The sequence below is a fragment of the Hyla sarda genome, chromosome 1, assembly GCF_029499605.1.
Source record: "Hyla sarda isolate aHylSar1 chromosome 1, aHylSar1.hap1, whole genome shotgun sequence".
Lineage (NCBI taxonomy): Eukaryota > Metazoa > Chordata > Amphibia > Anura > Hylidae > Hyla > Hyla sarda.
Genome location: NC_079189.1, coordinates 613,344,084 through 613,632,441, shown reverse-complemented (window position 1 = coordinate 613,632,441; position 288,358 = coordinate 613,344,084). Strand labels below are relative to the sequence as shown.

Below are 288,358 nucleotides of genomic sequence, written 5' to 3'. Positions count from 1 at the left end.
GCATAAATTAGTTCAGCTTTCAGGTGCTCCGGTGAGCTGGAAAAGGTGGATACAGTCCTAGGAGACTCTTTCCTAGGACTGTATCCACCTTTTCCAGCCCACCGGAGCACCGGAAAGCTGAACTCATTTATGCAGGATAAGTCATCAACTGCCGAGCCGAGAAGATCGTGACGGATCGAATTTACTGTAAGTTCGCTCATCTCTAGAACGGACCTAAAACCATGGTATACCACGATTCTAGGTCCAATCAGAAAACCGTATTCGGGGAAAAATGAGACAACCGGAGTCAGCATTTGACTCCGGTCGGCTCATTGAAATGAATGGGGTTCGGGCCGGATCTGGCTGGGATACGGGAGCGGCCGGTTTTTGCCCCTCCCAACCGGATCCAGCAACCGTACACTAGTGTGAAAGCGCCCTTAGTTTAGAAAATACAGTTTGATGACAGGTTCTCTTTAATTTTTTGGCCCCGTCCAGTATAATGTGTTTGTGGCAAAATCCCGCTCCAAAAGCGGACATGGCAGACTGAGGGTCCATCCAGGACTACATTGCCCAAAGCCTGAGAAGACAGTGATGTCTCACGTGACTCTGGAAATGCAACAAGAGAACTGCGAACAAACTGCCAATCTGTGAAAAATACATCCGAAGCGGATGAGGGATCCATTGTGCTCGACATTGGTGGCATGTGGTGCTCAAGCGTACTTTCAGGAATAGCCCCAGATTCCAAGTGTTGCGGAATTTGGTAGGTACCACACACACCAACATAAAGAAGGGATACATCCAATGGAAACTGAATGATGTGGTCCTGTGGTGCTTAAAGGGGTATTCCAGGCAAAAACTTTTTTTTATATATCAACTGGCTCCGGAAAGTTAAACAGATTTGTAAATTACTTCGATAAAAAAATCTTAATCCTTCCAATAGTTATTAGCTTCTGAAGTTTTCTGTCTAACTGCTCAATGATGATGTCACGTCCCGGGAGCTGTGCATGATGGGAAAATATCCCCATAGGAGCTGGACAGCTCCCGGGACATGAGTCATCAGAGAGCAGTTAGATAGAAAACAGCAACTCAACTTCAGAAGCTAATAACTATTGGAAGGATTAAGATTTTTTAATAGAAGTAATTTACAAATCTGTTTAACTTTCCAGAGCCAGTTGATATATGAAAAAAAAAAAGGTTTTGCCTGGAATACCCCTTTAAGGACCAAGGACGTACCGGTACGTCCTTGGTCCTGCTCTCCTGATATAACGCGGGGTTACACAGTAAAAAATGAGCCCTCATACGGCCCCATACACGGAAAAATAAAAAAGTTATAGGGGTCAGAAGATGACATTTTCAAACATATACATTTTCCTGCATGTAGTTATGATTTTTTCCAGAAGTGCGACAAAATCAAACCTATATAAGTAGGGTACCATTATAATCGTATGGACCTACAGAATAAAGAGAAGGTGTCATTTTTACCGAAAAATGTACTACGTAGAAACGGAAGCCCCCAAAAGTTACAAAACTGCGTTTTTTTTTTCAATTTTGTCGCACAATTATTTTTTTTTCCGTTTCACTGTAGATTTTTGAGCAAAATGACTGATGTCATTACAAAGTAGAATTGGTGGCGCAAAAAATAAGCCATAAAATGGATTTTAGGTGCAAAATTGAAAGAGTTACGATTTTTTAAAGGCAAGGAGCAAAAAACGAAAATGCAGAAACGGAAAAAAAAAAAAACGGTCCTTAAGGGGTTAAAACCACTGAATTAAATAACCTATCAACCTTAAAGACCAGTGAAAAACAGACCATATATAAAAATAGGTCATCTTTATTATGAAAATGATACAAAAAATAGGTTAAAAGCAAGAGGCATGGACACAGAAAAAGGTGGGGACTAGAGAAAGGAGGGGTACAGAGTCAAATATGATGATGGCTACGTAGCACTAATAAGAAGTCATGGGCAGCTATACAAAATAGGGATCGTGCTCCAGGGACTGATTCTAACTGGGTGCTGCATGCAAGATCAAGGGGGTCCCCAGCGGCGGGACCCCCGCGATTATGCATCTTATCCCCTATCCTTTGGATAGAGGATAAGATGTCTTAGCGCCGGAGTACCCCTTTAACCTATTTTTTGTATCATTTTCATAATAAAGATTACCTATTTTCATATGTGGTCCGGTTTTTAGTGGTCTTTAAAGGGGTATTCCAGGAAAAAACTTTTTTTTATATATATATCAACTGGCTCCAGAAAGTTAAACAGATTTGTAAATTACTTCTATTAAAAAATCTTAATCCTTTCAGTACTTATGAGCTTCTGAAGTTAAGGTTGTTGTTTTCTGTCTAAGTGCTCTCTGATGACACCTCTCTCGGGAAACGCCCAGTTTAGAAGCAAATCCCCATAGCAAACACCTTCTAAACTGGGCGTTTCCCAAGACAGGTGTCATCAGAGAGCACTTAGACAGAAAAGAACAACCTTAACTTCAGAAGCTCATAAGTACTGAAAGGATTAAGATTTTTTAATAGAAGTAATTTACAAATCTGTTTAACTTTCTGAAGCCTATTGATTGGTGCTTACACTTGCACCACACACACAGCTCTAGTAAAGGTGTCCACAGTGGTAGTTGTGGTATTTACTGGCCTGGCCATTACTCATTACTTGACACAATCACAATGGTGGGTACCAAATTCTGTGTAGCCAACATTTGTTGGGTAGTGTTTCCAGAAGTGTTAGTTATGCTTGGAAAAAGAGTTGGCATCCCTTCGAAGCTTACGTCTTTCGCCATAATATGTATATGAATCGTGTGAAATGTCTTGAACATAACCTATAGTGATCATTTACTTTTCCATTTGATACTTTCTGCACCATTTCTTCTAGATTTTGCTCAAACAGAGGATTAAAGGGGTACTCCCATGGAAAACTTTTATTTTTAAATCAACTGGTGCCAGAAAGTTAAACAGATTTGTAAATCACTTCTATTAAAAAATCGTAATCCTTCCAGTACTTTTCAGGGGCTGTATACTAAAGAGAAATCCAAAAAAGAAATGCATTTCCTCTGATGTCATGACCACAGTGCTCTCTGCTGACCTCTGCTGTCCATTTTAGGAACTGCCCAGAGTAGGAGAAAATCCCCATAGCAAACATTTGCTGCTCTGGACAGTTCCTAAAATGGACAGAGATGTCAGTAGAGAGCACTGTGGTCAAGACATCACAGGAAATGCATTTCTTTTTCGGATTTCTCTGTAGTATACAGCCCCTAAAAAGTACTGGAAGGAGAAAGATTTTTTTAATAGAAGTGATTTACAAATCTGTTTAACTTTCTGGCACCAGTTGATTAAAAAATAAATAAAAAATAAAGGTTTCCATGGGAGTACCCCTTTAACGCCCCTCTGCTTCCCCTACCTCCCCATAAGTTTGCCCAGTAGTTTGACCCTGTGATCCGCCCTACCCCCATTGATCCCACACCCCTCCCCGATCACAGACTGTAATATGTTTGTTGTTTTTCGACATTGTTTCTTTGATATTGAGTGATGGAGCGGAATGTTAGCGCAGCATGTGGTACGGCGTATAGCTTAGGGAACCTGTGCTGTATATTGTACTGTCATGCTTTGTGTGATTGTAATTTATTTCATGACTTGTAATGACGACTGAATGATCAATAAAGCTTTTTCAATACCTTGAAATGATGAATAAAGCTCAAACTGACCCGTCTGTTGCAGACAAATTCGGATCCGATTCATCTTTTCTTCCCCATGAAAATGTACATACAGCCTCTGACCAAACACGAGGGCATAGTAGAGATGTAAAATAGTAAAACACCAAGTAATTATTGTGTCCATATATCAATCTACAATTGGTGCCAAAACAACCACCACATCAAATCAGACTCAGTGATGCATTACAGTGGTCCCTCAACATACAATGGTAATCCTTTACAAATGGACCATCGTCTGTTGAAACCATCGTATGTTGAGGGATCCGTGCAATGTAAAGTATAGGAAGATGTACTCACCTGTCCCCGCCGCTCCGGACCCCTCACCACTTGTCACCGCTGCCCTGGATGTTGCCCTCCATCGATGTCGCCGCGTTCCCCAGGGTGTCCCCAATGCTCTGGATGTCTCTGCTCTTCCCTCGGATCCTTACTCTCCGTCGCCGTCATCACGTCACTACGCACGACACTCCTATTGGATGTTGGACGGCGTGCGCGGCGACGTGAAGACGACGATGGAGAGCGCCGGCCATGCAGGGGATCCCGAAGAGGACGCTCCGGAGCCCCGAGGACAGGTAAGAGACATCACCGGAGCACAAGGGGCACCGTAATCGGCTATCCGGTGGCAGCTGAAGCAGTCTGCGCTGCCAGATAGCCGTTTATGCGATGGCCCCGACATACAAAAGCATTGTATGTTGATGCTGCCTCTGAGAGGCCATCGTATGTTGAAATGATCGTATGTCGGGACCATCGTAGGTCGGGGGGGTCACTGTATTTCACGAGCAACATTCACACCAATGGGACAGGTTTGTTCTAAAGCATTTATCAAGTATTTGCAGACTGGTATTAGCTGCCAGAACAATCTCTCTACGACTTGCATTTTTCTGGTTGAGGTTTGTCAGCTAGCAATATGGTTACTAGGTATGCACCGAAATTTGTCCGCTTTCAGCAGCCAGGGACCCGCTGGGAATGGCGGACATCAGCGATCGCGCTGATGTCCGGCATTAAAGGGGTATTCCAGGAAAAAACTTTTTTTTTTATATCAACTGGCTCCAGAAACTTAAACAGATTTGTAAATTACTTCTATTAAAAAATCTTAGTCCTTTCAATAATTATCAGCTGCTGAAGTTGAGTTGTTCTTTTCTGTCTGGCAACAATGCTCTCTGCTGACATCTCTGTCTGTCTCAGGAACTGTACAGAGTAGAATAGGTTTGCTATGGGGAATTGCTTCTACTCTGGACAGTTCCCGAGACACGTGTCATCAGAGAGCACTTAGACAGAAAAGAACAACTCAACTTCAGCAGCTCATAAGTACTGAAAGAATTAAGATTTTTTAATAGAAGTCATTTACAAATCTGTTTAACTTTCTGGAGCCAGTTGATATATATATATATATATATATATATATATATATATATATATATATAATAAAAAGTTTTTTCCTGGGGTACTCCGATGGAAGACATTTTAAATCAACTGGTGCCAGAAAGTTAAACAGATTTGCAAATGACTTCTATTAAAATCTTTACCCTTCCAGTACTTTTTAGTACTTTATTTTCTTTTTGAACTTCTTTTTTGTCTTGTCCACAGTGCTCTCTGCTGACACCTGATGCCCGTATCAGGAACTGTCCAGAGCAAGAGAAAATCCCCATTGCGAACCTATGCTGCTCTGGACAGTTCCTGACACGGGCAGAGGTGTCAGCAGAGAGCACTGTGGACAAGACAAAAAAGAAATTCAAAAAGAAAAGAATTTCCTCTGTAGCATACAGCTGCTAAAAAGTACTGGAAGGGTAAAGATGTATTGAGGGGGCGTGTCAGCCGCCGCTTCGTGCGGAGGTTGACGCCCGCTATCTGGCCGGAGAGCCTGGCCCCCGTACGCAGAGATCCCCCCCCCCCCCCCCCCCCGCGATCTCAAACTTATCCCCTATCCTTAAGATAGGGGATAAGTTTTTCACCACTGGACTACTCCTTTAAAGGAAGCTCAGGATATGAGGATACCCTGACAAATTTCTCAGGGATGCATTTAAAGGGGTACTCCGGTGAAAACCTTTTTTCTTTTAAATCAACTGGTGGCAGAAAGTTAAACATATTTGTAAATTACTTCTATTTAAAAAATCTTAATCCTTCCTGTACTTATTAGCTGCTGAATGCTAATTCTTTTCTTTTTGGAATGCTCTCTGATGACATCACGAGCACAGTTCTCTCTGCTGACGTTATTATAATAATTATAACGCTTTGTTTATTGTTGTCCTTAGTGGGATTTGAACCCAAGTCCCCAGCACTGCAAGGCAGCAGCGCTAGCCACTGAGCCACCATACTGCCCTTAGCATACATCTGCTATACATGGTTGATAAAATGGACAGAGATGTCAGCAGAGAGCACTGTGCTCGTGATGTCATCAGTGTTCCAAAAAGAAAGGAATTTCCTCTGTAGCATTCAGCAGCTAATAAGTACTGGAAGGATTAAGATTTTTTTAATAGAAGTAATTTACAAATATGTTTAACTTTCTGCCACCAGTTGATTTAAAAGAAAAAAGGTTTTCACCGGAGTACCCCTTTAAAAGTGCAAAACAGATGGGTAGAACACATTTACTCCAACCAAGGGAACATTCCACTTAGACCAACCACCCAACCCACAGTCAAGTTATCTCCAAATATTTGCCCATACTCAAATCCGATTCTTTAGTAGGGCAGTTTATTGAGGACAGGGCCATTGTCACCTACAGGAGGGCAAGAAACCTTGGGGACATTTTGGTTCATAGTCACTACTCGCCCCCCCCCCCCCCCATCAGATCTGGCACCTGGCTTTACCACAAGATTGTTGGGACCTATAAATTAATATATAATATAATATATAATATAAATAAATAATTCTTTACCCTTCCAGTACTTTTTAGCAGCTGTATGTTACAGAGGAAATTCTTTTCTTTTTGAATTTCTTTTTTTGTCTTGTGCACGGTGCTCTCTGCTGACACCTCTGTCCGTGTCAGGAACTGTCCGAAACAGCATAGGTTTGCTATGGGGATTTTCTCCTGCTCTGGACAGTTCCTGACACGGACAGAGGTGTCAGCAGAGAGCACTGTGGACAAGACAAAAAAGAAATTCAAAAAATAAAAGAATTTCCTTTGTAGCATACAGCTGCTAAAAAGTACTGGAAGGGTAAAGAATTTTTTATAGAAGTCATTTACAAATCTGTTTAACTTTCTGGCAGCAGTTGATTTAAAAAAAAAAAAAAATGTTTTCCACCGGAGTAGCTACTTTAATTATGCAAATTAGCATGACCTTAGTGGCCAATGTGACTATTAACTATATGGGTTGTGCAGGAGTGGGCATGGGGGGAAAGGGCAAGGAGGGGAAGAAAGTGATGTACATAGGGGTAAAGAAGGGTTTGGTGATGATTTTAGAAAAATGTACATAAAATGCCTTGAAGCAAAAAAATTGTGCAAAAAAAAAAAAAAAATAATAATATATATATATATATATATATATATATATATATATATATATATATCTTCACTTTATTATATCATTATTTTACAACATGGCATTTTAGGCAGCTTCAGCAATCTTATATCTCCCCCCCCCCCCCCCCCCCCGCTTGCTCTTCACCTTCTCTTTTTTCAAAAAAAAAAAAAAATTTTTTTTTTTTAAATCACCTGTATTGTACCCTGTCTGCTCCCTATCTCCATCACTCTTTCTTCCCCTCCGTGCCCTTTTCTCTCTCTTTCACCCATCCCCACAACTCGACAACCCATCTAGTAACATGGCACATCTATTAACTTCCCACTGTACATTGATACCTTGATATCACCACCTACAACCAACATTAAAGGGGTACTCCCCTGGGGAAAAAAAAAACATTTTAATCAACTGGTGCCAGAAAGTTAAACAGATTTGTAAATTACTTTTATTTAAAAAAAATCTTGACCTTTCCAGTACTTATCAGCTGCTGTATGTTCCAGAGGAAGTTCTTTTCTTTTTGAATTTCCTTTGTCTGACCACAGTGCTCTCTGCTGACACCTCTGTCCATTTTAGGAACTGTCAGGAGCAAAATAGGTTTGCTATGGGAATTTGCTCCTACTCTGGACAGTTCCTAAAAATGGACAGAGGTGTCAGCAGAGAGCACTGTGGTCAGACAGAAAAGAAATTCAAAAAGAGAAGAACTTCCTGTGGAGCATACAGCAAAAAAAAAAAAAAAAAAAATTAGGCAAAGTAAAATGAATAGCAGGAAAGTTGACCGCAAGAAAGCCACAAACCACATATACACCGTGATCAGATTGGCCAAAGCAAACATTATTATGAAAACAAGATCATTTATAAAGCAGATGCTCCAAATTGTGCTAATTATTGCAAATAAAAAAAAAAAATTAAGCAAAACACCAGATCCAAATTATAGCGTCGCCACATCTGTGAACGCAGATGTGAACACTAAAACACAGTGAAGAAAGCTTGGGCAAAACACGCAGGGATGGCGCATGCGCTCAGTATGCCTAGAGAAGAAGCTCCGCCCCTCGCCAGGTGTAAGGGAAATAATGAATGGGGTCATGTAGCGGGAGATTTTGAGTGAAAACCTCATTCCATCAGCAAGGGCATTGAAGATGAAACATGGCTGGGTCTTTCAGCATGGCAATGATCCCAAACACACAGCCCAGGCAACGAAGGAGTGGCTTCATAAGAAGCATTTCAAGGTCCTGGAGTGGCCTAACCAGTCTCCAGATCTCATCCCCATAGAAAACCTTTGGAGGGAGTTGAAAGTCCGTGTTGCCCAGTGACAGCCCCAAAACATCACTGCCCTAGAGGAGATCTGCATGGAGGAATGGGCCAAAATACCAGCAACAGTGTGTGAAAACCTTGTGAAGACTTACAGAAAACATGTGACCTCTGTCATTGCCAACAAAGGGGATATAACAAAGTATTGAGATGAACTTTTGTTATTGACCAAATACTTATTTTCCACCATAATTTGCAAATAAATTCTTTAAAAAATGACAGAATGTGATTTTATGCATTTTTCCCTCATTCTGTCTCGCATAGTTGAGGTTATAACCTATGATGAAAATTACAGCCCCTCATCTTTATAAGTGGGAGAACGTGCACAATTGGTGGCTGACTAAATACTTTTTGTATAAAGCACATTCCATTATCCCAGATACACCCTCAGCCCTTCACAGCCAAGATCTGTCATCTCATCCTTATATACAGGTCCTGTCTTCTCAGTCATCACAGGATGTTCAGCAAAATAAAAGTGTTAAATATCAGAAAACTATCACAGGTGAAAAGCCATTTCCATGTTCAGAATGTGGGATATGTTTTACTTGGGAATCAAATCTTGTTCAGCATCAGAGAATTCACACAGGAAGAAAGATATTACTATGCCCAGAATGTGGGAAATGTTTAATTCGAAAATCAGATGTTGTTGAACTTCTAAAAACTCACACAGGAGAAAAGCCATTTTCTTTTTCTTTTTTTAATTGTCATTTTTATTAAGTTTTTCACAAAAGAAAGAAACAAGAGCATATCAATACCAAACAAAAGCACAACCTGTATAGTCATGTCATGTCAGGAGCAAAATGCAGGCCCATATAGAGATCAGGGGATGTAGAAATATCGTATCATCACAATAGACAGCCCCAACCTCAAAATAACCATCAGACGGAAGCAAATCCGTATAAACAATCATGTGCTCAACACGCAGAAGAGAGGGAGGAAACACAAGAGACAGGACAACAAAACACAAACAAAAAGGGGAGGGGGGAAGGGAAGTAATATAGGGGAAAGGGGGAAAAGATCAGAGAAACGGTCCCACGGTTCCCAAACGGAAAGGAAGGCAGGAATAGAATTGTTCAAAGAGGCTGAGAGTAGAGATGAGCGAACTTACAGTAAATTCGATTCGTCACGAACTTCTCGGCTCGGCAGTTGATGACTTTTCCTGCATAAATTAGTTCAGCTTTCCGGTGCTCCGGTGGGCTGGAAAAGGTGGATACAGTCCTAGGAAAGAGTCTTCTAGGACTGCATACACCTTTTCCAGCCCACCGGAGCACCGGAAAGCTGAACTAATTTATGCAGGATAAGGAATCAACTGCCGAGCCGAGAAGTTCGTGACGAATCGAATTTACTGTAAGTTCGCTCATCTCTAGCTGTGAGACATTCTAGAGAGCGTATTTCCCGTATACGGGACAGTAGGTCAGATTCCGAGGGAGGAAGAGTTATCTTCCAACACTTAGCAATAAGAGTCTTCGCTGCTAAGAATACATGCATAGCCAGTTTAAACAGCTTCTTAGTGAGAGCAGGGTGGGAGAGCAGGGGGTCAAGAGGGACCGACACTCCAAGAACATCAGTCAGTAATCCACGCACAGTCTCCCAGTACCCTATGATACGAGGGCAGGACCAGAAGACATGAAACAGTGTACCCAGGCCGACCCCACAATGCCAGCATTGGGGGTGGGGGGGGGGGGTATCGGGATTCAACCTATTCAATAGCTCCGGGGTGTGATACCAACCCATAAGCAGCTTGTACTGAGTCTCCTTATAGGTGTTACATATAGACGCTGTGGAGGCCCCTTCCCATATTATTTTCCATTGAGGAAGGGTTATAGTGGTATTAAGCACTTCCTTATATCGGTGCGATGTCTGGACTCCCCCCCGAGAGGTTGGAGGAGCAAAGAGTAAATATCGGAGAAAAGACCCCTCGCCTGAGGTCCACCACGACACAACCTCTCAAAGCCAGTTGGCAGAGACACCACCAGAGAGCCCAGCGTGGAGGACATAAAAACGAAAACGCTCAGTCGAGGGGAGGTCCCAAAGAGATTGTAACTGGTCAAAGGGTAGGGGAGATCGAAAAGCCAAGATATTTTACTCGGGAATCAGATCTTGAAAAAATTCAGAGAACTCACACACAGGAGAAATGTTCATGCTCAGAATGTAGAAAATCATTCACTGACAAATCAAGAGTTGTAACACAACAAAGAACTCACACAGGAAAGAGGCTATTTTCATGTTCAGAATGTGGGAAATGTTTCATTAACCCCTTAAGGACCGGAGGTTTTTCCGTTTTTGCATTTTCGTTTTTTGCTCCTTGCCTTTAAAAAATCATAACTCTTTCAAATTTACACCTAAAAATCCATATGATGGCTTATTTTTTGCGACACCAATTCTACTTTGTAATGACGTCAGTCATTTTGCCCAAAAATCTATGGTGAAGCGGGAAAAAAAATCATTGTGCGACAAAATTGAAAAAAAAACCGCTGTTTTGTAACTTTTGGGGGCTTCCGTTTCTACGTAGTACATTTTTCGGTAAAAATGACACCTGATATGTATTCTGTAGGTCCATACGATTAAAATGATCCCCTACTTATATAGGTTTGATTTTGTCGGACTTCTGGAAAAAATCACAACTACATGCAGGAAAATTAATACGTTTAAAATTGTCATCTTCTGACCCCTATAACTTTTTTATTTTTCTGTGTATGGGGCGGTATGAGGGCTCATTTTTTGCGCCGTGATCTGAAGTTTTTAACGGTACCATTTTTGCATTGATAGGACTTATTGATCACTTTTTATTCATTTTTAAATGATATAAAAAGTGACCAAAAATGCACTATTTTGGACTTTGGAATTTTTTTGCGCGCACGCCATTGACCGAGCGGTTTAATTAATGATATATTTTTATAATTCGGACATTTCCGCACGCGGTGATACCATATATGTTTATTTTTATTTTTATTTACACTGTGTTTTTTTTTTTTATTGCAAAAGGGGGGTGATTCAAACTTTTAATAGGGGAGGAGTTAAATGACCTTTATTCACTTTTTTTTTCCACTTTTTTTTTGCAGTGTTATAGGTCCCATAGGGACCTATAACACTGCACACACTGATCTTCTATGTTGATCACTGGTTTCTCATAAGAAACCAGTGATCAACGATTCTGCCGGATGACTGCTCATGCCTGGATCTCAGGCACTGAGCAGTCATTCGGCGATCGGACAGCGAGGAGGCAGGAAGGGGCCCTCCCGCTGTCCTGTCAGCTGTTCGGGATGCCGCGATTAGCCGCGGCTATCCCGAACAGCCCGACTGAGCTAGCCGGGAACTTTCACTTTCACTTTTAGCCGCGCGGCTCAGCTTTGAGCGCGCGGCTAAAGGGTTAATAGCGCGCGGCGCCGCGATCGGCGCTGCGCGCTATTAGAGGCGGGTCCCGGCTTCACTATGACGCCGGGCCCGCCATGATATGACGCGGGGTTACTGTGTAACCCCGCGTTATATCAGAAGAGCAGGACCAATGACGTACCGGTACGTCATTGGTCCTTAAGGGGTTAAAGGGATTATCCACGAAAAAACTTTTTTTTTAAATATCAACTGTCTCCAGAAAGTTAAACAGATTTGTAAATTACTTCTATTAAAAAAACTTAATCCTTTCAGTACTTATGAGCTTCTGAAGTTAAGGTTGTTCTTTTCTGTCTAAGTAATCTCTGATGACACGTGTCTCGGGAACCGCCCAGTTTAGAAGAGGTTTGCTATGGGAATTTGCTTCTAAACTGGGCGTTTCCCAAGACACGTGTCATCAGAGAGCACTTAGACAGAAAAGAACAACCTTAACTTCAGAAGCTCATAAGTACTGAAAGGATTAAGATTTTTTAATAGAAATAATTTACAAATCTGTTTAACTTTCTGGAGCCAGTTGAAATATAAAGAAAAGTTTTTTCCTGGAATACCCCTTTAAGGCTAGGTTCAGACTACGGAATTTCCGCCTGCAATTCCTCTCTGAAATTGCAGGCGGAAATTCCACTTGCTAAAATGTATAGTGTAGTGAATGGGTTTCCGTTCACAAATTCACACTTCGGAATTTGTGAACTGAAAATCCGCTTGGAAATTTCCGCCTGAAGAAAGGGGTTGCTCTTTCTTCAGGAGGAAATCAGCGCGGAACACATTACAGTCTATGGGAGACTGCAGTGTCCGCGCGGTCCTAGAGCCGACTGATTCAGTCATCGCCGGCGGCACTTGGAATCTCCAGGCGGAAATTTTCTGCCCGGAGATTCCGTAGTCTGAACCTAGCCTAACAAATCAAGTCTTGTTCAACATCAGAAAAGTCACACAAAGTGGAAATCATTTTCACGTTCAGAATGTGGGAAAGGTTTTATTCAGAAATCACATCTTGTTATACATCAAAGAACTCACACAGGAGAGAAGCCATTTTCATGTTCAGAATGTGGGAAATGTTATTCTCGCAAAGCAGGTCTTGGTCATCAACAGACTAGATGGCTTCATTTTTTTTTTTTTTTTTTTTTTTTTTAAATAACCGCTCCACATATACAGCTCTACTGTGTACACATACAGCTCAGCTACATGTACATTACACATATACAGCTCTACTGTGTACACATACAGCTCAGCTACATGTACATTACACATATACAGCTCTACTGTGTACACATACAGCTCAGCTACATGTACATTACACATATACAGCTCTACTGTGTACACATACAGCTCAACTACATGTACATTACACATATACAGCTCTACCATGTACACATACAGCTCAGCTACATGTACATTATACATATACAGCTCTACTGTGTACACATACAGCTCAGCTACATGTACATTACACATATACAGCTCTACTGTGTACAAATACAGCTCAGCTACATGTACATTACACATATACAGCACTACTGTGTACACATACAGCTCAGCTACATGCACATTACACATATACAGCTCTACTGTGTACACATACAGCTCAGCTACATGTACATTACACATATACAGCTCTACTGTGTACACATACAGCTCAGCTACATGTACATTACACATATACAGCACTACTGTGTACACATACAGCTCAGCTACATGCACATTACACATATAAAGCTCTACTGTGTACACATACAGCTCAGCTACATGTACATTACACATATACAGCTCTACTGTGTAGACATACAGCTCAGCTACATGTACATTACACATATACAGCTCTACTGTGTAGACATATAGCTCAGCTACATGTACATTACACATATACAGCTCTACTGTGTACACATACAGCTCAGCTACATGCACATTACACATATACAGCTCTACTGTGTACACATACAGCTCAGCTACATGCACATTACACATATTCAGCTCAACTGTGTACACATACAGCTCAGCTACATGTAAATTACACATATACAGCTCTACTGTGTACACATACAGCTCAGCTACATGTACATTACACATATACAGCTCTACTGTGTACACATACAGCTCAGCTACATGTACATTACACATATACAGCTTTACTGTGTACACATACAGCTCAGCTACATGCACATTACACATATACAGCTCTATTGTGTACACATACAGCTCAGCTACATGCACATTACACATATACAGCTCTACTGTGTACACATACAGCTCAGCTACATGTACATTACACATATACAGCTCTACTGTGTACACATACAGCTCAGCTACATGTACATTACACATATACAGCTCTACTGTGTACACATACAGCTCAGCTACATGCACATTACACATATACAGCTCTACTGTGTACACATACAGCTCAGCTACATGCACATTACACATATACAGCTCTACTGTGTACACATACAGCTCAGCTACATGCACATTACACATATACAGCTCTACTGTGTACACATACAGCTCAGCTACATGTACTTTACACATATACAGCTCTACTGTGTACACATACAACTCAGCTACATGCACATTACACATATACAGCTCTACTGTGTACACATACAGCTCAGCTACATGCACATTACACATATACAGCTCTGTGTACACATACAGCTCAGCTACATGTACATTACACATATACAGCTCTACTGTGTACACATACAGCTCAGCTACATGTACATTACACATATACAGCTCTACTGTGTACACATACAGCTCAGCTACATGCACATTACACACAGCTCTACTGTGTACACATACAGCACAGCTACATGTACATTACACATATACAGCCCTACTGTGTACACATACAGCTCAGCTACATGCACATTACACATATACAGCTCTACTGTGTACACATACAGCTCAGCTACATGCACATTACACATATACAGCTCTACTGTGTACACATACAGCTCAGCTACATGTACTTTACACATATACAGCTCTACTGTGTACACATACAACTCAGCTACATGCACATTACACATATACAGCTCTACTGTGTACACATACAGCTCAGCTACATGCACATTACACATATACAGCTCTGTGTACACATACAGCTCAGCTACATGTACATTACACATATACAGCTCTACTGTGTACACATACAGCTCAGCTACATGCACATTACACACAGCTCTACTGTGTACACATACAGCTCAGCTACATGTACATTACACATATACAGCCCTACTGTGTACACATACAGCTCAGATGCATGTACATTACACATATACAGCTCTACTGTGTACACATACAGCTCAGCTACATGTACATTACACACATACAGCACTACTGTGTACACATACAGCTCAGCTACATGTACATTACACATATACAGCTCTACTGTGTACACATACAGCTCAGCTATATGCACATTACACATATACAGCTCTACTGTGTACACATACAGCTCAGCTACATGTACATTACACATATACAGCTCTGTGTACACATACAGCTCAGCTACATGTACATTACACATATACAGCTCTACTGTGTACACATACAGCTCAGCTACATGCACATTACACATATACAGCTCTACTGTGTACACATACAGCTCAGCTACATGTACATTACACATATACAGCTCTGCTGTGTACACATACAGCTCAGCTACATGTACATTACACATATACAGCTCTACTGTGTACACATACAGCTCAGCTTCATGTACATTACACATATACAGCTCTACTGTGTACACATACAGCTCAGCTACATGTACATTACACATATACAGCTCTACTGTGTACACATACAGCTCAGCTACATGTACAGTACACATATACAGCTCTACTGTGTACACATACAGCTCAGCTACATGTAAAGTACACATATACAGCTCTACTGTGTACACATACAGCTCAGCTACATGTACATTACACATATACAGCTCTACTGTGTACACATACAGCTCAGCTACATGTACATTACACATATACAGCTCTACTGTGTACACATACAGCTCAGCTACATGTACATTACACATATACAGCTCTACTGTGTACACATACAGCTCAGCTACATGTACATTACACATATACAGCTCTACTGTGTACACATACAGCTCAGCTACATGTACATTACACATATACAGCTCTACTGTGTACACATACAGCTCAGCTACATGTACATTACACATATACAGCTCTACTGTGTACACATACAGCTCAGCTACATGTACATTACACATATACAGCTCTACTGTGTACACATACAGCTCAGCTACATGCACATTACACATATACAGCACTACTGTGCACACATACAGCTCAGCTACACGTACATTACACATATACAGCTCTACTGTGTACACATACAGCTCAGCTACACGCACATTACACATATACAGCTCTACTGTGTACACATACACCTCAGCTACATGCACATTACACATATACAGCTCTACTGTGTACACATACAGCTCAGCTACATGTACATTACACATATACAGCTCTACTGTGTACACATACAGCTCAGCTACATGTACATTACACATCTACAGCTCTACTGTGTACACATACAGCTCAGCTACATGTACATTACACATCTACAGCGCTACTGTGTACACATACAGCTCAGCTACATGCACATTACACATATACAGCTCTACTGTGTACACATACAGCTCAGCTACATGTACATTACACATATACAGCACTACTGTGTACACATACAGCTCAGCTACATGCACATTACACATATACAGCTCTACTGTGTACACATACAGCTCACCTACATGCACATTACACATATACAGCTCTACTGTGTACACATACAGCTCAGCTACATGTACATTACACATATACAGCTCTACTGTGTACACATACAGCTCAGCTTCATGTACATTACACATATACAGCTCTACTGTGTACACATACAGCTCAGCTACATGCACATTACACATATACAGCTCTACTGTGTACACATACAGCTCAGCTACATGTACATTACACATATACAGCTCTACTGTGTACACATACAGCTCAGCTACATGTACATTACACATATACAGCTCTACTGTGTACACATACAGCTCAGCTACATGTACATTACACATATACAGCTCTACTGTGTACACATACAGCTCAGCTACATGTACATTACACATATACAGCTCTACTGTGTACACATACAGCTCAGCTACATGCACATTACACATATACAGCACTACTGTGTACACATACAGCTCAGCTACATGTACATTACACATATACAGCTCTACTGTGTACACATACAGGTCAGCTACATGTACATTACTCATATACAGCTCTACTGTGTACACATACAGGTCAGCTACATGCACATTACACATATACAGCTCTACTGTGTACACATACAGCTCAGCTACATGTACATTACACATATACAGCTCTACTGTGTACACATACAGCTCAGCTACATGTACATTACACATATACAGCTCTACTGTGTACACATACAGCTCAGCTACATGTACATTACACATATACAGCTCTACTGTGTACACATACAGCTCAGCTACATGTACATTACACATATACAGCTCTACTGTGTACACATACAGCTCAGCTACATGCACATTACACATATACAGCACTACTGTGTACACATACAGCTCAGCTACATGTACATTACACATATACAGCTCTACTGTGTACACATACAGCTCAGCTACATGCACATTACACACAGCTCTGCTGCAGACATATATAACACACACATACACAGCTCTGCACCACGCACATCACACACACACAGCTCTGCTGCATACACATAACTTCAGCTCATCCAGCAGCGATCACAACCAGCACAGCAGAGTCCTGCATACACTGAGCAGATGAGCCTAGAGCAGCAGCCCCTGATCATGTGACTCCTCCTCCTCCATGTGACTGATCACATGACGGTGACATCATCGCAGGTCCTGTACACGGCTCCTCTACAGATACAGGTAGGTGTGTACGGTCGGTGTCAGATCAGGATTATTGGGGATGATTATTATTAACCCCTTATAGTAGAAGTCTTGTGATGAACAATTTATCCGCTGGGCCCCTGTGATCTCTTGTACGGGGCCCCGGCTCTCCCCGATTGGTGCATTAGGACCTCTACACAGGGGTTTCCATGCCCCCTCCGTATATCTTTATGGGAGATCCGTTTGGCTATTTGTCTCTCCCATAGAGATATATGGAGGGGGCGGGCCTCACTTTGTGTAGGGGTCGCCGCTTCCGGGGTGATCTGGGGCTCTAGGGGTGTAGGAACCCCCACAAATAGCATTGTAATTGGGTGTGGTTTTGCAACAGACAAAGCCATAAAAGAGGAGGGGCTAAAAAGGGGCGGAGCCACTTAATTGTGCATGACAATACAGGCTCCTCATCACAGGTACCTACCTTCAGGGAGCAGTGAATTCAGGGGATAGGGATCTGTCCGGACGAGGGGTTAGTGTAGGCCCCAGTGATACCAGAAATTTATATACCAGAAATAAAAGTTTATTAAAAGAGATCAAAAAGTCCCATCAAAACAAAGATGATACCGGTAAAAACGACAGAGCGCGGAGCGAAAAATAAGTCCCATAAGTAAAAGTCTTATAGAAGAGGACAACTTTAAGCATTAATACCAGTATACAAGGAGGAATAAAATCACCATACATATTACCACCATACCAGTACTGACCAAAGGCTGAATACTGAGACCAGTATTAACCCCTTAAGGACCAAGCTAATTTTCACCTTTAAGGACCAGGCCAATTTTATTTTTGCGTTTTTGTTTTTTCCTCCTCGCCTTCTAAAATCCATAACTCCTTTATATTTCCATGTACAGACCCATATAAGGGCTTGTTTTTTTGCGTGAATAATTGTACTTTGTACTCTCATTTTACCATAAAATGTACGGCGAACCCAAAAAAACATTTTTAGGGAGGAAATTTAAAGGGGTGTTCCAGGCAAAAACGTTTTTTATATATATCAACTGGCTCCGGAAAGTTAAACAGATTTGTAAATTACTTCTATTAAAAAATCTTAATCCTTCCAATAGTTATTAGCTTCTGAAGTTGAGTTGGTGTTTTCTGTCTAACTGCTTTCTGATGACTCACGTCCCGGGAGCTGTCCAGTTCCTATGGGGATATAATTATTATTATTTTTTTTATAAAATGTGACAAAAAGCTGCACTTTTGGACTTTTTAAATTTTTTACGTTTACGCCATTCACTGTACGGGATAATTAACATTATATTTTGATAGTACGGACATTTACACACGCGGCGATACCAAATATGTTTATTTTAAAAAAATTACACTTTTTGGGGGTAAACTGGGAAAATTGACAATTTTTATTGGGGGAGGGGGTTTTCACTTTTTTTTTACTTGTTATTTTTACATTTTTCAACTTTTATTTACACTTTTTCTGTCCCCATAGGGGACTATCTATAGTAATCCTTTGATTGCTAATACTGTTCAGTGCTATGTATAGGACATAGCACTGATCAGTATTATCGGTGATCTTCTGCTCTGGTCTGCTCGATCTCACACCAGAGCAGAAGACCCCGGGAGACGGCCGGAGCAAGGTGAGGGGACTTCCATCCGCCGTGTTGGATGATCGGATCGCCGCGGCAGCGCCGTGGGCGATCCGATCATCCATTCAAAGTACCGCACTGCCGCAAATGCCCTGATCTGTATTGATCACTGCATCTGAGGGGTTAATGGTGGACATCTGCGCGATCGCATATGTCGTCCATTACCGGCAGGTCCCCGGCTGCTATTAGCGAGCACCGTAAATGTACGTCCTGGTGAGGGAAGTCCCGCCAAACCAGGATGTACATTTACGTCCGTGGTCGTTAAGGGGTTAAAGGAGTTATCCAGGAAAAAACTTTATAAACTGGCTCCAGAAAGGTAAACATATTTGTAAATTACTTCTATTAAAAAATCCTAATGCTTTCAGTACTTATGAGCTGCTTAAGTTGAGTTGTTCTTTTTTGTCTAAGTGCTCTCTGATGACACCTGTCTCGGGAACTGTCCAGGGTAGAAGCAAATCCCCATAGCAAACCTCTTCTACTCTGTGCAGTTCCCAAGACAAGCAGAGATGTCAGCAGAGAGCACTGTTGCCAGACAGAAAAGAACAACTCAACTTCAGCAGCTGATAGTTATTGGAAGGATTAAGATTTTTTTTTTTTTTTTATAGAAGTAATTTACAAATCTGTTTAAATTTCTGGAACCAGTTGATATAGAAAAAAAATAAAATAAAGTTTTTTTTCCTGGAATACCCCTTTAACAATAATATCAGTATACATGGAACTAATTATACCAGCACACAAAGACTGGATAATACCACCATACTGAGTAAAAACCACTATAAACAGACCAATAATACCAGAATATAAACAATACCAGGACCAGATAATACTGCCTCATCAGGAACACACTTTACATCACACAGTGACTGACTAATGCACTGTACTGTTACTGAATAAAACCGCTGTATACAGACCTGTATCTCCCTGTACAGTGACCATAAAGAAGGAGATACCAGCTGGATACAGAATCAGTACTCACTCTGATCACCTTAGAATCACTCGTAGGATGTGTTACCACATATTTAGGCAAACTGTGCTGTTCCGACGTCTAGGAAAGCTGGGTGAAAAAAATATGGCTGTAATTATATTTCTCACAGGAATCATCACTCAGCTTTCCTAGTAGGAAAGCTGAGTGATGATTCCTGTGAGAAATATAATTGCAGCCATATTTCTAAGATTTATCCATTGCTGGAGACTGTCTCTTCACCCGGCAGTAGGGATCGACCGATTATCAGTATGGCCGATATTATCGGCCGCTAATCACGATTTTGGGCATTATCGGTATCGGCAATTACCCTACCGATAAGCCGATAATGCCCCGCACCGCGACCGCCTCCCCGACCCACCGCACCTCGTCGCACCCCCCACCGTAGTGCTGGGCGGTATACCAGTATGAACCGGATACCGTTTTTTTTCTCCCACGGTATGGTTTTTTGCCCATACCGCTATACCGGTCGGGCCCCTCCCCCACCCTCCGAGTCAATAAAAAAAAATTAAACTTACCCGTAATGGGGGTGGTCTGGGCCATCCATCCATCCTTCCTGTAGTGTCCGGCGGCATTCCGGGTGGAGGGTGAACCGGTCCGGGCTGTCCTTCTTCTCCGGGGGTCCTCTTCTCCACTCCGGGCAGGCTCCGGCCTAGTAACGCTGCATAGACGCCGCTACGCCGTGACGTCAGGTGCGTCGCTGCGCAGGGGCGTCACTGCGTAGCGGCGTCTATGCAGCGTACTAGGCCGGAGCCTGCCCGGAGTGGAGAAGAGGACCCCCGGAGAAGAAGGACAGCCCGGACCGGTTCACCCTCCACCCGGAATGCCGCCGGACACTACAGGAAGGATGGATGGGCCGGACCCCCCTGACAGGTAGGGGGAGAGAAGCAGGTGGTGGCGGCGGCCTATGGCACCGCAAAAGCCTCTGCAGTGCATTGATTTAAAGCGCCCGCTTTAAATCAATGATCTGCAGCGGTGTCGCGGGGGGATAAATAGCTGATAACTTATACCGGAATATCGGTATAAGTTATTGGCTATCGGCCCCAACCTCCACCGATTATCGGTATCGGCCCTAAAAAACCGATATCGGTCGATCCCTATTATATACTGTATTTTTGATCCCCTGATGAACCGCTGTATATTATACGATACACGGGGAAACACGTTGGGATATACAGGTGTTGATCATTGGAGAACTATGTATTTGTGAATTGGTATTTGTAGTTTTTTATGTAATTGGAATAAATTGATATATTAGCTTCATGTGGTTAGTACATTTTTCAGGTGTATTTATGCCTGGAATAGAGGCTCGGGATGATTCTGTGAAGACCATTAACCTCATCCACTAGACAGAACTTCCAACCCTCCGGTTCTGCTCTTCTCTACTGATCAGGTTCATTGGATCTTCATGGAAGTGACGCTTTGTTTTCTGGGCAGCCATTACGGATTCCTGAACTGGATTCTGTCTCTTTATTTCTCTCCGTGTGCTAAGGTCTAGGTCAGTGGTGACGAACCTTTTTGAGCCCGAGAGCCCAAACTGTAATGGACGCCAAATTTTTTCCCTCAAAATGCCAGCACAGCAATTAAATCAGAATACAGTGGTCCCTCAACATACGATGGTAATCCGTTCCAAATGGACCATCGTTTGTTGAAACCATCGTATGTTGAGGGATCTGTGCAATGTAAAGTATAGGACAGTGGTCTACAACCTGCGGACCTCCAGATGTTGCAAAACTACAACACCCAGCATGCCCGGACAGCCGTTGGCTGTCCGGGCATGCTGGGTGTTGTAGTTTTGCAACATCTGGAGGTCCGCAGGTAGTAAACCACTGTTAGAGGAAGTTGTACTCACCTGTCCACGCCGCCATCCTCACCTGTCCCTCACCTGTCCATCGCTGTCGCCGCGTCCCCGAGGTGTCCCCGACGCTCCGACAAGGCCTCTGCTTCCCCGGCATCCGCGCTTTCCGTCGCCGCCATCACGTCGCTACGCACGCCGCGCCGATTGGATTGGAAGGCGTGCGCAGCGACGTGATGACGACGATGGAGAGCGCCAACGATGCAGGGGATCCTGAAGAGGACGCGCCGGAGCCCCGAGGACAGGTAAGAGACATCACCGGAGCTCATGTGGCACCGTAAACGGCTATCCGGTGGCAGCTGAAGCAGTTTGCGCTGCCGGATAGCCGTTTATGCGATGGCCCCGACATAAAAAAGCATCGTATGTTGATGCTGCCTCTGAGAGGCCATTGCATGTTGAAATGATCGTATGTCGGGGCCATCGTAGGTTGAGGGGTCACTGTACATAAAGGTATGTTATCACGGGTATCATTTTAATCCTAAGAATAAAAAACACGTCATTTTTACCGTAAATTGTACGGCGTGAAAACGAAACCTTCCAAAATTAGCAAAGTTGCGGTTTTCTTTTTAATTTCCCCACACAAATAGTATTTTTCTGGTTGCGCCATACATTTTATGGTAAAGTGAGTGATGTCATTACAACGGACAACTGGTCGCGCAAAAACCAAGCCCTCATACTAGTCTGTGGATGAAAATATAAAAGAGTTATGGTTTTTTGAAGGCGAGGAGGAAAAAACTAAAAAATTTAATTGTCTGCGTCCTTACGGCCCAAATGGGCTGCGTCCTTAAAGGGGTACTCCGGTGAAAACCTTTTCTCTTTTAAATCAACTGGTGCCAGAAAGTTAAACAGATTTGTAAATTACTTCTATTAAAAAATCTTAATCCTTTCTGTACTTATTAGCTGCTGAATACTACAGAGGAAATTCTTTTCTTTTTGGAATGCTCTCTGATGACATCACGAGCACAGTGCTCTTTGCTGACGTCATTATAATAATAATAATTATAATGCTTTATTTATTGTTGTACTTAGTGGGATTTGAACCCAAGGCCCCAGCACTGCAAGGCAGCAGTGCTAACCACTGAGCCACCATGCTGCCCTAAGCATACATCTGCTATGCATGGTTGCTCGTGATGTCATCAGTGTTCCAAAAAGAAAGGAATTTCCTCTGTAACATTCAGCAGCTAATAAGTACTGGAAGGATTAAGATTTTTTAATAGAAGTAATTTACAAATATGTTTAACTTTCTGCCACCAGTTGATTTAAAAGAAAAAAGGTTTTCACCGGACTACCCCTTTAAGGGGTTAAGGATTCAGGCCCGTTGTGCGACCTGGTCACAAGGCACCTGCCCCATCTCCTGTGACAGATGTGCGATTTACAAAATGACGGTCCTCCAGCATTTTCTGGATCTCTCAGTACCGTCACATTAGGATCCCTCAGGCCTTTTTCCAGTCTCTTGTGTCTCTTCAGAATGGGTGGTGATTGGTGCCATTATTAAAGCCTTAAGTGGCAATTGAGCAGTGGGGGATTCCCTGGACTACATTCTCCCCCAACTATTGGTCCGACCCCGTCCGCCTGTTTGAATGCCCTCATTGGCTCTTCTATGATTTCTATGTGATCATCTATGGTCCCTGCATTGGGTGACCCTGCATTTACTCCTGGTGTTCCGATCCTGGTTGCGAGCAGATCGCTTCCTTCTGGCTTCTTTATGGTCTCCTGGAGGCTTGCTCTTACGCTGATCTTTTTGCATTGTCTGATCGATGCCTTTGGGTCCCTGGAGGTCATTACAATGACGTCATTTTCCTCATATCTTTTACATGCTGCACACATTTTTTTCTATTCCTCGAGCCTTCTTACGATGGCTGTGGCCCTGTCATAGTGCGCTATGATCCCCAATTCCTCTCCTCTTCCTCCTAATTTACACTGGTTGTAAATTTTAAAAGAAAAGGTAAAGTAAAAGTAAAATTATACGAACAAATATGAAGACTAGAAAGTCCACGATTCTCCTCGGTTAGTGCAGAAGGTCGTTCCCGAGTAGAAGGAGACGCCACAATCGTCCTATTTGACACCTAAGAACCAGGCGGAGGTCTTACAGGTGTGAGGTCTTCAGACTCGGTCAGGTCCTTCTCCTCCATGATGTCAGGAGAATCTTCAGTTATCAATGAGAGACCATCCAGGATTCATATAGCAAGTAAATATTATTATCAAAATGCCAATTGGAGACAACTGCTCCCACTCCTAAGCTTGGGCATCGTCTAAAGACACCAACATGGATACAGCTTTATATAAGAACGCAACGTGGTTATCTCTTCTGTATCATAGAGAGACACAGACAGAAAGCAAATCTGTTATATAAAATAGTTCATCTCTGAGACTGCGGTGTATTCGGAAGGTCTCTAGCAGAGCAGGGAGAACGCCATTAGAATAAGTAACTAGAGTGACCTGTGGCCTCTGGACCAGAGCGCCACCACTGGACCGGGAGAGGTGAGTGCGTTCTAGTCTGTTATATTTTAGCAATGGGACAATGCATTTTGTTTTTTAGAGAAATCTGAAAACTCCTATAATGTCTCCTCAAATGTTTCCCCAGATTATCTCCAGGAAATGGATTTTATTTCTCCATAGATTCTGGTGCGGTTTATCATCGTCTCCTCTTCTTCCCTTCAGGTTTCTCCAATCCAGGATCCTCTGCTGATATCTTCTATATAAGAGAATTCTCCTGGATGACCCATCAACCATGGAGAGAGACAGGAACAAGATGGCCGACAGGATCATAAACCTCACTCTACAGATACTCTTCCGGCTTACTGGAGAGGTGAGGGATTCTGGGAGTGATGTCACATGACCTCATTCTTATCTATGTAATAACAGATGGATATGACTGGAGAGGTGAGGGATTCTGGGAGTGATGTCACATGACCTCATTCTTATCTATGTAATAACAGATGGATATGACTGGAGAGGTGAGGGATTCTGGGAGTGATGTCACATGACCTCATTCTTATCTATGTAATAACAGATGGATATGACTGGAGAGGTGAGGGATTCTGGGAGTGATGTCACATGACCTCATTCTTATCTATGTAATAACAGATGGATATGACTGGAGAGGTGAGGGATTCTGGGAGTGATGTCACATGACCTAATTCTTATCTATGTAATAACAGATAGATATGACTGGAGAGGTGAGGGATTCTGGGAATGTATGTAATGATATTAATGTGTCTCTCCATACTCAGGATTACACAGTAGTGCAGAAGTCCTCTAGTGGGCGCTCTCTGGCCCCTGAATGTGAAGGATGGGGAAGAACCCTGAGCCCAATCCCGGGGCCCCCACCTCACTCCCTGATACATGAGGAAATGGATGAACAGAAGATCCGAGAACTTATCAACAAGATGATGGAGCTACTGACTGGAGAGGTGACCCTGCTGGGACATTATACAGTAATGGAGGGGTCTGGTGATGACTGGAGAGGTGACACTGCTGGGACATTATACAGTAATGGAGGGGTCTGGTGATGACTGGAGAGGTGACCCTGCTGGGACATTATACAGTAATGGAGGGGTCTGGTGATGACTGGAGAGGTGACACTGCTGGGACATTATACAGTAATGGAGGGGTCTGGTGATGACTGGAGAGGTGACACTGCTGGGACATTATACAGTAATGGAGGGGTCTGGTGATGACTGGAGAGGTGACCCTGCTGGGACATTATACAGTAATGGAGGGGTCTGGTGATGACTGGAGAGGTGACACTGCTGGGACATTATACAGTAATGGAGGGGTCTGGTGATGACTGGAGAGGTGACACTGCTGGGACATTATACAGTCATGGAGGGGTCTGGTGATGACTGGAGAGGTGACACTGCTGGGAATGCTGGGACATTATACAGTAATGGAGGGGTCTGGTGATGACTGGAGAGGTGACACTGCTGGGACATTATACAGTAATGGAGGGGTCTGGTGATGACTGGAGAGGTGACACTGCTGGGACATTATACAGTAATGGAGGGGTCTGGTGATGACTGGAGAGGTGACACTGCTGGGAATGCTGGGACATTATACAGTAATGGAGGGGTCTGGTGATGACTGGAGAGGTGACACTGCTGGGACATTATACAGTAATGGAGGGGTCTGGTGATGACTGGAGAGGTGACACTGCTGGGACATTATACAGTCATGGAGGGGTCTGGTGATGACTGGAGAGGTGACACTGCTGGGAATGCTGGGACATTATACAGTAATGGAGGGGTCTGGTGATGACTGGAGAGGTGACACTGCTGGGACATTATACAGTAATGGAGGGGTCTGGTGATGACTGGAGAGGTGACACTGCTGGGACATTATACAGTAATGGAGGGGTCTGGTGATGACTGGAGAGGTGACACTGCTGGGACATTATACAGTAATGGAGGGGTCTGGTGATGACTGGAGAGGTGACACTGCTGGGAATGCTGGGACATTATACAGTAATGGAGGGTTCTGGTGATGACTGGAGAGGTGACACTGCTGGGAATGCTGGGACATTATACAGTAATGGAGGGGTCTGGTGATGACTGGAGAGGTGACACTGCTGGGAATGCTGGGACATTATACAGTAATGGAGGGGTCTGGTGATGACTGGAGAGGTGACACTGCTGGGACATTATACAGTAATGGAGGGGTCTGGTGATGACTGGAGAGGTGACACTGCTGGGACATTATACAGTAATGGAGGGGTCTGGTGATGACTGGAGAGGTGACACTGCTGGGAATGCTGGGACATTATACAGTAATGGAGGGGTCTGGTGATGACTGGAGAGGTGACACTGCTGGGACATTATACAGTAATGGAGGGGTCTGGTGATGACTGGAGAGGTGACACTGCTGGGACATTATACAGTAATGGAGGAGTCTGGTGATGATTGGAGAGGTGACACTGCTGGGACATTATACAGTAATGGAGGAGTCTGGTGATGACTGGAGAGGTGACACTGCTGGGAATGCTGGGACATTATACAGTAATGGAGGGGTCTGGTGATGACTGGAGAGGTGACACTGCTGGGACATTATACAGTAATGGAGGGGTCTGGTGATGACTGGAGAGGTGACACTGCTGGGAATGCTGGGACATTATACAGTAATGGAGGGGTCTGGTGATGACTGGAGAGGTGACACTGCTGGGACATTATACAGTAATGGAGGGGTCTGGTGATGACTGGAGAGGTGACACTGCTGGGAATGCTGGGACATTATACAGTAATGGAGGGGTCTGGTGATGACTGGAGAGGTGACACTGCTGGGACATTATACAGTAATGGAGGGGTCTGGTGATGACTGGAGAGGTGACACTGCTGGGACATTATACAGTAATGGAGGGGTCTGGTGATGACTGGAGAGGTGACACTGCTGGGACATTATACAGTAATGGAGGGGTCTGGTGATGACTGGAGAGGTGACACTGCTGGGACATTATACAGTAATGGAGGGGTCTGGTGATGACTGGAGAGGTGACACTGCTGGGAATGCTGGGACATTATACAGTAATGGAGGGGTCTGGTGATGACTGGAGAGGTGACACTGCTGGGAATGCTGGGACATTATACAGTAATGGAGGGGTCTGGTGATGACTGGAGAGGTGACACTGCTGGGACATTATACAGTAATGGAGGGGTCTGGTGATGACTGGAGAGGTGACATTGCTGGGACATTATACAGTAATGGAGGGGTCTGGTGATGACTGGAGAGGTGACACTGCTGGGACATTATACAGTAATGGAGGGGTCTGGTGATGACTGGAAAGGTGACACTGCTGGGACATTATACAGTAATGGAGGGGTCTGGTGATGACTGGAGAGGTGACACTGCTGGGAATGCTGGGACATTATACAGTAATGGAGGGGTCTGGTGATGACTGGAGAGGTGACACTGCTGGGACATTATACAGTAATGGAGGGGTCTGGTGATGACTGGAGAGGTGACACTGCTGGGACATTATACAGTAATGGAGGGGTCTGGTGATGACTGGAGAGGTGACACTACTGGGAATGCTGGGACATTATACAGTAATGGAGGGGTCTGGTGATGACTGGAGAGGTGACACTGCTGGGAATGCTGGGACATTATACAGTAATGGAGGGGTCTGGTGATGACTGGAGAGGTGACACTGCTGGGACATTATACAGTAATGGAGGGGTCTGGTGATGACTGGAGAGGTGACACTGCTGGGAATGCTGGGACATTATACAGTAATGGAGGGGTCTGGTGATGACTGGAGAGGTGACACTGCTGGGAATGCTGGGACATTATACAGTAATGGAGGGGTCTGGTGATGACTGGAGAGGTGACACTGCTGGGAATGCTGGGACATTATACAGTAATGGAGGGGTCTGGTGATGACTGGAGAGGTGACACTGCTGGGACATTATACAGTAATGGAGGGGTCTGGTGATGACTGGAGAGGTGACACTGCTGGGACATTATACAGTAATGGAGGGGTCTGGTGATGACTGGAGAGGTGACACTGCTGGGACATTATACAGTAATGGAGGGGTCTGGTGATGACTGGAGAGGTGACACTGCTGGGAATGCTGGGACATTATACAGTAATGGAGGGGTCTGGTGATGACTGGAAAGGTGACACTGCTGGGAATGTTGGGACATTATACAGTAATGGAGGGGTCTGGTGATGACTGGAGAGGTGACACTGCTGGGAATGCTGGGACATTATACAGTAATGGAGGGGTCTGGTGATGACTGGAGAGGTGACACTGCTGGGAATGCTGGGACATTATACAGTAATGGAGGGGTCTGGTGATGACTGGAGAGGTGACACTGCTGGGAATGCTGGGACATTATACAGTAATGGAGGGGTCTGGTGATGACTGGAGAGGTGACACTGCTGGGAATGCTGGGACATTATACAGTAATGGAGGGGTCTGGTGATGACTGGAGAGGTGACACTGCTGGGAATGCTGGGACATTATACAGTAATGGAGGGGTCTGGTGATGACTGGAGAGGTGACACTGCTGGGAATGCTGGGACATTATACAGTAATGGAGGGGTCTGGTGATGACTGGAGAGGTGACACTGCTGGGAATGCTGGGACATTATACAGTAACACCACTGGAGGGGTCGGGGTGATGACTGTATCATTATGTGTCAGGTTCCTATAAGGTGTCAGGACGTGGCGGTCTATTTCTCCATGGAGGAATGGGAGTATGTAGAAGGACACAAGGATCAGTACAAGGATCAGGTGATGATGGAGGATCAGCAGCCCCTCACATCACCAGGTAATAGACATGACTATATACACACGTCCTCTCATTATTTGTATGTAAAGAATGAATTCAGTCTCTGTATGTGTTCCCTACAGTCAGATCCAGTAAGAGAACAGCACCAGAGAGGTGTCCCCGTCCTCTTGTTGAGCAGTATAAGGAGGACATTACTACAGGAAAAGATCTGATCTATACTAATGCTACAGACATAAGGGAAGAAGAAGAAGAGACAGATGTCAGCGGAGATGAGCAGTATAAGGAGGACATTCCTACAGGTAACCACAAAGGTGAATTACTAATTCTCCGCTTGTAATAATTGTGTATATTTCTTTAATCTCTGTGTCCTGTCTCTTTCTTGCTGTAAATTCCTCTATTCAGCCAAAATGCTAACTAATGTGATACTACAGCTGGAATATGGGCATGGAGTATACCTATGTGTACACAACATGGAGACATATACCAGATAACACAATACACAACATGGAGACAAATACCAGATAACACAATACACAACATGGATATATATACCAGATAACACAATACACAACATGGAGACATATACCAGATAACACAATACACAACATGGAGACATATACCAGATAACACAATACACAACATGGAGATATATACCAGATAACACGATACACAATATGGAGACATATACCAGATAACACAATACACAACATGGAGACATATACCAGATAACACGATACACAACATGGAGACATATACCAGATAACACAGTACACAACATGGAGACATATACCAGATAACACAATACACAACATGGAGATATATACCAGATAACACGATACACAACATGGAGACATATACCAGATAACACAATACACAACATGACGACATATACCAGATAACACAATACACAACATGACGACATATACCAGATAACACAATACACAACATGGAGACATATCCCAGATAACACGATACACAACATGGAGACATATACCAGATAACACAATACACAACATGGAGACATGTTCCAGATAACACAATACACAACATGGAGACATATACCGGATAACACAATACACAACATGGAGACATATACCAGATAACACAGTACACAACATGGAGACATATACCAGATAACACAATACACAACATGGAGACATATACCAGATAACACGATACACAACATGGAGACATATACCCAGATAACACGATACACAACATGGAGACATATACCCAGATAACACAATACACAACATGGAGACATATACCGGATAACACAATACACAACATGGAGACATATACCAGATAACACAATACACAACATGGAGACATATACCAGATAACACAATACACAACATGGAGACATATACCAGATAACACAATACACAACATGGAGACATATACCAGATAACACAATACACAACATGGAGACATATACCAGATAACACAGTACACAACATGGAGACATATACCAGATAACACAATACACAACATGGAGACTTTGGAGGTTGGGTTCTCTCTCTTCCTCAGCGTTATTAACGAGCAGCAATGCATTTCCCTGCTGGGCCCTGGCTATTTAACCTTCTACAGTTCTGCCTGTCTCCTTTTGAGCTTCTTCTGCCTCAACCATCTACACTCCTGCTCAGACAAAGATTTCTGCAGACCCATCGCCACCTGTGGGTATATTGGATCTGCCCCACTTCCCCTGGTGACCGAATACATCACACTGCTGCTCATCTGACCACCGGCCGAGGTCGGACATCACTGAGGTCAATGATTAGCTGAGCTTTAGTTTGGTGGATTAACCAGAAGAAGGAGGAATAGGGACACTGCGGAGGGTGGGAGCGGGATACTGGAGGCATCGGGGGAGCAGCGGAGGAAAGTCTTGTTGCTGTATAATGCTGTGCAATAGGTATAGAATTATACAGTGAATACAACCTGAGGATTACTTATAAAAATCCTCTATGGGGAAAAAATATGTATAAAAGCCCCTCTCCTAATAAAAAATAAAATCACCCTTGTTTTCCTGTTTTACAAAATAATAATAATAATAAACATATGGAGTACGCCCAAATAAGAAATTGTCCAATCTATTAAAATATAATGTTTTGATGCTCTAGGGTCAACAGCCTAATAAAAAAAAGCCAAATGCCAAAAATGCTGATTTTTGGTCACATCATATATATTAAAAAAAAAAAAAAAAAAAAGGGGAGAAAACTTTTCAAACTTTATCAATGGAGCGCGGATGTAATGAATCAATACAGTACACATTTACAGCATTCATCTGTATGAGCAATCAAATAACTGCTCATACAAGTCCCATACAAGGAGTAAAATGTAAATAAACCCCCTCCAATAATATAAAAAAAAAATTGTTTAATAAAAGTTGTAATAAAAAAAATATATACATCTATTTTGTTGTAATTGTTGTTAAAAGGGACTAAAGTGTAATAAACTATGCAAATTAGATATCGTTGTGATGGTATTGAGCTGACGAATAATATTACCACACAGTCAATGTAGGTGTCATTACAAAGTAAGATCGGTCCAGCAAAAAACAAGCTCTCAGTCGGCTCTGTGGATGGAAAAGTAAGAGTTATGGCTCCTAGGAAAGCAAGAAAAAAAGAAAATTCTAAAGCTAAAATTTCCTGGGTTGTTTAGAGGTTAATACTGAAAAATAAAATCTGTTTTATTCTTGGCAGATCCTTGTACCAGGAGATCAGAGGAGAATCTTATATCTTCAGATTATAAAGCAGATGATGATATCACACAAGATACATATGAAGAACATTCCATTATCCCAGATACACCCTCAGCCCTTCACAGCCAAGATCTGTCATCTCATCCTTATATACAGGTCCTGTCTTCTCAGTCATCACAGGATGTTCAGCAAAATAAAGGTCACAGAAGGGGTGTTGGACGTCAACGAGCTCATACAGGAAATAAACCATATTCATGTTCAGAATGTGGGAAATGTTATCTTAAAAAATCACATTTTGTTCGACATCAAAGAACTCACACAGGAGAGAAGCCATTTTCATGTTCAGAATGTGGGAAATGTTTTTTTCAGCAACCCCATCTTGTTAAACACCAAAGAACTCACACAGGGGAGAAGCCATTTTCATGTTCAGAATGTGGGAAATGTTTTTTTCAGCAACCCCATCTTGTTAAACACCAAAGAACTCACACAGGAGAGAAGCCATTTTCATGCTCAGAATGTGGGAAATGTTTTACTCAGAAATCACATCTTATTCAACATCAAAGAACTCGCACACGGAGGAAGCCATATTCATGTTCAGAACGTGGGAAATGTTTTACTGAGCAATCAAGTTTTGTTCAACATGAACAAACTCACACAGGAGAGAAGTCATTTTCATGTGTAGAATGTGGGAAATGTTTTACCCGGAAATATATTCTTGTAAAACATGAACGAATTCACACAGGAGAGAAGCCATTTTCATGTGTAGAATGTGAGAAATGTTTTACTCAAAAAATACATCTTGTTAAACATCTAAGAACTCACACAGGGGAAAAAACATTTTCATGTTCAGAATGTGGAAAATATTTTACTGAGAAATCAAATCTTGTTCAGCATCAAATAACTCACACAGGGGAGAAGCCATTTTCATGTGCAGAGTGTGGAAAATGTTTTAGTAACCATACATATCTTGTTAAACACCAAAGAACTCACACAGGGGAGAAGCCATTTTCATGTTCAGAATGTGGAATATGTTTTACTCAGCAATCAAGTCTTGTTAATCATGAACGAATTCACACAGGAGAGAAACCATTTTCATGTGTAGAATGTAAGAAATGTTTTACTCAGAAAACAAATCTTGTGAAACATCTAAGAACTCACACAGGGGAGACGCCATTTTCATGTGCAGAATGTGGGTTATGTTTTACTCAGCAATCAAGTCTTGTTAATCATAAACGAATTCACACAGGAGAGAAGCCATTTTCATGTGTAGAATGTAAGAAATGTTTTACTCAGAAAACAAATCTTGTGAAACATCTAAGAACTCACACAGGGGAGACGCCATTTTCATGTTCAGAATGTGGGAAATGTTTTGCTCAGATATCTCATCTTGTTAAACATAAAAGAATTCACACAGGAGAGAAGACAATTCCAAGAAATAAATGATGCAGATAACACATCTATATATTAACCATGTACATAGGATATCTGACATTTATACATATATCATATACTGCATCTCCAAACTTGTTCCCAATTGTTAATAAAGTTTTCTTTTAGAACGTAGTCACCGATCCAGCGATGTCATCACTATAGTTTACATGGTAGGAAAAGAGTGTGATATATGGTTGTGATATTCACTGCTCCTCATGGAGAAGACCCAACAGGCATAATCCATGGGGAGCTGCTACTGGAGACCCAAACACCTCAGAGAGAAGGGACTTATTCCAGTGATGAAGAATTCCAGGACATGACCAGATTAGAGACACAAAATCACTTCTATCTTCTGGCTTCTAGGACATTCTGATCCTATAGGTGTTAGATTAGTGGGGTCTCCTACTCTACACAGGGTCCTTCCTTAGGTTATAGAGGGAAGAACAAGTTGTATTCGTGCGGAGAAGAATTAACCAGGTGGCTCTATGGTTGGTTCCCAGATCTCTGAGGGGCTGAAGCCTCCGACATTTATGACATAGTAGCTGAGTATACGGCGTTGTCCGGTTTTCCCTACTTAATCCTTGTGGGGGAAGAAAAGCAAAATAGGAGGAAGCTCTTGTCCTCATATCCCGTCCTCATATTCCGTCCCCATATCCTGACCTCATATCTCGTCCCTATATCCCGGCCTCAGGTGGGGCTGAGTTCTGATGAAGAGATTGGGGGCGTGGCTTTGTGGGAATGAACGTGACTTGCAAGCTGGGCCGATGCACAAAAGGGTAGAAAATAAGAGGTGTGGATTACATTGTTGGTGTGGCTTTGCAACATGTGGTGGGGCATGCGGGAGGGGTGTGGCTTGTAAGCTGGACTGACGCACTCACCAGGAGATGCGGAGAGGAGAGGAGGTACTTGCATGGGACTTGAGACAAAAACCCCATTGAGTTATATATATATATATATATATATATATATATATATATATATATATATATATATATAAGAGATGGATATGATGGGAATATTCCACCCGATACTCGTTCAAGAAGACAGTGGTCTCAAAGAGTGGCCCTCCAGATGTTGCAAAACTTCAACTCCGGGCATGCTGGGAGTTGTAGTTTTGCAGTAGCTAGAGGCACCCTGGTTGGGAAACACTGGTCTAAACTGTGACACAAAAAAAATATATAAAGTATTTAAATCCTGAAGGTTCTGCGGGCCTCTATGAATCATGATCTTCAGTTCTTTCCTATAGATTTTCAATGGGATATAGATCAGTTGAATGGCTGGTGGTTGAAGTTTTGAAACATCTGGAGGGCCACACTTTTAGACCACTGTAAGAAGACGAGCAGCCTGGAGAACAAAGAGACGACACATCGCGGTTATAGTCAGAACGTTCTGTTTATTATAAAGAAGCTGGATCTTCTATAGGAAGAATACGCGACCAATGACTTATACAGGGACATAATGACAAATCTATTTTAGGGTTAAAGCTGTCATCTGTGACTGGTGGGAGAATTATATTGTGTGATCTTCCTCTTATAGGGGGAGAGTTATCAAAACCTGCATAGAGGAAACGTTCACCAGTTGCCCATAGCAACCAATCAAATTGCTTCTTTCATTTTGCAGAGGCCTTGTTAAAAATTAAACAAACAATCTGGTTGCTATGGGCAACTGGTCGACTTTTCCCCTGCAAAGGTTTTGATAAATCTCCCCCTATAGCGGATAATCCTCGGTTCATGGAAAGGACTTGTTGGACGTCATTTGTTCATCTGAAGCTCCTGGCGCCTGGAACAACATGGCCGATAAACATATATTCCCTCGTGTCAGGATAAAGGCGGCACTTATAGATTTCATCAAAGATCATCGAATTATAGGAAAATTACTAAGTAACAAGAACAAGTTAATAGAAGAAAAAAAATAGAAGTAAAAGAAGTCACATGACGTAAATGTAGGTCACGGTATCCAGGTAGTTAGCGCACCGTGAGGTACATTTAAATGAGGCACGTGAAGAGAGCGGAGGAACTGCTCCACGCTTCATATAAGACGGATCATCCCACTGATGTCCGCCATTAACCCTTTAGATGCCATAATCAATGCCGATAACAGCATCTAAGGTGCTGAAACCCCCAAAGAGCCATCGTGAGGGACGCTGAGTTAAACGGGTACTCCACCCCTAGACATCTTATCCCCTATCCAAAGCATACAGGATAAGATGTGTGATCACGGGGGTCTCGCCGCTGGGGACCTCCACGACCTCAGCTGCGGCACTCCAGACATCCGGTGCACAGAGCGAACTTTGCAACATGCCGGGTGACTGGCCATGCGAGAGAGGCTTGTGACGTCACGTCCATGCTCCCTCAATGCAAGTCTATGGGAGGGGGCGTGACGGCCATCACGCCCCCTCCCATAGACTTGCATTAAGGGGGCATGGCCATGACATCACGAGCCTCCGTCGCTGCACCAGACGCTCTAAATGAACACCGGGTGCAGCAGGGAGATTGCGGGGGTTCCCAGCAGCAGGACCCCAGCGATCAGACATCTTATCCCCATCCTTTGGACAAATTTGGAGTCCAAGATCTCCTTAACAACAAAAACATCAGAGGTGCCAGAGATGGGAGAAGGGGAGATGTCCTTTAGAGAAAAACAGCTGTAGATGACTGATTTCAAGAGGGAAACATGGAAGGAATTCGGGATCTGGAGGGAGGAGGGAAGATAGAGGGAAAAGGCCACAGGATTAAGTCCCTTTTTGACTTTATAGGGACCCAAATAGCGAGGACCTAGTTTATAACTGGGTATCTTGAACTGGATATATTTAGTAGATAACCAGACTTTTTTACCTGGAGAAAATTCATGAGGAGGACATCATCTCTGTCCGCTTGGAATTTCATACGAGAAGTAGCATGTAGAAGAGAGCGACATGTCTTCTGCCAGATGGAAGAAAAATTCCGCAGTTGTTCATCAACAGCAGGAACTCCAGAAGAAGATAAAGGGTGAGGAGGACGAGGGTGTAGTCCATAGACCACATAGAAGGGTGAAGTACCAGTGGAATCTTTATGATTGTAGGAGAACTCTGCCCAGGGAAGCAGATCAACCCAGTCATCTTGACACGCAGAAATGAAATGTAGATAGTCTCCTAAAATCTGATTCACCTTCTCAATCTGTCCATTAGATTGAGCGTAGTTAGCCGAGGAGAAATCCAGCTTAACTTGTAGGCGTGAGCAGAGGGCCCGCCAGAACTTAGACACGAATTGGCACCACGGTCAGATACTATATGGGAAGGAAGTCCGTGTAAGCAAAAAATATTCTGAAGAGAAACCTTAGCAAGCTGTGGTACTGAAGGATGTCCGGGTAATGGTACAAAATGTGTACAGAATCGATCTACTACCACCACCCAGATGACTGTATTGCCAGGGGAAGGTCTGTAATGAAGTCCATGGAAATATTGGTCCAGGGAAGCTCAGGAACCGGTATGGGCTGAAGAAGTCCCGCTGGCTTGGAACGAGGTGTCCCTAGCACAGACTGGGCAGGACCGGACAAAGTACAACGACATCCTGTTTTAAAGGTAGGCAGCCAGTATTGTCTGGAGATGAGCTGTAGGGATTTACGAATACCGGGATGGCCAGCCAGAAGAGAGGAATGTCCCCATTTCAAGACTCTGAGCTTCATACAGGGAGATACGCAAGTCTTTCCGGGAAGCAGATGCTGAAGACTTGCAGGAGCCGCAGATATATGACGTTCGGGAGAAATAATATGCTGTGCAGGAGATTCATGGTCATGCACATCAGAAGACCTGGAAATGGCATCTGCTCGTAAATTATTTTCCATAGGACGGAAGTGGATATAGAAGCCAAATCTGGAGAAAAATAGAGACCGCCGGGCCTGCCGTGGGTTGAGTTAATGGGCAGTCTGAATATAGAGCAAGTTTTTGTGGTCTGAATAAATAGTAACAGGATGTACAGAGCCCTCCAAGAGGTGACGCCATTCCTCCAATGCCAACTTAACGACCAAGAGCTCGCGATCCCCGATAGTATAGTTTTTTTCTGCAGGGGAGAAGGTTTTGGAGAAAAATCCGCAGGTTAAAGTTTTCCCCTTACTAGACTTTTGTGTTAACACTGCACCTGCTCTAACTGAAGAAGCATCCACTTCCGGTATAAATGGCCTGTTAGGATCGGGTCTAGATAGAACAGGAGCAGATGCGAAGGCGGACTGTAACTGTTTGAATGCTTCTTTGGCCTCAGGAGTCCAGACTTTTGGATTAGCAGTCTTCTTGGTAAGTGAAATGATGGGGGCTACCAGAGTAGAGTAGTGAGGAATGAATTGCCGATAGTAATTGGCAAAGCCGAGGAAGCGCTGAATCGCTTTCAGACCAGTCGGTTGTGGCCAGTCCAGAACTGCGAATACCTTGTTGGGATCCATTTGAGGACCTTGACTGGTAACAATGTAGCCCAGAAAAGGGAGGCATGTCTTTTCAAAGGTACACTTCTCCAGTTTAGCGTAGAGATGATTTTCACAGAGATGATGTAACACTTGGCGGAGGTGAGAGCGATGAGACTGGACACTGGGCGAGTAAATGAATATGTCATCCAAATAGACAAAAACACAGGAGTACAGAAGGTCACGGAAATATGGTTGACAAATTCCTGAAAGACTGCTGGAGCATTACAGAGTCCGAATGGCATCACAAGATATTCAAAATGTCCGTCACGAGTATTAAACGCAGTCTTCCATTCGTCCCCTTCACATATACGAATCAGATTATAAGCCCCACGAAGGTCTAGTTTAGAGAAAATCTTGGCTCCTCGCAGGCAATAAAAAAATTCTGAGATTAAAGGAAGTGGGTAGTGGTTCTTTACAGTAATTTTATTCAAACCTCGGTCTATGCATGGTCGCAATGACCAGTCTTTTTTTCCACGAAGAAGAAGCCGACTCCGGCAGGGGAATAGGACTTCCTGATAAATCCTTTTTGGAGGTTCTCCTTGATGTAATTAGACATGACCAAAGTTTCAGGAACTGACAAAGGGTAGATTCTGCCCTGGGGGGTGTGGTGCCGGGTAGCAAGTCAATTGGACAATCGTAGGGACGATGCAGTGGTAACTCTTCGGCTTGCTTTTCACTGAAGACATCAGCATAGTCCAGAAGAAAGGAAGGCAAACCGGGCAGTGGACGAGATGACGGTTCCAATTTTGAGACTCATACGTGGATACAGTGGTTGTTGCAATGCGGACCCCAGAGAAGAACTTCTCCAGTTTTCCAATCCAGCTGCAGAGGAGAAGTACAATGTGGGAGAACATAGAAGGACAAGTTCTCCCTATGCGACACTCCGACCTGCATAGACACTGGTTCTGTGCGATATAGCACAGTACAGTCTTTCACCATTGGCTGTAGAGATGTACAGAGGCTTTAACAGACGGGACACCGGCAGATGATGCCTATGTACTAGGGAAGCATCAATAAAATTTCCTGCAGAGCCAGAGTCCAAAAAGGCAAGAACGGAGATGATCTCTTTGGAGGGCAGGAAAAGCTGGACCGTCATATTTAAGCGTGGAGAGGTGGTATTCAAACCTAGGGATGCCTCTCCCACAAACCCTAGGTGCGAGCGTTTCCCTGTGACTGAGGACGCAGAGGACAATCTTTTAGGAAGTGATCCGCACTGGCGCAGTATAGGCACAGATTCTCCGTTGGCGAGTTCTTTCCTGCGGGGTCAGGCGAGACCGATCCACCTGCATAGCCCCCACTGCGGGAGGCAACGTAGAAGGTTGCGGTGGCTGCTGGAAGACAGGTGCCAGATGAGGAAAGCGCCGAGGTCGTGCAGACTCCCTTTCTTGGCATAGTTCCTTAGATGACAATTCCCGGGCAGCGAGGACATCCTTGATTTGACTTGATAGCCCTCTCTTGAAGGTGGAGCAAAGGGCTTCTTCATTCCATGCTAACTCCAGGGTACGAAATTGAATGGCATACTTGCCCACAGAGGAGTTGCCCTGAGTAAGACCCTGAGTAGCACAGTACAGTCTTTCACCATTGGCCGTGCAGACTCCCTTTCTTGGCGTAGTTCCTCACGTCGCTCTGAGAAACGGATATCAATCCGGGATGCCAACTGATCCGGAGATGACTGCAGGAGCGGGAGGTGCCACCGGAGCAGGAGGAAGCTGTGGTTGTGGCGGTTGTTGCTGAGCAGTTAGCAACTGCTGCATCATGGCGGATAACTGTCTCAACTGCTGTGCCAGGAGATGCAGGGGATGAACAGGTTAACTGAATGTCAGAACACTAAATGGGTCAGGAAATCAAGGGCACTGTTCACACTGGACTCCGAACAAGGAACACACTTGACACCCCAATCATGGAGGGACATCAATACTAAATCCAAATAGACTCCTAGCCAGCAGGCACTCTCCACCGAGTGATCAGTGATCTATCACCCGTTGCACTTTTAGTTCTCGTCATCCCCTGCCATTAAGCCAGTTTTCCTTCATTGTATATTACTGAAGGGCAGCCCCGTCCGTCACCATTCCGCTTATTATGTAAGTACCGCTGGCTTTTGCTACTATCTTTATCATTTGCGGACTTCGTGTCGCACAGGACTTAGTTGTATTTTTCTTGCATGGTCCCTCTTTAGGCACCTATGGGTGGTAGGTGAGGTAGCTAGGGACAGTCTCAGTGGACCGAATTCTCTAGTGCCATCCTAGTGTAGGGTATATAGGTTTTTGTTAGGAGGTTCCTGACCACGGTACCTCCCTTTTTAGGGCATCAATGCCGTCTAGGTTTAGGGTCTTGTATTAGGGTCCATTAGGGTTAATTTAGGCACTTAGGTCCCGTTATTACCCTCCCCTCTCAATTGTTAGGCTGGGGTGGTTCCCAGTATCATGGTATTCAGTTAAAATTATAATTTTTTCATAAATAATTTATTTTCTTTATAATTTCTATTATTGATACAATCTTATTATATAGGTTCCCTTCATTATTTTCATTTGGCCCTTGCTATACAGGGTATTATAAGGTCCCCTTCTGCTGTCCCCAGTGCCTACTATTAACCCTGTCCTCCTCTGTATTCAGTTTTAGACTTGGCACCGCCCCTAGTCTTGGTAACAGCCCTCCTATGTATTTGCATTTATCATCTATTTAGATTTATTTCTACTTGTGGTGGTCATCATTAATGTATATACATATACATGGATCACTACATTATTTTGCTTTTCTATTATCTCCTTATCATTTTATTTAATATTATTATATTGTCCCTAGTGACTTTTTTCCTTTTCAGTATACTACTCTAAGTATCTATCACCCGCTGCGCTTTTAGTTCTTGTCATCCCCTGCCATTAAGCCAGTTTTCCTTCATGTTGTATATTACTGAAGGGCAGCCCCGTCCGTCACAATTCGGCTTATCTCGGAGCTTTTCGGCTCCGGCGCTCAGAGCCGCTCCCACTACAGGCGTCACGTGGGAGCTGCTCACGTGACAAAACCCGGAAGCGCTACTCTTCTTAATTAAGCGATGCTGGCGCGCACATACAGCACATACAGCATTGAACGGGCGCTCTGCCACTGCAGAGTTCACCTGGCACCCCGCTGCTTATTATGTAAGTACCGCTGGCTTTTGCTACTATCTTTATCATTTGCGGACTTAGTGTCGCACAGGACTTAGTTGTATTTTTCTTGCATGGTCCCTCTTTAGGCAGCAGCTATACGGCCCTTATGTATAACCTGAGTGAGTGCCACTTTTCTGATCTACACCTTGGAACTTGGTAAGCTTCACTTTCTTCATATATTGAGTGTACTGTTTTCTTTTTAGGCTCATGCCTATGAACTATAAGGCGAACGAGGAGCTCACTGGTACCCCCTGGTATATTGGTATCCTCCATTAGCAGGTTACCATTCCTGCAAGGGGTTAAATTTGAAATGTTTGAATTTTTTTCTATTTATTTTGTGCTAATTATACTGTACTTCAGCATTTCTAAGCATTTGGGCCTGCTGCTGTCATTAGTGCGGTCTTTCTCTACGACCTGATCTGACACCGGTCATTTATATTGTTTTGTGGTATAATACCTGTGCCCTCTAGACTACCCCTGATGAAGTTCTGATAGAACAGAAACGCGTTGGGTTTACAGCAAGGTGTTTAAACTGGTGTTATTTTGGACCTATATGTGAGATAGGGGAGCTGCATCTTGAGTCCCCTCCCTTTTGTATTCACGTTTTGGGTTGGTATCATTTTATATACACTATCCCTTATTGTTTGTTGGGGTATTTTAAATATCATATTAAAAGCTATATTTTACGACACCTACTTAGTTTTTTGCACTTTTGTACTGGCCTAGGAGGAAACAAAAATCCTAAATACAAGCAAACACGGGCACAGGCACAAGACTCACTCACTCCCAAGGCTCAGAACAGGATTCTATACAAGGAGATCAGGATCAAACAAGGGTCAAAACAGGACTGACAAAATGCACATACAGACTAAGGCAACACAAAGCAAATGCAGAACAAACAATATAAGAATACTAAAACCCAACAAAGGTACTAAAACAAAGCAGGCTAAAATCTATATATCAAACTGGACAGATAACCATGGTTAAAGGGGTACTCCGGTGAAAACCTTTTTTTTTTTTTTTTTTTTTTTAAATCAACTGGTGCCAGAAAGTTAAACAGATTTGTAAATTACTTCTATTAAAAAATCTTAATCCTTCCTGTACTTATTAGTTGCTGAATACTACAGTGGAAATTCTTTTCCGTTTGAAACACAGAGCTGTCTGCTGACATCATGAGCACAGTGCTCTCTGCTGACATCTCTGTCCATTTTAGGAACTGCCAGCGTAATAGGAAATCCCCACAGCAAACATATGCTGTTCTGGGCAGTTCCTAAAATGGACAGAGATGTCAGCAGAGAACACTGTGCTCATGATGTCAGCAGACAGCTCTGTGTTTCAAAAATAAAAGAATTTCCGCTGTAGTATTCAGCAGCTAATAAGTACAGGAAGGATTAAGATTTTTTAATAGAAGTAATTTACAAATCTGTTTAACTTTCCGGCACCAGTTAATTAAAAAAAAAAAAAAAAAAAAAAGGTTTTCACCGGAGTACCCCTTTAACCTCTTCAGGACACAGGGCGTATGGATACGCCCTGCATTCCGAGTCCTTAAGGACACAGGGCGTATCCATACGCCCGTGGGAAATCCGGTCCCCACCGCTAGCCGGTTGGGGACCGGAGCCGGCATCGCGGCATATCGCCCAAGGGCGTCATTATGTCCCCCCATGTCGGCGATGGCCGCAGATCGATGGGCAATTTAGCCCAGCAATCTGCGGCGGATTCCGAGTCAATCGGGTCTCCAGTGACCCGGAACTACTGGCTGATCGGGGCCGTCTCTGAACAGCTATAGCCAGCAGGGGTGAGGTGGCACTGGTGCCACCTCACGATCGCCCTGATTCATCGGCTGGTTTACCGGCCGACCAATCAGGGCACCTGCTGCGGGTGTCACTCCCGCAACCCGCTCCGCCCCTCTTCCGGAGGACGTGAGCGGGTGTGGGAAGAAGACCCCAGGAGCTAGGGACCCCGATCTCCGGCGCCAATGTTGGGATCGGGGCCCCAGGAGCGGCGGCGAGGGACTGACCTGGGGAGCAGCAGTTGGAGCTGAGTGACAGCCTCCTGCTGTTGCTTAGCAACAGCTCCCAGCATGCAAAAAGGGCATGCTGGGAGCTGTAGTTATGCAACAGCAGGAGGCAGACCACCACAACTCCCAGCATTCCCTTATGGGCATGCTGGGACTTATAGTTTTGCAACAGCTGGAGGCACAACAACTACTCCCAGTATTGCCGGACAGCCACTGACTGTCCAAGCATGCTGGGAGTTCTACAACAGCTGGAGGCCCCCTGTTTGGGAATCACTGGCGTAGAATACCCCTATGTCCACCCCTATGCAAATCCCTAATTTAGGCCTCAAATGCGCATGGCGCTCTCACTTTGGAGCCCTGTCGTATTTCAAGGCAACAGTTTAGGGCCACATATGGGGTATCGCCGTACTCGGGAGAAATTGGGCTTCACATTTTGGGGGGTATTTTCTGCTTTTACCCTTTTTAAAAATGTAAAATTTTTGGGAAAACAAGCATTTTAGGTAAAAATTTTTTTTTTTTTACATATGCAAAAGTGGTGAAACACCTGTGGGGTATAAAGGTTCACTTAACCCCTTGTTACATTCCCCGAGGGGTCTAGTTTCCAAAATAGTATGCCATGTGTTTTTTTTTTTTTTGCTGTTCTGGCACCATAGGGGCTTCCTAAATGCGGCATGCCCCCAGAGCAAAATTTGCTTCCAAAAAGCCAAATGTGACTCCTTCTCTTCTGAGACCTGTAGTGCGCCAGCAGAGCACTTTTCACCCCCATATGCGGTGTTTACTGAATTGGGAGAAATTGAGTTTCAAATTTTTGGAGGGTATTTTCTGCTAATACCCTTTTTAAAAATGTAAAATTTTTGGGAAAACAAGCATTTTAGGTCAAATTTTTATTTATTTTTTAACATTTGCAAAAGTCATGAAACACCTGTAGGGTATTAAGGTTCACTTTATCCCTTGTTACATTCCCTGAGGGGTCTAGTTTCCAAAATGGTATGCCATGTGTTTTTTTTTTTTTTGCTGTTTTGACACCCTAGGGGCTTCCTAAAGGTGACATGCCCCCCAAAAACCATTTCAGAAAAATGTTCTCTCCAAAATCTTCATCAAATTTTGGGATTTTTCACCAAGAAAGGATGCAAGTTACCAAAACAATTTACTACTATGTTAAAGTAGAATATGTCACGAAAAAACAATCTCTGAATCAGAATGATAACTAAAAGCGTTCCAGAGTTATTAATGTTTAAAGTGACAGTGGTCAGATGTGCAAAAAACGCACTGGTCCTTAAAAAGGGTAGCTCCCACCATCCTATTTTTTTTTTTTGCTAGCCCGTTAAAACCCCCCCGCCCAACATACCCCGTTCCCTCATTACGCTTGCAGTTACTGCAGAGTCCGGCAGCGGGCGTGCAGAGACAGCGGCGGCAACGAGGCGGCGGCGGTGATGTGCGGGAGGAGTGGCCTCCCAGCCAGTGGCCGGGGAGCCAATGCGCTCACTCCCGCCTGCCTGATTGACAGGCAGGGAGCGAGTGCAGCCTAACTGAAAAAGGACTGATTGCCACTCCAAAATCGGTCCTTTTTCAGTAGCCGGTTTTTAAATGTAAATTAAACCTTTTTAATGAAAAAAATAATAAAAGTATATTAGAGATATGTTGTAGTACATAGGTACTACAACATATCAAAAAATAAAGTTGGTGACAGTGCCCATTTAACCCCTTAAGGACCGGGGTTTTTTCCGTTTTTGCATTTTCGTTTTTTGCTCCTTGCCTTTAAAAAATCATAACTCTTTCAATTTGCACCTAAAAATCCATATGATGGCTTATTTTTTGCGCCACCAATTCTACTTTGTAATGACGTCAGTCATTTTGCCCAAAAATCTACGGTGAAACGGAAAAAAAAATCATTGTGCGACAAAATTGAAAAAAACCGGCTGTTTTGTAACTTTTGGGGGCTTCCGTTTCTACGTAGTACATTTTTCGGTAAAAATGACACCTTCTCTTTATTCTGTAGGTCCATACAATTAAAATGATACCCTACTTATATAGGTGATTTTGTCGGACTTCTGGAAAAAATCATAACTACATGCAGGAAAATTAATACGTTTAAAATTGTCATTTTCTGACCCCTATAACTTTTTTATTTTTCCGTGTATGGGGCGGTATGAGGGCTCATTTTTTGCGCGGTGATCTGAAGTTTTTAACGGTACCATTTTTGCATTGATAGGACTTATTGATCGCTTTTTATTCATTTTTAAATGATATAAAAAGTGACCAAAAATGCACTATTTTGGACTTTGGAATTTTTTTGCGCGCACGCCATTGACCGAGCGGTTTAATTAATGATATATTTTTATAATTCGGACATTTCCGCATGCGGTGACACCATATATGTTTATTTTTATTTACACTGTGTTTTTTTTTTTTTTTATTGGAAAAGGGGGGGGATTCAAACTTTTAATAGGGAAGGGGTTAAATGATCTTTATTCACTTTTTTTTCACTTTTTTTTTGCAGTGTTATAGGTCCCATAGGGACCTATAACACTGCACACACTGATCTCTTATACTGATCATTGTTATCCCATAGGGACCTATAACACTGCACACACTGATCTCTTATACTGATCATTGTTATCCCATAGGGACCTATAACACTGCACACACTGATCTTTTATACTGATCATTGTTATCCCATAGGTCCTATAACACTGCACACACTGATCTCTTATACTGATCATTGTTATCCCATAGGGACCTATAACACTGCACACACTGATCTCTTATACTGATCATTGTTATCCCATAGGGACCTATAACACTGCACACACTGATCTCTTATACTGATCATTGTTATCCCATAGGGACCTATAACACTGCACACACTGATCTCTTATACTGATCATTGTTATCCCATAGGGACCTATAACACTGCACACACTGATCTTTTATACTGATCATTGTTATCCCATAGGGTCCTATAACACTGCACACACTGATCTCTTATACTGATCATTGTTATCCCATAGGGACCTATAACACTGCACACACTGATCTCTTATACTGATCATTGTTATCCCATAGGGACCTATAACACTGCACACACTGATCTCTTATACTGATCATTGTTATCCCATAGGGACCTATAACACTGCACACACTGATCTCTTATACTGATCATTGTTATCCCATAGGGACCTATAGCACTGCACACACTGATCTCTTATACTGATCATTGTTATCCCATAGGGACCTATAACACTGCACACACTGATCTTCTATGTTGATCACTGGTTTCTCATAAGAAACCAGTGATCAACGATTCTGCCGCATGACTGCTCAGGCCTGGATCTCAGGCACTGAGCAGTCATTCGGCGATCGGACAGCGAGGAGGCAGGAAGGGGCCCTCCCGCTGTCCTGTCAGCTGTTCGGGATGCCGCGATTAGCCGCGGCTATCCCGAACAGCCCGACTGAGCAAGCCGGGAACTTTCACTTTCATTTTTAGCCGCGCGGCTCAGCTCTGAGCGCGCGGCTAAAGGGTTAATAGCGCGAGGCGCCGCCATCGGCGCTGCGTGCTATTAGAGGCGGGTCCCGGCTTCACTATGACGCCGGGCCCGCCGTCATATGACGCGGGGTTACTGTGTAACCCCGCGTTATATCAGAAGAGCAGGACCAAGGACGTACCGGTACGTCCTTGGTCCTTAAGGGGTTAAGACCAAAATGGGCTTGGTCCTTAAGGGGTTAAAACTCAGGACATGTGCTCAGACAGACACAGTAGGGGAGATTTATCAACACCTGTGCAGAGGAAAATTTGCCCAGTTGCCCATAGCAACCAATCAGATCGCTTCTTTCATTTCTAACAAGGCCTCTGCAAAATGAAAGAAGCGATCTGATTGGTTGCTATGGGCAACTGGGCAAATTTTCCTCTGCACAGGTTTTGATAAGTTTCCCACAGTGAACATAAAGCAACATGGTCAAAGTAACAAGTGTAATTCACCAGCACAGAACAGATCAACCTGAAGAAGCCTTATATACCCTCCCAGTGCTGAAGGGTTAACTCTTCCCAAACCAGGGAGAATAAACACAGACCTAATGTCTGAACAGGACTCACAGCAGAAAAAGGCAAAATACAGACAAAGGGACATTACAATCGATATCTAGTAATAGTCCCCTATGGGTGTAAAATGAAAAATGTTTATAAAAATATAAATAAAGCCGCACTGATAAAAATGGAAGCCACCCCCTCCCTTCTCCCACTTTACAAATAAGAAAAATAAAATTAACACATGGAGTATCGCAGTATGCGTAAATGTCCGAAATATTCAAATACCAAAATCCGAAACTGTGCACTTTTGGTCACTTTATGTACCATAAAATTTTTTATAAAAAGTGATCAAAAAGATACAGCTCAGCTACATGTACATTACACATATACAGCTCTACTGTGTACACATACAGCTCAGCTACATGTACATTACACATATACAGCTCTACTGTGTACACATACAGCTCAGCTACATGTACATTACACATATACAGCTCTACTGTGTACACATACAGCTCAGCTACATGCACATTACACATATACAGCTCTACTGTGTACACATACAGCTCAGCTACATGTACATTACATATACAGCTCTACTGTGTACACATACAGCTCAGCTACATGCACATTACACACAGCTCTACTGTGTACACATACAGCTCAGCTACATGTACATTACACATATACAGCACTACTGTGTACACATACAGCTCAGCTACATGTACATTACACATACAGCACTACTGTGTACACATACAGCTCAGCTACATGCACATTACACATATACAGCTCTACTGTGTACACATACAGCTCAGCTACATGTACATTACACATATACAGCTCTACTGTGTACACATACAGCTCAGCTACATGTACATTACACACATACAGCTCTACCGTGTACACATACAGCTCAGCTACATGTACATTACACATATACAGCTCTACTGTGTACACATACAGCTCAGCTACATGTAGATTACACATATACAGCTCTACTGTGTACACAAACAGCTCAGCTACATGTACATTACATATATACAGCTCAGCTACATGTACATTACACATATACAGCTCTACTATGTACACATACAGCTCAGCTACATGTACATTACACATATACAGCTCAGCTACATGTACATTACACATATACAGCTCTACTATGTACACATACAGCTCAGCTACATGCACATTACACATATACAGCTCTACTGTGTACACATACAGCTCAGCTACATGCACATTACACATATACAGCTCTACTGTGTACACATACAGCTCAGCTACATGCACATTACACATATACAGCTCTACTGTGTACACATACAGCGCAGCTACATGCACATTACACATATACAGCTCTACTGTGTACACATACAGCTCAGCTACATGTACATTACACATATACAGCTCTACTGTGTACACATACAGCTCAGCTACATTACACATATACAGCACTACTGTGTACACATACAACTCAGCTACATGTACATTACACATATACAGCTCTACTGTGTACAAATACAGCTCAGCTACATGTACATTACACATATACAGCTCTACTGTGTACACATACAGCTCAGCTACATTACACATATACAGCACTACTGTGTACACATACAGCTCAGCTACATGTACATTACACATATACAGCTCTACTGTGTACACATACAGCTCAGCTACATGCACATTACACATATACAGCTCTACTGTGTACACATACAGCTCAGCTACATGTACATTACACATATACAGCTCTACTGTGTACACATACAGCTCAGCTACATGTACATTACACGTATACAGCTCTACTGTGTACACATACAGCTCAGCTACATGCACATTACACATATACAGCTCTACTGTGTACACATACAGCCCAGCTACATGCACATTACACATATACAGCTCTACTGTGTACACATACAGCTCAGCTACATGTACATTACACATATACAGCTCTACTGTGTACACATACAGCTCAGCTACATGCACATTACACATATACAGCTCTACTGTGTACATACAGCTCAGCTACATGTACATTACACATATACAGCTCTACTGTGTACACATACAGCTCAGCTACATGTACATTACACATATACAGCTCTACTGTGTACACATACAGCTCAGCTACATGTACATTACACATATACAGCTCTACTGTGTACACATACAGCTCAGCTACATGTACATTACACATATACAGCTCTACTGTGTACACATACAGCTCAGCTACATGTACATTACACACAGCTCTGCTGTGTACACATACAGCTCAGCTACATGTACATTACACATATACAGCTCTACTGTACACATACAGCTCAGCTACATGCACATTACACATATACAGCTCTACTGTGTACACATACAGCTCAGCTACATGCACATTACACATATACAGCTCTACTGTGTACACATACAGCTCAGCTACATGTACATTACACATATACAGCTCTACTGTGTACACATACAGCTCAGCTACATGTACATTACACATATACAGCTCTACTGTGTACACATACAGCTCAGCTACATGTACATTACACATATACAGCTCTACTGTGTACACATACAGCTCAGCTACATGTACATTACACATATACAGCTCTACTGTGTACACATACAGCTCAGCTACATGCACATTACACATATACAGCTCTACTGTGTACACATACAGCTCAGCTACATGCACATTACACATATACAGCTCTACTGTGTACACATACAGCTCAGCTACATGCACATTACACATATACAGCTCTACTGTGTACACATACAGCTCAGCTACATGTACATTACACATATACAGCTCTACTGTGTACACATACAGCTCAGCTACATGTACATTACACATATACAGCTCTACTGTGTACACATACAGCTCAGCTACATGTGCATTACACATATACAGCTCTACTGTATACACATACAGCTCAGCTACATGTACATTACACATATACAGCTCTACTGTATACACATACAGCTCAACTACATGTACATTACACATATACAGCTCTACTGTGTACACAAACAGCTCAGCTACATGTACATTACACATATACAGCTCTACTGTGTACACATACAGCTCAGCTACATGTATATTACACATATACAGCTCAGCTACATGTACATTACACATATACAGCTCTACTATGTACACATACAGCTCAGCTACATGCACATTACACATATACAGCTCTACTGTGTACACATACAGCTCAGCTACATGTACATTACACATATACAGCTCTACTATGTACACATACAGCTCAGCTACATGTACATTACACATATACAGCTCAGCTACATGTACATTACACATATACAGCTCTACTATGTACACATACAGCTCAGCTACATGCACATTACACATATACAGCTCTACTGTGTACACATACAGCTCAGCTACATGTACATTACACATATACAGCTCTACTGTGTACACATACAGCTCAGCTACATGTACATTACACATATACAGCTCTACTGTGTACACATACAGCTCAGCTACATGCACATTACACATATACAGCTCTACTGTGTACACATACAGCTCAGCTACATGCACATTACACATATACAGCTCTACTGTGTACACATACAGCGCAGCTACATGCACATTACACATATACAGCTCTACTGTGTACACATACAGCTCAGCTACATGTACATTACACATATACAGCTCTACTGTGTACACATACAGCTCAGCTACATGTACATTACACATATACAGCTCTACTGTGTACACATACAGCTCAGCTACATTACACATATACAGCACTACTGTGTACACATACAGCTCAGCTACATGTACATTACACATATACAGCTCTACTGTGTACAAATACAGCTCAGCTACATGCACATTACACATATACAGCTCTACTGTGTACACATACAGCTCAGCTACATGTACATTACACATATACAGCTCTACTGTGTACACATACAGCTCAGCTACATGTACATTACACATATACAGCACTACTGTGTACACATACAGCTCAGCTACATGCACATTACACATATACAGCTCTACTGTGTACACATACAGCTCAGCTACATGCACATTACACATATACAGCTCTACTGTGTACACATACAGCTCAGCTACATGTACATTACACATATACAGCTCTACTGTGTACACATACAGCTCAGCTACATGTACATTACACATATACAGCTCTACTGTGTACACATACAGCTCAGCTACATGTACATTACACATATACAGCTCTACTGTGTACACATACAGCTCAGCTACATGTACATTACACATATACAGCTCTACTGTGTACACATACAGCTCAGCTACATGTACATTACACATATACAGCTCTACTGTGTACACATACAGCCCAGCTACATGTACATTACACATATACAGCTCTACTGTGTACACATACAGCTCAGCTACATGTACATTACACATATACAGCTCTACTGTGTACACATACAGCTCAGCTACATGCACATTACACATATACAGCTCTACTGTGTACACATACAGCTCAGCTACATGTACATTACACATATACAGCTCTACTGTATACACATACAGCTCAGCTACATGTACATTACACATATACAGCTCTACTGTGTACACATACAGCTCAGCTACATGCACATTACACATATACAGCTCTACTGTGTACACATACAGCTCAGCTACATGTACATTACACATATACAGCTCTACTGTGTACACATACAGCTCAGCTACATGCACATTACACATATACAGCTCTACTGTGTACACATACAGCTCAGCTACATGTACATTACACATATACAGCTTTACTGTGTACACATACAGCTCAGCTACATGTACATTACACATATACAGCTCTACTGTGTACACATACAGCTCAGCTACATGTACATTACACATATACAGCTCTACTGTGTACACATACAGCTCAGCTACATGTACATTACACATATACAGCTCTACTGTGTACACATACAGCTCAGCTACATGTACATTACACATATACAGCTCTACTGTGTACACATACAGCTCAGCTACATGCACATTACACACATACAGCTCAGCTACATGTACATTACACATATACAGCTCTACTGTGTACACATACAGCTCAGCTACATGTACATTACACATATACAGCTCTACTGTGTACACATACAGCTCAGCTACATGTACATTACACATATACAGCACTACTGTGTACACATACAGCTCAGCTACATGTACATTACACATATACAGCTCTACTGTGTACACATACAGCTCAGCTACATGCACATTACACATATACAGCTCTACTGTGTACACATACAGCTCAGCTACATGTACATTACACATATACAGCTCTACTGTGTACACATACAGCTCAGCTACATGTACATTACACATATACAGCTCTACTGTGTACACATACAGCTCAGCTACATGTACATTACACATATACAGCTCTACTGTGTACACATACAGCTCAGCTACATGTACATTACACATATACAGCTCTACTGTGCACACATACAGCTCAGCTACATGCACATTACACATATACAGCTCTACTGTGTACACATCCAGCTCAGCTACATGTACACTACACATATACAGCTCTACTGTGTACACATACAGCTCAGCTACATGCACATTACACATATACAGCTCTACTGTGTACACATACAGCTCAGCTACATGTACATTACACATATACAGCTCTACTGTGTACACATACAGCTCAGCTACATGTACATTACACATATACAGCTCTACTGTGTACACATACAGCTCAGCTACATGTACATTACACACATACAGCTCAGCTACATGTACATTACACATATACAGCTCTACTGTGTACACATACAGCTCAGCTACATGTACATTACACATATACAGCTCTACTGTGTACACATACAGCTCAGCTACATGCACATTACACATATACAGCTCAGCTACATGTACATTACACATATACAGCTCTACTGTGTACACATACAGCTCAGCTACATGTACATTACACATATACAGCACTACTGTGTACACATACAGCTCAGCTACATGCACATTACACACAGCTCTGCTGCAGACATATATAACACACACATACACAGCTCTGCACCACGCACATCACACACACACAGCTCTGCTGCATACACATAACTTCAGCTCATCCAGCAGCGATCACAACCAGCACAGCAGAGTCCTGCATACACTGAGCAGATGAGCCTAGAGCAGCAGCCCCTGATCATGTGACTCCTCCTCCTCCATGTGACTGATCACATGACGGTGACATCATCGCAGGTCCTGTACACGGCTCCTCTATAGATACAGGTAGGTGTGTACGGTCGGTGTCAGATCAGGATTATTGGGGATGTTTATTATTAACCCCTTATAGTAGTAGTCGTGCAGTGAACAATTTATACCCGGTCCACAGGATAGGAGATCAGTTGTAGATCACTGGGGGGGGGGGGGGGAGTCTCTTGTACGGGCCCCGGCTCTACCTGGGAGTGTTGCGTCACATTCCCCGCACAATACTTGGATTGACCCGCCCCCTAAATCTATCTTTCTTGGAGATCCATTTGGCTGTAATTGAAGATTTTCCTATCCTTGGTGACGGAAAATATAGATTTTATGAAAGACAGGAGGCGAGCATTATTTGCATTTCTTTCTTTACTGCAAAACATATAGCAGCTATGTAAATCGTAGAAAAACTTTAAGGTATACAGGTGTTACAATCACAGGTAAGCACAACCAAGCATGCTGACCAAGTAGTGTCCAATCAGCACACAGCCCAGGTTATATAAGATCTAGTCTGACAGAAATAACCCTCTTTCTTTGATGAATAGTTCCATAAGAGAAAAAATATCAGTTAAAGAAGATCTTGAGCGTAATACAGTCTATAACGGGAACTGGAATGAATTGAAAGTCGAATTCTTCTGTAGAAGATAACCAGGAGATGAAGAAGTTCATTCATCTGTGAAGTTGAATCAATGATGCCTGATGAAGCTGCGCATGTGCAGCGAAACGCGTTGCATCTAATAAATCCATTGATTTTATCTGGCTCCCTGATGGTTCCTCTCTGCGCCGGACTAACTCCTGAATTTACGGTCGTCCTGTTTTGATTCTACTTCTACCCAGGAGGGCTGCAGTGGACCTATACATATATTCATTCTACACTTTACCTTGTTGTGTGTGGGCGCACAACCAACTCTGGTAAGCGGCTTGGGAATTACCGTCCCCTTCCCCCACTAACAAGACCTGCTGATCCCGCAGATGAGGCGCCTTCCTCCCTCTCTCTGTGAAGTTGAAGAAAGACTTGAGAAATGAACGCGATGAGGATCCAAAACGAAGATACATAGAATAAGTAGATCCAAATGTCCTGACAATTAGTAGGCTGAAAATAGAATAATAATAGTTAGAGGGATGGGTCAAGGGAGGGATTATGCTCGCCTCCTGTCTTTCATAAAATCTATATTTTTCCGTCACCATGGATAGGAAAATCTTCAATTTTATTTCAAGACAGGAGGCCTCGCATTATTTGCATGTTCAAAGCTACAATAAGGTTAACTTTTACGTTAAGATTATATGATTAAAGTAAAGACATAGATACATGGGGATCAGGTCTGAAATAAAAAGTCTTAAAAGTAGAATCTGAAGACCAATCGGCTGCCTTCAACAGATCAGATAGAGAAACCCCTGATTGGAAAAGTTTAGTAGACACTGCGCCTCTAGTAGAATGGGCACCAAACATGGAAACATCAATATTTGCTAAGGACATAGCCTGTTTGACCCATCTAGCCGGAGTAGCAGAAGAAACTGGAAGGTGCGGTTTACAGCAAGAAATGAGCAGTTGGGAATGTGAGGGATGACGTAAACTAGAAGTTTTTGCCTCGTAAGATTTGAGGCAACGAACTACACAGAGTTTCTCATTATGAGGAAAAGGAGGATAGGATACGTGATTAAGACTAGTCTTGGTGCGTCTGTGGATGGTAAATGTAACGCCTTGACGAGAAAAATTTCTCTGTGATATATCCAAGGCTCTAACATCGGAAACTCGTTTAATAGAAATGAGGCAAAGAAGTGTAGTGAGTTTGATGGATAACATCTTTAATGTGAGAGAATCATTATCCTCCCAGGATAGAAAAAGGTTGAGGAGAATATTGACGTCCCAAGTAGATTGATATCTGGGTAAAGGAGGACGTTTGAAACGATTTCCTTTTGAAAAGTTTACAAATCAGGATGTTTTCCAACAGGAATGGAATTAAAGGAGTACTCCGGCGTGCACTTTTTTTCCTTTTATCCCGTCCGGGCTTCAAAATAAAAGAAAACAAACTTTCTCTTACCTGCCAACGAGCCCCCAGAGCTCCGGTACACTCCGGTACAGGTGTTCGGTCCCCGGGCTGTATTCTTCTTACTTTCTGTTAGCCCGGCACGTCACACGGAGCTTCAGCCTATCACCGGCCGAGGCAGGACATCGCTGTGGCCGGTGATAGGCTGAAGCTCCGTGTGACGTGCCGGGCCAACAGAAAGTAAGAAGAATACAGCCCGGGGACCGAACACCTGTACCGGAGTGTACCGGAGCTCCGGGGGCTCGTTGGCAGGTAAGAGAAAGTTTTCTTTTATTTTGCAGCCCTGACGGGATAAAAGGAAAAAAGTGCGCGCTGGATTACTCCTTTAATTGGGTCATAATAAAAAGAGATAGCTTCTATAGAGATTTAAAGTACGATAAGCCTTGCCTATATCAAAAGAAGCTGATAAATAATTTAGAATATGTGGGATAGATGCAGATATGGGATCCAGATCCTGTTGTATGCACCAATCAGCCCAAAGTTTCCAGGCTGATCGGTAAGCAATCCTGGTACCTGGAGCCCAGCCTTCCGCGAGGATGTCTCTAGTTGACTGAGAAAATTCTCAGACAAAAGGGGATGACCTGAGATCAGCCAGGCTATTAAAGGAAGTTTATGCGATAGGATCAGTGGGTGAAGGTTCCCTAAGGGGTCTGTAAGGAGATTTGGAGTTTGTGGAAGGAGTCTCGGATAATCTATTATCATTCCCAGAATTTGTGGGAACCAAGATAGGGTTGGCCACCAGGGAGTGATCATCACCAAAGTTGATTTCTGAATAGACACTTGAAGAAGAACTCTGGGAAAGAGAGAGAAGGGAGGAAACGCATAGAGTGTTTGTACAGGCCAAGACTAAAGGAGAGCATCTACCGATAATGCTTCCGGATCGGGACGCCAGCTGAAAAATAGGGGCAGTTGGCGATTGAGACGTGATGCAAACAAGTCTAGATGAAGAGGGCCCCATAAAAGGTTGATTTGGTGAAAAATCATAGGGTGTAATTTCCAATCACTGGTGTCTATCAAATAGTGTGAATTCCAATCCGTTACGGTATTGGAAAGGCCTGGAAGATATTCTGCCTTCAAGGAAATATTCCTGTCCAGGCAAAAGAAGAGAAACTTGTTCTTTGTTGAGAACAGAACAAATTTCTTATCGAATAACCTTCAATTTCTTTGAGGGGAGGCTGAAAAGGGTAGTTTGAGTGTCTACTGTAAACCCGAGAAATTCTACTTCCTTGGAAGGAATTAGAATGGATTTCTCCTGATTGATAATGAATCCGAGACTGGCTAAGAGTCACTCCATATGAAGGGAGACTAATTGGTAAGAAGAGGCCATAATGAGGATATCGTCCACATAAATTATTAGACGAACACCTCTTGATCGTAGAGAAGCTACCACCGGTTTAATGAGTTTCGTGAAACACCATGGAGCTGATGAAAGGGCGAATGGAAGGCAAGTAAATTGCCATTTTTGTTTGTTCCAGATAAACTGAAGATATGGTTGAGATATTGGATGAATAGGGATTGTAAGATAAGATTCTTTGAGGTCGATTTTTATCAACCAATCCTCTTTCATTAGTAGGTCTCTTAAAAGATGAATGCCTTCCATCTTGAAATGGCGGTAACGAACAAAATTGTTGTGAAGTTTAAAGTTTATGACAGGTCTGTGACCGCCATCTTTCTTTTTGACCAGAAAGAGATTGCTCACAAAACCCGTGGAATTTAAAGGGATTTGAATAATTGGCTTTTTTCATACAAATGTCTCTGATCTCTGATTGCACCAGTATTTGGTCTGGTTTTGAAAAATATATTGGGTTTGGAATAGAAATTTGGAATGGGTTGAATACAAATTCTATCTGATAACACAGGACAGTATTGAGGATCCACTGGTCGGAAGATATCTTTTCCCAATTTTGGAAAAAATGCATGATTCTTCCGCCCACTGGTAAATGGGAAGAAGGGGTATGAAATCTTACCTGAGTATGGTCTTGAGCGATTGGCACCTCTCTGTCCCCTTGCCCTCCAGGGCCGTTCTCGGTAGGGAAAGAAAGGTTGAGGTTGCTGGACTTGGACACTGAAGGATTGCCTATCTTGTTGAGGGGGACCTCGATACTGGGATCTGCATTTTGTGCTGTGGCTGGGAATACGGCCCCTACTTTTCCCAGCCCTTCCAAAAATGTTATTGGAGAGCACCTTTTTTTAAAGAGCTCTGGGCCTTATCTAGCTATCAATTGAAAATTGGCCGACGTACTTAGATATTTCTTTTATAAAGTTTTCTCTGAATAGGAGGGGTTCTGTAGATGAGGAGGTTTCAGTAGTAGCTAAATGGGCCAGCTGTGGGTCTAGTTTCATGAGGATAGAACGTCTATGGAAATAGATTCATTGGTGTTTCCTAAAAAACATACCGCCCGTTGGGACCAACCTTTTAGAGTAGTAATGTCCACAGGATTAAAAAGACTGAGGCCTCTTCTGCAAGCTCTAAAATTTTTGTTAGTGGGCCTAGGACATCCAGAACTATCCTGGCAGGTTTTAAATGCCCGATCCACCCACCCCCTTTTTTTGGATTTTTGAAGATATCTGATGAGAATGGGGTCTAAATCAGGGGTAGAGGACACTCTGCTCTCTGCTCTGCTCTCATTTTATTTCTGCTCTGCTCTCATTTTATTTCTGCTCTGCTCTCATTTTATCTCTGCTCTGCTCTCATTTTATTTCTGCTCTGCTCTCATTTTATTTCCGCTCTGCGCTCATTTTATTTCCGCTCTGCTCTCATTTTATCTCTGCTCTGCTCTCATTTTATTTCCGCTCTGCTCTCATTTTATTTCCGCTCTGCTCTCATTTTATTTCCGCTCTGCTCTCATTTTATTTCCGCTCTGCTCTCATTTTATTTCCGCTCTGCTCTCATTTTATTTCCGCTCTGCTCTCATTTTATCTCTGCTCTGCTCTCATTTTATTTCCGCTCTGCTCTCATTTTATTTCCGCTCTGCTCTCATTTTATTTCCGCTCTGCTCTCATTTTATTTCCGCTCTGCTCTCATTTTATTTCCGCTCTGCTCTCATTTTATTTCCGCTCTGCTCTCATTTTATTTCCGCTCTGCTCTCATTTTATTTCCGCTCTGCTCTCATTTTATTTCCGCTCTGCTCTCATTTTATTTCCGCTCTGCTCTCATTTTATTTCCGCTCTGCTCTCATTTTATCTCTGCTCTGCTCTCATTTTATTTCCGCTCTGCTCTCATTTTATTTCCGCTCTGCTCTCATTTTATTTCCGCTCTGCTCTCATTTTATTTCCGCTCTGCTCTCATTTTATCTCTGCTCTGCTCTCATTTTATTTCCGCTCTGCTCTCATTTTATTTCCGCTCTGCTCTCATTTTATTTCTGCTCTGCTCTCATTTTATTTCTGCTCTGCTCTCATTTTATTTCCGCTCTGCTCTCATTTTATTTCTGCTCTGCTCTCATTTTATTTCCGCTCTGCTCTCATTTTATCTCTGCTCTGCTCTCATTTTATTTCCGCTCTGCTCTCATTTTATTTCCGCTCTGCTCTCATTTTATTTCCGCTCTGCTCTCATTTTATTTCCGCTCTGCTCTCATTTTATTTCTGCTCTGCTCTCATTTTATCTCTGCTCTGCTCTCATTTTATCTCTGCTCTGCTCTCATTTTATTTCCGCTCTGCTCTCATTTTATTTCCGCTCTGCTCTCATTTTATTTCCGCTCTGCTCTCATTTTATTTCTGCTCTGCTCTCATTTTATTTCCGCTCTGCTCTCATTTTATTTCCGCTCTGCTCTCATTTTATTTCCGCTCTGCTCTCATTTTATCTCTGCTCTGCTCTCATTTTATTTCTGCTCTGCTCTCATTTTATCTCTGCTCTGCTCTCATTTTATCTCTGCTCTGCTCTCATTTTATTTCCGCTCTGCTCTCATTTTATTTCCGCTCTGCTCTCATTTTATTTCCGCTCTGCTCTCATTTTATTTCCGCTCTGCTCTCATTTTATTTCCGCTCTGCTCTCATTTTATTTCCGCTCTGCTCTCATTTTATTTCTGCTCTGCTCTCATTTTATTTCCGCTCTGCTCTCATTTTATTTCCGCTCTGCTCTCATTTTATTTCCGCTCTGCTCTCATTTTATTTCCGCTCTGCTCTCATTTTATTTCCGCTCTGCTCTCATTTTATTTCCGCTCTGCTCTCATTTTATTTCCGCTCTGCTCTCATTTTATTTCCGCTCTGCTCTCATTTTATTTCTGCTCTGCTCTAATTTTTTTTCCGCTCTGCTCTCATTTTATCTCTGCTCTGCTCTCATTTTATTTCTGCTCTGCTCTCATTTTATTTCTGCTCTGCTCTCATTTTATTTCCGCTCTGCTCTCATTTTATTTCCGCTCTGCTCTCATTTTATTTCTGCTCTGCTCTCATTTTATTTCCGCTCTGCTCTCATTTTATTTCTGCTCTGCTCTCATTTTATTTCTGCTCTGCTCTCATTTTATTTCCGCTCTGCTCTCATTTTATTTCCGCTCTGCTCTAATTTTTTTTCCGCTCTGCTCTCATTTTATCTCTGCTCTGCTCTCATTTTATTTCTGCTCTGCTCTCATTTTATTTCCGCTCTGCTCTCATTTTATTTCCGCTCTGCTCTCATTTTATTTCCGCTCTGCTCTCATTTTATTTCCGCTCTGCTCTCATTTTATCTCTGCTCTGCTCTCATTTTATCTCCGCTCTGCTCTCATTTTATTTCCGCTCTGCTCTCATTTTATTTCCGCTCTGCTCTCATTTTATTTCTGCTCTGCTCTCATTTTATTTCTGCTCTGCTCTCATTTTATCTCTGCTCTGCTCTCATTTTATTTCCGCTCTGCTCTCATTTTATCTCTGCTCTGCTCTCATTTTATTTCCGCTCTGCTCTCATTTTATCTCTGCTCTGCTCTCATTTTATTTCTGCTCTGCTCTCATTTTATCTCTGCTCTGCTCTCATTTTATCTCTGCTCTGCTCTCATTTTATTTCTGCTCTGCTCTCATTTTATTTCCGCTCTGCTCTCATTTTATTTCCGCTCTGCTCTCATTTTATTTCCGCTCTGCTCTCATTTTATTTCCGCTCTGCTCTCATTTTATTTCTGCTCTGCTCTCATTTTATCTCTGCTCTGCTCTCATTTTATCTCTGCTCTGCTCTCATTTTATTTCTGCTCTGCTCTCATTTTATTTCTGCTCTGCTCTCATTTTATTTCCGCTCTGCTCCCATTTTATTTCCGCTCTGCTCTCATTTTATTTCTTGTTTTTTGATCTAAAGCTTTTTTAATCCAATAGGATAAAAAATTTTCTATTTCCATACCATTCTCCTGACCTAGGATGAGTGAACAGAGAGGAATCAAAAAAGGGAGTCCCTGATTTGTCATACAAAGTAGTGGTATTGGAGGAATCAAATTCATTCCAATTAGAGTCATCAATTAGAGTCAGAATTAGTGTCATCATTAGTATGTCATTCCCCTCAGACTCATTTGGAGCGTATGAGGGGGGTCATTAGAATCTGAGGAGATGACATCCTCTGCATGTTCCTCATGAATTTCCTGAAAGGGAGTAGGGTTTGATCTATGTTTAGTTTTGTTTTCTACGTACGTCCTCACGGACAGAGGGAGAAAGATGCGATGAAGCACCTGCTGTACGGCTGCAAGATGGACGCAAGCCTGCTTCAATCTCCTGGCTCACCTCAGTATGAGAGATCTTTTTGTGTTTCTGAGGTATATGGCCGTCAGATGAGGAACGTCTTTTCATAGGATTATTTTTAAATTGAATATTGCTCTGAGCCGCTTGGTGGGCAAAAGATTGACAAATAGCCATAGCTACAGATTTTGCCATAGACTCATGCATAGAGACCATAGCGGAATTGACTGCTTTATGTACAGATATGGAAACTGACTGGTCTACCATATCCTGCATTTGGTCTGTAGAAACATATTGAACATCTTTAGTTTCTTCAGACATAATGAATTCTTGTTATATATAATTTTATATATAATTTTCATATATATTTCTGTATTTATTTTGTATATAGTTGTAAATAATTAAATTAACTAATTAATTATGATAATAATATTAGAGATATAACTGTTGCTGTTATTATGAATGAACTATGAGGTAAAATATATATGAAAGGAAATTATATAGATAATGTAAATAATATTACAATATTCTGCTGTACCGTCCTAAAAGGGACAGTAGGTGGCAGTAGAGGATAAGGAATGACTTGCGGCTACAGAAAAAAATTTGGTCAGTGACTAGTCCATGAGGTGACAGGGAGACGGGACTGCTGTGTGTGAGGAGAAAGATGTGCGGGAACAGTTCAAAAGGTCGCCAATTGAACTGAAATCCTGTGAGTGTAGGGAGAAACAATTATAGAAGGTAAGGAGGGGAAGTGGAATATACCAAGAAGATGGTATGGGGTAATAACATATATGGCACGGAATATATATTAAAACTAACTAGACATGGGAGTATTTTGTCAGGATCCGGACTGGTATGCGGAGAGGACACTGGTGGTGGATCCTCTGTGTCAGTGAGGTGATGGCGTGGGCCGTACCAGGGGAACGGAGTCTAAGGGGTTACTGGTTTTCACCAGAGCCCGCCGCTAAGCGGGATGGACTTGCAGCGGCAGGTAACCCCCAGGTCGTTCCACCCGATAGCGACTCAACCCCAACTGACAGCTGAGACAGGCGCGGTACATAGGGACAAATCAAGAGCAAGGTCGGACGTAGCAGAAGGTCAGGGGCAGGCAGCAAGAGTCGTAGTCAGGGGTAACAGCAGAAGGTCTGGGTACACAGGCTTGGGAACACACTAAACGCTTTCACAGGGCACTAAGGCAACAAGATCCGGCAAGGACAGGAAGGGGAAGTGGGTTTTTATTCACATAGAGCAGGTGGGAGCTAATTAAGAAGATTGGACCAGGCACCAATTAGCGGTGCGCTGGCCCTTTAAATCTGAGAGCCCCGGCGCGCGCGCGCGCACCCTAGAGAGCGGAGAGAGCAGGAGAATGGGACAGGTGAGAGGGACGGGGTGCGATCCGCGAGCGGGCACGTCCCGCTAGGCGGATCGCATCCCCGCCGGGCACAGCTGAGCAGCATCTCCGGTCACCACTGCCGACCGGAGCGCTGCAGGGCAGGAGACGCCGCGAGCGCTCCGGAGGAGGAGGGGGAGCCGGAGCGCTCGGCGTAACAGTACCCCCCTCCCCCCCCCCTTTGGTCTCCCCCTCTTTTTGGAGCCCAGGAACCTATGGATGAGCTCCTTGTTGAGGATATTGTCCTCGGGCTCCCAAGACCTCTCTTTGGGGCCACAATTCTCCCAGTCAACGAGAATTTTTTTTTTACCTCTGACCACCTTGGAGGCGAGGATTTCTTTTACCTTGAAGACATCAGAGGAGCCAGAGACAGGAGCAGGAGCAATGACCTTGGGGGAAAAGCGGTTAAGAACGAGAGGTTTGAGAAGGGAAACATGAAAGGAGTTAGGAATACGAAGAGAAGGAAGATGAAGCTTGTAGGAGACAGAATTGATTTGACTTTTGACTTTAAATGGTCCAAGGTAACGTGGACCCAGCTTGTAGCTAGGAACAAGAAACCGGATATATTTGGCAGAGAGCCACACTTTGTCCCCAGGAGCGAGGACAGGAGGAGTTCTTCTCTTCTTATCTGCATGTCTCTTCATACAAAATGAGGCCAGTAGGAGCGACTTTTGAGTCTCCTTGCAGATAACAGAGAAGTCCCGGGTTACTTCATCTACAGCAGGAACTCCAGAAGAAGTGGGAATGGGGAGGGGGGGCAGAAGGTGACGGCCGTACACCACAAATGTTACGCTCCTCCTCCGGAGCGCTCGCGGCGTCCCCTGCCCTGCAGCGCCCCGGTCGGCAGTGCTGACCGGAGACGCTGCTCAGCTATGCCCGGCGGGGATGCGATCCGCCTAGCGGGACGTGCCCGCTCGCGGATCGCACCCCGTCCCTCTCGCCTGTCCCGTTCTCCTGCTGGGTCCCGGTGCGCGCGGCCCCGTTCTCTAGGGCGCGCGCGCGCCAGGGCTCTCAGATTTAAAGGGCCAGCGCACCGCTAATTGGTGCCTGGTCCAATCTTCCTAATTAGCTCCCACCTGCTCTATGTGAATAAAAACCCACTTCCCCTTCCTGTCCTTGCTGGATCTTGTTGCCTTAGTGCCCTGTGAAAGCGTTTAGTGTGTTCCCAAGCCTGTGTACCCAGACCTTCTGCTGTTGCCCCTGACTACGACTCTTGCTGCCTGCCCTGACCTTCCGATACTATCCAGTCCTTCTCAGAGGTACGTAGTGTCTTCGAGGTGTCAGCCCGGGCCTCCTCAGCCGAGACTGCTTTGCTGAACCTCGTCCAAGGGAGTTCTTCTGTAGGTGAATACGCCATTCCGTTCCGTACCGTCGCCTCAGAGCTATCCTGGAACAATGAGGCCCTCTGCGCTACCTTCAAGAAAGTCTTATCCAGTAACATCAAAGATGCCCTGGCCGCACGTGAAATTCCTGCTAATCTGTCTGAACTTATCCATTTGGCCACCCGCATCGACATGCATTTCTCTGAAAGACGCCAGGAACTTCGACAGGAAAAGGATCTTGTTTGCACCAGGCAATTTCTCTCCCCGGCTCCTCTCTTTCAAAGTCCTTTGCAATCTGTTCCTGTGCCTTCCGCCGAGGAGGCTATGCAAGTGGATCGGTCCCGCCTGACCCTACAAGAGAGGACGCGCCGCCGTAATGAGAATCTGTGCCTGTACTGTGCTAGTACCGAACACTTTCTAAAAGACTGTCCTATCCGCCCTCCGCGTCAGGAGAAACGCACTCATTTACTTCACAAGGGTGAGACGACTCTTGGTGTAAATTCTGCCTCTCCACGTCTGACTGTGCCTGTGCGGATTTCTCCTTCCGCCAATTCCTCCTTCTCAGCAGTGGCCTTCCTGGACTCAGGTTCTGCAGGAAACTTTATTTTGGCCTCTTTTGTTAATAGGTTCAGCATCCCAGTAACCCGTCTCGTCAAACCGCTCTATATCTCCTCTGTTAACGGAGAAAAATTGGACTGCACTGTGCGCTACCGCACAGAACCCCTGCCTATGAGCATTGGACTGCACCATGAAAAAATTTAATTTTTTGTTCTGCCCAACTGCACCTCTGAAGTTCCTCTCGGCCTGCCGTGGCTCCAACGTCATGCTCCTACCCTCGACTGGACCACCGGGGAGATCAAAAGTTGGGGTCCTTCTTGTCACAAACGATGCCTCACATCTGCTCCCACTTGTCAAACCCCTGAGGCTCCACCTATACTGGGCCTTCCCAAGGCCTACCAGGACTTTTCAGAGGTTTTCTGCAAAAAGCAAGCAGAGATCTTACCACCTCATAGGCCTTATGATTGTCCCATTGACCTCCTTCCTGGTACCACTCCGCCCTGTGGCAGGATTTACCCTCTGTCAGCCCCAGAGACTCAAGCCATGTCTGAGTATATCCAAGAGAACCTAAAGAGAGGTTTTATTCGGAAGTCCTCATCCCCTGCTGGAGCGGGGTTCTTCTTTGTTTCAAAAAAGATGGATCCTTACGACCATGTATTGACTAAATAAAATTACCATCAAAAACCGCTATCCCCTGCCTTTGATCTCTGAACTCTTTCAAGCAACATTTAAGTGATTTAGAGAACTTTTAATAGTTACACATACATACAAGCTCATTAATAATAGCTAACAATAAAAATACAATAAGTGTAAACTAAAACCAATATGTAAACATCAGTGAATAGTATAAGATGCCAGCAGGCAATATAAACATATACCTGAAATTGTGTATGCCAGTAAAGTGATAATAGTGCATAAAAAATATTTATCATAGATTAAAAACCATGAAAATCAGGTGGTATGAATAATTGATTGCATAAACAATAAGGGCAGAGCTTACCCGACAGAGGATCTGTGTACATCGCCATAATGTCATATATCAAACGGCTGATATATCTGCGGCTGGAGTCCCGGTACCCCACTGCGGTGCTAGGTACCAACAGAATGACTCGCTGTCTACTATGGGCCCATACCAGTTAACCGGGCAGTTGTCTGCATGGTTTCCTGCAACCGCCTCTCACCGTTACACAGCTGATAATACTGCAGTTGGAGTTCTGGTACCTCTCCACTGTGCAAGGTGCAGACAGACCGACTCCTTGCCTACTATGGAACCATGCCAGTAAGCCAGACTGTTGTCTGCATGGTTTCATGCAACCGGCTGTCACCACTCACACGGCTAACATATCCGCGGTTGGATTTCTGGTACCTCTACGGTGCAAGGTACAGACGGACCGACTCCTTGTCTACCATGGACCCATATCAGTAGTTCTCTGCATGGTTTCCTACACCTACTGTCACCCACTACATGGCTGACGAAGCTGCGGTTGGGATTAAGGTACCTCACTCCTATGAGGTCTCCGACGGGGTGTCCCATTCTCTCCTATGGACCCAAACCAGTGAGCCAGACAAGGGTCTGCATGTGGGTCCACACCGCATGTCATACATCAAACAGCTGAGGTATCTACAGTGGGGGTCTCAGTACCCCACTTTTGTGCGTGGTGCCGACGGAATGACTCGTCATCTACTATTGAACCATTCCAGTTAGCCAGACAGTTGTCTGCGTGGTTTCCTACAACCGCCCGTCACCCATCACATGGCTGACGTTCCTGCGGTTGGAGTTCCGATACCTCACTGCTCTGTGAGGTGTCCGTTGGAGTATCTTGTTGTCTCCCCCTGGACCCATTTCAGTAATGACCTACACCGCCTGCCATACATCAACCGGCTGATGTATCTGCGGCGGGAGCCTCGGTACCCCATTGTTATGCGTGGTGCCGACGGGCCGAATCGTTGACTACTCTGGACCTGTACCTGTTAGCCAGGCAGTGGTCTGCATGGTTCCCTACGCCACCTGTCACACATTGTCTCTGCGGCTGGAGTTCTGGTACCTCACTACGGTGCGAGGTGCCTGCCGGAGTGACTTGTTCTCTCCTATGGTTCCGTACCACTATGCCACACAAGGGTTTGCACTACTGTTAGTGGTATGCACTGAACTGACCCATAGTGTTCCACGGACCCTATAGGGATGACAGAGATGCATTCCATGGCCCCTCTGCCTCCCTCTATCTCCAAGGGATGGGATTTCTGTCCATGGCTCCTTGGTCTCTCCGCCCTCCTGCCTATGTCCATGGGGCACAGTTACTGACTTTCTGACTGTTCCCTTTCTCTCCACACTTCGGGTGATGTCCTTGTTTAGCCAGTCTGTTGTCTACTCGGTTTCTGCTGCCATCGGTCCCTGCCCTCAGGGCCGCCGCGAGCATAGCCAGTTTTTCCGTAACTCATTGGTGATGAGGAAACTGGGGTAAGGTCCCTACTGGTATGCAAGTTTGATGTCAGTCGGACATTCCTTCGGCTGTTGGTTTCCTTATTCCACCTGGTCAACTGTTTGGTCGGACCGCACTCTAGTACCCCACTTTCGGTGGGAGGCTGCCTGGAGTCATCTTGGGTGCTCTTGAATTCTAGTCCTGTCGGCCAGTTGGCTTTCCGCTTGGTTGAGTACTAAATTCAGTCATCTGCCATACATTTCCCACTCTGTGGACGGTAGTTCTGGTACCCCGCTGCCAGGGAGTTGTTTTCAGTGCATCGCCCCGTGTTGCTCTATGGACTTTGTTCCAAGCATCACATTCTGAGTTGCAGGGTTAACTCTGTCTGAAGGCTGTTTTCTCACTTCTCTGCGTGTTTTCTGTATGCAGGACCAGACTTGACCATGGTCCCTATGCCACATAGCCGGACTGTGCCTGCATGTTTTTCTAATCCACCTCTCACCGTCCTCATTACTGTCGATGCTGCGGCTGTAGTCCGCTGTCCTTTTCCAGGTGCAGTTCCACAGTGTGTGTATCTGTGGGTTCTTGTCACCCTTTCTACCTGTAAGTCACTCTGTGTCTGCAGGTTTCCTGCACCACATACCTTCTTCATTGGATGTCTGCGGTTTTTCTTGGTGTGGCAGTCTTGGTACTAGGGATCGAACGATATATCGATTTTTTTTTTTAGGGACGATACCGATAATCTGTCACCGATAGCCTATAACTTATACCGATATTCCCGTATAAGTTATCGGCTATTTCTATTTCAGAAGCCGTTGCAGATCAATGATTTAAAGCGGGCGCTTTAAATCAATGAATTGCAGCGGCTTTTGCCGGGCCAGAGACCGCCGGCGCCGCCCGCTTCTCTGCCCCTGCCTATCCTGGGGTCCTGAGTCTAACCACCACAGTTGCCCCATCGCCTCCCCCCCCATCCTCTGCCCACATACCGCCGCCGCCCCGCCCCCATCCTCTGCCCACATACCGCCACCCCATCGCCTCCCCCCATCTCTAGTGTTATAATTTCCTGTTCCCGGGGGTCCGCGGACCCCCGGGAACAGGTAATTATAACACCGGGGATGAGGGGAGGCGATGGGGCGGCGGCGCGGTATGTGGGCAGAGGATTGGGGGGGGGGCGGCAATGGGGCAGCGGTGGCGATATGTGGGCAGAGGATGGGAGGAGGCAATGGGGCAGTGGCGACAGTAGTCTCTGGCCAGGGGGCGGGGCATTATCGGGAAATCAGCAAGGTAATTGCCAATACCGATAATGTCCAAAATCGTGATTATCGGCCAAACCGATAATCGGTCGATCCTACTTGGTACCCCACTACTATCGTGAGGTCCCCATATCTGTGTCTCTCCGTATACTAGGGCAGCTCGGATTTTTTTTCGCCGTGGTAAGCCTCGGGTTCTCCTGAGATTTTGCTTCCACGGTCCTGTCTTGATTCACCACTTCTGTTCTGACATGGGGCCTGCGGAGAGACAGTCAGTTCAGTCTCTCCCTATGCCTACAGGTGTCTTTTTCCACAGTTTTTTTTTCTGTCCGGGTGCCTTGGGCACCTACTCTTTTGCCTTTTTTTCTTCATCTGGTTTGGCAGCACGTTTGTGTTTTTTTGCCCTGCTCCAGTGTACAGGCTTCCGATCCCTCTGGGGTCTCCTGGTGGCCCCTCTAGATGCCGTTGGGCTGCCTCCAAGGTCTGGGGGCTCTGCCCACCTATCCCTTTTTCCATGGCCATGGGGCAGCATTTCCCTTTTGCTACTGTGCCTGGCGCCCTTGCCAATTCCCTTTTCCACAGGGTGTGGGGATCGGGGTGCTTGGCATGGGTCTTTACTGGTGTTTTTCTTCGCACACTTTGATCACCCTTGTTTTTCCCTCCTCTAGAGGGACTATGCTGTTGAGGTTTTTCTGCCGCCAGGCTAATGCAGTCTCGTTGTTCCCCCTTTTTAGGTGGGATATCGGCGGGGCCCTTGTCTTTTACCGAGGGAATTCAATAGAGTTTTTTGTTGCCTAGGCTTGTGGGCTTGCTGGCCACCTTTGCAGCTTGGCTCTCTTCCACCTTTTTGGTTAGCTACTGCTGCTCACGCAGCCTGGACTATCTCCTCTGTTGTAGGAATTTGTGCAATCTCCATTGAAGGGTTAGTTCTTTATTCCCTTTTTTGTCTGTGTCAGTTGTTCCGCACTGACACCGAAGACTTGCTTGGGTCCGCTAGGACCACTGGGTCTATGAACTGTTTGTCCTTGGCTTAGACTCTGTCCTTGGATGCTGTGGTGTGCCTTCCTTTCAGGCAGCTCTTTCAGTTGAACCTTGGTACTGGTTCCGATCTTGGGCATGTGTTCTGTTTCGGCCCAGATTCCACTGCTAGCCCATCGGGCGGGGTGGCTTTTTCTCCACTGCACTCCTTCTCTTCTTCATGTTTTTACCTGGAAGTGGTCCTCCGGAGGCTTTTTGCAGATGTCTGTTTTTCCTTACTCCTCAGGGGTTTTTGTTTTCCAGGTGACCCTGACATATTCAATTTCTTGTCTGGTCCCCCCCAGTGGTCGGCCTTTTCCTTGGGGTCCTAGTCCATCTTCTTGGACGGGCTATCTTCTGGGAGCTCAATTTCTGGCTTTAGTTTGTCTCTGGCCTTGGGGCTTGTCCACGGGCCCCATGGACATGTGGGTTCAGTCTTGGGACTGATTCCTTCTCTCTGGTTGTTGTATTTTTCCCACCCTAGGGGACTGCTTTGGTACGTCCCTCAAGTAAGGTGTCCCCCAATGAAGAGTGCCAGAGAAAAGGAGATTTTTGTACTCACCGTAAAATCTCTTTCTTGTAGCTCTCATTGGGGGACACCACACCCACCCATTTCTTTTTCTTTTTTTCGGACTGTTCTTTCCAATTCTTGGGTTGTCTCTCTGGGATTACTTTCTAGGGTCCTTCAGACGGATTTCTTGTTGGCTTTTCCTACTGCTTTGTGACAATACTGATTTCCTCACTGTAGGTGGGCGGGTATATCCTGCCAGGGAGGAGACGACTTTTTTTCCTAGTGTAAGCGCCTCCTAGTGGCAAGAGCATATACCCATGAGTAAGGTGTCCCCCAATGAGAGCTACGAGAAAGATTTTACATTCAGTACAAAAATCTCCTTTTTACACCGTGGTATGTAGTTTCTATTGGTTTCGCTTTTGTTTTGATGGGACTTTTTGATCGCATTTTATTCGTTTTTTATGGTATATGAAGTGACCAAAAATGCACAATTTTGGACTTTGATATTTATTTATTTTTTCGTGTACGCCATCGACCATGTGGTTTAGCTAACCTTATAATTTAATAGTTTGGACATTTACGCACGTGGCGGCGGTACCACATATGATTATTTTTATTATTACTACATTATTTTATTTAAAACATTTTGAAAAGGGGGGTGATTTAAACTTTTAATAGGGAACTATAACATGCAATCTTTTGATTGCTTACACTAATCAATGCTGTCATAGCATAGCATTGATCAGAGTTCTCGGCGCTCTGCTGCTCTAGCCTGTTTTTGTTACGTATTGGATTGACTTATCTCAATCACTATAATCTCTTATTGATACACCTAAAGACATTTGAAATCACAAATAGGATAATTTGGTAGGTGGCATATTGTTTTTGCTTTAACAATATTAGAAAAAAGTAAGAAGCAAGAAGGATTATGAGAAGTCTTCCCTCTACACAAGGAAATTACTTTGGAGATATCCAAGTCTTATTTAAGAACATTTAATATAACCAATGAGGACAATGGAGGCGATTCATCAGGACCTCTGCAGTGGAAACGTTGACCAGTTGCCCATAGCAACCAATGAGACTGCTTGTTTTATTTTTCAGCGCTATGATCCCCAATTCCTCTCCTCTTCCTCCTATTTTACACTGGTTGCAAATCTTAAAAGAAAAGGTGCAGATAAGCAAAAGAGACATTAAAAGTAAAATTATACGCACAAATATGAAGGCTAGAAAGTCCACGATTCTCCTCGGTTAGTGCAGAAGGTCGTTCCCGAGTAAAAGGAGATGCCACAATCGTCCTATTTGACACCTAAGAACCAGGCGGAGGTCTTACAGGTGTGAGGTCTTCAGACTCGGTCAGGTCCTTCTCCTCCTTTGTTGGGGGGGAACTTCTGGCTCTAAGGACCATGATGTCAGGAGAATCTTCAGTTATCAATGAGAGACCATCCAGGATTCATATAGCAAGTAAATATTATTATCAAAATGCCAATTGGAGACAACTGTTCACACTCCTAAGCTTGAGCATCGTCTAAAGCCACCAACATGGATACAGCTTTATATAAGAACGCAACGTGGTTATCTCTTCTGTATCATAGAGAGACACAGACAGAAAGCAAATCTGTTATATAAAATAGTTCATCTCTGAGACTGCGGTGTATTCGGAAGGTCTTTAGCAGAGCAGGGTGAGCGTCATTAGAATAAGTAACTAGAGTGACCTGTGGCCTCCGGACCAGAGCGCCACCGCTGGACTAGGAGAGCTTAGTGCACTCCAGTCTGTTATATTATGGAAGCAGGACAATGAATTTTTTGGTTGTTGAGAAAAATATATATTTTACAGTAATGGAGGGGTCTGGTGATGACTAGAGAGGTGACAATGCTGGGACATTATACAGTAATGGAGGGAACTAGAGAGGTGACACTGCTGGGAATGCTGGGACATTATACAGTAATGGAGGGGGCTGGTGATGACTGGAGAGGTGACTGCTGGGACATTATACAGTAATGGAGGGGTCTGGTGATGACTGGAGAGGTGACACTGCTGGGACATTATACAGTAATGGAGGGGTCTGGTGATGACTGGAGAGGTGACACTGCTGGGAATGCTGGGATATTATACAGTAATGGAGGGTCTGGTGATGACTGGAGAGGTGACACTGCTGGGAATGCTGGGACATTATACAGTAATGGAGGGGTCTGGTGATGACTGGAGAGGTGACACTGCTGGGAATGCTGGGACATTATACAGTAATGGAGGGGTCTGGTGATGACTGGAGAGGTGACACTGCTGGGAATGCTGGGACATTATACAGTAATGGAGGGGTCTGGTGATGACTGGAGAGGTGACACTGCTGGGATATTATACAGTAATGGAGGGGTCTGGTGATGACTGGAGAGGTGACACTGCTGGGACATTATACAGTAATGGAGGGGTCTGGTGATGACTGGAGAGGTGACACTGCTGGGACATTATACAGTAATGGAGGGGTCTGGTGATGACTGGAGAGGTGACACTGCTGGGAATGCTGGGACATTATACAGTAATGGAGGGGTCTGGTGATCACTGGAGAGGTGACACTGCTGGGACATTATACAGTAATGGAGGGGTCTGGTGATGACTGGAGAGGTGACACTGCTGGGACATTATACAGTAATGGAGGGGCCTGGTGATGACTGGAGAGGTGACCCTGCTGGGACATTATACAGTAATGGAGGGGTCTGGTGATGACTGGAGAGGTGACACTGCTGGGACATTATACAGTAATGGAGGGGTCTGGTGATGACTGGAGAGGTGACACTGCTGGGACATTATACGGTAATGGAGGGGTCTGGTGATGACTGGAGAGGTGACACTGCTGGGACATTATACAGTAATGGAGGGGTCTGGTGATGACTGGAGAGGTGACACTGCTGGGAATGCTGGGACATTATACAGTAACACCACTGGAGGGGTCGGGGTGATGACTGTATCATTATGTGTCAGGTTCCTATAAGGTGTCAGGACGTGGCGGTCTATTTCTCCATGGAGGAGTGGGAGTATGTAGAAGGACACAAGGATCAGTACAAGGATCAGGTCATGATGGAGGATCAGCAGCCCCTCACATCACCAGGTAATAGACATGACTATATACACACGTCCTCTCATTATTTGTATGTAAAGAATGAATTCAGTCTCTGTATGTGTTCCCTACAGTCAGATCCAGTAAGAGAACAGCACCAGAGAGGTGTCCCCGTCCTCTTCTTCCACAGGATGATCAGGTAGATGGAGATATTCCCTATGATCTGTAGAAGGGCTGTGAAGCTCTTGTGGTCAGTCCCCTCACCCTCCATGACTCCTCATCTCCTGCTCATCTATAACATCCCACATGACTTCTCCTACTGTCTGATTACTTTTTATTTCTTGTACATTTTAAGAATCAGGTAGAAGATCAGAACAATATTAATTCTCCAGATCTGAGCGGTGATGAGCAGTATATGGAGAACATTCCTACAGGGAAAGATCTGATCTATATTAATGCTACAGACATAAAGGAAGAAGAAGAGACAGATGTTAGCGGTGATGAGCAGTATAAGGAGGACATTCCTACAGGGAAAAATATCAATGTTAATAATACAGACATAAAGGAAGAAAAAGAGACAGATGTGAGCAGTGATGAGCAGTATAAGGAGGACATTCCTACAGGGAAAAATCTGATCTATAGTAATGCTACAGACATAAAGGAAGAAGAGACAGATGTGAGCGGTGATGAACAGTATAAGGACATTCCTACAGGGAAAAATCTGATCTATAGTAATGCTACAGACATAAAGGAAGAAGAAGAAACAGATGGGAGCGGTGATGAGCAGTATAAGGAGGACATTCCTACAGGTAACCGCCCAGGTGAGTAGTAAACACTAAATGCAGAGAAAACTTACAGATTCTCTGCTTGTAATAATTGTGCAGAATTCTTTCATCTCTGTGTCCTGTCTCTTTCTTGTAAATTCCTCCATCCAGTCAAAATGCAAACTAATGTTATATTACAGCTGGAATATGGACATGAAATATACCAATGTGTACACAACATGGAGACATATACCATATAACACAATACACAATATGGAGACATATACCAGATAACACAATACACAACATGGAGACATATACCAGATAACACAATACACAACATGGAGACATATACCAGATAACACGATACACAACATGGAGACATGTACCAGATAACACGATACACAACATGGAGACATGTACCAGATAACACGATACACAACATGGAGACATGTACCAGATAACACGATACACAACATGGAGACATGTACCAGATAACACGATACACAACATGGAGACATGTACCAGATAACACGATACACAACATGGAGACATATACCAGATAACACAATACACAACATGGAGACATATACCAGATAACACAATACACAACATGGAGACATGTACCAGATAACACAATACACAACATGGAGACATGTACCAGCCAACACAATACACAACATGGAGACATGTACCAGCCAACACAATACACAACATGGAGACATGTACCAGCCAACACAATACACAACATGGAGACATGTACCAGCCAACACAATACACAACATGGAGACATGTACCAGCCAACACAATACACAACATGGAGACATGTACCAGATAACACAATACACAACATGGAGACATGTACCAGATAACACAATACACAACATGGAGACATGTACCAGATAACACGATACACAACATGGAGACATATCCCAGATAACACGATACACAACATGGAGACATGTACCAGCCAACACAATACACAACATGGAGACATGTACCAGCCAACACAATACACAACATGGAGACATGTACCAGATAACACAATACACAACATGGAGACATGTACCAGATAACACAATACACAACATGGAGACATGTACCAGATAACACAATACACAACATGGAGACATGTACCAGATAACACAATACACAACATGGAGACATGTACCAGATAACACAATACACAACATGGAGACATGTACCAGATAACACAATACACAACATGGAGACATGTACCAGATAACACAATACACAACATGGAGACATGTACCAGATAACACAATACACAACATGGAGACATGTACCAGATAACACAATACACAACATGGAGACATGTACCAGATAACACAATACACAACATGGAGACATGTACCAGATAACACAATACACAACATGGAGACATGTACCAGATAACACAATACACAACATGGAGACATGTACCAGATAACACAATATACAACATGGAGACATATACCAGATAACACAATACACAACATGTAGACATTGGAGGTTGGGTTTTCTCTCTTCCTCAGCGTTATTAACGAGCAGCAATGCATTTCCCTGCTGGGCCCTGGCTATTTTTATATGCTACAGTTCTGCCTGTCTCCTTTTGAGCTTCTTCTGCCTCAACCATCTACGCTCCTGCTCAGACAAAGATTTCTGCAGACCCATCGCCACCTGTAGGTTTATTGGATCTGCCCCACTTCCCCTGGTGACCGAATACATCACACTGCCGCTCATCTGACCACCAGCCGAGGTCGGACATCACTGAGGGCGACAATTAGCTGAGCTTTAGTTTGGTGGATTAACCAGAAGAAGAAGGAATAGGGACACTGCGGAGGGTGGAAGCGGGATACTGGAGGCATCGGGGGGAGCAGCGGAGGAAAGTCTTGTTGCTGTATAATGCTGTGCAATAGGTAAAGCATTATACAGTGAATGCAATCTAAGGATTACTTATAAAAATCCTCTATGGGGAATAAAAAACTAAAAATGTATTTACAATTGTATAAAATCCCCTCTCCTAATAAAAAATAAAATCACCCTAGGTTTCCGTTTTACAAAAATAAATAAATAATTATAATAAAAATATGCAGTACGCTCAAATAAGGAATTGTCCAATCTATTAAAATTTTAAGTTTTGATGCCCTAGGGTCAACAGCCTAATAAAAAAAAAAAAGCCAAATGCCAAAAATGCAGATTTTTGGTCACATCATATATAAAAAAAAAAAAAAAAGGAAAAAACTTTTCAAACTCTATCAATGGAGCGCGGACATAATGAATCAATACAGTACATATTTACTGCATTCATCTGTATGAGCAATCGAATAACTGCTCATAAAAGTCCCATACAAGGAGTAAAATGTAAATAAACCCCCTCCAATAATAAAAATTTAATTTTTTTTGTGTAAAAATTTCAAGTTGTAATAAATTTATTTTTTATTTTTGTTGTAATTGTTCTTAAAAGGGACTAAAGTGTAAAACTATGCAAATTAGATTGTGATGGTATTGAGCTGACGAATAATATTACCACACAGTGAATGTAGGTGTCATCACAAAGTAAGATCGGTCCAGCAAAAAACAAGCTCTCAGTCGGCTCTGTAGATCGAAAAGTAAGAGTTATGGCTCCTAGGAAAGCAAGAAAAAAAGAAAATTCTAAAGATTACATATCCTGGGTTATTAAAGGGTTAATACTAATAATAAAATCTGTGTTATTCTCTGCAGATTCTTGTACCGGGAGATCAGAGGAGAATCTTATATCTTCAGATTATAAAGCAGATGATGATATCACACAAGATACATATGAAGAACATTCCATTATCCCAGATACACCCTCAGCCCTTCACAGCCAAGATCTGTCATCTCATCCTTATATACAGGTCCTGTCTTCTCAGTCATCACAGGATGTTACGCAGAATGAAAGCCACAGAAGGGGTGTTGGACGTCAAAAAGATTGTACAAGGAAGATGCAATATTCATGTTCAGAATGTGGGAAATGTTATCTTAAAAAATCATATCTTGTTGTACATCAAAGAACTCACACAGGAGAGAAGCCATTTTCATGCCCAGAATGTGGGAAACTTTTTACTAAGAAATCACTTCTTGTTCAACATCAAAGAACTCACACAGGGGAGAAGCCATTTTCATGTTCAGAATGTGGGAAATGTTTTTTTCAGATAACCCATCTTGTTAAACACCAAAGAACTCACACAGGGGAGAAGCCATTTTCATGTTCAGAATGTGGGAAATGTTTTACTCAGCAATCAAATGTTGTTAAACACCAAAGAACTCATACAGGGGAGAAGCCATTTTCATGTGCAGAGTGTGGGAAATGTTTTACTCAGCAATCAAATTTTGTTAAACATCTAAGAACTCACACAGGGGAGAAGCCATTTTCATGCTTAGAATGTGGGAAATGTTTTACTCAGAAATCACATCTTGTTCAACATCAAAGAACTCACACAGGGGAAAAGCCATTTTCATGTTCAGAATGTGGGAAATGTTTTATTAACAAATCATATCTTGTTCAACATCAAAGAAATCGCACAGGGAAGAAGCCATATTCATGTTCAGAACCTGGGAAATGTTTTATTGAGCAATCAAGTTTTGTTCAACATGAACAAACTCACACAGGAGAGAAGTCATTTCCATGTGTAGAATGTGGGAAATGTTTTACCCAGAAATATATTCTTGTTAAACATGAACGAATTCACACAGGAGAGAAGCCATTTTCATGTGTAGAATGTGAGAAATGTTTTACTCAAAAAATACATCTTGTTAAACATCTAAGAACTCACACAGGGGAAAAAACATTTTCATGTTCAGAATGCGGAAAATATTTTACTGAGAAATCAAATCTTGTTCAGCATCAAAGAACTCACACAGGGGAGAAGCCATTTTCCTGTGCAGAGTGTGGGAAATGTTTTAGTAACCATACATATCTTGTTAATCACCAAAGAACTCACACAGGGGAGAAGCCATTTTCTTGTTCAGAATGTGGAAAACAATTTACTCAGAAACCACATCTTATCAGGCATCTTAGAATTCACACAGGAGAGAAGACAATTGAGAGCACTAAATGATGCAGATAAGACATCTATATATTAACCATGTACATAGGATATCTGACATGTATACATAGATCATATACTGCATCTCCAAACTTGTTCCCAATTGATAATAAAAGTTTTCTTTTAGAACGTAGTCACCGATCCAGCGATGTCATCACTATAGTTTACATGGTAGGAAAAGAGTGTGATATATGGTTGTGATATTCACTGCTCCTCATGGAGAAGACCCAACAGGCATAATCCATGGGGAGCTGCTACTGGAGACCCAAACACCTCACAGAGAAGGGACTTATTCCAGTGATGAAGAATTCCAGGACATGACCAGATTAGAGACACAAAATCACTTCTGGCTTCTAGGACATTCTGATCCTATAGGTGTTAGATTAGTGGGGTCTCCTACTCTACACAGGGTCCTTCCTTAGGTTATAGAGGGAAGAACAAGTTGTATTCGGCTGAAGTGCGGAGAAGAATTAACCAGGTGGCTCTATGGTTGGTTCCCAGATCTCTGAGGGGCTGAAGCCTCCGACATTTATGACATAGTAGCTGAGTATACGGCGTTGTCCGGTTTTCCCTACTTAATCCTTGTGGGGGAAGAAAAGCAAAATAGGAGGAAGTTCTTGTCCTCATATCCCATCTCCATATACTCTCCTCAAATCACAAACTCATATCTCGTCCTCATATCCCGTCTCCATATACTCTCCTCAAATCACAAACTCATATCTCGTCCCCATATCCTATCCCCATATCCTGACCTCATATCCCGTCCTCATATTCCGTCCCCATATCCTGACCTCATATCTCGTCCCTATATCCCGGCCTCAGGTGGGGCTGAGTTCTGATGAAGAGATTGGGGACGTGGCTTTACGGGAATGAATGAGAATTGCAAGCTGGGCCGATGCACAAAAGGCTAGAAAATAAGAGGTGTGGCTTACATTGTGGGTGTGGCTTTGCGAGATGTGGTGGGGCATGCGGGAGGGGTGTGGCTTGTAAGCTGGACTGAGGCTAAGTTTCCACTTGGTTTTTTCTGGCAGTTTTTGGAATACAGCCACTGCAGTTTTTGAGCCAAAGTCAGAAGTGGATCCATAAGGGAGGAGAAGTGTAAGTCCTACCTTTATATGTCCTATTCCTTTTGAATACACTTCTGGCTTTGGCTCAAAAACTGCAGTGGCTGTATTCCAAAAACTGCCAGAAAAAAAAACAAGTGGAAACTTAGCCTTACGCACTCACCAGGAGATGCAGAGCGGAGAGGAGGTACTTGCATGGGACTTGAGACAAAAACCCCATTGAGTGTTACATATATATATATATATATATATGCATGTATATATGGATATCATGGGAATATTCCACCCGATACTCGTCCAAGACAGTGGTCTCAAAGTGTGGTCCTCCAGATGTTGCAAAACTTCAACTCCGGGCATGCTGGGAGTTGTAGTTTTGCAGTAGCTAGAGGCACCCTGGTTGGGAAACACTGCTCTAAACTGTGACACAAAAAAACAGACAGTATTCAAATCCTGAAGGTTCCGCGGGCCTCTTCTATGATCTTCAGTTCTTTCCTATAGATTTTCAATGGGATATAGATCAGGTGATTGGTGGTTGAAGTTTTAAAAACATCTGGAGGGCCACACTTTGAGACCACTGCTGTAAGAAGACGAGTGGCCTGGAGAACAAAGAGACGACACATCGCAGTTATAGTCAGAATGCTCTGTATATTATAAAAAAGCTGGATCTTCTATAGGAAGAATACGCGACCAATGACTTATACAGGGACATAAGGACAAATCAATTTTAGGGTTAAAGGAGGAGATTTATTAAAACCTGCGCAGAGGAAACATTCAGATCGCTTTTTTTCATTTTGAAGAGGCCTTTTTAAAAATGAAACAATCTGGTTGCTATGGGCAACTGGCCGACTTTTCCCCTGCAAAGGTTTTGATAAATCTCCCCCTATAGCGGATAATCCTCGGTTCATGGAAAGGACTTGTTGGACGTCATTTGTTCATCTCAAGCTCATGGCGCCTGGAACAACATGGCCGATAAACATATATTCCCTCGTGTCAGGATAAAGACAGCACTTACAGATTTTATCAAAGATCATCGAATTATAGGAAAATTACTAAGTAACAGGGACAAGTTAATAGAAGAAAAAAATATATAGAAGTAAAAGAAGTCACATGACGTAAATGTAGGTCACGGTTTCCCGGTAGTTAGCGCACCGTGATTTACATTCAAATCAGGCACGCGAAGCGAGCGGAGGAACTGCTCAACGCTTCATAGAAGACGGATCATCCCGCTGATGTCCGCCATTAACCCTTTAGATGCCATGAGCAATGCCGATGACAGCATCTAAAGGCTTTAATGACAGGTGCTGAAACCCCCAAAGAGCCATCGTGAGGGGCGCTGAGTTAAAGGGGTACTCCACCCCTAGACATCTTATCCCCTATCCAAAGGATACAGGATAAGATGTGTGATCATGGGGGTACAGCCGCTGGGGAGCTCCATGATATCGGCTGCGGCACTCCAGACATCCCGTGCACAGAGCGAACTTCGCAACGTGCCGGATGACTGGCCATGCGGGACAGAGGCTTGTGACGTCACGTCTATGCTTCCTCAATGCAAGTCTATGGGAGGGGGTGTGACGGCCATCACGCCCCCTCCCATAGACTTGCATTAAGGGGGCGTGGCCATGACATCACGAGCCTCCGGCGCTGCACCTGACGCTCTAAATTAACACCGGGTGCAGCAGGAAGATCGTGGGGGTTCCCAGCAGCAGGACCCGAGCAATCAGACATCTTATCCCCTATACTTTGGATAGGGGATAGGATGGCTAGGGGCAGAATTTAAAATGGTGGCTGGATTCACCCGTAAACAAGACTATATTAGCAAAGTGCAGATATCACTGATCAGGGCTATCCTATGACAGAGCACAGAACAGTGAAAGCAATCTATCGATGTCATGATAGGCAGGCAGGGAACAGGGAGTAGTGAGCCCTAAACCTGTCCCTAAAACCACTCTCCCTGCCTATGTCACGATGCCGGCTGGCAGGTAGTGGATCCTCTGTGCCAGAGAGGGATTGGCGAGGACCGCGCTAGTGGACCGGTTCTAAGTCACTACTGGTTTTCACCAGAGCCCGCCGCAAAGCGGGATGGTCTTGCTGCGGCGGTAGTGACCAGGTCGTATCCACTAGCAACGGCTCACCTCTCTGACTGCTGATGATAGGCGAGGTACAAGGGAGTAGACAGAAGCAAGGTCGGACGTAGCAGAAGGTCGGGGGCAGGCGGCAAGGTTCGAAGTCAGGGTGGATAGCAGAAGTTCTGGTACACAGGCTTTAGACACACAAAACGCTTTCACTAGGCACAAGGGCAACAAGATCCGGCAAGGGAGTGCATGGGAGGAGGTCAGATATAGTCAGGGACCAGGTGGAAGCCAATTAAGCTAATTGGGCCAGGCACCAATCATTGGTGCACTGGCCCTTTAAGTCTCAGGGAGCTGGCGCGCGCGCGCCCTAGAGAGCGGAGCCGCGCGCGCCAGCACATGACAGCAGGGGACGGGAACGGGTAAGTGACCTGGGATGCGATTCGCGAGCGGGCGCGTCCCGCTGTGCGAATCGCATCCCCAACGGCCGTGACAGTGCAGCGCTCCCGGTCAGCGGGACTGACCGGGGAGCTGCAGGGAGAAAGACGCCGTGAGCGCTCCGGGGAGGAGCGGGGACCCGGAGCGCTAGGCGTAACAGTACCCCCCCCTTAGGTCTCCCCTTTTTTTTGTCCGGTGACTGCCTCCCCTGGGATGAGGACACCGGGAAGGAATGGATGGTTTCCTCAATGGCAGGCAGTACAGCAGGAGTGGGAATGGGGAGGGAGGGCAGAGGGCGAGGCCTGGCACGGGGCAGTGTGACACCAGGACGAGGGCCAAGAGGAGGCACCGAGGCTTGCCTGAGTGGACTGGGAGGGGGGGAGAGGCATTTTCTGTGGCAGGCAGAGTCCCTAACGACCTTAGGGGGACCGGATACAGGAGGAACCACAGGGTCACGGCAGGGAGTACTGGGAACCGGTTTAAGGCAGTCCTTGGAACAAGAGGGACCCCAACTCTTGATCTCCCCAGTGGACCAGTCCAGGGTTGGGGAATGGTGTAGAAGCCAGGGTAGTCCAAGGAGAATTTCGGAAGTGCAATTGGGAAGGACCAAAAATTCAATTTTCTCGTGATGAGGTCCGATGCACATTAGGAGGGGCTCCGTGCGGTGACGCACGGTGCAATCCAACCTGGCTCCGTTGACCGCGGAAATGTGGAGTGGTTTGACAAGACGGGTCACCGGAATGCGGAATTTATTCACCAAGGACTCCCGAATAAAATTCCCAGAGGCACCAGAGTCCAGGCAGGCCACGGCTGAGAGGGAAGAGCTGGCTGAAGTAGAAATCCGTACAGGCACCGTGAGACGTGGAGAAGCCGACTTAGCATCAAGAGACGCCACGCCCACGAGAGCTGGGTGCGAGCGTGCGTTTCCCAGACGTGGAGGACGGATAGGGCAATCCACCAAAAAATGTTCGGTACTGGCACAGTACAGACAAAGATTCTCTTCCTTACGGCGATTCCTCTCTTCCAGGGTCAGGCGAGACCGATCCACTTGCATGGCTTCCTCGGCGGGAGGCCTAGGCGCAGATTGCAGTGGAGACTGTGGGAGAGGTGTCCAGAGATCTAAGTCTTTTTCCTGGCGGAGCTCTTGATGTCTCTCAGAAAAACGCATGTCAATGCGAGTGGCTAGATGAATGAGTTCATGCAGGTTAGCAGGAGTTTCTCGTGCGGCCAGAACATCTTTAATGTTGCTGGATAGGCCTTTTTTAAAGGTCGCGCAGAGGGCCTCATTATTCCAGGATAGTTCAGAAGCAAGGGTACGGAATTGTATGGCGTACTCGCCAACGGAAGAATTACCCTGGACCAGGTTCAGCAGGGCAGTCTCAGCAGAAGAGGCTCGGGCAGGTTCCTCAAAGACACTTCGAATTTCCGAGAAGAAGGAGTGTACAGAGGCAGTGACGGGGTCATTGCGGTCCCAGAGCGGTGTGGCCCATGACAGGGCTTTTCCAGACAGAAGGCTGACTACGAAAGCCACCTTAGACCTTTCAGTAGGAAACTGGTCCGACATCATCTCCATGTGCAGGGAACATTGCGAAAGAAAGCCACGGCAAAACTTAGAGTCCCCATTAAATTTGTCCGGCAAGGACAGGCGGAGGCTAGGAGTGGCCACTCGCTGCGGAAAGGGTGCAGGAGCTGGCGGAGGAGATGATTGCTGCTGAAGTTGCGACTGAAGTTGGTGCACAATGGTGGACATTTCCGACAGCTGGTGGGTTAGATGGGCGATCTGTCGGGATTGCTGGGCGACCACCGTGGTGATATCAGAGATATAAGGCAGAGGGACCTCAGCGGGATCCATGGCCGGATCTACTGTCACGATGCCGGCTGGCAGGTAGTGGATCCTCTGTGCCAGAGAGGGATTGGCGAGGACCGCGCTAGTGGACCGGTTCTAAGTCACTACTGGTTTTCACCAGAGCCCGCCGCAAAGCGGGATGGTCTTGCTGCGGCGGTAGTGACCAGGTCGTATCCACTAGCAACGGCTCACCTCTCTGACTGCTGATGATAGGCGAGGTACAAGGGAGTAGACAGAAGCAAGGTCGGACGTAGCAGAAGGTCGGGGGCAGGCGGCAAGGTTCGAAGTCAGGGTGGATAGCAGAAGTTCTGGTACACAGGCTTTAGACACACAAAACGCTTTCACTAGGCACAAGGGCAACAAGATCCGGCAAGGGAGTGCATGGGAGGAGGTCAGATATAGTCAGGGACCAGGTGGAAGCCAATTAAGCTAATTGGGCCAGGCACCAATCATTGGTGCACTGGCCCTTTAAGTCTCAGGGAGCTGGCGCGCGCGCGCCCTAGAGAGCGGAGCCGCGCGCGCCAGCACATGACAGCAGGGGACGGGAACGGGTAAGTGACCTGGGATGCGATTCGCGAGCGGGCGCGTCCCGCTGTGCGAATCGCATCCCCAACGGCCGTGACAGTGCAGCGCTCCCGGTCAGCGGGACTGACCGGGGAGCTGCAGGGAGAAAGACGCCGTGAGCGCTCCGGGGAGGAGCGGGGACCCGGAGCGCTAGGCGTAACAGCCTACTTGCCTAGAAACCCTAGCGGTGAATGACAACTGGGCGCTGATCCCTTCCTGCGCTAAAGTGCATGGGCGTAAGAGTCAAATTAAATAAGCCAAACTATACATCAGGTCAGGAACATAACGTGAATACTACAAAGCTACAAACAGATATACCAGGCAGGATACAGCATACTAACATACAGATATACCAGGCAGGATACAGCATACTAACATACAGATATACCAGGCAGGATACAGCATACTTACAAACAGTTCAAGAACCAGGATGAAGATTAACGGCAGATATGATAATATGAACAAGACTAGATATAGGGATAAATATACAGCAGACAAAACCAGGAGATACAGGGGATGAACAGGTTAACTGAATGTCAGAACACTAAATGGGTCAGGAAATTCAAGAGCACTGTGCACACTGGACTGCGAACAAGGAACACACTAGACACCCCACTCCAATCATGGAGAGACAACAATACTAAATCCAAATAGAATTCTAGCCAGCAGGCACTCTCCACCAAATGATCAGAATACTGGCCTAGGAGGAAACAAAAATCCTAATGCAAGAAAACATAGGCACAGGCACAAGACTCACATACTCCTAGATAGACAGATTAGCCCAAGGCTCAGAACAGGATTCTATCCAAGGAGATCAGAATCAAAGAAGGGTCAAAACAGGACTAACTAAATACAGACTAAGGCAACACAAAGCAAATGGTACTAAAGTACTAAAACAAAGTAGGCTAAAATCTATATATCAAACAGGACAGATAACCATGGTTAAAACTCAGGGCATGTGCTCAGAAAGACACAGTGAACATAATGGAAACCTGGTCAGAGTAACAGGTGTAATCACCAGCACAGAACAGCACCTCAGCGCTTTGCTCAATTTTATTCTTCCCTTTATGCTTCCCAGACGCACAACTCTGATGGGGATCTATTCGCTTACCTGGATTCCATTCAGTTTCCTATGCTTTCCCCAGACTCTGTCTCCCTGTTGGACTCTCCTATCACGGTAGAGGAGATCTCCGAGGCCCTTTCAGACATGCAGAGTGGCAAGGCGCCTGGTCCTTATGGCCTACCTGTGAAAGTTTATGTAAGGTATGCTGACTGGGTCTTTTGAAGTCTATGTATGATGCATCTTTTGAGGCTGGCCGCCTCTCACCTACCACGTATGACGATAATATAGTCGTCCTCCTTAAACCAGACAAGGACCCGCTGGAATGTGGCTCCTACAGACCCATATCCTTGGTTAATGTAAACACAAACAGAGTGAAGACCAGCTCACCCCGCCCCGGGCAGCAGAGCATGGATCCAGGTGCTGGACGGCACCAGCCAGTAACAAAGGAATGAAAAGGAAGACGGATCAAGCTCTATGCAAAAAAAATCAACTTTAATCCATAGGACAAGGAAGGTACAAGTAACGCGTTTCAAGCGCTGTACGAGCTCTTAGTCACTCAACTAATGCATGGTACATGTCGGTTTTTATAGAGGGAGAGCAATCCCGACTGATCACAGGTCATGTGACCGGCCGGAATTAACTCCTTACAAGTAAAAGGCAGTATAATCAAAATAGATGATCCAAGTATCAGCAAAAATGGATACATTGGGAACTACAAAAAATATGTGTCTATATAAATTACATATGATCCATGAAGGGAGAAAAAAAAGAGAAAAAATACAAAAGCATAAATAAATATAATAGCAATAAATTATTATTGTTAAACAATATAACTGTCACATGAATGAACAAAGGATGTGCCAGGTATGGCCAGATATCTATATAGATCACTGATCATAATCCTATGCATAAATAAATATAGCAGAAGAAAAGATATATATGTAGTAATGATGATGACATGAGAAAAATATATAAGATGTGAAGAAGACATATATAGATATCAATAGGTAGGGCTAAAATAGGATAAATATGATTCATAATGGAGAATAACGTCCTGGCGTTTATTCATACCTAGAGGGACTCATGTAGATAATTTAAGAAACCAAAAGACTTCTCTATTGTAAAGCTTTTGTTTTAAATCGCCTCCTCTTTTGGGTGAATTTACACGTTCGATCGCAACACATTAAAAAGGCGCCTGGTCCTTATGGCTTACCTGTGGAAGTTTATGTAATGTATGCTGACCTCCTACGGGGTCTTTTGAAGTCTATGTATGATGCATCTTTTGAGGCTGGCCGCCTCTCGCCTACCATGTATGACGCTAATATAGTCGTCCTCCTTAAACCAGACAAGGATCCTCTGGAATGTGACTCCTACAGACCCATATCCTTGGTTAATGTAGATTATAAAATACTTACAACTGTGCTTGCTAATCGTTTAAATAAGGCCATCCTCTCTATTATCCATGCAGACCAATCGTTAATTTCTAACGATAATTTGTTTTCCCTTAGTCCTAACAGTAGCACAGATGGGGTATTCCACCCCCTGCGAACTGGTAGGACAGATGGAAGTTTTATTGAACCTAATTAAACAATCAGTAAGACACACCCACAACCCCCTGTATAAGTAAGAGGGTCATCCTCTGCCTCATTGTGTAGTAACAAGAAGAACTAAAGGTAAATAATAGAAGAAAATAACTTAACTAGGGAGGGAAAGTTGTGCTACTGTTAGGACTAAGGGAAAACAAATTATCGTTAGAAATTAACGATTCCCTTACGTCCTAACCAGTAGCACAGATGGGGAAATGGCAAGCAGAAACCCAATGAGGGAGGGCTCTCATGCCTGACGGCAGATAATACTGTCCGTCCAAATGAGGAGAAATCGGCCAATCTACTGTCAAGTCTGTAGTGGGTGATAAATGTGGAGAGTGAACTCCAGGAAGCAGCTTTGCATATATGTTCCAAGGGAACAAGACTCCTTTCCGCAAAGGAGGTAGATACAGACCTGGTGGAATGAGCTTTTACAAACTCAGGAGGCTCCTTACCTTGGGATACCATGGCAATACGAATGGCATCTTTTACCCATCTACTGATGGAGGGCTTTGAAGCTTTAAGACCTCTTTTGGGTCCTGAAAAGAGAATTAGCAGATTTTCATCCTTCCGAAACTCCAAAGATCTTCTTATATAGATCTGGAGACATCTCGAGGCAATGAAGAGCACTATCTTCATTGGAGGATGGAGGAGGAGAAAATACTGGCAGGGATATAACCTGATTAATATTTTGGAATGATGGAACCTTAGGTATAAAGGATGGCATGAATCTGAGTAACACTCGATCCGGCAAAAATTTAGTATATGGTTCAAGTGCCGAGAGCGCTTGAAGTTCCCCAATCCTTTTGGCTGAAGTGATTGCCAGTAAAAAAGAGTTGGGTAAACCAAGCTCTCTTGGGCCAAAATGGAATTATGGCTATGACAGAGGCTTGGTCCTGCCTGATTTTCATCAATACCCTTGGGATCAAGGAAATTGGAGGGAAGATGTAGGCCAGCCTGAACCTCCATGGGATTGAGAGAGCATCGATTGCTACTGGGTTGTCTTCCCTGTACAGGGAACAAAATCTCACCACTTTGGTGTTGAACCTTGTTGCCATAAGATCTATTTGTGGCATGCCCCACCTGAGTATTATTTGTTTGAACATCTCTGGATGGAGAGACCATTCTCCAGTTGAAAGTCCTCTGCTCAGGCGGTCGGCGATCACATTGAGAGATCCCCGAATGTGAACTGCCGACAGGTGGGTTAGGTTCCTCTCTGCCCAATCCAAGATCAGACCCACCTCTCTGAGGAGGCTTTGTGATCGAGTGCCTCCCTGCTTGTTGATGTACAATACAGCCGTCATGCTGTCGGATTGGATCTTTACTGCTTTCCCCTGAAGAAGAGAAGCAAAGTGGAGGAGTGCTAATCTGATGGCTCGAATCTCGAGGAGATTGGAGGTTAACCCTCTCTCCTGAGGAGACCAAGATCCCCGCACTAACAGATCCAAGAGATGCGCTCCCCAACCTACAAGGGACGCGTCGGTAGTAAGTATGATCCAAGGGGGTTGGATCATTGACTTGCCGTCCTCGAGGTGAGACCACCATCTGAGAGAGGACCTGACTCGATAAGACAGGGAGTGGCACTTGTTTAGGCCCGAGGGCCTGAGATTCCAAGTGGCGAGCACCTCTGATTGAAGAGGGCGTAGATGCCAAAGAGCCCAAGGAACCGCATCCACGGTAGCGGACATAAGTCCCAACATCCGCATGAGAGTGCGAATGGAAACTCTCCGGGGTACAGAGAGAAAAAGGGCCGATTCCTGCACCCGAGATTTCCTCTCGGGAGAGAGGTAGAGTGTCATGGAGATTGAGTCGACTATGAAGCCGAGAAACCTCACTGAGGTAGTTGGGAGGAAATTGGATTTGGCCCAATTGACTATCCACCCTAACTGGTGAAGGAAGGATACTGCTAGTTGCAGATGTTGGGACAGGATCGCAGAAGAAGGAGCTCTGAGGAGCCAATCGTCTAGGTAGGGAACGATGCTGAGCCCCTGGAGCCTTAGAGCAGCGACTACCGCTACCACCACTTTGGTAAATGTGTGTGGGGCCGAAGAAATTCCAAACGGGAGGGCTACAAACTGGAGGTGTTTTGGAACTCCCCCTACCTGAACTGCGATCCTTAGATACTTTCTGGATACCGGATGAATAGGAATATGAAGGTAAGCATCCTTTAGATCCAGAGTAGCCAGTTAATCCCCTGGCGAGATGAGGTTGACCACAGATTGAATAGTTTCCATACGAAAGCGTTTGTGCTTCACATACTGATTGAGATATCTCAGATCTATAATCATCCGCCAGTCTCCTGTTACCTTGGGAACTAGGAAGACTGGAGAATAAATTCCTGACCCCCGCTCTGAAAGAGGAACTTCCTCTAAGGCATTCTTCTGGATGTATTCCAGAATGTAGGTTTCTAGCGCCCCCTGTTTGATTGGTGAAAAAACTCTTGTCTCCACATAATTGGATGGGGGAATTGATTCGAGGTCTATCGAATAACCATCCGAGATTAATCTCAGGACCCAAGGATCCTGAATGTGGAGGGACCAGGCGCTTGAAAAGTGGTGAAGACGACCACCAACTGGAATCTGGGGGGCAGGATGGGAAACTGGAAAGGTCACCTCGGCAAGGAACCCAGAGCTTCGTAGAAGCCCGCAGTCAGAGCTTTCTGTTGTCTTTGGAGCCACGGGAGCTTTTTCCGCCCCGGCGTTGATTACCCCATACTCTCTGAGGCTTAGGCTGGGGGGCTGATCCGCCCCCAGAACGCCGGCCTCGACCACGAAAGGAGGAATAGGGAAGGGACTTGCCTTTCTTGTCAGAAAGTCCCTCCATAATGCGGTCCAGCTCAGCTCCGAAAAGAATGCCGGGTTCGTAAGGCATAGCACATAAGGTGTTCTTGGAAGAGTTGTCAACCTTCCAAGGTTTTAACCATAGAGGACGTCGTCCAGCGGAAGCCAGGGCCATAGACTTGGAGGCCAATTTAAGATGCTGGGTGGAAGCATCGCACAAAAAATCAACGGCCAGATTGGACGTCTTGAAGGATGAAAGAATTTCATCTCTAGGAACCCCCTGGTCCAAATCCGACTGGATGTTAGAAAGACGGGTCTTCAAAAAGTTTGCTACCTCAGAGCAAGCTATCGCCACTGATGCAGACGCAGAAGCAGTAGAGTAGGAGCGCCTCATGGCACAGTCAGCCTTCCGATCCATTGGATCCTGCAAGGAAGACCCATCCTCGGCAGGGACCACTGTCCTCTTGGACAGTTTGGCAACTGCCATGTCAACCTTAGGGACAGGGCCCCAGGAAGAAAGCTGAGATTCCTGTATAGGAAACATGGTCTTAAATCTTTTAGTTAAGACCGGACCCTTTTCTGTTTTTTTCCATTCCGTTCTAAGCACGGACAGAAGGGTATCATCCGCTTTAAAGACCCTAGGTCCCTTAGAGGCGGAGGTAGAGGCTTCCCCGGGATCAACATCCTGGTCCCCCGACCGGATGGATCTCAGAAGACGCTGGGTCTTTTCCAGCGGAAAAAAATAAGATGCAGTGACTTCCTCATCCGAAGAGGAGGACTTGGAATCTTCTCTCTCCTGATCCACAGACATCTCCATTCTGGGAGGTGAAGAAGGTCTGGCGCGTTTCTGAGAGACAACGTGTTTCAGCTCCTCAATAGAGGCTTGCATAGCCGACATGTTAGAGGAGACCCACACATACATATCCTGGACTGTAGGTTCAGTCTGATGGGAAGGTAGAGACTTAGCCCTACAAGGAGGGCACCTGGAAAATTCATAATTATCCTCAAGGGGAGTATTGCAGTCATGGCAAGAGAGGTGCTTGCGCTTGGCGGATCTTTTTGCCAAGCCTTCACGATCCCCTGAGCCCTCGGTCGACATATCTAGGTAAATATGAGAGGAGGATTAGATAATGTAGCGGCAAGAAAAAATTGCGGCTAGCTAAAATATAATAAAAATACCCAAAGTTCTCAGCAAGAGACCAGGTAAGATAGAGAGATAGGGAAACAGTAGTATCCGCAAGGATGCACTACTAGACTCAAAAAGACAGGACTGTGGAAGTACCAACAGCTCTGTGCTCTAGGAGGCTGAATGGCAGCCTAGGGGGAGATTAAATATCCTCCTGACTGGCGCCAAAACAAGACTCCGCCCACAAGGCGGAGTTGCAGAAAAAAGAAATCCTGTCTTACAAAAAACAGGAGGAAAAGGAACCCTATCTGTTAGAGGGTTATAGAAGAGGCTCCTCGCTCGGTTTCGCCGCATTATTGGCAAAAACGGCGCAAAAAACCGAGCCGGGAGCGAAAAAGAGAAACAGGAAGTGACGTCAGACGCCGCTGACGCACTTCCGGCCGGGGCCGCGATTGGAGTCGCGGCTCCGAGGATAGAAGCAGATGGGCGCAAACTAAGCCCAGAACTGCAAGTAAGAAAACCCCCCCCCCCCCTCCAACAGGAGTAAGGGGGTCACCATCTGTCCCACTGTCCGGGAGGACAGAAAAAAACACAATGAGGCAGAGGATGACCCTCTTACTTATACAGGGGGTTGTGGGTGTGTCTTACTGATTGTTTAATTAGGTTCAATAAAACTTCCATCTGTCCTACCAGTTCGCGGGGGGTGGAATACCCCATCTGTGCTACTGGTTAGGACGTAAGGGAATCTGGCTTTATGCCCGGCTAGTCCACTTCCGGCAATATCAGGAGGGTTCAGTTCGCAGTCCAAGTTGGGGTGGCGCTGGATAAAGATTGGGCCTTGGCCTCCCTTGATGCGGCCAAGGCTTTCGATTCTGTAGAATGGGGCTATCTTAGGGGGGGGTTTTGGCTCGCTCTGGCTTTGGTCCCCGTTTTATTAAATGGGTCTCTATTTTGTACTCTTCCCCCCAGGCCTAAGTAGTTGTTAATGGCCTCTCTTCTGCTGTATTTACATTGGGCAGGGGAACTCGCCAGGGATGCCCCCTGTCGCCGCTCCTGTTCGCGGTGGGGGTGGAGCCCCTGGCCCTTCTCCTTAGGCAGGACCCCATGTACTCAGGTATTAATATTGGTGGGAGGGAAGACCGTCTCTGTCTATATGTGGATGACCTGATTCTATTTATGTCCCGACCCCTTGAGACACTCTCTCATGCTATTTCCATCATTGATAGATTTGGGGAATTTTCAGGTCTACTAATTAATTGGGCAAAATCCGCCTTTATGCCTCTGCAGCTGTGACCTGGACCCTCTACTCTCTGTGGTTTGGCTGTTGTTTCCCACTTTAAATATCTGGGTGATGTCATTCATAGGACTCCTCCCTAGATCTTCAATCTAATGTGTTACCTCTCCTTCCCTATGTTAAAGCTAAATTGTGAGTGTGGGGGGCCCTGCCCTTGACAGTCCCTGATAGGATTGATCTGGTTAAAATGATAGTTTTGCCCAAGCTCCTTTATCTCCTGGAACATTCCTCTAACCCAGTCCCGATGTCCTTCTTTAAATCCCTGGACTCCCTCCTCCCTACATTTATCTGGGGACCTAGTAGATCCAAACTTATACTCTCCACCCTGCAATGTCCCAAAGACCTGGGGGGAACCGCACTCCCTGATTTTACACTATACTATTTGGGGGTCAGCTCCGGTACCTTCGCCATTGCGTCTCCTCAGATCCCCTGCCGAATGCTGAGCATCACTTAGCCTTTTTTCTCGATCTCACTTCTATGCGTTCATTTCTGGAGGGCGTCCTCTTCTAGACCCCTCCCCCTTCACAAACTGGCTCTACAGATATGGTGCCAATTGCAGTCGGTCACCTCCTTCACCGCTATTAAAGACGATATCCCCCTCTGGCATAACTACCACCTCCCGAACCTGACGGACGATTAAGATCCCCCTTTCTGGCAGGCCCATGAGGTTGCCCCATTGGGAGACATGTTTCAAGATGACGTATTGAAATCTTTCACAAAGGTTCAGACTGACTTTGGGGTCCCCCGAGTTGCGTTTTATAGATCTCCAGCTCCGCCACGCTTTGACTGCTCAATTTTCCTTACCGAGAGCCCCTATTTCTGCTTACCGACTTATAGGGATATTGCGTTCCCAAGAACCGAGGGGCTTAATCTCTATTCTGTACACTCATCTTACTAGGACAAAACTTGCTAACACGGACGACTCAGCGGAGGCTTATTGGAAGGCACACGTCCCCTCTCTCAGTTCGAACAATTGGTCGGAGATTCTGTCCTCCCATTTAACGGTCTCTCCGACAGCTAACAACAAATTAATTCAGCTATATATTATCCATCATTGTTATCTCACTCCGGTGAGGCTTTGTAGGATGGGACGGGAGCCTTCCGATGCCTGCCACAGGTGTCATTCCCCATAGACGATTTTTGGCATATGATGTGGCAATGTCCCTTCCTTCAGACTTACTGGCCGGCCATCAATGATTTCCTATCTTCACTAATATCCATTCCTATCCCGCTAGACCCCCTGATAGGCCTTTTTGGTTTGTTACACGAAGAGTCTTGGCAACATCATATTAGAATTTTCCTCTGTGAAGGCTTATTCATGGCTAGGAAAGCTATTGCTTTGCGATGGATTGATACCTGCCCTCTCTGGATGAAATTGGTTAATGCCATTCTCCCGTATGAACAATTGGTGTTTAAAAATAGGAAATGCCCGGACAAATTCCAAACGGTGTGGGGTGTTTGGTGTTATGTGTGTCATATTTCCTATATTTTTTTTCTCTTTTTTTTTTCCCTTGATGGGGTCTCGGCAATGTCGTTCTTTATCTAGTGGGAATGTGTTCTGTTCTGTTATTGTTTTAGGGTCAAGCATTCCTTGACCTCAGTTGCTCTATAATGACTGTGCTTTATCATCACTGTTCTACTGTAACGACTATTTTTAAGCTACTGTTATCCTGTAGTCTGTGATTATTTTGTATGGAGCTGTTGTTTTGTATTTATTCCAACTTCAATAAAACAAGTTAAAAAAAAAAAGAACAGCACCTGAAGAGGCTTTATATACCCTCTCAGTGCTGAAGGGTTAATTCTTCCCAAAGCAGGGAGAATAAACACAAACCTAATGTCTGAACAGGACTCAAAGCATAAAAATACAAAACACAGAAAAAGGGACATTACAATCGATATCTAGTAAAAGTCCCCTATGGGTGTAAAATTAAAAATGTTAATAAAAATACAAATAAAGCCCCACTGATAAAAATGGAAACCACCCCCTCCCTTCTCCCACTTTACACCGTGTGCGGAAATGTCCGAAATATTCATATACCAAAGTCCGAAACTGTGCACTTTTGGTCACTTCATGTACCATAAGAAAATTAAAAGCGATCAAAAAGATACAGAACATTACACATATACAGCTCTACTGTGTACACATACAGCTCAGCTACATGTACATTACACATATACAGCTCTACTGTGTACACATACAGCTCAGCTACATGTACATTACACATATACAGCTCTACTGTGTACACATACAGCTCAGCTACATGCACATTACACATATACAGCTCTACTGTGTACACATACAGCTCAGCTACATGTACATTACACATATACAGCTCTACTGTGTACACATACAGCTCAGCCACATGTACATTACACATATACAGCACTACTGTGTACACATACAGCTCAGCTACATGCACATTACACATATACAGCTCTACTGTGTACACATACAGCTCAGCTACATGTACATTACACATATACAGCTCTACTGTGTACACATACAGCTCAGCTACATGTACATTACACATATACAGCTCTACTGTGTACACATACAGCTCAGCTACATGTATATTGCACATATACAGCTCTACTGTGTACACATACAGCTGAGCTACATGCACATTACAGATATACAGCTCTACTGTGTACACATACAGCTCAGCTACATGCACATTACACATATACAGCTCTACTGTGTACACATACAGCTCAGCTACATGTACATTACACATATACAGCTCTACTGTGTACACATACAGCTCAGCTACATGCACATTACACATATACAGCTCTACTGTGTACACATACAGCTCAGCTACATGTACATTACACATATACAGCTCTACTGTGTACACATACAGCTCAGCTACATGCACATTACACACATACAGCTCTACTGTGTACACATACAGCTCAGCTACATGCACATTACACATATACAGCACTACTGTGTACACATACAGCTCAGCTACATGCACATTACACACATACAGCTCTACTGTGTACACATACAGCTCAGCTACATGTACATTACACATATACAGCTCTACTGTGTACACATACAGCTCAGCTACATGCACATTACACATATACAGCTCTACTGTGTACACATACAGCTCAGCTACATGTACATTACACATATACAGCTCTACTGTGTACACATATAGCTCAGCTACATGTACATTACACATATACAGCTCTACTGTGTACACATACAGCTCAGCTACATGCACATTACACATATACAGCACTACTGTGTACACATACAGCTCAGCTACATGTACATTACACACAGCTCTACTGTGTACACATACAGCTCAGCTACATGTACATTACACATATACAGCTCTACTGTGTACACATACAGCTCAGCTACATGTACATTACACATATACAGCTCTACTGTGTACACATACAGCTCAGCTACATGTACATTACACATATACAGCTCTACTGTGTACACATACAGCTCAGCTACATGCACATTACACACAGCTCTGCTGCAGACATATATAACACACACATACACAGCTCTGCACCACGCACATCACACACACACAGCTCTGCTGCATACACATAACTTCAGCTCATCCAGCAGCGATCACAACCAGCACAGCAGAGTCCTGCATACACTGAGCAGATGAGCCTAGAGCAGCAGCCCCTGATCATGTGACTCCTCCTCCTCCATGTGACTGATCACATGACGGTGACATCATCGCAGGTCCTGTACACGGCTCCTCTACAGATACAGGTAGGTGTGTGCGGTCGGTGTCAGATCAGGATTATTGGGGATGTTTATTATTAACTCCTTATGGACACGGTGTATATTTACTTCTCTGCACCAATATGGGACTGTGAAGCGAGTTCAGGAGATATAGGTGTGGTGTCCCGGTACCGCATCCTATCCGGTACCTGTGTATATAGGTCCCCATAGCCAGAGTCCCTAGGACGTCGGGGTCCTTTTAGTCTGGTCTGCCCCTTGTCACCTGTCATCTAGATAGTCATTAAACTAATAGTTTATTCAGGATTTATGTAAATGTAATAGTACTAATGTATATAACTAGTTAATTACCTGTCCGCAGCGTAGCAGGACCTGCGGGTCACGTGATCAGGTAAACTCTATGGTTTTTGCTTAAGGACCTTTGGAGGTCCCTGTGATGTATTGCACCCATCATTCTTTGTGACGGTGAATGACAGATATTCGGACCAATCAGAATAACCCCACCCCTGCCCATATAAGGGAGCGGCGGACATTATTCACTCTCTTGTTCCCGGGCTGTCAAACGAGTAGGATCTGCGCAGCTATCTTCCGCAGTGAGTTAGGCCCGAGCCTCGCGGCAACGGCTGATCAATTCAGAATCGTGAGTGTATCAATCCTTAAGCACTCTGCAAGATCACCGGACCTTATCTATCCCCTAAATCCGGACGGATCTTCGCAAATTACCCTAAATTCAGAGACTTGTATTACAATTCACGGTCCACAACAACTGTCAGTCACTCAACTATATAGAGACTGTTATTGTGCATCGGATGTACCGCAAGCCTTTCAGTAAAGTTTATTTAAGTTCAAGTTCAAGTACCTTGTGGACCTTCAGTCATTTCATGCACCTATCGTTACTGGGAAGGGCGGCGATAGCCTGGAAAATTACCTCAGCATACTAGCCCTCAGCCTGGCGTCACAAACTATAGGGTTAACATTAACCCCTCATCTACCGAAACAACACCCCAACTACCATACACCCCCCAAGGGCTACCACAAAGCCTTTTTGGCGTTGCACGAACAGGATTCGGGTGTGTGCCTACTACTGTTGCCACTAGTGAAAGTGTACTCCCCCCCAGAAAACAAACTTTATTCATGTGCTGTAAACCATGTTGCTGTGTAGGGGAGCAGTGCTTGTAGTGCACCATACAAGGGGGCCACGAGAAAAGTAAGGGGGGAGGCGACGATTTATCTTCAACTGAAATGTGTAAACTGCGCAATGAGTTCATGCTGTGATCCTTTGGTCCGGTCAGCACAGGTGGAGCCGAACTGCTGCCGGAAAAGCGCTCGAAGAAAGCCCGCGCTGCGCCACGCCCGCCCCTGGGCATGGCCACCAAGTTGCTGTGTCGCAGCCGAAAGGGAACTCGGAGATACAGGAGTCGTCTCTGGAGGGACAGGAAGTTGGGGCTGCACCGATAGCGTCCTTCCTGCCTAGCGCCATTTTGGAGAAGCCCACTATAAAAGACGCCACGCACAGCGACCTCTTCAGTCTGCACAGAGAGCCGGAGAGTACAGACATAGCAGAGAGCAGCGTTCCACGTGGTGAAGTTGTCAAAATGGCGCCGGAAAAGCGGAAAGTTGTGGCAGTCGCAGCCCGACTTTTCCAAGAACTTGCTGACCGTCTGCAGTGGTTGTCATTAAACGAAGAGCGGGCCTGCAATCTTCCCCCACTGCCTGATGATGACGACAATTGGCCAGAGACACCTCCAGCAGAGAGCACGGGGACACCTGGAGGTGCATCACCGGTGAGACTGTCCCCTCACCACAGGACCTGGGGCTCGTGGGCCGAGATCCCGTCGGAGGAGTCTGCTGTGAGTACCCCGCCAGAGGCGGCCTATTCTTCCTCCACCAGCCCTGAGGCCATTCCTCGATCAAGCTTGCCAAGTGCACGACCGTGCTCACCAAAGTTGCTGCAATGGGTGTTCGGAGATGAGCCGGAGCTGATCGAGTACATGCACAGAGTACTTCAACCATTACCTGGGAAGCCACTCCCACCAATCCCAACTGCAGAAAGAGAAAGGGCCCGTCAAGAAGCCGAGCTAGCCGAATTGATGGAAAACTTAAAGGCCCGACACAAAGAGCTCTATGCCCCCAAGCACGTGCATTTGCCTTATGAAGAAAAAGTGCGGTATCAAGAAAATACCAAAGAAATTGAGGCATTGTACATCCGCAAATGGGATCACCCCCGAGAAGGGGAGGAGCCATTGGAAAGAAGAAGAGCAACTGTGGCCAAGTTCGACAAGGTCAGAGGTTATGGGATACTCCTTGACTGCCACACTGGGCAGACCATCCTCGTAAACCGGCGAGCAGTGCAAAGGCCATATCTCCATAAGAAATTCTATACCTTGGAGGTGGGTGAAATTGTGGAGTACACCCCGGTCCAGAGCCTTCGTGGAGAATGGGCTGCAGCGGTCACCAGACCAACAGCCCCAACACAGCTTCCCTTCAAATATTTCCCGTCAACTGATTGGGAGTCCGACCCCTTCAACTTGAGGCCGAAAAGGTCTGCTCCTTGTCACGATTCGGCTGGCTGGAGGTGGATCCTCTGTGCCAGAGAGGGATTGGCGTGGACCTTGCAGCGGCGGTAGCAACCAGGTCGTATCCACCAGCAACGACTCAACCTCTCTGACTGCTGAAGATAAGCGCGGTACAAGGGAGTAAACAAGAGCAAGGTCGGACGTAGCAGAAGGTCAGGGCAGGCAGCAAGGATCGTAGTCAGGGGCAACGGCAGGAGGTCTGGAACACAGGCTAGGAACACACAAGGGAACGCTTTCACTGGCACAATGGCAACAAGATCCGGCGAGGGAGTGCAGGGGAAGTGAGGTATAAGTAGGGAGTGCACAGGTGAACATACTGATTAAGCCTGCTGCGCCAATCAGTGGCGCAGTGGCCCTTTAAATTGTAGAGACCTGGCGCGCGCGCGCCCTAAGGAGCGGGGCCGCGCGCGCCGGGACAACACAGACGGGGAACGGGTCAGGTACGGGAGCCGGGATGCGCATCACGAGCGGGCGCCTCCCGCATCGCGAATCGCATCCCAGCTGGGAGTAATATTGCAGCGCACCCGGTCAGCAGGTCTGACCGGGGCGCTGCGAATGAGAGGATGCTGCGAGCGCTCCGGGGAGGAGCGGGGACCCGGAGCGCTCGGCGTAACAGTACCCCCCCCCCTTGGGTCTCCCCCTCTTCTTGGGGCCTGAGAACCTGAGGATAAGACTTTTGTCTAGGATGTTGTCCTCAGGTTCCCAGGATCTCTCCTCTGGGCCACAGTTTTCCCAATCCACTAAAAAAAATCTTTTACCTCTGACAGTCTTGGAGGCCAGAATCTCCTTCACGGAGAAGACGTCAGATGAACCGGAAACAGGAGTGGGAGAAACAACTTTGGGAGAGAAGCGGTTAATGATGAGTGGTTTAAGGAGAGAGACATGGAAGGCATTGGGAATACGGAGAGAAGGAGGAAGAAGGAGTTTGTAAGAGACAGGGTTAATCTGGCACAAGATTTTGAAAGGACCAAGATAGCGTGGTCCCAGTTTGTAACTGGGGACACGAAAGCGGACATATTTAGCGGAGAGCCATACCTTGTCTCCGGGAGTAAAAATTGGGGGAGTTCTTCTTTTTTTTATCAGCAAATCCTTTCATCCGGGATGAAGCCTGTAAAAGAGAATTTTGGGTTTCTTTCCATATGGTGGAAAGATCACGAGTCACTTCATCCACAGCGGGCAAACCAGAGAGCAAGGGAGTAGGGAGGGGAGGAAGAGGGTGACGGCCGTACACCACGAAAAATGGGGATTTAGCAGAAGATTCGGAGACTCTGAAGTTGTATGAGAATTCGGCCCATGGTAGAAGATCTGCCCAGTCATCCCGGCGGGAGGAAACAAAATACCGTAAATAGTCACCCAGGACCTGATTAATTCTTTCTACTTGCCCATTGGATTGGGGATGATAAGAAGAAGAGAAGTTTAATTTGATCTTGAGCTGTTTACAGAGGGCCCTCCAGAATTTAGACACGAATTGGACGCCTCTATCCGAGACGATATGCGTGGGCAAACCGTGAAGGCGAAAAATGTGTACAAAAAATTGCTTTGCCAACTGAGGTGCTGAAGGAAGACCAGGAACAGGAATAAAATGTGCCATCTTGGAAAATCGATCAACGACCACCCAAACAACTGTGTTGCCACGGGATGAGGGCAAGTCCGTAATAAAGTCCATACCAATCTGTGACCAAGGCTGTTCAGGAACAGGCAGAGGATGAAGAAGACCAGCAGGCTTCTGGCGAGGAGTCTTATCCCGGGCACAGACAGTACAGGCCCGCACGAAATCAACAACATCAGTCTCCAGAGTCGGCCACCAATAAAATCGAGAGATGAGTTGCAAGGGTTTTTTGATGCCCGCATGGCCTGCGAGGTGGGAGGAGTGTCCCCATTTGAGAATCCTGAGACGCTGGCGTGGAGAAACGAAGGTCTTCCCTGGAGGAGTTTGCCTGATGGAAGCTGGAGAAGTGGAGATCAGACAGTCCGGAGGAATGATATGTTGCGGAGAGACCTCTACTTCAGAGGCATCAGAAGAACGAGAGAGGGCATCGGCCCTAATGTTCTTGTCAGCAGGGCGAAAATGGATTTCAAAGTTAAAACGGGCAAAGAACAACGACCACCTAGCCTGGCAAGGGTTCAGTCGTTGGGCAGACTGGAGATAGGAGAGATTCTTGTGATCAGTGTATATGATAACTGGAAATTTTGATCCCTCCAGCAGGTGCCTCCATTCCTCAAGCGCCAATTTAATGGCCAGTAGTTCTCGATCACCAATGGAGTAGTTTCTCTCCGCCGGAGAGAAGGTCCTAGAAAAAAACCCACAAGTAGCAGCATGCCCGGAAGAATTTTTTTGTACAAGGACAGCTCCAGCTCCCACAGAGGAGGCATCTATCTCCAATAGAAAGGGTTTAGATGGGTCAGGTCTGGAGAGCACGGGAGCAGAAGAAAAGGCAGACTTGAGATGTTTAAATGCGTCTTCCGCTTGGGGAGACCAGGACTTAGGATTGGCATTTTTCTTGGTTAAAGCCACGATAGGGGCCACAATAGTGGAGAAGTGTGGGATGAATTGTCTGTAATAATTGGCGAACCCCAAAAAACGTTGGATAGCACGGAGTCCGGAGGGGCGTGGCCAATCTAAGACGGCAGAAAGTTTATCTGGGTCCATTTGTAGTCCCTGGCCAGAGACCAAGTATCCTAGGAAAGGAAGAGATTGACATTCAAAGAGACATTTCTCCATTTTGGCATAAAGTTGATTGTCCCGAAGTCTCTGAAGAACCATGCGGACATGCTGGCGGTGTTCTTCTAAGTTGGTAGAAAAAATCAGAATATCGTCCAGATAAACCACAACACAGGAATATAAGAGATCACGAAAAATTTCATTAACAAAGTCTTGGAAGACGGCAGGGGCGTTGCACAGGCCAAAGGGCATGACCAGATACTCAAAGTGTCCATCTCTGGTGTTAAATGCAGTCTTCCATTCGTCCCCCTCCCTGATGCTGATGAGATTATAAGCACCTCTTAAGTCCAGTTTGGTAAAGATGTGGGCGCCTTGTAGGCGATCAAAGAGTTCCGAGATAAGAGGTAAGGGGTAGCGGTTTTTTACCGTGATTTTATTAAGTCCGCGGTAATCAATGCAAGGGCGTAGGGAGCCATCTTTTTTGGACACAAAAAAAAATCCAGCTCCGGCAGGAGAGGAGGACTTGCGGATAAACCCCTTTTTTAAATTCTCCTGGATGTACTCCGACATGGCTAGAGTTTCTGGAGCAGACAGAGGATAGATTCTGCCCCGGGGTGGAGTAGTACCCGGGAGGAGATCAATAGGACAGTCATAAGGCCTGTGAGGAGGTAAAGTCTCTGCTTGCTTTTTGCAAAAAACATCAGCATAGTCCATATAAGCCTTAGGAAGACCGGATACCGGGGGAACGACAGGGTCACGACAGGGAGTACTGGGAACCGGTTTAAGACAGTCCCTGTGACAAGAAGTACCCCAGTTCTTGATTTCTCCTGTGGACCAATCAAGGGTTGGGGAATGGCGTTGAAGCCACGGTAATCCAAGAAGAATTTCAGAAGTGCAGTTGGAGAGGACCAAAAATTCAATTTTTTCGTGATGGGGTCCGATGCACATTAGGAGAGGTTCCGTGCGGTAACGCACGGTACAGTCCAATCTTTCATTGTTAACAGAATTGATGTAGAGGGGTCTGGCGAGACTGGTCACCGGGATGCTGAACCTGTTGATGAGAGAGGCCAAAATAAAATTTCCTGCAGATCCGGAATCCAAGAAGGCCATAGCAGAGAAGGAGAAGGTAGAAGAAGATATCCGCACAGGCACAGTAAGGCGTGGAGAAGCAGAGTTCACATCAAGAGCTGTCTCATCTTTGTGTGGAGTCAGCGTACGTCTTTCCAGGCGGGGAGGACGGATAGGACAATCCTTCAAGAAATGTTCGGTACCGGCGCAGTACAGGCAAAGATTCTCCATGCGGCGTCGTGTCCTCTCTTGAGGTGTCAAGTGAGACCAGTCAACTTGCATAGCCTCCACGGCGGGAGGCACAGGAACGGATTGCATAGGACCAGAGGAGAGAGGAGCCGGGGAGAAAAACCGCCTCGTGCGAACAAAGTCCATATCCTGGCGGAGCTCCTGACGCCTTTCGGAAAAACGCATGTCAATGCGGGTGGCAAGATGAATAAGTTCATGCAGGTTAGCAGGAATTTCTCGTGCGGCCAGCACATCTTTAATGTTACTTGATAGGCCTTTTTTAAAGGTCGCGCAGAGGGCCTCGTTATTCCAGGATAATTCGGAGGCAAGAGTACGGAATATGATGGCGTACTCGCCAACAGAAGAATTACCCTGGACCAGGTTCAGCAGGGCAGTCTCAGCAGAAGAGGCTCGGGCAGGTTCCTCAAAAACACTTCGAATCTCCGTGAAGAAGGAGTGTACAGAGGCAGTGACAGGGTCATTGCGGTCCCAGAGCGGTGTGGCCCATGACAGAGCTTTCCCAGACAGAAGGCTGACTACGAAAGCCACCTTGGACCTTTCAGTAGGAAACTGGTCCGACATCATCTCCATTGCGAAAGAAAGCCACGGCAAAACTTAGAGTCCCCATCAAATTTATCCGGCAAGGATAATCGAAGGCTGGAAGCTGCCACTCGCTGCGGAGGAGGTGCAGGAGCTGGCGGAGGAGAAGATTGCTGGAGCTGTGGTAATAGCTGCTGTAGCATCACGGTCAGTTGAGACAGCTGGTGGCCTTGTTGCGCTATCTGTTGCGACTGCTGGGCGACCACCGTGGTGAGGTCGGCGACAACTGGCAGCGGGACTTCAGCGGGATCCATTGCCGGATCTACTGTCACGATTCGGCTGGCTGGAGGTGGATCCTCTGTGCCAGAGAGGGATTGGCGTGGACCGTGTTGGTGGACCGGTTCTAAGTTGCTACTGGTATTCACCAGAGCCCGCCGCAAAGCGGGATGGTCTTGCAGCGGCGGTAGCAACCAGGTCGTATCCACCAGCAACGGCTCAACCTCTCTGACTGCTGAAGATATGCGCGGTACAAGGGAGTAGACAAGAGCAAGATCGGACGTAGCAGAAGGTCAGGGCAGGCAGCAAGGATCATAGTCAGGGGCAACGGCAGGAGGTCTGGAACACAGGCTAGGAACACACAAGGGAACGCTTTCACTGGCACAATGGCAACAAGATCCGGCGAGGGAGTGCAGGGGAAGTGAGGTATAAGTAGGGAGTGCACAGGTGAACATACTGATTAAGCCTGCTGCGCCAATCAGTGGCGCAGTGGCCCTTTAAATTGCAGAGACCCGGCGCGCGCGCGCCCTAAGGAGCGGGGCCGCGCGCGCCGGGACAAGACAGACGGGGAACGGGTCAGGTACGGGAGCCGGGATGCGCATCGCGAGCGGGCGCCTCCCGCATCGCGAATCGCATCCCGGCTGGGAGTGATATTGCAGCGCACCCGGTCAGCAGGTCTGACCGGGGCACTGCGAATGAGAGGATGCTGCGAGCGCTCCGGGGAGGAGCGGGGACCCGGAGCGCTCGGCGTAACACTCCTAAAGCCTCCACCAGCGTACCCAAGGAGGAGGAGCCTCAACAGCCCAGTTCATCATCTTCTATGTACAACAGAGTCAAGTTCATTATCTTCTATGTACAGCAAAGAGCCAATTCTTCACTTTCTACAGATCGTCGAGAGTCAAGTCCTGCTCAAGTTCAGGGAAGTAAGCCCATATTGCGGGCTCCAAAGACCGTACCTAGACCCTCTCAGAGCAATGATAGTTTGTCTGTTCTAGAGGTACCAATGCACGTACCTAGGCCCTCTCGGAGCAATGAGAGTTTGCCTCCTGCACAGGTACCAACGTATGTACCAAGGCCCTCTTCTGACATGGAGAGTTTGCCTGCTTCCAGGGTACCAACGAAAGAGTCATGGGTCCATCCTAGTTTGGAGATGGTACTCAAGCCCTATTGCCCCACTTTGATCCTGGCTAGTAAGCCTATAACCCCTTCTAATGCTGCTTTCCATCACTCCATCCTCACCAATGTGGTGTGGCAAAGCTATGTCAATTCTACACCTGCCCCTGCTGTAGGGAGGTACAGAGGAACCAAGAGAGGCACAACAAGAGTAAAGAAGAATATTCTCTGAAGGGACTTTAAAGTAATGGCAGATTGTTTCTTATGTTAACCACTTTTATTTAGCAGCAACCAAGTTCAAGAATTGTGCCTAGCAGGACTGTGCTAAGTTTGTTCCAGTTTAAAGTTCATCAACGTAACCACTAAGCTTGTGCCTGACTATTAAGTCAAGAGACTCCTAGCCTGTAGGAGATTCATCAAGGACTGTACCCGGCTGAGTTGTGGTACGGCCGTGTTTACCTTTCCCTTCCATGAACTCTTAGTGTAGGTGGACTACTGATCCTTACACGCCACTTTGTATATTTCCCTTTAATTGTACTCCTAGTGTAGGTGGACTGCTGATCCTTACATGTCTATTTTATGTACCGTATTTATCGGCGTATAACACGCACTTTTTAGGCTAAAATTTTTAGCCTAAAGTCTATGTGCGTGTTATACGCCGATACACCCCCAGGAAAGGCAGGGGGAGAGAGGCCGCCCGCTTCTCTCCCCCTGCCTTTCCTGGGGTCTAGAGCGCTGCTGCCGGCCCTTCTGTCCCCCTAGCTATCGGCGCCGCTGCCCGTTCTGTCCCCCTGACTATCGGTACCGGCGCCCCATTGCCGGCGCCGATAGCCAGGGGGAGAGAAGCGGCGCCGACAGCCAGGGGGAGAGAAGGGGCAGCGGCACCCATTGCCGGCGCCGCTGCCCCGTTGCCTCCCCCCATTCCCGGTGGCATAATTACCTGGGTCGGGTCCGCGCTGCTGCAGGCCTCCGGCGTGCGTCCCCGGTGTCGTTGCTATGCGCTGCACGTGTACACTCAACACTAAAAACCTAAATGATTCTTGTACATACAAATGTATAAAATGCTAAAGGTGTTTTAGTAGGTAACTCAACAGGTGACACCCCGGCTTCTCCGTGGGTAGTATTATTGCTGTCGCCAATCGCTAGCACCTGTCTCAACAAAAATAATAGGGAAGATTCCCCTTAAAATAGTACAGTGGTCCCTCAACATACGATGGTAATTCGTTCCAAACGACCCATCGTTTGTCGAATCCATCGTATGTTGAGGGATCCGTGCAATGTAAAGTATAGGCAGCTGTACTCACCTGTCCCCGCCGCTCCGGACCATGTCCTCACCGCTCCCGATGCTGTCCCAGGGGCTCCCGATGCTGTCCCACTGCTCCGGCTTCTTCGTGATCCTCCGGCTTCTTCCGCAACTTCTGCAGGGTCCGGGCCTCGCTTTCTGATGACGTTATTACGCTGCTGCACCGGCGCGGCGTGCGTAGTGATGTAATAACGACACCAGAAAGCGAGGCCCGGACCCCAGACAAGATGCAGAAGACGCCGGAGGATCGGGAAGTGGACCCGGAGCAGCGGGAATAGGTAAGTGAACCTGCCCGGGATGCTTAAACTGCTATCCGACAGCAGCTTAAGCATTTTGGGCTGTCGGATAGCAGTTAATGCGATGGCCCCGACATATAAAAGCATCGTATGTCGATTTGATCATATGTCGGGGCCATGGCAGGTCGGGGGGGTTACTGTACTTACACACATAGTACCTTAACTAATTGACTTAAATATACTACCTCAAGTTTCTCTAGTATATACACCAAAGTAAATATCTCACTTAAGAAAACACTTTAGGGATTGTAGCCTATTGAAATTCAATTCCTGCCACTGTTAGGTGCACTTCTTCTTCTTCTCCTTCTTTGCGTGTGTGAGATGTTCTGCCTGGCCAGTAGGTGCTCTTGCGAATATAGATTTAAACACGTATATCCTTATCTATCCCCTAAATCCGGACGGATCTCCGCAAATTACCCTAAACTCGGAGTCTTGTATTACAATTCAAGGTCCGCAACAACTGTCAGTCACTGCACTATATAGAGACTGTTTGCATGAGACTGTTATTGTGCATCGGATGTACCGCAAGCCTTTCAGTAAAGTTTATCTAAGTTCAAGTACCTTGTGGACCTTCAGTCATTTTATACATGCACCTATTGTTACTGGGAAGGGCGTCGATAGGCCGGAGAATTACCTCAGCATACTAGCCCTCAGCCTGGTGTCACGAACTATAGGGTTAACATTAAAGGTGCCCAGCGACCTGAGGCCATCGCCGACATGGGGGGACGTAATGACCCCCCCCTGGGCGATATGCCGCGATGCCTGCTGAACGATTTCAGCAGGCATCCGGCTCCGGTCCTCAACCGGCTAGCGGTATGGATACGCCCTGTGTCCTTAAGGACTCGGAATGCAGGGCGTATCCATACGCCCTGTGTCCTGAAGAGGTTAAAGGGGTACTCCGGTGAAAAACTTATTTTTTTTTTTTTTTTTTAATCAACTGGTGCCAGAAAGTTAAACAGATTTGTAAATTACTTCTATTAAAAAATCTTAATCCTTCCTGTACTTATTAGCTGCTGAATACTACAGAGGAAATTATTTTCTTTTTGGATGACATCACGACCACAGTGCTCTTTGCTGACGTCATTACAATAATAATAATAATAATAACGCTTTATTTATTGTTGTACTTAGTGGGATTTGAACCCAAGGCCCCAGCACTGCAAGGCAGCAGCGCTAACCACTGAGCCACCATGCTGCCCTTAGCATACATCTGCTATGCATGGTTGATAAAATGGACAGAGATGTCAGCAGAGAGCACTGTGTTCGTGATGTCATCAGTGTTCCAAAAAGAAAGGCATTTCCTCTGTAGCATTCAGCAGCTTATAAGTACTGGAAGGATTAAGATTTTTTAATAGAAGTAACTTTCTTGTTTAACTTTCTGCCACCAGTTGATTTAAAAGAAAAAAGGTTTTCACCGGAGTACCCCTTTAACCCCTCATTTACCGAAACAACATCCCAACTACCATACACCCCCCCAAGGGCTACCACATAGGCAGCCAGGCCTCACCACTAATGCCGGTCATCAGCATTAACCCTTTAGATTCAGAAATCCATCTCAATTGAAGGATCTAAATTGGCAAAACCCAGTTAGTGGTTGGGGGATGTAATCGTAAACTGTGCAGTGAATGACGTAAACGTAAAGAAAATACCAAAGTCCAGAATTGAAGTTATCAAAAAGTCCCAAATCACTGAGCGCAGAATAAAGAATCGTCAGAAACCACAGGAAAGGCCGATCACCAGAGAAGAGGAATTGGGGGTTTATTGTGTTCTCTGGTAAAAATCCAGGGGGCGCCATCACACAGGACAACTTGTCTACATACGTCTCTGTCCATGGGGAATGAGGACATTATGGATCTTAGGAGACAAAGGAACAAACAAAAATCCCTGACAGGAAGGGGTTAAATGTCTCTATTTCCTCCTGTATCAGCTGCGACAAATCCTCCACAGATCATCACAGATTTATAAGATACAAGATGTGGGCGGAATCATCCGGAATCATTGTGACTATAATGTCTCCTCAGATGTTTCCCCAGATTATCTACAGGAAATGGATTTTATTTCTCCATAGAATCTGGTGCAGTTTATCATCGTCTCCTCTTCTTCCCTTCAGGTTTCTCCAATCCAGGATCCTCTGCTGATATCTTCTATCTAAGAGAATTCTCCTGGATGACCCATCAACCATGGAGCGAGATAGGAACAAGATGGCCGACAGGATCATAAACCTCACCCTACAGATACTCTTCCGGCTTACTGGAGAGGTGAGGGATTCTGGGAGTGATGTCACATGACCTCATTCTTATCTATGTAATAACAGATGGATATGACTGGAGAGGTGAGGGATTCTGGGAGTGATGTCACATGACCTCATTCTTATCTATGTAATAACAGATGGATATGACTGGAGAGGTGAGGGATTCTGGGAGTGATGTCACATGACCTCATTCTTATCTATGTAATAACAGATGGATATGACTGGAGAGGTGAGGGATTCTGGGAGTGATGTCACATGACCTCATTCTTATTTATGTAATAAAAGATGGATATGACTGGAGAGGTGAGGGATTCTGGGAGTGATGTCCCATGACCTCATTCTTATCTCTGTAATAACAGATGGATATGACTGGAGAGGTGAGGGATTCTGGGAGTGATGTCACATGATCTCATTCTTATCTATGTAATAACAGTTGGATATGACTAGAGAGGTGAGGGATTCTGGGAGTGTTGTCACATGACCTCATTCTTATCTCTGTAATAACAGATGGATATGACTGGAGAGGTGAGGGATTCTGGGAGTGATGTCACATGACCTCATTCTTATCTATGTAATAACAGATGGATATGACTGGAGAGGTGAGGGATTCTGGGAGTGATGTCACATGACCTCATTCTTATCTATGTAATAACAGATGGATATGACTGGAGAGGTGAGGGATTCTGGGAATGTATGTAGTGATATTAATGTGTCTCTCCATACACAGGATTACACAGTAGTGAAGAAGTCCTCTAGTGGGCGCTGTGGGGCCCCTGTGTGTGAAGGATGGGGAAGAACCCTGAGCCCAATCTCGGGGCCCCCACCTCACTCCCTGATACATGAGGAAATGGATGAACAGAAGATCCGAGAACTCATCAACAAGATGATGGAGCTGCTGACTGGAGAGGTGACCCTGCTGGGACATTATACAGTAATGGAGGGGTCTGGGGATGACTGGAGAGGTGACACTGCTGGGACATTATACAGTAATGGAGGGGTCTGGTGATGACTGGAGAGGTGACACTGCTGGGAATGCTGGGACATTATACAGTAATGGAGGGGTCTGGTGATGACTGGAGAGGTGACACTGCTGGGACATTATACAGTAATGGAGGGGTCTGGTGATGACTGGAGAGGTGACACTGCTGGGACATTATACAGTAATGGAGGGGTCTGGTGATGACTGGAGAGGTGACACTGCTGGGACATTATACAGTAATGGAGGGGTCTGGTGATGACTGGAGAGGTGACACTGCTGGGACATTATACAGTAATGGAGGGGTCTGGTGATGACTGGAGAGGTGACACTGCTGGGACATTATACAGTAATGGAGGGGTCTGGTGATGACTGGAGAGGTGACACTGCTGGGACATTATACAGTAATGGAGGGGTCTGGTGATGACTGGAGAGGTGACACTGCTGGGACATTATACAGTAATGGAGGGGTCTGGTGATGACTGGAGAGGTGACACTGCTGGGAATGCTGGGACATTATACAGTAATGGAGGGGTCTGGTGATGACTGGAGAGGTGACACTGCTGGGACATTATACAGTAATGGAGGGGTCTGGTGATGACTGGAGAGGTGACACTGCTGGGACATTATACAGTAATGGAGGGGTCTGGTGATGACTGGAGAGGTGACACTGCTGGGACATTATACAGTAATGGAGGGGTCTGGTGATGACTGGAGAGGTGACACTGCTGGGACATTATACAGTAATGGAGGGGTCTGGTGATGACTGGAGAGGTGACACTGCTGGGACATTATACAGTAATGGAGGGGTCTGGTGATGACTGGAGAGGTGACACTGCTGGGACATTATACAGTAATGGAGGGGTCTGGTGATGACTGGAGAGGTGACACTGCTGGGACATTATACAGTAATGGAGGGGTCTGGTGATGACTGGAGAGGTGACACTGCTGGGAATGCTGGGACATTATACAGTAATGGAGGGGTCTGGTGATGACTGGAGAGGTGACACTGCTGGGACATTATACAGTAATGGAGGGGTCTGGTGATGACTGGAGAGGTGACACTGCTGGGACATTATACAGTAATGGAGGGGTCTGGTGATGACTGGAGAGGTGACACTGCTGGGACATTATACAGTAATGGAGGGGTCTGGTGATGACTGGAGAGGTGACACTGCTGGGAATGCTGGGACATTATACAGTAATGGAGGGGTCTGGTGATGACTGGAGAGGTGACACTGCTGGGAATGCTGGGACATTATACAGTAATGGAGGGGTCTGGTGATGACTGGAGAGGTGACACTGCTGGGACATTATACAGTAATGGAGGGGTCTGGTGATGACTGGAGAGGTGACACTGCTGGGACATTATACAGTAATGGAGGGGTCTGGTGATGACTGGAGAGGTGACACTGCTGGGAATGCTGGGATATTATACAGTAATGGAGGGGTCTGGTGATGACTGGAGAGGTGACACTGCTGGGACATTATACAGTAATGGAGGGGTCTGGTGATGACTGGAGAGGTGACACTGCTGGGACATTATACAGTAATGGAGGGGTCTGGTGATAACTGGAGAGGTGACACTGCTGGGACATTATACAGTAATGGAGGGGTCTGGTGATGACTGGAGAGGTGACACTGCTGGGACATTATACAGTAATGGAGGGGTCTGGTGATGACTGGAGAGGTGACACTGCTGGGACATTATACAGTAATGGAGGGGTCTGGTGATGACTGGAGAGGTGACACTGCTGGGACATTATATAGTAATGGAGGGGTCTGGTGATGACTGGAGAGGTGACACTGCTGGGACATTATACAGTAATGGAGGGGTCTGGTGATGACTGGAGAGGTGACACTGCTGGGACATTATACAATAATGGAGGGGTCTGGTGATGACTGGAGAGGTGACACTGCTGGGACATTATACAGTAATGGAGGGGTCTGGTGATGACTGGAGAGGTGACACTGCTGGGACATTATACAGTAATGGAGGGGTCTGGTGATGACTGGAGAGGTGACACTGCTGGGAATGCTGGGACTTTATACAGTAATGGAGGGGTCTGGTGATGACTGGAGAGGTGACACTGCTGGGACATTATACAGTAATGGAGGGGTCTGGTGATGACTGGAGAGGTGACACTGCTGAGACATTATACAGTAATGGAGGGGTCTGGTGATGACTGGAGAGGTGACACTGCTGGGACATTATACAGTAATGGAGGGGTCTGGTGATGACTAGAGAGGTGACACTGCTGGGACATTATACAGTAATGGAGGGGTCTGGTGATGACTGGAGAGGTGACACTGCTGGGACATTATACAGTAATGGAGGGGTCTGGTGATGACTGGAGAGGTGACACTGCTGGGACATTATACAGTAATTGAGGGGTCTGGTGATGATTGGAGAGGTGACACTGCTGGGACATTATACAGTAATGGAGGGGTCTGGTGATGACTGGAGAGGTGACACTGCTGGGAATTCTGGAACATTATACAGTAATGGAGGGGTCTGGTGATGACTGGAGAGGTGACACTGCTGGGACATTATACAGTAATGGAGGGGTCTGGTGATGATTGGAGAGGTGACACTGCTGGGACATTATACAGTAATGGAGGGGTCTGGTGATGACTGGAGAGGTGACACTGCTGGGACATTATACAGTAATGGAGGGGTCTGGTGATGACTGGAGAGGTGACCCTGCTGGGACATTATACAGTAATGGAGGGGTCTGGTGATGACTGGAGAGGTGACACTGCTGGGACATTATACAGTAATGGAGGGGTCTGGTGATGACTGGAGAGGTGACACTGCTGGGACATTATACAGTAATGGAGGGGTCTGGTGATGACTGGAGAGGTGACACTGCTGGGACATTATACAGTAATGGAGGGGTCTGGTGATGACTGGAGAGGTGACACTGCTGGGACATTATACAATAATGGAGGGGTCTGGTGATGACTGGAGAGGTGACACTGCTGGGACATTATACAGTAATGGAGGGGTCTGGTGATGACTGGAGAGGTGACACTGCTGGGACATTATACAGTAATGGAGGGGTCTGGTGATGACTGGAGAGGTGACACTGCTGGGAATGCTGGGACTTTATACAGTAATGGAGGGGTCTGGTGATGACTGGAGAGGTGACACTGCTGGGACATTATACAGTAATGGAGGGGTCTGGTGATGACTGGAGAGGTGACACTGCTGAGACATTATACAGTAATGGAGGGGTCTGGTGATGACTGGAGAGGTGACACTGCTGGGACATTATACAGTAATGGAGGGGTCTGGTGATGATTGGAGAGGTGACACTGCTGGGACATTATACAGTAATGGAGGGGTCTGGTGATGACTGGAGAGGTGACACTGCTGGGACATTATACAGTAATGGAGGGGTCTGGTGATGACTGGAGAGGTGACCCTGCTGGGACATTATACAGTAATGGAGGGGTCTGGTGATGACTGGAGAGGTGACACTGCTGGGACATTATACAGTAATGGAGGGGTCTGGTGATGACTGGAGAGGTGACACTGCTGGGACATTATACAGTAATGGAGGGGTCTGGTGATGACTGGAGAGGTGACACTGCTGGGACATTATACAGTAATGGAGGGGTCTGGTGATGACTGGAGAGGTGACACTGCTGGGACATTATACAATAATGGAGGGGTCTGGTGATGACTGGAGAGGTGACACTGCTGGGACATTATACAGTAATGGAGGGGTCTGGTGATGACTGGAGAGGTGACACTGCTGGGACATTATACAGTAATGGAGGGGTCTGGTGATGACTGGAGAGGTGACACTGCTGGGAATGCTGGGACTTTATACAGTAATGGAGGGGTCTGGTGATGACTGGAGAGGTGACACTGCTGGGACATTATACAGTAATGGAGGGGTCTGGTGATGACTGGAGAGGTGACACTGCTGAGACATTATACAGTAATGGAGGGGTCTGGTGATGACTGGAGAGGTGACACTGCTGGGACATTATACAGTAATGGAGGGGTCTGGTGATGATTGGAGAGGTGACACTGCTGGGACATTATACAGTAATGGAGGGGTCTGGTGATGACTGGAGAGGTGACACTGCTGGGACATTATACAGTAATGGAGGGGTCTGGTGATGACTGGAGAGGTGACCCTGCTGGGACATTATACAGTAATGGAGGGGTCTGGTGATGACTGGAGAGGTGACACTGCTGGGACATTATACAGTAATGGAGGGGTCTGGAGATGACTGGAGAGGTGACACTGCTGGGACATTATACAGTAATGGAGGGGTCTGGTGATGACTGGAGAGGTGACACTGCTGGGACATTATACAGTAATGGAGGGGTCTGGTGATGACTGGAGAGGTGACACTGCTGGGACATTATACAATAATGGAGGGGTCTGGTGATGACTGGAGAGGTGACACTGCTGGGACATTATACAGTAATGGAGGGGTCTGGTGATGACTGGAGAGGTGACACTGCTGGGACATTATACAGTAATGGAGGGGTCTGGTGATGACTGGAGAGGTGACACTGCTGGGAATGCTGGGACTTTATACAGTAATGGAGGGGTCTGGTGATGACTGGAGAGGTGACACTGCTGGGACATTATACAGTAATGGAGGGGTCTGGTGATGACTGGAGAGGTGACACTGCTGAGACATTATACAGTAATGGAGGGGTCTGGTGATGACTGGAGAGGTGACACTGCTGGGACATTATACAGTAATGGAGGGGTCTGGTGATGACTAGAGAGGTGACACTGCTGGGACATTATACAGTAATGGAGGGGTCTGGTGATGACTGGAGAGGTGACACTGCTGGGACATTATACAGTAATGGAGGGGTCTGTTGATGACTGGAGAGGTGACACTGCTGGGAATTCTGGAACATTATACAGTAATGGAGGGGTCTGGTGATGACTGGAGAGGTGACACTGCTGGGACATTATACAGTAATGGAGGGGTCTGGTGATGACTGGAGAGGTGACACTGCTGGGACATTATACAGTAATTGAGGGGTCTGGTGATGATTGGAGAGGTGACACTGCTGGGACATTATACAGTAATGGAGGGGTCTGGTGATGACTGGAGAGGTGACACTGCTGGGAATTCTGGAACATTATACAGTAATGGAGGGGTCTGGTGATGACTGGAGAGGTGACACTGCTGGGACATTATACAGTAATGGAGGGGTCTGGTGATGATTGGAGAGGTGACACTGCTGGGACATTATACAGTAATGGAGGGGTCTGGTGATGACTGGAGAGGTGACACTGCTGGGACATTATACAGTAATGGAGGGGTCTGGTGATGACTGGAGAGGTGACCCTGCTGGGACATTATACAGTAATGGAGGGGTCTGGTGATGACTGGAGAGGTGACACTGCTGGGACATTATACAGTAATGGAGGGGTCTGGTGATGACTGGAGAGGTGACACTGCTGGGACATTATACAGTAATGGAGGGGTCTGGTGATGACTGGAGAGGTGACACTGCTGGGAATGCTGGGACATTATACAGTAATGGAGGGGTCTGGTGATGACTGGAGAGGTGACACTGCTGGGACATTATACAGTAATGGAGGGGTCTGGTGATGACTGGAGAGGTGACACTGCTGGGAATGCTGGGACATTATACAGTAATGGAGGGGTCTGGTGATGACTGGAGAGGTGACACTGCTGGGACATTATACAGTAATGGAGGGGTCTGGTGATGACTGGAGAGGTGACACTGCTGGGACATTATACAGTAATGGAGGGGTCTGGTGATGACTGGAGAGGTGACACTGCTGGGACATTATACAGTAATGGAGGGGTCTGTTGATGACTGGAGAGGTGACACTGCTGGGAATTCTGGAACATTATACAGTAATGGAGGGGTCTGGTGATGACTGGAGAGGTGACACTGCTGGGACATTATACAGTAATGGAGGGGTCTGGTGATGATTGGAGAGGTGACACTGCTGGGACATTATACAGTAATGGAGGGGTCTGGTGATGACTGGAGAGGTGACACTGCTGGGAATTCTGGAACATTATACAGTAATGGAGGGGTCTGGTGATGACTGGAGAGGTGACACTGCTGGGACATTATACAGTAATGGAGGGGTCTGGTGATGATTGGAGAGGTGACACTGCTGGGACATTATACAGTAATGGAGGGGTCTGGTGATGACTGGAGAGGTGACACTGCTGGGACATTATACAGTAATGGAGGGGTCTGGTGATGACTGGAGAGGTGACCCTGCTGGGACATTATACAGTAATGGAGGGGTCTGGTGATGACTGGAGAGGTGACACTGCTGGGACATTATACAGTAATGGAGGGGTCTGGTGATGACTGGAGAGGTGACACTGCTGGGACATTATACAGTAATGGAGGGGTCTGGTGATGACTGGAGAGATGACACTGCTGGAACATTATACAGTAATGGAGGGGTCTGGTGATGACTGGAGAGGTGACACTGCTGGGAATGCTGGGACATTATACAGTAATGGAGGGGTCTGGTGATGACTGGAGAGGTGACACTGCTGGGACATTATACAGTAATGGAGGGGTCTGGTGATGACTGGAGAGGTGACACTGCTGGGAATGCTGGGACATTATACAGTAATGGAGGGGTCTGGTGATGACTGGAGAGGTGACACTGCTGGGACATTATACAGTAATGGAGGGGTCTGGTGATGACTGGAGAGGTGACACTGCTGGGACATTATACAGTAATGGAGGGGTCTGGTGATGACTGGAGAGGTGACACTGCTGGGACATTATACAGTAATGGAGGGGTCTGGTGATGACTGGAGAGGTGACACTGCTGGGACATTATACAGTAATGGAGGGGTCTGGTGATGACTGGAGAGGTGACACTGCTGGGACATTATACAGTAATGGAGGGGTCTGGTGATGACTGGAGAGGTGACACTGCTGGGACATTATACAGTAATGGAGGGGTCTGGTGATAACTGGAGAGGTGACACTGCTGGGACATTATACAGTAATGGAGGGGTCTGGTGATGACTGGAGAGGTGACACTGCTGGGAATGCTGGGACATTATACAGTAATGGAGGGGTCTGGTGATGACTGGAGAGGTGACACTGCTGGGACATTATACAGTAATGGAGGGGTCTGGTGATGACTGGAGAGGTGACACTGCTGGGACATTATACAGTAATGGAGGGGTCTGGTGATGACTGGAGAGGTGACACTGCTGGGACATTATACAGTAATGGAGGGGTCTGGTGATGACTAGAGAGGTGACACTGCTGGGACATTATACAGTAATGGAGGGGACTGGTGATGACTGGAGAGGTGACGCTGCTGGGAATGCTGGGACATTATACAGTAATGGAGGGGTCTGGTGATGACTGGAGAGGTGACACTGCTGGGACATTATACAGTAATGGAGGGGTCTGGTGATGACTGGAGAGGTGACACTGCTGAGACATTATACAGTAATGGAGGGGTCTGGTGATGACTGGAGAGGTGACACTGCTGGGACATTATACAGTAATGGAGGGGTCTGGTGATGACTAGAGAGGTGACACTGCTGGGACATTATACAGTAATGGAGGGGTCTGGTGATGACTGGAGAGGTGACACTGCTGGGACATTATACAGTAATGGAGGGGTCTGTTGATGACTGGAGAGGTGACACTGCTGGGAATCTGGAACATTATACAGTAATGGAGGGGTCTGGTGATGACTGGAGAGGTGACACTGCTGGGACATTATACAGTAATGGAGGGGTCTGGTGATGACTGGAGAGGTGACACTGCTGGGACATTATACAGTAATTGAGGGGTCTGGTGATGATTGGAGAGGTGACACTGCTGGGACATTATACAGTAATGGAGGGGTCTGGTGATGACTGGAGAGGTGACACTGCTGGGAATTCTGGAACATTATACAGTAATGGAGGGGTCTGGTGATGACTGGAGAGGTGACACTGCTGGGACATTATACAGTAATGGAGGGGTCTGGTGATGATTGGAGAGGTGACACTGCTGGGACATTATACAGTAATGGAGGGGTCTGGTGATGACTGGAGAGGTGACACTGCTGGGACATTATACAGTAATGGAGGGGTCTGGTGATGACTGGAGAGGTGACCCTGCTGGGACATTATACAGTAATGGAGGGGTCTGGTGATGACTGGAGAGGTGACACTGCTGGGACATTATACAGTAATGGAGGGGTCTGGTGATGACTGGAGAGGTGACACTGCTGGGAATGCTGGGACATTATACAGTAATGGAGGGGTCTGGTGATGACTGGAGAGGTGACACTGCTGGGACATTATACAGTAATGGAGGGGTCTGGTGATGACTGGAGAGGTGACACTGCTGGGACATTATACAGTAATGGAGGGGTCTGGTGATGACTGGAGAGGTGACACTGCTGGGACATTATACAGTAATGGAGGGGTCTGGTGATGACTGGAGAGGTGACACTGCTGGGACATTATACAGTAATGGAGGGGTCTGGTGATGACTGGAGAGGTGACACTGCTGGGACATTATACAGTAATGGAGGGGTCTGGTGATGACTGGAGAGGTGACACTGCTGGGACATTATACAGTAATGGAGGGGTCTGGTGATGACTGGAGAGGTGACACTGCTGGGACATTATACAGTAATGGAGGGGTCTGGTGATAACTGGAGAGGTGACACTGCTGGGACATTATACAGTAATGGAGGGGTCTGGTGATGACTGGAGAGGTGACACTGCTGGGAATGCTGGGACATTATACAGTAATGGAGGGGTCTGGTGATGACTGGAGAGGTGACACTGCTGGGACATTATACAGTAATGGAGGGGTCTGGTGATGACTGGAGAGGTGACACTGCTGGGACATTATACAGTAATGGAGGGGTCAGGTGATGACTGGAGAGGTGACACTGCTGGGACATTATACAGTAATGGAGGGTCTGGTGATGACTGGAGAGGTGACACTGCTGGGAATGCTGGGACATTATACAGTAATGGAGGGGTCTGGTGATGACTGGAGAGGTGACACTGCTGGGACATTATACAGTAATGGAGGGGTCTGGTGATGACTGGAGAGGTGACACTGCTGGGACATTATACAGTAATGGAGGGGTCTGGTGATGACTGGAGAGGTGACACTGCTGGGACATTATACAGTAATGGAGGGGTCTGGTGATAACTGGAGAGGTGACACTGCTGGGACATTATACAGTAATGGAGGGGTCTGGTGATGACTGGAGGAAGTGACACTGCTGGGACATTATACAGTAATGGAGGGGTCTGGTGATGACTGAGAGGTGACACTGCTGGGACATTATACAGTAATGGAGGGGTCTGGTGATGACTGGAGAGGTGACACTGCTGGGACATTATACAGTAATGGAGGGGTCTGGTGATGACTGGAGAGGTGACACTGCTGGGACATTATACAGTAATGGAGGGGTCTGGTGATGACTGGAGAGGTGACACTGCTGGGACATTATACAGTAATGGAGGGGTCTGGTGATGACTGGAGAGGTGACACTGCTGGGACATTATACAGTTATGGAGGGGTCTGGTGATGACTGGAGAGGTGACACTGCTGGGACATTATATAGTAATGGAGGGGTCTGGTGATGACTGGAGAGGTGACACTGCTGGGACATTATACAGTAATGGAGGGGTCTGGTGATGACTGGAGAGGTGACACTGCTGGGACATTATACAGTAATAGAGGGGTCTGGTGATGACTGGAGAGGTGACACTGCCCGGGACATTATACAGTAATGGAGGGGTCTGGTGATGACTGGAGAGGTGACACTGCTGGGACATTATACAGTAATGGAGGGGTCTGGTGATGACTGAAAAGGTGACACTGCTGGGACATTATACAGTAATTGAGGGGGCGTGGTGAGGACTGGAGAGGTGACACTGCTGGGACATTATACAGTAATGGAGGGGTCTGGTGATGACTGGAGAGGTGACACTGCTGGGACATTATACAGTAATGGAGGGGTCTGGTGATGACTGGAGAGGTGACACTGCTGGGACATTATACAGTAATGGAGGGGTCTGGTGATGACTGGAGAGGTGACACTGCTGGGACATTATACAGTAATGGAGGGGTCTGGTGATGACTGGAGAGGTGACACTGCTGGGAATTCTGGGACATTATACAGTAATGGAGGGGTCTGGTGATGACTGGAGAGGTGACAATGCTTGGAATACTGGGACATTATACAGTAATGGAGGGGTCTGGTGATGACTGGAGAGGTGACACTGCTGGGACATTATACAGTAATGGAGGGGTCTGGTGATGACTGGAGAGGTGACACTGCTGGGAATGCTGGGACATTATACAGTAATGGAGGGGTCTGGTGATGACTGGAGAGGTGACACTGCTGGGAATGCTGGGACATTATACAGTAATGGAGGGGTCTGGTGATGACTGGAGAGGTGACAATGCTGGGACATTATACAGTAATGGAGGGGTCTGGTGATGACTGGAGAGGTGACACTGCTGGGACATTATACAGTAATGGAGGGGTCTGGTGATGACTGGAGAGGTGACACTGCTGGGACATTATACAGTAATGGAGGGGTCTGGTGATGACTGGAGAGATGACACTGCTGGAACATTATACAGTAATGGAGGGGTCTGGTGATGACTGGAGAGGTGACACTGCTGGGAATGCTGGGACATTATACAGTAATGGAGGGGTCTGGTGATGACTGGAGAGGTGACACTGCTGGGACATTATACAGTAATGGAGGGGTCTGGTGATGACTGGAGAGGTGACACTGCTGGGACATTATACAGTAATGGAGGGGTCTGGTGATGACTGGAGAGGTGACACTGCTGGGACATTATACAGTAATGGAGGGGTCTGGTGATGACTGGAGAGGTGACACTGCTGGGACATTATACAGTAATGGAGGGGTCTGGTGATGACTGGAGAGGTGACACTGCTGGGACATTATACAGTAATGGAGGGGTCTGGTGATGACTGGAGAGGTGACACTGCTGGGACATTATACAGTAATGGAGGGGTCTGGTGATGACTGGAGAGGTGACACTGCTGGGACATTATACAGTAATGGAGGGGTCTGGTGATGACTGGAGAGGTGACACTGCTGGGACATTATACAGTAATGGAGGGGTCTGGTGATAACTGGAGAGGTGACACTGCTGGGACATTATACAGTAATGGAGGGGTCTGGTGATGACTGGAGAGGTGACACTGCTGGGAATGCTGGGACATTATACAGTAATGGAGGGGTCTGGTGATGACTGGAGAGGTGACACTGCTGGGACATTATACAGTAATGGAGGGGTCTGGTGATGACTGGAGAGGTGACACTGCTGGGACATTATACAGTAATGGAGGGGTCTGGTGATGACTGGAGAGGTGACACTGCTGGGACATTATACAGTAATGGAGGGGTCTGGTGATGACTAGAGAGGTGACACTGCTGGGACATTATACAGTAATGGAGGGGACTGGTGATGACTGGAGAGGTGACGCTGCTGGGAATGCTGGGACATTATACAGTAATGGAGGGGTCTGGTGATAACTGGAGAGGTGACACTGCTGGGACATTATACAGTAATGGAGGGGTCTGGTGATGACTGGAGAAGTGACACTGCTGGGACATTATACAGTAATGGAGGGGTCTGGTGATGACTGGAGAGGTGACACTGCTGGGACATTATACAGTAATGGAGGGGTCTGGTGATGACTGGAGAGGTGACACTGCTGGGACATTATACAGTAATGGAGGGGTCTGGTGATGACTGGAGAGGTGACACTGCTGGGACATTATACAGTAATGGAGGGGTCTGGTGATGACTGGAGAGATGACACTGCTGGGACATTATACAGTAATGGAGGGGTCTGGTGATGACTGGAGAGGTGACACTGCTGGGACATTATACAGTAATGGAGGGGTCTGGTGATGACTGGAGAGGTGACACTGCTGGGACATTATACAGTAATGGAGGGGTCTGGTGATGACTGGAGAGGTGACACTGCTGGGACATTATACAGTAATAGAGGGGTCTGGTGATGACTGGAGAGGTGACACTGCCCGGACATTATACAGTAATGGAGGGGTCTGGTGATGACTGGAGAGGTGACACTGCTGGGACATTATACAGTAATGGAGGGGTCTGGTGATGACTGAAAAGGTGACACTGCTGGGACATTATACAGTAATTGAGGGGGCGTGGTGAGGACTGGAGAGGTGACACTGCTGGGACATTATACAGTAATGGAGGGGTCTGGTGATGACTGGAGAGGTGACCCTGCTGGGACATTATACAGTAATGGAGGGGTCTGGTGATGACTGGAGAGGTGACACTGCTGGGACATTATACAGTAATGGAGGGGTCTGGTGATGACTGGAGAGGTGACACTGCTGGGACATTATACAGTAATGGAGGGGTCTGGTGATGACTGGAGAGGTGACACTGCTGGGAATTCTGGGACATTATACAGTAATGGAGGGGTCTGGTGATGACTGGAGAGGTGACAATGCTTGGAATACTGGGACATTATACAGTAATGGAGGGGTCTGGTGATGACTGGAGAGGTGACACTGCTGGGACATTATACAGTAATGGAGGGGTCTGGGGATGACTAGAGAGGTGACACTGCTGGGACATTATACAGTAATGGAGGGGACTGGTGATGACTGGAGAGGTGACGCTGCTGGGAATGCTGGGACATTATACAGTAATGGAGGGGTCTGGTGATAACTGGAGAGGTGACACTGCTGGGACATTATACAGTAATGGAGGGGTCTGGTGATGACTGGAGAAGTGACACTGCTGGGACATTATACAGTAATGGAGGGGTCTGGTGATGACTGGAGAGGTGACACTGCTGGGACATTATACAGTAATGGAGGGGTCTGGTGATGACTGGAGAGGTGACACTGCTGGGACATTATACAGTAATGGAGGGGTCTGGTGATGACTGGAGAGGTGACACTGCTGGGACATTATACAGTAATGGAGGGGTCTGGGGATGACTGGAGAGGTGACACTGCTGGGACATTATACAGTAGTGGAGGGGTCTGGTGATGACTGGAGAGGTGACACTGCTGGGACATTATACAGTAATGGAGGGGTCTGGTGATGACTGGAGAGGTGACACTGCTGGGAATGCTGGGACATTATACAGTAATGGAGGGGTCTGGTGATGACTGGAGAGGTGACACTGCTGGGACATTATACAGTAATGGAGGGGTCTGGTGATGACTGGAGAGGTGACACTGCTGGAACATTATACAGTAATGGAGGGGTCTGGTGATGACTGGAGAGGTGACACTGCTGGGAATGCTGGGACATTATACAGTAATGGAGGGGTCTGGTGATGACTGGAGAGGGGACACTGCTGGGACATTATACAGTAATGGAGGGGTCTGGTGATGACTGGAGAGGTGACACTGCTGGGACATTATATAGTAATAGAGGGGTCTGGTGATGACTGGAGAGGTGACACTGCTGGGACATTATACAGTAATGGAGGGGTCTGGTGATGACTGGAGAGGTGACACTGCAGGGACATTATACAGTAATGGAGGGGTCTGGTGATGACTGGAGAGGTGACACTGCTGGGAATGCTGGGACATTATACAGTAATGGAGGGGTCTGGTGATGACTGGAGAGGTGACACTGCTGGGAATGCTGGGACATTATACAGTAATGGAGGGGTCTGGTGATGACTGGAGAGGTGACACTGCTGGGACATTATACAGTAATGGAGGGGTCTGGTGATGACTGGAGAGGTCACACTGCTGGGACATTATACAGTAATGGAGGGGTCTGGTGATGACTGGAGAGGTGACACTGCTGGGACATTATACAGTAATGGAGGGGTCTGGTGATGACTGGAGAGGTGACACTGCTGGGACATTATACAGTAATGGAGGGGTCTGGTGATGACTGGAGAGGTGACACTGCTGGGACATTATACAGTAATGGAGGGGTCTGGTGATGACTGGAGAGGTGACACTGCTGGGACATTATACAGTAATGGAGGGGTCTGGTAATGACTGGAGAGGTGACACTACTGGGACATTATACAGTAATGGAGGGGTCTGGTGATGACTGGAGAGGTGACACTGCTGGGAATGCTGGGACATTATACAGTAATGGAGGGGTCTGGTGATGACTGGGGAGGTGACACTGCTGGGACATTATACAGTAATGGAGGGGTCTGGTGATGACTGGAGAGGTGACACTGCAGGGACATTATACAGTAATGGAGGGGTCTGGTGATGACTGGAGAGGTGACACTGCTGGGACATTATACAGTAATGGAGGGGTCTGGTGATGACTGGAGAGGTGACACTGCTGGGACATTATACAGTAATGGAGGGGTCTGGTGATGACTGGAGAGGTGACCCTGCTGGGAATGCTGGGACATTATACAGTAACACCACTGGAGGGGTCGGGGTGATGACTGTATCATTGTGTCTCAGGTTCCTATAAGGTGTCAGGACGTGGCGGTCTATTTCTCCATGGAGGAGTGGGAGTATGTAGAAGGACACAAGGATCAGTACAAGGATCAGGTGATGATGGAGGATCAGCAGCCCCTCACATCACCAGGTAATAGACATGACTATATACACACGTCCTCTCATTATTTGTGTGTAAAGAATGAATTCAGTCTCTGTATGTGTTCCCTACAGTCAGATCCAGTAAGAGAACAGCACCAGAGAGGTGTCCCTGTCCTCTTGATGAGCAGAATATGGAGGACATTACTACAGGGAAAGATCTTATCTATATTAATGCTAAGCACATAAAGGAAGAAGAAGAGACAGATATGAGCGGTGATGAGCAGTATAAGGAGGACATTCCTACAGGTAACTGTCCAACTAAATATAGAGAAAAGTCACAGATTCTCTTTCTGTAATAATTGTGTATAATTCTATAAATCTCTTTGTCCTGTCTCTTTCTCCATTCGGCCTAAATGCAAACAAATTTGATACTACAGCTGGAATATGTACAAGACATATACCTATGTGTACACAACATGGAGACATATACCAAATAACACAATACACAAAATGGAGACATATACCAGATAACACAATACACAACATGGAGACATATACCAGATAACACAATACACAACATGGGGACATATACCAGATAACACAATACACAACATAGAGACATATACCAGATAACACAATACACAACATGGAGACATATACCAGATAATACAATACACAACATGGAGACATATACCAGATAACACGATACACAACATGGAGACATATACCAGATAACACAATACACAACATGGAGACATATACCAGATAACACAATACACAACATGGAGACATATACCAGATAACACAATACACAACATGGAGACATATACCAGATAACACAATACACAACATGGAGACATATACCAGATAATACAATACACAACATGGAGACATATACCAGATAACACGATACACAACATGGAGACATATACCTGATAACACGATACACAACATGGAGACATATACCAGATAACACAATACACAACATGGAGACATGTACCAGATAACACAATACACAACATGGAGACATATACCAGATAACACAATACACAACATGGAGACATATACCAGATAACACAATACACAACATGGAGACATATACCAGATAACACGATACACAACATGGAGACATATACCAGATAACACAATACACAACATGGAGACATATACCAGATAACAGGATACACAACATGGAGACATATACCAGATAACACAATACACAACATGGAGACATGTACCAGATAACACTATACACAACATGGAGACATATTCCAGATAACACAATACACAACATGGAGACATATACCAGATAACACAATAGACAACATGGAGACATATACCAGATAACACAATACACAACATGGAGACATATACCAGATAACACAATACACAACATGGAGACATATACCAGATAACACAATACACAACATGGAGACATATACCAGATAACACAATACACAACATGGAGACATATACCAGATAAAACAATACACAACATGGAGACATATACCAGATAACACAATACACAACATGGAGACATATACCAGATAAAATAATACACAACATGGGGACATATACCAGATAACACAATACACAACATGGAGACATATACCAGATAACACAATACACAACATGGAGACATATACCAGATAACACAATAGACAACATGGAGACATATACCAGATAACACAATACACAACATGGAGACATATACCAGATAACACAATACACAACATGGAGACATATACCAGATAACACAATACACAACATGGAGACATATACCAGATAACATAATACACAACATGGGGACATATACCAGATAACACAATACACTACATGGAGACATATATACCAGATAACACAATACACAACATGGAGACATATACCAGATAACACAATACACAACATGGAGATATATACCAGATAACACAATACACTACATGGAGACATATATCAGATAACACAATACACCACATGGAGACATATACCAGATAACACAATACACAACATGGAGACATATACCAGATAACACAATACACAACATGGAGACATATATACCAGATAACACAATACACAACATGGAGACATATACCAGATAACACAATACACAACATGGAGACATATACCAGATAACACAATACACAACATGGAGACATATACCAGATAACACAATACACAACATGGAGATATATACCAGATAACACAATACACTACATGGAGACATATACCAGATAACACAATACACAACATGGAGACATATACCAGATAACACAATACACAACATGGAGACATATACCAGATAACACAATACACAACATGGAGATATATACCAGATAACATAATACACAACATGGAGACATATACCAGATAACACAATACACAACATGGAGATATATACCAGATAACATAATACACAACATGGAGACATATACCAGATAACACAATACACAACATGGAGACATATACCAGATAACACAATACACAACATGGAGACATATATACCAGATAACAGGATACACAACATGGAGACATATACCAGATAACACTACACACAACATGGAGACATATACCAGATAACACAATACACAACATGGAGACATATACCAGATAACACAATACACAACATGGAGACATATACCAGATAACACTACACACAACATGGAGACATATATACCGGATAACACTACACACAACATGGAGACATATACCAGATAACACAATACACAACATGGAGACATATACCAGATAACACTACACACAACATGGAGACATATACCAGATAACATAATACACAACATGGAGACATATACCAGATAACACAATACACAACATGGAGACATATACCGGTTAACACAATACACAACATGGAGACATATACCAGATAACACAATACACAACATGGAGACATATACCAGATAACACAATACACAACATGGAGACATATATACCAGATAACATAATACACAACATGGAGACATATACCAGATAACACAATACACAACATGGAGACATATACCAGATAACACAATACACAACATGGAGACATATACCAGATAACACAATACACAACATGGAGACATATATACCAGATAACACAATAGACAACATGGGGACATATACCAGATAACACGATACACAACATGGAGACATATACCAGATAACACAATACACAACATGGAGATATATACCAGATAACACAATACACAACATGGAGACATATACCAGATAACTCAATACACAACATGGAGATATATACCAGATAACACAATACACAACATGGAGACATATATACCAGATAACACAATACACAACATGGAGACACATACCAGATAACACAATACACAACATGGAGACATATACCAGATAACACAATACACAACATGGAGACATATACCAGATAACACAATACACAACATGGAGACATATACCAGATAACACTTTACACAACATGGAGACATATATACCAGATAACACAATACACAACATGGAGACATATACCAGATAACACAATACACAACATGGAGACATATACCAGATAACACAATACACAACATGGAGACATATACCAGATAACACAATACACAACATGGAGACATATACCAGATAACACAATACACAACATGGAGACATATACCAGATAACACAATACACGACATGGAGACATATACCAGATAACACAATACACAACATGGAGACATATACCAGATATCACAATACACAACATGGAGACATATACCAGATAACACAATACACAACATGGAGACATATACCAGATAACACAATACACAACATGGAAACATATATACCAGATAACACAATACACAACATGGAGACATATACCAGATAACACAATACACAACATGGAGACATATACCAGATAACACAATACACAACATGGAGACATATACCAGATAACACAATACACAACATGGAGACATATACCAGATAACACAATACACAACATGGAGACATATACCAGATAACACAATACACAACATGGAGACATATACCAGTTAACACAATACACAACATGGAGACATATACCAGATACCACAATACACAACATGGAGATATATACCAGATAACACAATACACAACATGGAGACATATACCAGATAACACAATACACAACATATAGACATATACCAGATAACACAATACACAACATGGAGACATATACCAGATAATACAATACACAACATGGAGACATATATACCAGATAACACAATACACAACATATAGACATATACCAGATAACACAATACACAACATGGAGACATATACCAGATAACACAATACACAACATGGAGACATATATACCAGATAACACAATACACAACATGGAGACATATATACCAGATAACACAATACACAACATGGAGACATATACCAGATAACACAATACACAACATACAGACATATACCAGATAACACAATACACAACATGGAGATATATACCAGATAACACAATACACAACATGGAGACATATATACCAGATAATACAATACACAACATGGAGACATATACCAGATAACACAATACACAACATGGAGACATATACCAGATAACACAATACACAACATGGAGACATATACCAGATAACACAATACACAACATGGAGACATATACCAGATAATACAATACACAACATGGAGACATATACCAGATAACACAATACACAACATGGAGACATATACCAGATAACACAATACACAACATGGAGACATATACCAGATAATACAATACACAACATGGAGACATATACCAGATAACACAATACACAACATGGAGATATATACCAGATAACACAATACACAACATGGAGACATATACCAGGTAACACTATACACAACATGGAAACATATACCAGATAACACAATACACAACATGGAGACATATACCAGATAACACAATACACAACATGGAGACATATACCAGATAACAGAAGAGTCTTTGAAAGGATGGATGTAGTGACATAACTATGGTTCTCTCCCTTCCCCCGCTCCACTACTTTCTGTTTAGCAGACAGTAACACCTCAACTATTATTAACAACCAGCATTACGTTTCCCTGGCCACCTGCTAATTATCCTTTTCCCTGCTGGGCCCTGGCTATTTATTTGCTACAGTTCTGTCTGCCTCATGTTGAGCTTCTTGTGCCTCAACCACCAACCACCTAGGCTCCTACAACTATTTCTGCAATACCCATTGCCACCTGTGGGTGTATTGTATCTGCCCTGCTTCCCCTTATGCCAGGGCCAAGTACGTCACACTGCAGCTCAGCCGACCACAGGCCGAGGCCAGACATTGCTGTGGCTGGCAACTAGCTGAGCCGCAGTGTGATTAATTTACCACAAGAAGGAAGCGGGATACTGGAGGCATCCGGGGAGCAGCAGAGTTCAGTCTTATTGTGTTATTTGCTGGCATTCTGGGAATGTTTAAAAAAAAAATTATATCCCAGAGTTCTCCTTTAAATTGCAGATGTTGGTTAGCTCTTCAGACCCCTGCAAAGTGATCTTGGGGGTCCCATAAGCTAAAATGGTCCCCTTACCGGCCAGATCGATGATCCAATGATCTGACAGGGCTAGGCTGTATCAGTGGAAAGCTGATCCCGCTGTATAATGCTGTACAATAGGTATAGCATTGTACAGTGAATACAATCTAATGATTGCTTATAGAAGTCCTCTATGGGGAATAAAAAAATATATATATATTTTCAAAATTATATAAAAGCCCCTCCCCTAATAAGACAAATAAAATCACCCTTCTTTTCCCATTTTACAAAATAATAATAATAATAAACATATGTGGTATCTCCAAGTAAGGAATTGTCCAAACTATTAAATATAATGTTTGGATGCCCTTCGGTCAACAGCCTAAACATGAAAAAGTCAAATGCCAAAACTGCAGATTTTTGGACACATCGTATATATAAAAAAAAAAAAAGGAAAAAACTTTTGAAACTCCTATTAATGGAGCCCAGATGTAATCAATCAATACAGTACACATTTACTGCATTCATCTGTATGAGCAATCGAATAACTACTCTTACAAGTCCCACACAAGGAATAAAAATGTAAATGTCAGGGACCATCCAGGGGACAGGGAGAGTGAGCCCTTAACTGAACCTAAAACCGCTCTCCCTGCCTACTTTTCCATCCACCCTAAACGGTGGATCGACAACTGGGCGCCGGTCCCTCCCTGAACTAAAGTGTAGGGGCCTAAAAACACATACAATAAATAGTCGGTCACAAACCAGAAACATAACAGGAACAAAGAACTCCATTACAGATATAGTTCAGAGGACACAGATTAGAGAGTTAGTACAGAGTACACTATATCAGCGGACATGAACAGAGGACACTAAAGATAAGCGGTCATGAACAGAACTCCAAAGATCTGAATAAAGAACTAATAAACATATAGAGTTCAAAACACCAGACAGGAAAACGGATAAATCTGAACATACTCCAGAACAAAACAGGAACAAGCTTAATCCCCTAGAAAAACCTCCGGTAGATATAGAAATAACATTACTCTCTGAGTCTCCACGGACAGGTAAACGGGATCTATCGCTAATCAGGAATAATCGCAATCCCTCCGAACACTTCCAGTAGACACTGAGTCCCCATGGATAGGTAACAGGGTTGCCAAGTTACAAATCAGAAAAACGGATACAACGGTATATTATAGAACACTGTTCACACTGAACACAAGACAGGATTAATCACAATCCCTCAAAACCCCTCCAGTAGACAGGGAGTCCCCATGAATGGTAACATGGATGCAACATAGGACACTGTTCACACTTGACACACAAACTGGACACTCCACTCCACTTAAGGAGTAGCCATTAATAATAAATCCAAATAGACTACTTGCCAGGGGCACACTCACCAGTGTGGACAGGATGCTGGCCCAGTAGGAAAACAGAAATATAAAACACAGAACTTCATATAAACGGATACAAGAGAAAACAGTGTGAACAGACACATAGCAAATGAACATACAAATCCTAAAACCGACTAAGATCTACAACCTAAAATCTACTAAGCTAAAACCAGAAAATACAAAGTGCATGCTAAAACAGAGATAGTAGATTAAAAGCTCAAACAAAGAGTGTTTCACCAAGAGCTCCATGCAGGATGTCAGGATAAAATGAAGTATCACCAGCCCAGAGGCTAGACGGGGCTGACTTTAAATAGAAACTCTAGGAGCTATTGGCTAGCAAGCAAAGGGCTATTAACTATTCCCTGACCAGGGAACATAAAACTGCTCACACACAATCCAACCAATAGCGGTGTGTGAACACAGGCCAATACAGACATGACAGTAAATAAACCCCCTCCAATAATAAAAATGTGTATTAGCTAATTCCTTGCTAATTCCTAGCTAATTCCTTGTACCAAAGCCTTTGACAGGATGGAATGGAGGTTCTTATGGTGGGTGCCTCGGGCGTTTGGCTTTGACCAGAGGTATGTGGACTGGATTAAGTTGTTTTATCAGAAACCGAGGGCAAGAATAAGATTCCATGGTGAATTAATGGAGAGTTTTGAAATGAGTAGAGGAGCTAGGCAGGGCTGCCCCTTGGCGCCCTTGCTTTATGCCGATGGCGATAAGGGACAGCCCATGCATGAAAGGGGTACTCCGCTCCGTGACATCTTATTCCCTATCATAAATTTTTAAAATGTTGTACAAAGTGAATAGTAGAAATTTGTATATGGTGGAGGCAAGATGGAATAAGGATGTGAGGGAAAAGGATCAGGGATTTTGTCAGACTCTTTTTAAAAATATAAATCTTATCTCGATAAATAGAGAAAATAGACTTGCCCAATTTAAAGGGGTACTCCGCCGCTCAGCATTTGGAACAAACTGGAGCGCTGGAGCCTGCGCCGGGAGCTTTTGACGTCTTAGCCCCTCATGCCGTCACACCCCACCCCTTCAATGCAAGTCTGTGGGAGGGGGCGTGACTACTGTCACGCCCCCTCCCATAGACTTGCATTGAAGGGACGGGGTGTGACAGCATGAGGGGGCAGGGCTATGACGTCACAAGCTCCCGGCTTCAGCGTACGGAACAGTTTGTTGCAAATGCTGAGCAGCGGAGTACCCCTTTAAGACATTATTGAAGTTGTATTTGGCCCCACGGGACCTACACAAATAGGGTGATAATGGAAATGCAGCTTGCCCACAACGCAGATTTTATACATATAATGAGGTTTATTTACGAACGTGATCCCGACTCTCTTTTGCCGGGTTTTGTGCCCAAATTGTGTCGCACGTTCCACGTGCGACACAATTTGCGACCCAAAAAAACCCAAAACCCTCCATTTTACATGAAAAACCCGAAAAGAGGGTGTGACCACAGGAAAAGTGGGCGTGGTCCCAACAAAAGGGGCGTGTCCCCGACAGTTTAGAAAAATCCCAACATATTTACTAAGGTTTCCACAGAAAATGTGGTGGATTTGAGCTGAGGAAAACCTGACAGATCAGAGCAGGTGTAAATAAAGAAAAACATAGGGAAACCTTAGTAAATACCTTGTAAAAATACCGGTCGGAAATCAAAACCCACAAAGAAACCTACACTCCACTCTTAGTAAATAGACCCCAATATGGTCATGTAGGTTTACGCAAGAATATTGGGGAAAGATATTTGTATAAATTTAACCTAGAACAGGAGTGGAGGTCCCCCCTACGATAGAACATGCTATTTTGGGAGATAAAGTAAAAATATGAAATTATTTTTATTTTTATTTATTTATTTATATATATAGCGCCTACAGATTCCGCAGCGCTTACAATTATGGGGTACAAACAAAGACAAGTATCAGACATAATATTACACAATAACTATTCAAACAAGAGGTGTGGGGATATGTTGGGGGAATGTTGGGGATATGTTGGGGATATGTTGGGGATATGTTGAGGATGTTGGGGATATGTTGAGGATGTTGGGGATATGTTGGGGATATGTTGGGGATATGTTGAGGATATGTTGAGGATATGTTGAGGATATGTTGGGGATATGTTGGGGATATGTTGGAGATATGTTGGGGATATGTTGAGGATATGTTGGGGATATGTTGGAGATATGTTGGGGATATGTTGAGGATGTTGGGGATATGTTGAGGATGTTGGGGATATGTTGAGGATGTTGGGGATATGTTGGGGATATGTTGAGGATGTTGGGGATATGTTGGGGATATGTTGGGGATATGTTGAGGATATGTTGAGGATATGTTGGGGATATGTTGGAGATATGTTGGGGATATGTTGAGGATGTTGGGGATATGTTGGAGATATGTTGGGGATATGTTGAGGATGTTGGGGATATGTTGAGGATGTTGGGGATATGTTGAGGATGTTGGGGATATGTTGGGGATATGTTGGGGATATGTTGGGGATATGTTGAGGATATGTTGGGGATGTGATGAGGATATGTTGGGGATGTGATGGGGATATGTTGGGGATATGTTGGGGATATGCTGAGGATATGTTGAGGATGTTGGGGATATGTTGGGGATGTGATGAGGATATGTTGGGGATATGTTTGGGATATGTTGAGGATGTTGGGGATATGTTGAGGATATGTTGGGGATGTGATGAGGATATGTTGGGGATATGTTGGGGATATGTTGGGGATATGCTGAGGATATGTTGGGGATATGTTGGGGATATGTTGGGGATGTGATGAGGATATGTTGGGGATATGTTGGGGATATGTTGAGGATGTTGGGGATATGTTGAGGATGTTGGGGATATGTTGAGGATGTTGGGGATATGTTGGGGATATGTTGAGGATGTTGGGGATATGTTGGGGATATGTTGGGGATATGTTGGGGATATGTTGAGGATATGTTGAGGATATGTTGGGGATATGTTGGAGATATGTTGGGGATATGTTGAGGATGTTGGGGATATGTTGGAGATATGTTGGGGATATGTTGAGGATGTTGGGGATATGTTGAGGATGTTGGGGATATGTTGAGGATGTTGGGGATATGTTGGGGATATGTTGGGGATATGTTGAGGATATGTTGGGGATGTGATGAGGATATGTTGGGGATGTGATGGGGATATGTTGGGGATATGTTGGGGATATGCTGAGGATATGTTGAGGATGTTGGGGATATGTTGGGGATGTGATGAGGATATGTTGGGGATATGTTTGGGATATGTTGAGGATGTTGGGGATATGTTGAGGATATGTTGGGGATGTGATGAGGATATGTTGGGGATATGTTGGGGATGTGATGAGGATATGTTGGGGATATGTTGGGGATATGTTGGGGATATGCTGAGGATATGTTGGGGATATGTTGGGGATATGTTGGGGATGTGATGAGGATATGTTGGGGATATGTTGGGGATATGTTGAGGATGTTGGGGATATGTTGAGGATGTTGGGGATATGTTGAGGATGTTGGGGATATGTTGGGGATATGTTGGGGATATGTTGGGGATATGTTGAGGATATGTTGGGGATGTGATGAGGATATGTTGGGGATGTGATGGGGATATGTTGGGGATATGTTGAGGATATGTTGGGGATATGCTGAGGATATGTTGAGGATGTGATGAGGATATGTTGGGGATATGTTTGGGATATGTTGAGGATGTTGGGGATATGTTGAGGATATGTTGGGGATGTGATGAGGATATGTTGGGGATATGTTGGGGATATGCTGAGGATATGTTGGGGATATGCTGGGGATATGTTGGGGATGTGATGAGGATATGTTGGGGATATGTTTGGGATATGTTGAGGATGTTGGGGATATGTTGGGGGATATGTTGAGGATATGTTGGGGATATGTTGAGGATATGTTGAAGATATGTTGGGGGTAGGTTGAGGCCAATTAGAGACTGTTATAGGCCTGTCTGAAGAGATGTGTTTTTAGGCCACGTTTGAAACTATGGATGTTGTTGTTGAGTCTGAGGGATTGAGGGATAGCATTCCAGAGAACCGATGCAGCACGAGTGAAGTCTTGGAGACGGGAGTGAGAAGTTCGGATTATAGAAGATGTTAGTGTGAGATCATTAGCAGATCGGAGAGAACATGTAGGATGGTAGACAGAGATGAGAGAGGAGATGTAGGGAGGTGCAGAGAGAACGTGTAGGATGGTAGACAGAGATGAGAGAGGAGATGTAGGGAGGTGCAGAGATCATGTATAGGATGGTAGACAGAGATGAGAGAGGAGATGTAGGGAGGTGCAGAGAGAACGTGTAGGATGGTAGACAGAGATGAGAGGAGATGTAGGGAGGTGCGGAGAGAACGTGTAGGATGGTAGACAGAGATGAGGGAGGAGATGTAGGGAGGGGCAGAGAGAACGTGTAGGATGGTAGACAGAGATGACAGAGGAGATGTAGGGAGGTGCAGAGAGAACGTGTAGGATGGTAGACAGAGATGACAGAGGAGATGTAGGGAGGTGCAGAGATCATGTATAGGATGGTAGACAGAGATGAGGGAGGAGATGTAGGGAGTTGCGGAGAGAACGTGTAGGATGGTAGACAGAGATGAGAGAGGAGATGTAGGGAGGTGCAGAGAGAACGTGTAGGATGGTAGACAGAGATGAGAGAGGAGATGTAGGGAGGGGCAGAGACAACGTGTAGGATGGTAGACAGAGATGAGAGAGGAGATTAGGGAGGTGCAGAGATCATGTATAGGATGGTAGACAGAGATGAGGGAGGAGATGTAGGGAGGGGCAGAGAGAACGTGTAGGATGGTAGACAGAGATGACAGAGGAGATGAAGGAAGGTGCGGAGAGAACGTGTAGGATGGTAGACAGGGATGACAGAGGAGATGTAGGGAGGTGCAGAGAGAACGTGTAGGATGGTAGACAGAGATGAGAGAGGAGATGTAGGGAGGTGCAGAGAGCATATATAGGATGGTAGACAGAGATGAGGGAGGAGATGTAGGGAGGTGCAGAGAGAACGTGTAGGATGGTAGACAGAGATGAGAGAGGAGATGTAGGGAGGTGCAGAGAGAACGTGTAGGATGGTAGACAGAGATGAGGGAGGAGATGTAGGGAGGTGCGGAGAGAATGTGTAGGATGGTAGACAGAGATGAGAGAGGAGATGTAGGGAGGTGCTGAGAGAATGTGTAGGATGGTAGACAGAGATGAGAGAGGAGATGTAGGGAGGTGCAGAGAGAACGTGTAGGATGGTAGACAGAGATGAGAGAGGAGATGTAGGGAGGGGCAGAGAGAACGTGTAGGATGGTAGACAGAGATGAGGGAGGAGATGTAGGGAGGGGCAGAGAGAATGTGTAGGATGGTAGACAGAGATGAGAGAGGAGATGTAGGGAGGTGCAGAGAGAACGTGTAGGATGGTAGACAGAGATGAGAGAGGAGATGTAGGGAGGGGCAGAGAGAACGTGTAGGATGGTAGACAGAGATGAGAGAGGAGATGTAGGGAGGTGCAGAGAGAACGTGTAGGATGGTAGACAGAGATGAGAGAGGAGATGTAGGGAGGAGCAGAGAGAACGTGTAGGATGGTAGACAGAGATGAGAGAGGAGATGTAGGGAGGTGCAGAGAAAACGTGTAGGATGGTAGACAGAGATGAGAGAGGAGATGTTGGGAGGTGCAGAGAGAACGTATAGGATGGTAGACAGAGATGAGGGAGGAGATGTAGGGAGGTGCAGAGAGAACGTGTAGGATGGTAGACAGAGATGAGAGAGGAGATGTAGGGAGGAGCAGAGAGAATGTGTAGGATGGTAGACAGAGATGAGAGAGGAGATGTAGGGAGGTGCAGAGAGAACGTGTAGGATGGTAGACAGAGATGAGAGAGGAGATGTAGGGAGGGGCAGAGAGAACGTGTAGGATGGTAGACAGAGATGAGAGAGGAGATGTAGGGAGGTGCAGAGAGAACGTGTAGGATGGTAGACAGAGATGAGAGAGGAGATGTAGGGAGGAGCAGAGAGAACGTGTAGGATGGTAGACAGAGATGAGAGAGGAGATGTAGGGAGGTGCAGAGAAAACGTGTAGGATGGTAGACAGAGATGAGAGAGGAGATGTTGGGAGGTGCAGAGAGAACGTATAGGATGGTAGACAGAGATGAGGGAGGAGATGTAGGGAGGTGCAGAGAGAACGTGTAGGATGGTAGACAGAGATGAGAGAGGAGATGTAGGGAGGAGCAGAGAGAACGTGTAGGATGGTAGACAGATGAGAGAGGAGATGTAGGGAGGTGCAGAGAAAACGTGTAGGATGGTAGACAGAGATGAGAGAGGAGATGTAGGGAGGTGCAGAGAGAACGTGTAGGATGGTAGACAGAGATGAGAGAGGAGATGTAGGGAGGTGCAGAGAGAACGTGTAGGATGGTAGACAGAGATGAGAGAGGAGATGTAGAGAGGTGCAGAGAGAACGTGTAGGATGGTAGACAGAGATGAGAGAGGAGATGTAGGGAGGGGCAGAGAGAATGTGTAGGATGGTAGACAGAGATGAGAGAGAAGATGTAGGGAGGGGCAGAGAGAATGTGTTGGATGGTAGACAGAGATGAGAGAGGAGATGTAGGGAGGGGCAGAGAGAACGTGTAGGATGGTAGACAGAGATGAGAGAGGAGATGTAGGGAGGTGCAGTGATCATGTATAGGATGGTAGACAGAGATGAGAGAGGAGATGTAGGGAGGTGCTGAGAGAACATGTAGGATGGTAGACAGAGATGAGAGAGGAGATGTAGGGAGGAGCAGAGAGAACGTGTAGGATGGTAGACAGAGATGAGAGAGGAGATGTAGGGAGGAGCAGAGAGAACGTGTAGGATGGTAGACAGAGATGAGGGAGGAGATGTAGGGAGGTGCAGAGAGAACGTGTAGGATGGTAGACAGAGATGAGAGAGGAGATGTAGGGAGGGGCAGAGAGAACGTGTAGGATGGTAGACAGAGATGAGAGAGGAGATGTAGGGAGGTGCAGTGATCATGTATAGGATGGTAGACAGAGATGAGAGAGGAGATGTAGGGAGGTGCTGAGAGAACATGTAGGATGGTAGACAGAGATGAGAGAGGAGATGTAGGGAGGAGCAGAGAGAACGTGTAGGATGGTAGACAGAGATGAGAGAGGAGATGTAGGGAGGAGCAGAGAGAACGTGTAGGATGGTAGACAGAGATGAGGGAGGAGATGTAGGGAGGTGCAGCATTGTGGAGAGCTTTGTGTGTGAGACTGAGGATTTTGTACTGTATTCTGGACTGAATTGGTAACCAGTGTAGTGACTGGCACAGGGAGGAGGCGTCGGTGTAGCGGCTGGAGAGGAAGAGGAGTCTGGCTGCGGCATTAAGGATGGACTGGAGAGGAGAGAGTTTGGAGAAAGGAAGGCCTATTAGTATAATGTAGAACTGATCTTGAAACTACTCTTTAGAGTGTGGATATCGGAGGCGACTCCTAAGATAGAGGCCTGGGTGAATCTGATATATTATGTCAAGGGGAACAAAAGAAAGGAAAAGAGCTGGGCAATATATTGGTCTAGATGGTCATCATAAATAAAAATAAGAAACAAGAGAGTATATGGTTTGTTTGTTTTTCCCCCTCTGTTCATGTTAATTGTGAAAAACTTAAATAAAAATCGAAATAAAAAAAATTTACAGCTATTTTTCTTGTAATTGCTGTAAAAAAAAGTAGTAAAGCATAAATAAAAATATGCAAATTAAATATCGTGATCATATTCGCCTGACGAATAATTTTATGACACAGTAAATGAAGTAGGATCGGTCCCGCACAAAACAAGCTCTCAAACGGCTCTGTAGATGGGAAAACAAGAGGAGACGGAAGAAAAAATGAAAATTCAAAAGATAAAATTTTTGTTTAGGGGTTAATACTAATAATAAAATGTTTTATTCTTCTTTACAGATTCTTGTAGCAGGAGATCAGAGGAGAATCTTATATCTTCAGATTATAAAGCAGATGATGATATCACACAAGATACATATGAAGAACATTCCATTATCCCAGATACACCCTCAGCCCTTCACAGCCAAGATCGGTCATCTCATCCTTATATACAGGGCCTATCTTTTGATCCATTACAGTTTGTAAAGCGAAATAAGAAGCCATTTTCATGTTCAGAATGTGGGAAATGTTTTACTCAGAAATCAAGCCTTATTGATCATCAAAAAACTCACACAGGGGAGAAGCCATTTTCATGCTCAGAATGTAGGAAATGTTTTACTCAGAAATCACATCTTGTTAGACATGAAAGAACTCACACAGGAGAGAAGCTATTTTCATGTTCAGAATGTGGAAAATGTTTTTTAGAGAAATCAAAACTTTTTAACCATCAAAGAACTCACACAGGGGAGAAACCATTTATGTGTGCAGAATGTGGAAAATGTTTTACTTACAAATCAAATCTTGTTCATCATCAAAGAACTCACACAGGGGAGAAGCCATTTTCATGTGCAGAATGTGGGAAATGTTTTACCGAGAAATCACATCTTGTTAAACATCAAAGAATTCACAGTGGGGGGAAACCATTTTCATGTTCAGAATGTGGAAAATGTTTTACCCAAAGTTCAAGTCTTCATCAACATAAAAGAACTCACACAGGGGAGAAGCCATTTTCATGTGCAGAATGTGGAAAATGTTTTACTGAGAAATCACATCTTGTTAAACATCAAAGAACTCACACAGGGGGGAAACCATTTTCTTGTCTAGAATGTGGAAAATGTTTTATTCAAAAATCTAATCTTGTTCAACATCAAAGAACTCACACAGGGGAGAAGCCGTTTTCATGTGCAGAGTGTGGAAAATATTTTCGTGAGAAATCATCTCTTGTTAAACATCAAAAAACTCACACAGGGGAGAAGCCATTTATATGTTCAGAATGTGGGAAATGTTTTACAGAGAAATCAATTCTTGTTCAACATCAAAGAACTCACACAGGGGAGAAGCCATTTTCATGTTCAGACTGTAGAAAATGTTTTACTCAGAGATCAACACTTTTCAGGCATCTTAGAATTCACACAGGAGAGAAGCCAATTCAGAGCAGTAAATGATGCAGATAACACATCTATATATTCACCATGTACATAGGATATCTGACATTTATACATATATCATATTCTGCATCTCCAAACTTGTTCCCAATTGATAATAAAAGTTTTCTTTTAGAACGTAGTCACCGATCCAGCGATGTCATCACTATAGTTTACATGGTAGGAGAAGAGTGTGATATATGGTTGTGATATTCACTGCTCCTCATGGAGAAGACCCAACAGGCATAATCCATGGGGAGCTGCTACTGGAGACCCAAACACCCAGGGCTTCCACCAGGGGGGGTACAACCCATACACCTGTATGAGGCCCGGAGCTTCAGGGGGGGCCTGACCGTTCCTTGACCTTTTTAATTTTTTTTTATTGCTTGTCAGTAAGTGACTGCGACTGTCACTCACTGAGCGCTGGGGGCCCGACACCACTCCTAACTGATTACTTACAGTCAGTGCCGCGGTCTATTCATGCATGCAGCAGGGGTACCTCCAGGGCCGGCTGTCTCTTTAAATTTGTAGGGGCCGGCGGAAGGTACTACTTCCTCACGCACGGCCGCTGCGCATTGATACAGCCGCCGCCCTGCTCCTCATGCACAGTAGCGCTGTGGCGGAGCAGAGGAGAGTCGCTCTGCTGCTGTGTGCGCTGGCTACCAAAGAGGTGAGTGGTGGCAGCGGTGGCAAATGAGCCTGAACACAGGCGGCAGCACTAGAGCCTGTCATAAATTTATTGGAAAAAAAAAATATATATATATATGTGTGTGTGACTTAGGGCTGGGGGGCCTGGAGCAGAACTATATAGCAGTGGCAGGCAGCTCAGCTGAGCAGGGTCCTGCTGCCTGGGGAAAAGATATGAGGCCTAAACTATATGGGGGCAACAATAACAGCAGAAAGGGGCGTACAACAACTATATAGTGGCAAGTTGTGCCTCGGCCCATATAGTTGTTGTAGGCCATCTCTTTGCTAATAGTTCCCCCCATATAGTTGTAGGCCTCTCTGAGAGGGGGCCCAGGCCTACCACAACTATGGGGGGCAACTATTAACAGAGAGGCCTACCCAAACTATATGGAGTCCCCTATATAGTTATGGTAGGCCCCTCTGTTAATAGTTGCTTCCATATAGTTTGGGTAGGCCCCTCTGTTAATAGTTGCTTCCATATAGTTATGGTAGGCCCCTCTGTTAATAGTTGCTTCCATATAGTTTGGGTAGGCCCCTCTGTTAACTATATGGAAGCAACTATTAACAGAGGGGCCTACCCAAACTATATGGAAGCAACTATTAACAGCGGGGCCTACCATAACTATATGGAAGCAACTATTAACAGAGGGGCCTACCATAACTATATAGGGGACTCCATATAGTTTGGGTAGGCCCCTCTGTTAATAGTTGCTTCCATATAGTTATGGTAGGCCCCTCTGTTAATAGTTGCTACCATATAGTTTGGGTAGGCCCCTCTGTTAATAGTTGCTACCATATAGTTATGGTAGGCCCCTCTGTTAATAGTTGCTTCCATATAGTTTGGGTAGGCCCCTCTGTTAATAGTTGCTTCCATATAGTTTGGGTAGGCCCCTCTGTTAATAGTTGCTTCCATATAGTTTGGGTAGGCCCCTCTGTTAATAGTTGCTTCCATATAGTTATGGTAGGCCCCTCTGTTAATAGTTGCTTCCATATAGTTATGGTAGGCCCCTCTGTTAATAGTTGCTTCCATATAGTTTGGGTAGGCCCCTCTGTTAATAGTTGCTTCCATATAGTTTGGGTAGGCCCCTCTGTTAATAGTTGCTTCCATATAGTTTGGGTAGGCCCCTCTGTTAATAGTTGCTTCCATATAGTTATGGTAGGCCCCTCTGTTAATAGTTGCTTCCATATAGTTATGGTAGGCCCCTCTGTTAATAGTTGCTTCCATATAGTTTGGGTAGGCCCCTCTGTTAATAGTTGCTTCCATATAGTTATGGTAGGCCCCTCTGTTAATAGTTGCTTCCATATAGTTATGGTAGGCCCCTCTGTTAATAGTTGCTTCCATATAGTTTGGGTAGGCCCCTCTGTTAATAGTTGCTTCCATATAGTTTGGGTAGGCCCCTCTGTTAATAGTTGCTTCCATATAGTTTGGGTAGGCCCCTCTGTTAATAGTTGCTTCCATATAGTTTGGGTAGGGCCCTCTGTTAATAGTTGCTTCCATATAGTTTGAGTAGGCCCCGCTGTTAATAGTTGCTTCCATATAGTTTGGGTAGGCCCCTCTGTTAATAGTTGCTTCCATATAGTTATGGTAGGCCCCTCTGTTAATAGTTGCTTCCATATAGTTATGGTAGGCCCCTCTGTTAATAGTTGCTTCCATATAGTTTGGGTAGGCCCCTCTGTTAATAGTTGCTTCCATATAGTTTGGGTAGGCCCCTCTGTTAATAGTTGCTTCCATATAGTTTGGGTAGGCCCCTCTGTTAATAGTTGCTTCCATATAGTTTGGGTAGGCCCCTCTGTTAATAGTTGCTTCCATATAGTTTGGGTAGGGCCCTCTGTTAATAGTTGCTTCCATATAGTTTGAGTAGGCCCCGCTGTTAATAGTTGCTTCCATATAGTTTGGGTAGGCCCCTCTGTTAATAGTTGCTTCCATATAGTTTGAGTAGGCCCCGCTGTTAATAGTTGCTTCCATATAGTTATGGTAGGCCCCTCTGTTAATAGTTGCTTCCATATAGTTATGGTAGGCCCCTCTGTTAATAGTTGCTTCCATATAGTTTGGGTAGGCCCCTCTGTTAATAGTTGCTTCCATATAGTTTGGGTAGGCCCCTCTGTTAATAGTTGCTTCCATATAGTTATGGTAGGCCCCTCTGTTAATAGTTGCTTCCATATAGTTATGGTAGGCCCCTCTGTTAATAGTTGCTTCCATATAGTTATGGTAGGCCCCTCTGTTAATAGTTGCTTCCATATAGTTATGGTAGGCCCCTCTGTTAATAGTTGCTTCCATATAGTTTGATTAGGCCCCTCTGTTAATAGTTGCTTCCATATAGTTTGATTAGGCCCCTCTGTTAATAGTTGCTTCCATATAGTTATGGTAGGCCCCTCTGTTAATAGTTGCTTCCATATAGTTATGGTAGGCCCCTCTGTTAATAGTTGCTTCCATATAGTTTGGGTAGGCCCCTCTGTTAATAGTTGCTTCCATATAGTTTGGGTAGGCCCCGCTGTTAATAGTTGCTTCCATGTAGTTTGAGTAGGCCCCGCTGTTAATAGTTGCTTCCATATAGTTTGGGTAGGCCCCTCTGTTAATAGTTGCTTCCATATAGTTTGGGTAGGACCCGCTGTTAATAGTTGCTTCCATCTAGTTTGGGTAGGCCCCTCTGTTAATAGTTGCTTCCATATAGTTATGGTAGGCCCCGCTGTTAATAGTTGCTTCCATATAGTTTGGGTAGGCCCCTCTGTTAATAGTTGCTTCCATATAGTTTGGGTAGCCCCCTCTGTTAATAGTTGCTTCCATATAGTTTGGGTAGGCCCCTCTGTTAATAGTTGCTTCCATATAGTTATGGTAGGCCCCTCTGTTAATAGTTGCTTCCATATAGTTTGGGTAGGCCCCGCTGTTAATAGTTGCTTCCATATAGTTTGGGTAGGCCCCTCTGTTAATAGTTGCTTCCATATAGTTATGGTAGGCCCCTCTGTTAATAGTTGCTTCCATATAGTTTGGGTAGGCCCCTCTGTTAATAGTTGCTTCCATATAGTTATGGTAGGCCCCTCTGTTAATAGTTGCTTCCATATAGTTTGGGTAGGGCCCTCTGTTAATAGTTGCTTCCATATAGTTTGAGTAGGCCCCGCTGTTAATAGTTGCTTCCATATAGTTTGGGTAGGCCCCTCTGTTAATAGTTGCTTCCATATAGTTTGGGTAGGCCCCTCTGTTAATAGTTGCTTCCATATAGTTTGGGTAGGCCCCTCTGTTAATAGTTGCTTCCATATAGTTTGGGTAGGGCCCTCTGTTAATAGTTGCTTCCATATAGTTTGAGTAGGCCCCGCTGTTAATAGTTGCTTCCATATAGTTTGGGTAGGCCCCTCTGTTAATAGTTGCTTCCATATAGTTATGGTAGGCCCCTCTGTTAATAGTTGCTTCCATATAGTTTGGGTAGGCCCCTCTGTTAATAGTTGCTTCCATATAGTTATGGTAGGCCCCTCTGTTAATAGTTGCTTCCATATAGTTATGGTAGGCCCCTCTGTTAATAGTTGCTTCCATATAGTTATGGTAGGCCCCGCTGTTAATAGTTGCTTCCATATAGTTATGGTAGGCCCCTCTGTTAATAGTTGCTTCCATATAGTTATGGTAGGCCCCTCTGTTAATAGTTGCTTCCATATAGTTTGGGTAGGCCCCTCTGTTAATAGTTGCTTCCATATAGTTATGGTAGGCCCCTCTGTTAATAGTTGCTTCCATATAGTTTGGGTAGGGCCCTCTGTTAATAGTTGCTTCCATATAGTTTGATTAGGCCCCGCTGTTAATAGTTGCTTCCATATAGTTTGGGTAGGCCCCTCTGTTAATAGTTGCTTCCATATAGTTTGGGTAGGCCCCTCTGTTAATAGTTGCTTCCATATAGTTTGGGTAGGCCCCTCTGTTAATAGTTGCTTCCATATAGTTTGGGTAGGGCCCTCTGTTAATAGTTGCTTCCATATAGTTTGAGTAGGCCCCGCTGTTAATAGTTGCTTCCATATAGTTTGGGTAGGCCCCTCTGTTAATAGTTGCTTCCATATAGTTATGGTAGGCCCCTCTGTTAATAGTTGCTTCCATATAGTTTGGGTAGGCCCCTCTGTTAATAGTTGCTTCCATATAGTTATGGTAGGCCCCTCTGTTAATAGTTGCTTCCATATAGTTATGGTAGGCCCCTCTGTTAATAGTTGCTTCCATATAGTTATGGTAGGCCCCGCTGTTAATAGTTGCTTCCATATAGTTATGGTAGGCCCCTCTGTTAATAGTTGCTTCCATATAGTTATGGTAGGCCCCTCTGTTAATAGTTGCTTCCATATAGTTTGGGTAGGCCCCTCTGTTAATAGTTGCTTCCATATAGTTTGGGTAGGCCCCTCTGTTAATAGTTGCCTCCATATAGTTTGGGTAGGCCCCTCTGTTAATAGTTGCTTCCATATAGTTTGGGTAGGCCCCTCTGTTAATAGTTGCTTCCATATAGTTATGGTAGGCCCCGCTGTTAATAGTTGCTTCCATATAGTTTGGGTAGGCCCCTCTGTTAATAGTTGCTTCCATATAGTTATGGTAGGCCCCTCTGTTAATAGTTGCTTCCATATAGTTTGGGTAGGCCCCTCTGTTAATAGTTGCTTCCATATAGTTATGGTAGGCCCCTCTGTTAATAGTTGCTTCCATATATTTATGGTAGGCCCCTCTGTTAATAGTTGCTTCCATATAGTTTGGGTAGGCCCCTCTGTTAATAGTTGCTTCCATATAGTTATGGTAGGCCCCTCTGTTAATAGTTGCTTCCATATAGTTTGGGTAGGACCCTCTGTTAATAGTTGCTTCCATATAGTTATGGTAGGCCCCTCTGTTAATAGTTGCTTCCATATAGTTATGGTAGGCCCCTCTGTTAATAGTTGCTTCCATATAGTTTGGGTAGGCCCCTCTGTTAATAGTTGCTTCCATATAGTTTGGGTAGGCCCCTCTGTTAATAGTTGCTTCCATATAGTTTGGGTAGGCCCAGCTGTTAATAGTTGCTTCCATATAGTTTGGGTAGGCCCCGCTGTTAATAGTTGCTTCCATCTAGTTTGGGTAGGCCCCTCTGTTAATAGTTGCTTCCATATAGTTATGGTAGGCCCCTCTGTTAATAGTTGCCTCCATATAGTTTGGGTAGGCCCCTCTGTTAATAGTTGCTTCCATATAGTTTGGGTAGCCCCCTCTGTTAATAGTTGCTTCCATATAGTTATGGTAGGCCCCTCTGTTAATAGTTGCTTCCATATAGTTATGGTAGGCCCCTCTGTTAATAGTTGCTTCCATATAGTTTGGGTAGGCCCCTCTGTTAATAGTTGCTTCCATATAGTTATGGTAGGCCCCGCTGTTAATAGTTGCTTCCATATAGTTTGGGTAGGCCCCTCTGTTAATAGTTGCTTCCATATAGTTATGGTAGGCCCCTCTGTTAATAGTTGCTTCCATATAGTTATGGTAGGCCCCTCTGTTAATAGTTGCTTCCATATAGTTATGGTAGGCCCCTCTGTTAATAGTTGCTTCCATATAGTTTGGGTAGGCCCCTCTGTTAATAGTTGCTTCCATATAGTTTGGGTAGGACCCGCTGTTAAAGGAGTAGTCTGGTGAAAAATAACTTATCCCCTATCCAAGGATAGGGAATTAAAGTTATTGATCGCAGGGGGGTCCAAGCACTGGGACCCCCTGAGATCCCCTGCAAGGGGCCCCGGCAGTTTGCGGGTCTGTCTCACTTTTTACTGTCTTTGTAGTACTAAAAAGAAATAAATAAAAAATTGGGGGTGGGTCATAGGGTAGGTCTAGGGGCAGAGTTTGGGGCCTATGGGCAGAGTTGGGGTGGGCAACTGTGTGGGGGGGGGGAAGGACTTTAGCTGTGTAAGGGGCCCCAAAATTCCTGATGGCAGCCCTGTAAACACCCCAGAGAGAAGTTCCTCGGGGGCGGAGCTTGAGCTCTTGCAGGAAGGTGGCTACTATATACACCGCAGGAGAAATGCTAGCACAGGCTTCCAGTATCCGTATACACTGCTATATACACCGCAGGAGAAATGCTAGCACAGGCTTCCAGTATCCGTATACACTGCTATATACTACTATATACACTGCAGGAGAAATGCTAGCACAGGCTTCCAGTATCCGTATACACTGCTATATACTACTATATACACCGCAGGAGAAATGCTAGCACAGGCTTCCAGTATCCGTATATACTACTATATACACCGCAGGAGAAATGCTAGCACAGGCTTCAAGTATCCGTATACACTGCTATATACTACTATATACACCGCAGGAGAAATGCTAGCACAGGCTTCCAGTACCCGTATACACTACTATATACACCGCAGGAGAAATGCTAGCACAGGCTTCCAGTATCCGTATACACTGCTATATACTACTATATACACTGCAGGAGAAATGCTGGCACATCCTTCCAGTATCCGTATACACTGCTATATACTACTATATACACCGCAGGAGAAATGCTAGCACAGGCTTCCAGTATCCATATACACTGCTATATACTACTATATACACCGCAGGAGAAATGCTAGCACAGGCTTCCAGTATCCGTATACACTGCTATATACTACTATATACACCGCAGGAGAAATGCTAGCACAGGCTTCCAGTATCCGTATACACTGCTATATACTACTATATACACTGCAGGAGAAATGCTAGCACAGGCCTCCAGTATCCGTATACACTGCTATATACTACTATATACACCGCAGGAGAAATGCTAGCACAGGCTTCCAGTATCCGTATACACTGCAATATACTACTATATACACCGCAGGAGAAATGCTAGCACAGGCTTCCAGTATCCGTACACACTGCTATATACTACTATATACATCGCAGGAGAAATGCTAGCACAGGCTTCCAGTATCCGTACACACTGCTATATACTACTATATACACCGCAGGAGAAATGCTAGCACAGGCTTCCAGTATCCATATACACTGCTATATACTACTATATACACTGCAGGAGAAATGCTGGCACATCCTTCCAGTATCCGTATACACTGCTATATACTACTATATACACCGCAGGAGAAATGCTAGCACAGGCTTCCAGTATCCATATACACTGCTATATACTACTATATACACCGCAGGAGAAATGCTAGCACAGGCTTCCAGTATCCGTATACACTGCTATATACTACTATATACACCGCAGGAGAAATGCTAGCACAGGCTTCCAGTATCCGTATATACTACTATATACACCGCAGGAGAAATGCTAGCACAGGCTTCAAGTATCCGTATACACTGCTATATACTACTATATACACCGCAGGAGAAATGCTAGCACAGGCTTCCAGTACCCGTATACACTACTATATACACCGCAGGAGAAATGCTAGCACAGGCTTCCAGTATCCGTATACACTGCTATATACTACTATATACACTGCAGGAGAAATGCTGGCACATCCTTCCAGTATCCGTATACACTGCTATATACTACTATATACACCGCAGGAGAAATGCTAGCACAGGCTTCCAGTATCCATATACACTGCTATATACTACTATATACACCGCAGGAGAAATGCTAGCACAGGCTTCCAGTATCCGTATACACTGCTATATACTACTATATACACCGCAGGAGAAATGCTAGCACAGGCTTCCAGTATCCGTATACACTGCTATATACTACTATATACACTGCAGGAGAAATGCTAGCACAGGCCTCCAGTATCCGTATACACTGCTATATACTACTATATACACCGCAGGAGAAATGCTAGCACAGGCTTCCAGTATCCGTATACACTGCAATATACTACTATATACACCGCAGGAGAAATGCTAGCACAGGCTTCCAGTATCCGTACACACTGCTATATACTACTATATACATCGCAGGAGAAATGCTAGCACAGGCTTCCAGTATCCGTACACACTGCTATATACTACTATATACACCGCAGGAGAAATGCTAGCACAGGCTTCCAGTATCCATATACACTGCTATATACTACTATATACACTGCAGGAGAAATGCTGGCACATCCTTCCAGTATCCGTATACACTGCTATATACTACTATATACACCGCAGGAGAAATGCTAGCACAGGCTTCCAGTATCCATATACACTGCTATATACTACTATATACACCGCAGGAGAAATGCTAGCACAGGCTTCCAGTATCCGTATACACTGCTATATACTACTATATACACCGCAGGAGAAATGCTAGCACAGGCTTCCAGTATCCGTATACACTGCTATATACTACTATATACACTGCAGGAGAAATGCTAGCACAGGCCTCCAGTATCCGTATACACTGCTATATACTACTATATACACCGCAGGAGAAATGCTAGCACAGGCTTCCAGTATCCGTATACACTGCAATATACTACTATATACACCGCAGGAGAAATGCTAGCACAGGCTTCCAGTATCCGTACACACTGCTATATACTACTATATACATCGCAGGAGAAATGCTAGCACAGGCTTCCAGTATCCGTACACACTGCTATATACTACTATATACACCGCAGGAGAAATGCTAGCACAGGCTTCCAGTATCCGTATACACTGCTATATACTACTATATACACCGCAGGAGAAATGGTAGCACAGGCTTCCAGTATCCGTATACACTGCTATATACTACAATATACACCGCGGGAGAAATGCTAGCACAGGCTTCCAGTATCCGTATACACTGCTATATACTACTATATACACCGCAGGAGAAATGCTAGCACAGGCTTCCAGTATCTGTATACACTGCTATATACTACTATATACACCGCAGGAGAAATGCTAGCACAGGCTTCCAGTATCCGTATACACTGCTATATACTACTATATACACCGCAGGAGAAATGCTAGCACAGGCTTCCAGTATCCGTATACACCGCTATATACTACTATATACACCGCAGGAGAAATGCTAGCACAGGCTTCCAGTATCCGTATACACTGCTATATACTACTATATACACTGCAGGAGAAATGCTAGCACAGGCTTCCAGTATCCGTATACACTGCTATATACTACTATATACACCGCAGGAGAAATGCTAGCACAGGCTTCCAGTATCTGTATACACTGCTATATACTACTATATACACCGCAGGAGAAATGCTAGCACAGGCTTCAAGTATCCGTATACACTGCTATATACTACTATATACACCGCAGGAGAAATGCTAGCACAGGCTTCCAGTACCCGTATACACTACTATATACACCGCAGGAGAAATGCTAGCACAGGCTTCCAGTATCCGTATACACTGCTATATACTACTATATACACTGCAGGAGAAATGCTGGCACATCCTTCCAGTATCCGTATACACTGCTATATACTACTATATACACCGCAGGAGAAATGCTAGCACAGGCTTCCAGTATCCATATACACTGCTATATACTACTATATACACCGCAGGAGAAATGCTAGCACAGGCTTCCAGTATCCGTATACACTGCTATATACTACTATATACACCGCAGGAGAAATGCTAGCACAGGCTTCCAGTATCCATATACACTGCTATATACTACTATATACACCGCAGGAGAAATGGTAGCACAGGCTTCCAGTATCCGTATACACTGCTATATACTACTATATACACCGCGGGAGAAATGCTAGCACAGGCTTCCAGTATCCGTATACACTGCTATATACTACTATATACACCGCAGGAGAAATGCTAGCACAGGCTTCCAGTATCTGTATACACTGCTATATACTACTATATACACCGCAGGAGAAATGCTAGCACAGGCTTCCAGTATCCGTATACACTGCTATATACTACTATATACACTGCAGGAGAAATGCTAGCACAGGCTTCCAGTATCCGTATACACTGCTATATACTACTATATACACCGCAGGAGAAATGCTAGCACAGGCTTCCAGTATCCGTATACACTGCTATATACTACTATATACACCGCAGGAGAAATGCTAGCACAGGCTTCAAGTATCCGTATACACTGCTATATACTACTATATACACCGCAGGAGAAATGCTAGCACAGGCTTCCAGTACCCGTATACACTACTATATACACCGCAGGAGAAATGCTAGCACAGGCTTCCAGTATCCGTATACACTGCTATATACTACTATATACACTGCAGGAGAAATGCTAGCACAGGCTTCCAGTATCCGTATACACTGCTATATACTACTATATACACCGCAGGAGAAATGCTAGCACAGGCTTCCAGTATCCGTATACACTGCTATATACTACTATATACACCGCAGGAGAAATGCTAGCACAGGCTTCAAGTATCCGTATACACTGCTATATACTACTATATACACCGCAGGAGAAATGCTAGCACAGGCTTCCAGTACCCGTATACACTACTATATACACCGCAGGAGAAATGCTAGCACAGGCTTCCAGTATCCGTATACACTGCTATATACTACTATATACACTGCAGGAGAAATGCTGGCACATCCTTCCAGTATCCGTATACACTGCTATATACTACTATATACACCACAGGAGAAATGCTAGCACAGGCTTCCAGTATCCATATACACTGCTATATACTACTATATACACCGCAGGAGAAATGCTAGCACAGGCTTCCAGTATCCGTATACACTGCTATATACTACTATATACACCGCAGGAGAAATGCTAGCACAGGCTTCCAGTATCCGTATACACTGCTATATACTACTATATACACTGCAGGAGAAATGCTAGCACAGGCCTCCAGTATCCGTATACACTGCTATATACTACTATATACACCGCAGGAGAAATGCTAGCACAGGCTTCCAGTATCCGTATACACTGCAATATACTACTATATACACCGCAGGAGAAATGCTAGCACAGGCTTCCAGTATCCGTACACACTGCTATATACTACTATATACATCGCAGGAGAAATGCTAGCACAGGATTCCAGTATCCGTACACACTGCTATATACTACTATATACACCGCAGGAGAAATGCTAGCACAGGCTTCCAGTATCCGTATACACTGCTATATACTACTATATACACCGCAGGAGAAATGCTAGCACAGGCTTCCAGTATCCATATACACTGCTATATACTACTATATACACCGCAGGAGAAATGGTAGCACAGGCTTCCAGTATCCGTATACACTGCTATATACTACTATATACACCGCGGGAGAAATGCTAGCACAGGCTTCCAGTATCCGTATACACTGCTATATACTACTATATACACCGCAGGAGAAATGCTAGCACAGGCTTCCAGTATCTGTATACACTGCTATATACTACTATATACACCGCAGGAGAAATGCTAGCACAGGCTTCCAGTATCCGTATACACTGCTATATACTACTATATACACCGCAGGAGAAATGCTAGCACAGGCTTCCAGTATCCGTATATACTACTATATACACCGCAGGAGAAATGCTAGCACAGGCTTCCAGTATCCGTATACACTGCTATATACTACTATATACACCGCAGGAGAAATGCTAGCACAGGCCTCCAGTATAAGTATACACTGCTATATACTACTATATACACCGCAGGAGAAATGCTAGCATAGGCTTCCACTATAAGTATATACTGCTATATACTATTATATACACTGCCGGAGAAATGCTAGCACAGGCTTCCAGTATCCGTATACACTGCTATATACTACTATATACATCGCCGGAGAAATGCTAGCACAGGCTTCCAGTATCCGTATACACTGCTATATACTACTATATACACCGCAGGAGAAATGCTAGCACAGGCATCCAGTATCCGTATACACTGCTATATACTACTATATACACCACAGGAGAAATGCTAGCACAGGCTTCCAGTATCCGTATACACTGCTATATACTACTATATACACCGCAGGAGAAATGCTAGCACAGGCTTCCAGTATCCGTATATACTACTATATACACCACAGGAGAAATGCTAGCACAGGCTTCCAGTATCCGTATACACTGCTATATACTACTATATACACCGCAGGAGAAATGCTAGCACAGGCTTCCAGTATCCGTATACACTGCTATATACTACTATATACATCGCAGGAGAAATGCTAGCACAGGCTTCCAGTATCCGTATATACTACTATATACACCGCAGGAGAAATGCTAGCACAGGCTTCCAGTATCCGTATACACTGCTATATACTACTATATACACCGCAGGAGAAATGCTAGCACAGGCTTCCAGTATAAGTATACACTGCTATATACTACTATATACACCGCAGGAGAAATGCTAGCACAGGCTTCCAGTATCCGTATATACTGCTATATACTACTATATACATCGCCGGAGAAATGCTAGCACAGGCTTCCAGTATAAGTATACACTGCTATATACTACTATATACACTGCCGGAGAAATGCTAGCACAGGCTTCCAGTATCCGTATACACTGCTATATACTACTATATACACCGCCGGAGAAATGCTAGCACAGGCTTCCAGTATCCGTATACACTGCTATATACTACTATAAACACCGCCGGAGAAATGCTAGCACAGGCTTCCAGTATCCGTATACACTGCTATATACTACTATATACACCGCAGGAGAAATGCTAGCACAGGCTTCCAGTATCCGTATACACTGCTATATACTACTATATACACCGCAGGTGAAATGCTAGCACAGGCTTCCAGGATCCGTATACACTGCTATATACTACTATATACACCGCAGGAGAAATGCTAGCACAGGCTTCCAGTATCCGCATACACTGCTATATACTACTATATACACCGCAGGAGAAATGCTAGCACAGGCTTCCAGTATCTGTATACACTGCTATATACTACTATATACACCGCGGGAGAAATACTAGCACAGGCTTCCAGTATCCGTATACACTGCTATATACTACTATATACACCGCAGGAGAAATGCTAGAACAGGCTTCAGTATCCGTATACACTGCTATATACTACTATATACACCGCAGGAGAAATGCTAGCACAGGCTTCCAGTATCCGTATACACTGCTATATACACCACAGGAGAAATGCTAGCACAGGCTTCCAGTATAAGTATACACTGCTATATACTACTATATACACCGCAGGAGAAATGCTAGCACAGGCTTCCAGTATCCGTATACACTGCTATATACTACTATATACACCGCAGGAGAAATGCTAGCACAGGCTTCCACTATCCGTATATACTGCTATATACACTGCCGGAGAAATGCTAGCACAGGCTTCCAGTATCCGTATACACTGCTATATACTACTATATACATCGCCGGAGAAATGCTAGCACAGGCTTCCAGTATCCGTATACACTGCTATATACTACTATATACACCGCAGGAGAAATGCTAGCACAGGCTTCCAGTATGCGTATACACTGCTATATACTACTATATACACCGCAGGAGAAATGCTAGCACAGGCTTCCAGTATCCGTATACACTGCTATATACTACTATATACACCGCAGGAGAAATGCTAGCACAGGCTTCCAGTATCCTTATACACTGCTATATACTACTATATACACTGCAGGAGAAATGCTAGCACAGGCTTCCAGTATCCGTATACACTGCTATATACTACTATATACACCGCAGGAGAAATGCTAGCACAGGCTTCCAGTATCCGTATACACTGCTATATACTACTATATACACCGCAGGTGAAATGCTAGCACAGGCTTCCAGGATCCGTATACACTGCTATATACTACTATATACACCGCAGGAGAAATGCTAGCACAGGCTTCCAGTATCCGCATACACTGCTATATACTACTATATACACCGCAGGAGAAATGCTAGCACAGGCTTCCAGTATCTGTATACACTGCTATATACTACTATATACACCGCGGGAGAAATACTAGCACAGGCTTCCAGTATCCGTATACACTGCTATATACTACTATATACACCGCAGGAGAAATGCTAGAACAGGCTTCAGTATCCGTATACACTGCTATATACTACTATATACACCGCAGGAGAAATGCTAGCACAGGCTTCCAGTATCCGTATACACTGCTATATACTACTATATACACCACAGGAGAAATGCTAGCACAGGCTTCCAGTATAAGTATACACTGCTATATACTACTATATACACCGCAGGAGAAATGCTAGCACAGGCTTCCAGTATCCGTATACACTGCTATATACTACTATATACACCGCAGGAGAAATGCTAGCACAGGCTTCCACTATCCGTATATACTGCTATATACACTGCCGGAGAAATGCTAGCACAGGCTTCCAGTATCCGTATACACTGCTATATACTACTATAAACACCGCCGGAGAAATGCTAGCACAGGCTTCCAGTATCCGTATACACTGCTATATACTACTATATACACCGCAGGAGAAATGCTAGCACAGGCTTCCAGTATCCGTATACACTGCTATATACTACTATATACACCGCAGGTGAAATGCTAGCACAGGCTTCCAGGATCCGTATACACTGCTATATACTACTATATACACCGCAGGAGAAATGCTAGCACAGGCTTCCAGTATCCGCATACACTGCTATATACTACTATATACACCGCAGGAGAAATGCTAGCACAGGCTTCCAGTATCTGTATACACTGCTATATACTACTATATACACCGCGGGAGAAATACTAGCACAGGCTTCCAGTATCCGTATACACTGCTATATACTACTATATACACCGCAGGAGAAATGCTAGAACAGGCTTCAGTATCCGTATACACTGCTATATACTACTATATACACCGCAGGAGAAATGCTAGCACAGGCTTCCAGTATCCGTATACACTGCTATATACTACTATATACACCACAGGAGAAATGCTAGCACAGGCTTCCAGTATAAGTATACACTGCTATATACTACTATATACACCGCAGGAGAAATGCTAGCACAGGCTTCCAGTATCCGTATACACTGCTATATACTACTATATACACCGCAGGAGAAATGCTAGCACAGGCTTCCACTATCCGTATATACTGCTATATACACTGCCGGAGAAATGCTAGCACAGGCTTCCAGTATCCGTATACACTGCTATATACTACTATATACATCGCCGGAGAAATGCTAGCACAGGCTTCCAGTATCCGTATACACTGCTATATACTACTATATACACCGCAGGAGAAATGCTAGCACAGGCTTCCAGTATGCGTATACACTGCTATATACTACTATATACACCGCAGGAGAAATGCTAGCACAGGCTTCCAGTATCCGTATACACTGCTATATACTACTATATACACCGCAGGAGAAATGCTAGCACAGGCTTCCAGTATCCTTATACACTGCTATATACTACTATATACACTGCAGGAGAAATGCTAGCACAGGCTTCCAGTATCCGTATACACTGCTATATACTACTATATACACCGCAGGAGAATTGCTAGCACAGGCTTCCAGTATCCGTAGTTTCAGGTGCTGCACATCTCGCATCTTCACAGCATAGACAATTGCCCTCAGATGACCCCAAAGATAAAAGTCTAAGGTGGTCAGATCGGGAGACCTTGGGGGCCATTCAACTGGCCCACGACGACCAATCCACTTTCCAGGAAACTGTTTATCTAGGAATGCTCGGACCTGACACCCATAATGTGGTGGTCACCATCTTCCTGGAAAAACTCAGGGAACGTTCCAGCTTCAGTGCATAAAGAGGGAAATACATCATCATCATGGAGCAATTTCACATATCCAGTGGCCTTGAGGTTTCCATTGATGAAGAATGGCCCCCAAGGTCTCCCGATCTGACAATCCAACCCAATGTGCAGAACATTGAACACATTTTATAAGTGGTCAGAAACTTGTAAATAACTCATGAAAGATTAAAGTTACATTAAAACCAAGCACATCATTGTTTTTCTTGTGAAATTCCCAATAAGTTTGATGTGTCACATGACCCTCTTCCTATTGAAAAAACAAAAGTTGGATTCAAAATGGCCGACTTCAAAATGGTCACCACTAGAGATTTACAGTAAATTCGATTCGTCACGAACTTCTCGGCTCGGGAGTTGGTGCCTTTTCCTGCATAAATTAGTTCAGCCTTCAGGTGCCCCGGTGGGCTGGAAAAGGTGGATACAGTCCTAGGAGACTCTTTCCTAGGACTGTATCCACCTTTTCCAGCCCACTGGAGCACCGGAAAGCTGAACTAATTTATGCAGGAAAAGGCACCAACTCCCGAGCCGAGAAGTTCGTGACGAATCGAATTTACTGTAAATTTGCTCATCTCTAGTCACCACCCATCTTGAAAAGTTTCCCCCCTCACATATACTAATGTGCCACAAACAGGAAGTTATTATCACCAACCATTCCCATTTTATTAAGGTGTCTCCATAGAAATGGCCCACCCTGTAGTTCTGTCTTTCAAGCTCCTGGTGCGACCACTCACAGGCAGGCTTCTTTTTTAAAATTTTTTGATCTGGTGTGAAATGACATAAGTAGCCCAGTCCTTATCGGGCGCCAGTTTGATTTTCTTTTGAACGCTCCTTTTGGGCCAAATAACACGCTGACTAAGCTAGTGCCAGAAGGTGCTTAAAGAGGTACTCTGCCCCTAGACATCTTACCCCTATCCAAAGGGGATAAGATGTCTGATCGTGGGGGTCCCGCTGCTGGGGACCCCCGCGATCTTGTCTGCAGCACCCCAGACATCCAGTGCATGGAGCTAACTTCTCTCCGTGTCGGAGCTACATGTACATTACACACATACAGCTCAGCTACATGCACATTACACATATACAGCTCTACTGTGTACACATACAGCCCAGCTACATGTACATTACACATATACAGCTCTACTGTGTACACATACAGCTCAGCTACATGTACATTATACATATACAGCTCTACTGTGTACACATACAGCTCAGCTACATGTACATTACACATATACAGCTCTACTGTGTACACATACAGCTCAGCTACATGTACATTACACATATACAGCTCTACTGTGTACACATACAGCTCAGCTACATGCACATTACACATATACAGCTCTACTGTGTACACATACAGCTCAGCTACATGTACATTACACATATACAGCTCTACTGTGTACACATACAGCTCGCCTTCATGTACATTACACATATACAGCTCTACTGTGTACACATACAGCTCAGCTACATGTACATTACACATGTACAGCTCTACTGTGTACACATACAGCTCAGCTACATGTACATTACACATATACAGCTCTACTGTGTACACATACAGCTCAGCTACATGTACATTACACATATACAGCTCTACTGTGTACACATACAGCTCAGCTACATGTACATTACACATATACAGCTCTACTGTGTACACATACAGCTCAGCTACATGCACATTACACATATACAGCACTACTGTGTACACATACAGCTCAGCTACATGCACATAACACACAGCTCTACTGTGTACACATACAGCTCAGCTACATGTACATTACACATATACAGCACTACTGTGTACACATACAGCTCAGCTACATGCACATTACACATATACAGCACTACTGTGTACACATACAGCTCAGCTACATGTACATTACACATATACAGCTCTACTGTGTACACATACAGCTCAGCTACATGTACATTACACATATACAGCTCTACTGTGTACACATACAGCTCAGCTACATGCACATTACACATATACAGCACTACTGTGTACACATACAGCTCAGCTACATGTACATTACACATATACAGCTCTACTGTGTACACATACAGCTCAGCTACATGTACATTACACATATACAGCTCTACTGTGTACACATACAGCTCAGCTACATGCACATTACACATATACAGCACTACTGTGTACACATACAGCTCAGCTACATGCACAAAACACACAGCTCTACTGTGTACACATACAGCTCAGCTACATGCACATTACACATATACAGCTCTACTGTGTACACATACAGCTCAGCTACATGTACATTACACATATACAGCACTACTGTGTACACATACAGCTCAGCTACATGCACATTACACATATACAGCTCTACTGTGTACACATACAGCTCAGCTACATGTACATTACACATATACAGCTCTACTGTGTACACATACAGCTCAGCTACATGCACATTACACATATACAGCACTACTGTGTACACATACAGCTCAGCTACATGCACATTACACATATACAGCACTACTGTGTACACATACAGCTCAGCTACATGCACAAAACACACAGCTCTACTGTGTACACATACAGCTCAGCTACATGCACATTACACATATACAGCTCTACTGTGTACACATACAGCTCAGCTACATGTACATTACACATATACAGCACTACTGTGTACACATACAGCTCAGCTACATGCACATTACACATATACAGCTCTACTGTGTACACATACAGCTCAGCTACATGTACATTACACATATACAGCTCTAATGTGTACACATACAGCTCAGCTACATGTACATTACACATATACAGCTCTACTGTGTACACATACAGCTCAGCTACATGTACATTACACATATACAGCTCTACTGTGTACACATACAGCTCAGCTACATGTACATTACACATATACAGCTCTACTGTGTACACATACAGCTCAGCTACATGCACATTACACATATACAGCTCTACTGTGTACACATACAGCTCAGCTACATGTACATTACACATATACAGCTCTACTGTGTACACATACAGCTCAGCTACATGTACATAACACACAGCTCTACTGTGTACACATACAGCTCAGCTACATGTACATTACACATATACAGCACTACTGTGTACACATACAGCTCAGCTACATGCACATTACACATATACAGCTCTACTGTGTACACATACAGCTCAGCTACATGCACATTACACACAGCTCTACTGTGTACACATACAGCTCAGCTACATGTACATTACACATATACAGCTCTACTGTGTACACATACAGCTCAGCTACATGCACATTACACACAGCTCTACTGTGTACACATACAGCTCAGCTACATGTACATTACACATATACAGCACTACTGTGTACACATACAGCTCAGCTACATGTACATTACACATATACAGCTCTACTGTGTACACATACAGCTCAGCTACATGTACATTACACATATACAGCTCTACTGTGTACACATACAGCTCAGCTACATGCACATTACACACAGCTCTACTGTGTACACATACAGCTCAGCTACATGCACATTACACACAGCTCTACTGTGTACACATACAGCTCAGCTACATGTACATTACACACATACAGCTCTACTGTGTACACATACAGCTCAGCTACATGTACATTACACATATACAGCTCTACTGTGTACACATACAGCTCAGCTACATGCACATTACACATATACAGCTCAGCTACATGCACATTACACATATACAGCTCTACTGTGTACACATACAGCTCAGCTACATGTACATTACACATATACAGCTCTACTGTGTACACATACAGCTCAGCTACATGTACATTACACATATACAGCTCTACTGTGTACACATACAGCTCAGCTACATGCACATTACACATATACAGCTCTACTGTGTACACATATAGCTCAGCTACATGCACATTACACACAGCTCTGCTGTGTACACATACAGCTCAGCTACATGCACATTACACATATACAGCTCTACTGTGTACACATACAGCTCAGCTACATGTACATTACACATATACAGCTCTACTGTGTACACATACAGCTCAGCTACATGCACATTACACATATACAGCTCTACTGTGTACACATACAGCTCAGCTACATGCACATTACACATATACAGCACTACTGTGTACACATACAGCTCAGCTACATGTACATTACACATATACAGCTCTACTGTGTACACATACAGCTCAGCTACATGCACATTACACACAGCTCTGCTGCAGACATATATAACACACACATACACAGCTCTGCACCACGCACATCACACACACACAGCTCTGCTGCATACACATAACTTCAGCTCATCCAGCAGCGATCACAACCAGCACAGCAGAGTCCTGCATACACTGAGCAGATGAGCCTAGAGCAGCAGCCCCTGATCATGTGACTCCTCCTCCTCCATGTGACTGATCACATGACGGTGACATCATCGCAGGTCCTGTACACGGCTCCTCTACAGATACAGGTAGGTGTGTGCGGTTGGTGTCAGATCAGGATTATTGGGGGTGTTTATTATTAACCCTTAAGGACACGGTGTATATTTATTATTGATATAATTATATTACACCCTGCACCCTCCATGTAGTGTGAGGAGATATAAGCAGCCGACACTCACCAATGCTCTCCCCTCCATGTAGTGTGAGGTCAGGAGGTATAAGCAGCCGGCACTCACCAATGCTCGCCCCTCCATGTAGTGTGAGGTCAGGTGGTATAAGCAGCCGGCACTCACCAATGCTCTCCCCTCCATGTAGTGTGAGGTCAGGAGGTATAAGCAGCCGACACTCACCAATGCTCTCCCCTCCATGTAGTGTGAGGTCAGGAGGTATAAGCAGCCCGCACTCACCAATGCTCTCCCCTCCATGTAGTGTGAGGTCAGGAGGTATAAGCAGCCGGCACTCACCAATGCTCTCCCCTCCATGTAGTGTGAGGTCAGGAGGTATAAGCAGCCCGCACTCACCAATGCTCTCCCCTCCATGTAGTGTGAGATCAGGAGGTATAAGCAGCCGGCACTCACCAATGCTCTCCCCTCCATGTAGTGTGAGGTCAGGAGGTATAAGCAGCCGGCACTCACCAATGCTCTCCCCTCCATGTAGTGTGAGGTCAGGAGGTATAAGCAGACGGCACTCACCAATGCTCTCCCCTCCATGTAGTGTGAGGTCAGGAGGTATAAGCAGCCGGCACTCACCAATGCTCTCCCCTCCATGTAGTGTGAGGTCAGGAGGTATAAGCAGCCGGCACTCACCAATGCTCTCCCCTCCATGTAGTGTGAGGTCAGGAGGTATAAGCAGCCGGCACTCACCAATGCTCTCCCCTCCATGTAGTGTGAGGTCAGGAGGTATAAGCAGACGGCACTCACCAATGCTCTCCCCTCCATGTAGTGTGAGGTCAGGAGGTATAAGCAGCCGGCACTCACCAATGCTCTCCCCTCCATGTAGTGTGAGGTCAGGAGGTATAAGCAGCCGGCACTCACAATGCTCTCCCCTCCATGTAGTGTGAGGTCAGGAGGTATAAGCAGCCAGCACTCACCAATGCTCTCCCCTCCATGTAGTGTGAGGTCAGGAGGTATAAGCAGCCGGCACTCACCAATGCTCTCCCCTCCATGTAGTGTGAGGTCAGGAGGTATAAGCAGCCGGCACTCACCAATGCTCTCCCCTCCATGTAGTGTGAGGTCAGGAGGTATAAGCAGCCGGCACTCACCAATGCTCTCCCCTCCATGTAGTGTGAGGTCAGGAAGTATAAGCAGCCGGCACTCACCAATGCTCTCCCCCTCCATGTAGTGTGAGGTCAGGAGGTATAAGCAGCCGGCACTCACCAATGCTCTCCCCTCCATGTAGTGTGAGGTCAGGAGGTATAAGCAGACGGCACTCACCAATGCTCTCCCCTCCATGTAGTGTGAGGTCAGGAGGTATAAGCAGCCGGCACTCACCAATGCTCTCCCCTCCATGTAGTGTGAGGTCAGGAGGTATAAGCAGCCGGCACTCACAATGCTCTCCCCTCCATGTAGTGTGAGGTCAGGAGGTATAAGCAGCCAGCACTCACCAATGCTCTCCCCTCCATGTAGTGTGAGGTCAGGAGGTATAAGCAGCCGGCACTCACCAATGCTCTCCCCTCCATGTAGTGTGAGGTCAGGAGGTATAAGCAGCCGGCACTCACCAATGCTCTCCCCTCCATGTAGTGTGAGGTCAGGAGGTATAAGCAGCCGGCACTCACCAATGCTCTCCCCTCCATGTAGTGTGAGGTCAGGAAGTATAAGCAGCCGGCACTCACCAATGCTCTCCCCCTCCATGTAGTGTGAGGTCAGGAGGTATAAGCAGCCGGCACTCACCAATGCTCTCCCCTCCATGTAGTATCTGTATATGTAGTGTTTTTTACTTTTTATTTTATTTTGTGTTAGTGTAGTGTAGTGTAATGTTTTTAGGGTACAGTCACATGGGCGGGGGATTACATCGAGTTTCCCGCTGCGAGTTTGAGCTGCCGTGCAAAATTTGCTGCATCGCAAACTTGCAGCCGGATACTCACTGTAAGCCGCGTGCCCATGTGAATGTACCCTGTACATTTACAGGGGGGGGAGGGGAACCTCCAGCTGTTGCAAAACTACAACTCCCAGCATGCACAGTCTGTCAGTGCATGCTGGTAGTTATAGTTTTGCAACAGCTGGAGGCACACGGGTTGGGAAACACTGAGTTAGGAAACAATGTTTCCCAACCAGTGTGCCTCCTGTTGTTGCAAAACCACAACTCCCAGCATTCTCAGGCATGCTGGGAGTAGTAGTTCCGCAACATCTTTAGAGCCAGATGTTGCCGAACTACAACTCCCAGCTTGCTTGGAGTTGTAGTTTTGCAACATCTGGAGGACTACAGTTTGCAGACCACTAATACAGTGGTTCCCAATCTGTGCCCTCCCTGATGTTGCACAACTACAACTCCCAGTATGCCAAAACTGTCCAGGCATGCTGGGAGTTGTAGTTCTGCAACATCTGAAGGGCCAGATGTTACAGAACTACAACTCCCAGCATGTCTGGATTGTAAGGGCATGCTGAGGATGTGTAGTTTTGCAACATCTGGAAGGGCACAGTGGTCTCCAAACTGTGGACCTCCAGATGTTGCAAAACTGCAACTCCCAGCATGCCCAGACGCCAAGGGCTGTCTGGGAATGCTGGGAGTTGTAGTGTAAGGGGACCAGATGGAGCAGTCCAGATCGCTTTACGGCGGTCTGGACTGCTGCAAAGGTCCCGCGACACCGTCGAAGATCAACTCACCTTTCACCACCTCCGCCGCCGGGATCCGGGTCTTCAGGGACGAGGTAAGTACCGGTGCCAGGCCCCAGCCGGACCCCCCCCCCCCCCTGCGATTGGTCGGTTAGCTAACCGAAGAATCGCAGGGGATAGGAGGAGGTGGCCGGCCTGCCACCTCGCTCCGATACTTCAGCATGGTCCTGGACATGGTCTGTGACAGCCGGGATTGTGCAAAATTACCGGGCGGTCGGGTCCCAGAGACCCGATCAGCCCGGTATCGCCGCAGATCGCAAGGGCGATTTCCCTTGCGAATTGCGGCGATCGCCGACATGGGGGGCCTACATGGCCCCCCTCGGCGTTTGCCCTTGATGCCTGCTGAAGGATTTCAGCAGGCATCCGATTCCGATCTCTGCCCGGCGTACGGGGACGTCCTGGGTCCTCAACCCCTTAAGGACTCAGGGTTTTTCCGTTTTTGCGCTTTTTTCCTCCTTACCTTTTAAAAATCATAACCCTTTCAATTTTCCACCTAAAAATCCATATTATGGCTTCTTTTTTGCGCCACCAATTCTACTTTGCAGTGACATTAGTCATTTTACCCAAAAATTCACAGCGAAACGGAAAAAAATATAATTGTGCGACAAAATCGAAGAAAAAACGCTATTTTGTAACTTTTGGGGGCTTCCGTTTCTATGCAGTGCATATTTCGGTAAAAATGACACCTTATCTTTATTCTGTAGGTCCATACGGTTAAAATGATCCCCTACTTATATAGGTGATTTTGTCGGACTTCTGGAAAAAATCATAACTACATGCAGGAAAATTTATATGTTTGAAAATGTCATCTTCTGACCCCTATAACTTTTTTATTTTTCCACGTACAGGGCGGTATGAGGACTCATTTTTTGCGCCGTGATCTGAAGTTTTTATGATTTTCGTTTTGATCGGACTTTTTGATCACTTTTTATTCATTTTTTAATGGTATAAAAAGTGACCAAAATACGCTTTTTTGGACTTTGGAATTTTTTGCGCGTACGCCATTGACCGTGAGGTTTAATTAATGATATATTTTTATAGTTCGGACATTTACGCACGCGGCGATACCACATATGTTTATTTTTTTTTTAATTACACTGTTTTTTTTTTTTTTTATGGGAAACTTTTATTAGGGAAGGGGTTAAATGATCTTTATTAACACTTTTTTTTACTTTTTTTTTTTTGCAATGTTATCACTGCACACACTGATCTCTTATACTGATCATTATTATCCCATAGGAGACTATAACACTGCACACACTGATCTCTTATACTGATCATTGTTATCCCATAGGAGACTATAACACTGCACACACTGATCTCTTATACTGATCATTATTATCCCATAGGGACCTATAACATTACACACACTGATCTCTTATACTGATCATTATTATCCCATAGGGACCTATAACATTACATACACTGATCTCTTATACTGATCATTATTATCCCATAGGGACCTATAACATTACATACACTGATCTCTTATACTGATTATTGTTATCCCATAGGGACCTATAACACTGCACACACTGATCTCTTATACTGATCATTGTTATCCCATAGGGTCCTATAACACTGCACACACTGATCTCTTATACTGATCATTGTTATCCCATAGGAGACTATAACACTGCACACACTGATCTCTTACACTGATCATTGTTATCCCATAGGAGACTATAACACTGCACACACTGATCTCTTATACTGATCATTGTTATCCCATAGGGACCTATAACACTGCACACACTGATCTTTTATACTGATCATTGTTATCCCATAGGGACCTATAACACTGCACACACTGATCTCTTATACTGATCATTATTATCCCATAGGGACCTATAACACTGCACACACTGATCATTGTTATCCCATAGGGACCTATAACACCGCACACACTGATCTCTTATACTGATCATTATTATCCCATAGGGACCTATAACATTACATACACTGATCTCTTTTACTGATCATTGTTATCCCATAGGGACCTATAACACTGCACACACTGATCTCTTATACTGATCATTATTATCCCATAGGGACCTATAACATTACATACACTGATCTCTTATACTGATCATTGTTATCCCATAGGGACCTATAACACTGCACACACTGATCTCTTATAGTCTCCTATGGGATAATAATGATCAGTATAACACTGCACACACTGATCTCTTATACTGATCATTGTTATCCCATAGGGACCTATAACACTGCACACACTGATCTCTTATACTGATCATTGTTATCCCATAGGGACCTATAACACTGCACACACTGATCTTTTATACTGATCATTGTTATCCCATAGGGACCTATAACACTGCACACACTGATCTCTTATACTGATCATTATTATCCCATAGGGACCTATAACACTGCACACACTGATCATTGTTATCCCATAGGGACCTATAACACCGCACACACTGATCTCTTATACTGATCATTATTATACCATAGGGACCTATAACATTACATACACTGATCTCTTTTACTGATCATTGTTATCCCATAGGGACCTATAACACTGCACACACTGATCTTTTATACTGATCACTGTTATCCCATAGGGACCTATAACACTGCACACACTGATCTCTTATACTGATCATTGTTATCCCATAGGAGACTATAACACTGCACACACTGATCTCTTATACTGATCATTGTTATCCCATAGGGACCTATAACACTGCACACACTGATCTTTTATACTGATCACTGTTATCCCATAGGGACCTATAACACTGCACACACTGATCTCTTATACTGATCATTGTTATCCCATAGGGACCTATAACACCGCACACACTGATCTCTTATACTGATCATTATTATCCCATAGGGACCTATAACATTACATACACTGATCTCTTTTACTGATCATTGTTATCCCATAGGGACCTATAACACTGCACACACTGATCTCTTATACTGATCATTATTATCCCATAGGGACCTATAACACTGCACACACTGATCATTGTTATCCCATAGGGACCTATAACACCGCACACACTGATCTCTTATACTGATCATTATTATCCCATAGGGACCTATAACACTGCACACACTGATCTCTTATACTGATTATTATTATCCCATAGGGACCTATAACACTGCACACACTGATCATTGTTATCCCATAGGGACCTATAACACTGCACACACTGATCTCTTATACTGATCATTGTTATCTCATAGGGACTTATAACACTGCACACACTGATCTCTTATACTGATCATTGTTATCCCATAGGGACCTATAACACTGCACACACTGATCTCTTATACTGATCATTGTTATCCCATAGGGACCTATAACACTGCACACACTGATCTCTTTTACTGATCATTATTATCCCATAGGGACCTATAACACTGCACACACTGATCTCTTATACTGATCATTATTATCCCATAGGGACCTATAACACTGCACACTCTGATCTCTTATACTGATCATTGTTATCCCATAGGGACCTATAACACTGCACACACTGATCTCTTATACTGATCATTATTATCCCATAGGGACCTATAACACTGCACACACTGATCTCTTATACTGATCATTATTATCCCACAGGGACCTATAACACTGCACACACTGATCATTGTTATCCCATAGGGACCTATAACACTGCACACACTGATCTCTTATACTGATCATTGTTATCCCATAGGGACCTATAACACTGCACACACTGATCTCTTATACTGATCATTGTTATCCCATAGGGACCTATAACACTGCACAAACTGATCTCTTATACTGATCATTGTTATCCCATAGGGACCTATAACACTGCACACACTGATCTCTTTTACTGATCATTATTATCCCATAGGGACCTATAACACTGCACACACTGATCTCTTATACTGATCATTATTATCCCATAGGGACCTATAACACTGCACACTCTGATCTCTTATACTGATCATTGTTATCCCATAGGGACCTATAACACTGCACACACTGATCTCTTATACTGATCATTATTATCCCATAGGGACCTATAACACTGCACACACTGATCATTGTTATCCCATAGGGACCTATAACACTGCACACACTGATCTCTTATACTGATCATTGTTATCCCATAGGGACCTATAACACTGCACACACTGATCTCTTATACTGATCATTGTTATCCCATAGGGACCTATAACACTGCACACACTGATCTCTTATACTGATCATTGTTATCCCATAGGGACCTATAACACTGCACACACTGATCTCTTTTACTGATCATTATTATCCCATAGGGACCTATAACACTGCACACACTGATCTCTTATACTGATCATTATTATCCCATAGGGACCTATAACACTGCACACTCTGATCTCTTATACTGATCATTGTTATCCCATAGGGACCTATAACACTGCACACACTGATCTCTTTTACTGATCATTATTATCCCATAGGGACCTATAACACTGCACACACTGATCTCTTTTACTGATCATTATTATCCCATAGGGACCTATAACACTGCACACACTGATCTCTTATACTGATCATTATTATCCCATAGGGACCTATAACACTGCACACACTGATCTCTTATACTGATCATTGTTATCCCATAGGGACCTATAACACTGCACACACTGATCTCTTATACTGATCATTGTTATCCCATAGGGACCTATAACACTGCACACACTGATCTCTTATACTGATCATTGTTATCCCATAGGGACCTATAACACTGCACACACTGATCTCTTTTACTGATCATTATTATCCCATAGGGACCTATAACACTGCACACACTGATCTCTTATACTGATCATTATTATCCCATAGGGACCTATAACACTGCACACTCTGATCTCTTATACTGATCATTGTTATCCCATAGGGACCTATAACACTGCACACACTGATCTCTTATACTGATCATTATTATCCCATAGGGACCTATAACACTGCACACACTGATCTCTTATACTGATCATTATTATCCCATAGGGACCTATAACACTGCACACACTGATCATTGTTATCCCATAGGGACCTATAACACTGCACACACTGATCTCTTATACTGATCATTGTTATCCCATAGGGACCTATAACACTGCACACACTGATCTCTTATACTGATCATTGTTATCCCATAGGGACCTATAACACTGCACACACTGATCTCTTATACTGATCATTGTTATCCCATAGGGACCTATAACACTGCACACACTGATCTCTTTTACTGATCATTATTATCCCATAGGGACCTATAACACTGCACACACTGATCTCTTATACTGATCATTATTATCCCATAGGGACCTATAACACTGCACACTCTGATCTCTTATACTGATCATTGTTATCCCATAGGGACCTATAACACTGCACACACTGATCTCTTATACTGATCATTATTATCCCATAGGGACCTATAACACTGCACACACTGATCATTGTTATCCCATAGGGACCTATAACACTGCACACACTGATCTCTTATACTGATCATTGTTATCCCATAGGGACCTATAACACTGCACACACTGATCTCTTATACTGATCATTGTTATCCCATAGGGACCTATAACACTGCACACACTGATCTCTTATACTGATCATTGTTATCCCATAGGGACCTATAACACTGCACACACTGATCTCTTTTACTGATCATTATTATCCCATAGGGACCTATAACACTGCACACACTGATCTCCTATGCTGATCACTGGCGGATATTAACACGCCTGTGATCAGTGTTATCGGCGCTTGACTGCTCCTGCCTGGATCTCAGGCACGGAGCAGTCATCCGCCGATCGGACACTGAGGAGGCAGGTAAGGGCCCTCCCGGTGTCCTGTAAGCTGTTCGGGACGCCGCGGCGGTCCCGAACAGCCCGACTGACTAGCCGGGATACTTTCACTTTCGCTTTAGAAGCGGCGGTCATCTTTGACCGCCGCTTCTAAAGGGTTAATACCACACATTGCCGCGATCGGCATTAGCCGCGGGTCCTGGCCATTGATGAGCGCCGGGACCGACGCGATGTGATGCAGCGCGACCCCGCTTCATATCGCGGGAGCCGGCGCAGGACTTAAATATACGTCCTGCGTCGTTAAGGGGTACTCCGGTGAAAAACTTTTTTTTTTTTTTTTTAAATCAACTGGTGCCAGAAAGTTAAACAGATTTGTAAATTACTTCTATAAAAAAATCTTAATCCTTTCAGTACTTATTAGCTGCTGAATACTACAGAGGAAATTCTTTTCTTTTTGAAACACAGAGCTCTCTGCTGACATCTCTGTCCATTTTAGGAACTGTCCAAAGCAGCATATGTTTGCTATGGGGATTTCCTTTTACTCTGGACAGTTCCTAAAATGGACAGCAGAGAGCACTGTGCTCATGATGTCAGCAGAGAGCTCTGTGTTTCAAACGGAAAATAATTTCCACTGTATTATTCAGCAGCTAATAAGTACAGGAAGGATTAAGATTTTTTAATAGAAGTAATTTACAAATCTGTTTAACTTTCTGGCACCAGTTGATTTAAAAAAAAAAAAAAAAAAAGTTTTTCACCGGAGTACCCCTTTGAAGAAAAAAAAATGATTATAAAAGAAAACTTTGTTACATTTCAATAAAAATTGTATCGGTAATCGGTACTTAAAAAAAAGTATTTGTACTTGTACTCTGTCTTAAAGGGATTCTCCACCCCTAGACATCTTTTCCTCTATCCAGAGGAGATGTCTGATCGCTGGGGACCCCCGCGATCTCTCCTGCAGCCCCCCCCCCCCCCCCCCTCCCGTCATCAGCTGCACGGAGCGAAGTTCGCTCCGTGCTTGATGACTAACGATACAGGACAGGGGCGGAGAATTGTGACATCACGGAGCCACCCCTGGTGATGTCACACTCCCTTTCATAGGCTTGCATTGAGGGGGCAGGGTGTGACGTCGAGAGGGGCGGGGCCGTGGGGTCATGATCTTCTGGCTCCTGTATCCTGAGTCATCAAGCATTGACCCCCGCGTTCAGACCTCTTATCCCCTAGGATGTCTGGGGCGGAGTACCCCTAGGATGTCTGGGGCGGAGTACCCCTTTTAAAAAAAAAAAACGGTATCAGGAAAGCCCTAGTACTTCTCCCTGCAGACGTCACCCAATTGTTGCAGCTTAGTTTCCCCTTTTATTATTGAGGATTCAGGCCCGTTGTGCGACCTGGTCATGGGACACGTTCACCTGGCTCAGCAGATGTGTGATTTACAAAATGACGGTCCTCCAGCATTTTCTGGATCTCTCAGTGTCGTCACATTAGGATCCCTCAGGCGTTTTTCTGGTCACTTGTGTCTCTTCAGAATGGGTGGTGATTGGTGTCGTCATGAAAGACTTGAGTGGCAATTGAGAAGTCCTTCACCTCTTCCTCTGTTCTTTACCTTCCCTCCTGTGCCCTGTCAGGGACTCCCGCAGCTACATTGTCCCCAACTACAATTCCCTCATTGGCTCTTCCATGATTTCTATGTGATCATCTTTGGTCCCTGTCTTGGGCGACTCTGCATTCACTCCTGGTGTTGAAGACCTGCAGTTCCGATCCTTGTTGCGATCAGATCGCTTCCTTGTGGCTTCTTTTCGGTCTCCGCTGGGTACTCCGCTGCTTAGCGTTTGGAACAAACTGTTCCGAACCCTGGAGCCGGGAGCTCGTGATGACATAGCTTCGCCCGCTCATGACGTCATGCCTCACCCCCTCAATGCAAGTCTATGGGAGGGGGCGTGACGGCCGTCACGCCCCCTCTCATAGACTTGCATTGAAGGGGAGTGATGTCATGAGGGGGCAGGGCTATGACATCACAAGCTCCCGGCTCCAGCGTTCGGAACCGTTTGTTCCATACGGAGTACCCCTTTAAGGCTGGTCTTCACACTCTGATCTTTTTGCATTGTCTGATCGGTGTCTTTGGGTCTCTGGAGGTCATTACAATGACGTCATTTTCTTGCTTCCCTTTCTCCGCCTTCTCACTTTGCCGCTGATAATAAACCATTTGAGCCTATTTGTGCCCCTTCAGGTTCATTACGTCACTTTCTCTCCCTAATTTACTTTCTGCTGATCTCCCTCCAGACCAACCACCTCCTACATCTCATGATGAAATTGAAGGAACCCTCCTCTCTCTGATCTCTTTCTGCTGCATCACTGTGAGATCTTCACGAAAATTTACAAACCCTCTCAGGTGTTTAGCTATAGCCGGTTGTTCTCTTTTTACAATCGCAACAGGATTCGTGTTCAGATTTTTGTGAAGCGCTAGCTTTCGTGCAAACAGATTAAAGGGGTACTCCGGTGGATTTTTTTTTTTTTTTAAATGAACTGGTGCCAGAAAGTTAAACAGATTTGTAAATTACTTCTTATAAAAAATCTTTACCCTTCCAGTACTTTTTAGCAGCTGTATGCTACGGAGGAAATTCTGTTATTTTTGAATTTCTTTTTTTGACATCACATTTAGGTGTCGGTGTAAAGCATAGTCCTTTTTTTTAGGACAGCAATATGGCGTCAGTTAGTGTAAACAATGATAAATTACTCGTTAGTAATTGGTTCTCTGTGTGCTCTAATACTGTTTGGGTTTTGAATTGTTCCCCCAATTGTCTCTGTCTCTTAATTTTACCCCTTGGTCTAAAAAAGAAGGGGGAAATAGCACCTCCTGTATGAGTCAGGGTTGTATTTCTAGGCACCCTTGGTGCTGCAGTTGTAATTACTGGATTGGCAGCTAGAGGGGGCCATATGTACCATGGTGGGCAATGAGGAATATGACTGTAAACCATCACCAGATATTGGTATACCATTGGTCTGTGCTTGAGCAGTAGTGGGCGGACATGTTGTACCTTGTGATTGTACTCTATTTGCACTGATTATTAAAACTTAAAGGGCTACTCTGCTTCTAGACATCTTATACCCTATCCAAAGGTGCAAGTTTTGATGAATCTCCCCCAATGTCCCTTACTTATATTACTTTATATATATTTTAAGTGCTGTACAAAATTCTTTATTTCTTTAGCCTTCTTACAATAGTTGTGGCCCTGTCATAGTGCGCCCTGTCATGTGACCCTCGAGCGCTTTACTGCTCCCTCCCCCCCCTAATTAATTATCAGCCCAGCGCTGCGCTGTCCCCATCTGGGTACCAATCACATGTCACCCGCAAGCGCTGCCCTCCTCGTCCTCCTTTTTGTTGTGGGCCGCCGGTGCTGGCACTCTATAGCTGTATCCCTATGCCCGGGCTGCAAAAGATAAACAAAATAAACTTTATCTCACCTTCCTACGTCGGCCTCACGCTCTTCCTGGGGACGGGAGCGTCGGAGAGCCGTCAGCCTATCACCGTCCGGCTTCTTACATGACAGTGGGCTCAACCTATCACCGGCCGAGGCAGAACATCGCTGCGGCCGGTGATAGGCTGACGGCTGTCCGACGTTCCCGTCCCCAGGAAACAGGTCCGGACCAACGTAGGAAGGTACGTTAAAGTTTATTTTGTTTATCTTTTGCAGCCCGGGCATAGGGATACAGCGTACAGTACAGAGTTCCAGCGTCGGCGTCCGCAACAAGCAGGAGGACAAGGAGGGCAGCACTTGCGGGTGATAAGTGAATATTTTCCCCGATGTGGACAATGCAGCCTTGGGCTGATAATTAATTGGGGGGGGGGGGGGAAGCAGAACAGCGCTCGCGGGTCACATATGATTAGTTCCCCAATATGAGGACAGTGCAGCGCTGGGTTGAACGCATTAATTCCCGAGGGGGAGGGGCCCAACCGGTATTGCGGTATGGGGGAAAATTCATATCGTGCAGCACAAAAATTTAGAAGGAGTGAAATGTAAGTGAACACGTAGAGAAATAAAATACATAAGAACTGGGAAAAGAGAATAAAGTAGGGGAAGTAATAGAAGAGCTTCATCCGCATGGTCGTGTGATGGTTGAAAGAAAAGAGCTAGGTAGAGTCAAGGAGACCCTCCTCCCAGATATCCCAAGGGTGCCAGGTCAATTGGAATTGAGTCGTTGTATGGTCTATCAGGGCTGGTAGGTATTCCATACGTTTGATATCCCTAATTTTATCTAATAATGTAGGGAGAGGGGGGCTTCAGGTCGGTGCCACCATTGGGCCAAAAGGCATTTGGAGGCAGTCAGGAGATGAAGACAAAGTTTTAGTTGATATTTAGATATTTAGCCAATGTGGGAGAAGATTGAGGATGAATATGGTAGGGTCAAGTCGGGCATTGAACCCAGTAACCCCATAGATGATAGTTCTCACCTCACACCAGAACTGGTGTAAGGACGGGCATTCCCAAAATACATGGAGCAGAGACCCCGGTTGCATCCCACAACGGCAGCACAGGTTTGAGACTTGAGGAAAGAGTTTATGTAATAATTCAGGGGTGTGGTGCCAACACATCACTATTTTATATTGATTTTCTCTGTTAGATACACAGGAAGATGACTTGGAGGCATTAGACCAAATTTAGTGCCAACAGTGTGCCCAGGTAGGAGTCCCATTTAGACATATACGGGTGTGGTGTAGAGTCTAAATCGGTGGGTGTAATTAAGAGGTTAAATATCCTGGAAATGAGACCTTTGGAGGAGGTTAAATGGTTACAAATCTTCTCGAATGGAGATGGGAGGAGCAATGTAAGGACTGCGTTGGAGAGAGGAAGTGTTGTGCAGTCTCTCTGTATAAGGTAAGTGAGGAGGGAGATAGTATGTGTTTGTCACATAGAGCCTCTAATGGTAACACGGCACCCTGATAGGGTCGATTAGGTCAATAAGGCAAAATAAGCCTTCATCCATCCAGTAAGTGAGAATTCGGGTAGAAAAGCAGACATGGTGCACATCTACAATCTTGTATAATGATCTGATTGCTTCTCAGCATAATATCAAAAACTAACAGGTTGTTAGTATACATTTTTGATCAAAAAGTACAAGCCCACTCACCACGTCAAGGCCACCTATTCAGAGTGGGTCCCTAACGTCCCTAGCATAAAATGGCGTAGCACTGGGCGGCGACCACCATCGCCGCGACACCAGTGCCCACAGGGGGGAACTACCCACTGGCAGAGCGGCCCCAACGCCACTCAAACCAGTCTATGGGCCGCACCCCCCCCCCCCCCCATCCAGGAAGTGACTACACCAGTTTCACCATACAATGGGATATAAGGATTATAAAATAATGGAATTAACAAGGAGTGAGGGGATTTAAGTGGGTATTCAGAATAAGTCTTTTCCCATATAGAATACGTGAGTTTCATGGGTCCCAATGAGGTCTTTGGCAGTTTCTGTGAGTTCCATGTCCATATATGGGAACTGAGCGGAGTTGGGGATAGCCATTTTTGCGTAGCTGAGTGGCCAAGTAATATGTATAAGGGTCTGGAAAGGCCAGGCCCCCTGAGTCTTTAGGAGAAGTTAGAACCGGATAAGAGATCCTGTGGTGCCCCCCCCTTCCACACAAATTTCAACAACATGGATTGAAGCCCACGGAAAGATTTTTTTGGGATGGGGATAGGCAGGGTTTCAAAGAGGTAGAGGAGTTTAGGTAATATGGTCATTTTAATTGCTGTGATCCTGCCTAAAAGAGATAATGGCCAAGAGGACCATTTTAAAAGCAATGAGTTGATCTCCCGGAAAAACGGGGGAAAGAAAAAGTCTTAGTGAGTTTTATACCCAGGTATTTCAAAGTAGATGTTTGCCATTTAAAATTATAGTTGGATTGTAATTGGAGAAGGTCAGGGTCAGGAATATTTATGGGCAGTGCTTCGTTTTTTGACGAATTGATTTTATAGCCTGAGATTTTTGAGAATGAGGAAATGGAAAGCATAAGATTTGGCAGGGAGATGTGGTGGTTGGTCAGTGTAATAAGAATGTCGTCTGCAAATAACCTGATGAACCTGATGAAGCTGCGCATGCGCAGCGAAACGCGTTGCATCTAATAAATCCATTGATTTTATTTGGCTGCCTGATGGTTCCTCTCTGCGCCAGACAAACTCCTGACTCCCTGGTCATTCGGTTTTGAGTCTGCAAATAACGAAATCTTTAATTCAGAAGTTCCTGCTAGGGGTTCTATACTTAGTACAAACAAAAGAGGGGAAAGTGGGCATCCCTACCTCGTCCCATTGGAGATTTTAATAGGGGGAGACAGCGCATGAGTCAGACGAATTTGGGCGATGGGAGTAGTATACAAGTTGGAGACAGCTGTGGAGAACCTGCCTGAAATTCCATATTGCTCAAGAGTCCGCAAAAGAAATGACCAGTTTAATCGATCAAATGCTTTTTCAGTTTCGAGGCTGAGAAGCAAGCCTTGTTTTTTTATTGTATTTTTTTATTTAGCTAGGATGTCAATAACATCAATATTTCGACGTGTGTTGTCCCCAGCTTGTCTCCACCTTACAAATCCCATGTGATCTTTATGTATCAATTTGGGGAGTATATCACCCAATCTCGTGGCCAATATTTTAGAAAAATTTTTTAAATCAGAATTGAGCAACGAGATTGGGCGATAACTAGCGCACTCTGTGGGGTCCTTATCTATTTTGGGGAGAATGACAATGTATGAGGTTAGCATAGAGGATGGGATGGGCGATCCTAGTAAAAAGGAATTAAATAAATCTAACATGTGAGGGGAGAGTACTGCAATAAAGGATTTATAATATAGATATGGGAGTCCATTGGGACCCGGGGATTTACCATTAGGTAGGTTTTTAATGGTGTCTTGAAGTTCCTCATTAGTAATGAGTGAGTTCAGGGAGGAAAGATCCTCAGAGGAAATTGTGGGTGGAATGCAATTTTTCAGGTACAGTTGAATCATGGAATCTCTGGAGATGAGGTCAGGAGGATGGTCAGAATCTAAGTTATACAGTTTTGAGTAATAATCCCCAAATAATTTAGCGATTTGATCTTGGTCATAAATCATGTTGCCGGAAGTGTCTTTAATACCAAGTGGGTTGGACTGGAGGGATTGAGAATTGAGTTGGGAGGCAAGGAGAGAATGACAGGGTATTAAGCATCCATAAGTGGCAGAAGAGTTCCACTGTATGCAATAACAGGTTAAATAAGCACCAAAGTCTATAAAATCCAATTCAGCTTAAGAATCCCCTATGAGGATCACATTTACTGAATGATGTTCACATAAGGGGGAATGTCTATAGAAGGGGTCTGCAACCTTTAAGACAAAAAGAGCCACTTGGACCCGTTTCCGAAGAAAAAAAAAAACTTGGAGCCGCAAAACCATTGCAACATTTAAAACAAATATAACACTGCATATATTGTTTCTTACCTTAATGCTATATATACAGGATTGTGCAGTCAGCTGTCAATCTGAAGAAAGAAAGGACTTTCACTTAACAATGTTTAGGCCCAGGCCAGGGGGGGGGCTTTTTTATTTAGGCCCAGGCCTGGGGTGGACTTTTTTATTTAGGCCCAGGCCTGGGGTGGGCTTTTTTTAGTTAGGCCCAGGCCTGGGGTGGGCTTTTTTTTAGTTATGCCCAGGCCTGGGGTGGGCTTTTTTAGTTAGGCCCAGGCCTGGGGTGGGCTTTTTTTAGTTAGGCCCAGGCCTGGGGTGGGCTTTTTTTTAGTTAGGCCCAGGCCTGGGGTGGGCTTTTTTTAGTTACGCCCAGGCCTGGGGTGGGCTTTTTTTAGTTAGGCCCAGGCCTGGGGTGGGCTTTTTTTTAGTTAGGCCCAGGCCTGGGGTGGGCTTTTTTTAGTTAGGCCCAGGCCTGGGGTGGGCTTTTTTTTAGTTAGGCTCAGGCCTGGGGTGGACTTTTTTTAGTTACGCTCAGGCCTGGGGTGGGCTTTTTTTAGTTAGGCCCAGGCCTGGGGTGGGCTTTTTTAGTTAGGCCCAGGCCTGGGGTGGGCTTTTTTAGTTAGGCCCAGGCCTGGGGTGGGCTTTTTTAGTTAGGCCCAGGCCTGGGGTGGGCTTTTTTAGTTAGGCCCAGGCCTGGGGTGGGCTTTTTTTTAGGCCCAGGCCTGGGGTGGGCTGGGGAGAGGGGGGTTAATGCTGCCGCGGGGTGAGGGATTAACCAACCATTAACGCTGCCGCTGCCATGGGGTGAGCCTGGTGAGGGGTTAAGTTACCCCTCACCCCATGGCAGCAGTAGCGTTAACCCCTCACCCCGCGGCAGCATTAACGCTGCCGTGGGGTGAGGGGTCAAGCAAGTGAGTAATGGTACTCACCAGCTCCTCGCGAGGCGTCTTCCTCTCCCGGCGGCGCTCCTAGACTGAGCGTGCAGGCCGGCGACGTCACTGTCATGTGACGTTACATTGTCACATGACAGTGAGGATCCGCGTGGCCCCGGAAGAAGAGACTCCGCTCCGATGGCACCAGGGCAGGTGAGTAAAGGTAAGGGTGACCGGGACAGACTCGCGGAGCCGCAGCAAAGGCTTAAAAGAGCCACATGCAGCTCCGGAGCCACGGGTTGCCGACCCCTGGTCTATAGCTATATGGGTCTGATGTGACAGAGTGGGCTCAGTTCCATGGAATGAGACTTCAATGAAAACGTTTGTAAATGTCCCAGTATTCAGAGATTAAAGTATCTTGAAAATGTAAATAAACGTTCCAAATGGGTAAAGCAAGGTTTACAGGGAACAGTGGCCAGTAAGGTTTGAAGTATTGGGATATGGTGAAGAGCTAATATGCTTCCTTTAGTGTAACCACAAGATGGCGACCTGCAGCCGAGGAGAAAATGGAGGGTTCCCCGATGCTTCTCAGACCTGTTGTATAAGTACAATGGTGGCGAGGTGAATGGGGAAGTATTAGACACAGAGGATGGTTAACCCTTTACAGCAGCAGTTTCAATACTCGTAGTACTGGTGTCTTTGGTGTGTGATAGAGCCACAACTATATCTATACCCCTATAGCTCCTGGGACAGATTGTATTAAGCCGGGTGTGAGGGGTTATACAGAGGGGTCTCCCCACTTATTAGGTATGTCTGTTTCCGAACTGTGCTGTATAGATAATGGAGGTATAGTATGTAAGGCAGTTGCTTGCAGAGAGTGCCCGCTAGTGTCACACTGTTCAGAGCAGCAAGCAGCTGCGTTATGGGCGGCTTCTGTGTCTGTGCGGCCCTCTCTCTCTCCACTCACCGCTCCGCCGGTCTTCGTGGCTCTCACCGTCCTGGCGATAATGGCAGCAGGCAGCTTCTGGATCCCTTGGGCTCAGCAGGCAAGTGGAATCCCGCAGCGTTAGTGGTAGGGTCTCCTGAGAATTTCCCCTGTGTCCCGAACACTGGGCCAGCAAGCTCCGCCGTGTTCCATCTGTGAGGAGAAGTCCGTGCACGTGGGAGCCGAGGCTTCACTATGGGGAGTCCCCGTGCGGCGCCAATACAGGTCCGATGTAGGTGAAAAGGGCACCGGAGCAGTCAGGGAGACGTGGAGGAGACGGTTGATGGCTTTTTGTAAAAATAAGATGACTTTAGGCGGGGCAATAACCGTCTGTTATACCAGAAGCGGAGCTCGGCAGAAGTGCGTCTAACTCCATTGACTTCTGGTCCCGCCCCCCGGATACAGCTTTTTATAAGAACGCAACGTGGTTATCTCTTCTGAATCATCTAAATGAACAGATCTCCTGCACTCTGCATTATGTTCACATGATAAGACACTAAATAGTTTTATTTGTGCATAAGTGTTACTCCAGCAACTACGTTAACCATTGCAATTCTAAAGATATATAGAACATCTGTTATATAAAATACACGCACAATTTTTCCCAATAGCTAATCTCTGTGACTGCGGTGTATTCAGAAGGTCTTAGCAGAGCAGGAAGAATAAGTAACTAGAGTGACCTGTGGCCTCCGGACCAGAGCGCCACCACTGGACTGGAAGAGGTGAGTGCGCTCCAGTCTGTTATATTATGGAAGCGGGACAATGCATTTAGTTTTTTTTGAGAAATCTATATTTTACAGTAATGGAGGGGTCTGGTGATGACTGGAGAGGTGACCCTGCTGGGACATTATACAGTAATGGAGGGGTCTGGTGATGACTGGAGAGGTGACACTGCTGGGACATTATACAGTAATGGAGGGGTCTGGTGATGACTGGAGAGGTGACACTGTTGGGAATGCTGGGACATTATACAGTAATGGAGGGTCTGGTGATGACTGGAGAGGTGACACTGCTGGGAATGCTGGGACATTATACAGTAATGGAGGGGTCTGGTGATGACTGGAGAGGTGACACTGCTGGGACATTATACAGTAATGGAGGGGTCTGGTGATGACTGGAGAGGTGACACTGCTGGGACATTATACAGTAATGGAGGGGTCTGGTGATGACTGGAGAGGTGACACTGCTGGGACATTATACAGTAATGGAGGGGTCTGGTGATGACTGAAGAGGTGACACTGCTGGTAATGCTGGGACATTATACAGTAATGGAGGGGTCTGGTGATGACTGGAGAGGTGACACTGCTGGGACATTATACAGTAATGGAGGGGTCTGGTGATGACTGGAGAGGTGACACTGCTGGGACATTATACAGTAATGGAGGGGTCTGGTGATGACTGGAGAGGTGACCCTGCTGGGACATTATACAGTAATGGAGGGGTCTGGTGATGACTGGAGAGGTGACACTGCTGGGACATTATACAGTAATGGAGGGGTCTGGTGATGACTGGAGAGGTGACACTGCTGGGACATTATACAGTAATGGAGGGGTCTGGTGATGACTGGAGAGGTGACACTGCTGGGACATTATACAGTAATGGAGGGGTCTGGTGATGACTGGAGAGGTGACACTGCTGGGACATTATACAGTAATGGAGGGGTCTGGTGATGACTGGAGAGGTGACACTGCTGGGACATTATACAGTAATGGAGGGGTCTGGTGATGACTGGAGAGGTGACACTGCTGGGACATTATACAGTAATGGAGGGGTCTGGTGATGACTGGAGAGGTGACACTGCTGGGAATGCTGGGACATTATACAGTAATGGAGGGGTCTGGTGATGACTGGAGAGGTGACACTGCTGAGACATTATACAGTAATGGAGGGGTCTGGTGATGACTGGAGAGGTGACACTGCTGGGACATTATACAGTAATGGAGGGGTCTGGTGATGACTGGAGAGGTGACACTGCTGGGAATGCTGGGACATTATACAGTAATGGGGGGTCTGGTGATGACTGGAGAGGTGACACTGCTGGGACATTATACAGTAATGGAGGGGTCTGGTGATGACTGGAGAGGTGACACTGCTGGGACATTATACAGTAATGGAGGGGTCTGGTGATGACTGGAGAGGTGACACTGCTGGGACATTATACAGTAATGGAGGGGTCTGGTGATGACTGGAGAGGTGACACTGCTGGGAATACTGGGACATTATACAGTAATGGAGGGGTCTGGTGATGACTGGAGAGGTGACACTGCTGAGACATTATACAGTAATGGAGGGGTCTGGTGATGACTGGAGAGGTGACACTGCTGGGACATTATACAGTAATGGAGGGGTCTGGTGATGACTGGAGAGGTGACACTGCTGGGACATTATACAGTAATGGAGGGGTCTGGTGATGACTGGAGAGGTGACACTGCTGGGACATTATACAGTAATGGAGGGGTCTGGTGATGACTGGAGAGGTGACACTGCTGGGAATGCTGGGACATTATACAGTAATGGAGGGGTCTGGTGATGACTGGAGAGGTGACACTGCTGGGACATTATACAGTAATGGAGGGGTCTGGTGATGACTGGAGAGGTGACACTGCTGGGACATTATACAGTAATGGAGGGTCTGGTGATGACTGGAGAGGTGACACTGCTGGGACATTATACAGTAATGGAGGGGTCTGGTGATGACTGGAGAGGTGACACTGCTGGGACATTATACAGTAATGGAGGGGTCTGGTGATGACTGGAGAGGTGACACTGCTGGGACATTATACAGTAATGGAGGGGTCTGGTGATGACTGGAGAGGTGACACTGCTGGGACATTATACAGTAATGGAGGGGTCTGGTGATGACTGGAGAGGTGACACTGCTGAGACATTATACAGTAATGGAGGAATCTGGTGATGACTGGAGAGGTGACACTGCTGGGACATTATACAGTAATGGAGGGGTCTGGTGATGACTGGAGAGGTGACACTGCTGGGACATTATACAGTAATGGAGGGGTCTGGTGATGACTGGAGAGGTGACACTCCTGGGAATGCTGGGACATTATACAGTAATGGAGGGGTCTGGTGATGACTGGAGAGGTGACACTGCTTGGAATACTGGGACATTATACAGTAATGGAGGGGTCTGGTGATGACTGGAGAGGTGACACTGCTGGGACATTATACAGTAATGGAGGGGTCTGGTGATGACTGGAGAGGTGACACTGCTGGGACATTATACAGTAATGGAGGGGTCTGGTGATGACTGGAGAGGTGACACTGTTGGGAATGCTGAGACATTATACAGTAATGGAGGGGTCTGGTGATGACTGGAGAGGTGACACTGCTGGGACATTATACAGTAATGGAGGGGTCTGGTGATGACTGGAGAGGTGACACTGCTGGGAATGCTGGGACATTATACAGTAATGGAGGGGTCTGGTGATGACTGGAGAGGTGACACTGCTGGGACATTATACAGTAATGGAGGGGTCTGGTGATGACTGGAGAGGTGACACTGCTGGGAATGCTGGGACATTATACAGTAATGGAGGGGTCTGGTGATGACTGGAGAGGTGACACTGCTGGGACATTATACAGTAATGGAAGGGTCTGGTGATGACTGGAGAGGTGACACTGCTGGGACATTATACAGTAATGGAGGGGTCTGGTGATGACTGGAGAGGTGACACTGCTGGGACATTATACAGTAATGGAGGGGTCTGGTGATGACTGGAGAGGTGACACTGCTGGGACATTATACAGTAATGGAGGGGTCTGGTGATGACTGGAGAGGTGACACTGCTGGGACATTATACAGTAATGGAGGGGTCTGGTGATGACTGGAGAGGTGACACTGCTGGGACATTATACAGTAATGGAGGGGTCTGGTGATGACTGGAGAGGTGACACTGCTGGGAATACTGGGACATTATACAGTAATGGAGGGGTCTGGTGATGACTGGAGAGGTGACACTGCTGAGACATTATACAGTAATGGAGGGGTCTGGTGATGACTGGAGAGGTGACACTGCTGGGACATTATACAGTAATGGAGGGGTCTGGTGATGACTGGAGAGGTGACACTGCTGGGACATTATACAGTAATGGAGGGGTCTGGTGATGACTGGAGAGGTGACACTGCTGGGACATTATACAGTAATGGAGGGGTCTGGTGATGACTGGAGAGGTGACACTGCTGGGAATGCTGGGACATTATACAGTAATGGAGGGGTCTGGTGATGACTGGAGAGGTGACACTGCTGGGACATTATACAGTAATGGAGGGGTCTGGTGATGACTGGAGAGGTGACACTGCTGGGACATTATACAGTAATGGAGGGTCTGGTGATGACTGGAGAGGTGACACTGCTGGGACATTATACAGTAATGGAGGGGTCTGGTGATGACTGGAGAGGTGACACTGCTGGGACATTATACAGTAATGGAGGGGTCTGGTGATGACTGGAGAGGTGACACTGCTGGGACATTATACAGTAATGGAGGGGTCTGGTGATGACTGGAGAGGTGACACTGCTGAGACATTATACAGTAATGGAGGAGTCTGGTGATGACTGGAGAGGTGACACTGCTGGGACATTATACAGTAATGGAGGGGTCTGGTGATGACTGGAGAGGTGACACTGCTGGGACATTATACAGTAATGGAGGGGTCTGGTGATGACTGGAGAGGTGACACTCCTGGGAATGCTGGGACATTATACAGTAATGGAGGGGTCTGGTGATGACTGGAGAGGTGACACTGCTTGGAATACTGGGACATTATACAGTAATGGAGGGGTCTGGTGATGACTGGAGAGGTGACACTGCTGGGACATTATACAGTAATGGAGGGGTCTGGTGATGACTGGAGAGGTGACACTGCTGGGACATTATACAGTAATGGAGGGGTCTGGTGATGACTGGAGAGGTGACACTGCTGGGACATTATACAGTAATGGAGGGGTCTGGTGATGACTGGAGAGGTGACACTGCTGGGAATGCTGGGACATTATACAGTAATGGAGGGGTCTGGTGATGACTGGAGAGGTGACACTGCTGGGAATGCTGGGACATTATACAGTAATGGAGGGGTCTGGTGATGACTGGAGAGGTGACACTGCTGGGAATGCTGGGACATTATACAGTAATGGAGGGGTCTGGTGATGACTGGAGAGGTGACACTGCTGGGACATTATACAGTAATGGAGGGGTCTGGTGATGACTGGAGAGGTGACACTGCTGGGACATTATACAGTAATGGAGGGGTCTGGTGATGACTGGAGAGGTGACACTGCTGGGACATTATACAGTAATGGAGGGGTCTGGTGATGACTGGAGAGGTGACACTGCTGGGACATTATACAGTAATGGAGGGGTCTGGTGATGACTGGAGAGGTGACACTGCTGGGACATTATACAGTAATGGAGGGGTCTGGTGATGACTGGAGAGGTGACACTGCTGGGAATGCTGGGACATTATACAGTAATGGAGGGGTCTGGTGATGACTGGAGAGGTGACACTGCTGGGACATTATACAGTAATGGAGGGGTCTGGTGATGACTGGAGAGGTGACACTGCTGGGACATTATACAGTAATGGAGGGGTCTGGTGATGACTGGAGAGGTGACACTCCTGGGAATGCTGGGACATTATACAGTAATGGAGGGGTCTGGTGATGACTGGAGAGGTGACACTGCTTGGAATACTGGGACATTATACAGTAATGGAGGGGTCTGGTGATGACTGGAGAGGTGACACTGCTGGGAATGCTGGGACATTATACAGTAATGGAGGGGTCTGGTGATGACTGGAGAGGTGACACTGCTGGGACATTATACAGTAATGGAGGGGTCTGGTGATGACTGGAGAGGTGACACTGCTGGGACATTATACAGTAATGGAGGGGTCTGGTGATGACTGGAGAGATGACACTGCTGGGAATGCTGGGACATTATACAGTAATGGAGGGGTCTGGTGATGACTGGAGAGGTGACACTGCTGAGACATTATACAGTAATGGAGGGGTCTGGTGATGACTGGAGAGGTGACACTGCTGAGACATTATACAGTAATGGAGGGGTCTGGTGATGACTGGAGAGGTGACACTGCTGGGACATTATACAGTAATGGAGGGGTCTGGGGATGACTGGAGAGGTGACCCTGCTGGGACATTATACAGTAATGGAAAGGTCTGTTGATGACTGGAGAGGTGACACTGCTGGGACATTATACAGTAATGGAGGGGTCTGGTGATGACTGGAGAGGTGACACTGCTGGGACATTATACAGTAATGGTGGGGTCTGGTGATGACTGGAGAGGTGACACTGCTGGGACATTATACAGTAATGGAGGGGTCTGGTGATGACTGGAGAGGTGACACTGCTGGGAATGCTGAGACATTATACAGTAATGGAGGGGTCTGGTGATGACTGGAGAGGTGACACTGCTGGGACATTATACAGTAATGGAGGGGTCTGGTGATGACTGGAGAGGTGACACTGCTGGGACATTATACAGTAATGGAGGGGTCTGGTGATGACTGGAGAGGTGACACTGCTGGGACATTATACAGTAATGGAGGGGTCTGGTGATGACTGGAGAGGTGACACTCCTGGGAATGCTGGGACATTATACAGTAATGGAGGAGTCTGGTGATGACTGGAGAGGTGACACTGCTGGGAATGCTGGGACATTATACAGTAATGGAGGGATCTGGTGATGACTGGAGAGGTGACACTGCTGGGACATTATACAGTAATGGAGGGATCTGGTGATGACTGGAGAGGTAACACTGCTGGGAATGCTGGGACATTATACAGTAATGGAGGGGTCTGGTGATGACTGGAGAGGTGACACTGCTTGGAATACTGGGACATTATACAGTAATGGAGGGGTCTGGTGATGACTGGAGAGGTGACACTGCTGGGAATGCTGGGACATTATACAGTAATGGAGGGGTCTGGTGATGACTGGAGAGGTGACACTGCTGGGACATTATACAGTAATGGAGGGGTCTGGTGATGACTGGAGAGGTGACACTGCTGGGAATGCTGGGACATTATACAGTAATGGAGGGGTCTGGTGATGACTGGAGAGGTGACACTGCTGGGACATTATACAGTAATGGAGGGGTCTGGTGCTGACTGGAGAGGTGACACTGCTGGGACATTATACAGTAATGGAGGGGTCTGGTGATGACTGGAGAGGTGACACTGCTGGGACATTATACAGTAATGGAGGGGTCTGGTGATGACTGGAGAGGTGACACTGCTGGGACATTATACAGTAATGGAGGGGTCTGGTGATGACTGGAGAGATGACACTGCTGGGAATACTGGGACATTATACAGTAATGGAAGGGTCTGGTGATGACTGGAGAGGTGACACTGCTGGGACATTATACAGTAATGGAGGGGTCTGGTGATGACTGGAGAGGTGACACTGCTGGGAATGCTGGGACATTATACAGTAATGGAGGGGTCTGGTGATGACTGGAGAGGTGACACTGCTGGGACATTATACAGTAATGGAGGGGTCTGGTGATGACTGGAGAGGTGACACTGCTGGGACATTATACAGTAATGGAGGAGTCTGGTGATGACTGGAGAGGTGACACTGCTGGGACATTATACAGTAATGGAGGGGTCTGGTGATGACTGGAGAGGTGACAATGCTGGGACATTATACAGTAATGGAGGGGTCTGATGACTGGAGAGGTGACACTGCTGGGAATGCTGGGAAATTATACAGTAATGGAGGGGTCTGGTGATGACTGGAGAGGTGACACTGCTGGGACATTATACAGTAATGGAGGGGTCTGGTGATGACTGGAGAGGTGACACTGCTGGGACATTATACAGTAATGGAGGGGTCTGGTGATGACTGGAGAGGTGACACTGCTAGGACATTATACAGTAATGGAGGAGTCTGGTGATGACTGGAGAGGTGACAATGCTGGGACATTATACAGTAATGGAGGGGTCTGATGACTGGAGAGGTGACACTGCTGGGAATGCTGGGAAATTATACAGTAATGGAGGGGTCTGGTGATGACTGGAGAGGTGACACTGCTGGGACATTATACAGTAATGGAGGGGTCTGGTGATGACTGGAGAGGTGACACTGCTGGGAATGCTGGGAAATTATACAGTAATGGAGGGGTCTGGTGATGACTGGAGAGGTGACACTGCTGGGACATTATACAGTAATGGAGGGGTCTGGTGATGACTGGAGAGGTGACACTGCTGGGACATTATACAGTAATGGAGGGGTCTGGTGATGACTGGAGAGGTGACACTGCTAGGACATTATACAGTAATGGAGGGGTCTGGTGATGACTGGAGAGGTGACACTGCTGGGACATTATACAGTAATGGAGGGGTCTGGTGATGACTGGAGAGGTGACACTGCTGGGAATGCTGGGACATTATACAGTAATGGAGGGGTCTGGTGATGACTGGAGAGGTGACACTGCTGGGAATGCTGGGACATTATACAGTAACACCACTGGAGGGGTCGGGGTGATGACTGTATCATTATGTGTCAGGTTCCTATAAGATGTCAGGACGTGGCGGTCTATTTCTCCATGGAGGAGTGGGAGTATGTAGAAGGACACAAGGATCAGTACAAGGATCAGGTCATGATGGAGGATCAGCAGCCGCTCACATCACCAGGTAATAGACATGACTATATACACACGTCCTCTCATTATTTGTATGTAAAGAATGAATTCAGTCTCTGTATGTGTTCCCTACAGTCAGATCCAGTAAGAGAACAGCACCAGAGAGGTGTCCCCGTCCTCTTGATAAGCAGAGTATGGAGGACATTATGACACGGAAAGATCTGATCTATATTAATGCTACAGACATAAAAGAAGAAGAGACAGATGTGAGCGGTGATGAGCAGTATAAGGAGGACATTCTTATAGGGAAAGATCTGATCTATATTAATGCTACAGACATAAAGAGAGAAGAAGAGACAGATGTGAGTGGTGATGAGCAGTATAAGGAGGACATTCCTACAGGAAAAGATCTGCTCTATATTAATGCTGCAGACATAAAGGAAGAAGAAAAGACAGATGTGAGCAGTGATGAACAGTATAAGGAGGACATTCCTACAGGGAAAGATCCGATCTATATTAATGATACAGACATAAAGAATGAAGAAGAAGAGACAGATGTGAGCGGTGATGAGCAGTATAATGAAGACATTCCTACAGGGAAAGATCCGATCTATATTAATGATACAGACATAAAGAATGAAGAAGAAGAGACAGATGTGAGCAGTGATGAGCAGTATAAGGAAGACATTTATACAGGCAACTGCCCAGGTGAGTAGTAACCACTTAATACATAGAAGAGTCACAGATTCTAGGGCTGTAATAATTATGTATAATTCTTTAATCTCTGTGTCCTGTCTCTTTCTTGCTGTATATTTAGCTAGAATGCAAATTAAGGTGATACTACAGCTGGAATATGGACATGAAATATACCAATGTGTACACAACATGGAGACATATACCAGATAACACAATACACAACATGGAGACATATACCAGAGAACACAATACACAACATGGAGACATATACCTGATAACACGATACACAACATGGGGACATATATACCAGATAACACAATACACAACATGGAGATATATACCAGATAACACAATACACAACATGGAGACATATACCAGATAACACAATACACAACATGGAGACATATACCAGATAACACAATACACAACATGGAGACATATACCAGATAACACAATACACAACATGGAGACATATACCAGATAACACTATACACAACATGGAGACATATACCAGATAACACAATACACCACATGGAGACATATACCAGATAACACAATACACAACATGGAGACATATACTAGATAACACAATACACAACATGAAGACATATACCAGATAACACAATACACAACATGGAGACATATACCAGATAACACAATACACAACATGGAGACATATACCAGATAATACAATACACAACATGGAGACATATACCAGATAATACAATACACAACATGGAGACATATACCAGATAACACAATACACAACATGGAGACATATACCAGATAACACAATACACAACATGGAGACATATACCAGATAACACAATACACAACATGGAGACATATACCAGATAACACAATACACAACATGGAGACATATACCTGATAACACAATACACAACATGGAGATATATACCAGATAACACAATACACAACATGGAGACATATACCAGATAACACAATACACAACATGGAGACATATACCAGATAACACAATACACAACATGGAGACATATACCAGATAACACAATACACAACATGGAGACATATACCAGATAACACAATACACAACATGGAGATATATACCAGATAACACAATACACAACATGGAGACATATACCAGATAACACAATACACAACATGGAGACATATACCAGATAATACAATACACAACATGGAGACATATACCAGATAATACAATACACAACATGGAGACATATACCAGATAATACAATACACAACATGGAGACATACCAGATAACACAATACACAACATGGAGACATATACCAGATAACACGATACACAACATGGAGATATATACCAGATAACACAATACACAACATGGAGACATATACCAGATAATACAATACACAACATGGAGACATATACCAGATAACACAATACACAACATGGAGACATATACCAGATAACACAATACACAACATGGAGACATATACCAGATAACATAATACACAACATGGAGACATATACCAGATAACACAATACACAACATGGAGACATATACCAGATAACACGATACACAACATGGAGACATATACCAGATAATACAATACACAACATGGAGACATATACCAGATAACACAATACACAACATGGAGATATATACCAGATAACACGATACACAACATGGAGACATATACCAGATAATACAATACACAACATGGAGACATATACCAGATAACACAGTACACAACATGGAGATATATACCAGATAACACTATACACAACATGGAGACATATACCAGATAATATAATACACAACATGGAGACATATACCAGATAACACGATACACAACATGGAGACATATACCAGATAACACAATACACAACATGGAGACATATACCAGATAACACGATACACAACATGGAGACATATACCAGATAACACAATACACAACATGGAGACATATACCAGATAACACAATACACAACATGGAGACATGTACCAGATAACACAATACACAACATGGAGACATATACCAGATAACACGATACACAACATGGAGACATATACCAGATAATACAATACACAACATGGAGACATATACCAGATAACACGATACACAACATGGAGACATATACCAGATAACAGAATACACAACATGGAGACATATACCAGATAACACAATACACAACATGGAGACATATATCAGATAACACAGTACACAACATGGAGACATATACCAGATAACACGATACACAACATGGAGACATGTACCAGATAACACAATACACAACATGGAGACATATACCAGATAACACAATACACAACATGGAGACATATATACCAGATAACACAATACACAACACGGAGACATATATACCAGATAACACAATACACAACACGGAGACATATACCAGATAACACAATACACAACATGGAGACATATATCAGATAAAAGAAGAGTCTTTGGAGGATGGATGTAGTGACATAATTAGGATTCTTTCCCTTCTCCTGCTCCACTACTTGCTTTTCAGCAGACAGCAACACCTCAGCTGTTAGTAACAAGCAGCACTGTGTTTCTCTGGCTACCAGCTAATTAACCAGCTCTTTCCCTGCTGGGCCCTGGCTATTTAATCTTAATCTGTCTGCCTCCTGTTGATCTTCTTTTCCTTCAACCAGCAACACGCTATGCTCCTGCTCAGAAAACTGTTTCTGCAGACCCATCTCCACCTGCGGGTTTATTGGATGTGCCCACTTCCCCTTATGCCAAGGCCGAGCACATCACACTGCAGCTCAATCAATCACCGGCCAAGGCAGGATATTGCTGCGACCAGCGACTGGCTAAGCTGCAGTGTGATGAATTTACCACAAGAAGAAGGAAGAGGACACTGCAGAGGGTGGTTGCAGGATACTGGAGGCATCGGGGGAACAGCGGAGGAAAGTCTTATTGTGTTATTTGCTGGCATTCTGGGAATGTTTAAAAAAAAAGTATATTCTGGAGTTTTCCTTTTAAATTTCAGATGTTGGTTAGCTCATCAGACCCCGGCAAAGTGATCTTGGGGGTCCCATAAGCTAAAATGGTCCCCTTACCAATGATCTGGCAGGGCTAGGCTGTATCAGTGAAAATCTGATCCCGCTGTATAATGCTGTACAATAGGTATAGCATTGTACAGTGAATACAATTTAAGGATTACTTATAAAAGTCCTCTATGGAGAATAAAAAAACTAAAAATGTATTTAAAATTATATAAAAGCCCCTCCCCTAATAAGAAAAATAAAATCACCCTTCTTTTCTCATTTTATAAAAAAATATTAATAATAAAAATAAACATGTGGTACCCCTAAATAAGGAATTGTCCAAACTATTAAAATAAGAGTTTTGGCTCTTGGGAGAGGAGGAAAAAATGAAAATTTTAAAGATAACATTTCCTGGGTCGTTAAGGGGTTAATACTGAAAAATCTAATCTGTTTTATTCTCTGCAGATTCTTGTACCAGGAGATCAGAGGAGAATCTTATATCTTCAGATTATAAAGCAGATGATGATATCACACAAGATACATATGAAGAACATTCCATTATCCCAGATACACCCTCAGCCCTTCACAGCCAAGATCTCTCATCTCATCCTTATATACAGGTCCTGTCTTCTCATTCATCACAAATTGCTATACAAAAAAAAGAGAAGCCATTTTCATGTCTACAATGTGAGAAATGTTTTATTCGGAAACCAGAACTTGTTAGACATCAAAGAACTCACACAGGAGGAAAACCATTTTTATGCTCAGAATGTGGGAAATGTTTTACTGACAAATCAAGCCTTGTTTATCATCAAAAAACTCACACAGGGGAGAAGCTATTTTCATGTTCAGAATGTGGGAAATGTTTTACTTATAAATCAGATCTTGTTAAACATCAAAGAATTCACACAGGTGAGAAGCCATTTTCATGTTCAGAATGTGAGAAATGTTTTACTACTAAATCAGATCTTGTTAAACATCAAAGGACTCACACAGGGGAGAAGCCATTTTCATGCGCAGAATGTGAGAAAAGTTTTACTAATAAATCACATCTTGTTAGACATCAAAAAACTCACACAGGGGAGAAGCTATTTTCATGTCAAGAATGTGGGAAATGTTTTTCTCATAAATCAAATCTTGATAAACATCAAAGAACTCACACAGGGGAGAAGCCATTTTCATGCACAGAATGTGAGAAATGTTTTACTAATAAATCGCATCTTGTTAGACATCAAAGAACTCACACAGGGGAGAAGCTATTTTCATGTTCAGAATGTGGAAAATGTTTTTCCGAGAAATCTAATCTTGTTAAACATCAAAGAACTCACACAGGGGAGAAGCCATTTTCATGTGCAGAATGTGGGAAATGTTTTACCGAGAAATCAAATCTTGTTAAACATGAAATAATTCACACAGGGGAGAAGCCATTTTCATGTACAGAATGTGGGAAATGTTTTACTCATAAATCACCTCTTGAAAGACATCAAATATCTCACACAGGGAAGAAGCCATTTTCATGTTCAGAATGTGGGAAATGTTTTACTCATAAATCAGAACTTGTTAAACATCAAAGAACCCACACAGGGGAGAAGCCGTTTTCATGCACAGAATGTGAGAAATGTTTTACTAATACATCACATCTCTTTAGACATCAAAGAACTCACGCAGGGGAGAAGCTATTTTCATGTACAGAATGTGGAAAATGTTTTTTAGAGAAATCAAAACTTTTTAACCATCGAAGAACTCACACAGGAGAGAAGCCATTTTCATGTGCAGAATGTGGGAAATGTTTTACTGCGAAATCATATCTTATTAAACATCAAATAACTCACACAGGGTGGAAACCATTTTCATGTTCAGAATGTGGGAAATGTTTTACCCAAAATTCAAGTCTTCTTCAACATAAAAGAACTCACACAGGGGAGAAGCCATTTTCATGTGCAGAATGTGGGAAATATTTTCGTGAGAAATCAACTCTTGTTAAACATCAAAGAACTCATACGGGAGAGAAGCCATTTATATGTTCAGAATGTGGGAAATGTTTTACAGATAAATCAAGTCTTGTTCAACATCAGAGAACTCACACAGGGGAGAAGCCATTTTCATGTTCAGAATGTGGGAAATGTTTTACTCAGCGATCACCACTTATCAGACATGAAAGAATTCACAAAGGAGAGAAGTCATTTTCATGTTCAGAATGTGGGAAATGTTTTACTGAGAAATCAAATCTTGTCAAACATCTAAGAATTCACACAGGAGAGAAGACAATTCAGAGCAGTAAATGATGCAGATAACACATCTATATATTAACCATGTACATAGGATATCTGACATTTATACATATATCATATACTGCATCTCCAAACTTGTTCCCAATTGTTAATAAAAGTTTTCTTTTAGAACGTAGTCACCGATCCAGCGATGTCATCACTATAGTTTACATGGTAGGAAAAGAGTGTGATATATGGTTGTGATATTCACTGCTCCTCATGGAGAAGACCCAACAGGCATAATCCATGGGGAGCTGCTACTGGAGACCCAAACACCTCAGAGAGAAGTTCCTCGGGGGCGGAGCTTGAGCTCTTGCAGGAAGGCTGTTTCTGAGCTTCTTCCTGATCCACTTATAAAGTGACTTTAAAGAGGTACTCTGCTCCTAGACATCTTATCCCCTATCCAAAAGATAGGGGATAAGATGTCTGATCGCAGGGATTCTGCCGATGTGGACCCCTGCGATCTCTCCTGCAGCACCCTCATTCACCTGCTGTATGGAGTGAAGATCGCTCTGTGGCTGATGACGGGCGATACAGGGGCCGGAGTATCGTGACGTCACGCCCCACCCCCTCAGTGCAAGCCTATCGGAGGGGGTGTTGCGGTTGTCACCCCTCCCGCAGGCTTGCATTAAGGGGGCGGGGCTGATGTCACGATACTCCGGCCTCTGTATCACCCGTCATCAGCCACAGAGCAATCTTCTCCCCGTGCAGCTGGTGAACAGAGGTGAAAACCAAAAAACTACCCCAATAGGTAACTGATCCCACGCTACTTACAAGAGCATAACAAAGACAAAAAAAATGCGTTCTAGAGATCAAACGATACTTTATTAAATACACAGAAACATTAAAAACCCATAAAAGGGATTGAAAGAAGTACAATAAACATGATAATGGCCACAATGGACCAGACTAAAGAATGGTGGCTACCACCTAACCCAACGTTTCGCTACTGCTTCATCCGGGGCGTCGAAACGTTGGGTTAGGTGTTGGTTACCCAGGTATACTCTGTCCCACTGTGGTTTTTTATATGTTGTTTTATATTTTGCTATAATCTATTCAGCACTAGAGTAACCTGTCTTATCATATTATATCTCTTCATGTGGGTTTAGGCCCAACAATAAGGATTTTTTTACATACATTCCTGTGTATTATATTTGTATCATTGGTAGCCACCATTCTTTAGTCTGGTCCATTGTGGCCATTATCATAATGTTTATTGTACTTCTTTAAATCCCTTTTACGGGTTTTTAATGTTTCTGTGTATTTAATAAAGTATTGTTTGATCTCTACAACGCATTTTTTTTTGTCTTTGTTATGCTGGTGAACAGGGGTGCTGCGGGAGAGATTTCGGGGGTCCCCAGTGGCAGGACCCCTGTGATCAGACATCTTATCCCCCTATCCTTTGGATAGGGGATAAGATGTCTAGGGGCGGAGTACCCCTTTAAAGCAACTTCCACGGTTTGAATTCGGCTAAAAAACAGATATCTGGACTGTGGAGAACCAGAGGAACGAACCAACACCTTATTTGTATGAGAAGAAATGTCCAGCGCAGGATGAGGTCAACCAGGAACTTTATTGGCGATCACATGGAGCACACAGAAACACCAACGCATTTCGGGTCAAGCTGGACCCTTAATCATAGCATTACAAGTACAAAGCAATAATGGGTTTGAATAGACAGGGAAACAAATCACGTGTCTATGACGTCACAAAGCTAGTACAAAAACATGGAAAAACAGCAATTCCGAGACATATAAAACCAGGACCGAACTACTCTCAGGTAGGTATGGTATGTGGTCTAGCAACAATGTATGAAAAACGTTGTTGTTGCTAGTAAATGAAGAAAGGTAGTCCAGCAGTCCCTTAAAACGTAGATCCTTTATTACACTTTTCTTTAAAAATACAGAGCACACACCATCCACCTTCACCTGGTCAGCAAACAACTCCTATGGACGCGTTTCGAACGCATGCGCATTCTTGATCACCACCATGTTGTTGCTAGACCACATACCATAGCTACCTGAGAGTAGTCCGGTAGGAGAGATCGTGAGGGTCCCCAGTGGCGGGACCCCTGCGATCAGACATAGGGGATAAGATGTCTTGGGGCGGAGTATCCCTTTAAGATTTTTATATAGAAGTAATTTACAAATCTGGAATAATGGAGTATGCGCAGCTCACAGAAATAATGTGCGAGGTTAACTGAGAGACTCACACACCCTAATGAGAGTTACAGTAAAAATATAAGAGAAAATAGATTACTCAGTCCTCAGCTATACCACTCAAAATGTATAGTGGATGGATGGCTCAGATGGAAAGAAATGTACTTCCAGACCAATTAATTATGTAATATATTTAATATAAAACAATAAAATCCTAAAAAGTCACAGCCATAGGGCCCTAAGGCCGTGAATGTGAATACAGTTAAATAATGTATCCCTGTAAAAAATGTGTCAACAGTGGGATACAACAACACCAACAAAGAATATGTATCGACAGTAAATGTAGCAGCAATAATAACCCTGCAAAGGAAGGTATAGCAACAATAAACTGACAATGTGATGTACCAGCTTGAGAGAAAATATCTGGAAATTGTCCTGTAAATAAATGGAAGGAAAAGAAACCAGTCTTGTGTTTCAGAGTCAATCCTGCAAAGAAAATTCAGTACTGAACGTTTGGAAGAGTTCTGTGCCGGAGGAATATCATGTACCCCACATAGAGGCTAGGTGACCTGCTGCGCCAAAGATTAGATGAACGACACAGGCACCGAAGTGCCACTCACCCACTCCGCGCTGGTCCCGGTGTCTGGGATGTCCTGCTGTAGCTAAGAACGGCGTTGTGACGTAGCGGGTGGATGGTCACGTGTCAGGCGGTCAGCTGGTCTGATGAAAACAAGCCGGCTCCGTGGTTTATGCAGGAATGGTAAAGCCTCTGTAACTTGATTATTCTCCGCAAAGGCAGGTATCGCTAGTCCGGCAGCTGCTGGTGTAACCAGTGGTGAATCCAATATTCCGGTATATCCAACTGGTCAGTAGATCTGATAGTCCGGTAGATCTAATAGTCCATAAATAGATCTAATAGTCCATAAATGGGCCAACAAACAATATCTCCAAGGCTTGAAGAGGATTTAAAAGGCACTGGACCGATATTTGGTCCAAAAAAGGTATATTAGAAAATCGTGTAAACACCAAACGCATTTCGGGGTGTAACCGGAGCATAAACCCCTCCAACCCCTTCCTCAGTGGCAGAAATATACTATAAACTATATTGTTTTACACGAGTGTTTACACGATTTTCTAATATACCTTTTTTGGACCAAATATCGGTCCAGTGCTTTTTAAATCCTCTTCAAGCCTTGGAGAGATTGTTTGTTGGCCCATTCATGGGACCATCTCTGCTCTTGTACTGCACTGCTTGAGATATCGGACTATCAGATTTACCGGACTATTAGATCTCCCGGACTATCAGATCTACTGACCAGTTGGATATACTGGAATATTGGATCCACCACTGGTTACACCAGCAGCTGCCGCATTACTGGTTATACTAGCAGCTGCCAGACTAGTGATACCTGCCTTTGCGGAGAATATTCAAGCTACAGAGGCTTTACCATTCCTGCTTAAACCACGGAGCCGGCTTGCTTTCATCAGACCAGCTGACCGCCTGACACGTGACCATCCACCCGCTACATCCCACGATGGGAGCTCGCGGCGGCAGCTGCACTTGCCGGTGCTGCCGCCGTTCTTAGCTAGAGCAGGACATCCCAGACACCGGGACCAGTGCAGAGTGGGTGAGTGGCACTTCGGTGCCTGTGTCGTTCATCTAATCTTTGGCGCAGCAGGTCACATTAGCCGTACCCCTAGCCTCTATGTGGGGTACATGATATTCCTTCGGCACAGAACTCTTCCAAACGTTCAGTACTGAATTTTCTTTGCAGGATTGACTCTGAAACACAAGACTGGTTTATTTTCCTTCCATTTTCCTTCCATTTCCTTCCATAACTGTATTCACATTCACGGCCGTAGGGCCCTATGGCTGTGACTTTTTAGGATTTTATTGTTTTATATTAAATATATTACATAATTAATTGGTCTGGAAGTACATTTCTTTCCATCTGAGCCATCCATCCACCATACACTTTCATTTTGAGTGGTATAGCGGAGGACTGAGTAATCCATTTTCTTTTATAATTTACAAATCTGTTTAACTTTCTGCTACCAGTTGATTTAATAAAAAAAATGTTTTCCATTGCAGTACCCCTTTAAGCATAAGGCTATCCTTCATATAAGATAGGGCCAGGGACTATATTCAGAATATCGGGCAGACTAGATGGGCCAAATGGTTCTTATCTGCCAACACGTTCTATGTTCCTTTTGCCCCGGAGAAGTATTCGACCTACTATACTGTCCCTTAGGCCGGTGATGAGACGGGTGAAGTTACTTATCGCTGTCATAGGACCCATCCCCCACCTCATATCTAGTGACCGGTCGTTCCTGCTGCCCAGACACGATCCTTGTATACGATGTCTCTTCGGCCTCATTCTTCAGCAATTCTACCGACCAATATGGAGAAGTACGTGAATTCTTCCTGCTACATCATCGAATAAGGGACCACACAGGCGGCCAAGACTATGAATACCCAGTCACCACCTCCGCCTGAGCGCGATGAATCCGAACCATCTGGCCAATCCACATCAGCTTTGGCCAAGACAATTGTAGATCTTCTAATGTCGCATTCTATAGCAAATTTCAATCTTTCCAAACCTCCTTGGACTCTAAGGCGATGTTCACACTACAGAATTTCCGCATTGTAATCCTGCATGTGTTTGAAGCCTATTGTCTTCACTGGGATTCCGCAATCCCATTCACACAGCAGAACTTCTGCATCTGTCTTTCACGCTGCCGAAATTCTGCATTTCGCAAAAACAAAAAGGTACTGTCCTAAATTTGTTTGGAATTCAGATGCGGAATTCTGTTGAAGTCAATGGGGCTTTTTTTTCCTCCACCCAAAGGGGGAAGTGATACGGATTCCGCACAGTATTTAAAGGGGTACTCCTCTGCCCCAGAGTTTGGAACATTTGGTTCCGAACGCCTGGAGCAGGTGGCAGGAGTCGTGATGTCATGCCACACCCCCTCAATGCAAGTCTATGGGAGGGGGCGTGGTGGCCATATAAACAAGCCCATAGATGCAGGACAGTATTAGTATGGTGTGGCCACTGCTTGCATAGTCTAAGATGGCCGCAGCTGTGAAAAAGCACTGTACTGCATCCAAGCTGCCTCCGGGGGCACAGTGGAAGCGGCGCAATAGTACCGGCAAGGAGCAAGTAGACGGAGCCTTATGAATGTTTATTAGCTGAGAAAATAGAGGACGAAGCAGGGATGACGTTAGCGAGCATGTGACTTGCAGCCTTACTTTCCTGCTCTTAGCTGACAGAAGTGGCCCCCCGTGCTGTCTTCTGCTGCTGTAGCCCATCTGCTTCAATGTTGGACATGTTGTGTGGTCAGAGATGGTATTCTGCAGACCTTGGGATTAACCAGTGGTTATTTGAGTTACTGTTGCCTTTCTTTCATCTCAAACCAGTCTGCCCATTCTCCTCTGACATCAACAAGGCATTTTCATCCACACATATGCTGCTCACTGGATATTTTCTCTGTTAACCCTGGAGATGGTTGTGTGTGAAAATTTTAAAATATTATGAGATGTATTTTTCAATATCACATAATAACCAAGGTTATTAAGTACATGCCACATGCTCACCAGTTGTCAAAGGATATCACATCTATAGATAGACAATGTTGCGGCAAGCGTTCCGGCCACTCACTCTAGCCGTGAGCACTCTCCTTCCTCCAGCGGGTCCAGTATTCGCATTGCTGGGCGCAATTCCACACTCTTGCCTCTGAACTGACTTAGAACGACGAGGCCATGTGTGCTACATTTAAAAAAGGACTGTCAAGTAAAATCAAGGATGCTCTCGCTGCTCGTGATCCTCCATCTACCCAGAGTGAGCTTATCCATTTGGCCACCCGAATTGATGTGCATTTTGCCGAGAGGCAGAAAGAACTTCATCTGGAGAGAGAACCTGTCCGAACACGACGCTTTCCTCGTCAACATCCACTTCTACACTCTCCTTTGCCTCCTGCCGAAGAGGCTATGCAGGTGGATTGGTCTCGCTTAACGCAGCTGGAAAGATTCTGTCGACGCAATGAGAGTTTGTGCCTATATTGTGCTAGTCCAGAGCACTTTCTCAAAGACTGTTCTATACGTCCGCAGCGTCCGAGAAACGCTCGCATCTAGGACACGTGGGAGAGATGTGCCTGGGTGTGAATACTACCTCTCCTCATTTGACCATGCCGATTCTAGTTTATACTCCTGCCAAGACTTTTCTTTCTCCGCTTCTGCCTTTTTGGACACTGGTTCTGCTGGAGATTTTATTGATGCCTCCCTGGTCCATAAACATCGTCTCCCAGTGGCACCGCTTCCTAAGCCTTTGTATATTTCTTCTTTCTTTCTTCAATGGAGAAAACCTGAATGGTATGGGGCTATTTCGCACTGAACCTCTCATTATGCAAGTGGGCGTGTTACATAAGGAAAAGATTGAGTTATATGTGCTTCCTCATTGTACTTAGTAGCTTCTTCTCGGTCTTCCTTGGCTTCCCACTCCATTTCTCTACGGGAAATATGGTGAGGTCACCTGCTGGGGACCTTTTTGCCCAAATCACTGTCCTGTGTCTACCCAGCCTAGTCTGTCTCTTCGCCTTCTTCTATGCCAGGCCTGCCTCTTCCATATAAAGATTATTCTGAGGTATTCTGCGAAAAGCAGGCTGAGACTCTTCCACCACATTGTCCCTACAACTGTCCTATTGACTTACAGCCTCGGACCACGCCTCCCCATGGAAATATATATTTGTCAGTTCCTGAGACACAAGCCATGACAAAATATATCCAAGAGAACTTCCAAAAGGGCTTTATCCGAAAGTCTTCATCTCCTGCCGGAGCTGTATTCTTCTTTGTAGGGGAGAAGGATGGTTCTCTCCATCCTTGTATTGACTACAGGGGTCTAAACAAGATTACGATCAAAAATCGCTATCCTCTTCCTTTAATTTCTGAACTTTTTGATTATCTATGGGGTGCCAAGATCTTCTCCAAGTTGGATTTGCAGGGAGCATCTGTGAGGGAGACTAATGGAAGACGGCTTTTAATACCCGAGATGGACACTTTGAGTATCTCGGGATGCCTTTTGGTCTTTGTAATGCTCCAGCTGTCTTCCAAGAATTTGTCAACAATATCTTCCGAGATCTTCTCTACACGTGTTGTAGTGTACCTTCATGACATTGTGATCTTCTCGCCCAATTTGGAGGAGCATCACATGTTCGTCAGGTCCTACACCGCCTCCAGGAGAATCATCTTTATGCCAAACTTGAAAAATGCCTATTTGAGAGATCTAGTCTGCCGTTCCTGGGTTAAATTGTTTCCCATCAAGGTCTTCAGATGAATCCTGACAAATTGTCTGCTGTGTTGAATTGGCCTCATCCTACTGGTCTATGGGCTATTCAATGCTTTCTTGGGTTTGCCAATTATTATCGTCAGTTCTTCCCACATTTTTCTTCCTTGGATGCCCCGATTCTGTCTCTTACTAAAAAGAACTGTAACCCCAAGTCTTGGCCTCCTGAGGCCGAAGAGGCCTTCACTCACTTAAAGTCTGCATTTGCCTCTGCACCTGTCCTCTCAAGACCAGATCCAGAAAAACCCTTCTCTTTGGAGGTAGACGCCTCATCCGTGGGAGCGGGAGCCGTTTTAACTCAGAAAACCTCCAAGGACAAAATTGTAACCTGTGGCTTCTTCTCCAAGACTTTATCGCCTACAGAGAGAAACTACTCTATTGGAGTTCGGGAACTGCTTGCTATTAAGCTTTCCTTAAGAGTGGCGACATTTATTAGAAGGTTCTTCTCATCTGGTCAGCATCTATTCAGACCATAAGAATCTCCTATATCTACAGTCTGCTCAGCGTCTAAACCCTCGCCAGGCTAGATGGTCTTTTCTTTTCCAGGTTTAATTTCTTTATTCATTCCTGCCCTGCGAACAAAAACGTCAGAGCCGATGTTCTTTCTAGGTCGTCTGATGTGGTAGGATTGGATTCCACGCCTAGGCATATTATTCCTCCAGAGCGATTGATTTCTGCAGCTCCTGCCAATCTTCAGCAAGTCCCACGTAGAGTCTTGAATAGGGGACATTCTTCCTTGCTGGCTGGTCATTCTGGAGTACGGAAGTCCATTCAACTCATCTCTTGGCATGTCTGTTCCTGTGTTACCTGTGCCCGTGAGAAAATTCCATGACGGAAACCAGCAGGTCCCTTACAACCTTTGCCCATCCCAGAAACTCCTTGGTCTCACACTGCTATGGCTTTTATTACTGATCTTCCATCTTCCTGCAATAATGCAGTCATCTGGGTGGTGGTGGATCGATTCTCTAAAATAACTTATTTTGTTCCTTTACCAGGTCTTCCATCCGCTCAACAGCTGGCGAAACATTTTCTTCAACATATTTTTCGCCTTCATGGTCTTCCGAATAACATTGTCTCGGATCGTGGAGTGCAATTTGTTTACAAGTTGTGGCGTGCTCTCTGTTCCCGTCTTAACATCAAGCTGGACTTTTCCTCTGCCTATCACCCTCAAACCAATGGCCAGGTGGAGAGAGTGAACCAGATTCTTGGGGACTATCTTTGCCATTTTGTGTCGGCTCGTCAGGACGATTGGGTTGATCTTTTGCACTGTGCTTGGTTTTCGGCAATCACAGACTCCACGTAGACTTCTCAATTTTTTGTGGTCTATGGACATCTTCCTCGTACTCCTCTCCCTCTTCCTGCCACTTCTGGAGTGCCAGCTGTTAATTTTCAATTATAGGATTTTATGTCCATCTGGCAGCAGACCCGCCACTCCTTGATTCGCGCCTCTTCCCGTATGAAGTCTCAAGCAGATAGGAAGAGAAGACCTCGAGGGCGTGGTCTGGCTGCCTTCCCGCATGGACACCTGAGCTGAGCGCTCCGACTCCCGGGGTCTATACATCGACTTTCACCAGCAACTAGCTGCTTGCTTTTGAGTCTGCCAGACAGATTACACCTCCAGGAATGATGGGGAAGCGGAGGAAGCCTGCAGGACATGCCGCTCTGGCGAAATTCTACTTCACCAGAGCTGCGGACCCTCCACAAGATGGCGGCGATACAGCAGTGAGCGGCGGAAGGGGACACGCGAGAGAGCAGCAGGCCTCCCCACAGCATGTGTCCTCCCGACCCGGCCTGAGAAGATCCTCGTCGGATCCTGCGATACCGCCGAGTGAATACGTAAGTGCCGGATCTCCCGCTCCCTGCAGCCGCACTCCTCTCCTAGTCTTAGGGCCTTGTCCCCGTCAGTGACTGCCAGCCATCCTACCTCTGCTCCGGCGAGGAGGAGCTCAACCCCCTCCTCTCCTTCATGCAGCCCTCTTCAACAACGCCAGAGGCTCACAGCGGCACAGTGCTCCGGCATACAGACCCCTTTGAGGGATACACTGGGCTCAGGGGAAGATGCTTTACTGGCCTTACCAGTGGCTAATGTGACATTGACCGACACTGCTATGAAAGAGATGATGATACTCCAACGAACATCACTCCTGGCAGATTTTCAGTCTCTACTAACCCTATCCGTGCTGATGTAGCAGAGATGGGAAGCAGAATTGATCACCTAGAATGCAAGTTTGGGGACTTTGCCAGCTCCCACAATGAGCTCATAGATGCCCACACCTCCCTGGAAGATGAGCTTTTATGGATGAAGGCTAAAATCGCAGACCTGGAAGACGGGGAGGAGGAATAACGTGAAGCTGCGGGGCGTCCCGGAGTCTGTCCCTCCTGGCGACATACCTCAATATCTTCGTGCTCTCCTCCAAGCCACACTGCCTGACCTCCCACCAGCCGACCTGGAAATTGATAGAGCCCATAGGGTCCCTAGACCCAAACACCTCGCTGAAACAACACCTAGAGATGTGTTAGCCCGTATACATTTTTTCAGGGTTAAGGAAGAGCTTATGACCCTTTTCACGGAAGAACGGTGGCCTGCCAGCCCCGTTCCACAAGATCCAAGTGTATGCGGAATTGTCGGCTACTACTTTACAGCTCAGAAGGGCCTTCAACCCCATTACTTCCACACTCCGGGCTGCCAACAAACCTTACCGATGGGAGTTCCCAGTGCGCTTATTGGTATATCATAAAGGAGATCTCCACGTGATCAAGACCGTCGAAGATGGCAAGCTTCTCCTGAAAAGCTGGAACATCTCCATCCCTGCTCCCCAGGGCTCGGCCCTGGCGAAAATATCAGGAGACTGGTCTACTGCTTGATTTCGGCTAGTTGACTTTCGAGACTTACCTGTCCGGGAGTACCTTGTTGGTGCTTTGCTCCGGTGCCTGCGGCACTGAGCTGCAGACGAGACTTTGACGCCATGATGATTGATGGTGCGCCATCTTTCATTCTCTTTTTAAGTATCCTTTATTTTGCTTTTATTCTTTTCGCAGCTGATGTTATTTTGTATGTTTGTTTATTTTTGTTTGGTTTTGTACTGACCGTCCACACATTCCTTATTCTCACCTGGCCTGTGCTTCACTTGGAGGGACGCCCTCGCTAGGAGGTGTTCCTTCCCCTCACTGTTACTGCATGTATGTAACCCACGCATTATTGTTCATCTTAATATATAATGGTATTGCAATTTGTTAGTATCAACGCCAATAGTCTCAACAGCCCAATGAGGAGATCTCATTTGTGGAGACAGGCAGTTGCCTTAAAGGGCGACATTGTGTGTATTCAAGAAACCCACCGCCTCTCTGATGATGCCTTTAGGTTATCTCACAGGTTATACCCGCAGATCTTCCACTCCCATTCACACAATAAAACGAAAGGTGTAGCAATTGCTATCAGGGATACTGTTGCCTTCTCACTTATACAACAAAAATCAGACCCTAAGGGACGGTTTGTAATTCTAGTAGGTACCATAAACAATGTTGAATAAACACTAGTTGCCCTGTACGCCCCTAACACCTTTCAGTTACGCTTTTTGAAAGCCACTATGTGCATCCTACACCCGATCCAAAAAGGTAAACTCATAGGGGGAGATTTATCAAAACCTGTGCAGAGGAAAACTTGGCCAGTTGCCCATAGCAACCAATCAGCTCGCTTCTTTCATTTTTATGAAGGCCTGTGAAAACTGAATGAAGCAATCGGATTGGTTGCTATGGGCAACTGGGCAAGTTTTCCTCTGCACAGGTTTTGATAAATCTCCCCCATAATGTGTGGCGACTTCAATATCACGGTGGACCCATCAGTAGACTCCACATCCACACAAACTAGACATCTCTTGCCACTGGGTGATCTGCTTTGGAGGGAAGACCTTTACGATGTATGGCGATCTCACCATGCCTCGGCCCGTGAATATACCTTCCACTCCAGAGTACATAATACATACTCTAGGATAGACCTGTTTATAGTAGACAGATCTGTACTACCTTTATCGCTGGCTTCCTCCATTGAGATCATTCAGTGGTCGGATCATGCTGCCATCACTCTGACTCTAGAGGAGCACCTTAACTCCCCCTCTAGGTATTTGTGGCGCAGCAACCCATTTCTCCTCTCTAACCCCAACTCCCGCTCCCATATTGAAAAGGATCTGTTGGAATACTTTGCCCTAAATGACACGTCCACAGTATCTGCGAGCGTTCTTTGGAATGCCCATAAAGCTTGCATTCGAGGTTCGTTTATCAAACAGGGAGCTATCTTAAAAAGACAGAGAACTGCACAAATAGATGCAACTCTAACGGAATTGAAACAAACAGAAAGACTTAACATCGATAACCCTTCCCCCACGCTGGCAGCTTAACTGACATCTCTTAGACAAAACCTAAAGGCCCTCCTCCTAGTTTCCTATGAGAAGGCTTACTGTAAAACCAAAGCCTCCTACTACTCCATGGGTAACAAATCGCTCTTACCCGCCCGATTGAAGGCACGACACACAAAGTCTAAAATCCCATACCTCATTAACCCTCTCACTAACCTAAAACGCTATACTCCTTCAGACACAGCAACGGGTTTTAGAGACTATTATGCAGACCTATATAACCTACAAAATTCCATTCCTGCCCCTCCAAATCTTCACGCCATGATAGACCAGTTCCTCACCTCCATCCACCTCCCCTCTTTAACTGCCCAACAACTTGAAACGCTTAATATTCCTATAACAACCCACGAAATTGAACAGATTATTAAACAACTTCCTAAAGATAAAGCCCCTGGCCCAGATGGCTTTTCCAATCACTATTACAAATGCTTTAGCAACATACTGGCCCCACAGCTATGCCTATTCTTCCAACATGTACTGGCCACTGGCTCTTTCCCCAAGGAAAACATGCAGGCATTAATAGTGACTATACCTAAACCTGGAAAATCCCCAGACAGCCCCCAAAACTTCCGCCCCATCTCTCTTCTTAATCTAGACGTTAAAATTTTTGCTAAAATCATCGCTAACCGCTTGGCCCCTCTTCTCCCTTCCTTAGTAGCAGCGGACCAGGTGGGTTTTGTCCCAAGTAGGCAGGCCTACTACAATACCAGAAGAGTGCTGGGCATACTTCATTATACCTCGACACATAAGACCCCAGCTCTGGCCCTTGACGCCGAGAAGGCGTTCGACCGCCTCGGGTGGCCCTTCGCCTTCTCAGTGCTGCATAAGTTGGGGATCTGTGGCCCTATTCTGACTGTCATATCGGCCCTATACCATATTCCCTCAGCTAAAGTTTACGTAAATGGAGCCCTTTCCCCTGAATTTCCTCTAACGAAGGGAACACGCCAAGGGTGCCCTTTGTCTCCCTTAATATTTATTTTAGCTATGGAACCCTTGGCTCAAGCTATAAGAGAAGATGCTCAAATTTCTGGTATATTGATTGGGGGGACGTCCCATAAGATATCCCTCTACGCCGATGATGTGCTTCTCACTCTTTCCGACCCCGAAAATTCACTGGTAGCTGTCATGTCCTTAATAGAAAAATTTGGCGTAATTTCGTACTACCAGTTAAACTCTACCAAGACTCAATCCCTAGCCATAAACATCCCTGCCCCTACCCTGTCTAATCTGCAAGTAAAGTATGCTTTCGATTGGCAACATCAGGGAATAAAATATTTAGGTATTACTCTTGCCCGATCGCTCCCAGACCTCTATAACCTAAACTACTTACCACTTCTTACCAATATCCAAACAGAAATGGACAGACTTACTAAACTAGAGGTATCCTGGACTGGTCGTATTGCGACTTTTAAGATGCTGCTCCTGCCCAAATTTTTGTACCTGTTCAGAACGCTACCGATCCATCTACCAAACGATTTTTTACTAAAGCTCATTCCCTCCTATTGAAATTCACATGGGCCCAGGGAAGACCTCGGTTAGCCCGATCAATTCTTATCAAAGACAGAAGAGTGGGGGGGTCTAGCCCTTCCAGACTTGAAATATTATTACCTCTCCATGCTAGTTTCTTCCCTGTCCGGATGGTTCCTCCTCGAGGGTTCCATTCCTTGGATTCAAATTGAACAGTATATTAGTCGGCCCTTCACCCTGTCTGGTCTGCTGTTCACCCCGTTCTGGCAAGTTCCTATACCAACCACATTAAGTCCTATAGTCACGGCTTCGTTGAAGGCCTGGAAGAAATTCCACGCTTTGGCGAACATTTCTCACCTGAAACACGCACTACCCTTTTCTTTCTTACAAGCTTTACTCCCCGATACAGACCTTAGGGCCTGGACCTTGAGAGGGGTTTCCACGGTGACCGACTTGATGACAGATAGCGTTTTTCTACCATTCTCCCAACTGAGTGAACTCTACAGTCTCCCTCAATCTGATTTTTTTAAATATCTTCAACTAAGACACTTGGTCACCTCCCTAACACGAACATCTCTATGCATGGATCCGATAGCTTTCCTTCATGTATCAAAGGGGAAGAAGGGGCTGAAACCTCTGTATAACATATTGCTACATACCACTAGTTTTCACAAATTCCACACTATGCGGAGTTGGGAGGGGGATTTGAACATAACCTTCATGGAGGAGGAATGGTTGTCCGCCTACTAAATGTATATGCGTTATCAAAATTGCACTACACATATTGAGGCTGTTACCAAAACGGCCCTGAGTTGGTATTTTACCCCGGACCGACTAGCCCGTATTTACCCCACTACCTCTGGAGCGTGTTGGAGAGAATGCGGTAGTCGAGGCTCTCTTCTCCATATATTGTGGTCCTGTCCCCTGCTGGTGGGTTACTGGAGAGAGTGTAAACCTCTATTTCAAGTAATTATACCTGAGTATGATGGCTGGTCTCCACAACAAGTATTACTTCTTTTGGGTGTAGAACGCTTTCCCCATAAATATAGGGACCTCTTGTGTATTATGTGTGCCACAGTAAAAATGGTTCTGACCAGAGAATGGAAGACTGCCAAAGTACCGACAATACAAGATGTTATAGCAGCCCTCAACCTCACGTGTTCCTAGGAAAAAATAATCTCTCTGGGTAATTCTTCCTTCCATAAGTTTGAACTTAAGTGGCAACCATGGTTACATTCCCCACACGCCCATCTACCTTAAACCATAGGCCCCCCTGGCCCTACCGGGAGGATCTGTCCCCTATGGGCATTCCTACGCCATACCTACACCCCCCCACCGACCCCTACCGTTTCCCTTCTATACTACACTCTTCTACTGACCTGTCTTTGTCCCTAGGGTATTGCTAACAATCGATGTTTTCTGATAATACTGTTGCCATCAGCTCAAACTCTGTCAATGCATGGTGCTTTTGAGAACCTACACTGGCTATGGACTCTGTCACGTATACTGATTGTAATCTACTGACGGAATGTACATGTTTGTTCACTTCAGGATGTTTTACCTGAATGTATATTTTTCAGTGTGTTTACCGGGTATGCCCGGTCTTATTTGTATCGTACAAATTCTTTCCTTCGCTTACTGAGTATGGCCGGCCTTGTTTGTTTCTTGAAAATTCAATAAAAACTATTCTTTAAATAAAAAAAAATAGAAAAAGACTTCCTCCAACTTTCACTCCTGGCGACAAAGTCTGTCTCTCCTCTAAGTATGTACGTTTTAGGGTTCCCAGTTATAAGTTGGGTCCTCGCTTCCTGGGACCATTTTAAGGTTTTGCACAGAATCAATCCTGTGTCTTACAAGCTCCGTCTGCCTGCCTCCTTACGTATCCCGAATTTTTTTCATGTCTCCCTCCTCAAACCTGTGGTCTTTAATCATTTTTTTCAAAAGCACATTGTTTCCTCTCCAGTCTCTGGCTACTCGGATATTTTATAAGTCAAGGAAATTTTGGCAACTAAAACCGTAAAAGGGAAGCAATTTTTTTTTTTGTAGACTGGATAGGGTTTGGTCCGGTGGAGAGATCGTGGGAGCTAGAGGAGAATATTCTGGATGACGACTTGCTCGGAAATTTTTTAAGACCCAAAAAGAGGGGGAGATCAAGGGGGGGGGGGGTACTGTTGCGGCCGTGAGAGCTCTTATCCTCCTTCCTCCGTGGGACGCGCCAGCATGCGAATCTCAGGCCGTCACTTACCCTTTGCTCCTGCTGGCTTCTCTGCTGCTTCTGTTACCCGGTACGTGTGTGCTGGCATCCTGTCATTTAAAGGGCTAGTACATCCTTAATTGTGCCCACCTGTTCTGACCCTACAGCCATGGCCGTAAAGGTTTGCACCCCTGAAATTATTCAAGAAAATGAAGTATTTCTCACAGAAAAGGATTGCAGTAATACGTGTTTTGCTATACACATGTTTATTCCCTTTGTGTGTATTGGAACTAAACCAAAAAAGAGGGGGAAAAAAGCTAATTGGACATAATGTCACCAAACTCCAAAAATGGTCTGGACAAAATTATTGGCACCCTTAACTTAATATTTGGTTGCACACCCTTTGGAAAAAATAACTGAAATCAGTGGCTTCCTATAACTATCAATAAACTTCTTACACCAGTTAGCTGGAATGTTGGACCACTCTTCCTCGCAAACTGTTTTAGGTCTCTCTTAGGCTGGGTTCACATCACCTTTTTCCCCATACGGGAGCGCATACGGCAGGGGGAGCTAAATCGTATCCCTTCGTATGTGCTCCCGTATGCAATTCATTTCAATGAGCTGACCAGAGTGAAACGTTCGGTCGGCTCATTTTTGCCCCGTATGCGCTTTTACAACCGGACCTAAAACCGTGGTCGACCACGGTTTTAGGTCCGGGGAAAAGCGCATACGGGGCAAAAATGAGCCGACCGGACGTTTCACTCTGGTCAGCTCATTGAAATGAATTACATACAGGAGCACATATACGAAGGGATAAGGGAGCGCAAGTTTTTAGCTCCCCCCTGCCGATGCGCTCCCGTATGGGGAAAAACGTGATGTGAACCCACCCTTATTGGAAGGACGCCTTTTCCCAACAGCAATTTTAAGATCTCTCCACAGGTGTTCAATGGGATTTAGATCTGGACTCATTGCTGACACTTCAGGACTCTCCAGCGCTTTGTTGCCATCCATTTCTTGGGGCTTTTTGACGTATGTTTGCGGTCATTGTCCTGCTGGAAGACCCAAGATCTCGGACGCAAACCCAGCTTTCTGACACTGGGCTGTACAGTGCGACCCAAAATCCATTGGTAATCCTCAGATTTCATGATGTCTTGTACACATTCAAGGCCCCCAGTGCCAGAGGCAGCAAAGCAACCCCAAAACATCACTGACCTCCACCATATTTCACTGTAGGTACTGTGTTCTTTTCTTTGTAGGTCTCATTTCATTTTCGGTAAACAGTAGAATGATGGGCTTTACCAAAAAGCTCTATCTTGGTCTCTTCTGTCCACAAGATGTTTTCCCAGAAGGATTTTGGCTTACTCAAGTTCATTTTGGCAACATGTATTCTTGCTTTTTTATGCCTCTGTGTCAGCAGTGGGGTCCTCCTGGGTCTCCTCCATAGTGGGGTCCTCCTGGGTCTCCTCCATAGTGGGGTCCTCCTGGGTCTCCTCCATAGTGGGGTCCTCCTGGGTTTCCTGCCATAGTGTTTCATTTAATTTAAATGTCGACGGATAGTTTGCACTGACACTGATGCTTCCTGAGCCTGCAGCACAGCTTGAATATCTTTGGAACTTGTTTGGGGCTGCTTATCCACCATCCGGACTATCCTGCAATGACACCTTTCATCAATTTTTCTCTTCCGTCCACGCCCAGGGAGATTAGCTACAGTGCCATGGGTTGTAAACTTCTTGATAATGTTGTGCACTGTGGACATAGGCAAGTCTAGATGTCTGGAGATGGACTTATAACCTTGAGATTGTTGATATTTTTCCACAATTTTGGTTCTCAAGTCCTCAGACAGTTCTCTTCTCCTCTTTCTGTTGTCCATGCTTAGTGTGGCACACACAGACACACAATGCAAAGACTAAGTGAACTTCTCTCCTTTTTATCTGCTTTCAGGTGTCATCTTATTATATTGCCCACACCTGTTATTTGCCCAAGGAGAGTTTAAAGGAGCATCACATGCTTCAAACAATCTTATTTTTCAACAAATTTGAAAGGGTGCCAATAATTTTGTCCAGCCCATTTTCGGAGTTTGGTGATATTATGTCCAATTTGCTTTTTTTCTCCCTTTTTTTTGTTTAGTTCCAATACACACAAAGGGAATAAACATGTGTATAGCAAAACATGTGTTACTGCAATCCTTTCCTGTGAGAAACACTTCATTTTCTAAAAAAAATTCAGGGGTGCCAACATTTATGGCTATGACTGTATAAGGGTCAGCATTTCCTATTCCCTGTGCTGGATCTTTGTGTGCCCTGTGCCCAAGAGAAAGCATTACTGTGTTTAGCCCAGCGTGTGTTCTGACCTTCTATTCCGCCTGCCTGTTGACCTCCTGTTACGTTTCCTGACCACACATCTGTGCTGCCAGCCCTGACCTTCTGCTTGTCCTGACTACAAGTTGCCTCATCCTTCTTGTGCTACGTTTCATCTCAGCAGCCTGTGTGGACGAGTCGTACCAGGGGTAGCGACCTGGGTGCCGCCTGCCGCAGCAAGTCCATCCCACTTTGCGGCGGGCTCTGATGAAAACCAGCGGCACCTTAGACTCCGCTCCCTGGTACGGTCCGAGTCATCTTCCACACAGGTCCAGCGGATCCACTACTGCCGTGAGTGTTACAGATAACATGACACACTATATACTATTTTATGGACATGTCTACATAACCCTCCTACATTACTTACTTATGCTAAGGACCACCTTTATATGAAGATTTCTTGTTTGATGTACTGTCTGCCATGATGTCAAATAAATGTATGTTTTTTTTCATACAAACAAAGAGCTCACTCTCTCCATGGTCAGACTGGGTCATAATTTAGCGTTGTGGTTACATTTAACAAAAATCCCAGGAGATCAGCAGTTTGTGACATACACAGACCAGCCCGTCTGGTGCCAACAACCAAGTCGTCTGCAAAGTCATTAACATCCCCTTTCTTCCCCATTCTGATGCTCGGTTTGACTTTCAGCAAGTTGTCTTGACCACGTCTACATTCCTATATGCATTGATTTGCTGCCATGTGATTGGCTGATTAGCAATTTATGTTAACAAGCGAGTGAACAGGTTACCTAATATAGTGGCCGGTGAGTGTATATATCTCCATCTATTTAACTTGTGTGCATATACAGTGTATCCATTCACTATATACAATGTATCCAGAAAGTCTCTCCCCCCCCCCCCCCCCGGTCACTATATACAATGTATCCAGGAAGTCTTTACCCCCAGTTACTATATACAATGTATCCAGGAAGTCTTCACCCCCGGTCACTATATACAATGTATCCAGAAAGTCTTTACCCCCAGTTACTATACACAATGTATCCAGAAAGTCTTCACCCCCAGTTACTATATACAATGTATCCAGAAAGTCTTCACCCCCAGTTACTATATACAATGTATCCAGAAAGTCTTCACCCCCAGTTACTATATACAATGTATCCAGAAAGTCTTCACCCCCAGTTACTATACACAATGTATCCAGAAAGTCTTCACCCCCAGTTACTATATACAATGTATCCAGAAAGTCTTCACCCCCAGTTACTATATACAATGTATCCAGAAAGTCTTCACCCCCAGTTACTATATACAATGTATCCAGAAAGTCTCCCCCCCCCCCCGGTCACTATATACAATGTATCCAGAAAGTCTTCACCCCCAGTTACTATATACAATGTATCAAGAAAGTCTTCACCCCCGGTCACTATATACAATGTATCCAGAAAGTCTTCACCCCCAGTTACTATATACAATGTATCCAGAAAGTCTCCCCCCCCCCCCCCCCCCCGGTCACTATATACAATGTATCCAGAAAGTCTCCACCCCCGATCACTAGAAAGTCTCCCCCCCCCCCACGAGATCACTGTATACAATGTATCCAGAAAGTCTCCACCCCTGGTCACTATATACAATGTATCCAGATTAATTAACCAGGGGGCACTATGGTTAATTGCCAGTGCTGCAGCCCCAGAACATCATAGACATCGGGACAGCTCTACTGTGTACACATACAGCTCAGCTACATGTACATTACACATATACAGCTCTACTGTGTACACATACAGCTCAGCTACATGTACATTACACATATACAGCTCTACTGTGTACACATACAGCTCAGCTACATGTACATTACACATATACAGCTCTACTGTGTACACATACAGCTCAGCTACATGCACATTACACATATACAGCTCTACTGTGTACACATACAGCTCAGCTACATGTACATTACACATATACAGCTCTACTGTGTACACATACAGCTCAGCTACATGTACATTACACATATACAGCTCTACTGTGTACACATACAGCTCAGCTACATGTACATTACACATATACAGCTCTACTGTGTACACATACAGCTCAGCTACATGTACATTACACATATACAGCACTACTGTGTACACATACAGCTCAGCTACATGCACATTACACATATACAGCTCTACTGTGTACACATACAGCTCAGCTACATGTACATTACACATATACAGCTGTGTACACATACAGCTCAGCTACATGCACATTACACATATACAGCTCTACTGTGTACACATACAGCTCAGCTACATGCACATTACACATATACAGCTCTACTGTGTACACATACAGCTCAGCTACATGCACATTACACATATACAGCTCTACTGTGTACACATACAGCTCAGCTACATGCACATTACACATATACAGCACTACTGTGTACACATACAGCTCAGCTACATGTACATTACACATATACAGCACTACTGTGTACACATACAGCTCAGCTACATGTACATTACATATATACAGCACTACTGTACACATACAGCTCAGCTACATGTACATTACACATATACAGCACTACTGTGTACACATACAGCTCAGCTGCATGCACATTACACATATACAGCACTACTGTGTACACATACAGCTCAGCTATATGTACATTACACATATACAGCTCTACTGTGTACACATACAGCTCAGCTACATGTACATTACACATATACAGCACTACTGTGTACACATACAGCTCAGCTACATGTACATTACACACATACAGCTCAGCTACATGCACATTACACATATACAGCTCTACTGTGTACACATACAGCTCAGCTACATGCACATTACACATATACAGCTCTACTGTGTACACATACAGCTCAGCTACATGTACATTACACATATACAGCTCTACTGTGTACACATACAGCTCAGCTACATGTACATTACACATATACAGCTCTACTGTGTACACATACAGCTCAGCTACATGTACATTACACATATACAGCTCTACTGTGTACACATACAGCTCAGCTACATGTACATTACACATATACAGCTCTACTGTGTACACATACAGCTCAGCTACATGTACATTACACATATACAGCTCTACTGTGTACACATACAGCTCAGCTACACGCACATTACACATATACAGCTCTACTGTGTACACATACAGCTCAGCTACATGCACATTACACATATACAGCTCTACTGTGTACACATACAGCTCAGCTACATGTACATTACATATATACAGCACTACTGTGCACACATACAGCACAGCTACATGTACATTACACATACAGCTCTACTGTGTACACATACAGCTCAGCTACATGCACATTACACATATACAGCTCTACTGTGTACACATACAGCTCAGCTACATGTACATTACACATATACAGCTCTACTGTGTACACATACAGCTCAGCTACATGCACATTACACATATACAGCTCTACTGTGTACACATACAGCTCAGCTACACGCACATTACACATATACAGCTCTACTGTGTACACATACAGCTCAGCTACATGCACATTACACATATACAGCTCTACTGTGTACACATACAGCTCAGCTACATGTACATTACACATATACAGCACTACTGTGTACACATACAGCTCAGCTACATGCACATTACACATATACAGCTCTACTGTGTACACATACAGCTCAGCTACATGTACATTACACATATACAGCTCTACTGTGTACACATACAGCTCAGCTACATGTACATTACACATATACAGCACTACTGTGTACACATACAGCTCAGCTACATGCACATTACACATATACAGCTCTACTGTGTACACATACAGCTCAGCTACATGTACATTACACATATACAGCTCTACTGTGTACACATACAGCTCAGCTACATGTACATTACACATATACAGCTCTACTGTGTACACATACAGCTCAGCTACATGTACATTACACATATACAGCTCTACTGTGTACACATACAGCTCAGCTACATGTACATTACACATATACAGCTCTACTGTGTACACATACAGCTCAGCTACATGTACATTACACATATACAGCTCTACTGTGTACACATACAGCTCAGCTACATGCACATTACACATATACAGCTCTACTGTGTACACATACAGCTCAGCTACATGTACATTACACATATACAGCTCTACTGTGTACACATACAGCTCAGCTACATGCACATTACACATATACAGCTCTACTGTGTACACATACAACTCAGCTACATGCACATTACACATATACAGCTCTACTGTGTACACATACAGCTCAGCTACATGTACATTACACATATACAGCTCTACTGTGTACACATACAGCTCAGCTACATGCACATTACACATATACAGCTCTACTGTGTACACATACAGCTCAGCTACATGTACGTTACACATATACAGCTCTACTGTGTACACATACAGCTCAGCTACATGTACATTACACATATACAGCTCTACTGTGTACACATACAGCTCAGCTACATGCACATTACACATATACAGCTCTACTGTGTACACATACAACTCAGCTACATGCACATTACACATATACAGCTCTACTGTGTACACATACAGCTCAGCTACATGCACATTACACATATACAGCTCTACTGTGTACACATACAGCTCAGCTACATGTACATTACACATATACAGCTCTACTGTGTACACATACAGCTCAGCTACATGCACATTACACATATACAGCTCTACTGTGTACACATACAACTCAGCTACATGCACATTACACATATACAGCTCTACTGTGTACACATACAGCTCAGCTACATGTACATTACACATATACAGCTCTACTGTGTACACATACAGCTCAGCTACATGCACATTACACATATACAGCTCTACTGTGTACACATACAGCTCAGCTACATGCACATTACACACAGCTCTGCTGCAGACATATATAACACACACATACACAGCTCTGCACCACGCACATCACACACACACAGCTCTGCTGCATACACATAACTTCAGCTCATCCAGCAGCGATCACAACCAGCACAGCAGAGTCCTGCATACACTGAGCAGATGAGCCTAGAGCAGCAGCCCCTGATCATGTGACTCCTCCTCCTCCATGTGACTGATCACATGACGGTGACATCATCGCAGGTCCTGTACACGGCTCCTCTACAGATACAGGTAGGTGTGTGCGGTCGGTGTCAGATCAGGATTTTTGGGGATGTTTATTATTAACCCCTTAAGGACACGGTGTATATTTATTATTGATATCATTGAAGATGTTCCTATCCTTGGTGAAGGAAAATATAGATTTTTATTAAAGACAAAACGCAAGTATTATGCTTTTAAATCCTCTTTTACTATCTTAGCAGCAAAAGGGTTAACAGTAATGACAATACAGAAAAAACTACTTTAACAGATATGGCGTATCCTAGGATGCTGCCATGTGTGATAACCAATCAGGATAAGGTATAACAGTGACAGTTGCCATTAGCTCTTCCTCTTCTTTTGAAGCGAAGAATAAAATGTCCAGTAGAATAAATCAGAACTGAATAACCAGAAGCGGAAGAAGTCTGTAACCGGATAAGAACTGTAGAAGAAGACTAGGACTTCAGTGTAGAGATGTCATCTTAGGAGATGGAGTTCGTAGAGGAACTTCCCTTAAAGTGAGGAACTTGTCAAACATGAAGGGTAATTATCCTAGAACAGTGACTTGAATGATGGAACTCGTAGAAGGAGATACTTTAACATGGAAGAAACTTCAGAGAAGTGGTCCTTAGGGACTTTCATCTTAAACCGCTGTGGAGAAATAAAAAACGTTATAGGGATGGGAAACAAGGGAGGGATAATACTCGCGTTTTGTCTTTAATAAAATCTATATTTTCCTTCACCAAGGATAGGAAAATCTTCAATTTTATAACAAGACAAAACGCTCCTATTATGCTAGTTTAAAGCTAAGAAATATACACATCACAAGAAATAAAATTAGATCACAATAAAACCATAGAAACACGAGAATCAGGTTTCAAATAGAATGTTTTAAATGTAGAGTCTGAAGACCAATTAGCCGCTTTAATTATATCTGATAGGGAAGCACCAGATTGAAACATTTTTGTGGATGTTGCACCTCTAGTGGAATGGGCAGTGAAAATGGAAGTATCTATGCCTGCCATGGTCATGGTTGATTTAACCCAGCGAGGCAAGGAAGGGGAAGAAACCGAATTGTGAGGTTTACAGTAGGATATCAGTAATTGAGAGGAGGAAGTAGAACGTAACGATTCCGTCCTAGATTCGTAAGCAACGAACTACGCAAAGTTTAGGATGATGAGGGAAAGATGGATAGAATACTGAATGCAGATTGGTTTTGGTACGACGGTAAATTGTAAAGATAATATTGTCTTCTAGAAACATCAAACCTCTCCACTGATATGGCCGAAGCCTTTCTAGACTTTTATACACATTTGGATCTATTGACTCCTCCACTCGCTGCTGGTCCCGGATTTAAGGAAAGTGTCACGGCCTATATTTTGGAGTCCCGGATGTACTCGGCCTAATTGAATAATATGGGCGTCACTAATAGGTTGTAAGCCGGCATGGTGCACTACACGCTGTCATGTGACTGGCACGCTGTGTACACCTTATCTGTGTGCACCTAGAATATTAGTCATGTGACTGGCACGCTGTGTACACCTTATCTGTGTGCACCTAGAATATTAGTCATGTGACTGGCACGCTGTGTACGCCTTATCTGTGTGCACCTAGAATATTAGTCATGTGACTGGCATGCTGTGTACGCCTTATCTGTGTGCACCAAGAATATTAGTCATGTGACTGGCACGCTGTGTACCCTTATCTGTGTGCACCTAGAATATTAGTCATGTGACTGGCATGCTGTGTATGCCTTATCTGTGTGCACCTAGAATATTAGTCATGTGACTGGCATGCTGTGTATGCCTTATCTGTGTGCACCTAGAATATTAGTCATGTGACTGGTACGCTGTGTACGCCTTATCTGTGTGCACCTAGAATATTAGTCATGTGACTGGCACGCTGTATACGCCTTATCTGTGTGCACCTAGAATATTAGTCATGTGACTGGCACGCTGTGTACACCTTATCTGTGTGCACCTAGAATATTAGTCATGTGACTGGCACGCTGTGTGCACCTAGAATATTAGTCATGTGACTGGCACGCTGTGTACACCTTATCTGTGTGCACCTAGAATATTAGTCATGTGACTGGCACGCTGTGTGCACCTAGAATATTAGTCATGTGACTGGTTGTTCATCAGTATTTTGTCCCTGTGTGACCTCATGGTGGGAATAGGTGTCTAACCTGCCCGTGTACCAATAACCGGTGAGTGCGGCCTCTTCTGTGATTTCTGGAGACGCCTATCACAGCGGATAAGTTCTCAGGTAAGACACTCGGCCCGGACGGCTTCACCATGGAATATTACAAATCTTTATGTGACCTTTCCTCACCCCATTTTCTACAGGTCTATAATGCCCCGTCCCAGGGTTCAGCCCTTCCGGATGCCACACGGGCACATGTTATGTCCATTCCCAAAGAGGAGAAAGATGCGTCCTGTGCGCTGCTACCGGACCATTTCCCTTCTTAATGTGGAATCTTTTCTCCAAAACTCGGGTTCATTGGACTTTAATGGAAGTGACATTCTGTATTCTAAATACAAAAAGAAATAAAGTCCGAGTGGCACCACCAGTACTCCTGGACAGGAATGCCTCATTAACAAACAGAACTGAAAAGGATACAATAGGCGGGTATTCAGACCTAGGAACCTCGTCCTGCGGTTGTGCAAGGACCAATGAAACCAATGTCAGAAAAAGGCGAAATACTACAACAAAGACAATCCTGCACTCACCGCCCAGGTACTGTGTGTGTTCAGCTCATCTCATGATAACGACATCCGATTGGCAGGTAAGCTTGGCGTGGGGCGCTTGGAGGCCGGAAGAAGCGCTATTGTGTGCGAAATTGCTGGCAGTCGCCTCTGAGCGCCCCACGCCAAGCTTACCTGCCAGTCGGATGTCGTCCTCCTGAGATGAGCTGAACACACAGTACCTGGGCGGTGAGTGCAGGATTGTCTTTGTTGACATTCTGTATTCTGGTCATGGCTGCCGGGGTCTGTATCCCTCTTCTCTGGAAACATCTACTGCTCCCTCCCTGTCACTTTGTCTCTGAAGTGAATAATATTATGGAAATGGAGACCTGATCTCCTCTCTGCTTCTCATGATACATTATACCGAACATGGTCCTCGTGGATGCAGCATCAGGACACTACTACGGTCATCCCACTTGTTGAAGGCTACTGCCCTGTTTCCTGTGTCCCTCATTGTCTACCTGGAGTGACCGCACCTCACTGGACTCTTTTGTGCCTGATCACCCCCCCCCCCTTCTTGTTTTGTCCCCTCTATCACCCCCCACCACCACCTTTGTCTTATATCCTCTATCACACCCTCCTTTCTGCTCTCCCCTCCCTGAAGAATAAAGAACACTCAGATTTACCAGAAACCACAGGAAATGACCGATCACCAAAGAGAAGGAATTGGGGTTTATTGTGTTTTCTGGTAAAATCCAGGGGGCGCCATCACACAGGACAACTTGTCTGCATACGGCTCTGTCCATGGGGAATGAGGACATTATGGATTTTAGGAGACAAAGGAACAAACAGAAATCCCCCCGACAGGAAGGGGTTAAATGACTATATTTCCTCCTGTATCAGCTGTGACAAATCCTCCACAGATCATCACAGATTTATAAGATACAAGATGTGGGCAGAATCATTGTGACTATAATGTCTACTCAGATGTTTCCCCAGATTATCTCCAGGAAATGGATTTATAATTTTTTTTTTATTGAAAATAACTTATTAACAATTAATTGTTAATCACATACACAATAAATAATACATTCACCATACATAGCACAACATGAAAATATACAGGACAGGTTCCCTACACTATACATCGTACCACATGCTATACTAACACTCCTGTATAGCCTATAAAAACATTATTAAAAACTACAATGTCAAACAACAAGGCATAGGGGACCACGATAGGGAAAGGAGGTTGGGAAAACAGGTTTGGGGGGGATCACAGGCCCAAAGCTTTATTGCAAGACAAAGACACACAAAGGGAAGAACGGGGAAGGAGAATGGGGTTAATCCTCCTCTTCATCGACGATTGGATTATCCATGATGGAATAGTCTCCAAGCAGGCCGTGAATCAGCCTGTGGCAGTCCTGGACGGACATGTTATCCCTATTCAAAATGAGGCGATTCCTGGCAAGCCAAATAGCGTCCTTAAAACACTTCAGGGAACAGTCCCTAAAGCACCGAATGGTCCGATAGGCTCCTCCTGGGCACAGAGTCTCTGAGTTTGAATTCCAGGGCATCCCACAGACCCTGCTAAAAGGGGCCCTGCCAAAAGATGTTTCCTTTACAAAGGGGCACCAGGGCAGTACCTTGTGTTGCACAGGTTACAGGCATGCATAAAGGAACCGGAGAGGCAAACCCCTCTGGATGGCCAGCCACCACAAATCCTTGTGCCTGTTGGTCAGCTGTGCAGAAGCAACGTTAACCCATACAGTCAATGCAGTGGCAGCAGGGAGCCTTGGAACGAGCTCCAACATGTCCTTAGCTCTGATGAGGTTGTGGATCGTCTTCAGTTTCCACAAGTCGGACTTGAGTCCTTCCAGCTGGTATTCCCTCAATCTGACAACATCTTCGTAAAACCAGGGAGGTTGCCAATTGTAAGGGATGGTGCTGTCCCACTTGTCCCATGCAAGAGTCCTCCAAAGAGGAAGGAGAAACAGGCAAGACATGGACCTGCCCCAGAGCCATTCTTCTCTTGCAAAGTCCTCCGCACATGCAAATGCAGCCCGCAGCATAGTGGGGATGTCAGGCACTCCCTTCCCACCCTTGCAGGGCCCCTTGTACATAATAGTCCGCTTCACTCTGTCCATCTTCGAGCCCCAGATGAAGCAAAACACAGTCCCGGTGATGGCCTTGCCTACGGTGGTATGAGGGGGCCATGCCTGTGCCATGTACTGAAGCACAGGCAAAACTTCACTCCGCAGGACCAGTGTTTTACCCTCCATGGAGAGCTGTCTGAGGCTTCATAGTCCAATCTTGCTGTTGACTTTCACCAAACATTCCTGCCACACCTTTAGGGTCGCATCTTCCTTCCCGAACCACACTCCTTTTACCCTCCTTCTTGTTCTTTTTGGGCTTTACCTTCACCGTCTCCTTGGGCTTCTGTGCAGCTTGGGTTGGCTTCCCACTTGTAGGAGCTTTGGCTGCTATCCTTGCCCAGGATCTCTCTCTTTGGACAGGTTCTCTAGGCATGATCCGCCAACCTGCAGAGGTTGCAGGTCTTTGCCTTCAGGCAGTCCTTTGTCCCCTGACCTGTCGTGCAGAAGTTCCTGCAGGCATCCTCCTTAAAGTCCTTCATCGGGTGGCATATCCGGGTAGTAGATTAATCCTGGGGAGCTGCCCAGAGAAAAAGTCGCCGGCAGGTGTTGGAGTCCATCTTTTGTTTCAGAATTCTTGTTCAGTCAGAGGATGACCTACCACTTGCCCGTCCAATAGCCGACACTGTTCATGATTTGGGATGGCTTCACCACTGTGCAGAGTCAACTCAGGAATGATGTCTTAGCCGGGTATATGTGGGTTCTGCATTGAAAGCGTCACCCGCCTTTCCTCTCTTTGAACTAGGCAGCCTGCCACAAAGGGACTTGAGTTTCGCTGCTTTCAGCACCTCCCAGTACCTTCTGCAGATGTTGATTAAGGCAAACCACTTCTGAACACTGAAAGTTTCGACCTTTTGGAAGCCCAGGTCAGTCAACATTTTAGTGCAGAATACTTCTTCTGACATATCAGGGAATCTTCCCTCCACTTCCAGTACGTATCCTTTGTCTTGGTTCTTCTCCCAAAAGTCGCTGGCTTCAAACTTTGCAAAGTCTTCCTGTGGCCGTCTTCTGGTCGTTGTCCTCTTCGATCTTCTTCAATGATCAATCGTTAAAGAAAATCTTTGTGTATCAAGCTCTTTTGCTTCTCGGCCTTTTGGCTAAGATCAAGTGTAGTATCTGTTCTTATCAGTGGGCTAGTCTGTCTCATTGATGTAGAATGGGTGCTGCATGGAGGGGGCAGGTGTAGCAGAGCATTCCAGGGCTGTTGTCATACCACCAGTTCTATGGCTGCCCGACAATATCTGCACCCTCCTGGTTTGGTCAGGTAGAGGGGGGTCTAGAGCCAGAGTACTTTTAGTAGCTCGGGGAGTAATGACCCTGAGGTGTCAAAACTCACTGGGTGTCATGGCACTGAGTGGAAGCACAGCACCACAAACTCTACACCTTTGCCACTCACCTCTTTGATTCCCGGCCTTCTGGCTAGGATCAGGGAAATTTTTATAGATCTGGTGGGGCAGTATATCTGCACTTATCCACTTATTTATTTTATTCTTTGTCTCTGTGCCACTATACATGTTTGTGTGTGTCCACATGATTTGTCAGGGCGCGGTGCCCTTCGGGTTGTCGCTTCTGGTGGTCAAGGGACGGTGTGTGTGGCCATCAGGTTCCTCACCTCCCCGCAACCCCCGGGCATCTTGGCTTTGGTCGTGATGCCATCAGTATACGGCTCCTTGGCTAACACCTTGGTCAATGCCTAGGTTGATGCCGGGAGCATTTGTGGTCCCTTACTAGCTTCAGTGAAAATGGACATCGAACCCGTACCCTAGCAGGTGCCTTTTGGCCCAGAGGTGAAGGGTAGGTTTGTTGGGGGCCTCTCTCCTGATGGAGAAGGGCTTTGCGATAGACCGCATCCTTTGCGCATTTTTTTTTAGTGTGACACGTTTACACTTTTTCTTGCTCTTTGGGTGATAGAGAGCATGTGCCTCGGCTCTTAAAAAAGGATCAAGCTCTTTTGCTATATGATCCAAGTGGTTCTTAACAGAACAAAAGGTACAATTACAGTACTACACTTGATCTTAGTCAAAAGGCCAAGAAGCAAAGGAAATGGACTTTATTTCTCCATTAGAATGTTTGTTTGTTTGTTTTTTTGATTGAAAATACCTTTATTAGCAATCAAACGTCAATCACATATACAAAAATAATACATTCACCATACATAGCACAACAGGACAAGTTTCCTACACTATACATCGTACCACATGCTACACTAAGACTCCTGCATGCACCATAAAATGTTATCAAAAACAACTATGTCAAACAACAAGGCATAGGGGACTGCGGTAGGGGAAGGGGAGATCACAGGCCTGAAGCTGTATTGAAAGACATAGACACACAAGGGGAGAACGGGGAAGGAGAGGGGGTTCTCTTCTTCATCAACGTCCGGACTGTCCATCACAGATTTATAAGATGTGGGCGGAATCATCCATGATCATCTCCAGGAAATGGATTTTCCATTCTCCATAGAATCTGGTGCAGTTTATCATCGTCTCCTCTTCTTCTCTTCAGGTTTCTCCAATCCAGGATCCTCTGCTGATATCTTCTATATAAGAGAATTCTCCTGGATGACCCATCAACCATGGAGAGACAGGAACAAGATGGCCGACAGGATCATAAACCTCACCCTACAGATACTCTTCTGGCTTACTGGAGAGGTGAGGGATTCTGGGAGTGATGTCACATGACCTCATTCTTATCTATGTAATAACAGATGGATATGACTGGAGAGGTGAGGGATTCTGGGAGTGATGTCACATGACCTCATTCTTATCTATGTAATAACAGATGGATATGACTGGAGAGGTGAGGGATTCTGGGAATGTATGTAATGATATTAATGTGTCTCTTCATACACAGGATTACACAGTAGTGAAGAAGTCCTCTAGTGGGTGCTGTCGGGCCCCTGTGTGTGAAGGATGGGGAAGAACCCTGAGCCAAATCCCGGGGCCCCCACCTCACTCCCCGTTACATGAGGAAATGGATGAACAGAAGATCCGAGAACTCATCAACAAGATGATGGAGCTGCTGACTGGAGAGGTGACCCTGCTGGGACATTATACAGTAATGGAGGGGTCTGGTGATGACTGGAGAGGTGACACTGCTTGGACATTATACAGTAATGGAGGGGTCTGGTGATGACTGGAGAGGTGACCCTGCTGGGACATTATACAGTAATGGAGGGGTCTGGTGATGACTGGAGAGGTGACACTGCTGGGACATTATACAGTAATGGAGGGGTCTGGTGATGACTGGAGAGGTGACCCTGCTGGGACATTATACAGTAATGGAGGAGTCTGGTGATGACTGGAGAGGTGACCCTGCTGGGACATTATACAGTAATGGAGGGGTCTGGTGATGACTGGAGAGGTGACACTGCTGGGACATTATACAGTAATGGAGGGGTCTGGTGATGACTGGAGAGGTGACACTGCTGGGACATTATACAGTAATGGAGGGGTCTGGTGATGACTGGAGAGGTGACACTGCTGGGACATTATACAGTAATGGAGGGGTCTGGGGATGACTGGAGAGGTGACACTGCTGGGACATTATACAGTAATGGAGGGGTCTGGTGATGACTGGAGAGGTGACACTGCTGGGACATTATACAGTAATGGAGGGGTCTGGTGATGACTGGAGAGGTGACACTGCTGGGACATTATACAGTAATGGAGGGGTCTGGTGATGACTGGAGAGGTGACACTGCTGGGAATGCTGGGACATTATACAGTAACACCACTGGAGGGGTCGGGGTGATGACTGTATCATTATGTGTCAGGTTCCTATAAGGTGTCAGGACGTGGCGGTCTATTTCTCCATGGAGGAGTGGGAGTATGTAGAAGGACACAAGGATCAGTACAAGGATCAGGTCATGATGGAGGATCAGCAGCCCCTCACATCACCAGGTAATAGACATGACTATATACACACGTCCTCTCATTATTTGTATGTAAAGAATGAATTCAGTCTCTGTATGTGTTCCCTACAGTCATATCCAGTAAGAGAACAGCACCAGAGAGGTGTCCCTGTCCTCTTGATGAGCACAATATGGAGGACATTACTACAGGGAAAGATCTGATCTATACTAATGCTACAAACATAAAGGAAGAAGAGACAGATGTGAGCGGTGATGAGCAGTATAAGGATGACATCCCTACAGGTAACCGCCCAGGTGAATAGTAACCACCAAATATAGAGAAGAGTCACAGATTCTTTAAATGTAATAATTGTGTATATTTCTTTAATCTCTGTGTCCTGTCTCTTTCTTGCTGTAAATTCCTCTATTCAGTCAAAATGCTAACTAATGTGATACTACAGCTGGAATATGGACATGCAATATACCAATGTGTACACAACATGGAGACATATACCAGATAACACAATACACAACATGGAGACATATACCAGATAACACAATACACAACATGGAGACATATACCAGATAACACAATACACAACATGGAGACATATACCAGATAACACAATACACAACATGGAGACATATACCAGATAACACAATACACAACATGGAGACATATACCAGATAACACAATACACAACATGGAGACATATATACCAGATAACACAATAGACAACATGGAGACATATACCAGATAACACAATACACAACATGGAGACATATATACCAGATAACACAATACACAACATGGAGACATATACCAGATAACACAATACACAACATGGAGACATATACCAGATAACACAATACACAACATGGAGACATATACCAGATAACAGGATACACAACATGGAGACATATACCAGATAACACAATACACAACATGGAGACATATACCAGATAACACGATATACAACATGGAGACATATACCAGATAACACAATACACAACATGGAGACATATACCAGATAACACGATACACAACATGGAGACATATACCAGATAACACAATACACAACATGGAGACATATACCAGATAACACAATACACAACATGGAGACATATACCAGATAACACGATATACAACATGGAGACATATACCAGATAACACGATATACAACATGGAGACATATACCAGATAACAGGATACACAACATGGAGACATATACCAGATAACACAATACACAACATGGAGACATATACCAGATAACACAATACACAACATGGAGACATATACCAGATAACACAATACACAACATGGAGACATATATACCAGATAACACAATACACAACATGGAGACATATACCAGATAACACAATACACAACATGGAGACATATACCAGATAACACTATACACAACATGGAGACATATACCAGATAACACAATACACAACATGGAGACATATACCAGATAACACAATACACAACATGGAGACATATACCAGATAACACAATACACAACATGGAGACATGTACCAGATAACACAATACACAACATGGAGACATATACCAGATAACACGATACACAACATGGAGACATATATACCAGATAACACAATACACAACATGGAGACATATACCAGATAACACTATACACAACATGGAGACATATACCAGATAACACAATACACAACATGGAGACATATACCAAATAACACAATACACAACATGGAGACATATACCAGATAACACGATACACAACATGGAAACATATACCAGATAACACGATACACAACATGGAGACATATACCAGATAACACAATACACAACATGGAGACATATATACCAGATAACACAGTACACAACATGGAGACATATATACCAGATAACACAATACACAACATGGAGACATATATACCAGATAACACAATACACAACATGGAGACATATATACCAGATAACACAATACACAACATGGAGACATATATACCAGATAACACAATACACAACATGGAGACATATATACCAGATAACACAATACACAACATGGAGACATATATACCAGATAACACAATACACAACATGGAGACATATACCAGATAACAGGATACACAACATGGAGACATATACCAGATAACACACTACACAACATGGAGACATATACCAGATAACACGATACACAACATGGAGACATATATACCAGATAACACAATACACAACATGGAGACATATACCAGATAACACAATACACAACATGGAGACATATACCAGATAACATAATACACAACATGGAGACATATACCAGATAACACAATACACAACATGGAGACATATATACCAGATAACACAATACACAACATGGAGACATATACCAGATAACATAATACACAACATGGAGACATATATACCAGATAACACAATACACAACATGGAGACATATACCAAATAACACAATACACAACATGGAGACATATATACCAGATAACACAATACACAACATGGAGACATATACCAGATAATACAATACACAACATACAGACATATACCAGATAACACAATACACAACATGGAGACAAATACCAGATAACACAATACACAACATGGAGACATATACCAGATAACACAATACACCACATGAAGACATATATACCAGATAACACAATACACCACATGGAGATATATACCAGATAATACAATACACAACGTGGAGACATATACCAGATAACACAATACACAACATGGAGACATATACCAGATAATACAATACACAACACGGAGACATATACCAGATAATACAATACACAACATGGAGACATATACCAGATAACACAATACACAACATGGAGACATATATACCAGATAACACAATACACCACATGGAGACATATATACCAGATAACACAATACACAAGATGGAGACATATACCAGATAATACAATACACAACATGGAGATATATACCAGATAACACAATACACAACATGGAGACATATACCAGATAACACAATACACAACATGGAGACATATACCAGATAACACAATACACCACATGGAGATATATACCAGATAATACAATACACAACGTGCAGACATATACCAGATAATACAATACACAACATGGAGATATATACCAGATAATACAATACACAACATGGAGACATATACCAGATAACAGAATAGTCTTTGGAGGATGGATGTAGTGATATAACTAGGGTTCTCTCCCTTCCCCCGCTCCACTACTTGCTTTTTAACAGACAGCAACACTTCAGCTGTTATTAACCAGCCTTTTCCCTGCTGGGCCCTGGCCATTTAATCTTCTACAGTTCTGTCTGCCTCTTGTTGAGCTTCTTGGGCCTCAACCAGCAACCTGCTACGCTCCTGCTCAGACAACTATTTCTGCAGACCCATCTCCACCTGTGGGTGTATTGTACCTGCCCTACTTCCTCTTGTGCCAGGGCCGAGTACGTCACACTGCAGCTCAGCCGAACACCGGCCAGTGGGGGGACATTGCTGCGGCCGGCGACTAGCTGAGCTACAGTGTGATGAATTTACCACAAGAAGAAGGAAGAGGGACACTGTGGAGGGTGGTTGCAGGATACTGGAGGCATCGGGGGAACAGCGGAGGAAAGTATTATTGTTTTATATGCCGGCATTCTGGGAATGTTTAAAAAAAAATATATATATTATATCCCAGGGTTCTTTATTAAATCACAGTTTCTGGTTAGCTCATCGGACCCCTGCAAAGTCCAATAAGCTAAAAGTTGTCTATGGAGAATAAAAAAAAAATAAAAAATTTAAAATTATATAAAATCCCCCTCCATAATGAAAAAATAATATCACCCTTCTTTTCCCATAAAATAATTATAATAAACATGCATGGTATCGCCACGTGAGGATTTGTCCAAACAATAAAATCTAATGTTTTAATCCCCTATAGGTCAACAATGTAAACATAAAACAAAACCAAATGGCAAAAATGCTGATTTTTGGTAATGTCATATTTTAGAAAAATAAAGAAAGAAAAAACATTTGAAAATGTGAATTCAAATAGAGAAAAAAAACAGACATGATCTTGGCTTCTCAGCAAAATTTATTAAAGGGGTACTCCGCTTGAAAAATTATTATTATTTTTTTTAATTAACTGGTGCCAGAAACTAATACAGATTTGTAAATTGCTTCTATTTTAAAATCTTAATCCTTTCAGTACTTATGAGCTGCTATATGCTCCACAGGAAGTTCTTTTCTTTTTGAATTTTCTTTCTGCCTGACCACAGTGCTCTCTGCTGACACCGCTGTCCATGTCAGGAACTGTCCAGAGTAGGATCAAATCCCCATAGAAAACCTCTCCTGCTCTGGACAGTTCCTGATATGGACAGAGGTGTCAGCAGAGAGCACTGTGGTCAGACTGAAAGGAAATTTAAAAAAGAAAAGAACTTCCTGTGGAGCGTACAGCAGCTGATAAGTACTGGAAGGATTAAGATTTTTAAATAGAAGTAATTTACATATCTTGCTTGTAATGAGGAACAGCATTCGGCACAACCAGCCGTATAGCCTGAGAATCGCTCTTGATGAAACAGGTGCGTGTATATGTCGCTGCCGGTGCTCAGCCAGGACAGAGTCAAACATCAAACGTGCAGGAGAGCGTTAGAAAATAAGCGGCACTCACCACGTCCAAGCCTGCGACAACTTCTTTATTTCTTTAACGTGCAGTGAAACATACAGGTGCGGGGAGAAAGGAACGCCGGAGAATCCGGCAGACAGGTCACAGCCGTATCGTGCTTCCGCACTTCGTCAGACCATCTCGTCCACTGAGAGATCACCAGGTAAGTACCTGTTAGGCTCCACCCGTGGGCGGTCATTTCTGTGATACATGTAAGTGCAAAAATACAAAACGTATAAAAACATTTAAAAACAGAAACTAGCCAGGATTCACAAAACTGTGGCAAAAACAGGGTTAAAGGAATATATTTAAATCAAGTTCATGGTTCAAGCCGAGGTCCCCTTGTGCGTTCGTGGGCATTATCCACCGGGCCTCGGCTTGAACCAGCAACTTGCGTCTGTCAGAACCGTCTATGCTGTCAATTCTCTCAATCCCAAAGAATTTTAGTGATTTTGGGTCCCCTGCATGCGTATTGATTACATGATCGATCACTCTTGGTGATCCCTTTCTTGACTTGATGGAATACAAATGTTCCCGAAATCTGTGGCGCATCGGCCTGGTAGTGCTCCCGACGTAAAACCGGCCACAATCGCCCACCAGGCCATACACCACAAACTTCGTCTTGCAACAGAAAAGATCCCTGCATTTAATCTCCACGCCTCCAATTGTTATAACTTTATTACAAATCAAAGAGGGGCACCATTGGCGCGCTCCACATTTATAATTACCCTTCGGGCTGCTAGATTTTAACCAATTCGGGTTATGTTTACTAGAAGAGAATTTACTTTTAGTAAGAACGTCCCCCAAATTTTTCGCCCGTTTAAATGTGACTAGGGGCATTTCCTCACTAAAGTTGGAAAGGACAGAGTCCCTTTGAATCGAATACCAGTGTTTGGATATGGCCTTTCTTATTGCTGCACTCATTGGGCTGAATTTAAAGGGGTACTCCGGTGCTTAGTCATCTTATCCCCTATCCAAAGGATAGGGGATAAGATGCTGGATCGCGGGAGATGCCCGTGATCATGCACGCGGCACCCCCTTTGTAATCAGTGCCCGGAGCGTGTTCGCTCCGGGTCTGATTATGCTCGACCGCAGGGCCGGCAGCGTGACATCACGCTCCGCCCCTCAATGCAAGCCGACGGGAGGGGGCGTGATAGCTATCACGCCCCCTCCCGTCGGCTTGCATTGAGGGGCGGAGCGTGACGTCACACGGAGGCGTGATGTCGCGCCGCCAGCCCTGCGGTCGAGCATAATCAGACCCGGAGCGAACACGCGTGACTGATTACTAACGGGGTGCCACAGTTTTGTGAATCCTGGCTAGTTTCTGTTTTTAAATGTTTTTATACGTTTTGTATTTTTGCACTTACATGTATCACAGAAATGACCGCCCACGGGTGGAGCCTAAGAGGTACTTACCTGGTGAGCCCTCAGTGGACGAGATGGTCTGACGAAGTGCGGAAGCACGATACGGCTGTGACCTGTCTGCCGGATTCTCCGGCGTTCCTGTCTCCCTGCACCTGTATGTTTCACTGCACGTTAACGAAATAAAGAAGTTGTCGCTATCTTGGACGTGGTGAGTGCCGCTTATTTTCTAACGCTCTCCTGCACCTTTTAATTTACAAATCTTTTTAACTTTCTGGCATCAGTTGATTTAAAAAGAAAAACAAGAGTTTTCCAGCGGAGTACCCCTTTAAACTAACAGATGGTTCATGTACTTGATGATCATGAAGTGCAGCCCGCCAGCCACGTCACGGCCACCTGTAAGTAGCAGGTCCCTAACGTCCCTAGCACAAAATGGCGCTGCACTGACCACCACCGCCGCGACACCAGTGCCCACAGGGGGAACGACCCACCACCGCAGAGCAGCCCCAATGCCACTCAACCAGTCCATGGGCAGCACCACCCTACCATAGTGTTTTCTGTCCCTCCTTTTTTTTTTTTTTTCTTTTTTTTCACTTGGCCCGCACTCTGCCCCTCCCCCTCAGCCCAGGCCTATATAAATTGGCAGGAGACTGCATAGGGCCCTGATTTTTTCTGGCAGTCTACCGGTCTCTGACTGGGAGCACATGGTAAGTGAACTTTGACACCTTTTCACACTGGTGCTGTGCTCTGTGGCAGTCGTTGCTGCAGCGTCTGTGGGGTGGTGCGGCCCATGGACTGGTCGAGTGACATTGGAGCTGCTCTGACTGTGGTGGGTCATTCAGCATGTGGGCACTGGTGTCGCGGGGGTGGTGATCGGTGCTAGGAATGTTAGGGACCGGCTACTTACAGGTGGCCGTGACGTGTCTAGTGGCTGCACTTCATGATCATAAAGTACATGAAACACCTGTAAGTTTTAACCCCTTAAGGACCTGGGGTTTTTCCGTTTTTGCACTTTCGTTTTTTCCTCCATACCTTTAAAAAAATCGTAATTCTTTCAGTTTTGCACCTAAAAATCCATATGATGGCTTATTTTTTGCGCCACCAATTCTACTTTGTAATGATATCAGTCGTTTTACCCAAAAATCTACGGCAAAATGGAAAAAAAAAATCATTGTGCGACAAAATTGATGAAAAAAATGCCATTTTGTAAAATTTTGGGGGCTTCCGTTTCTACACAGTAAATTTTTCGGTAAAAATGACACCTTATAATTATCCTGTAGGTCCATGCGATTAAAGCGATACCCTACTTATATAGGTTTAATTTTGTCGTACTTCTTAAAAAAAAGTCATAACTACATGCAGGAAAATTTATACGTTCAAAATTCTCATCTTCTGACCCCTATAACTTTTTTATTTTTCTGCGTATGGGGCGGTATGAGGGCTAATTTTTTTGCGCAGTGATCTATAGTTTTTAGAGATACCATTTTTGTATTGATCGGACTTTTTGATCGCTTTTTATTCATTTTTTCAGATATAAAATTGACCAAAAATACACTATTTTGGACTTTGGAATTTTTTTGCGCATACGCCATTGACCGTGCGGTTTAATTAACGGTATATTTATTTTTATTTAAACTGTTTTTTTATGGGAAAAGGGGGGTGATTCAAACTTTTATTAGGGAAGGGGTTAAATGAACTTTATTAACTTTTTTTTTTTTTTTAGCAATGTTATAGCTCCCATAGGGGACTAACACTGCACACACTGATCTCTTACATTGATCATTGTTATCCAATTGGAGACTAAAACACTGCACACACTGCGTGTCGTAGAGATCTGCGTCCAGCCGAGCTCAGGGGGGGGAGATGAGGGAGGGGGCGTGAACCTCCTCCCTCCCTTTGCTCTGCTCTCCCCCAGTTCTAGCTTCGGAAATGTTCGGAGAGCTGGGGGAGGAGCGGACGCATGGATCTACGGGGGCGCAAAAAACCATCTCACACCGGACATCACCGATCATGGTGATGCCCATGATTAACCCCTTAGATGCTGCGATCAAAGTTGATTGCGGTGACTAAAATGTTAAAAACCACTTCCCGGCTGCTCAGCAGTGCTGATCGGGACCACCACGGTAAAACAGCGGTGTTCTGTTCAGCCAAAAGGACTGCGGGAGGGCCCTTAACTGCCTTCTCAGCAGGCTAGAGCAATCAAGCACAGATAACACTGATTAATGCTATGCTCTGGCACAGAACAGTGTATGCAATTAGAAGAATACATGCAATAGTTCCCTATGGGGGATATAAAAGTGTAAAAAAAACAAAAAAAAAACAAGTTAAAGGCGTACTCCGCTGCTCAGCGTTTGGAACAAACTGTTCCGAACGCTGGAGTCGGGAGCTTGGGATGTCATAGCCCCGCCCCCCTCATGACGTCATGCCGTGATGTCATGATGGGGATGGGGCTATGATGTTCCAAACACTGAGCTGTGGAGTACCCCTTCAAATTAAAGGGGTACTCCGGTGGAAAACTTAAAAAATAAAAAAATCAACTGGTGCCAGAAAGTTAAACAGATTTGTAAATGACTTCTATTAAAAAATCTTAATCCTTCCAGTACTTATTAGCTGCTGAATACTACAGAGGAAATTCTTTTCTTTTTGGAACACAGAGCTGTCTGCTGAATCACGAGCACAGTGCTCTCTGCTGACATCTGTCCATTTTAAGAACTGTCCAGAGTAGGAGAAAATCCCCATAGCAAACATATGCTGCTCTGGACAGTTCCTAAAATGGACAGAGATGTCAGCAGAGAGCATTGTGCTCGTGATGTCAGCAGAGAGCTCTGTGTTCCAAAAAGAAAATTATTTCCTCTTTAGTATTCAGCCGCTAATAAGTACTGGAAGGATTAAGATTTTTTAATAGAAGTAATTTACAAATCTGTTTAACTTTCTGGAGCCAGTTGATTTAAAAAAAAAATAAAGTTTTCCACTGGGGTACCCCTTTAATAAAAGTTATTTAACCCCTTCCCTAATATAAGTTTGAATTATCCCATTTCCCATTTGAAAATAAAAATAAGTGAACAAATATAAACATGTGGTGTTGCCACATGCGTAAATGTCCCAACTATTAAAATGTAACGTTACTTTAACGGACAATCAATTGCGTTTACGTAAAAAATCACCAATGTCCAAAATTGCGTATTTTTGGTCCCTTTGTATACATTTTTTTTTTCATAAAAAGCGATCAAAAAGTCCCATCAAAACAAAAATGGTACCAATAAAAACCTCACACTGCAAAAAATAAGCCCTCATACCACCCTGTATACGAAAAAATAAAGTTATAGGGGTCATAATAAGGCAATTTAAAATGTTTTTAATTTTTGTGCAAAAAAGGTATACTTTTTTAAAAGAAGTAAAACAAAATTAAACCTATATAAATTAGTATTCTTGTAACCTTACGGACCTACAGAATAAAGATAAGGTGCAAAATTACAAAATGGAATTTTTATTTTATTTTTTTCAAATTTGTCCCACAAATTATTTTTTGGCTTCGCTGTGTGGCTTTTGTGGTGAAATGAGTTATGGCATTATAAAGTGCAATCGGTGGCGCAAAAATGGGTCTGTAGGTGGAAATGTTATAATTTTTGGAAGGTGAGGAGGAAAAAAAGCCTGGTCCTCAAGGGTTTAAGGTTAATACCCAAAAATAAAATATTTTATTCTTGGCAGATTCTTGTAGCAGGAGATCAGAGGAGAATCTTATATCTTCAGATTATAAAGCAGATGATGATATCACACAAGATACATATGAAGAACATTCCATTATCCCAGATACACCCTCAGCCCTTCACAGCCAAGATCTGTCATCTCATCCTTATATACAGGTCCTGTCTTCTCATTCATCACAGGATGTTCAGCAAAATAAAAGCCACAGAAGGGGTGTTGGACATCAAAGAGATCATACAGGAAAAAAGCCATGTTCATGCTCAGAATGTGGAAAATGTTTTACTTCAAAATCACATCTAATAGTGCATCAGAAAACTCACACAGGAGAGAAGCCATTTTCATGTGCAGAATGTGGAAAATGTTTTTCTAGAAAATCAAAACTTTGTTACCATCAAAGAATTCACACAGGAGAGAAACCATTTCCATGTTCAGAATGTGGAAAAAGCTTTACTTACAAATCAGACCTTGTTAAGCATCTAAGAATTCACACCGGGGAGAAACCATTTTCATGTTCAGAATGTGGTAAATGTTTTACTCACAATTCACATCTTCTTTCACATCAAAGAACTCACACAGGGGAGAAGCCATATTCATGTTCTAAATGTAGAAAATGTTTTACTCAGAAATCAGTTCTTGTTAAACATCAAATAACTCACTCAGGAGAGAATCCATGTTTATGTTCAGAATGTGGAAAATGTTTTACTGAGAAATCACAACTTGTTAAACATCAAATAACTCACACAAGGGGGAAACTATATCCTTGTTTAGAATGTGGAAAAGATTTTATTCAAAAATCGAATCTTGTTCAACATCAAAGAACTCACACAGGAGAGAAGCCATTTTCATGTGCAGAGTGTGGAAAATATTTTCGCGAGAAAGCATCTCTTGTTATACATCAAAGAACTCACACAGGAGAGAAGCCATTTATATGTTCAGAATGTGGGAAATGTTTTAAAGAAAAATCAGTTCTTGTTCAACATCAAAGAACTCACACAGGGGAGAAGCCATTTTCATGTTCAGAATGTAGAAAATGTTTTACTTTCCAATCAAATCTTGTTCATCATCAAAGAACTCACACAGGAGAGAAGCCATTTTCCTGTGCAGATTGTGGCAAATGTTTTACTGAGAAATCGAATCTTGTTAAACATCAAAGAGTTCACACAGGGGTGAAGCCATTTTCATGTTCAGAATGTGGAAAATGTTTTACCAAAAATTCAAGTCTTCTTCATCATCATAAAAGAACTCACACTGGGGAGAAGCCATTTTCATGTGCAGAATGTGGGAAATGTTTTACAGAGAAATTACAACTTCTTAAACATCAAATAACTCACACAAGAGGGAAACTATATTCTTGTTTAGAATGTGGAAAAGATTTTATTCAAAAATCGAATCTTGTTCAACATCAAAGAATTCACACAGGGGAGAAGCCATTTTCATGTTCAGAATGTGGGAAATGTTTTACTCAGAAATCAACACTTATCAAACATGTAAGAATTCACACAGGAGAGAAGCCCATTCAGAGCAATAAATGATGCAGATAACACATCTATATATTAACCATGTACATAGGATATCTGACATTTATACATATATCATATACTGCATCTCCAAACTTGTTCCCAATTGTTAATAAAAGTTTTCTTTTAGAACGTAGTCACCGATCCAGCGATGTCATCACTATAGTTTACATGGTAGGAAAAGAGTGTGATATCTGGTTGTGATATTCACTGCTCCTCATGGAGAAGACCCAACAGGCATAATCCATGGGGAGCTGCTACTGGAGACCCAAACACCTCACAGAGAAGTTCCTCGGGGGCGGAGCTTGAGCTCTTGCAGGAAGGCGGCTTCTGAACTGAGCTTCTTCCTGATCCACTTATAAAGTGACTATAATGCAACTTCCTCAGCTGGAATTCAAACACTAACAGGTTGTTAGCATACATTTTGATCAAAAAGTACAAGCCCACTTGCCACATCAAGGCCACCTAGTCAGCGTGGGTCCATAACCCGACATTGGTGTAGCGCCGGGCGGTGGACACTGCCTCCGAGACACCATGTCCACAGGGGGGTGCAACCCAGTGGCCAGGCAGCCCCACTGCTGCCCGACCAAGTCCCTGGCTCCAGGCCACACCACCCCATGGACAAAGCATCACAGTAACAATGGCCGCCACAGAGCACCACACCAGTGTGAGTACCTACCATGTGCTCCCTGCCAGAGGGCTGGGAGAATTCTAGGAGGAAACCCTTATGCAGTCTTCTGCTAACACAACTACAGTTTTACAACTGTACTTTACTGTTCCTTAGGCCGGTGATGGGACTGGTGAAGTTTTTCTCTGTGTCATAGAGAAGGTGAAAGATCTTCTCGATCTATTAAGGAAATAAATTGCCACTGTATTTCACTATATTGAGCCATTTTACTTTTTTATATATCTGCATTATAAAACTTTATACCTCTGAATAAGTCCTACATTTACCAAGTAACAATAGTATTAGGAGGAAAGGAAATATTACCACCATACTGATACTGACCAAAGTGGGTATTTATACTTACCGTAATTCTACTTTCCTCTAGTCCCCGAAGGCAGCACAGAAAGGTTTTCCGGTCTCCAGACCACCCACCAGGACCCCCTTCTAGAAATTAGCATGATTAGTTAGTTAATACAAGGTTCCGTGTCCATAAAATAACCCCGCAAACTACCGCACACTGTGTAATAAAATAGACCGACTGATGCAAAAAAACATAACTTTATTGGGAGGGTATGTGTGCTGCCCTCAGGGACTCGAGGAAAGTAGAATTACGGTAAGTATAAATACCTACTTTCCTCATCGTCCCCTACGGCAGTACAGAAGGGATATAACATAGAACAAAAAGAGGGGGTTAATAATCTCGCACTGCAGACAACACCCCGATGCTGAAGGCTGGGCCTTTGGTCTGAAGGTCCAAACGATAGTATCTGGCAAAGGTAGATGATGAGGACCAAGAAGCAGCATTACAGATTTCCACTAGCGACACTTGTTCCCTCTCCGCCCAGGATGTGGATCGAGTGGAATGGGCTCTTAATGGATGCAGAGGTTCCTTCCCTTCTTTAGCATAAGATTCCACTATTGTACTGCGGATCCACCGTGCCAAAGTATCTTTCGAAGCCTTGAACCATTTCTTGGCGCCTAAGGTTAGGATGAACAAATTCTCTTCCTTTCTAAAATCTTGAACAGGGGAGAGATAACACGATAGAGTTCGCTTGACATCCAATGAGTGAAATCTTTCTTCCTCTTCTGAACTAGGATCAGGAAAGAACACCGGCAAGAAGGACTCTATTAATATTGGCTGCAGATGGAACCTTAGGAATGAAACCTGGCATAGTCCTAAGATGCACACCATCACACCATCAGGCAAGATCTACAAATATGGCTCTTTTGATGATAGGGCCTGGATCTATCCCAGTCTCTTTGCTGAGGTGACAGCAATGAGAAAGAGTACCTTCATGGAAAGCCATTTCTAATTCACTACATCCAGAGGTTCAAATGGAGGTTCAGTTAGCACATTCAGAACCAAAGACAGATACTATGCCACTACTGGTGGTCTCATTACAGGATCCAATCTTCTCAAGGCCTTAAAAAATATTGAGATGAATGGCTGATTATAAAATTTTCCGTCTTTCATGGAATTAAAAGCCGTGAGATGGACCTTAAGCGTATTAGCTATTAGGCCCTTGTCATGACTGGCTTGTATGAACTGGAGCACTGACGATAAGCAAAGTTGTAGATTCGACTGGGAAAGCCAAGCTTGAAACTTCCTCCAAAATCTGGAATATATAAAATTTGTAGATTCCCTGGATGCTAACAGCGTCTTCACCACTTCTTCTGACAATCCCAGTTGTTTCAGCCTTTCCCCTTCAGGAACCACGCTCTCAGATGAAGTTGTTCCGGTTGAGGATGACTGAATCCCTTCTGAAGGAGAAGATCGGGGGGTGCTTGAAATTTGATAAAATTGCCTTCTGAGAGATGTAATACCACCATAAACCAAGCCCTCCTTGGCCAAAAGGGTGTTATTAGGATCACTGATGGGGATTCTGCCAGGATTTTGCGGAGCACCCTGGGAAGTACAGGAAGTGGAGGGTAGAGGTACACAAACTTCCCGTTCCAGCGTAAAGAAAACACATCCAGAACATCTGGATGATCTGGTCTCCTGAGAGAGCCAAAGCTAGTCTATCTGCGATTTTCTTTGGTGGCCATAAGATCTAACTGCAAATTTCTCTGTAATCAGTCTGAAATATTTTATGTTCAGGCACCATTCTCCAGACAGAAGAGTCTGACAACAGCAGATCTGCTTGCTGATTGGCTTCTCCTCTGATATGAACTTCTTTTAGATCCAGCACAACCGGTTCTGCCCAGTACATAATCTCTGCACACAGATCTTAAAGTGCACGGCACCGAGTTCCACCCTGTTTGTTGAGATAAAAAGCAGCAGTGGCGTTGTCTGTCCGCAATAAGACAGATTTTCCTAAAGCAGAGGATTCGTAATGCCTCAGGGCGAGCTGGATCGCCTTCAATTCTCTGAAGTTCGAGGATCTTTTTGCAACACTGGGTGCCCAAACCCCCTGAATCCATGTGTGATCCGAGTGAGCGCCCCATCCTGAGGCGTCTGTAGTGATTACCACTTGACTGTTGTAAATGAAGCTTTTCCCCGCCTGTAGGTTCGCTTTGATGGTCCACCATAACAAACTCTTCCGGACTTTGAGGGATATTTTTATGCATACATCCAACTGCTGAGGTTGGGGCTTGAATCGGGGAATGTCCTGTTGTAGGCTCCGAAAATGAGCTTTTGCCCAAGGGACGGCCTCTTTGGTCGCTGTTAACAAGTTCAGAATGCTCTTCGCTCTCCTGATGGTTACCCTTGGAGAATTGTATAGATGCTGTATGGCATTCTTTATCTGTATAATCTTCAGAGTTGGAAGAAAGATTTTCATTACTTGAAGATCTACTATTAGCCCCAGAAACTGGATCCGAGAAGTTGGAGACAGCTCTGACTTTTGGTAGTTTACGATGAACCCCACATCTTGTAAAAACTGGATGCATGACTGCAGATGGCTCCTCAATGTTTCTGGTGAGTTGGCAATAATCAACCACTCGTCCAAATAGGGTATGATCCTTATGCACTGGAGACGAAGTGCAGCTACCAATACAATCACCAAATTCTTGGCGCGGTGCCCAAAATTGGTAGTGCAAAATCTGATCTCCTGAGGCTACTGCCACTCTGAGGTATTTTCTGTACTCTTTTTTTGATAGGAATGCGCAAATAAGCATCTTTTAGATTGAGTGATGCCATGACCACTCCTGGTTGTACAATTCCATAGACGGATTTGATACTGTCCATCCTGAATTTTGTCTTTTGTAGGTGTTTGTTCAGAAAACGTAGATCTATGATTAGGCACAATCTATACCCCCAGAAACTCTTCTCCTGATGGCACCGGTTCTAGCGCTTCTTTTGTAATGAATCCTGTGAGCAGAGAGAGAGAACCCGCTGATCTTTGTCTTGATTGACAAAGAACCTATCCCTGGGTAGGTGATGGAATTCTAGCGCATATTCTGCACGAATGATGCCTAGAACCCAGCCACCGGATGTAATTTTTTTCCAATTGTCTGCAAACATTAGCAGCCTTGCACCTACCGGAACAGAAGTCTTGGCGTCAGAACTCTGGTTTTGGAGGGGGTGGGCCTGCTGGCTTCTTTTTTCCCTTATCCTGGAATCTGGACTGAAATCTCCTATCAGGCCTTTCTTGGAAAGGACGTCTACGAAAATTCCATTTTCCTCTTTGGTTTTGTGTTCCTTTGAAGGGCTTCCAAAAGGAATGGGGGTAAAACCAATACTTTTTTCCCTTTTTGTTCTCTTCCCTTTTTGTTCTCTTTCAGACGATGTCTGGATACCCCTTCCTGTAGATCCCGAGACAGCTGACTTGACCATAATCTCATGGCCCTAGAGACAGGAACTGCAGATAGTGCCGCTTTACTTAGGGATGCCATATTGCCGTGTAATCTTTTGAGGAAAGTATCTGCTTTTTTATTCATGACGTCTTTAAGGAGAACAGAGTCATCAGCTGGATAAAAAGCCTTTTTAGAAACTCTGGCAACCGCTGAATCCACCTTAGATGGTTCTTCCCACTCTTTCGATACTTCCGGGTCTAGTTTGTAAACCTTTCTGAACTTGGAACCCATGTCCAGTGTTTTGTCCGTTTTTTTCCATTCCTTGTTCATCACGCTCTGTAGGACATGATGCCCAGGAAGAACTCTAGGGCTTTTCTTGGGAAAATAGAATAGCTTTTCTTTTTCCTGAATATCTCGCTTAGGTTTCCCTGATTCCATTCTCTTTTTAACATTTTTTAATAATTTATCCACCATCTCTGTTTTAAATAAATAGTAATCCTCTGATACCTGTTCTGAATCGGAGGAGGAGCCAGAGGAGGAAAAGGATGAGGAAACCTCCTTACTGTGATATTTCTTTTTATAGGCCAGTATATCAGAGCTATCAGAAGATGAAGAAGACAACTTTTTACTTTATCACGTTAGTATTTCTTCTTCTTACAGATTGGCGTAGAATCTGATGAAGAAGAGGAGGTGGATCTTTCTCTTTTACGCAGATGCCTAAAAGTGTCAGACGGATCTAGCTCTGACATACGTTCACGCATCCAGGAGAAAAAATCCCTGGCTTCATCCGGGGGACGGGCGAGGAGTCGCAGATATTGGATGAGCATGCAGACCCCAGATGTTGCAGACAGCTGATGCAACGCTTGGTTTTATTAAATGGAGCTTCTGGTTTAGCATCCTTTGTAGTCATAATCATCAAAGGGGAAACCGTCAGGCAAGGGTTCATTGCAGAACACACAGCACTTGTGCTTAGACTTGCATTTCCTCTTCCTGCCAGATTCCGACATCTGCAATACAGGAAGAGGGAATAGACTTTAGGATACTTCACCGGCAATACTTGAAAGCATCTGGTAACACACTGCCGATAACGGAGACCAGGACTCCACACTGGAATCTTCTAAAATCCAAGACCCCGCACTCGCTATAGTCCTGCCAGGCCGCCGACAAACCGGGACCCCGTACCGGTAATATTTATAGTGGCAGGACAGCCAGGACCCCGCACTGGCATATACACCACGCACATTGGTCTTGCAACCAAGACCCTGCAGGGCTGTTTAAAATCTTGAATAGATGGGCAGAAATAGTGAGGTCCAAAATTTTCGGGAGGACCGGAAAAAAAAAAAAAACAGTGTGCGGGAGTTTGCGGGGTTATTTTATGGACACGGAACCTTGTATTAATTAATTAATCATGCTAATTCCTAGATGGGCGGTCCTGGTGGGTGGTCTGGAGACCAGAAAACCCTTCTGTGCTGCCGAAGGGGACGATGAGGAAATCCTGTATACTGAGCAATATATCCAATAATACCAGAATACAAGGAGGATTATTATCACTATACATATTACCATCATACTGTTACTGACTAAATCCTGTATACTGAGACCAATATTACCAATAATACCAGTGTACAAGGAGGAATATTATCACCATACATAAATCATATTGTAACTGATCAAATCCGGTATACTGAGACCAAAACTACCAATAATACCAGTATACAAGGAGGAATATTATTACCATACATATTACCATCATACTGGTACTGACTAAATCTGTATATTGAGACCAATATTACCAATAATACCAGTATACAAGGAGGAATATTATCAGCATATCTATTACCATCATACTGTTACTGAGCAAATCCTGTATACTGAGACCAAGATAACCAATAATACCAGTATACAAGGAGGAAAATTATTACCATATACATATTACCATCATCTTGTTACTGACCAAATCCTGTATACTGAGACCAATAATACCAGTATACAATGGAAAAATAATACCGCCACACCATGACCACCACAGAATTACTAATACCCCCACACTGCTATTGAATAATCCACTGTACAAAGACCAATATGTCCCCCATACAGTGACCATATAGAGGTAGGTACACAGGCCCTGCAGACCATATAAGTGATTAGTTACATCTAGGGACTCACAGGTAATGTCTTCTCCAAGTGAATCACAAGCGACGTCTTCTTTGTTCAAAGTCGTTCGCTTTTCTTCTCCATCTGTCCTGGGTATCATGAAGATTTCTCCCGGGGCTAAGACTTTTCTCCATAGAATCTGCCAGACAAACATTTTAGGCTTCTCGCTTCAGCATCATCCACACCTCTATACAAACCTCCAATCAATATTGCCTCACATAGTAATAGTACGCCCATATAGCATTTAGGCCCCCTCTGTGCCCCCATATCGCAGTTACCCCCCCCATGCCCCATTTATTAGTTAAGCCCCCATAGTAGCTAGGTAGATTTCCTTCCCCATATTAGGTCAGTAGACTCCCCACACCCCTTCTCGTGTTAGGTAAATTGGTAGTTAGGCGAGCTCCCCTCCCTCATATAAACTAGGTAGATTACTTCCTCCTTTATATTCGGTAGGCTTATCAATTTTAGCTAGGTAGAACTTTCCTCTGCTTAAATCAGGTAGGTAGGCAGGCTTTTTCCCCCTCCCTACTTCAATATTAGCTAGACTGATCTCCCTCCCCATGATAGTGGTTAGGTAGGCAGGCAGGCTTCTCCCCCACCCCCTTATATTAGGTGTTGGGTAGGTAGGAGGCTTCTCCCTAGGTAGGTAGCTTCTCCCCCCTTAGGTAGGTATCCTTTTCCAACCCATTTGGCAGGTAAGCTCACCCCCTCAGATAGGTAGGGGATTTCTCCTTTCCCGCCCTTAGGTAAGTAGACCGTTTCAGCCCTCCCCTTTGGTAGGTAGTACTTTAGCTCCCCCCTTAGGTGCATACTTGGCTTCTTCATCTACCCCCCCCCCAGTAGGCAAGTGGCTTCAGCTTCCCCCTAGTAAGTGGCTACTCCACCCCCTTCCCTTTTAGGTAGGTAGGTGGCTTCTCCATCACTCCTTTAGGTAGGTAGATGGCCTCTCCTCTTCCCCTGAGATAGAAGACAGGTAGGCAGGCTTCTCCCCAACCACCCCTTCCTATATTAGCTAAGTAGTAGATATGTAAAAATAACTCACCTTCCCATCTGCTCCAGTAACCTCTGTCCAGGCTGCACAGAACGTCTGTCATGGCACCGGCGGCGCCATAATAAATGTTCTACACGGTTTCCCAGTATGTACTTATAGTTTTGCACTCTGAAGCACGTGTGAATTGTTGCCTCAGTTTCCTGTTCTTAGCTGACAGAAGTGGCCCCCGGTGTGGTCTTTTGCTGCTGTAGCCCATCTGCTTCAATGTTAGACATGTTGTGGGGTAAGAGATGTATTCTGCAGACCTTGGTTGTAACCAGAAGTTATTTGAGTTACTGTTGCCTTTGTCATCTCAAACCAGTCTGCCCATTCTCCTCTAACTTCAGCAAGGCATTTTCATCCAGACCGTTCTCTGTAAACCCTAGAGATGGTTGTGCGTGAAAATCCCAGGAGATCAGCAATTTCTGAAATCCTCAGACTGGCCCGTCTGGTGCCAACAACCATGTCATGTACAAAGTCACTTACATCCCCTTTCTTCCTCATTCTGATGCTCGGTTTGATTTTCAGCAAGTTGTCTTGACCACGTCTACATGTCTAAATTGTTGCGTTGCTGCCATGTGATTAGCTATTTGTGTTAACAAGATATTAAACGGGTCTACCTAATAAAGTGGTACAATGTTTCCAGGAAGTCTTCACCCCCCAGTCACTACATACAATGTATCCAGAAAGTCTTCACCCCCCCCCCCCCGATCACTATATACAATGTATCCAGAAAGTCTTCACCCCCCCCCCCGATCACTATATACAATGTATCCAGAAAGTCTTCACCCCCCCCCCCCCCGATCACTATATACAATGTATCCAGAAAGTCTTCACCCCCCCCGATCACTATATACAATGTATCCAGAAAGTCTTCACCCCCCCGATCACTATATACAATGTATCCAGAAAGTCTTCAAAATGAGCCAAATGTCACGTGTCAAAGTAAAGGGTATGAATACTTATGTCCATGTGAAATTTGAGCTTTTACATTTTAATAAATTTGCAAACATTGTGTGCTCCATGCCCATTACTCATATACAGCTCTACTGTGTACACATACAGCTCAGCTACATGTACATTACACATATACAGCTCTACTGTGTACACATACAGCTCAGCTACATGTACATTACACATATACACCTCTACTGTGTACACATACAGCTCAGCTACATGTACATTACACATACACAGCTCTACTGTGTACACATACAGCTCAGCTACATGCACATTACACATATACAGCTCTACTGTGTACACCTACAGCTCAGCTACATGTACATTACACATATACAGCTCTACTGTGTACACATACAGCTCAGCTACATGCACATTACACATATACAGCTCTACTGTGTACACATACAGCTCAGCTACATGTACATTACACATATACAGCACTACTGTGTACACATACAGCTCAGCTACATGCACATTACACATATACAGCTCTACTGTGTACGCATACAGCTCAGCTACATGTACATTACACATATACAGCACTACTGTGTACGCATACAGCTCAGCTACATGCACATTACACATATACAGCTCTACTGTGTACACATACAGCTCAGCTACATGCACATTACACATATACAGCTCTACTGTGTACACATACAGCTCAGCTACATGCACATTACACATATACAGCTCTACTGTGTACGCATACAGCTTAGCTACATGTACATTACACATATACAACTCTACTGTGTACACATACAGCTCAGTTACATGTACATTACACATATACAGCCCTACTGTGTACACATACAGCTCAGCTACATGTACATTACACATATACAGCTCTACTGTGTACACATACAGCTCAGCTACATGTACATTACACATATACAGCTCTACTGTGTACACATACAGCTCAGCTACATGAACATTACACATATACAGCCCTACTGTGTACACATACAGCTCAGCTACATGCACATTACACATATACAGCTCTACTGTGTACACATACAGTTCAGCTACATGTACATTACACATATACAGCTCTACTGTGTACACATACAGCTCAGCTACATGCACATTACACATATACAGCTCTACTGTGTACACATACAGCTCAGCTACATGCACATTACACATATACAGCTCTACTGTGTACACATACAGCTCAGCTACATGCACATTACACATACAGCTCTACTGTGTACATATACAGCTCAGCTACATGTACATTACACATATACAGTTCTACTGTGTACATATATAGCACAGCTACATGTACATTACACATACAGCTCTACTGTGTACACATACAGCTCAGCTACATGCACATTACACATATACAGCTCTACTGTGTACACATACAGCTCAGCTACATGCACATTACACATATACAGCTCTACTGTGTACACATACAGCTCAGCTACATGCACATTACACATATACAGCTCTACTGTGTACGCATACAGCTCAGCTACATGTACATTACACATATACAGCTCTACTGTGTACATACAGCTTAGCTACATGTACATTACACATATACAACTCTACTGTGTACACATACAGCTCAGTTACATGTACATTACACATATACAGCCCTACTGTGTACACATACAGCTCAACTACATGTACATTACACATATACAGCTCTACTGTGTACACATACAGCTCAGCTACATGTACATTACACATATACAGCTCTACTGTGTACACATACAGCTCAGCTACATGTACATTACACATATACAGCCCTACTGTGTACACATACAGCTCAGCTACATGCACATTACACATATACAGCTCTACTGTGTACACATACAGTTCAGCTACATGTACATTACACATATACAGCTCTACTGTGTACACATACAGCTCAGCTACATTACACATATACAGCTCTACTGTGTACACATACAGCTCAGCTACATGCACATTACACATATACAGCTCTACTGTGTACACATACAGCTCAGCTACATGCACATTACACATATACAGCTCTACTGTGTACACATACAGCTCAGCTACATGCACATTACACATATACAGCTCTACTGTGTACACATACAGCTCAGCTACATGTACATTACACATATACAACTCTACTGTGTACACATACAGCACAGCTACATGTACATTACACATATACAGCTCTACTGTGTACACATACAGCTCAGCTACATGTACATTACACATATACAGCTCTACTGTGTACACATACAGCTCAGCTACATGTACATTACACATATACAGCACTACTGTGTACACATACAGCTCAGCTACATGCACATTACACATATACAGCTCTACTGTGTAAACATACAGCTCAGCTACATGTACATTACATATATACAGCTCTACTGTGTACACATACAGCTCAGCTACATGTACATTACACATATACAGCTCTACTGTGTACACATACAGCTCAGCTACATGCACATTACACATATACAGCACTACTGTGTACACATACAGCTCAGCTACATGTACATTACACATATACAGCTCTACTGTGTACACATACAGCTCAGCTACATGTACATTACACATATACAGCTCTACTGTGTACACATACAGCTCAGCTACATGCACATTACACATTTACAGCTCTACTGTGAACACATACAGCTCAGCTACATGCACATTACACATATACAGCTCTACTGTGTACACATACAGCTCAGCTACATGCACATTACACATATACAGCTCTACTGTGTACACATACAGCTCAGCTACATGCACATTACACATATACAGCTCTACTGTGTACACATACAGCTCTACTGTGTACACATACAGCTCAGCTACATGCACATTACACATATACAGCTCTACTGTGTACACATACAGCTCTACTGTGTACACATACAGCTCAGCTACATGTACATTACACATATACAGCTCTACTGTGTACACATACAGCTCAGCTACATGTACATTACACATATACAGCTCTACTGTGTACACATAAAGCTCAGCTACATGTACATTACACATATACAGCTCTACTGTGTACACATAAAGCTCAGCTACATGTACATTACACATATACAGCTCTACTGTGTACACATACAGCTCAGCTACATGTACATTACACATATACAGCTCTACTGTGTACACATACAGCTCAGCTACATGTACATTACATATATACAGCTCTACTGTGTACACATACAGCTCAGCTACATGTACATTACACATATACATCTCTACTGTGTACACATACAGCTCAGCTACATGCACATGACACATATACAGCTCTACTGTGTCCACATACAGCTCAGCTACATGTACATTACACATATACAGCTCTACTGTGTCCACATACAGCTCAGCTACATGTACATTACACATATACAGCTCTACTGTGTACACATACAGCTCAGCTACATGCACATTACACATATACAGCACTACTGTGTACACATACAGCTCAGCTACATGTACATTACACATATACAGCTCTACTGTGTACACATACAGCTCAGCTACATGTACATTACACATATACAGCTCTACTGTGTACACATACAGCTCAGCTACATGTACATTACACATATACAGCTCTACTGTGTACACATACAGCTCAGCTACATGTACATTACACATATACAGCTCTACTGTGTACACATACAGCTCAGCTACATGTACATTACACACAGCTCTACTGTGTACACATACAGCTCAGCTACATGCACATTACACATATACAGCTCTACTGTGTACACATACAGCTCAGCTACATGTACATTACACATATACAGCTCTACTGTGTACACATACAGCTCAGCTACATGCACATTACACATATACAGCTCTACTGTGTACACATACAGCTCAGCTACATGTACATTACACATATACAGCTCTACTGTGTACACATACAGCTCAGCTACATGCACATTACACATATACAGCTCTACTGTGTACACATACAGCTCAGCTACATGTACATTACACATATACAGCTCTACTGTGTACACATACAGCTCAGCTACATGTACATTACACATATACAGCTCTACTGTGTACACATACAGCTCAGCTACATGTACATTACACATATACAGCTCTACTGTGTACACATACAGCTCAGCTACATGCACATTACACATATACAGCTCTACTGTGTACACATACAGCTCAGCTACATGCACATTACACATATACAGCTCTACTGTGTACACATACAGCTCAGCTACATGCACATTACACATATACAGCTCTACTGTGTACACATACAGCTCAGCTACATGTACATTACACATATACAGCTCTACTGTGTACACATACAGCTCAGCTACATGTACATTACACATATACAGCTCTACTGTGTACACATACAGCTCAGCTACATGTACATTACACATATACAGCTCTACTGTGTACACATACAGCTCAGCTACATGCACATTACACATATACAGCTCTACTGTGTACACATACAGCTCAGCTACATGTACATTACACATATACAGCTCTACTGTGTACACATACAGCTCAGCTACATGCACATTACACATATACAGCTCTACTGTGTACACATACAGCTCAGCTACATGTACATTATACATATACAGCTCTACTGTGTACACATACAGCTCAGCTACATGCACATTACACATATACAGCTCTACTGTGTACACATACAGCTCAGCTACATGTACATTACACATATACAGCTCTACTGTGTACACATACAGCTCAGCTACATGCACATTACACATATACAGCTCTACTGTGTACACATACAACTCAGCTACATGCACATTACACATATACAGCTCTACTGTGTACACATACAACTCAGCTACATGTACATTACACATATACAGCTCTACTGTGTACACATACAGCTCAGCTACATGTACATTACACATATACAGCTCTACTGTGTACACATACAGCTCAGCTACATGCACATTACACATATACAGCTCTACTGTGTACACATACAGCTCAGCTACATGTACATTACACATATACAGCTCTACTGTGTACACATACAGCTCAGCTACATGCACATTACACATATACAGCTCTACTGTGTACACATACAGCTCAGCTACATGCACATTACACACAGCTCTGCTGCAGACATATATAACACACACATACACAGCTCTGCACCACGCACATCACACACACACAGCTCTGCTGCATACACATAACTTCAGCTCATCCAGCAGCGATCACAACCAGCACAGCAGAGTCCTGTATACACTGAGCAGATGAGCCTAGAGCAGCAGCCCCTGATCATGTGACTCCTCCTCCTCCATGTGACTGATCACATGACGGTGACATCATCGCAGGTCCTGTACACGGCTCCTCTACAGATACAGGTAGGTGTGTGGTGGTCACCATCAGGATTATTGGGGATGTTTATTATTAACCCTTAAGGACACGGTGTACATTTATTATTTATATAATTATTTTATATTTACACCCTGCACCTACTATGAGACTTTGGGGGAGATTTATAAAAACCCTGTGTGGAGGAATCGTGGTGATATTGCCCATAACAACCAATCAGATCTTTCATCTTTAAAGAGGCCTGTGAACAATGAAAGATGCAATCTTGTTGCTATGGGCAACTGCACTGCTCTCCCTCTATACAGGTTTAGATAAATCTTCCCCTTAGAGCTTAGGAGCTGCGCTCGCTTCAAAGCCGGTGAGAGACGGCAGCTATATGCAGCCAGGACTCACCGCTAATGGCAAACTTCAGCATTAACCCTTTTTGTTAAATTCTACCCGAGCGTCATGTGATCTCATATATAGGGAACAATCTGCGCCCTGAAGATGGCCGAGTCTTCTCTTCTGGCTCCAGACCTGGTGCTGTCCTGGTGAATCCTGACCGGTCTATGTTCCCGCCAACTGTTTGCTGCCCTCCGGTGGACGCTCCTATAGACTCAGTCTGTCCCTGTTTGTCCCTTATGTCCTCTCTCTGCCGGACCTTCTAGGGTTTTCTGGATTAATGTCTGCGCCCCTGTAGGTTTCAGTCGGGGGCTTTTGTAGTATTTATGTGGATTATACCATTGGGTCTGGCCCTTGGGGTGGGGCTGTCTGGTTGGGGTACCTGTGGGGTGTACCTTCATGTTACCTCCCTCTTTTCTATTTTTGTAATGGTCCCTATTGGGGTGTACCTTTAATGGAAAAGTATCATGAAAAAAAAAACGTACCCCCTATCCGCGGGGGCGACCGAGTGCTTGGACCCCCCACAATCTGCTGTTTGGAGGCCCTGCTCTCCATCACAGGGGCGCGTCACGACCCCCTAAATATAGCTCTGTGGGAGCCGTTTGGCAATATTCTGCTCTACCATAGAGCTTTATGGAGGGGGTCGTGACTTGCTCCTGTGCTGGAGAACCAGGGGCCCAGCGCCCGGACCCACCGCAATCTAAAATGTATTCCCTAACCTTTAGATAGGGGGTAAGGTTTTTTTTTTTCATGATACTTGTCCTTTAATGTTACCTCCCTCTTTTCTATTTTTGTATCTGTCCCTGATTGTTATGCCCTTCATAACTTTATTGATATTTCAGTTAGAGTTTCCCCTTTAGTGATTTGTTTGGGGAAAAAGTGTTTTGTGGTGGTCGGTCCCTGTGGTGTCCTGAGCGTTGTGGTGGTCGGTCCCTGAGGTGTCCTGAGTGTTGTGAGGGTCGGTCCTTGAGGTGTCCTGAGCGTTGTGGTTTCTTCTACCTGACCCGTAGGCCTGGTTTCTGTCTTTCCTGGTTGAATTTTTGCCCGTGTGCTGCTTTTTATCTATCTTTATTTTTTTATATTTCTTTCCTTTCTGTTTCTTACGTTCCAGTATTTGGTTTTCTCTCGTTTTCTCTCTCTCTCTCTTGATCTCTCTCTCTCTCTCTCCCTCTCTCCCTCTCTCTCCCTCTCGACTCAGGACTTCTCTCTCTCTCTCTCTCTCTCTCTCTCCCTCTCTCCCTCTCTCCCTCTCTCCCTCTCTCCCTCTCGACTCAGGACTCAGGACTCCTCTATCTCTCTCTCTCTCTCTCTCTCTCTCTCTCTCGACTCAGGACTCCTCTATCTCTCTCTCTCTCTCTCGACTCAGGACTCCTCTATCTCTCTCTCTCTCTCTCTCTCTCGACTCAGGACTCCCTCTCTCTCTCTCTCTTCATGGTCACCAGTTGGTGAGTTCTTGACGTATCTACCATCTTGTGACAGGGATTATTCCTTTCATTTATCGTCCTATGACACGTTCTCCCGCCTGGATTACTATTTTGTGGAGATTTGAGGCTCCTGCGTTCATCAGTGATCAATGCTCTCCCCTCCATGTAGTGTGAGGTCAGGAGGTATAAGCAGCCGGCACTCACCAATGCTCTCCCCTCCATGTAGTGTGAGGTCAGGAGGTATAAGCAGCCGGCACTCACCAATGCTCTCCCCTCCATGTAGTGTGAGGTCAGGAGGTATAAGCAGCCTGCACTCACCAATGCTCTCCCCTCCATGTAGTGTTAGGTCAGGAGGTATAAGTAGCCGGCACTCACCAATGCTCTCCCCTCCATGTAGTGTGAGGTCAGGAGGTATAAGCAGCCGGCACTCACCAATGCTCTCCCCTCCATGTAGTGTGAGGTCAGGAGGTATAAGCAGCCGGCACTCACCAATGCTCTCCCCTCCATGTAGTGTGAGGTCAGGAGGTATAAGCAGCCGGCACTCACCAATGCTCTCCTCTCCATGTAGTGTGAGGTCAGGAGGTATAAGCAGCCGGCACTCACCAATGCTCTCCCCTTCTTAGGCCTTGGTTGTCCTCACTGTTTCCTCCCTTCACCATCTTCTCCTGTTGATCCCCGATCTCCTAAATGACCAAGTAGTCACTGATGACCTCCGCTCCTCGCTCTCTCAATACTATGTGACCTCACCCTGGAGATTTCACCCTGTGACCTGTGGGGGCGCAGAAGGGTGTTACTAGGGGGGATGGCTTAAAGGGGTACTTTGCCCCTAGACATCTCATCCCCTATGCAAAGAATAGGTGATAAGATGTCTCATCACGGGGGTCCTGCCGTTGGGGACCCCCGCAATCTCGGCTGAGGCACCCCAGAACTTCACTCCATGCCGGATGACTTGCGATGCGGGGCAGAGGCTTGTGACGTCACGAACCTCCGGCACTGAACCCCGGCAATAAGACATCTTATCCCCTATCCTTTGGATAGGGGATAAGATGTTTAGAGGCGGAGTACCCCTTTAAACATGGTTCCCTTTTTAAGAGATAGAGAGGGAGTTTAAATGGGCACTGTCAATACAAAAACTTTTAATATGTTATGAAGAATTGCAAAACGATATGTTCATTATAAAAAATTAAAGATTTCATGCTGAAAAAGCCAGTCAAAAAACTGGCCACTAGGGGTCCCCCTGCTTGCTTGGACACATACCAGTTCGGCTGTGTCCAGCGGTCATCATCTACGTCATGGACCCATGTGTTGATTGACAGCAGGTCCAGCCGCCGGGGGGGAGCGTGCACACGGACCTCAGTGACCATCAGCAGGATACCTGCAGCTTTTTGGTATGTATTATTATGGGGGGAGATTTATCAAAACCTGTCCAGAGGAAAAGTTGCTGAGTTGCCCATAGCAACCAATAAGATCGATTCTTTCATTTTTGAAAAAGGCTTCTGGAAACTGAAAGCAGCGATCTGATTGGTTGCTATGGGCAACTCAGTTACTTTTCCTCTGGACAGGTTTTGATAAATCTCCCCTTATATGTTTAGGGCACAGAAAATGTTTATAGTTTTAATGTACATATATATATATATATATATATATATATATATATAGCTTTTTTTTTTTTTTAAATCTTTATTCAAACAATGATATTATACAGTTGGAGGGGCGTGGTCTGGCGGTTGAGATGAGCGGTCGCGCACTGTGAGTGCTCCCGCTTAGAGCCTGCCTTTTATTTATCCTGCTTTGAATACTGGAGTCCCTGACCCCACAAACCCGACTTAGGACCCGTAATATGGCCCCTAAACCAGACCCTACAAAAAATAAGGATTGATCAGCCGTGGAAGAGCTCCGGGACTATGCACGCGCAGAAAAACAAGATGGCGCTGACCAGGCCGGGGCGCGTTCTCTGCCGGCAGCCGCGGAGGGACAGGATGCCTCAACACATCAAGAGGGATTAGACTCCCCTGAACTTACCCTACGGGAGGTGAGCGACACACTCCTGCTGACGATCCAGACATGCCGAACCTCCCTCACAGGCAAGATGGAGGAGGTCAGGGTGGATGTGGGCCTCCTCCGGCAGGACTTCCACAATCTGCAAGATCGGGTGGCGGAGACGGAGACTCGTATCTCCACACTTGTAGACACGGTGCAGCCCTTACATTCTTCTCTCCGTGCGGTACAGGAGCAGCTGGAATCGGCCCGTCAGAAGAACGACGACCTCGAGAACCAGCTGCGCCGGAACAATATTCAGGTGATCGACCTCCCGGAACGGGTGGAGGGCCAGAATCATGGGGCCTACGTGGAGTCCTGGATTAGGTAGCTCTTCCCGGATGTCCCCTTCTCCACTGCCTACGCTGTTGAGAGAGTGCATAGAGTACCATCAAAGCCACCAATCCCTGGTGTGCCTCCTCGCCCGTTGCTTGCGAGATTCCTCAACTACCACGACCGGGATTTGATTCTCCGCTCCGCCCTACGGCTGCCGGAAATTGTTGTGCACAATGCTAAAGTGTCCATCTTCCCGGACTTTTCCTCAGACCTACAACGCAAGAGGGCCTCGTTTACTTCTGTCAAGGCAAGGCTGCGAGAGAGAGGGGTGCCGTATTCTATTGCTTACCCTGCCCGGCTTCGGATCGTGGACGGAGACCGGGCTGTATTCTTCGCTTCCCCGCAGGACGCAGGTGACTGGCTGAGTCGCCGGCGTTGATCCGGCTCCCTTCGGTGACTCCATGCTGTGTGGGATGCTTGCTACCGGTGCCGAGGGGCTTCATACTGTGTCCCCCACCTTCCCTCCTTTTCCTCATCTTCCCACACAGTCCTTACCTCCTGGGACCCTTCTGCAGAGACCAAGGTACTGTGCTCCCCCTACGTGACCCCATTTTTCCTAGGCCTTCCCTTCTCCCATACCTCCCATGCCTCCGTATTTTTTCCCACCCCTCCCTTCCCCCTCCCCGGTCCCCTGCCGTTTTTCACTCTGGACCTCTCCGTAGGATGGCTGTCTGCTCTTGCCTGTCCCCCTGAGACTTCATTTGGACTCCCCTCAGGATTTTCCCATGGACACTCCATTGCCATTCACTACCCCTCCGTCCCTTCTCCCCACCTCCCTCCTCGGGTCTGCCCTGGAGTTTCTGCCCCTGGAGGATAACGAATGCTGGATACCTTCCCTGTGTGGCCCTGGTCCGTTCACCCCGTGTGCTTTCTTTCCCCACCCCTTCTTTCTTTCTCTCTTTTGTGCCCCTGTGCCTTTGTTGGTCCTTCATCCCCTGTGTCTTTTTTTTAAGGACTCCCATACATGACATGTATAAGCAGGTTCTCCCCACTCTATTGCTGCTATTTCAGCACTGGAAACATTTGACTTTTGTATTTTGTTTCTGTTCATCCCCCTGTGTTAGTAAGGGGTTATCTTCTCCAATTTGCACTTTACCTGTGGGGTACACCATGCACTACTACACGGCTTTATCACCTGTGTCCCTTTTCTGTCTTCTCGGCCGCATGTCTGTTTGTCTTGGTTTGTTGGTATGGATGGATGATGTGGGTGTTGTATGTCTGGGTCCTTGCACTAGCTGTTGTACGTTCACTCTATTAGCATGGCGGATCTTAGGATAATGTCACGGAATATCTGGGGGGGCCCGCACCCCGCGTAAACGTACGTCAGTATTTTCCCATGTTAGGCTGGGTTCACACTACGTTTTCTCCCATACGGGAGCGCATACGGCAGGGGGGAGCTAAAACCTCGCGCTCCCGTATGCCTTCGTATGCGCTCCCGTATGTCATTCATTTCAATGAGCCGGCCGGAGTGAAACGTTCGGTCCGGTCGGCTCATTTTTGCGCCGTATGCGCTTTTACAACCGGACCTAAAACTGTGGTCAACCACGGTTTGAGGTCCGGTTGTAAAAGCGCATACGGCGCGAAAATGAGCCGACCGGACCGAACGTTTCACTCCGGCCGGCTCATTGAAATGAATGACATACGGGAGCGCATACGGTGACATACGGGAGCGCGAGGTTTTAGCTCCCCTCTGCCGTATGCGCTCCCGTATGGGAGAAAACGTAGTGTGAACCCACCCTTAGGAGGTTTCGCCCTCATGTGGTTGCTTTGCAGGAGACCCATCTCACTCCTGATAGAGCTCGCCAATTCACTATACCTTGGGTTCAATGGTCTCAGCACTCCTTCCATACGTCTTTTCCTAAGGGTGTCTCCCTCTTGATCACTAGGTCGGTTAGGTGGGAACCCGTCACGGTACGTAAAGACTCGCACGGTCACTACATCTTTGTTTATGCTTATACAGTGGTCCCTCAAGTTACAATATTAATTGGTTCTGGGACGACCATTGTAAGTTGAAACCAAACCAACCATTGTATGTTGAGACCAGAACTCTATGGAAACCGGGTTATTGGTTCTAAAGGCACCAAAATGTCATCCAAAAATAGGAAAAAAGTGAGAATTAAAGAAAAATAAGTAGATAAGTAATATAGATAAAGCAAATCCTTATATATAAAAGTAAGAAAGATCTGCTGGGAGCTGTAAATCACTGTCTATGTCAGTGTTTCCCAAGCAGGGAGCCTCCAGCTGTTGCAAAACTACAACTCCCAGCATGCCCGGACAGCCAAAGGCTGTCCGGGCATGCTGGGAGTTGTAGTTTTGCAAAAGCTGGGGCCATCCTGCTTGGGAAACACTGGTCTATGTAGAGGACAGGAGCTTCTTCAGGGTCCTGTACAGTACACACAATGTCCCAAAAAAGTAATGGAGTCGCCCTCACCTGGTGTCCGAAAGAGCAGCTAACCCTGGTACAGGTAAAGTGTACAGAACATGTAATACCAGACACCAGTCAGTGCATACACTTCAGTAATACAGGTGTTTTACCAGTGAATGCCCATTTTGATTGGTCGGTTCTTCCAGCCATTGACACGTTTCACAGATATGGACTGTCCGTAGCATTGTATGTTGAGTCTGGTTTCAACTTACGATGGTCCAGAAAAGACCATTGTATGTTGAGGCCATTGTAAGTTGAGGGATCACTGTATAAATAATGTACCTTATGTGTTACTGTTTATTTATAACCCTCCCCCTGCCTCTATAGAGGCGTTGAATAGCGCTGTTAGTTTTGCTGCTGGTTACCCTTCTGCACGAGTGCTCTGTATGGGTGACTTCAATATGGTGTCAGATCTGGTAATGGATCGTCATAGTGCTAGGGGGGGTTCCTATAGGAGTAAGGGATACTCCCCTTTCCCTGCTCTTGGAGGTTGGCTGGGTAGCTGTTTTTAGGGCACCCTCAGTCTAAACAATTCTCTTGTCACACCCTGAGTCGGAATGCGCGGTCCAGAATCCACCTTGCTTGTGGTAACTCGCTTCTTCTCTCCCAGGTCTCGGCGGTCTCCTATAAGCCGCGAGCTATCTCTGACCATTCTCCATTATTGCTTGATATCTCCATGGCCGATTCTGGTACACCGCGTAGGTGGAAGATCCACCCTTTATGGCTAGAACAAATAGGCCCAAATGATCGTATTCCTCACCAGCTTCAGGTATTCCTCCAGGCTAATATTTCTGGAAGTTCCCCAGTACTGGTGTGGGAGACGTTGAAGGCGTACCTACGGGGTTGTTTACGTTTTACGATATCTTTTATCAAGAAATCTACATCTAGAAGGGAGGAGGATTTGGCCAGACTGTGCTGATCTGGAGGCCAGATATGTGGTGGACCCATCCGAGGCTACCAAATTGGCTTGGCTGCGTGAGGGGCGGCAATATATGCTACACCTCCACGAAAAGGCTAATAGAAAGTTGTTTTTCACCAAGCAATTTTACTTCGAGCACGGCAACCAATCCAGTAAACTATTAGCTCATATTGTTAGGCAGAATTCGTCTGCAGATTCTTAAACTTCGTGCCCCGGATGGGTCCAAACTACTGGGAGTTGATGAAATGGCGCAATGTTTTTCTTCCTTTTACTCTAACCTTTATTCTTCGTAGGTGCAGTATGTTGATGCAGAGCTTACTACTTACCTGGACGGCATTGATTTTCCTGTTTTATCTGATGATGATAGGGATATGTTGGATGCCCCTCTTACTTTGCTGGAAGTGCAAGACGCTGTGTCCAGTATGACTAAGGGTAAATCTCCGGGCCCGGACGGCCTGCCCTTGGAGGTTTACCTGAGGTACTCCGAATTCCTTCTCCCGCCCTTGCTTGCCATGTTTGAAACGGCTTTTTGCCGATGCTACCTTACCTGATTCTAAGTACAAGGCGACCATAGTTGTCCTCCTAAAACCTGAGAGGGATCCTTTAGAATTCGGCTCTTATCGGCCGATTTCCTTGTTAAACTTGGATTACAAAATTCTCACGAAAGTTTTAGCTAACAGGTTAAATCGTGCCGTATTGTCTATAATACATCCCGACCAATCTGGCTTTATGCCGGGTAAATCTACGTCGGATAATATACGTAGAGTCCAAGGTGCCATCCAGATGGGATGTGCTCTGGGTGGGGACTGGGCCTTGGCGTCTTTGGATGCCGCCAAGGCCTTTGATTCAGTGGAATGGGGTTATTTATTGGAAGTTCTCACCAGGTTTGGCTTCGGTCCTGCCTTTAGGAAATGGGTCTCTCTCCTCTACCGGTGTCCACAGGCTCAGGTCCTGGTTAATGGTGCTTGTTCTTTCCCATTTACTTTGGGCAGGGGTACGCATCAGGGGTGCCCTCTGTCCCCGCTCCTGTTTGCGGTGGCCGTGGAGCCCCTTGCTCTGCTTATCCGACAGGAGCCTGGTTTCCGTAGTATGTCTGTGGGGGATAGGGAGGACCGTATTGGCTTATATGCCGATGATATGGTGCTGTTTCTCTCAGACCCGCTCTCCATGCTCCCCTATACTATGACATTGATGGAACAAGTCTGCGGTGATGCCACTTTTGTCTAGGGATTGGCCCCCTGTTATGTGTGGTCTTCCGGTTGTTACCGAATTCAAGTACTTGGGGATATCTATTCACAGGGACCCTGCACTTGACCTATCGACTAATATTCTCTCCTTACTCCCTTATGTTAGATCTAAATTTAGAGTCTGGGCCACTCTGCCGTTGTCGGTAACTGGCCGTATTAATCTTATTAAGCTTATAATCCTTCCCAAATGTCTGTATTTGCTGGAGCATGCCTATGTGCCTGTCCCCAAATCTTTCTTTGACTCTCTTCACTCTCTCCTCTCCCCTTTTATTTGGGGCCCCAATAGACCCAAATACATTGCAGCGCCCCAAAATGGAGGCTGGTATGTCTCTCCCCGACTTTTACCTTTATTACCTGGCGGGCCAGTTGCGTTACATCAAGCATTGGTTAGTTGAAGGCGACATGCCGAGTCCGGAGCAGTCGCTGACTGGATATATCCCGTCCCTGACCCCGCGACTCCTGATAGAAAGTCCCACCCTAAGTGGGCGCACGTATCTACCCCTCCATAAACTAGCTTTAAAGGTCTGGCGGGCTGCAAAGGCGATTTATGGTTACACTGATACGCCCTCGGACACTCCTCTATGGCGTAACCCTTACCTCACCCATATTGATGCCACTTTGGACCCGGCCTTTTGGAGGGACCTAGTTATACATACACTAGAACATGTATACCGTGATAATGTGCTCTGCTCCTTCGACCAATTGCAATCTAGCTATGCTTTACCTAGACATTGTTTTTTCAAATACCTGCAACTCCGCCATGCACTCAATGCTCAGTACCCTGCGGGAAGTTCACCGATCTCCACTTTCCTTCTTATAGGGGTTCTGCGGTCACAGGGTCCTGGGGGGCTGGTGTCCATCCTGTATACACATCTTATTCAAGCCAAGATTTCCCGTTTCCAGTTGCCGGCTGTTCGGCATTGGGAATCCCACATTCCTAATTTGTCTACGCATATATGGGAGGACATCTTCTCCTCACACATGCTGGTGTCCCCGGCAGCTAATAACAATTTGATTCAATTGAACATTATCCATTATAGCTATATCACTCCCCTTATGTTGTATAGAATGGGTCGTTCTGACTCGGATGCTTGCCATCGCTGTGGTGCTGCCAGGGCGGATTTCTGGCATCTTATCTGGGCTTGTCCCTTCATTGAGTCATTCTGGCGCGAGGTTCTCCAGCTTCTCGCCTCCCTTGTTGAGCCGTCCCTATCTGCTGATCCCCTGATTTGCCTCTTTGGCCTCATAGATGAGGAGATATGGACCCACCACGTTCGCATCTTTTTGAGGGAAACTCTATTCATGGCTAGGAAAGCTATTGCTCTCAAGTGGATGGACCCCGGACCCCCTACCTTATCCCAGTGGAAGGCTCTGGTTAATGCTATAATACCTTTCTCCCATTTGGTTTATAAAAATAGTAATAAATAAATAGTAATAAATTCCTCTCTGTGTGGGGTGTATGGTGCTCCTCCCCGTCCACCCAATGTTCTTACTCTATGTCTCTCCCTAGGGTCCCATAATTGCATCCCGGGGACCAAGTGTGAATGTTTTGTGTTGGTACCCATATGTGTCTTTTTTATGCCGTGTTTGTCAGCTCTCTGTGATACACCCTCATGCATGGGTCTGTTGTTTAGACATTGAGATGGCACATACCCACTTCTAGGCCGTACTAGGGCTGGGCGGTATACCGGTTCATATCGAATACCGAAATTTTTGGGCTGCACGATATACATTTTTCCCATACTGCAATACCGGTTTGGCCCCTCCCCCTTGGGAATGAATTATCAGCCCAGCGCAGCGCAGCGCTGTCCCCACATCTGGGAACTAATCATACGTGACCCGCCAGCACTGTTTTGCCCCCCCCCCCCAATTAATTATCAGCCCAGCGGGGTACTACTCACATATGTCACCCACAAACACTGCCCTCCTCCTCTTTATTGGGGGTCGCCGGCGCTGGAACTCACTGTACGCCAGTGGTCTCCAACCTGCTGACCTCCAGCTGTTGCAAACCTACAACTCCCAGCATGGCATGCTGGGAGTTGTAGTTTTGCAACAGCTGGAGGTCCGCAGGTTTGAGACCACTGCTGTCCGCTGTATCCCTATGCCTGGGCTGCAAAAGATACAGAAAATAAACTTTAATTTACCTACGTCGGCCTTACGCTGTTCCTTGGGACGGGAACGTTGGACAGCCGTCAGCCTATCACCAGCCGCAGCGATGTCCCGCCCGGCCAGTGATAGGCTAAGCCCACTGTCATGTAAGGAGCTCTGGCCGGCTTCTTACATGACAGTGGGCTCAGCCTATCACTGGCCGGGGCGGGACATCGCTGCGGCTGGTGATAGGCTGACGGCTGTCCAACGTTCCCATCCCCAGCATGTGGCCGACGTAGGTAAGTTACAGTTTATTTTCTTTATATTTTGCAGCCCGGACATAGGGATACAGCGTACAGCAGTGGTCTCAAACCTGCGGACCTCCAGCTGTTTCAAAACTAGTAGTTTTGCAACATCTGGAGGTCCGCAGGTTGGAGACCACTGGCGTACAGTATAGAGTTCCAGCGCCGGTGGCCCCCAATAAAGAGGAGGAGGGCAGTGTTTGCGGGTGACATATGTGAGTAGTACCCCGCTGGGTTGATCATTAATTGGGGGGGGGGGCAGAACAGCGCTGGCAGGTAACATGATTGGGGGGGGGGGAGCAGAAGAGCGCTCGCAGGTCACATGATTTGGGGTGGGGGTGAAAGAAATACCGTTATATACCGTGGAACCGCCATAAGTTACAAAAATCCCGTGATACACATATTTGGTCATAGCGCCCAGCTCTAGGCCGTACTGCATATTAGTGTTATTAGTGCATATACACAGACTGTTATGGTTTACCTCAGTTTCTGTTCTTTTTCATGTTTTTGTTGCACTGCTTGGAATACATAGTTACATAGTTAGTACGGTCGAAAAAAGACATATGTCCATCAAGTTCAACCAGGGAATTAAGGGGTAGGGGTGTGGCGCGATATTGGGGAAGGGATGGGATTTTATATTTCTTCATAAGCATTAATGTTATTTTGTTCCAGGAATGTATCTAATCCTGTTTTAAAGCTGTTAATTGTTCCTGCTGTGACCAGTTCCTGAGGTAGACCGTTCCATAAATTCACAGTCCTCACGGTAAAGAAGGCGTGTCGCCCCTTTAGACTAAACCTTTTCTTCTCCAGACGGAGGGAGTGCCCCCTCGTCCTTTGGGGGGGTTTAACCTGGAACAGTTTTTCTCCATATTTTTTGTATGGGCCATTTATATACTTATATACGTTTATCATATCCCCCCTTAAACGTCTCTTCTCAAGACTAAACAATTGTAACTCCTTTAATCGCTCCTCATAGCTAAGATGTTCCATGCCCCATATTAGTTTAGTCGCGCGTCTCTGCACCCTTTCCAACTCCGCAGTGTCCCTTTTATGGACAGGTGCCCAAAACTGAACAGCATATTCCAGGTGAGGCCGTACCAATGCTTTATAAAGGGGGAGTATTATGTCCCTGTCCCTTGAGTCCATGCCTCTTTTTATACATGACAATATCCTGCCGGCTTTGGAAGCAGCAGCCTGACATTGCATGCTATTCTGTAGTCTGTGATCTACAAGTCACCCAGATCCTTCTCTACCAGTGACTCTGCCAGTTTAATCCCCCCTAAGACATACGACGCTGCAGGTTATTAGTATACACAGCCCCCCTCTATATACACAGCCCCCCCTCTATATACACAGCCCCCCTCTATATACACAGCCCCCCTAAGACATACGGTGCTGCAGGTTATTAGTACCCAGATGCATAACTTTACATTTATCCACATTGAACCTCATTTGCCAAGTGGATGCCCAGACACTTAGTCTATCCAAGTCATCTTGTAACTTATGCACATCCTCTATAGACTGTACCCCCCCCCTCTATATACACTGCCCCCCCACTATATACACATCCTCTATAGACTGTACCCCCCTCTATATACACCTCCTCTATATACACAGCCCCCCCACTATATACACATCCTCTATAGACTGTACCCCCCTCTATATACACCTCCTCTATATACACAGCCCCCCCTCTATATACACAGCCCCCCCTCTATATACACAGCCCCCCCACTATATACACATCCTCTATAGACTGTACTGTGCTACAAAGCTTGGTGTCATCTGCAAAGATAGAAACAGAGCTGTTATTACCATCCTCTATATATACACAGCCCCCCTCTATATACACAACCCCCCTCTATATACAGAGCTGTTAATACCAACCTCTATATCATTGATAAATAAATTAAACAACAGCGGGCCCAGTACTGAACCTTGGGGTACACCACTAATTACCGGGGACCAATCAGAGTACGAATCATTGACCACCACTCTCTGGGTACGATCCATGAGCCAGTGTTCAATCCAGTTACAAACTAAAGTTTCCAAGCCCAAGGACCTTAACTTACCTGTCAGACGTCTGTGAGGGACAGTATCAAATGCTTTAGCAAAATCCAGAAACACTATATCCACAGCCATTCCTCTATATACAGAGCCCCCCTCTATATACACAGCCCCCTCTATATACACAGCCCCCCCTCTATATACACAGCCCCTCCTCTATATACACAGCCCCCCCTCTATATACACAGCCCCCCTCTATATACACAGCCCCCTCTATATACACAGCCCCCTCTATATACACAGCCCCCTCTATATACACAGCCCCTCTCTATATCCACAGCCATTCCTCTGTCAAGGCTTCTACTCACCTCTTCATAAAAGCAAATTAGATTGGTTTGACAACTTCTATCCTTAGTAAACCCATGCTGGCTATCACTTATAATACAATTATCCCCTATGTATTCCTGTATGTAATCCCTTATAAGTCCTTCAAACAATTTACCCACAATGCATGTTAGACTTACCGGTCTATTGTTTCCTGGGGAAGACCTAGAGCCCTTCTTGAAGATTGGTACCACATTCGCCTTGCGCCAGTCCCTTGGCACAATACCAGACATCAGAGAATCTCTAAATATCATGAACAGGGGTACAGATATTACTGAACTTACCTCTCTAAGAACTCTTGGGTGTAGTCCATCTGGCCCTGGAGATTTGCTTACATTTATATCACTTAACTTACCTTGTACCATCTCTACATTAAGCCAGTTCAGTACATTACATGATGTGTTACCAGCACTGACCTGTACATGATGTGTTACCAGCACTGACCTGTACATGATGTGTTACCAGCACTGACCTGGCCAATGTCAGCTCCTTCTTCCATAGTGTATACAGAACTAAAGAACCCATTCAGTAGCTCCGCCTTCTCTTGATCGCCCGTGACAACCTCCCCATTATCATTATTAAGGGGTCCTACATGCTCTGTCCTTGGTTTTCTTGCATTTATATATCTAAAAAAATATTTAGGATTAGTTTTGCTTTCTTTGGCCACTTGTCTCTCATTTTGAATTTTTGCTGTTTTTATTAAATTTTTACTGGTCCCTGTTCACTTTCATGGGCCTGTTGGTTGATTTTTACTTACTCTTCAATAAAGCAAATAAAAGAAAATAATAATAATATTATACAGTTACAATAAATATATTAATTACAACACAATGCAGATTACATTCCCCCCCCCCCCAAAAAAAAAAAAAAAAAAAAAAACGCAATTTTGCTAATTTTGGAAGGTTCCGTTTTCGCGCCGTACAATTTACAGTAAAAATGACGTGTGTACTTTATTTTCTGGGTCAATACGATTAAAATGATACCCATGATTATACACTTTTCTATTACTGTTGCGCTTTAAAAAAATCACAAACTTTTTAACCAAATTAGTACGTTTAAAATCCCCCTATTTTGAAGACCTATAACTCTCATTTTTCCGTATAAGCGGCGGTATGAGGGCTCATTTTTTGCGCCGTGATCTGTACTTTTTATTGATACCATATTTGCTTATATAAAACTTTTAATACATTTTTTATTCATTACTTTTGGAATTAAATGTTATTAAAAAAAAAGCAGCTATTTTGGACTTTTTTTATTTACGATAACGCCGTTCACCGCACGGTATCATTAACATTTTATTTTAATAGTTCAGATATTTACGCATGCGGCGATACCAAATATGTATATAAAATATTTTTTTAGCACTTTTTGGGGGTGAAATAGGGAAAATGGGACAATTTAAGTTTTTATTGGGGGAGGGGGTTTTTCACATTTTTTTCACTTTATTTTTTTACTTTTTTTTTACTTTTATTTTTACACTTTAATAGTCCCCATAGGGGATTATTTATAGCAATCATTTGATTGCTAATACTGTTTAGTGCTATGTATAGGACATAGCACTGATCAGTATTATCGGTCATCTTCTGCTCTGGTCTGCGAGAAGGCAGATCAGAGCAGAAGACTCCCGGAAGGCAGCAGAGGCAGGTGAGGGGACCTCCGGCTGCCGTGCTTGATGATCGGATCGCCGCGGCAGCGCTGCGGGCTATGCGATCATCCATTTAAGTGACCGCGATGCTGCAGATGCCGTGATCTGTATTGATCACGGCATCTGAGGGGTTAATGGCGGACATCCGCGGGATTGCGAATGTCGGCCATTATCGGCGGGTCCCTGGCTGCGATCAGCAGCTGGGACCTGCCGTGCATGATGCCGGCATCGCTCCGATGCCCGCGGTTATGCTTAGGACGTAAATGTACGTCCTGGTGCGTTAAGTACTAACTCACCAGGACATAAATTTACGTCCTTCGTCGTTAAGGGGTTAACCAGGGTGCCTCCAGCTGTTGCAAAACTACAACTCCCAGCATGCCCGGACAGCCTTCGGCTGTCCGGGCATGCTGGGAGTTGTAGTTTTGCAACAGCTGGAGGCACCCTGGTTAGGAAACACTGTCCTAACCTGTCACTCTCTGAAACTACAACTCCCATCACGCCCTGACAGATATACAGGTTGTCAGGGCATGATAGGAGTTGTAGTTTTATGCTAAGTTTCCTCTTTTTTTTTGTTTTTTTTCTCTTTAAATCAGTCAGTAAGGACACTGTAGGGGCACGTTCACACATACAGGATCTGCTGCATATTTGTAAATTACTTCTATTTAAAAATCTTAATCCTTCCAGTACTTATCAGCTGCTGTATGTTCCACAGGAAGTTCTTTTTCTTTTTGAATTTCTTTTCTGTTTGACCACAGTGCTCTCTGCTGACACCTCTGTCTATCCTCTTTCTGGCATCAGTTGATTTAAAAAAAAAAAAAAAAAAAAATTCCAGCGGAGTACCCCTTTAATTGCTTTCTTTTCTCATCAGTCATCAATACCCTGGCATTCCAGAAATTATTGTTGGAAGAGTTTATTGAGAGGACAGGCTACACCATTTGGTCCTAAAAGTAATGGAGATTGAGTGAACATTTTTACATTTTCAGAGGAAACAACATCTACATCTTACACTTGATCATTTTGCAAGCAGTGCGCATTAACCCCTTAACGACGCAGGACGTAAATGTACGTCCTGGTGAGCTGGTACTTAACGCACCAGGACGTACATTTACGTCCTATGCATAACCGCGATCATCGGAGCGATGCTCGGGTCATGCGCGGCAGGTCCCGGCTGCTGATAGCAGCCAGGGACCCGCCCGTAATGGCCGATATCCCCGATCACGCGGATGTCCGTCATTAACCCCTCAGATGCCGTTATCAATACAGATCACGGCATCTGCGGCATTGCGGACACTAAAATGGATGATCGGATCGCCCGTAGCGCTGCTGCGGCGATCCGATCATCCAGAACGGCAGACGGAGGTCCCCTCTCCTGCCTCCGCTGCCTTCCACGGGTCTTCTGCTCTGGTCTGCGATCGAGCAGACCAAAGCAGAAGATGACCGATAATACTGATCAGTGCTATGTCCTATACATAGCACTGAACAGTATTAGCAATCGAATGATTGCTATAAATAGTCCTCTATGGGGACATAAAAAGTGTAAAAAAATAAATTAAAAAAAGTACAAAAATATTTGAAAAACCCCCTACTAGAGATGAGCGAACTTACAGTAAATTCGATTCGTCACGAACTTCTCGGCTCGGCAGTTGATGACTTTTCCTGCGTAAATGAGTTCAGCTTTCCGGTGCTCCGGTGGGCTGGAAAAGGTGGATACATTCCTAGGAAAGAGTCTCCTAGGACTGTATCCACCTTTTTCAGCCCACCGGAGCACCGGAAAGCTGAACTAATTTATACAGGAAAAGTCATCAACTGCCGAGCCGAGAAGTTCATGACAAATCAAATTTACTGCAAGTTCGCTCATCTCTACCCCCCTACCCCAATAAATTGTCCCATTTTCCCTATTTCACTCCCAGAAAGTGTAAAAAAAAATATATATTTGATATACATATTTGGTATCGCCGCGTACGTAAATATCCCAACTATTAAAATAAAATGTTAATGATTCGGTGAACGGCGTGAACGTAAAAAAATAAATTATAAAAAAAGGCCAAAATAGCTGCTTTTTTTAATAACATTTTATTCCCAAAAAAATTTATAAAAAAAGCATTCAAAGTTTTATATAAGCAAATATGGTATCAATAAAAAGTACAGATCACGGCGCAAAAAATGAGCCCTCATACCGCCGCTTATACGGAAAAATGAAAAATTTATAGGTCTTCAAAATAGGGGGATTTTAAACCTACTAATTTGGTTAAACGATTTTTATTAAGCGCAAGAGTAATAGATAAATATGTTATCATGGGTATCATTTTAATCGCATTGACCCAAAGAATAAAAAACAAATGTCATTTTTACCGTAAATTGTACGTCGTGAAAACAAAACCTTCCAAAATTTCGGTTTTCTTTTTAATTTCCCCACACAAATAGTATTTTTTGGGTTGCGCCGTACATTTCATGCCCCCGTGTGACCTCACGCTCCGCCCCTCAATGCAAGTCTATGGGAGGGGGCGTGATAGCTGTCACACCCCCTCCCATAGGCTTGCATTGAGGGGGGCGGAGCATGACATCACACGGGGGCAGAGGCGTGACGTCACACACAGTCGGCCCTGTGGTCGCTGGTAATCAGACCCAGAGTGAACACGCTCCGGGGACTAATTATAAACGGGGTGCCGCGTGAAAGATCCCGGGGGTCCCCAGCGGCGGGACTCCTACGATCAGGCATCTTATCCCCTATCCTTTGGATAGGGGATAAGATGTCTAAGCACCGGAGTACCCCTTTAAGGCCCAAATGGGCTGCGTCCTTGAGGGGTTAAAGGGGTACTCTGGTGGAAAACTATTTTATTTATTTCTTTTTTTAAGTCAACTGGTGGCAGAAAGTTAAACAGATTTGTAAATTACTTCTATTAAAACATCTTAATCCTTCCAGTACTTATTAGCGGCTGTATACTACAGAGGAAGTTCTTTTGTTTTTGGATTTCTTTTCTGTCTGACCACAGTGCTCTCTGCTGACACCTCTGTCCATGTCAGGAACTGTCCAGAGCAGGAGAAAATCCCTACAGCAAACATATGCTGCTCTGGACAGTTCCTGACATGGACAGAGGTGTCAGCAGAGAGCACTGTGGTCAGACAGAATAGAAATCCAAAAACAAAAGAACTTCCTCTTTAGTATACAGCCGCTAATAAGTGCTGGAAGGATTAAGTTTTTTTAATAGAAGTAATTTACAAATCTGTATAGCTTTTTGGCACCAGTTGATTTAAAAAAAAAAAAAAAAAAAAATGTTTTCCACCGGAGTCCCCCTTTAAGCTCCTTCCATGCTGGTAGTTGTATTCTTGCACCAGCCTGATTGTATACCACTTCTACTTACACAGTACGATCAGTATAATGCCAATCTTTTCCAAAAATTGATATAATTAATTGAATTCCATTTCTTTTATCTACAGGAGTCAACACTTTGGCCGTCCAGAAATTGTTGCTTGAAGATATCCCCGAGAAGACCGTTTTGTACAGCTTCCTATTAGTGGTAAATATATACAAATAGAATTGTATGAACGTATGTCCGCACCTGCCCTAGGGTGAAGATCCCTACTCTGCAGCATTTAAAGGCGGAATTCCTTCAGAAAAATCTGCTTGTAAATTCCACCGCAGCAGAGTCCCATTCTTTTCGATTGGATTCTGCCGCACTGTGCACATGGTCAAACTTCTTGTGGCAGCAAAGATCTACTGTGGAAATCCCAATTATTGACATCCCCAGAAGATTGGTGGAGATTTATGATTGTTGTCTATTGAAGTATTTATTTATTTATTTCCTTTGGTTTTGCTTACGTCATACCGGTTGGTTGATAAATTTGCCACACGTAATCAAAAAAATTATAAATCATTGTACAACAAAAATTTTTATATATCAACTGGCTCCAGAAAGTTAAACAGATTTGTAAATTACTTCTATTAAAAAAAATCTTAATCCTTTCAGTACTTATGAGCTGATGAAGTTGAGTTGTTCTTTTCTGTCTAAGTGCTCTCTGATGACACGTGTCTCGGGAACTGTCCAGAGTAGAAGCAAATCCAAATAGCAAACCTCTTCTACTCTGTACAGTTCCCGAGACGAGCAGAGATGTCAGCAGAGAGCGCTGTTGCCAGACAGAAAACAACAACTCAACTTCAGCAGCTGATAATTATTGAAAGGATTAAGATTTTTTTAATGGAAGTAATTTACAAATCTGTTTAACTTTCTGGCACCAGTTGATAAAAAAAAAAAAAAAAACATGTTTTCCATGGGAGTACCCCTTTAATGGGTGGCAAAATTAGCTGCACAAAATATGCAGCAGATCGTGTATGTGTGAACGTGCCCCTACTGTGTCCTTAAACAAAAAAAAAAGAGGAGACTTAGCATAAAACTACAACTCCTATCATGCCCTGACAACCTGGATATCTGTCAGGGCATGATGGGAGTTGTAGTTTCAGAGAGTGACAGGTTAAGACAGTGTTTCCCAACCAGGGTGCCTCCAGCTGTTGCAAAACTACAACTCACAGCATGCCCGGACAGCCGAAGGCTGTCCGGGCATGCTGGGCGTTGTAGTTTTGCAACAGCTGGAGGCACCCTGGTAAACCCCTTAACGACGAAGGACGTAAATGTACGTCCTGGTGAGGTGGTACTTAGCGCACCAGGACGTACATTTACGTCCTAAGCATAACCGCGGGCATCGGAGCGATGCCGGCATCATGCGCGGCAGGTCCCGGCTGTTGATCGCAGCCAGGGATCCGCCGGTAATGGCGGGCACCCGCGATCCCGCGGATGTCCGCCATTAACCCCTCAGATTTGTAAATGACTTCTATTAAAAAAATCTTAATCCTTTCAGTACTTATGAGCTGATGAAGTTGAGTTGTTCTTTTCTGTCTAAGTGCTCTCTGATGACACGCGTCTCGGGAACTGTCCAGAGTAGAAGCAAATCCCCATAGCAAACCTCTTCTACTCTGTGCAGTTCCCGAGACAAGCAGAGATGTCAGCAGAGAGCACTGTTGCCAGACAGAAAACAACAACTCAACTTCAGCAGCTGATAATTATTGAAAGGATTAAGATTTTTTAATAGAAGTAATTTACAAATCTGTTTAACTTTCTGGAGCCTTTAACCCCTTCCCGCAGAATGGCTTGTATATAAGCCGTCATGTGCAGGCAGTTTGCGCATCACGGCTTTTATATATATATGACATGCAGTTAACCCTGCGATGCGCAGCAGAAGTCCCGCTGTTTCCAGCAGGGGACAACTTCTGCAACACCCCCCCAGAACCATCTGTCAAATGTCCTGGTCAGCGATCACTGTGATTGGTCCCTTTGGGGGTTAAAGTTAATTTCCCCTGCTCTGCCCGCCGCTAGAAGTCCGGGCAGAGCAGGGGTAGCTGACACCGAGAGCTGCGGCGGGGACTGCGGCACTTAACAAGTACCGGCACGGCAGTGGGGACCGGCGGCAGGCTCTCAACAGCTGGAGATACACGGGGCTGCGGCGGCAGGTAAATGGAGGAGGCGGCGGCGGCGGCATCTGCATCAGAGGCAGCAGTGAAGCTCTTCACAGGAAAAACAAAAAAAATTATTTTGTGTGGGGAAATTGAAATGAAAACAGCAATTTTGCACATTTTGAAGGGTTTCGTTTTTACGCTGTACACTTTACGGTAAAAGGCCTATAATTGTCATCATAGGTATACCTCAACTATGAGAGACATAATGAGAAAAAAAAATCCATAAAATCACGTTGTCACGCCCCCTCCCATAGGCTTGCATTGAGGGGGCGGAGCGTGATGTCACACGGAGGCGGAGCTGTGATGTCACAATTCTCTTCTTTCGTTTTTTCCTCCTTACCTCTAAAAAATCATAACTCTTTCAATTTTGCACCTAAAAATCTATATGACGGCTTATTTTTTGCGCCACCAATTCTACTTTGTAATGACATCAGTCATTTTACCCCAAAATGTACGGCAAAATGGGGAAAAAATCATTGTGCGACAAAATTGAAAAAAAATGCCATTTTGTAAGTTTTGGGGGCTTCCGTTTCTACGCAGTGCATATTTCAGTAAAAATGACACCTTATCATTATTCTGTAGGCCCATATGGTTAAAATGATCCCCTACTTATATAGATTTGATTTTGTCGCACTTCTGGAAAAAATCATAACTACATGCAGGAAAATTTATACGTTTAAAATTGTCATCTTCTGACCCCTATAACTTTATTATTTTTCCGCGTTCAGGCCGGTATGAGGGCAAATTTTTGGCGCTGTCATCTGAAGTTTTTAGCGGTACCATTTTTGTATTGATCGGACTTATTGATAATTTTTTCATGATATAAAAAGTGACCAAAAATGCACTATTTTGTACTTTGGAATTAACTATATATTTTTATAATTCGGACATTTCCGCACGCGGTGATACCACATATGTTTATATTTATTTACACTGGTTTTTTTTTTTATTGGAAAAGGGGGGTGATTCAAACTTTTATTAGGAAAGGGGTTAAATGATCTTTATTCACTTTTTTTTTCTTTTTTATTTTGCAATGTAATAGCTCCCTCTAGTGGCTATAACACTGCACACACTGATCTCTTATACTGATCATTGTTATCCCATAGGAGACTATAACACTGCACACACTGATCTCTTACACTGATCATTGTTATCCCATAGGAGACTATAACACTGCACACACTGATCTCTTACACTGATCATTGTTATTCCATAGGGACCTATAACACTGCACACACTGATCTCTTACATTGATCATTGTTATCTTTTACATTGACCATTGTTATTGTTCTCATAGGAAACCATTGATCAATGATTCTGCCGCTTGACTGCTCATGCCTGGATCTCAGACACTGAGCAGTCATTCGGCGATCGGACACCAGGAGGAAGGTAGGGACCCTCCTGCTGTCTCACAGCTGTTCGGGATGTCACGATTTCGCCGACATCCCGAACAGCCCACTGAGCTAACTGGCAATGATTTACTTCCACTTTAGGGGCGGCGTTCAACTTTGGGGACTATCTATAGCAATCATTTGATTTCTAATACTGTTCAGTGCTATGTATAGGGCATAGTACTGATCAGTATTATCGGTCATCTTCTGCTCTGGTCTGCTTGATCTCAGACCAGAGCAGAAGACCCCGGGAGTCGGACGGAGACAGGTGAGGTGACCTCTGGCTTCCATGTTGGACAATCGGATCCCTGCGGCAGCGCCTCGGGCAATCCAATCATCCAATTTTACGCCCGCATTGCCGCAGATGCTGTGATCTGTATTGATCACGGGATCTGAGGGGTTAATGGCGGACATCAGCCCGGTCGCTGAAGTCCGCAATTACCCGGCGGGTCCCTGGCTGCTGATAGCAGCTGGGACCTGCCGCACATATGCAAGCACCGGTCCGGTGCTCGCGTCATGTATAGGACGTAAATGTACGTTCTGGTGTGTTAAGTATTACCGCAACATGACGTACATTTACGTCCTATGTTGTTAAAGAGTTAATAAATCCTTTACTACTGACATTGACTTTTGTAAGATTGTTGGTAGTTTTTTGACTTACAGCCAAAAACTATCGAAAATAAAGTGCTTAGGCTCACGTGCAACATTTCATGCACCAATTATACACAAAAAAAAGCCCTCTAAAAACCCTGATAAATCTCCCCCATTGAACCTGTTCAGTGTCTCTGTGGATTCTGCAGTCTATGTAGATGCGGCATCTCCAACAAGCAATTATGTGCGGAATTATCTGCCCGTGTTTTCCCGGCCAGACATTCCTCACGTTTTATAGCATGTGAACATAGCCTTACAAGCTGGGAGCCAGCAGGAACTTATTTAAAAAAATGTGATTTTGTCCATGTGATAGGAGGGGTAGTAGTAGGGACAGTCAGCCTGTTGACAAATTGAGTGCATCGGGGACAATAAGCCATTTCACCAGAAGGGTAAACATAATAGATCTGATGAGTGCAGCAGTAATATTAAAGAAATACAGTAAAATCTCCCTTAATGGACACCTCCCAATAGGGGACCGTTTTTAATTCCCCGGCAGAGTCCCATAAGACTTAAAGGGGTACTCCGCTGTTCAGCATTTGGAACAAACTGTTCCGAACGCAGGAGTCGGGAGCTCGTGACGTCATAGCCCCCCCCCCCCCCCCTCAATGCAAGTCTATGGGAGGGGGCGTGACAGCCGTCACACCCCCTCCAATAGACTTGCATTGAAGGGGCGGAGTTTGATCTCATGAGGGGGCAGGGCTATGACGTCATGAGCTGCCGGCTCCAGCTTTCGGAACAGTTTGTTCCAAACGCTGAGCATCGGAGCACCCCTTTAATGTATTTGCACCCTTCGAATAGGGGACATTCCCAATAGCGGATGCAGACACACCCAATAGGGAGCAAAACACTTACATTAGGGAACAATAAGGGAAAAAACATTTCCAATAGGGGAAAAAACATTTCCAATAGGGGACAAAACACTCCCAATAGAGGGGATAAAACACTCCCAATAGAGGGGACGAAACACTCCCAATAGAGGGGACAAAACACTCCCAATAGAGGGGACAAAACACTCCCAATAGAGGGGACAAAACACTCCCAATAGAGGACAAAACACTCCCTATAGGGGGACAAAACACTCCCTAATAGAGGGGACAAAACACTCCCAATAGAGGGGACGAAACACTCCCAATAGAGGGGACAAAACACTCCCAATAGAGGGGACAAAACACTCCCAATAGAGGGGACAAAACACTCCCAATAGAGGACAAAACACTCCCTATAGGGGGAAAAACACTCAATAGGGGACAAAACACTCCCAATAAGGGACAAAACACTCCCAATAGCGTAAAAAACACTTCGAATAGGGGACAACCAGGCTTATGTTCTGGCCCAACTGTGTACACAAAGCCGCCATCAGTGGGTACAGCCAACATCGCAGTAAGGGTCCATAATGTATTTACACCCTCCATATAGGGGACATTCCCAATAGCGGACACACCCAATAGGGAACAAAACACTTCCATTAGGGAACAATAGGGGACAAAATACTCCCAATAGGGGACAAAACGCTCCCAGTAGGGGACAAAACGCTCCAAATAGGGGACAAAACACTCCCAATAGAGGGGACAAAACACTCCCAATAGAGGGGACAAAACACTCCCAATAGAGGGGACAAAACACTCCCAATAGAGGACAAAACACTCCCTATAGGGGGAAAAACACTCAATAGGGGACAAAACACTCCCAATAAGGGACAAAACACTCCCAATAGCGTAAAAAACACTTCGAATAGGTGACAACCAGGCTTATGTTCTGGCCCAACTGTGTACACAAAGCCGCCATCAGTGGGTACAGCCAACATCGCAGTAAGGGTCCATAATGTATTTACACCCTCCATATAGGGGACATTCCCAATAGCGGACACACCCAATAGGGAACAAAACACTTCCATTAGGGAACAATAGGGGACAAAACATTCCCAATAGGGGACAACCAGGCTTATGTTCTGGCCCCACCGTGTACACCAAGCCACCATCAGGGGGTACAGCCAACATCCCAGTAAGGGGCCGTAATGTATTTACACCCTCCAAATAGGGGACATTCCCAATAGCGGACACACCCAATAGGGAACAAAACACTTCCATTAGGGAACAATAGGGGACAAAACACTCCCAATAGGGGACAAAACGCTCCCAGTAGGGGACAAAACGCTCCAAATAGGGGACAAAACGCTCCAAATAGGGGACAAAACACTCCCAATAGAGGGGACAAAACACTCCCAATAGAGGGGACAAAACACTCCCAATAGAGGGGACAAAACACTCCCAATAGGGGTACAAAACACTCCCAATAGAGGGGACAAAACACTCCCAATAGAGGGGACAAAACACTCCCAATAGAGGGGACAAAACACTCCCAATAGAGGGGACAAAACACTCCCAATAGAGGGGACAAAACACTCCCAATAGAGGGGACAAAACACTCCCAATAGGGGTACAAAACACTCCCAATAGAGGGGACAAAACACTCCCAATAGAGGGGACAAAACACTCCCAATAGAGGGGACAAAACACTCCCAATAGAGGGGACAAAACACTCCCAATAGGGGACAAAACACTCCCAATGGCAGAAAAAACACTCAATAGGGGACAAAACACTCCCAATAGGGGACAAAACACTCCCAATAGGGAACAAAACACTCCCAATAGGGGACAAAACACTCCCAATGGCAGAAAAAACACTCAATAGGGGACAAAATGCTCCCAATAGGGGACAAAACACTCCCAATAGAGGGGACAAAACACTCCCAATAGGGGACAAAACACTCAATAGGGGACAAAACACTCCCAATAGGGGACAAAACACTCCCTAATAGAGGGGACAAAACACTCCCAATAGAGGGGACAAAACACTCCCAATAGAGGGGACAAAACACTCCCAATAGGGGACACTCCCAATAGGGGACAAAACACTCCCAATAGGGGACAAAACACTCTCAATAGGGGACAAAACACTCTCAATAGGGGACAAAACACTCTCAATAGGGGACAAAACACTCCCAATAGGGGACAAAACACTCCCAATAGGGGACAAAACACTCCCAATAGGGGACAAAACACTCTCAATAGGGGGACAAAACACTCTCAATAGGGGGACAAAACACTCTCAATAGAGGGGACAAAACACTCCCAATAGAGGGGACAAAACATTCCCAATAGAGGGGACAAAACACTCCCAATAGAGGGGACAAAACACTCCCAATAGAGGGGACAAAACACTCCCAATAGGGGTACAAAACACTCCCAATAGAGGGGACAAAACACTCCCAATAGAGGGGACAAAACACTCCCAATAGAGGGGACAAAACACTCCCAATAGAGGGGACAAAACACTCCCAATAGGGGACAAAACACTCCCAATGGCAGAAAAAACACTCAATAGGGGACAAAACACTCCCAATAGGGGACAAAACACTCCCAATAGGGAACAAAACACTCCCAATAGGGGACAAAACACTCCCAATGGCAGAAAAAACACTCAATAGGGGACAAAATGCTCCCAATAGGGGACAAAACACTCCCAATAGAGGGGACAAAACACTCCCAATAGGGGACAAAACACTCAATAGGGGACAAAACACTCCCAATAGGGGACAAAACACTCCCTAATAGAGGGGACAAAACACTCCCAATAGAGGGGACAAAACACTCCCAATAGGGGACACTCCCAATAGGGGACAAAACACTCCCAATAGGGGACAAAACACTCCCAATAGGGGACAAAACACTCTCAATAGGGGACAAAACACTCTCAATAGGGGACAAAACACTCTCAATAGGGGACAAAACACTCCCAATAGGGGACAAAACACTCCCAATAGGGGACAAAACACTCCCAATAGGGGACAAAACACTCTCAATAGGGGGACAAAACACTCTCAATAGGGGGACAAAACACTCTCAATAGAGGGGACAAAACACTCCCAATAGAGGGGACAAAACATTCCCAATAGAGGGGACAAAACACTCCCAATAGAGGGGACAAAACACTCCCAATAGAGGGGACAAAACACTCCCAATAGAGGGGACAAAACACTCCCAATAGAGGGGACAAAACACTCTCAATAGGGGGACAAAACACTCCCAATAGGGGACAACCAGGCTTATGTGCTGGCCCCACCGTGTACACCAAGCCACATTCAGTGGGTACAGCCAACATCGCACTGCGGAAGCCCCAGCACAAAAGCAGAAGACCAATGTTTAACTATTGATCTCCTGCTTCTGTACGTCCGCTGGCCACATCATTCACCCCCCTGCTCCCTAATCCCCCCCCCCCCCGTACCACTTTACTCCCCCTGTGCCAAATCATTCCCCCCCCCCCCCCTTCTGTACAGATAGGATCTAGGGGAAATGATGTGGCACAGGGGGGAAGGGGGAGAGGATTTGGCACAAGGCATAGGGGAATAAAGCTGCACAGGGTATAAAGTGGGGATGAAATGATACAGGGGGTTGATAAGGGATGATTGATGGGCACTGGGAGATTCTACTGTAATATTGCTTTTTATCATGTTTTTCAGGTAATTTTAGTATCATTATAGGTCATATAGAAAGATATGGAGCCTTTTTTACTCAATAAGGGACATCTCTCAATAAGGGACATCTCTCAATAAGGGACATCTCTCAATAAGGGACATCTTTCAATAAGGGACATCTGTCAATAAGGGACATCTGTCAATAAGGGACATCTGTCAATAAGGGACATCTCTCAATAAGGGACATCTTTCAATAAGGGACATCTGTCAATAAGGGACATCTGTCAATAAGGGACATCTGTCAATAAGGGACATCTCTCAATAAGGGACATCTGTCAATAAGGGACATCTTTCAATAAGGGACATCTTTCAATAGTGGACCATTTTTTTTATTCCCTGTGAGTGTCTGCTTTTGGGAGATTGTACTGTACTAACCTTTGTTTGTATGTCATTTTTACTTAGATAATGGTAATCTGCGTAGTGCACGGCTGTACTGACAATACAAGGGACCATTATTCTGGAGTCATGTTACACACTTTTCCAAAAGATAAAGATGTGATTAGAAGGTGGCTTCTCGCAACTGGACATCAATACCCCAACATAGATGATGAGATTGAGAAGATATTTTCTTCAAAAAACCAATCCTACAGGATGTGTTCCCTCCACTTTAATGAGGATTGCTACATCTTTAACAAGGTTACGGGAAAAAGAAAGCTGAAGCGTAATGCCGTACCCTCCATATTTCGTCCTCCACCTCCTAAACGAACGGGAGATGTACGGTCTAGTCACGTTGTGAAGTGGAAGCGAATGGACACGGAAGGGTGTTCTTCGCTTTTACAGCCGGGCGAGCTGTGTCCTACTTGTAGGCACGTCGTACCCCATGCCAGACCAATGCCAGATCCATCCCAAAATAATGTTTCTTTATTACAGTCTAGAGAACAGGGAACGTCTTTTGACAGGATGTGGGGAACAATAAGTCGACCTGTTCAAGTTACACCGAGAACCTTCTCCGTCAAAATACAATGCAGCCGCTTAGTGGACCGTAAACGAATTTCGGAGAAAAGATCAGCATTTCCCAAACCCTTTGTGTTTACTGCATCTGCACCGGTACCTCCTACGCAAGTAACCACATCTACACCACAAAAGGAACCAGTTTCCGCTGGGGTATTGATTCATGAAAGTGTCGATTAACACCTTAAGGACAATTTTGCACCTACAGACCCATAAGGTCTAGTTTTTTGCGTCACCAATTGAAGTTTGTAATGACATCACTTTTTATTATGACATAATCTGCAGCGTTTGTGGGGTGGAATAAACAAAAGCCATTTTGCAATATTTTGGAGCTTCCGTTTCTACACAGTGCATTTTTCGGTAAAAAATGACACCTTATGTTTATTCTGTAGGTCCATACGATTACAGCCAATTTATATAGGTTTTATTTCATTTTATAACTACATGCACCTAAATTAGTATGTTTAAAATTGTCCTCTTCTGACCCCTATAACTTTTTTATTTTTCTGCATACGGCCGGTATGAGGGCTAATTTTTTGCGCCATTGTCTGTAGTTTTTATCGGTACCATTCTTGTTTTGATGGGACTTTTTGATCGCTTTTTATTAATATTTTTATGATATGAAGTGACTAAAAATGCACCATTTTGGACTTAGGTCTTTTTTTATGTGTACGCCATCGACCATGTGGTTTAGCTAACATTATATTTTAATAGTTCGGACATTTACGCGGCGGTACCGCATATGATTATTTCTATTTTTATTACATTATTTTATAAAAAAAAAAAAATAGGAAAAGGGGGGTGATTTAAACTTTTATTGGGAGGGGGGATTATTCACACTTTCTTTTCAACTTTTTACTTTTTTTTTTATCTTCTGATTGCGTACACTATGCCATAGCATAGTATTGAACAGTGTTATCGGTGCTCTGCTGCTCCAGGCTGCATGGCAGGCTTGGAGCAGCAGAAGACTGATCGGACGAGGAGGAGGCAGGTAAACGCCCTCCTGCCCTCCTCTCAGCTGACCAGGACATCGCAATTTCGTCGCCATAGTCCCGATCAGCTCCGCTGAACTGCCGGGTTACTTTCACTTTCATTTTAGATGCCGTGATTAACTTTGATCGCGACGTCTAAAGGGTTAATGCTGGGCATTGGCCTGATCGGCGGTCATGGCTGCTGGTAGCAGTTGGGACCCACAGGGTTTGAAGTGTTCTCCGCTCGTGAGAACGCTTTAAACCCCAGTAACGGGACTCAGGGAGTACATGTACGCCCGGAGTCCTTAAAGGATAACTCTGGGATGTACAACTTCTCTCCTTTGCTAAGGATAGGGGATAAGTGTTAGATCGCGGGGGGTCCGACCGCTGGGGCCCCGCTTAATCTCCCAAACAGAGCCCCGGCTCCCTGCATGGAACAAGCATTTTCGATCACAACAGGAATCTGCAGCCGACTCACCCCCTACCATGCAGTTTTATGCCGATTGCCGAAAGCAGTGGCGGTGGTCGAAAACGCTCGTTCCATGCAGGGAGTCGGGGCTCCGTTTGGCAGATCGCAGGGGGCCCGTGCGGTCGGAACCCCCCCCCCCCCCCCCCCCCCCCGCGATCTCACATTTATCACCTATTCTTAGAAAAGGGAATAAGTTGTACATCCCGGAAATATTCTTTAAAGGGGAACTCTGCTGGAACTGGTGTCGGGAGCGTGTGACATCATAGCCCCCTCACGATGCCCCACCCGCTGTCACTCCCCCTACCATAGACTTGCATTGAGTGGGCAGGGCCTAATGTCATGAGGGGTGGGGCTATGATTTCACACGCTCTCGGCGCCAGCTCCAATGTTCAGAACAGTTTGTACCGAACTCTGAGCAGCGGAGTACCCCTTTAAGGACTCGGGGGGCATACCTGTACGCCCTGTGTCCTGAACTGGTTAAAGGGTACCTTTCATCAAAATAAACTTTTGATATATTAGAGATTAATGTATGCAGAATAACTTTCCAATTGCATGTTTTAAAAAAAATATGCTTCTTTCTATTTAATTTTCCACTTTGAAAAAATGACCACTAGAGGTCTCCCTACCAGTCCTGGCCGCAAACCCTTTTATAGATTTATAGATTTCAGACTCGTGCTGGAGTCCTAAATCTGAGACTGCAGCTGGGACACAGACAAGCTCAGCTGGCAGCTCTGAATCTTCTCCTCTCTGTTTACAACTGCATGTGCAGAGAGAAGAAAGATCAGAGATCAGATAGTAAAATGAATGAGGGCATGCAGTAAGGCAGAGTCAGGAGTATGCCCTGAGGTGCTGATTGACAGGCAAGGAATAGTGCTGAGCTTGTCTGTGTCCCGGCTGCAGTCTGAGTTTTAGGACTCCAGCATGAGTCTGAAATCTATAAAAAGGGTTTGCGGCCAGGACTGGTAGGGAGACCCCTAGTGGTCATTTTTTCAAAGTGGAAAATTAAATAGAAAGAAGCATATTTTTTTATAACATACAATTGGAAAGTTATTCTGCATACATTAATCTATAATATATCAAAAGTTTTTTTGATGAAAGGTACCCTTTAAGATTGTCTCCAAGAAACAGCAAGTGCTTTGGTACCGTTGTTTCCAGAAATACCTTTGTCCCCCATTCAAGGCGAGGAAACTGAAACAGCAGAACAAAGCTTTTTCGTCATTGACCGCTGTTACAGTAATGGAGGATTCAGGTTTTCATGTATCACAAGCTGAAAGCGGCTCAAAATCCTTCGAAGGTGAATCTGTATATTCTGAGGAGGAATCTATTGATGGAGAAGAATGTGTTTGTTCCCGAAGACTTGAAACTCCTTCAAATGTATATGAGCATCATGGGGAGAGATATTCAAAAACTCCTATCATTTCTGTTCCACTGATATTAGTTACACCCCCACCCCCGTGACGTCACGCCAGGCCCCCTCCATACATGTCTATGGGAGGTGGCGTAACGGCTGTCACGCTCCCTCCCATAGGCATGAATGGAGGGGGCAGGGCGTGACGTCACGTCTAAAACCCAGAAGTTTCCGACACTGGAGACGCAGCCCCACATACAATGCAGGGTGCTGCAGGGAGATCGCGGGGGGTCCTCTGGATAGGGGATAAAAGCTTAGATCCCGGAATACAATGGCCACATTAAAACAGTTTCTAGGCAATATTGGACTTTAAAGAGTGCAATGTTCTGCACATACCCCCCATGTATATAGCAGTGTGTGTACTACAGACACTAGGGTGCAATGCTCTGCACATACCCCCATGTGTATAGCAGTGTGTGTACTACAGACACTAGGGTGCAATGCTCTGCACATACCCCCATGTGTATAGCAGTGTGTGTACTACAGACACTAGGGTGCAATGCTCTGTACATACCCCCATGTGTATAGCAGTGTGTGTACTACAGACACTAGGGTGCAATGCTCTGCACATACCCCCATGTGTATAGCAGTGTGTGTACTACAGACACTAGGATGCAATGCTCTGCACATACCCCCATGTGTATAGCAGTGTGTGTACTACAGACACTAGGGTGCAATGCTCTGCACATACCCCCATGTGTATAGCAGTGTGTGTACTACAGACACTAGGATGCAATGCTCTGTACATACCCCCATGTGTATAGCAGTGTGTGTACTACAGACACTAGGATGCAATGCTCTGTACATACCCCATGTGTATAGCAGTGTGTGTACTACAGACACTAGGGTGCAATGCTCTGTACATACCCCCATGTGTATAGCAGTGTGTGTACTACAGACACTAGGGTGCAATGCTCTGCACATACCCCCCATGTGTATAGCAGTGTGTGTACTACAGACACTAGGGTGCAATGCTCTGCACATACCCCCATGTGTATAGCAGTGTGTGTACTACAGACACTAGGATGCAATGCTCTGCACATACCCCCATGTGTATAGCAGTGTGTATACTACAGACACGGGTGCAATGCTCTGCGTATAGCAGTGTGTGTACTAGACACTAGGGTGCAATGCTCTGCACATACCCCCATGTGTATAGCAGTGTGTGTACTACAGACACTAGGATGCAATGCTCTGTACATACCCCATGTGTATAGCAGTGTGTGTACTACAGACACTAGGGTGCAATGCTCTGTACATACCCCATGTGTATAGCAGTGTGTGTACTACAGACACTAGGGTGCAATGCTCTGCACATACCCCCATGTGTATAGCAGTGTGTGTACTACAGACACTAGGGTGCAATGCTCTGCACATACCCCCATGTGTATAGCAGTGTGTGTACTACAGACACTAGGGTGCAATGCTCTGCACATACCCCCATGTGTAAAGCAGTGTGTGTACTACAGACACTAGGGTGCAATGCTCTGCACATACCCCCATGTGTATAGCAGTGTGTGTACTACAGACACTAGGATGCAATGCTCTGCACATACCCCCATGTGTATAGCAGTGTGTGTACTACAGACACTAGGATGCAATGCTCTGCACATACCCCCATGTGTATAGCAGTGTGTGTACTACAGACACTAGGATGCAATGCTCTGCACATACCCCCATGTGTATAGCAGTGTGTGTACTACAGACACTAGGGTGCAATGCTCTGCACATACCCCCATGTGTATAGCAGTGTGTGTACTACAGACACCAGGGTGCAATGCTCTGTACATACCCCCATGTGTATAGCAGTGTGTGTACTACAGACACTAGGATGCAATGCTCTGCACATACCCCCATGTGTATAGCAGTGTGTGTACTACAGACACCATGGTGCAATGCTCTGCACAAACCCCCATGTGTATAGCAGTGTGTGTACTACAGACACTAGGGTGCAATGCTCTGCACATACCCCCATGTGTATAGCAGTGTGTGTACTACAGACACTAGGGTGCAATGCTCTGCACAAACCCCCATGTGTATAGCAGTGTGTGTACTACAGACACTAGGGTGCAATGCTCTGTATATACCCCCCATGTGTATAGCAGTGTGTGTACTACAGACACTAGGGTGCAATGCTCTGCACATACCCCCATGTGTATAGCAGTGTGTGTACTACAGACACTAGGGTGCAATGCTCTGTACATACCCCCATGTGTATAGCAGTGTGTGTACTACAGACACCAGGGTGCAATGCTCTGCACATACCCCCATGTGTATAGCAGTGTGTGTACTACAGACACTAGGGTGCAATGCTCTGTACATACCCCATGTGTATAGCAGTGTGTGTACTACAGACACTAGGGTGCAATGCTCTGCATATACCCCCATGTGTATAGCAATGTGTGTACTACAGACACTAGGGTGCAATGCTCTGCACATACCCCCCATGTGTATAGCAGTGTGTGTACTACAGACACTAGGGTGCAATGCTCTGTACATACCCCCATGTGTATAGCAGTGTGTGTACTACAGACACTAGGGTGCAATGCTCTGCATATACCCCCATGTGTATAGCAGTGTGTGTACTACAGACACTAGGGTGCAATGCTCTGCACATACCCCCATGTGTATAGCAGTGTGTGTACTACACACACTAGGGTGCAATGCTCTGCATATACCCCCATGTGTATAGCAGTGTGTGTACTACAGACACTAGGGTGCAATGCTCTGCACATACCTCCATGTGTATAGCAGTGTGTGTACTACAGACACTAGGGTGCAATGCTCTGCACATACCCCCATGTGTATAGCAGTGTGTGTACTACAGACACTAGTGTGCAATGCTCTGCATATACCCCCATGTGTATAGCAGTGTGTGTACTACAGACACTAGGGTGCAATGCTCTGCACATACCCCATGTGTGTAGCAGTGTGTGTACTACAGACACTAGGGTGCAATGCTCTGCATATACCCCCATGTGTATAGCAGTGTGTGTACTACAGACACTAGGGTGCAATGCTCTGCACATACCCCCATGTGTATAGCAGTGTGTGTACTACAGACACCAGGGTGCAATGCTCTGCACATACCCCATGTGTGTAGCAGTGTGTGTACTACAGACACTAGGGTGCAATGCTCTGCACATACCTCCATGTGTATAGCAGTGTGTGTACTACAGACACTAGGGTGCAATGCTCTGCACATACCCCCATGTGTATAGCAGTGTGTGTACTACAGACACCAGGGTGCAATGCTCTGCACATACCCCATGTGTGTAGCAGTGTGTGTACTACAGACACCAGGGTGCAATGCTCTGCACATACCTCCATGTGTATAGCAGTGTGTGTACTACAGACACCAGGGTGCAATGCTCTGCACATACCCCATGTGTGTAGCAGTGTGTGTACTACAGACACTAGGGTGCAATGCTCTGCATATACCCCCATGTGTATAGCAGTGTGTGTACTACAGACACTAGGGTGCAATGCTCTGCACATACCCCCATGTGTATAGCAGTGTGTGTACTACAGACACCAAGGTGCAATGCTCTGCACATACCCCATGTGTGTAGCAGTGTGTGTACTACAGACACTAGGGTGCAATGCTCTGCACATACCTCCATGTGTATAGCAGTGTGTGTACTACAGACACTAGGGTGCAATGCTCTGCACATACCCCCATGTGTATAGCAGTGTGTGTACTACAGACACCAGGGTGCAATGCTCTGCACATACCCCATGTGTGTAGCAGTGTGTGTACTACAGACACCAGGGTGCAATGCTCTGCACATACCTCCATGTGTATAGCAGTGTGTGTACTACAGACACTAGGGTGCAATGCTCTGCACATACCCCCATGTGTATAGCAGTGTGTGTACTACAGACACCAGGGTGCAATGCTCTGCACATACCCCATGTGTGTAGCAGTGTGTGTACTACAGACACTAGGGTGCAATGCTCTGCATATACCCCCATGTGTATAGCAGTGTGTGTACTACAGACACCAGGGTGCAATGCTCTGCACATACCCCATGTGTGTAGCAGTGTGTGTACTACAGACACTAGGGTGCAATGCTCTGCATATACCCCCATGTGTATAGCAGTGTGTGTACTACAGACACCAGGGTGCAATGCTCTGCACATACCCCCATGTGTATAGCAGTGTGTGTACTACAGACACTAGGGTGCAATGCTCTGCACATACCCCCATGTGTATAGCAGTGTGTGTACTACAGACACTAGGGTGCAATGCTCTGCACATACCCCCATGTGTGTAGCAGTGTGTGTACTACAGACACTAGGGTGCAATGCTCTGCACATACCCCCATGTGTGTAGCAGTGTAAAGGCCTGGGTCGCTGTGGCAGCATGAGTAGGGCGCATTATACAGCGGGCTAAATAACTTGGTGATCTGAATGAGGTCCTCCTTGGCAGGCTGTGGCTCCGGAAAACGGCAGAGACACGAAGTATCGCGCAAACAGGTGGTGGTGGAGGGGGGAGGAGAAGTCTACGGCGCCCCTGATTGGTGAAGTCTACAGCGCCCCTGATTGGTGAAGTCTACAGCGCCCCTGATTGGTGAAGTCTACAGCGCCCCTGATTGGTGAAGTCTACAGCGCCCCTGATTGGTGAAGTCTACAGCGCCCCTGATTGGTGAAGTCTACAGCGCCCCTGATTGGTGAAGTCTACAGCGCCCCTGATTGGTGAAGTCTACAGCGCCCCTGATTGGTGAAGTCTACAGCGCCCCTGATTGGTGAAGTCTACAGCCCCCCTGATTGGTGAAGTCTACAGCCCCCCTGATTGGTGAAGTCTACAGCCCCCCTGATTGGTGAAGTCTACAGCACCCCCGATTGGTGAAGTCTACAGCCCCCCCGATTGGTGAAGTCTACAGCCCCCCTGATTGGTGAAGTCTACAGCACCCCCGATTGGTGAAGTCTATAGCGCCCCCGATTGGTGAAGTCTACAGCCCCCCTGATTGGTGAAGTCTACAGCCCCCCTGATTGGTGAAGTCTACATCCCCCCTGATTGGTGAAGTCTACAGCGCCCCTGATTGGTGAAGTCTACAGCGCCCCTGATTGGTGAAGTCTACATCCCCTCTGATTGGTGAAGTCTACAGCGCCCCTGATTGGTGAAGTCTACAGCCCCCCTGATTGGTGAAGTCTACAGCCCCCCTGATTGGTGAAGTCTACAGCCCCCCTGATTGGTGAAGTCTACAGCGCCCCTGATTGGTGAAGTCTACAGCGCCCCCGATTGGTGAAGTCTACAGCGCCCCTGATTGGTGAAGTCTACAGCCCCCCTGATTGGTGAAGTCTACATCCCCCCTGATTGGTGAAGTCTACAGCGCCCCTGATTGGTGAAGTCTACAGCGCCCCTGATTGGTGAAGTCTACATCCCCCCTGATTGGTGAAGTCTACAGCCCCCCTGATTGGTGAAGTCTACAGCCCCCCTGATTGGTGAAGTCTACAGCGCCCCTGATTGGTGAAGTCTACAGCGCCCCTGATTGGTGAAGTCTACAGCGCCCCTGATTGGTGAAGTCTACAGCCCCCCTGATTGGTGAAGTCTACAGCCCCCCCGATTGGTGAAGTCTACAGCGCCCCTGATTGGTGAAGTCTACAGCGCCCCCGATTGGTGAAGTCTACAGCGCCCCCGATTGGTGAAGTCTACAGCCCCCCTGATTGGTGAAGTCTACATCCCCCCTGATTGGTGAAGTCTACAGCGCCCCTGATTGGTGAAGTCTACAGCGCCCCTGATTGGTGAAGTCTACATCCCCCCTGATTGGTGAAGTCTACAGCCCCCCTGATTGGTGAAGTCTACATCCCCCCTGATTGGTGAAGTCTACAGCGCCCCCGATTGGTGAAGTCTACAGCGCCCCCGATTGGTGAAGTCTACATCCCCCCTGATTGGTGAAGTCTACATCCCCCCTGATTGGTGAAGTCTACAGCGCCCCTGATTGGTGAAGTCTACGGCGCCCCTGATTGGTGACGTCTACGGCGCCCCTGATTGGTGAAGTCTACAGCCCCCCTGATTGGTGAAGTCTACAGCGCCCCTGATTGGTGAAGTCTACAGCGCCCCTGATTGGTGAAGTCTACAGCGCTCCTGATTGGTGACGTCTACAGCGCCCCCGATTGGTGACGTCTACAGCCCCCCTGATTGCTGAAGTCTACAGCCCCCCTGATTGGTGAAGTCTACAGCCCCCCTGATTGGTGAAGTCTACAGCCCCCCCGATTGGTGAAGTCTACAGCACCCCCGATTGGTGAAGTCTACAGCGCCCCTGATTGCTGAAGTCTACAGCCCCCCTGATTGCTGAAGTCTACAGCGCCCCTGACTGGTGAAGTTTCGGGACCTGCAGTGCCTGACCGCCCCCGCCTCATGACTGCAGTCACCGCTCATTCCCTTAGCAACAAATCGGCCGTATATTCGATAACTGGATTCATTGACAAGTCTCATTATCGAATATTATCAATAAAATCGAATTATCGTTGCAGCCCTAATTTTATCGATACCAAACTAATTATGTTTTTCCTGCTAATTGAAAGCCGGTGGAAAGAAAATCGGGTACAGGAAATAACTTGAAGGGGAACTCCGGTGGAAAACTATTGTTTAAATCCACTGGTGCCAGAAAGTTAAACAGATTTGTAAATTACTTCTATATAAAAATGTTAACCCTAACAGTACTTATCAGCTGCTGTATGCTCCACAAATATTTTACATAAATTATATATTGATTCACATATACAATATGTCTACTTTATGTTTGCATCATAAAGTTGACATGTTTTTACTTTTGGAAGAAACCAGAGGGCTTCAAAGTTCAGCAGCAATTTTCCAATTTTTCGCAAAATTTTCAAAATCGGAATTTTTCAGGGACCAGTTCAGTTTTGAAGTGGATTTGAAGGGTCTTCATATTAAAAATACCCCACAAATGACCCCATTATAAAAACTGCACCCCTCAAAGTATTCAAAATGACATTCAGTAAGTGTGTTAACCCTTTAGGTGTTTCACAGGAATAGCTGCAAAGTGAAGTAGAAAATTCAAAATCTTCATTTTTTGCACTCGCATGTTCTTGTAGACCCAGTTTTTGAATTTTTACAAGTAATAATAGGAGAAAAAGCCCCCCAAAATTTGTAGCCCAATTTCTCTCGAGTAAGGAAATACCTCATATGTGTATGTCAAGTGTTCAGCGGGCGCAGTAGAGGGCTCAGAAGGGAAGGAGCGACAATGGGATTTTGGAGAGTGAATTTTGCTGAAATGGTTTTTGGGGGGCATGTCACATTTAGAAATCCCCTATGGCGCCAGAACAGCAGAAAACCCCACATGACATACAATTTTGGAAACTACACCCCTCAAGGAACGTAACAAGGGGTCCAGTGAGCCTTAACCCCCCACAGGTGTTTGACGACTTTTAGTTAAATCCAGATGTATAAATGAAAAAAAAAATTTTTTCACTAAAGTGCAGTATTTTCCCTAAATCTACCATTTTTACAAGGAGTAATTTGAGAAAATGACCCCCAAAATTTGTAACCCCATCTCTTCTAAGTATGGAAATACCCCATGTTAGGATGTAAAGTGCTCTGCTGGCGCACTACAATGTTCAGAAGAGAAGGAGCGCCATTGAGCTTTTGGAGAGAGAATCTGTTTGGAATGGTAGTCAGGGGCCATGTACGTTTACAAAGCCCCCCGTGGTGCCAGAACAATGGACCCCCCCACATGTGACCCCATTTTGGAAACTACACCCCTCACAGAATTTAATAAGGGGTGCAGTGAGCCTTTACACCCCACTGGCGTTTGACAGATCTTTGGAACAGTGGGCTGTGCAAATGAAAAATTATATTTTTCATTTTCACGGACCACTGTTCCAAAAATCTGTCAGACACCTGTGGGGCGTAAATGCTCACTGTACCCCTTATTACATTACATGAGGGGTGTAGTTTCCAAAATGGGGTCACATGTGGGGGGGTCCATTGTTCTGGCACCACGGGGGGCTTTGTAAACACACATGGCCTTCAATTCCGGACAAATTTTCTCTTCAAAATCCCAATGGCGCTCTTTCTCTTCTGAGCATTGTAGTTCGCCCGCAGAGCACTTTACATCCACATATGGGGTATTTCCGTACTCAGGAGAAATTGTTACAAATTTTGGGGGGCTTTTTTGCTTTTACCGCTTGTGAAAATAAAAAGTATGGGGCA

At 44.9% G+C, this 288,358-nt stretch overlaps 3 protein-coding genes, 2 long non-coding RNA genes and 1 pseudogene across 7 annotated transcripts in view; 5 read left to right on the top strand and 1 right to left on the bottom strand.

The window, feature by feature from the left end:
- The window catches only part of LOC130297668 (gastrula zinc finger protein XlCGF26.1-like), a 106,714-nt gene extending 72,731 nt beyond the window's left edge, over positions 1-33,983 (top strand). The window contains exons 3-7 of one of the 2 annotated variants that reach the window (XM_056550392.1): positions 24,937-25,084; positions 25,509-25,688; positions 29,415-29,541; positions 29,625-29,813; positions 32,205-33,983. In XM_056550392.1, coding sequence (XP_056406367.1) covers positions 25,007-25,084; positions 25,509-25,688; positions 29,415-29,541; positions 29,625-29,813; positions 32,205-33,646 — 2,016 coding nt within the window. In that variant the 5' untranslated portion in view covers positions 24,937-25,006 and the 3' untranslated portion in view covers positions 33,647-33,983. Of the gene's footprint in view, positions 1-24,505; positions 25,085-25,508; positions 25,689-29,414; positions 29,542-29,624; positions 29,814-32,204 lie in introns of those variants that run through there. The other variant, XM_056550384.1, reaches the window with a different exon arrangement.
- A 26,894-nt stretch (positions 33,984-60,877) lies between these two features.
- LOC130307908 (oocyte zinc finger protein XlCOF7.1-like) lies at positions 60,878-192,350 on the top strand. Its single transcript, XM_056552208.1, has 8 exons — positions 60,878-61,300; positions 72,669-72,795; positions 72,879-72,943; positions 73,100-73,565; positions 137,796-138,937; positions 186,208-186,328; positions 186,412-186,984; positions 190,425-192,350. The coding sequence occupies exons 1-8, from the start codon at positions 61,154-61,156 to the stop codon at positions 192,242-192,244; spliced, it is 4,461 nt and encodes a 1,486-aa protein (XP_056408183.1). The 5' UTR covers positions 60,878-61,153; the 3' UTR covers positions 192,245-192,350.
- A 23,247-nt stretch (positions 192,351-215,597) lies between these two features.
- LOC130297583 (oocyte zinc finger protein XlCOF6-like) lies at positions 215,598-236,251 on the top strand. 2 transcript variants are annotated; one of them, XM_056550215.1, is made up of 6 exons: positions 215,598-215,823; positions 222,626-222,771; positions 222,974-223,153; positions 223,896-224,022; positions 224,106-224,276; positions 233,707-236,251. In XM_056550215.1, exons 1-6 carry the CDS (start codon positions 215,817-215,819, stop codon positions 235,233-235,235), a joined length of 2,160 nt encoding a protein of 719 aa, XP_056406190.1. In that variant the 5' UTR covers positions 215,598-215,816; the 3' UTR covers positions 235,236-236,251. The 2 variants fall into 2 exon arrangements, with proteins under 2 accessions (XP_056406190.1, XP_056406181.1); XM_056550206.1 differs by having other exon boundaries at positions 224,106-224,288.
- LOC130343806 (U2 spliceosomal RNA) lies at positions 221,198-221,316 on the top strand (annotated as a pseudogene).
- On the bottom strand, positions 235,945-243,448 carry LOC130298824 (uncharacterized). The gene is made up of 3 exons (XR_008850116.1): positions 242,819-243,448; positions 241,789-241,915; positions 235,945-236,067 (listed from the first exon to the last, which is right to left on the bottom strand). It is a non-coding gene; the product is annotated as an uncharacterized LOC130298824 (long non-coding RNA).
- Positions 243,449-248,826: 5,378 nt separating this feature from the next.
- On the top strand, positions 248,827-276,833 carry LOC130298805 (uncharacterized). Its single transcript, XR_008850099.1, has 3 exons — positions 248,827-249,126; positions 267,731-267,810; positions 276,780-276,833. It is a non-coding gene; the product is annotated as an uncharacterized LOC130298805 (long non-coding RNA).
- Positions 276,834-288,358: the final 11,525 nt, after the last annotated feature.

Coding starts and splice junctions, on each gene's coding strand:
- LOC130307908 (XM_056552208.1), top strand. CDS start 61,154: ATGTTTAGTTTTGTTTTCTACGTACGTCCTCACGGACAGAGGGAGAAA. Junction 72,796..72,878: donor GCAGCCCCTCACATCACCAG/GTAATAGACATG, acceptor TGTTCCCTACAG/TCAGATCCAGTAAGAGAACA. Junction 72,944..73,099: donor TTCTTCCACAGGATGATCAG/GTAGATGGAGAT, acceptor GTACATTTTAAG/AATCAGGTAGAAGATCAGAA.
- LOC130297583 (XM_056550206.1), top strand. Junction 223,154..223,895: donor TGGAGCTGCTGACTGGAGAG/GTGACCCTGCTG, acceptor ATTATGTGTCAG/GTTCCTATAAGGTGTCAGGA. Junction 224,023..224,105: donor GCAGCCCCTCACATCACCAG/GTAATAGACATG, acceptor TGTTCCCTACAG/TCATATCCAGTAAGAGAACA.